Below are 288358 nucleotides of genomic sequence, written 5' to 3'. Positions count from 1 at the left end.
AATGAGGTTGGGGAGGCAGCGGAAATCCCCTATGCAGCCGCAACTAACCAGTAAGAAAAAGAGGTCATGCCACTCTGACCCTCTCCTGGTAGATATCTAGCCTGCAGACACCCAGACAACGAGAGCCCACATGGGTCAGAAGGGTCACACAACAGGGGGCACATTCACTGGCAAATGCAAAATAACAACAAAGTTCCAATTTCTGAAAGACGGAGGAGCTGCCATCTACTCCGCCACTTTCCGGGTCACTGGTCTTCCTGTCTCTCTGACACCTCTGGTGATAATCAGAGCCAAGAAGCAACCACCATTTCTGTCCCCCAATGAGAACCCTGGCTCCTAGCTGGATGGGGCCCTGAGTGAGGCAGGGGCACTACAGGAGCCAGAGCCACTATCTAGCAGCAGGAAAACTGGCACAACTATAGGTACTACAACTACTACAACCACAGCAACAACAACAACCACCACACAAACTTGGCAGCAAAGCCACCCCAGACAGGCCCAGCATAGGGGTCAAAATTATCTCCCAGACAGCTGGGCACGGAAAATCGAACCCAGATATGGGTTATGATGCTACCACTGCAAGCAAAGAGATAACCCTGGCATGGACCACCCTGTCAGGAGTGCAAAACGATGGGGATGACCACACCCAGCTCAACCCTCCCCCCCTGATAGAGGGACCAAGTCCCGACCACCATTATACCAACCAGGGCAAGATAGAGCACGAAAGGATAATGCCAAGCATGATAAAGCCCTCACTGTATGAAAAGATTGAGAACAGTGGCCAAAGACAAGGACAGCCAGACAAAGGCCCAGAGCTTAATAAGGAGATGCACATTGAGGCAGAAGCGGACCCAAACATACAGGCAGATTTCGAAGACCTATCACAGGAAGAATGAACAAGCTCCTCGCCTCATACCCATTGGAAAATGAAATTGAAAAAGAGTGCTTGAGTGCACATTGAGAACCCCACTCCCTGGTCCCTTCCAAAACCATGGCGGATCCCCCCGGTTAACAGCAGAGGTTCTCCCGGACAGGTGGAAGACAGCACATGGCCAGCACTGCTCAGAACCATTCAGTCAATGGCCGACGCTCTCAGCTACCACTCAGCCAAGATGGATGTACAAGTGAAGATACTGAGCTCAGTTGCACCCCGCGTGGCTGACATTGACAAGCATATGAACGACCTTAACAGTCTCATCAAGAGGGCGCAAGAGGCTACCAACGATCACGCTCCAAGATGCTGCTCCTCTGCAACCTTAGACAAACTAAGTCAGCTGCCTAATAAACTTGGGGGCGAATAAAAGAGCTGAAAGACTGGAAGGATGTCCACACGTGCACGGAAGCCCAAGGAGGGCCCAACACTGCACACAGTGACAAGCACATCTGTGAGCCCGAAAATAAGAACTCCCCTCCTGGAATAGCTGCGCCAAACAGCCAAGACCTCTTCCCCCCTGAGGAAACCCCCCAAACCAACTAGGGAGGGGAGAGGTGCATCATTGAGCAACTTGATATTAGAACCAACCATAAGCACCTAGAGCGCCAGCAACACCACACCCCAGCCAGGACAACCAGGGGAAAAGCCAAGTCTAAAAGAACTAAGAAGCGGAAATCGCACAACAAAAACTACCCCAGAACCACATGTCTATGAACCTACTTGACAACCACGCAGTCAGCCCCCAGAGGCCACACTCCAGCAACCTACAACGAAGGCATTGTGGCAGCATCTCACCACGCAGAGCACGATTCAGAGTCATTCACAGTAAACCCCACTGAGCCCAAGGACCCAGGGGGGAGACGGAGCAGCCCTGAGGCAGCCTAGCAGCCAAGGACAGGACTCCCTTAAACACCGCATTAAGTGGGCTCGCCACATGAAAACAAGTGGCAGGACACCCATGTTAAACAAGCTCACCCAACAGGGGACCAGTCATCCAATGACAGCCACGAGGTGAAAGGTGGGCTTGGCTCTAGGCCTCTGAATGGACCACATTTGCCAACTCCACCAAAGAAAGGCCTGTTACAGGCACATGAGCCAGAGCAGTTCTCGCTGAACAATGAAGTGAGGTGTCACGTATCCGCCCTTCATCCATTCACTCCACCTCTAGTTAGGAGAATGATCAGACTTGTCCCCAGCAGATCCTCCTCCTATGACCCCTCAGATAAACTGCACCTCCTGCAGTCCCCATCCACGTACGATAAAATCCCTAACACAAAAGCCCGCCCCACTGAGAACATCCCTCGGGAGGGACAAAGCAGGGCAACTTTATTTCACCCAGAATATCGATCACTTGGGAACACGGATATCCTCAACCTTAGAAACATTCTAACACTTCTAGGGAGGACTCCAGGACTCACCTACATCACCTCAGACATGATTGAATCCATTGAATTTATAGAGCGAGGGACAGAGAAGGCCAACAAAGCCAACGAATCAACAAAATTACCTGGCAGTCCATTATGCTGGCTGAGGCAAAGACGTGGTGTATCATCTTGGAAGGGGTAGAAGACCCTGGCTACCCTTATCTACTCAGGCCATGAAAAAGCACTCCTGAAGAAAATAGGAGGATGCCAGCGGCTCCCCCCACGGTTCTTCAGGGAGTACGTTGTCCGCTCTTAGGACCAAACTCCACAAGGTGTGCTCGGCCCTTATATCAAGTGCTGAACCATAAAAACAGCCCAGAGAAAGAAGACTGAGGGTGGGTAGCCCGCATCCTCAAACAGACACAAACCACAAACTGAATCTCTGCCCCAGGGGGCAAGGAGGTTCCCAACAGTCACTGCTTAAAGCTCTGTTCCTGGAATATTCACGGGCTACAGGACAAACTGCAAGACACTGACACACCGACTTATCTCCAAGGCATTTTGATCATCGTCTTACAAGAATTCTAGGCCCTGGAACCAATTCCCATTCCTGGATATTCCTTTTCCTTCCTTCCCACCACCAAGGAAGGCAAACTTGGCCGAGGGAAAGGAGGCCTGGGGGCCTCTCTATCAACAGCCCTAAAGGCCAGCTGCAAGAGGCTCTCCTCAGACTCTGACAAATTCCTCACTGTGCTCCTAACCTATCATCACAAAAGGGAGGAGCTTGGGGTCATCCTAGTCAACATATATATACCTCCGTGATGAAAAAAACAAGTTGAACGGAACCAGCCGGCACCGAACAGTTGTGTCAGCTAAAAGAATCAAATGGACAGCTTCTCCTTAGCTCTTCTGGCGGAGAAAGCTGACAAGCACCTAAAAGCCTCACAAAGAAGAGAACGGTCAATTAAAGAGAAATTGGAGGCTTTCATTTACTCATACACCCAACAATTCACCATAAATGCCGGAGACACCAGGTGCCACCACCAATAGGCCACGAAGGAGTTCCATTCCTTGTTTAGTCTAAACCAGCTAAAGAGCAAAGTTAATCAAGTACTACGGTGGGCCTGCCGGTTCCCCGAACAAGAATGCCACCTCATCAAACTGAAACAAGCAAAAGGTAAACTGAAACAGATGGCATGGGAGATCAGGAGGCTACACACAGAAAAAATCTGGACTAAACTCATCTGGGACATGAAACACAACAACGCCAGCCAATTCTGGAGTACTGTAAATGCCTTGAAAAATTAACAAGGCCCAATCACGGACTCAAACATCTCGGAGGTGGACTGGGCATTTTTTTCTGAAACTACACTTAAAGGAAGCCAACAGCGAGGAGGACCACAGTCCCATCAGTGGACTAAGTAGGCATCCAACACCCGCAACCCAGCTGCCGGAAATCTCAGCAATGTAGTAAGTGAACTATCCATCTCCTGTGCAGGCACCCAACGGCTAATAGGCAAAGGGAGAAAGACGGGAGCCCCCAGTCTATACGGAGTTCCTTAGGCCATCTATAAATTGGACCCATCCAAGTGGACAGAAGCCAAGGCCCCCTCTTCTACTACACCCTGTCTTTGGAACCAATCCCAGATTCATGGAGAGGATCTAAAATCTCACCGACATACAAAGGCGGGGTTATCTTGATCCCCACAACTACCGCCTTATCGCACTTACAGACAACAAAGCAAAGTACAATGCCAGCTCTCTCCTGGAACAGCTAGCCGACTGGACTGGTCAAAAATCTATCATTCCCGCAAACCAAACCGGGTTCACCAGTAACACAGGCATGGACACTAACATCATAGCATTATCCCTCATACTGGAAGTGTATAAGGCAAATGAGGACAACAAAAATCACAATCATTGTCTGGCTTACAGAGATGCTACCTTATAGGTCAAGAGCCTCTTCACTGAGTACGGCCAGGGGGACAGGGGCATGTGGGAGGTGCCTGTGGGAAATAAGACCCCAGCTCTTTTAGGGGAATGGGCTTGGCCAACTGGGGGGAGCAAGAGGGAAGGTGGGGATGGGAAACTCAGTGGTGGACAAGTATGTAGATGGAACAGGTCCTGTCGGGTTTGCCACCACTAGGGACTGATTTGTGTGGAGGCCTCAGTACAGGATGTTGAACCAGTCCCCTCAGCCTCCATGCCACTTTGTCCTTTAATGATCCATTGTTTCTCCACCCAACACACAGTAGCCAGCTGCTTTCATGTCTTCATGACCAATGTCTCTTTTGCCTGCTCCTAAAGATGCCGAAAAGACACACCCAAAATGTTAATTATATATGTGCAAATAAAAATGATCACAATGATCTTTAACAAAACATTTTCCAATTTTAATTTTTCACCTGCTTCAAGGCTATAAAACGTAGGTATACTTTACCGTTGCCCCATGCATGTATGGAACATGTCATGGACCAATTTCCTCACAGGTTTGAAAATTACCACCATTATTCCCATTTCATTTTAGATCATTTCTCCTAAACACTTCAAATTTCTCCTGGAATTGTTTAAAAGCTCTGAATGGGACAGATCGGTTGTTTTCAACTGTGAGCTCATGTCACAAGAAATATTTAGCAAGAAAGCTTTGTACAAGTTACATTGTCCATCTGCAAAAGTTCCTTTCAATAACTCCTTTGCTTTAACATTGATTTATCATCTAGACATAACAAAAGATGCAAAAATGTTGTTTGGAGCATGTGTTACCTTGTCACTAATGTGTACCAATTACTGTCTGTTTCACTTAATAATGTTTGCCTACTAAATTCATGTTTTTTTAAACATACTCATTTGTGGAGTAAGGCTTCATGCCAATCTGCAAGTGTTACCATGAACTAACTTCAGTGTTGCAGTGAAAACATATTAAATGTTCTTCCTAAGAAATGTTCCCATTGCTCTTATGTTCCTAGTCATTTTGGATCACATGCTCAATATTGTTTGATTATTATACCAACTCACCAATTTGAAGTTTGGAACATTCACTGTATCATAAGTGAACTGTATGCTATGTCACCTGTAATAGGGCCAATGTAATCTCCTCACAATTTTGATGGAGCATCACACCTGACAGAACCATAATTGTGGCCTGTTTGGTACAACTGTCCCTCATAACATTGGCAAAATCCAGGTACCTCGTTTTTCTTAGGCAGGCATGTGTCTGCTGAAAACTGTCCTTTGGTAGTGATAAGGAATCTGGTGGCAACATTTTCCACAAATCAATACACAAAACACAACATCACACACCTTATGCAAAACATACATCTTCCAGAAATCTTCTTGTGCATTAAGAATATGTCAACATTTAAAATGTATTAAAATTGTCCAGTCTAAATTCAGTGACACTGCGAGCAATGGATAAGCATAATTGGAATATTTTCCCACTCTTGCCCTACTGCCCTAATTGGGGAGGTTGTGGAGTTTTAATGGCTCATGTTGGTATTTATTTTTGCCATTTAATGTACTCTGAACTTTAGATCCTGTGTCTTGCATATTTCATTTTTTTATGTACTACGTGTGGTTTTGGGCGTGGTGGCTTTTTTAAAAATACTTTATTGTGGTTTTCTACTTTTAGGCAGTAATGTCTCTCTTTTTTTAATATGTCATGTGTGTTTAAATCATGGTGTGTTTTAGCATAATTTTAGCCTTCGATTGTATTTGTACTTTTTGACAGTTTTTTTTCACTTGTATTGGATTTTATTATCTGTACCATAAATGATTCATTCAGTAAATTCAGTATATGTCAATATTTACGTTGATGCCATAAGTTATTGTTGTAACAAAAACAGTTAGCTAACAATAAGAACTCAAAAAATAACTTAACCCCCTTGACACTGCTGTTGAGCTCTCAGGTCCAGATAGGCCACCACAAATATGTGGGCCATTAGGAGGGCCAAGGTGCTGAACACACACTTCCTATGTTGGGAGGATTGGCCAAGCTCGTCTTTAGATGACTTTCAGGTCCAGCATCCTAGGCCTCCCACCTCCTTCGGCAGTCAATGCTGCACTGCTTGTAGACCCCCAGGGTTTACACCTTCTTGGAATTGGCCTTCCATATCAGCTTTTTCTGATGGGTGTTGCCCTGTATGGATATGAAAAAAGAAAGAAAAACATGTTTTGTGAGGTTTTGTTTATTTGTATTGTTATGAAACAATGTCATGCAGCTGTGCGCACGGAGTAGGAGGGAAAGCAGCCAGGTCTCAGCCTGGTGGAGCGGCCCAGAGCAGCAATTGTGGTAGAGTGGTCAGTGGCAGCGGTGCACACAGGGAAGGAGAGGGATCCACCGGGTCTCAGCCTGGTGGTGGTGCCCAGAGCAGTAACTGCGGTGGAGTGGCAGAGGGGGCTTCGGAGGGCCCTTGACAGGTTCGGAGGCGGGAGGCGGAGGAGGAGAGGAAGACTGGATAGTTGGGGTGCAGGGGAGTGGAAACCTCCCATCCCCTCCCCCCATACCCCCATCGGTAATCGGAGCTGCTGAACGGAATGACGGACCGTGGCCCTGGAGGCTCAGTGAGGTTGCGGAGTGGAGGCTGTGGAGTAAAACATTGCCTACATTGGGCCCAGTGGATCCTTCCTGGATTGGGCCATTATTGAGGTAGGGAGGCATAATGAAGGAGCTGGATGGTGGCACCTCAGTTGACCTAGTAAAGTGCGTCTTATCCGGGGGATGGTGCTTCTCCCCCCCTCTCCTCCACCACCCACTACTTCCCACACACGATGGGGCCTCCGGTGGTGATACAGGCAGACACTAACCCTGGGACAGTCTGGCAAACACTACAAGAAGTGACAGTACCTTTGAGTCATTGTTAAGGGGAGGAAGCCCAAAACATTGCAAGCTAATAAAATGGACAGGTACCCAGTGAAGATGGCCTCTGGGAGACAGCCCGAGGCCCCAAATGACTAGACTCCGGAAGTAGGCATAGCACAGAGTGGTAAACCTCTCTCAGGTCCATCATGACAGTCATTCAGGATCTCCGGGGCTCAATCTCGCCCACTGAGCCTAAACTGGACACAGTGACACTGGAGGTCAACGTATTAAGGGCAGATTTCAGGAATATCTTTGAACAGGTAGTGGTGGGAGAGACACATTTTAAGGGCTTGTTCTCAACCATCAAGAAGTTAGGGGAGCAGGTTTGGTCCTTCACAAAGCAAAGCTCGGCGATGGCAGTGCGGCTGGAGGACCAGGAAGGCAGGGCCAGACACAATAACATCCATATAGTAGGAGTACCGCAGGGAATGGAGGGCCCCAGTGTGGACCTCTTTGTGGAGGATCTGGTGCTGAACAAGCTGCAGCCAAATCAGTTGTTTTTTTCACCATCGAGAGGGCACATAGGATGCCAGGCTTGCCTCCTATGCCGGGAGACCCACTGCGGACGATTATTCCCAGAATCCTGAATATTAAGACAAAGACGCAATACTACAGGCAGCTCGTTCACATGGAGACCTGAAACTTTATCTGGACTTCACCCACCAAGTGCAGCACCAAAGGAAATGCTTTGAAGATGTAAAAAAGGCACTGCGTGCCAAGGAGGTCAAATATATGATGCTATTTCCAACAAGATTGCAAGTAATAGCGGTTGGGAAGACGTGGCATTTTGAATCACCAGAGGAGGCATGGGACTGGCTTGAGGGCTAGAGAGTGGCAGGCAAGAGACGACCTGGAGACAAGAATCTGCCTGGAACTACTGATGGGGGTACTGATGGCCCTCCAGCCCAACAAGGGAAAGAAACAGATGAAGTATAACACAAAGGATATATGAGGGACATCCTGTCAGGCAGCCGCGGGGGGCACAAAGGGGACTGCATACACTGTGGATTTGCCGCCTGAGTGACAGTCAGAGGAGGCGGATGGGCCACTGACGTTCAAGTTTAGTGACTGATGGTGAAGGGATGATATTCTAACTAGACTGGTAGATTACATGCTTTAATATCCGTGGTGTATCGAGCAGGTGAAAGCTCATGCCCAAATATGGTATGTATTGTTTGGAGCGACAAATGCTCTGCAAGTTGGGGGGATGGGAATGTTATAACTCACCCAGCAGGGTACAAGGGAGGGGGAAGTTTAGGAGAAGTGTTTTGTTAAATGGGTTCAATGTGAGCAGATTGTTGATCTGCTTAACCTCAAAGTTGGAGGGGAATTACATGGCTGTTAGACATAACACATTAGACGGCAGTGAGGGGAGAGAAATCACATTTAGAAAACCGGATCTCTGACCCCGGGTGGACATAAAAAACAACACTGCACATCATGAATACAAACTTCACCATTTGGTCATGGAACATCAATGGCCTTGGAAGCTCAGTGAAACGCACACTGGTCCTACAATACCTGAAACACCATGCCAGAGATATTGTACTTATGCAGGAAAAGCAAGGGGAAATATTATAAAGCCTTAGATAGGTGTGGATATGGACTCAGAGCACATTCCAGCAACACCACAGGCTCGAGAGGGATGGGAATCCTAATAAAGAAATCCATGGCTTACACCCCTCATCAGGTGTGGCAGGATTCTGAAAGGAAGTATGTGGCACTGTCAGGCACTTGAAAGGGTACAACACTGAACCTGTGCTCAGTGTATGTCCCACCATGACTCCAGAATATCACTTTCCTGGAGGTGGGAGAACATCTGGTGAACTTTCCTGCAGGCGCTTTGGTATTAGGGAATGACATGAACTCACTTATGAATGTGGAGCTGGATAGATCCGGGCGACTGGAAGGGAGATGGGGAAGATCTCTTATTACATTTTACAAGGGCCTTCAATCTAGTGGATCTTTGTAGAGAAGGTGACCCCCACAGGCGTGGCTATACCTATTGTTCAACGGCGCATGGGAATTTTTCCTGCGTAGACTATGGGGGTCATTCTGGGTGTCGCCGCCCGCCTGGAGGGAACCGCCATTCGCCCGCCCCGCGGTCAAAAGACCGCTGTGGCCATTCTAACCTTCCCGCTGGGCCGGCGGGCGGTACCTAAGGTAGCACCCGCCGGCCCAGCAGGAAAGGGGCCTGCAACACAGAAGCCGGCTCCGAATGGAGCCGGCGGTGTTGCAGGTGTGCTACGGGTGCAGTTGCACCCGTCGCGCTTTTCACTGTCTGCTAGGCAGACAGTGAAAAGCAGGCTGGGACCCTGTTAGGGGGCCCCTGCACTGCCCATGCCAGTGGCATGGGCAGTGCAGGGGCCCCCAGGGGCCCCAGGACACCCGTTCCCGCCAGCCTGTTCCTGGCGGTAAAAACCGCCAGAAACAGGCTGGCGGGAAGGGGGTCAGAATCCCGCCGGACCCGGTTTTCCGACCGCGGCTGTCAGCCTGTTGGCGGTGCTTCAGTCATCCGTGGCCCTGGCGGTCTTGGACCGCCAGGGTCAGAATGACCCCCTATATCTTGACCCAGGGAGCCCATGACTCATGGTTTGTACCAGCAAGTCATCAGGCGAGGGGATCTCTGACCATTCCCCAGGGGAAGACCTGTTAAGGGGTCCATTCAGAGACTTTGAGTTGCTGCCCCGCCTAGATGCGTGGAGTCTGAGAGACAGGGAGATCCACTAGAAACTTAGGGAGGGCACAGAGCTCTACTTTAAAGAAAACCAGGGATCTGTCTCCTCATCAGGAGTTCTGTGGGAGGCCTTAAAGTCTGTTATAAGGGGGCAGGCACAAGCGATAATGGGAGCAAGAAGGAAAGGCACTCAAGTAGAATGTACTGCTATAGAAAGGGACATAGCCAGGCTGGTGGAGGAGGTCCAAGACACGGGGAACCCGGTGGATCACCATAAATTAAGCTTGCATCAGCAGGAGTTGAGAGCGTTGGCAGAGAATCAGGTGTGCAAACATGCACTAGCAATGCAGCGTAGGCTTTATGATGTAGGCGAGAAGGCAAATAAATTACTGGCATGGTTGGAAAGGTGAGAAATAGGGAGCATTCCTTGGTTCTCAGTGTACACTTGAAAGGTGGGGTATTGCAAACAACTAGGGCTGCTATTGTAGCCAGATTTGCAACATACTATGAGGGTTTGCGACAACTCACTGAGGAGAAAGGGGAGGGGCTAGAGGCTGACCTAACAGGAGGGGAACTGCTGGGGACAATACGGAGTGTACAATCTGGGAAGGCACCAGGTCAGAATGGTCTCCCAATCTAGATGTATAAGGGAATAGCCAGTGTGATTGTGAAGCCGATGTTAGACATGCTTAGAGAATCGTATGATTAAGGAAGCTTACCGGATGATCAAAGAACTGCAAGGATAGTAGTGTTGCACAAGGAGAGTAAGCTGCCAATGGAATGTGTTTCCTACAGACCAATCTCCCCACTGAAAATGTACGTTATAGTGCTGGCTAGGGCTCTGGCATCACGACTTAGAGGGGTGATTACCGCTCTTATCCACCCCAACCGATCGGGCTTCATGCCCAATAGGAGCACTAGACTTAATCTACGTCATCTTTACGGCGTTCTCCATATGATGGAAGACCCATCAGTGGAACAGTCGGTCTTAATGGCATTAGATGCCAGAATGGCCTTTGATTTCCTTGAGTGGAATGACCTATTTGCCACTATGGAGTGACTGGGGTTTAATCCTAGATTCCGCACGTGGGTAAAGCTCCTATACAATTCTCCCAGGGCACGAGTATGAGTAAATGGGACAGTATCCTGGAATTTGGATTGCAGAGAGGGACCATGCAAGGATGTCCACTGTCCCCAATGTTATTTGCCTTAGCATTGGAACCGTTGGCAGCGTGGATCCGTTGTGACCCACTGGTGCGGGGAATTCAGGCTCCTGATGGATGGGAGGAGTGCATATTCCTTTATGCGGATGATATTCTGCTATATTAAATGCAGCCCACTGCAACCATTGACAGACTTACGAAGATTTTGGGGATCTTTGGGGATCACTCGGGATACACTATTAATTGGTCCAAATCTGTGGTGTATCCTCTTTCCATGGACAGACCCAGCCTACCGTGGGAGTGCACACTGAGGGATTTAAGTAGTTAGGAATATTTGTCACACTGGACACCTGGAAATTCCAACGTGAACATTTATGCCCACAGGTAGAGAGACAATGGGAGGATGTGACCCATTGGCAGCCCCCCCTTTAATGTTAATGGGAAGAGCTGAACTACATAAAATGATTAGTCTGCCCTGGCTCCTGTATGTCTTGCAGAATACACCCTTGAGGTTTCCAGTGAGATCTTTCGGAACATAGACACAGAAGTATGGTGCCTGCTTTGGAATGGGGGGCACCTAGAATCTCCCTGGATAAGTTACAAAATAGTGTTTAGAATGGGAGGTTGGTGATCAAAGATATTAGAAAGTATTAGTGGGCTGCAAACCTCCTAACAATCAATGAGTGGAATTTTGTGGACCAACAAGAACCAGCTTACCGAGTGGACAACAGTACAATGGGTAGGGAGGCCCTGCGGCCCTATTGGGTGATGTGTAATTACTCCCACAACACACACGGATAGTGGTATGAGCTTGGAAGGAGGCAAATGCATTTCTGGGCTGGGGGAGAGACTAATGTTGCTCACCCCACTTCAGCACAGTGATTGGTTGGCGGATACTAGGGGCCTGACCGGGTTCAAACAGGAACCTAGAGAAATTGCCATAAGGGAGTGCTTTCGATTGATCCAACTTTGAATACTGCATAGATCCTACTACACCAGGACCCTATTACACAAAATATGGAGAGCAACTTCACCATTGTGCCTGAGGGGATGTACTGAAGACAGCACATTTTTCCACACTGTATGGGAGTGCCCCTTGATACAAGGGTACTGGTTCAAATTAAGTCAAGTGATGTCAAGGGTTGTGGAATTAAGTATACCCTAGAAGCTAAGACATTACTGTTGGAGATACAGGGGGATGACCCGTTTACAAGGTATTGAGCAATCTGGTTGAAACTAGCCCTGGGAATCGCAAAACTAAGTATCACCAAGGCATGGGGCATGGGAATTGTCTGAATGGGAAAGGGATTTAGATTGGTGCCAGAGGGCAAAATGGGTGATATATAAAGGAAGGGGTTACCCTAAAAAGTGGGAAAAGATTCTGGGTGGCATGGAAGGCCTATAGAGGCTCTGACCTGGTGGACATATTTGGACGGCATGAGGGGGGCCAGGCTCACTGAGGATGAAATACAGTGTTTGCCCATACAAGTGCCAATGTGATTGATGGGATAGCAGCGGAATCAATAGCCTTGGGGATTTGCTCATGGAATACACTGTATGCAATTACTTGTTCTGCCATGATGTTGTACCCTCTTTGTTAAATGAAATAAAGAGTTACAAAAAAAAAGAAACATCATCTAGGCCAGGGGTCTGAAACTTTTCCTGTAGTGAGAGCTACTTCTGATCAGTGCAAATCATTGTGAGCTACTGAAGGCTAAACAACTTGCATATTGCTAGCACACACCCCCTCGCCCAGCTTCATTGGCTTAATGCCTAATGTTTTTAGAGCCAGATAATATTGCTGGAATCACATACTATAACTAAGGGCAGTATGGAAAAACTGCTGTGTGTGTCAGTGAGAGCACAGTTTTTGACGATGTATGAAGATGTGTGTGTAAGAATGGGACATATTTGTATGGGTGAGAGTCTGTGTCATGTGTTCTTGCAGCACAGGACATACCTTTCGCCATTTGTGGCACCAATACAAGTATAATGCATATAGATACTCATTAAATGGGATACATTTAAAGTAAATACTCATTAAATGGGATACATTGAAAGTGCCTAACAAATATTCGGACAAGTTCATAACTTGAATGTTTTTCATTTCTCTCATTTCGACATATGGCTGCATTTTTCAATTATTGGTATAGCACAGCATCTACTAGCTTCTGGAAGTAAGACGTGCAGTTTGTGAAAGGAAAATTGTGAATTGTGAGTAAATAGAAATTAAAAAGTCACCTTCTTCATCCAGATAACATTTTATTTAATTTTAAAGACATTTAAAAACTTTATTAAACATAATTTTTTCCCCGGACAAATTGTTCCAATCACAGCACTTCACTCAGGAACTAAAAGGGACAATTTAGCCTGTGTTTAAAAAAACAGCAAATTAGAAAGAAATACCTTTTCCATTCAAACATGTATCTGTTCCTCTGGGTTCCCAGGCAGCTGACTGTACAGGGAGAGGACATTTGGGGTCAGTTGTTCCAACTTGTCTGCAGAGAAGTTAGGGGCCCTGTCACCTGCTTTGCCAGGCATCGTGGCTCTCACAGGTTTGTAACAGCAGCAAAAGTGGGGAAGGTGTTGGGTTTAGTGTTAGGAGGCAAGTGAGCTTTCTTCATAATGCTGCGTACATGTACAGAAGGTACACGTTCATCAATGGATACAGACACAGCCATTGGCTTTCGTGCATTGCTGTCACAGATGGTAGACTATGGCTGTGTCTGCCCTGGAGCATTAGCCTCACTACATGGCCAACATCCACCGATGGCCTTCGGATTCCAAATTTCCTGATGGCAAGGTAGGTGGTCTCCATTTTAGAATGTGAACAAGGGTATTTTTAAATGTTGAGTGCATCACCATCAATCAAAATGGTAGCTATTTTGGTTATATGTGCAAAATGCATACATTACAGTTTTTTAAATAATTTGAATCAGTATAATGTAAGGCATTACTATGTTTAATGGCAATAGTGGCGCTGTTTATTTTAAACTTCTGTTTCCTGGATTTAAAAAAAATGAAAAAATAATGTGTAAATAATACATTTAAATGCAATATTTTCACATTCTTTTTAAAAAATAAGATAAAAAAAAGTTATTCTAATTTACAACATGACTAAGAAATGGTGTGTACACATATGTAAAAAAATTGTTTTTTTATAAAGACATAAGATGTGTGTTGATCATCAAAGTATTGTTTGCCCGTTTAAAGTGATACTTTTATTTTTTTAAATGCTGACATGTGACCCAGGGAGAGGTAGACAACAACTTATGTGTTTAGACCATTACCAGACCTTGCCACCATGGAAGAAATGGACATTATCAAAAATGCAGATTGAATAGGCAAACTATTCTTTATTAATGTCAGCAGCTGGAGCCAGATCTTCTGTCCCACAATAGGAATCCCACATCAATAACACCAATAGTGAAAATCATGGCAGTACTCTATTTTGTGGCAACAGGATTCTTCCAATACACTGTGGCAGTATCTTGTGGCATGTCACAATCAACTTTCAATGGGGTACTACAAGAAATCCTTTTTTCAGTTACGTGACATATCAACAGCTTCACCAAGTTTCCATGAAATGAGGATTTTGCAAATGTGAAGGGAGATTTTTATGCATTGGGTTCCATGCTATATGTGGCTGGAGCACTTGATGGCACACGGAATGCCTTAGTGCTACCACACACCAGGGAACAGGTTTAATCTAAATAGAAGAGCTCCTATTCAATCGATGTGCAAGTTGTCAGCTTACCTGATCTGTACATCTCAAAAGTGAGTGCCTGTTTCTTGCACCTGAGAAGGCCTGGCTTGTTTCTAAGCACAATCTGTCACTGTATTTACTTGGTTAATTTATAATTTAAGAATGTACTATGACTTTGGATATGTTGCTCAATATATTTTTTTAATTCATAAAGGAGACTCAGCTTATCCTAACCAACCATGGTTGTTATCACTGTTGAAGAATCCAACAACCCCAGGTGAAGTCTGCTTAAATGAGGCCCATGGAAGAACATGAAGGACAGCAGAGGAGGCTTTTGGACTTCTAAAAGCCAGATTTCGCTGGCTGAATAACACTGATAAAGCCCTCTTCTACTAAAAAAATAGGGTGCGAAAAATCACCATGGCCTGTTGCTTGTTGCACAACATAGCCCTGTGACAGAACATCCCATGCAATTAATTAATCTTGTTATTCTATTTTAGGATCCTTCACCATGTCGTCTTTATTAGGACATGTCAGAGTTGTGACATTTGCTGTTATATGCTGCTGTTGCAAAATACAAAGGGAACTTTGGTTGATCCTGTGATAAACACACACAATTCAGATGTACATATCTTGTACAAAGACTTGCACAGGGATGGAATGGAAGCTTATGATACTGCATTGATCTTGTTTTCTGTTGAATGTTGCCACCAAGGCAATATGTGCTGGTCAACTTGTTCTGACCACATGTGTATGTCAACCCATAGCACTACTCATGTCCCTTCACATTTGCAAAATCCTCATTTTGTGGTAAGTGTAAGAAGCTGTTAATGAGACCCTTCATTGCAGAAAGGATGTTTTGTGGCACAACACTTAAAGTTGGTTGTGACATGCTACCAGATACTGCCACAGATGCTGTGGTCACAAAATTACATACTGCCATGATTGTGACCATTGGTGTTTTTGATGTGGGATTCCTTTTGTGAGGAAGGAGGTCTGGATCCAGCTGATGACACGACTTGATCATAATTTGCCTATTGAATCAGTTTATATGATTATATCCAATTCTTCCATGGTATCAAGGTCTGTAATTGTAAAAAAAAAATGACAGACTATTTTGTAATTGTTCAATTGTTTTTTCATTTGACAAACTATTCTTACTTACTAATGCATACAATTATTATGATTTTTGGTGCTTGTTATATTTCACTTTTTTGAACATGAGAGAAATATTATCTACATGCAACATTTTTCAAATAATGATAAAAAGAAGGAAATAAAAAGTAAATACACCAAGAAATACAACACCAACCTTTGACTCTGTGTTTTTTTCAGAATTTATTTTACAAACATAAATAAACTGATACAGGGTGAAAAGCAAATAACAAAGTAGAAAACCCAAAAAAGACTCAATCATGGTGAATTAAAATATTATTTTAGAAGCAAAAATAGTTTGAAGTCTAATGTACAAAATATAAATGGCATCTCAAAGGTAAATATGTCCAGAATCTAGTCCATGGAATGAATGGTAGTCACACACTGAAGGAACTGAGGTTCTTTGTTTCTTGCTGGGGGTAGTGAAGTTGTTGCCATCCTAACCTGTTGGTCCGGATGAATGTCACCACCTCAGGTAATTCTGCTTGTGGCAAGGCCACCATTTCTGTGGCCGAGGCAGGTGTAGTGAGCCCAGATGTTGTAGGGCCACAGAAAGGGATAGATGTTGCTGGGAAAACCCTGCACATTTGGTGGTAAATGTCAAACAACACCCTAGTTGGGGAGCTCAAATATGAGTTTGGTGTCTGCATCTCTACATTGTGCTCCTTACACAACTGTTTAGTGTCCTGGAGCTCTGTAAGGACCTGGTCCATCATGTCTTGTGGCTGATGTAGGGATCCTAAGACTTGATCAATGGCGGTCTGGGTGACGTACTGCACCCCCACAACCCTGTGCCCTTGAGTCAGTGTGCCCCATCCCACTGGGTCCTGGCTAAACTGGAAGTGGTGGTGGAGGTGATTCTGGTGTTGTCTCAACAGCAGCCAGGACTGGGTTGATGTTCCTTAGGACACAGGAAGTGGAGGTGTCCATTGGCTGAGGTGTAGTAACAGTTGGGGTAGAAGGTGTCGGTGTGGGCTGAGTGAGACTCACTGGAGCTGTGTGCAGATGTAAACACATTTACTAAATTATAACATATGAAATATACTAAAGAGTGAAAAGAGACTTACAAGCACCATAGCTTAATAGTGTAATGGATGGGGTTTTGAGTCTGATATCTTTACTACAAACAAATGCATTCAAACAAACAAGCAAAAAAAACAATTCAGTGAAGAACAACATACATATTGATACATGCTGGCCCACAGATTCCCTCCCACATACTCTACCCACACTACTTTGTGCCCTTGAGCCAGTGTGCCCCATCCCACTGGGTCCTGGCTAAACTGGAGGTGATGGTGGTGTTAGCTCCACAACAGCCAGAACTGAGGGGGGGGTCACAGGATTGGGGTGATGTTCGTTTGGACAGAGGAAGTGGAAATGTCCATTGACTGAGGTATTGTAATGGCTGGGGTGGGAGGTGTAGTTGTGGGCTGAGTGAGACTCACTGGAGCTGTCTGCCAACACAGACGAGATGGACCAGGCTGATCCACATCATCTGGACTTCCAGAAGTGAAGTACTCAGCGAAGGCTTGATCCTGGTCAAGAGTGGAAGTATCCTCAGTGGCAGATGGTTGTCCACATACTCTGGGTGTATGACATAATGTGAATTACAATAAAGCAAATTGTAAAAGTCTGGGTTATGCATCACATGTGTTTCGAACTACAAATAAAGCAAGCTAAAATTAATCAATTGGTACTAGTATGCTTAGACCGTTCAGTGTTTTTTGGTAATTACCCAAACATTATGTTAGACCTGGCATCTTTGGCGTAGTCTCCCCTGTCTTTTTTGCCTCTGCTTCCCATGTTTCACTGTGTGCTGGACACTGTTTTTTGCTGTTTTTGGTACTCTGTGTACTTTACCACTGCTGACCAGTGTTAAAGTACAAGTGCTCCCTGTATAAATTGTATGTGTACATTTGATTTTCCATGAGTGGCATATTTGATTTACTAGTAAGTCCCTAGTAAAGTGCACTAGAGGTGCCCATGGCCTGTAACTCAAATGCTACTAGTGGGCCTGCAGCACTGGTTATGCCAACCACACTAGAAGCCCTGGAAACATAGCTCAGGTCTGCCACTGCCGTGTCTTTGTGTGCAGTTTTAGCTTATCAATTTGATCTGGCAAGTGTGCCCACTTGCAAGACCCAAACCTTCCCTTTTTAAACATGTACAGCACCCCTAAGGTAGGTGCTAGGTTGTCCCATGGGCAGGGTGCAGTGTATATTAAAGGTCAGACATGTACTGATGTATTTTACATGTCCTGACAATGAAATACTGCCAAATTCAGTTTTCACTGTTGCAGGGCCTAGCTCTCTCATAGGTTAACATGTGGGCTATCTTTAAATATCCTTCAAGTGCAGTTTCCCTTTGAGTGCAGATAGAGATTTCGAGTTTGGAGTCTCTGAACTCACAATTTAAAAATACATCTTTTGGTAAAGTTGGTTTTTAAATTGTCTGTTTGAAAATGCTACTTTTAGAAAGTGAGCATTTCCTTTCTTAAACCATTCTGTGACTCTGCCTGATTGTGTATTCCTTGTCTGGGTCAGACTGACAGTTGGGCTGTTTGTGAATACCCTTTAGACAGTGACACAAATGGAGCTGGGGTGTAGCCTTCATATCCTGATGAGCCATCTGGGCTACAGTGGAGGGAGGAGTGGTCTCCTACACCTGAATGGGCTGTGTCTTCCCTTACACAATACACTCTCCAATCCCCTGGTGTGTGTCTGGAGCCAGCCCCGGGCAAGGCAGGATCTTGTGAACATCAGAGACCTCCCTTTGAAGTTTGCCTACTTCAAAGGAAGAAAGGGGTAGAAGTAGTGGACCCAAACCCCCAGAATTTTAGACTTGCTTCTGGAACCAAGAGGAACCTCTACCAAGTAGAATAGCTGAAGAGCTGAGGAGAAGTGCTGCCCCTGCCTGTGACTGTGCTTTGTTGGGCTATACTGCTGTTGCTGCTTCTGCCTGTGAAAGGGGACAAAGACTAGACTTTGTGGTATATTCCTGCTTGTGAAGAATCTCCAAAGGCTTCGACTGAACGTGCCTCATGTTTTGAAGTCTCAGGGCCATCAAAGACTTCCTCTGCCAGAACCTGGACTCTCTGCTGAGACTCCTGCTCTGCCAAATGGTGCCCAATCCAGTCCCTGGGCCCTTTAAAAGTGAAGCTCGTAGATCAAGGATGGAAATCCATGCACAAGGAGTATGCAAGGAAAATGGTGATGCACCACCTGCAACGCAGGAGTAAAAAAGTCAACATACTTTGAGTTGCGAAACCAATTACATCACTCTGTGACATCACAAGAAATTAACAACATACACAATTATATGAAATAATCCACTTTTTAATCATTGCATGAAATGTGTTTGAGAAATGCCTGATATTTTGATATATGTGATATATGGAAGTAAAGAGAGAATGACCAGCATCACTTTACAACCATATCTTCCAGATACAGGAACAAGGCATCATGATAGTTGTGGTCTCTTCAATGTGGCATTGCCAACCCTTGGAAAATTGTAACTTGAACATTCATAGGAGAATATATGCAGTGCAGATAAACACACATTGACTAAATTATGATTTGTGAAATATGTTAAAAGGTGAAAAAAGTCTTACAAGCACCCTATCTGCATGGAATAATGGATGGGATTTTGAATCTGTTATCTAACTACAATAAAATACATTCAAACAAACAAGCCAGCAAATTAAGGAAATAATCAATGAAGAACAACACACATATCAAACACATATATGTGGTAATTTTGACATTGGCTGGATACCCCGCCGACAACCGTGCTGACGGTCGACGGAAGACCGCCAGTGGCAGCGGTAGGCATCCCGCCAAATAATGACACTAGGAGCCTCACCGCCATGGATGGTGGTGAGGGCTGCCAGGAGCCATGCTGGAGGTTGGTGGCAGGGGTGGATGCTGCTCCACCCTCACCCCCACATCAGCCAGACACCTCCACGCCTATAATGATGCAATCATAGGCGTTGCGGTGTATGGAGATGCAGCAATGCCGGAAGAGCAGCATCCTAGAAGCCCGTTCCCTCCCGGAGCAGTGCCACAGAACAGGTAAGTGTGCTCCAAGAGGAAAGGGGGGAAGGGTGTGTGTGTTGTGTGAGTGAGTGCATGCATGGGGGTGTGTGTTTGGGAAGGGGGGATATGTGTCTGTGTGTATGAATGAATGTGTCCATGTCTATGTATGCGTGCATGTGTATTTGAGGGTGGGGGTTGGGGGCCCTCAATGTAGGTGGGGGATGGTGAGGGGGGTTGGGGATGGCCTACAGTGAGATCAGGGGTAGGAGGAGTAGGGTAGAGGATTTTGGGGTTCAGAGGTGGGGGGGTGTCCAGGGGCTTGTGGGGGTATTTGGGGGTTGTAGCAGTGGGGGGGGGGCTAGTGTGTCACATACTGGTGACAGGAATGAGTATTCCTGTCACCAGTATGCTTTCTGCCAGGGATTACCTAGTGGTGTAATGGGATCATTATCCCACCGGCGGTCTAGCCTCGACCGCCTGGTCGAAAGTGGCTACCGTTGGCCCGGCAGACGATTCAGGCATGGCGGTGGGTAGTAGTGAACTGGCTGCTTTGCAGCCAGTTCACTACTGTCATCTTCATATGGCGGTCATGCACCGCCATGCCATCAGTGGTAATTACTGCCATCTCCAGCTGTGAGGTCATTACCGCCATGTTCAAAATGAGGGCCATATTGTCCAGAGGTAAAATCAGTAATGACACCATAATCCTAATAATTGGTTATGTCAAAACACTTTGTGATTTTAAAAAATGTACTTATGTTTTATACAGGTGAAAAACACATTATCAACAGCTAACTTAAGAGCAAAATTTACACTTATGTTTAGTGAGACATACATAATTCTAACTTACCAGTCTGGACTTCACCAGGAATTCCTATCAAGCTTCCAGAATGTAGGATCTACAAGACCTTCTCCTTCCAGGGAAATAGTTGTAGGGGGTACTGGGAGAACCACTACCAGTCCGATGGGCCTTCAGGTGATGCTTGGAGGCCAGAGAATGCACTCTCCCCTGCAGATCGTTCCACCTCTTTCTAATTTCCTCCTGTGGGAACAGGTTGTTTGCTGCAGCATTCACTTTGTCAAATATTCTGGCCCACATTTGCCTTTTCTGAGATTTGACTGTATTTTGCCCTTCGGCTCCAAACAATTGTGGCTCTACTCAAATGATTTTATCCACCAATACTGACAATTCTCCCTCTGTAAACAGTTTTTTTTTTCTCCCTGTCATTATGAGTGACTAAAAATAAATGAAATAGTGGGCCACAAGTTAATGAAAAAAAACATGAGACACATGAAAATGAACAGAGGGAGGAAAAAATAAAACAAACTGACTTCTGAGTGTCAAATTCAGCAGCAAAATGGTGTTCTGCGGTGGAATGGCAGGATCTGAATTGGAGAATGTTGCATAGTGTGGTATACAGGTGTTCACAACTGGCCAATATACACCAGGTGTATGCTGCTGGCATTCATGCAATAGCCAGAAAAATAATACAATTTTGAGAGGGTCCAGTGACGGACTCCTGCCGTCAGAGATGTGCCACCAAAACAAGAGCAAACAAACACAAGTGATGGACAGAATGCGGAACCAATAAAACATTCACCCTCAGTCACAGATCAGGGTTTAATCCATCAATTCTTTTGCTCATCACACCACCCCAGTTTTGACCCAGCCATATGAAAACAATCTTGACCCATGGGAACAGTCCAGTCCAGCCTAAACTGCCAGGCCAGGTCTTCCCTGCACCAGAAACAAGCATCTTGGGACTGGTTTCAGGATATCATACTTCATCAGCAAGGCTAGCTTGAATCCAGTGGCAAAGTGAACCCAGGACCCACATCTGGGCATACCCAGCACACTTAGGGTGACAAAAGCAAACAAACACAAATGATGGACAGAATGCAAAAGGAATCAAACATTCACCCCCAGTGATAGATCTGGGTTTCATCCATCAATTCTTTTGCTCACTACACTACCCCAGTTTGGACCCAGCCATATGCAAATCAGTCTTGACCCTGCTCCCCAAAGGAACAGTCCAGCCCGAACTGCCAAGGCAGGTCCTCCTTGGACCGGAAACAAGCATCCTTGGACCGGGTTCAGGTATCACCCTTCATCATCCAGGCTTGCTTGAATCCAGCCAGAACAACATCAGCACATCTGTGAATTCTAAATATGCTTGTCACAATTCTACCGTCCTGATGTCGATGGAGTCCTGTTAGCCAATATCAGAAACCTTTGGGTCTGCAGCTGTAAACTGCTTATGTGGCGGACTACGCAATGTCTACACGGACAGAAGTTCAGCCGCCATTGATTTAAATACGGCAGTCAGGATTCTGGAAGCTTGACAGAGTACTTGGAACAGCTGTCATAGAGGGGCAGTAGAACTTCGGTCATGATCTAAACTAGGCCCTTAGTCTTTTCTATGGATCTCAAAATACTCCAGAGGGGAAAGCCTGACGCTGTATTCAATGAAGTTGCATTGAAATTGGACAGCTTTGCTGCAAAATACTTTTGACATTCTTGAGCTATTGGATTTTGAAAATGTTTCTAAGTTATAACTTTTTAGACTTTCCTGGGTTGTTTCTCTTAGCCACTTCTAAAGCACCCAGGACCTCAGGGACAGCATTTAAGACACAGGATAAAATATAGCAGAGGACACCAGTCAGGTCTGATGTACTGGTCACTCCATTAAAAAGGACTCTTGCAGCTTGTGATGTCCCTTTAATGACAGACCAGGTCCACTAACTGAGCTGTGGAGTCAACTTCTTAGTCCTGGTTACAAGTGGAAGCAGGTGCAGCACTTCACGTCTCCTTACAGGCTGCAGGCAGCAGGTCTAGTTCTCTTCAGTTCTTCCATAGGTCCAGAAAGTGTTCTAAAGATCTGCAAGTAAGATGCTACTTTTGTTTTTGTTCACTTCAATAGCCAGTGGTTGTAGGGTGACTAGTGGGCACAAAAAGTCCAACCTTTCCACTTTTGCACCACAATCTGTGTGCCTCACTGCAAACTTCCCACAGTGCCCCATTTTCAAGAAAATCCATCCAGGCAAAATGTTTCTTTCCTTGGAGGGACCTTGTTTTACACTTAGGGGTATGCTTAAGTTAATGAGCCGAACCTTCCCACTCAACCACTCTAATCAAGGTCTGGGGCCACATCCCTCCTTCGCTGAAACTGAAGTGAGGAGGCCGAAGTCTCTTTTGGGATCAAAAGATCGCCCTTTCCTCTGAGCTGCCTTATCTAAAGAGGATATTGTCGCTGTCAAGTTAGTGAAGTTCCTAGACACTCCTAAAATACTCTGTGAAAGTTGGGTCACATCCCTCCCCTAAGCCATCCTGCCAAGTCCAAGAAATTATCTCTATGCTGAGAACATTAGCTCACACCTCATGAAAGTAGAACTGACAGGCATGCTACAGACATCATTGCTAAAGTACATGCAGGGGCTTCAGTCAAGGAAAGTATAAGGGGCAGATTTAAGAGCCCCCAGTGCCTCCTTGTGCCACATTAGTGTCATTTTCTTTACGCTAATGTGGCCCAACAAGGCCAAAATTGCCGCACCAAATTTAAAAAGTGGCGCAATGCATGCATTGCACCACTTTGAAACCCTTTGTGCTAAATTATGCCTGCACCAGGCATAATGTATGAAAAAGGGGATGTTCTCCCATTAGGGGGACCGAAAAAATGGGCCAAAGAAATCTAAGCGATTTCTTTGCGTCATATTTTTGGGCTCTTTTAACGTCTGCTCAGAGCAGGTGTTAAAAGGTTGCAAACCATTGTGCACAATGGGCCTTGCAGGATTAGCGTCAACATTTTTTACACTAAACCTGCAAAGCTCCAAACTAGTGTCAACATTTTTGATGCTAGTTTCCCTAACAACCGCCATGGTGCGCCATATCTTCGATGCAGCACACTCATGGAGTCCTGGGGGCGCTAAGGGGCACAAGAAAAGTGGCGCTGCACTGGGTGTAGCTCCACTTTTCTTAAATCAGAGCCTAACCTATTTAAAAGACACTTTGTCACTATATGCATCAAAAATCCAACTTTACCAATGCATTGAATGTTTAATAGATATTAAAAACACTGTTGAGCTATTTCTTTGGCTCATGCCAAATCCAATAAACTGTAGTTTATCTTTTTTCATAAAATCAACTACAGCAGTAACAATGAAAATACGTTTTGTGGATTAGTCAATGTAAGAACATGCAAACATTACTTTCTGACAGATTCCACTTTTTAATACCAGACACCCTGCGTTGTGGGCTACAAGGCCTATTAAGGGTTGACTTACTTCTGGCCAGATTTAAGGGAAAATGAAGGTGCGTGTTGCTGCGCCAAATTTGACAGCATCGCGCTCCGTCATTTTCACAACGCATTGATGCGCCATATGTCATGTAATATAGTGCACCCATGTGTTTTCCCCTGAGCCGGGGCTGAATTTGCTGCCACGTGCCAATGCAACAAACCTTACACCATTTTGCAAGGATAACTGCGTTGAGGGAGAAATTGTTCTTGTGCAGTAAGGAACACCTTCCTGCACAAAAACAATCTTAAATGGTGATTTGCTCTTTCTATGTTTGCTGCAGGATGCAGCACGCATAGAAAGAACAAAAAACGAGGAGAAATGAAAGTAATTTTCCTCATTGAGGCCTGCTAGCCCCACCCCTAGGGTGCCTTTCAATTTTGGCGCTGCCTCAGGTTTACAAAAACTCATAAATCTGGGACAGTGGCAAAATGCAATGGGTGTTGCTGTGGCACCCCCACGGCAACACCCATTGCCTGTGACTTCCACGCAAAGTGCTGCGTGTGAAAGGGCCATATTTACAAGGTGGCGTAAAGCCACGAAAAGTGGCTTAGCGCCACTTTGTAAATACAGTGCAGTGCATATCGCCACTGGAGCGACACTAAAAGTGACACTCCAGTGGCGCTAGGGGCTCTTAAATATGCCCTTTAATGTTTAAAAGTAGGGTTTCTTTCCAGTCGGCAAAGTGTATTTTGATAGGTCTGCCTGTAGAGTTTAAAACAGCTGGAAGGTCTGAAGTTGTGGTTTCTTTGTCAGCCTAGTCAACGGCACAATAGGTACTCCAGTCCACAGGTGATATTTAACTTTCTTTGCCATTTGTGTATTTTCTTACATCATATATTGTGGCCTTACTGGAAAGTTAAATATACCAATTGTGACCTAGACAATTTCAGCATGTTTTAGAGACACCGACACATGCTCTGCAACTGTTCACCAAAAATGAACACCAAAGTTGGAAGTGACCACAGAAAAAGAGTCACTTTCTTAAAATAACGAACTGAAATAAGAGCTTAGGCTCTTATGAATTGGTAAACCACGTACTTGTCATTTTTCGGAGTGAGGCCATTGTGTGCTCATTTTTATTTCATGCTTATATGAATTAATAGTCTACAGGACAGTGCAGGGAAGACCCCCGCAATATTTCTAAATTGACTGGCATTAATATTTTGTTCTATGTAGAACGTAATGTGATATCTTTGAGATACTTATACTATGAAGGAATCTCAGACCCATCCAAAAAAGGGGTGGTAATTGTATGTTTCCCAAATAAAAAAGAGCCTCGAGGTAGTTTAACATTTATCTCGTTTGGAAGATCTCAATCCTTTAACTACAACAGTATTTTTTTTATTTACCTGACATTCCATTTGTAGAGCGATAGGGAACCCTAAACTAATTTTACTGAAGCCAAAGCCGACATCTCAGCAACAACATGGGAAGTAGTCTCTGAATATTAAAGTTAAACGACGTTACTTTGAGGCTTTACTCAAAATTGAAGGGTTATTTAAGGTTTTTTTTATCACATCCTATACTGACCATTTTTTATTAGGTTCAGTAAACATTTACATAATATTATCTAAATTGTTCGCTATGACAAATACGGTCATGCAGATGTACCTAAATAAATACTTTCATTGAAATTCAATACATGATGAGATGGAAAAAACAAATTCACCATTCCTTCAGCTAAAATTGATCAATGGGTTGCAAAACATTTCAGTAGCAGTAATTACGCATTATCTGATTTGAAGATTTGTACCAATTGAATAAGCTTAAAGATCTGAGTGAATCAATGGAAGATAAAGCTTCTCCATGTGGAGTGCCGGCTAATTTCCTTTCCTTGTGATGAACTGAACGAACACAAAAATTGAGCATTTCCCATTTCCTATTCACCAGGAATCAAACGAGAATACAAAAGGAGCCGTATAGTTTGAGGTCGCTCTGTTTTCGAAGCACACTTTGATTGTCCCCATGCCAAAGTCAAATATGTAAAGTATATTGAGGGCATAAAAAGGGTTGCGTGCTAAACCTATGTATTAGATGTTCTCATGCTATGCTTTAGTCTCCTGAAAAAACTGCTGCCCAGCGCCAATAAAGGTCCCTTGTGCCATGGTGCAAGGGTGCCTGTGTTGCAGGGATGATTGTTTATGTGAGTGAAGGGACACCTTCCTGTACATAAACAATCATTAATGGTGCTTTCTTTTTTCTATGTGTGCTGCAGATTACCATTGCATAATATTATTTCTCCCCATTGCACCACTTTAACATCATCCCTGAGGCCTTTTAAATCTGGAAATGCATCAGATTCCATCAGGTGCCATGGGTAATGTGTGAAAACACCCACAGCAACACCCATGGAATGCCCCATACAAGCAGAGTTGTGCATCAAAGGGAGACATATTTATGAGGCCATGAAAAGCCACGCAAGGTGGCTTTGCATGGCCTTGTAAATATGGACCGACAGACTGTGCCGCTGGAACATCAAAAAAATTACTCCTTGTAAATGAGGGCCTGATAGCGAAAGTTGTGGTGTATCCGAGCGGCCTTGAAAAAACTCATACAAATCAACTTTTGCATTTTATTGTTCTATTTTGAACACTCCTGCAAACCATTATCCATCTCAAACAAGGCACTTTATCATCACATTTATCTCGCAGAGCTTTCATGTAACTATACGGAATTCTGTTGAGTAAAATTCTGCAGGTTCCACCCACCCATAAACACAATACATCACAGTAAATATGCACAAAAGTTCTTGCAACACATTACCACCTCCATAATCCCGTTTTAACAATACAGCAGTAAAAGGTGTTTAATGCAAGCACCACCTTAACTTGCCACCAAGGATGTGAAATCACTAAAGTCAAAAATGTTTTGTGATCTAGCCCAGAGGGCCTGAATGAGATATTGGCAGACCAGTGACAGATATTGTTAGAAATGGGGCCTTTGGTTGGCAGTCAACTTACCCCCTGTCCAAGCTAGGACCCTCCCTCTAGTCAGGGTAAAAGAGAATCACCCTCAGCTAACCCCTGCTTACTCCCTTGGTAGCTTGGCACAAGCAATAGGCTCAACTTCAGAGTGCTAGGTGTAAAGTATTTGTACCAACACACACAGTAACTTAATGAAAACACTATAAAATGACACAACACACGTTTAGAAAAATAGAGAATATTTATCTAAACAAAACAAGACCAAAACGACAAAAATCCACAATACACAAGTCAAGTTATCAATTAAAAAGCAAAACAAGTCTTCATGTAGTTTTAAACACACTCTAACGCTGTTAGCGTGAAAATGTACCTTGGGTGCTTAAAAAATACCCTGCACGGGCAAGTATGCATCAAAAAGGGCTTGCGATGCGTTGATTCCACTCACAAGCGGGACCTTGTGTCGTTTCTCCTTTCATTGGGTCGGGCGTGTCATTTCTTCTCTCCGCAGGAGGGTGATGCGTCGATCCGGTCAGCACTCTCGAGTCCGGGCAGACCTTGGGTTGTTTTTACACAACCAGTGGTACTTGCGTCTGAAATCCAGCCACACAGTGCATCAATACTTCGGTCGCGTTTTTCTGGCGAGCGACCATTTTCAGCCACGAACCCGGTGGTGCGTCGATTTTTCAGCCGCAAATCAGAGTCGTGTTGATCTTTTCCCCACACGGTGTTCCTCTTAGGCTGCCAGCTTCTCCTTTCAGGGTCCCTAGAACTGGATGGGCAACACAGGGCAGAGTAGGGCTCTCTCCAGAGACTCCAGGTGCTGGCAGAGAATAAGTCTTTGCTGTCCCTGAGACTTCAAACAACAGGAGGCAAGCTCTAAATTAAGCCCTTTGAGATCTTCACAAGATGGAAGGCACACAAAGTCCAGTCTTTGCCCTCCTACTCTGGCAGAAGCAGCAACTGCAGGATAGCTACACAAAGCACAGACACAGGCAGGGCAGCTCTTCTTCCTCAGTTCTTCAGCTCTTCTCCAGGCAGAGGTTCCTCTTGGTTTCCAGAAGTGTTCTAAAGTCTCTGGTTTTGGGAGCCCTTCTTATACCCAATTTCTCCTTTGAAGTAGGCCTACTTCAAAGAAAAGTCTCTCTTCAATGTGAAATCCTATCTTGCCCTGGCCAGGCCCCAGACACTCACCAGGGGGTTGGAGGCTGCATTCTGTGAGGGCAGGCACAGCCCTTTCAGGTGTGAGTGACCACTCCTCCCCTCCCTCCTAGCACAGATGGCTCATCAGAAAATGCAGACTACACCCCAGCTCCCTTTGTGTCACTGTCTAATGTGAAGTGCAACCAGCCCAACTGTCAAACTGACCCAGACATGGAATCCACAAACAGGCAGAGTCACAGAAATGATAAAGTAAGAAAATGCTCACTTTCTAAAAGTGGCATTTTCAAATACACAGTCTTAACTCAACTTTACTAAAAGATGTATTTTTAAATTGTGAGCTCAGAGACCCCAAACTCCACATGTCCATCCGCTCCCAAAGGGAATCTACACTTTAATCAGATTTAAAGGTAGCCCCCATGTTAACCTATGAGAGGGACAGGTCTTGCAACAGTGAAAAACGAATTTAGCAATATTTCACTGTCAGGACATCTAAAACACATTACTATATGTCCTACCATAACCATATACTGCACTGTTCCCTTGGGGCTACCTAGAGCCTACATTAGAGGTGTCTGAAATGTAGGAAAAGGTAAGGTCTAGGCCTGGCAAGTGGGTACATTTTCCAAGTCGAATTTACAGTTAAAACTGCACACACAGACACTGAAATGGCAGGTCTGAGAATTGATTACAGAACTACTTATGTGGATGGCACAACCAGTGCTGCAGGCCCACTCGTAGCATTTGATTTACAGGCTCTGGGCACCTCTAGTGCACTGTACTAGGGACTTACTGATAAATCATATATGCCAATCATGAATAAACCAATTACACAAACATTTTGTGAAGGAGCACTTGCACTTTAGCACTGGTTAGCAGTGGTAAAGTGCCCAGAGTAACAAAAAAAGCAAAATCAGAGTCCAGCACACATCAATAACCTGGGTGAACAGAGGCAAAAAGTTAAGGGAGACCACGCCAAGGATGAAAAGGCTACCAGATATCCACTATCTGATGGGATTCATATTTTGGTGGAAAGCATGTCCATCACTTTTGTGATGGAGTAACTCATACACCAAGACCTCATCCAGGCCCAGAGACACTTTGTAAATATGACAACTCAACGTGTGATCTTCACTCACAATCCATAAAATACAGAAAAGTATTGCATGAGGCTATTAGCAACATTGAGCCTGATGTACAAAGCCATTTTGTGGTTACAAAGCCTGTGATTCACAAAGCCATAGGGGTTGTGACCGCAATTTGTCCATTTATTATGTTGTAGGCTCATAATAAAACACTGCTTGGAAGGGGAATGCTTCGAGAGAACACCTTCCTGCACAAAAACAATCCAGAGAGCTCTTTTAATGTTTCTATGTGTGGTGCAAAATACAATACAATACAAGGAGAAATACTAATATTTCTGGGCATAAGGTTTTGATAATCCCCTAGGTTTATGTGATTAGGTAAATCTAGGGCAGAGTCAATACCCATGGGTGTGGCATAGGGTAACTCACCACAACACCCATAAATCACCTCCCTGACACAGAGTGAGGCAATGCAGTGACTTGTGCTACTTTGCCTTTCGCCATATCCATGAAACCATTCAAAGACAGGCAAAGTTGGTGTTCGGGTGGTGCCAGCCTCTCATAAATCAGTCGCTAAGGATGTAAGTGATCTTTTGGAAAGGTGACGGTGTTACCATGTGTTACAAGAAATTAAGGCCCTCATTATGACATTGGGGGTAAATGCTGCTTACCGCCGTGCTGACTGCCGCCAACATACCACGACCATGGCGGTATACCGATACGCGTATTATGACACACACATAGAAATCCGCCACTATACAGACACACACTGCCAGCCCAAAGGTCAGTGATAAAATGGCGGTACCAAAACCCATACGTTACGCCAACAGAAATAAATCCACAGCATTATGACTCACGAATCAATGCGGCAGACATTCAGCCGCAGTAAACCATTGGCGCTTAAAATACACATACACACACATACACAAAACAACACCACTTTGGACAATTCAAACTACACACACCTGACACACATACACACACCACACCCACACACCCACACCGCTATAAAACACACACACACACTACCCACAACCCTTTACGAAAAAAAATTGACAACTGAGAGAGAGAGACAAGCCAGGAGCGCACACTAAATCAGAGCCACAGAACACAATCACCCATACACCATCCACGCACCTCACAGCACACACCCCAACACATCACCCCACACACCCTCACACACACCACTCACACTACACCCATGGCACCACAAAGAGGAGGAGGAGCTAAGGGTCATGGTGGAGGAAATCATCCGGGTAGAGCCACAGCTATTCGGATCACAGGTGCAGCATACGTCCTTTGCTAGGAAGATGGAGCTATGGCGGAGAGTCATGGACAGGGTCAACGCCGTGGGACATCACCCCAGAACAAGGGATGACATCAGGAACGACCTTCGGGGAAAGGTGTGTTTCATGGTTGCAAGACACCAGATAGCTCTACAGGACTGTCGGTGGGCCCCCACCTCCTCCCCCACAACTAACAACATGGGAGGAGCAAGAGTTGGTGATCATGCATCCTGAGGGCCTGGCAGGAGTAGCAGGAGGACTGGACTCTGGTAAGTCAAATCTTTACTACTTTATAGCCCCTTACCTCCATGCCATAACAAACTCCTACCCCTACGCTCACCCCCATCACTCCACCACCTCACATATACCACACCATCACAACCTACCCGTCCCAATACCAAGCCCTGCTTGCTACACCAATGCATGGACCCCCATGGCAGACCTGCATGGACACCCATCACCACAGCATGCACACTAGTGACAACCGCTCAGCCAACCAAATCACAAATCACACAAGCCAAAGCTGCCTTGCTAATAACAACCATAGAGGGAAACATGGAAACACTGCATTTACATACCCACAGGACCCCCACACTATGTCACCAGAGAGAAGGTGCCAGCCACATCCAGTCCCCCCGAGAAGAGGCCCACAATGATGACAGTAGCTCTGCACGCCTGGATCAGGATGACCAACCTGGCCCATCAGGGACCTCTGGACAGTCGGTGACCCAGACACATTCCCAAACCACCACAGAGCCTCCCCCCTCAGGAAACAGCAGCACAGCATCCACCCAGCTGGACCATCCCTCTGTCCTCAGGACACATCAATCAGCAGTGTGTCCACTGCTATGGGGGCCACAGGCAACCCCACAAACACAGGACGATCAGGGACCTGGGGTCATTGGCAGTGGGCACCCGGTTCAGGGGACAGAGACACAGGACAACAGGGAAACTGGGAAGACTGCTGTGCAACAGAGGGAGGACAGGCCCAGGGAACCGACTGTCCACAAGGCACTAGCAGGGATCTTGGGAGCATACCACCATTCCCAGGAGACCATGGGCCAGATACTGGCCAAGTTGCAGGAGACCCAGCAGCTACAGGAGGGACAGTACCTGGGGATTAGGGAGGACCTGAGAAACATCCACACGACCCTGGTCACCATTGCAGGGGTGCTGGCAGACATGGCCAACACCATGAGGGAGGCAGTGGCACACCAACGGGCCTCTGACATTAGCCACACCAAAGAACAGTCCCCCACCTCCGCCGACGCTAGTGAACAGGAGGCCCCACCACAGGCCACCAGCACCCCTCCCCTACAGAAGGAGAACCACCACACAAACGGTCCCTGCAATACAGGTGTAAGCCAGAGAAAATTGCCAAGACCCCCGCCAGGAAATAAAACTCCACTGAATGTCACCCTTGTGTCCCATTCTGTCACCCTGTCCACCTTGAACTGCCATTGCTCCACTTCCTATGCCCCCTTGGACAATGCATCTGTGATACCAATAGACTGGACTCTCTCCTGGACATTTCTCCACCATCAACCCAGCCCAATAGCAATTCCCTCTACACTTATTATCACAGAAATAAACACCCTTGTAACTAATACAAGTATGGAGTCTGTCAATTGATTGAAATATGTATTCGTTTAGCAAGCTGTAAACATTGCAATTCAAATGTACAGTTATATTTACATAGGTATGACCTGTAGTGGGCAGCAGTAAACACACCAGGAGTCAGAGTGGGGCACAGATATCTGAAATTAGAGATGACAAAGGGTACAGTGAGTGGCCATAGAAATAGGGAAATCAGGCTGCCATGTACAATGTCCAACACAAAACTGCAATGGAAGGTGAAGTTACAGTGTCTTACCTATGTGTCACTGGAAGTACTGGTGAATTATAGTAGTTCTGTTGTCCACATCCTCTTCCTCTACCTCCTCTTCATCACTGTCCACAGGTTCCACCACTGCTACACAACCATTTCCAGGCTCATCCTCCAGCAGAAAAGGCACCTGGCGTCTCAAGGCCAGGTTGTGCAACATGCAACATGCAAAGGTGATCTGGCACACCTTCTTTGGTGAGTAGTGCAGGGATCCACCTGTCAGATGGAGGCACCAGAATCTGGCCTTCAGGATGCCAAAGGTTCGCTCAATGATCCTCCTTGTACTCCCATGTGCCTCATTGTAACGTTCCTCTGCCCTTGTTCTGGGATTCCTCACTGAGGTCAGTAGCCATGAAAGGTTGGGGTAACCAGAGTCACCTGTAAATATCAAGGGATACCTGTTAGACAGACACTCACCCTTAGGGCAAACCCCACACCCATATACCTACATCAACTGGGTGGGGACCATGGGCTCACCTATCAGCCACACTCTGTACCTCTAGAGTTTAGTCATCACATATTGGATGCTGCTATTCCTCAAGATAAAGGCATCATGCACATAGCCAGGATACTTTGCATTGACATGGGAGATGTATTGGTCCGCCAAACACACCATCTGCACATTCAGAGAGTGAAAGCTCTTTCGATTTCTGAACACCTGTTCATTTCTCCGAGGTGGGACAAAGACAATATGTGTACCATCAGTAGCACTAATGATGTTGGGGATATGTCCCATTGCTTAGCAGTCAGTCTTCACTGTGGCCAAATCCTCCACCTGTGGGAATACGATGTAGCTTTGCATGTGTTTCAGCAGGTTTGAGAACATAGGCTGTGACATCCCTGATGCCATAGCCACTGTCGCTTGGAAGGAACCACTTGTCAAGAAATGGAGCACTGACAGGACCTGCACTAGAGGGGGGATACCTATGGGGTGGCGGATAGCTGAAATCAGGTCTGGCTCCAATTGGGCACACAGCTCTGTGATTGTGGCCCTATCTAGTCTGTAGGTTAGGATAATTTGCCTGACCTCCATTGTCGCCAGTTCCACCAGGGGTCTGTACATGGGGGTATGTCTCCATCTCCTATTCATCCTCAGCGGTTGAACTCTAGGGTGAAAAATGGTGAGCAGAAGGTCATATTCAACATATACTCAGATTAATATGCTATGTTTGTTTTACAGAAACAGTATGTGAACTTGTAAGTCAGTTGATGTGCCTGTGTCTGCTGTGACGCAGTTGGGTGCCATGGCCTGTGCCCCCTGAAATGAGGGCCGCCTGACCTGTGAGGGGGGACATGTGGAAATTAGGTAATTCTGCTGGTGTTGTGTGCTGTTGTGTGCGGCGGTCTATGACCGCCGTGCAACACGGCATTGGTTGTGATTGGGGTGTACAGGTTCCAGGAGCCAATGGTGATGTACGCCGGCAGTGACGGTACGCACAGCCATGGACATGACCGCCATTTTCTATCTGTTCATTCACTTGCTACCTGACCTTCAACAGGAAAGGACCTATACTGCAAGTGCTGCTGTGACCTGTGTCTGGAAGCGACCATGGCTCTAGTGTCTGGGGAAAGAGCCATGCCTTCACTTCGGAAGCGTTGGAGAGACTGGTGGAAGAGGTCCTACCCCAGTACCGTTTACTTTATGATCCTCTAGCCAACAGGTGAGTACACTATGAGCATGATGCATGGGGCATGATTGCATGGAGTGCTGTGTGTGTAAGCCTCGTGCAGGGGGAGGCTGAGGGGTCCTTGGCACAGTGCTGCATGTATGGTGGTCAATGTATGTGTGTAAGGGGATTGGAGGGATATGTTGGGCAATGAGTATGACAGTCTGAATGTTATGAATAATACCTTTTCTGCTGTATTTTTTCTTCAGGTCAGCACTCATCAGAAAAAGGGTATTTGGCATGCCATCGCCAAGGAGGTGTAGACAATGGGGGTATTTGACAAGCACAGCACCCACTGTGGCAAATGGTGGGAGGACCTGCGCTGCTGGGCAAAGAAGGCGGCGGAGGCCCAGATAGGGCTGGCCTCCCTATGAGGAAGGGGTGCCCGTCGTACCCTGACCCCCCTGATGTTCCCCATCCTGGTGGTGGCCTATCCGGAGTTGGATGGGTGCTTGAAGGCATCACAGCATCCACAAGGGGGTGAGTATAGATTCAGATAGGCCAGGTCAAACATGGCAGGGTAGGTTCCATGATGGGCAAGCTCAGATGAACTCCAACCCTAATAAAGTTAGTGGGCATCTACTACTGGGCAGGGACCTGTGGATTTCAGGTGTGCAGCTAATGGCGTTAGGCATTGTACCCCATGGGCTGGTGACTAGCATTGTAACTGGTAGTTCATGGCCTAGTGCATAGGGCTGTTCCTTGTGAGTTGTGTACGCCAACGTAGTGTTGTTGCTGGCATTGACCAAGTGTATCCTCTGTCTATTCCCCCACATTTTGTTTTGTCACCCTGTCCTTGTGTGCATTAGCATCACCTAGAGGAGGAGCTGAGGCACCAGCAACAGAGGGAGCTGCATCCCACATGGGCCTGGAGGCCGAATCCACCGAGGTGAGGGCACCAGTGGGATGGAGGGTGAGGGGAGCACCACGACGGAGACAGGAGGGGACAGTACCAACAGCGACTCCTCCTCAGATGAAAGCTCCCTGGTGGTGGTGGACACCTCTGTGCCCACCCCAACTACAGGTAGAGCCGCCACCCCCATACCAGCACCACCCTCTCAGCAGCCCGTCACCATGTTTCCTGTGCCCGGTCACCCAGGATGGTGGGCATCTCCTTCGCCCCAGGCACCTCAGGCCCTGCCCCAGTCAGCCCTGCTGCCCTCAGTGAGGAGGCTATTGACCTCCTGAGATTCATCTCTGTTGGGAAGTCAACCATACTGACTACCATCCAGGGTCTAGCAGGGCATTTGCAACAAACAAATGTATACCTGGAGGGCATTCACTCTGGCGTGGCGGCCCAACAGAGAGCATTCCAGGCTCTGGCCAACTCACTGATGGCAGCCATTGTCCCTGTCTCCAGCCTACCCCTCCAACTTCCTTAACCCAGTCACAATCCCCTCAACCCCAGCTTCTCTCAAGCACACCTTCAGACCAGCATGCACCCAAATCAATACACAGAAGTGGCTCAGGCAAACACAGGCACCACACTTCATCCCACAGGCTCTCAAACAAGCACCATCCAGATGCAGACACACCAATATCCACTGCCTGTGTCCCCCTTCTCCTCGTCGTCCACCCCCCTTCCCAGTGGTGTCAAATCTCACACCTGCATGCACTACATCCTCATCCACTACCACCATCACCAGCACACCTATCACAACACACCCTTCACTGGCAGTCACCACCCCTACATCCATGCACACGTCCCCTGTGTCCTTTCCCACTGTGTCTGTGACCCCTCCTCCCAAAGTACACAAACACAAGCACTCAGACACCCAACAGCCATCCACCTCACAACAGCATCCACCCCATGCACCCAAACACAACAGACAGACTCCTCCTACAACCACTCCCTCTTCCTCCACTCCCAAACCTTCACCCCCTTCCCACCCGAGAGTCCCTAAGAAGCTTTTTCTCGTCACCATTAGCCTATTCCCTGCCCCTCCCCCCTCCTCCATCACTTCGGGCCAGGGTGGCCAAAACCCAGCCCAGAACCTCAGCCACCCAGTCCACGACCACTGTAGTTTCTGCAGCTACTGCAGGTGTGAGAGGCTCCAAGGAGGCACCCGTTAAGAACAGCCAGTGTGCCTGCACCACTTGCAAGGGCAAGAAGGGGCCCCCACCTAGCAAGGGCAAGAAGGGGACACCAGCCAGCAAGGGGAAGGAGGCACCACCAGCCATCAAGGGCAGGAAGGGAACACCAGCTGGCAGAAGCAAGGAGGCACCACCATCTGCCAAGGGCAGGAAGGGGCACACAACACCATCCATTGCACTGCAGCTGTCCGAGGCTGCAAGGGAAGGGCTGGAGCCTCCCCCCACCACTGACAGCACCGCCACCTGCACTGCAGCCAACAACACCACTGGCCCCACCACCTGCATCACCAGCAGCACCAGTGGGCAGCCGTCCAAGGCTGCAGGGGAAGGGCTGGAGCCTCCCCCCAACAAGGACAGCACCGCCACCTGCACTGCAGCCAGCACTGCCACATGCACCGTGGCCAGCACCGCCACATGCACCGTGGCCAGCACCGCCACCTGCCCTGCTGGCAGTACCGCCCCCTGCCCCGCTGGCAGAACCACCAGCAGAACCACTGCCAGCAGCAGCAGACCCAGTGCGTAGCCATCCGATGCTGCAGTGGAAGGGCTGGAGCCTCCCCCAACCACTGAGAGCACGCCACCTGCACCTCAACTGACATTCAATGAGCAGCCGTCACCGCCGGAGTGCTGTGTGTAGTTGTGACTACATGGGCTGCAGTGCATCCTGGCCCCTACAACACCTGAAGGTGTGACACCCAGGTGAGAGACTGTGACCTTGCACCATCCAGGAATTAGCACACTGGGCACAAAGCCCTCTCCGGAACCAATGGAAGAAGGCATCCACTCACCCCACCTTGGCAGGATGAAGCACACTGGGCACAAAGCCCCCTCCAGAACCAGTGGAAGAAGGCATCCACTCACCCCTCCTAGGCAGGATGAAGCACACTGGGCAACAAGCCCCCTCTAGAACCAGTGGAAGAAGGCATTCATTCACCCCCTCCTTGGCAGGATGAAGCACACTGGGCACAAGGCCCTCTCCAGAGCCAGTGGAGAAGCCATCCCCTCCAGAGACTGTGGCTTTGCACTTCCGAGGACCAAGCAGTGGTCAAACCACTCACTAGAGAGACTGTGGCTTTGCACTCCCCAGGACCAAGCAGTGGGCAAACCACCTGCTAGAGAGAATGTGGCTTTGCACTCCCCAGGACCAAGCAGTGGGCAAACCACCCACTACAGAGACTGTGGCCTTGCACTCCCCAGGACATCGCAGAGAGCATGTAGTCCCCTCCAGGAGAAGTCAGGTGTGGCCTTTGCCTATGTGTTATGGCCCCGTGGGCCACAGACATTTTTTAGTGGGCATTGTCCCTCCTTTTATATATATTGTACATACTGTTTATTGATTTAAGGATGTATTTATCTTAAATTGTACTATTTTACTCCATTCCTTTTGTCATTGCGTTATTCCTGTGGGTTACGGGGTGCATAAGTAATGTTGTTGTTGCATCTGTTTGTGTGTATGGTGTTGGGGGTGAGGGTGGGGGTGGGGTGTTGTGTTTGTGTGTGTGTTACTCTCTTTTTCCTCTGCCACTCCCTTGTGTGTTAGGTGCAGTACTCACCTTGGTCATCTTCACTGGCGTTCGCATTCCTGGTGTATGAGGAGGTACACCAGCATTGGAAAAATGTGCAGCACGGGCTCCATGGCATCGTGGTTCTTCCTTGAGTGTCGAGAGGTGAGTCGTTTCACTTCATTGTACTGTTTCCGCCGTGCTTTTGATGGCGTTGGTACCGCCCCGGAAAAGCTGGCTGATTGGCCTCTCATAATAGGGTGGGCGGTACATTGTCTTCCGCCTGGCTGATGGCGGTTACCTCCGCGGTGCTTGTTGCTACCGCTGTGGCGGTCGGAGTGTTAAGTCGCTATCTGTGTTGACGGTTACCGCCATGGTCATAATTAATTATTTTTTTCCGGCCTGTTGGCGGTATTATCCCCGCTTTCTCACCGACTGCCAGGGTTGTAATGAGGGCCTAAATGTATTTTGCCATTTTAAAAAAGATTTTGCAACTCATCTCAGAGTTTCATGACTATATAAAGGAACAAAAACCTCTATATGTTCTCAGAACTCCATGGTCAGTTCCAACAACCTTATAATTAATAGCAAGGGGTATTATATCCTATATAACACAGGTGAAGTAAGTAGCCCTATGGATTTGTGGTCTAGACTGGGAATCAGCAAGTATGTTATATCTTTTACACATCTATTGATCAGATTGCCTGTTAGACTTTTCCACATACATACTGCTGTATCCCAGAGACCTGCCCATGTGCCCAATGTGCACAGTTCATCAAGCATGTATTTCTTTAATTGAGAACCAACACTAGGCATCTTACTTAGTATGTCACGTGCTCAATGTGTCTCATCTGCAAACGATACACACCTAACTGATAAAGCTGACAGTTTTAGGAAGGTCTTCCCCCAATGTTTTTGGTTGCTTGCCTCCAATTTTGCTTAATTTGTTTTGGTTGTCCTTAGGACTTAGGACTGTTAACCAGTGCTAAATTGCTTATGCTCTCTCCGTAAAATATAGTTTGATTTGTGTATAACTAATTGGCATATTTAGTTTGTGTATAAGACCCTAGTATAGTCCATATGTGCCCAGCGCCTGGAAATTAAATGCAACTAGTGGGCCTGTAGCACTGCTTGTGCCTCCCACTTAAGAAGCCCTTCAAAACGTGTCCCAGGCCTGTCATTGCATTCTGAATGTAGTATCACATTGCCATGTGGACTTGGCATTTAAAACCTCTTGCCAAGCGTTAAACTCCCCTTTATATTATTGTAACAGGGTTTCGGGCACCCTCGAAGCTTCCATGTGATTGTGCCGATAGAGAAGTACATCGGGGGCACTTCAGAGAGTATTGCGCTCATACGACGTGACGCCGATGGAGAACAGGAAGAGGAAGCGCAGCACGGGAAGAAAGGAGAAGACAGAGAGGATGCAGACGGGAGGGCCAAAGAAACAAAACAACAGAGGTGAACATTGGAGGCGTCCGGAGAGACATGGCTAGATCAGGTATGTTCCAGTATATGGGGCTTGGCCACGTCTTTGATACAGAAGGCACAAACAGGGAGGGCAGGGGGAGAGAAAAGTGGAAAAAGGGAGGTGGTAAGAAAATATAACATCAATTTTAGCGAGAAACAAGGGGACTACTGATAACCAACTACTCACAAATCTATAAATGCACACTGAACTATACCTATTATTGAATTGTTTGTTTTGTGTTTTTTCATCACTTACACAAATTCACCGGAAAAGACTAGGGGTATGAATAAATATCACGGAGAGTTCACAATTATTCACTCATCCTCACTTACCCGAACCCTAATACGAATGAGCAGAGACTTGCCTCCTGTTCCTATATCCTTTTGTTCTCTCCTTATGCTCCGGAGCAATGACCATGGGACCCTGATCTGTACCTAAAGGAGAACATTTAAAAAAAAAGAAAAGAGGAGACAGACCACTCCAGAAGAAAGAATAGACAAAAACAGGGAGAAAGAAAAGGAGGGAAAGGACTGGAAGAAGAATACCAGAGACCCAAAAGGAGTATATTTTGGAACAAATCAACAAAATACCTTATGGAGAGTAAGCAATAAGTAGAAATAAAGAAAAGTGTCATAATATATACATACCTCAAGTCATTTATTATTCCCAAACCTTAGGAGGGGACGGAAGTAGTAAAGGGTTTATCAGCATAGCTCACCACAATTACATTTAAGTCACCCTTAAGGTTGGCCCTAGGTAGCCCATAGGGCAGGGTTCTATGTAATTAAAAGGTAGGTGATGTAGTTTTAAGTTTTACATGTCCTGGTAGTGAAGAACCTTGGCATGGGCAGAGTAGAGGCCTCTAGCCAGACCTGTCGAGCAAATCACTGTCTGCTTTGCAGACAGTGATTTGCACAACAGGTGCTGTGCACCCCATGCACAATAGTATTTCCAGCAGCCATATTATGAGCCGACGTCAATTTTGTGTGTTACCCACTGGGCCAGCCTGCTGACCAAGTGGGAAACTCATAATAGGGTCAGTGGGAAGGAGACCACACTTGCAGGAGTGTGGCCAAACTCGTATTGAGGCCCTCAGTGTCTCTGTATAATGCACTTGCAAAGTAAAGTGCTTGACATTCCACACTTGTATTAGAATCACTATAAAGCAAATGAAATGCATGTGAGAGAGGGCCTACGGAAAAATCATGGGCACTGCTATAGGGTGGTATTGAGGGAATCCATGTACAAGGAGGTCATTGGGGGATGCCCAAAAAGATTGTTTTAATGCACGCCACAAAAGCTAAAGCTGAACCTGTACACAGCAAAGGGTCACCACATATAATGACAACCCCCATGCTAGCTCACCTATTTAAATCTGAGACAGCCATGGACTAGGACCTGTGCAGAACACCACAGTGGTAGAGACACTCTTCCTGCAATGCAGTCAACATACTAATAAGCAATGTGCTCCTTACTCCTATATCCCGCATCTATTAAACCCAAATGCAATCAACCAGTACTCACTACAAAATATACCTGTCCAATTGAATTTTGAGTGATTTGTGGCATGACTTGCAATCTACCATGTGCCTTGTTATCCCTATCACATTACCCAGTCAATCTTATAGAAAATAATAAAATAAAATAAAAACATAAAGATCAAGATCCATAAATACACTTCTTCCAACACTGTTCACAGTGAATCTCAGTGCATAACCTCCTTCTCTCCTTCATGCTCATAACTGCAAACGTTTCATGCAAAAATGAGCATGCCTTTTCTTAACTTGTGATACACAATAACTTAGACCTGTGCTTTATTTCCGAAATCTGATCACACCCACTTCCACACTTTCCTAGAATTACTTAGATAGCATCAAAACAAATCAAGTGCCACACTTGCTATCCTTCACAATCTCTACAGTACCACCAACCTACTCATAAATATTTGAGTGGCTTTTAGTTCACTTTTAACTCCCCTTTGCCCAACTCTATTCCACCTCATGGACTATCTCTCTGTCGGCAATACTAAAGATTTCCTATTTGGATCTCTCTTTGGTCTGGCTCTACAGCTCTGAGAATACCTCCATACTCCAGGTAACCATGCCAGCAAAGCTATTGTAATCTCCTTTGTTAATCTCTTGACTGTTCTCAGTGCCTAAACTCTTTTATTGGTATTATCTGTCATAATATTTCCTTCCCTACCATTCTCATCCTGACTCCATTGCATCACGATTGGCAGAAATGATCATCACACACTTCAATTCCACATCACATCATCAGTACCTCACACAAATGTCAACCCGCACAACTCTATAAAACATCCATATTTATTGAAAACATCTCCTTTGATTCTCTACAACACGTTCAATTCTCCCTTCACATAAGCCCAAAATAGAATGTTACTGTCAGCTTCTGCTGTATGAAGTTCACATGTATAATCCTAGCTGACATCCTATCCCATTATTCATCAAGAAAGTAAAAGTTACACCCAATTCCTCAGCCTAATCATGAAATCTCACTATCTGGTGGTGAAAAGTCAGCAAAAGTGTAAAGATCAGCTGATCCATTAACTCTGTCATAAAACACACTATACTTAATGCCCCCTACTGCAAATCCTCTCCATGCACTAAGTCAAACTCAATAATTGTTATGGGTTTAGGAAATTTGCATAATTTACTTGTGAATAATCATGCAAATTTTGGGCAAAATTGCATAAAATTATGTGTAATTTGTCAATTTGTGTTTTTTTTAAACATGAAATGCGTCCTCATGCAAATGTTTAGTGGGAAGATACATTTAAATGAAGCATCCTGAACAACAACTGTTCATGTGATTCCTGAGTGTCCGCAGTAAACTTTTACTGCACATGGCACCATTCAAGATATATTTTTACTGTGATGGTACATAGTTGAATTTGCGTAATGGTGTAAACTCAAACATTTTTTGCATGTCCAGCGTAATGTGAAATTCCCACAATTAATCAAATTACATTGGTGTAATTTAAATTTTGGCTACACCTGACTATTATGTCATGGCTATAACTAAAGATAATAAGGAAAGAAAAGGCTTGATAAAGGCAGTAAAGCAGTGCATTATTTCCTCTCCCACCAACCAGCATGTAATCAAGTGAGACATTCACCAACATTATCCATTTGATCACTAACAACCTTTAGCACGAAGGTCAAAATACTCAAATCCCACAGTAAGAATGGGAAACAAACAATAACACTATGTCCTAGTCCGTATTGCTCAACTCTCAAGCGTACTACCTTAAAGCTCTTCTTACACATCGAAGTCAACAACATCATGAACACATTCAAGGTAACCTCCTATGAAAATGACATTCTACCTTCATACATTTTTCAGGGGATACTATCACATCTCTACTCAAGGCAAAATAATTCCTCCCTCTAAAGAAAAAAAACAGCTACATTAACAATTGAATTTGTGAGGTTCATCACTGTAAGAAAATGCCCCTTTTTCCCTGGCTACCTTCATTTTTGGTTGCATTGTATTACTGTTTTTTAGGATCTGCACACTGAGGCACTTCTTTCCAGTGCTCAATGTAGGTGCTCTGTCTCCTGCAGCATGTAGAACTTACTTAATCCCTGTTTGGCCTATTCCTATTTGTTGGAAGTCATTAGTATATAGTATGATAATACAGTCATGGCATGAAAAGCTACATATAAACTGTGGAATGCATAACTTATTGTGACATCCATTAATATGACAAAGGGAAAGAAAGCTTCAGGCCTACTATTGTAACCTGACTGCTGCAGTATAAAACCTGCAACGTATCCTTTTAAAACAACCCTTTTACCAAGCAAAAAATACTCCCTGTTCAATATTACTAAGCCAACTCTATGCAAGCCTTGTCATCATTAAGGTAGAGTGCATGGTGCATAAAAGAGAAACATGCAGAAAATTTATTTTACCATGTCCTGTCAGTAAGAACACCCTAAATGCAAATATCACTGTGACATGTTAAAGTGTCCTATGTTTCAGAGAACAGTTTATAATACAAGTGCTATATCTGGGGAATGAGACCAGCTAGAAAAATAACTAATCCCTCATTTGTGATCATTATTCAAAAACAATTCAATGGTGAAGTTGGATTTTTTGTAAATATTAAGGAAAAGTAACTAAAGAAATCTACCTTTTCCCTTCCTGAAGTACCTGGAGGCTAATTTGCATTAATTCTTCAGCCTTAACCAGTCTGTGTTTAGGCCACGAAGAGGTGTGAAAAAGGTGTGAAATTACTACCAGGAGCTCAGAATAGCCGGACCTGAAAGGACAGACATGGCTGATCTGAGCTCAAATAGAACATTCACAGTATAGGTTGTGTTCATCCTGTTGACACACCTGTGTACTATCCTGCATGATAGGTCTGTCAGAAGTGCAAGTAAATTGCTTGCCCAATTAAAAGAGAGCAAGCAGGATAGCAGAACAATTATTGTGTGTGTTAGAAATGGGGTCTTTGGTTGACAGTCAGGTTACCTCCTGTTCAAGCAGGGACCCTCACTCTAGTCAGGGTAAAAGAGAATCACCCTCAGCAAACCCCTGCTTACCCCCTTGAAAGATTGAAAGAGCAGTAGGCTTATCGTCAGAGTGCTAGGTGTAAAGTATTTGTACCACCACACACAGTAACATAATGAAAACACAACAAAATGACACAACACAGGTTTAGAAAAACAGGAAATATTTACCTAAACAGAACAAGACCAAAACAACAAAAATCCACAATACACAAGTCAAGTTATCAATTAAAAAGCAAAAAGAGTCTTTATGTAGTTTGAAACCCACACTAACACTGTTAGAGGGAAAATGTGACTTGGGTGTGTCAAAAATAACCCCGCACGGGAGAGTGTGCGCCAAAAAGGGCTTGTGATGCATCAATTTCACTCACGAGTGAGACTTTGCGTCATTTCTCCTTTCATTGGGTCGGAAAGCGTCATTTCTTCTCTCCGCAGGAGAGCGATGCATCGATCCGGGTCAGCACTCTCGGGTGGGGACAGGCCTTGCGTTGTTTTTACACGCCCAGCGGTGCTTGTGTTGTAAATCCAGCTGCACGGTGATTCGCAGCACGGGTTGCGATCTCCCAACCTCCGTCAGCGATGCTGTGCGTCGTTTCCCCAGCTCCGTGTGTCAATTCTTCAGTCATGTTTCCGGCGAGCATCCATTTTCTGCCTCGGAGCCGGCAGCGCGTCATTTCTTCAGCCGCAGATCAGAGTTGCTTCAATCTTTTTCCCGGACGGCTCTGTGTGTGGATTTCCTCCTCTTAGGCTGCCAGCTTCTCCTTTCAGGGTCCCTAGAACTGGATGAGCACCACAGGGCAGAGTAGGGGTCTCTCCAGAGACTCCAGGTGCTGGCAAAGAGAAGTCTTTGCTGTCCCTGAGACTTCAAACACCAGGAGGCAAGCTCTAAATCAAGCACTTGGAGATCTTCTCAAGATGGAAGGCACACAAAGTCCAGTTTTTGCCCTCTTACTCTGTCAGAAGCAGCAACTGCAGGATAGCTTCACAAAGCACAGTCACAGACAGGGCAGCTCTTCTTCCTCAGTTCCTCAGCTCTTCTCCAGGCAGAGGTTCCTCTTGTTTCCAGAAGTGTTCCTAAAGTCTGTGGTTTTGGTTGCCCTTCTTATACCCAATTTCTCCTTTGAAGTAGGCCTACTTCAAAGTAAAGTCTCTTTTGAATGTTAAATCCTGCCTTGCCCAGGCCAGGCCCCAGACACTCACCAGAGGGTTGTAGAATGCATTGTGTGAGGGCAGGCACGGCCCTTTCAGGTGTGAGTGACCCCACTTTCCCTCCATCCTAGCACAGATGGCTCATCAGGATATGCAGGCTACACCCCAGCTCCCTTTGTGTCACTGTCTAGTGTGAGGTGCAACCAGTCCAACTGTCAAACTGATCCAGACAGGGATTCCACAAACAGGCAGAGTCCCAGAAATGGTATAAGCAAGAAAATGCTCACTTTCTAAAAGTTGCATTTTCAAACAAACAATCTTAAAATCAACTTTAGTAAAAGATGTATTTTTAAATTGTGAGCTCAGATACCCCAAACTCTACATGTCCATCCGCTCCCAAAGGGAATCTACACTTTAATCAGATTTAAAGGTAGCCCCCCATGTTAACCTATGAGAGGGACAGGCCTTGCAACAGTGAAAAATGAATGTAACAATATTTCACTTAAAACACATAAATATGGGCCTCATTACTACCCTGGCGGTCAAAGACCGCCAGGGCTGTTTTGGAGATTGTACCGCCAACAGGCTGGCGGTACAATCTTGTGGATTATGACCGTGGCGGAAGTGCTGCTGTCGCACCGCCGGGACCGGCGGTTCACCGCCATGGTTGTCCTGGCGGATTACGAGTCCACTTCCCGCCAGCCTGTCCATGGTGGTAGAGACCGCCATGGAAAGGCTGGCGGGAAGGGGAGTCGCGGGGGCCCTGGGGGCCCCTGCACTGCCCACGCACTTGGCATGGGCAGTGCAGAGGCCCCCAGGCACAGCCCCATGCTGCTTTTCACTGTCTGCACAGCAGACAGTGAAAAGCGCAACATTTGCAACTGCACCCGTCGCACGGCCGCAACACCGTCGGCTCCATTAGGAACCGGCTCCCATGTTGCGGCCGACATCCCCGCTGGGCCTGCGGGCAGAAACTCTGTTTCCTTCCGCATGCCCAGCGGGGATGTCAAAATGGGCATGGCGGGAGTGTGGCCGCATTGGCGGCCGCCCGGCAGTTGAACCTTGGCGGGCGGCGGTGGCCGCCCTCCAAGATTGTAATGAGGCCCTATATGTCCTACCTTAAACATACACTGCACCTTGCCCTTGGGGCTACCTAGGGCCTACCTTAGGGGTGTCTGACATGTAAGAAAAGGGAAGGTTTAGGCCTGGCAAGTGGGTACACTTGCCAAGTTGAATTTATAGTTAAAAACTGCACACACAGACATTGCAGTGGCAAGTCTGAGACGTGATTACAGAGCTACTTATGTGGGTGGCACAACCAGTGCTGCAGGCCCACTAGTAGCATTTGATTTACGGGCCTGGGCACCTCTACTGCACTGTACTAGGGACTTACTAGTAAATCAAATATGCCAAACATGGATGAACCAATTAACCGTACAATTTACACGGAGAGCATATGCACTTTAGCACTGGTTAGCAGTGGTAAAGTGCTCAGAATTCAAAAGCCAACAGCAACAGGTCAGAAAAAATAGGAGGCAGGAGCCAAAAATATTGGGGATGACCCTGCATAAGCATAAAAAGTCCAACAGTGTGTTGCTTATCTTGTTGAAGAAGGACCCTGCTTTTGTCCTACCAGGCTTCTGTCTTTGTGTTTGTTGCCTGTATAGTGTCTGCTTCAAACTTGATTTTGGTGTTACGTGTGCAAGGGTATTCAGATTGTCATAGTACTCTCCCCTTGCGCACCTGTAGCCTCAGAGGCCAAGTTTTGTGCGGCAGCAGACTTCAGCCATCTTGGAACTGCCTGGGCACATGCCATTTTGGGCAGGTCTGCAATAAGGTAAACAGGATCTAATGAAAAGAGTAAAGTTGACCATGGGACCATTTAACACATTGATTAGAGAAGTCCTGAAAGTTACCCTCACCTACCAGTTACTGTCAAGTAGAAATATGGCATTGCAAGGCACCATATCCGAAAATTGCAGGATTTATGAAAGCATACCAAGCACACTTTGTCTACTCTACTTGGCATCTGTGACCTGTGAGAAGTGCCTGTGGAGATTAGACACCCTTCCACTTGAAATCCAGGGACAAAGGACCTTCAAAGGTCATTATGTCAATCTCCTGTGTACTCCAGGTACATAGAAAGTTGAGGATGACATTTCACTGGAGAACCACAGCTGACCAGTGTCAAATAGCCCTTAACTGGACTTTACTTTTGTCCTTTGCCTGACACCTTGAGACTCTCTAAGTGCTCCTCTTATGGCCCTGGGGCCTTTAGATGGGGCCTTCAGATGTATTCATGTGGCTGTTTCAGCACCTAAAGAGTTTTTGGAGGACTGCCCATGAAAAATATCTGAAGGGCAGTTCCATACTTAGGATTGAATTTCAGATTTACCCCACATAAATCTTCTGAAAAACAACAAAATCTTTTCAGACAGAGACTTAGAAACGTAAAAACCTTTTCAGACTTCTACGGTTTGAGGCACTAGTAAGGGAAATTTACTTTTATCTAACTTGCCCTCATTCATTGTCAGCCTCTGAATGCACCAAGATCCGGCTCTACCATGACCACTGACTATTATTGGAGCATTGTACTTTCTGGCACTTTTTTCTACTTCAATATTTAAAAAATTCTTATCTAAAGGTCTCCTTATTCAATTTTTGTCATGTTGGTGCCATTTTGCTCATTACAATTTTTTTCTTTTTATAAATTGGAGTGGGACTTTTACTTGTATTTTCAACTTTCTAACTGTTTTGATACTTATAAATGGTTTACACATTTTCCTTAGGTGAAGCCTGTCTGCTCTATGCGCTAGCTACCAGGTGCTTCACTCACGTTTAAATTAGTAAAACCTTTGGCTGGGCCTCACAAGTTACTGACTATAGTACACTATTTGGAAAGAATACTGGAAAAAATAATATTGTGATGCAAAAATGTTGTATCAAGCATATCAGAATTACAAAAATATTGTTGACAAGAATATGGAAAGTAAGAGTACTGTTTTTAGTGTTGTTTTTAGCATTGTAAAAATACTGTTGTATGTAATATTGTTTGTAAGTGTTAATCTATGTAATTTGTTAAAGTGTGTTCAACTGTACATGTTCGTTACATGCTTTCTTTGTGTTTTTAGTAAGATAATTTGTATTTATATTTTTTGTGGTGTTAATGTTTATAAATCATAGGTTTATATTTTTTTTGTAGCAGGATACTGGGGGGCATATTTATGAGGGGCTTGTCCCATGCTTGCACCATGCAACATGCTACATGTGTGGCATAAACCACTGAGCCATATTTTTGAAGCACGCAAAGTCACTTTGTGTGGCTTTCAACGTCCTCACAAATATAGACTAAGGCAAGGCAGCGGAAATCATTGTGTTGACTTACTTTGTGCCAGGGGGGCATTCCAATGGTGTTGCATGGGTGATCCCACATCATGTCGAGATTTACCAAACCTGGTAAACCTGGGAATGCACCAAAATGATACACCTCCCCAGTAGAGGTGTAACAATGGGAAATATTTTTATTTTCCCTTGTTACTTCATCTTTCTGTGAACATTAGGCATTAAGCCAGTATTTTTTAGACATGTAACCCACTCATGAGATCACACTGGAGTATTGCTGCTGGCTGTACATAGACTTTGGGGCAAATTATGTTTTTTATGATTACCACAATCATTACATCAAAAGTATAAACATCTCTGCTATTGCTCCTGGTATGTGATGCGCAATTCGCAACAATTGGCTTATAAGTCAATACACAATTGTTTTCAAATGTTATTTTATGTTTTGTATGGACAATGGTTCTCAGAATGCCTCTTAATGGGCTGGACAGGCCATTCCATACAAAATAAAATTGAGAAAGGACTCACTGACTGTGACCAAGACTCAGTCAAGTTGAAATACGTTATTGCTTGCTGTACTAGAATAAAAACTATGTAAATTACTGGGAGACTGGTGTGCAGCAGTTCTTTAATATTTATGTTGAAAATGATGAGGGGGATTGCTGTACCCCCTATCACCGACAGCTGAGTGCACTGTGAACCTGCCTGACTGCTTTGAACATATATATATATATATATATATATATATACAAAACCAGAAATAGAGTTATTTCAAGTAACTTTAACTTGTGCCCCCTCCAGGCACAGTTATCTGATCAATATTTTCACAATAATTTCACACACACAGCCCCTATGTGATGCCCTCTCCAACCACTTCCACCACAAAATCCTGGACATCCGCAACAGCTTCATACCACACACACCCACCACACACACACCCCTCACTCACCCAACTCAACCCCCACTCATGACCCCCCCACCACACTCACCACCTGGGCCCCCACCACACACAAGGAAACTGAAAAAACCCTGAACTCCATCCACTCCGGATCCCCCTCCAACCCCTGTCCTCATTGCATCTACAACAAAGCCAGCCCAACCATTGCCCCCATACTCCCCGACATAATCAACTCCTCTTTTGACTCCGCCACCTGCCCTGACCCCTGGAAGCATGCAGAAATCACTGCTCTCCTAAAAAAAAACAAAGCCGACCCGGAGGTCCTCTCCAACTATCACCCCATCTCCCTCCTCCCTTTCCCCGCCAAGGTTGCCGAGAAACTAGTCAATGCCCACCTATCCCACTTTCTCGAAGAAAACAACACTCTTGACCCCTCACAATCCGGGTTCCGCAAGAACCACAGCACGGAAACTGCCCTCATCGCATGCACTGACGACATCAGGACAAAAGTCTACAAAGGCGAGACCGTCGCACTCATCCTCCTAGACCTCTCTGCAGCCTTTGACACTGTCTGCCACCACACACTCCGCACACGCCTCCACAACACAGGAATTAACCACAAAGCCTTAGACTGGCTCACCTCCTTCCTCACCCACCGGACCCAAAGAGTCCGCCTTCCACCTTTCCACTCCACCGCCACCAAGATCATCTGCGGAGTCCCCCAAGGGTCCTCCCTCAGCCCCACACTCTTCAATATTTACATGATCCCCCTAGCCAACATCCTCCGACCACACGAAATCACTATCCTCTCCTACGCAGATGACACCCAACTCATCCTCTCCCTCACCCGCAACCCCACCACTGCCTAAACCAACCTACACGCTGCTCTCCTCGACACCGCCAACTGGATGACAACTAACCACCTCAAGCTTAACTCCAACAAAACCGAGATCATCATCTTTTGCCCCTACAAAACCATATGGGATGACTCCTGGTGGCCCACCGCCCTAGGCCCCGCACCCACCCCCGCAAACCACGCACGCAACCTCGGCATCATCCTGGACCCCTCCCTCTCCATGACACAGCAAATCAATGCACTAACCTCCTCCTGCTTCCACACACTCCGCACTCTAAAAAAATCCTTCAAATGGATTACCCCAGAGACCAGGAAGACAGTCACCCATGCACTCATCATCAACAGACTAGACTACGGTAACGCCCTCTACGCTGGCAACACACTCAAACTCAAACGCAAACTCCAGAGAATCCAGAACACAGCCGCGCGCCTCATCCTTGGCCTCCCCCGTCACGAACAAATCTCACCACACCTCAAATCCCTTCACTGGCTCCCCATAGACAAGAGACTCACTTTCAAGATCCTCATCCACGCACACAAATCCCTCCACAACACGGGCCCTACCTACCTCTACGAAAGAGTTAACTTCCACACTCCCACCCGCAAACTCCGATCAGCCGACCTCGCACTAGCAACAGTCCCCTGCATCCAATGAACCACCACAGGAGGCAAGGCCTTCTCTTACCTCGCCCCCACAACCTGGAACTCCCTCCCCACCAACCTCTGCAAAACCAAACACCTCCTACTCTTCAGAAAAAACCTCAAGACATGGCTTTTCGAACAGTAACCCCCTCCCCCCCTCCCACAAGCTCCTTGAGACCCTCACGGGTGAGTAGCGCGCATTATAAAAACTTTTGATTGATTGACTGCAATGACATTATCAATGATGTTAAAAAAAGATATCATGAGTGCTGTAATTTCTAGGGTAATTACCAGTGCATGGCCAGGGCGTGAGTTATAGATACCTTAGGGCGCGAGTTATAGTTACTTGGAATAAATGCAACTATAACATGTGAATTTCCATGGTTTTGTACATGTAAAATGTGGTGAGCCTAACTGTAAGTCCCTGTAACCTTTGGTACTTTGAGTGAATTTTTAAGTTTTTTTAATTATATTTCCTAACTATAACATCTCTGTAGCCTTTGGTCTTTTCAGTGAATTACTATGTTTTTTTTTTTTTAACATGAGTAATTTTCTTTGCTATACTTGAATCCAACAATCACTGTGCACAGCCTTTGGCCTTTTCACATCAGCAGTTGGCAGCAGGGCCTGGCCTGTGGCAAGGCCCTGTAGCTGACCCCTACAACAACCCAACCCTGTACTGCGCACAGCTTTTGACTGTGCTCAGTGGGGATTAGCCACAGGGTCTGGCCTGTAGACAGGCCCTGTGAACAACCCGCATAAGCACCCAACCCTCTGCTGAGTATGGCCTTAGCTTAACCTGGGCCCCGAGGACCTGATCTTCTGGGGCCCAGCCTAAACATTTAATTATTTTTTAGGGGGAGGGGGCTGTGTGGCCCACATCCCCACAGCAATCTTGGCACCGGTGACCCCACCCCTCGGTCCCATCTGAAAGATTAAATTTTTTGGGGGAGGGGGGCCGCACATCCATCCAAGGTGAATCTCGGCCCCAGTGACCCTATTCCCCGAGGCCCAGCCTAAACATATAATTTGTTTGGGGTGGGGGCTGTGCAGGCCCTCTCCCTAGGCTGAGCTTGACCCAGGGGACCTCATCCCCAGGACCCAGCCTAAATCTTAAATTTTTGGGGGAGTTGGGGTCCCATGGCCCCCTCCGCAGCCCAATCTAGAACCCCAGGGACTCCATTACCCGGGGCCTGGCTATGTGACCTGGATGCCGCCGAGGGTACCCAGTCACAATGTTGGGGACTGTGGAGGTAGACTGAAGGCCCCATGGTCCCAGCCGGCACCCCACCTCCTGTGGGAGCCAGCATTGCTGTCACAGAGAAGGAGCTGCTGAAGCAGCTCCCTCGCTGTGAGAGCAATGTTTCCTCTGTTCCCCTGCCTGAATCTCTGTGGACACGGATACAGAGGAAACCTCCACTTGCAGGAAGGTAGAGCTGTTTGACAGCGCTCCCTCGCTGCGAGCGGAGTGTTTGGTCTGACTTGGAGGAAGCTGTTGAAGCTTCTGCCAATTCAGAGCAATCAGCTATGTCCCAGGGTGGACACCCCGAGACATAGCAGGAGCAGGGCCTGGGGGATGGAAGTCCCCATGGCCATCTGTAGCTCCTCGAGGGGGCTACACAGCTGACGTCCAATAATTAGCCCCTGGGAGGTGGCGATCCCTGTGGCTGTGGGGGGCCATGTGGCCCTGTGCATTAAATTTTAACCTGAGCCAGATGGTCCCTGGAGCTGCAGGAGTGCGGAGCAGCCCCCTGTCATTGACATTTGATTAGTAATTGTGCCCCGGGAGGTAGCAGTCCTTGGAGTTGCGGGGGTGGGGCAGCCCCTGCGCATCCATTTTCTAACAAGCCTTGGGGAGATGGCAGTTCCCAAGCTGAGGTAGGGGTACAGGCAGCCCACCATTCAAAATGTAATTGCTCCCAGGGCCTTGGCCTACCTAGGGGCTGTTTACAAATCTAGTGTGGGAGCCCACACTTTTTTTTTTTTAAATCAGTGGATCCATGCTGAAATTAAAAAAATGCTTTTTAAGTCCTGTGAGGGTCCATCTGGGACCCCAGTACCAGAGGTAAGTGGTCAGGTTAACTCTACTCTGGCCCCTTGTCTTATTTCTTCACTTTTTTTTGGGAGTTTGGTGAAGCCGAGTCCCAAGATGGCTAACAACACTTCCTTGTTGAAGTGTTGGCAGCCAATAAGAGATCTGAATATCCCAGCACAAACTAATCATTATGCGCGCAGTCATTGGCCAGAGATATACAAATTTGGATTTCCTTTAATATCTTAAAATCCACAGAACAGATTTACACCAAATAACTGAAAGCACAATCTGCATACCGGCAGCGAAAATGTTTCCCAAATTTTGTTTAATTCTGTCCAGAACACTGATGCACCCACTATCAAACCCAGACAGACACTCTCACAGCCAATTTCACACCTAGATACAACCTTCACATATATTCTCACACCCACAGAGACAGGCCATGGCCCCTCCCGCCGCACATATCCAGAGGGCGTGCACAGTGTGGAGTTGGGTAGTTAGGGGGTGTGGGAAAACTGGGCTGATTGCAGAAGCCCCCTCACCTTTTTCCTCCATGTTTCACTCATACTGGTGTTTTCCTGAATCTGGTAGTACCCTGGGCATTGCTAAACAATCCCACAACCTGTGCTCAGAATAAAATGGTATATGCAAATGTGGCTGTACCAACCTACCTATAAATCCCAAGTATATGGTAGGGCATGTATGTTTAGGGAGCCCAGCTTAGACAGTACACCCAGATGTGCACTGCTCTGGTGCCCAGTGTCATTTTAAAATTAGGCCTTTCTTGCAGCCTGCTTTTAATTTAAAGTTCACTCTTACATTCAACTTTAGAAATAAAAGTACTTCTAAAGTCCAAAGCTACCTTATTTTTACATATAAGTCACCTCTAAGTTATGTCCTAAGTGCCCCAGGGCTGGGTGCAGTGTAACTATGAGCAGGGACTTTATAAAATATGTTTTATTAGCAGGGAAACTAGCCAAATTAATTTTCCCCATTGTAGTGTATGGGCTCTATAGGCTAACATGGAGAGATTTTATTTTAAAATAATAAAGTCTTATTTTTCACAAGAAGGAGCTAAAAATAGCAAGTTTGGTACCAAATTAAAAGCTATAATAAATCCAGCAACATGCCGCTGTTGAATTTAATATAACTTGGACTGGGAAAGAGTTTTAGAAATCTTACTAAAACTTAGCAACTTCAGCTCCAAAGTGCCCTTCTCTGATTCGTCAACCTCTGTCTGCCTGAGCCAGACTGCCTTGATGAGGCGTGAAGTGGCCTGGGCTAAAACGAAGGAAGCATCTGGTGGGAGGAGATCTGCCTCAGCAGATGGTGGAACAGGATGGGGGAGAGCAGACAAACTGGACTTCAAAGGAGGGAAGGACATTTGGGACAGCAACTGGGCCTCCCCCTTTCCAGCAGCCCCGGACAGCCAGGTGCCTCCTGATTAAATTAGGAGAGGGCCAAAAAGGGTTGTGTTGAGGGAAACTTAGCCACACCAGTGGGTGGACTTAGCCAGATCTAAACTCTAAGATTGAATTGTTGTCATCTTGGATTTTAGAGGAATGTTGCTCCCTGGGATTTATTTTTGCCACACTTCCCAGAAAGTGGTCACTCAAGAGGGTATTGGCCTACACATGATTGGACAGGAGCATCCCTCATCTTGCCACCCCAGGAGCAGGGATAAATAAGACAGTGCTGTCCCCACATTCCAGATCCCTGCTGGAAAAAGACAAAAGAAGAATGACTGCCCTGCTGTACCCATGGGCTGCACCTGGACCCTGCACTCAGAAAGACTGCACCAGTTGCACATATTGGGCTTCACCAAGTTAAGGACTTTACCTTACTTCTACAACTCCAAGAAGGGACTCCCTGTAAGACACAGGAAGAAAGGAGCTGACCAGAGTCCCCTTCATAACATTCTGCAGAAACAGCCAAGTTGACCAGTGGCCATTTAAGGATTTGAACCAGATGCATTCTGGTAGTTGAAGTCCAAACCCCCAAGGAGCATCTCAGAGCTTCTGGTTCCTTGGGGTGAGTTCTGGATACTTGAAGGACATTAAAAGTTCTTATGGAAGAAAATCCAAGAGTTTGAAGACGTTTGGAGTGACTTTAGAAAAAAGCTCTATAAATAGACCAACCCAACATTATGAGTCAAGCTAGCCAACGTCGACTGCAACCCAACCTGACTTGCAGGTTCGTACCGCTGAAAAGCTCAAGAGCCCCATACTTCCCGAATTTGATCAGGGGCCCATGGAAAGGCAATCCAACAATGTCACATCGAAATCCGTTTGCTGAGGAGGGTCGTCTGATAACGGGGAAGAAATGCTCCAGAAAAGTTTCTAAGTTTGAAGCTGAAAGTTTGTCCAAGACCTCCCTTACAGTGTATCCGGGGGAGGGGGGTCCAGCAAGGTCGGCTTCAATGTTAGACCTGGTCCTGGACAGAGGATTCAATTCTGAAATTGTTTCTAAGTCCGAATGTAGAAAACTTGACCTAGGCCACCTGTGAAGCGTATCCGAAGACGGTTCCAGCAGGGTCGGCCTCAACTTGTGACTTCGTCCTGGTCTAAGAAAAATCTTCAAGAAAACAACTAACTGTGAACTTAAAACTTTAACTAAGGCCTCCCACTTAGAGCAGAGCAGACAGTGCGCATTTCGATTGGTTGCTGGGTTGGGGGACCCCTGCACTGCCCATGCCACAGCATGGGCAGTGCAGGGACACCCTTGTAGCTCACTGTACTTGTTCTTTGCCAGCCTTTGAACCGCCATGAACAGGATGCCTGAGGCCAAGGCAGTAATCAACAGGGCGGCGCTGAGTTCAGAGCTGCCCTGGGTGATTACAATCTGCACTGCTGTCAGCAAGTTGGGTTAGGGCCCCATCCAGAGCTAGTGAGAGGGTCTGTGGTATCAACCCAAGAAGAAGCAGAACTGCATCTTTGGGAGAGGGAACTTTTTTTTTTTTTTTTGCTGCAGGTGCAATTGCATCACACAGATCCGAACTTAGTCCTATTACATCATAGCACACAATGACTGTAAATTGATCTGATGTGCTACATTTCTTATGAATGCCCTTATCCCAATAATAATTAAGCAAATATATCTGGAAGTATATCTTAACTTCCATCTCCCCCAGTCTCATTCGTTCTCCACATTACTCATCTACCACCATATACCCTGGTATCTCTGTAAAGCTCCGACTCATTGGACATACAACTTTTCTTTTACCCGTATTGCCTCCATCTTTGCCTCCCACGCCGCACACGTGGAGGGTACCGGTGATTTTCACTCTTGAAGAATCAGTGATTTGGCTATCAAGGCGCCCACAAATATTATTTGTCTAGCAGATATAGAAAAATCTATGCTTTACGTGATACCCCATAGTGTCACTAATGGGCTAGGAGCTAGCTTGTACGATCTCATGACACTAATCCTTTGAAAGATCTTTTCCCAAAACCCCACCAAATGCATGCACGAGAAGCAAATATGGAGCCAATCTTCCTGGGTGGTTTGACAACGCGGGCATAAACCTGATGCCTCTTGATACATTTCTTTTATTCTAATGGGGGTGTAATAAAGCAACCATTTGGAATAAAATGTGATTCTTCTGAGATTCGCGCCTTTAAGTGCTTTTTGTTACACCTCGTTGTGCTTTCACCATTGTTGTATCCCTATTTTGCACCCAGTAATATTTTCTACTCTGACTAAAAGTTGGGATGTTGCCTTAATTGAACGTCCTTCGTGAAGTGTCTTATACCATCTGCCAATGCCTATTTGATCATTATAGAAGGCCTGAAAAGTAGCTTCATTGCTGCCATCTATTACTTTTTCATTTGAATGTCAAAAGTATTGGATTTGGCAGTAGGAACATTTTAAACTTCTGGAGATGTTGTTTTTGTCCATTACGCATGTGTCCATGATTTGATATGATCCACTATAAGAAAATCCACTAGAGTCCTAATCCCTACCTCTTCCCACTTTTGAACATGTCTTTGACTAATTTCTAAGCCTATCATCCATGTATCTTTAAGTCTCATTGATGGGTGAATCTTACAAATTTTATATTTGGCCTGTATTGATTATATAATAGACTGTATCATTACCAGTAGTTTATATCTTACCCTTTTTGGGAGGTGGGGATGTTTAAGAAACCGTGAAAGCTACGTGTTTGTTTCTGCCAACATTTGGTTAAGATAGAAATTGAGGTTTGGCTTTTGCGCAGCTCTTGAAGCCCAATCCAAAATAGAGGCTTCATAGTAAATTTGAAATTTGAGGAGTGCCAGCCCCCGTATTTTTTTCTATAAAAGTTAGCTTCTCTAACTGTAACCGTGGTCTCTTATGGTTCTATATGAATTGTCTAATCGATGAATCCAACTCTTGGAAGAACTTTTTAGGGACTCTCAAGATTATACTAGAAAAAACAGATAACAAGGGGAGAATTATCATTTTGACCAATACAATCCTTCCTATAATTGTCATAGTGGATGCCTGCCATTTTGGTAATGGTCCTTAAATCTTCTTAAGAACCCTTGTGTAGTTCAAGTGAGACAGATCTACCGGGTTCTAGACACATATAGGCCTAGATACCTAATGGTGCTAGAAGATGAAGATACTATCTGGATATCCTTTGGTAGAACTGATATTTCTGCATTATACAAAAGGGCTTCTGATTTGGACTGGTTGATTTTATAGCCCCCCCCCAAATCCAAAAAGGCCTTGATCTTAGAGAAGGCACTGTAAATATTGCGTAAATCTGCATGAAGATACAAGATCATATCATTAGTGAATAATTTCACCTGGGTGCTAAAGGAAGCGGAGCCTGTATTTATTCGTCCTGCCGAATGGCAGCAGCCAATGGCTCAATAAAGAGCGCAAACAGCACTGGGGACAAAGGACAACCTTGTCACGTGCCCTGTAATATCTGTACCAGTCCTGCTATTTGTGCATTTACCAAGACCTTGGCTTGGGACCCTACGTATAACCTACCCAGCATCTGAGTAAACTGCCCTGGAAAACCGAAGTAGCCTAGAACCATAAACAACGCTTCCCATTGAACGAGATCAAATGTCTTTTCTGCATCAAGCATTATTATCGCCGCTGTATGATGATTGTGAGATAAATAATCCATCACCTGGATCAAAAAATTAGTATTGGTGGACAGCAGCCTCCCCTCTAAAAATCCGCATTGATCAACATGTATCAGCCCTTGCGCCACCTAAGCCGTACAGACCGCACGTATCTTGGTGAATAATTTATAGTCCTGATTTAGGAGGCTAATCGGACGATATGATCCTGGATATTGCCGTGGTTTATCCTTTTTAACAAAACTAACCACTATAGCCCTGGAGAATGCTGAAGGGACCTCTGCTCCTTCTATTATTTCGACTGATATTTTGGCGATTTGACCCTCTAATATTTTATAAACCTCTATGGGAAGGCCATCTTGTCCTAATGCTTTTCCATTAGGGGACCCCCTAATTGCCTCTACTACTTCATTAAGAGTGATAGGGGACATTAATATATTTTATGCCTTTGGGTCTAAACTTGGCAGTGTCACTGAGTTAAATATTGTTTGGTTTGTAAAGTATTCGCTTGCATCGTCTCGGTATACAACTTACGATAATGCAAGAAAAATGCTTTTTCTATCTCTTTAGGCTGGCTAACCAGGGAACATGAGGCCCAGGTAGCCTACATAGTTTTGGAGGCAGAGAAGCTGGCCCTAGACAAGGAAGTGCTCAAAGGGTGATCAAAGAGATGGATCTCAGGATGAGGAGGGTATTGGGTTCACTTGTATGGGAACTGATCCAAGTATCTGGGAGGGATAGACTCCTGACCCTAGCGGAGGATAAGATAGAGTACTGTCACAATATAAAGAAGTGCCTCATCCTAATGTTTGGTTCCACACCAGAGAAGTACAGGATAAAGCTCCGGGACACCCAGAAGGCCAATACACTAGGCCTCATTACAACTTTGGCAGTCTTTTGGGAAGACCGCCGAGTTGGTGGCCGCCAAAAGACCTCCATAATGGTGGTCATCGGACCACTGTATTATGAGTCACTTTGTGAAGACTGCCATAAAACAGCTAAACATCCAACTCTGCCAGGCCACAGGAGGGCGGGAAAGAGGTGGTTCCACCACCGGCACAGCCAGACCGTCACAAAGCCACCCACCAGATTATGAGCCACAAATCAGCACAGCGGTCCTTCCATGATGGTAAACCATTGGTGAGGTGAAACGCTGCGGTGTAAACCCACAACCGTCAGAACACAACACCAGATTGGATAGTTTGAATACCCCACACATCTACTCACTGCACTATATAACACACCCCCACACAACCCACAGTCCTTGCAACTAAAATGACATACACATACACAGAGAGCAGGCAATCACAGAGAGATCTAGCACCCTAACACCATAGGCACACACACACCACACGCATCACACACCAGCACAACTAACACATAACACACATTACGAGCAGACATAAATCACCACAAGCACCCATTACTCACAAAGCACCACCCACGCCTCATCAATCACCCAAGACTGTACCCTTACACACACAAAACACCCCCACGTCAATACAACTACAACCATGTGCCCAAAAAAGCACCCATGTTTCACAGACGAGTTGAGTGTCATGGTGAATGAAATTGTGAAGGTAGAGCCACAACTGTTTGGAGCACAGGTTTAGCGAAAGTCAATGGCCAAGAAAATGGAACTGTGGCAAAGAATAGTCAAAGGGTCAACTCATTGGCAACCATCCACACACAAGGGAGGATAGCAGGAAGAGGTAGAATGACCTACGGTAAAGGTTTCATGGCACCATGACACCAGATCGCCAGGCACAAAACTGGCAGTGGACCCCCACCTCCTCCCCCACAGTTCTTATCTAGGGAGGAGAAGGTCTTGAACATTTTTCATCCCGGGGGCCTGACTGGGTACTGGACTCTGGTAAGTACCCAGAACTTTATTGTCACACAATTGTCATGTCCTGCATGCTTCCTCATACCCAAATACTCCCCACTTCACTATATATCTCACTACACCTCCCACCTAGTCACCTAATGACCCTCTCCTGCCTGCCACACCTCCACCCAGCCCAATTGCCGACACAAAACTTGGCACGGACAGCATTGTCTAATACTATCACTATGACTCCCACAATGTACTAGCCCATCTACATTAAAACCTGAAATGCGCACATCACATCTCTTGCATGCATGACTATTGTACGAGCTACACCAACTAGATGGTATGACTGAGTACCACTACATGGCAATGACAGCAATGCAATGGCACAACACAATGCCAATAAAGGCTAAACACTGCTACAGCTCTGTGACAATTCCAAAAGGACACTCATCCAGATCTCCATCCCTGAAATGGACTCATCATGGTATGGAAAGTAAGATGGCAGACTCCATGCACATGCACAACATGCACAGACAGTACATGTAACCTTGCATACTCACATACTGTCCTTCCACTGGAACACCATGGTACAATGTCCAGCCATTTTGTGTCACATCTAGCAAGCCTGACTATTCATCATGTAACAGTGCTGAACAGTCATGTGAAGTATCAGACAGTACCTGAACCCATCCACAGTGCTGTATGTACCAGACCAGAATGAAAGCACGCAACATGGACTATGGAACACATGTCACAGACTACTATGCACCACCAATGGTATGCTGTGCAGTTTCTTTCATTGTCATAGCTGGGAATCATGTAAAGCCACTGTATGCATCTGACAAAGAAATAACCCAACACACTTTCATAATTTAACTCTGTGTCTCACTCCATCCACAGGTACCTCTGCCAGTGCCACCATGGAGAGGATACCAGAGACTGATGCCCTCCTCAGGATGAAGACCCCAATGAGGACAAGACGAATGGATGTCTGGACACTGACGACCTACCAGGCGCATCCGGGAAACCTGGTCAGTCTGTGATTCCCTACCTCACCCAGCCCACATCTAACCCTCCCAACCCTGTAGCTACAACTTCACAGCCAACCCTCTTCGCCCCCAAACCTGTGTCCCAAGGACTGTTCAAACTATTGTGTGCCCCACAGTACAGGGACCTGAGTTCACCCCTCCCATTCCAGACAATGAAGGTCCTGCTAACACTGGGAGTGGGTATACTGTTCAAGGGGCACAGGCATCTGGGGGAGTGGGAGGGAAGATGTGGGCCAGAGGATGGGCCCCCCAAGGGATTCCACTGACCAGGAAACCATCTCCCAAGTCCTGGGAGCATACCAACAATCCCAGGACAGGATGGGCCAGATTATCACCATGTTGGGGAAAAATCAAAGACTGCAAAGAGAATACCACCAGGAGGTTATGCAGCAGTGGCAGGCCCACAATGCCACCATGGCAGCCATTGTAGGGGTGCTGAGGAACATCTACACTGCTGCATGCTTCCTTGGCCCACCATCAGGCCATTCCACTTGCAACCTAACATCTGAGCCATCTACAACAGTGGCAGCTAGTGAGAACCAGGAGAACCACAGGCATCATACATCCCTTTCTCTGTAGCTGAAGAACCCCCCTCACAAACGTGGATGTCCACCCAGACATCTGGCTGGAGCAGATGGCAAGACCAAACCCACTGCCACCTAGTGAACCACACCTGCTTTGTCTCCCTTGTATGCCACTAAGGCACCCTGTTGACGATTCAGAGACATTACTCAATTTTCCAATGGCACATGGACACTGGAGCTGTGCAAAAAAACTGCTGTAGCAGCCACTCTGATGATTCCATCTACCATGCCCTCACTCATCACCTCTTGGGCAATGTGTTCACCTTAATTTTGCCTTTCACAATCATGACATGCACAATAAACACCACTGAACACAGCTACTGTGTGTGTGTGTCGTAATTAAACATCAACAATTGTGATGCTTGCCAAATGTGGTCTGGTAATGACCCCTACATCGAACAGGTAGTGTAATGGACAGCAGAGAGAGGCACCCTCATCAGGAGACACATTACAACAGATATGTCCCAGGACAGAGGCAGAGAGGTTGAAACCTAGGCCCACACAAGAGTGTAGTCAGTATTCCAACCTGCAAAAACAGCATGACAGAGAGTACCATCAGGATGGAAGGCATAGTGCCACAAAAAGCACATATGCAGTTCATAGATGTCATGCCCACTGCAGTATACCTCCTAAGCAGGGGCCCCCAGATATTACCTATATATCACCAGTTACAGAAAATTCACACAAATCACCTAACCAGCCACCTGTCATGCACATCCCTCAGTTCCATAATCATTTAGCAATGGCTAATGACTATGAATGCTTCAAGCCATAGGTAGCAGAGACACAGAATTAAATACCAGTCAGTGGGTGGAATGACATGAGAACAGGATAATTCTGGACACATAGCTCAATAATGGTCTGTCCATTTGAGAAGTGAATGTATGAAGCTGCGCACATTCAAGCTAAACCACTTTTACTGTGCACATTACATTCTATCAGCTGGCTTCTACAACTCACTCATAGGGATAGGACCACATTACATCCCTACTGATGAATCACCAATGATTGTGGACATACAGGACCTGAAAAGCCCCACTAAACATACGTGCATGTCACTGGAAGTACTGGATGATGAGCTCAGTCCTAGAGTCAGCTGCACCTTCTTCCTTTGGCTCCTCATCTCTTGCCATGTCAGCATATCCAGCCACTGGAGAAGCTGCCTCACCCTCATCAGGTAGCAATGGTATCTGATGTCTCAGGGCTAGATTGTGGAGCATGCAGCAGGCAATAATGATTTGGCATACTTTTGGGGGTGAGTAGAAGAGAGCACCTCCAGATAGGTCCAGGCACCTGAATCTGGTCTTCAGTAGGCCAAATGTTCACCCGATTACACACCTGGTCCTCTTGTCGGCCTCATTGAAGCGGAGTTCCCCTTCCATGGCAAGGTACCTCACTAGTGTCAACAGCCAATTAAGGTTTGGATAGCCAGAGCCATCTGTGTGCACAAATGTAGGACCAGTGAATTAACAGGTACAGCTACTGAGCAGAAAGTGATGACAGGTGCCATTACAGTGAAACACCTTAATATGCATACATATCAAGGAGACAGGCCTTTGTGTAGCCGTGCCATCATGTGTAGGACATTGCTGTTCCTCAAAATGTAGGAGTCATGCACAGATCCTGAAACTTGGCAGTGAGTTGTGAGTTGTTCTGGTCTGCCAGACACACCACCTGAACATTTATGGAGTCGTAGTTCTTCCATTTTATGCACCTGTTCATTTGCTCTGGGAGGGACCAGGGCTACATGGGTGCTATCAATGGCACCTACCACATAAGGAATGTATGCCATATCATTAATGTCTGCCTGTACATAGGCTAAGTCCACACATTGGGGGAACCTGATGTAGCTGTCCAAGCACCTTAACAAAGCACACAGTACATCCTTCAACACCAGTCTGAACATCCCTGCTGTCAAGGCCACAGTATTCTGAGGGAAGCCTGTGGCAAAGAAGTGTAGCACTGACAAGCCTTGTACTATGGGATGGGATGCTATCGGGATTGCATATGGCTGGCAGCAGATCTGGCTCCAACTGTGTACATAGATCCATGATGGTCTGATGTTTCAGACAATATGTCTGGATAACATGCCTGTCCTCCATGGTTGCAAGGTCAACTAGTGGACGGTACACTGGTAGTTGTCTCAATCTCCTCATGGCAGGATATCTAGGTAGAGAGGAGAGCCTGTACAATGAGTAAATCAGTTAGCACATATAAGCAGCACATGTTACATTAGCACACAACAAACATCGCAGGGGATGAGCTGCTCAGATGACATATACAATAACGGTCATGCTTATGTGCATTGGACACCCTCATTGCAGCACACTGGCTTACATGTAAGTCGTATAGGGTATATGGCACATGTGTCATTGAACTTGTGTGGCTGGCTGAGCTGTCCTGCACTGATCAAACAATATATATTGAAATCTACCAATATATAGCCGTCAGCTATGTGCCTCCAAGTATCTTAACATGGTTATCAGTAATTATACAGCCACATCACGTCATTGTGACAAGAATGTCACAAATTGAAGCACCACCATGATGACACAACATAGGGTTACACCGCCATTTGGGCGACCATGTGTATGGCACACTTATTTAGGCACATCCATCGATAATATGTGTACAAAATGGCAAGCGTCTGTAATGATGTAGGAGACAGTTGGAAGTAACCTAAGTCCGCTGGCGGAAGTCGGCATGGCGGTTGGTGGTCGCAACTGCTGTGCAACTTGTCATTGGTTAACATTGTTGCCTGTGGCGGACTGGGGCCAATAGTGATGACCGCCGGAGGCGACAGTCTTGTACGTGGAAGCCGTGACCGCCGTGACTGCCATTTTCTGCAGCCTTGCCCACTTAACTCCTGACACTGTTGCTAACAGACCTCCATGACGTGAGCTGCTGAGTATTGCCTCTGGGAACCATCATGCCATGTCCAGTAGGTGATAAGGCCCATGCCTTCATGCCGGAAGAGCACAAGAAACTGATGGAGGAGGTTCTACCCCTTTATAGACAGCTATATAGGGGACCATATGAGGAGCAGGTGAGTCCTATGCCATAGTCAGGTGTGATAGGGGTTGCGTGTGTCGTTAATTCGGCCAGGTGTCCTGGTGAGGGAGTATGTGCATGCAGAGGGCATAAAGTGAAGGCATGTGAGCAGAGAAGATGGGTGTGTGTGTTGGCACTTGCTGTGACAGATGTGTAGTGTTCACTCCTGTTGGCATGGTGCATGTGTACCTTGCTTTCTCCTTTTGTCTGTGTCATCCATGTAGGTGAACGCCCATCAGAAGAAAGGGATTAGGTGTGCCATCACCAAGTAAGTGCAGACCCTGGAGATCCACAGCCACAAGAGCACCCATTGTTGGAAGAGGTGGGAGGACCTGAGACGCTGGGCCTGGAGGACCGCAGAGGCCCAGCTGGAGATGACCTTCCAATGAGGGAGGGTTGCCCATCGGACTCTGACCTCCTAATGGCCCGCATTTTGCCGGTGGCCTACCCTGAGGGAGATGGGCGTTTGAGGGCAGCACAGCAGCCATAAGGAGGTGAGTACTGATTGTATCCTGGTAAACGGCTATGGTTGTATGGTGTTTGCTGCCTCACTGTAGCTTATGTGACAATGAAGTAAGTGCAACATTTATGTAGACTAGTGGACATGTGTAGTTCCCACCTTGCCTAAGTATTAAATAAAGATGTACATCTCCTGTGTCATAACATCTCCATGTCTGCATGTGGAGATGGTCAAATGACTATGCCATATGTGTGACTCCATCCTATATATTATATGGACGTGATATTATGTATGACCCTACCCATTGAGTTTGGCCTTGTCCATCCATCTGCATATGAGCATTATTGGCCGTCCATTCCCATCTCTATTGACCACCTGATTTTGCAACTGGTTGACTCATTTTTGGGTACAGGGACTATAGACATCTAGTACTGATACATGCATAGACTTCATGTGAGGCAGCAATTACATTTACACCACAGATATGGCCTGTATAGGACTGTACTTATGGCTTGGTAGTTGTATCCCCATTGTCTGTTCATCTGCAATCACTGCGGTATGTAAAAGTAGCAACAGTAGGGCAACATGATTTGGGTGCCTGATTTGGTTAAATTGGACTCATTATGCATTTCCGTGTGCTTGACTTGTGGATATATTACCTTCAACCCAATGGGACTGTTCGAGAGGTGGTAAGTGCCTAGGCAAATCTTGTCTCTGACAATATGGAATGTAAATGCCATGTGTGCCAATGCCCTACCAATTACAGTGCAAGTTAGCTTAGTTGCTTGCTGCATCATATCTCAATGGTTACTTGGGGAGACATCAGATGAAGTGGGACAATTACTGTTACCCTTGGCCTAGCTGATGTGTATAATTTGGACAGGATTAGGTTTTGTAAGACTTATGAGATGGTGATGTGCACTTGTAATTGTATCATCATTCCTGAAGCAGCTCCATGTAGTAGAGGGATATATTGTCAGTGCAATGGCAGTCGTGTAGGTCCATGTGTGCATTATGCATACATGTAATTTCCTTCTGACGTGTGTTATTAGGACTTAGGTACATCTAATCGTATGTCAGGAATGGCGTAAGTGATGGTGGTTTGATCATGTTGTGAAGTGGAACTGATGTACCTGCATGTCAGGTGGATTGGTATGTGGCCTATGATGTATTTTGTGGCTTCCTGAAGTTTATTAGTTGTAACACTGCACTCAGTGATTGACTATGGATGTGTAATGGGTGCTATGTAGGGCATTGTAGATGTACCTAGATGTATGAATAGTTGTGTTAAGTATGTGTTTGGTGTCTGCAGACCTTCATCTGTGATACGGTTAGACTAATCACATGCCTGTACCCCAGAATTGTATTCTACACATTAGATGTCACCTGTATGGGAGTCCAACCTGTAGTGAATACATCAGTTATTTGATTGATATTGGCATTTCTGTATGGAGTGTTAGGTCAGCCAAGTTATGTATCAGGCAGGTGCTGTTTGGTCTGTGAGTGGAATAGTCTTCACTATCAAGGGACATTACAAATGGACATGGACTGATCATATGTAGTTACAGTACAGGCTTAGTGTGTTTTGTTCAGTCACCTGCTCTTCCAATAGGTTATAGGAGAATGGAGAGGTATGCTCAGGATTCAGGTAATCATTTGTACTTCAGCCAGGGCATGATGTGTATGCAGACATTATTTTGAAAAAATCGGGCAGCCCAGTACCTTGGGACCTGGGTAAGTGAATAATGTAACAGAAAAAATGTTTTGGTCCCTCCAGAGGAAGGATATGAATTAACTTGTATGACACAGTTTGGTTTTAGTTTTCATGTAAATAGCACTGCAACACTTATACTAACACATAATTCACTCACACTGCGCCGTTATACAGGAGCAACTTGATTACTTTACTCTAAATTGTGGAATTTAAGTTTCTAATAAATGTGATATATTACTCACAAAATTCATCGCTACAGAAAGTTCTTCATGGTACAAGCACTGTTGTGGAAGTTAATTCATATCCTTCCCCCGGAGTGTATGCAGACATGGCTTTGCTGGTGATCATGTGAATTACTCCAGTCCTGCTAACTTACTTTGATTTTGATGTGGGTTTGTGAGTTGGCATACAGGGGTGGTTAGTTGTGACATGTTGTGACATGATGTAGGATATGGGTATTGCCACCAGAGATAGCCTAGCCAGGAAATGTTTACCCACAGATGTGCATGTGTAGATTTGTGCATGTGAGGTATGTGTTAAGCCTCTCTCTCTCTCTCTCTCTCTCTCTCACTCTCTCCCCCTCCCTCCCCCCTTCCTCTCTCTTTTTGTATTCATCAGCATTGGCAGGTGAAGGAGACGGGGCACAGGTGAGTGGAGATGTTGCAGGCCATGGGACCCGGTGTGCTGCTATCAGTGACAGGGAGGGACCCAGTGGCACGGAGGGTGAGGGGAGTGCCACGGGGGCCGGATCTTCAACATCATCTTTGGAATGCTCCTGCAGTGGACACTCTCTTGCAGTGGCAGATCCTTCTGGGACCACCCCAGCACCTCTAAGTCCACCACCCCACTTACTACCACTACTCTCCCTGTAGATCCCCACCCAGTTGTCCATGCCCACTCACCCAAAAGGGTGGGCGTCTCCTTCGATGCATGCACCACTGCCTCTGCCCCAGTCAGCCCTGCTGGCCTCAGTGAGGAGGCTGTTGACCTCCTGAGGTCGATCTCTGTAGGTCAGTCGACTATCGTGAATGTTATCCAGGGACTGGGAACTCAGGTCTACCAGAGTAATGCGTCCTTGGAGGGCAATCACAGTGAACTGTCTGGCCTATAGAGATCTACTTGGGTGGGGGCCGTGGGCCAGGCATGGCAGCCAACCCCAACTGCACACTGCCATAGGCCATATGCAGTGTGGGGTTGGATGGTCATAGGGGTAGGCTGCAGGCTTTGTGCCCAACCCCCACTGTGCAGAGGGGAAGGCTGTGTACAGTGCGGGGATGGGTGGTTATATGGGGTGTCTGCAGGTCCTGGCTGCAGGCCAGGCCCTACAGCTACCCACTGCTACACATGGCCAAAGGCTGTGCGCAGTGATGGTTGGATTAACGCATAGTAAAGAAAATACTCTACGTTAAAAAAAGTAGAAATTCACTGAAAAAAACAAAGGTTGCAGGGACGTTATAGTTAGGCTCACATTTCACAGGTATAAAACTGGTGAAATTCTGCAGTTATAGGTACCTGAGGTAACATAACTTGCACTCTTGTAACGTAGTGCTTGTGACCTCACATATTAGTGCTGATGTCTGTCAGAACAGGTAAGTTATTTTTGAAGGATTTTTAGGGGTTTTGACATTCGCGAGCTTTTGGGGAAAGGTCTAAATGTTAGTTATACTGTTGTTTGTGGCTTTTTGTATTCATTGCAGTTTTTTTTACTAGTTAGTAGATTTGTGTTTTCATACACTATTTTAGTAGTATGTCTTTATGTGATATTTAATTGTGCCATGTTATTTATATTTTGATTGTTAAGCATGATGTATATGTATGTTGGGGAAGATAATTTGTTTTGTGGGTGGGTTTTTGTACTTTACAGATTTTTGTCTATGAACATGTCCTATGGGCATTGGTACATGTTTTTTTTTAATGAAATCTATTTTTGGTTAATAATAAACCAATGGTTTTTACTTCAATTTCCTTTTCTTCAGGTTTCCTAGACCTTTTATTTTCTTAAACATGTTTTATGATTTTTCATTGTTCCTAGATACTTTGGGTTGCCTCTGGGGATTTATATTGTATTTGTTTTATTTTTACTTTTTTGGGGCTTTTTGGACAATATTTTTACTGTTTTTGGTGGACTACTTTTTTGGATTATGTGAATACAGAGGAAGATCTACAGATACAGAATGGTATGTTTCATGTATTTAATTTTGTTTGGTTGGGAAACATGATATTATATTATTTGTGAATAATATTTGTAGCTGCGTGTTTTATATGGTGTAATTAATTTATGTGATGAATTGAGTTTGTTTTTACTGTTTTGGTTGGCGACGTTTCTATTTTAAAAACAACTATTTATATATTATTTTATTATTACAGTGTTCATCATTTTTTGTAATTCCTCATCCATGGCAAGAAGTAAGAGGTACTATACATGTACTAGTCGCAGCCTAACCCTCAATGGTTTAAAGCCTCTTAAGTCAAACCTTGTTCAACAACTGCAAGGCAAGAGGGCAGAAACCACCCTAAACCTTTTCTTTTATTGAGCCTTGTCTTTAATCAAAGAACCTTGAAAATTTAGAGCAAAACCCCAATAAAGTTCAACCCCCCTGCTTGCAATATTAGTTAATTTGGTACGTGGGGAAGGAAAGGTTCCCAGGTCTCTACCTGTCTCTCTGATCCATTAGCACAGTCCAGCATACCCATACTCCTCCCAGAGTCAATCAATTCCTTAACAATAGGAGGGGAGTTTGAAAAGCACTTAAGACAAAATACCCTGCATGCAATTAATATCAATAGGAACATAAATTGAGCCTGATGGTTCCCCAACTCTACACCTGGCCCTCCCCCTTCTTGTATACCAAATATGACCAATGAGAGGCTTACCTTAATTTCTGTTATTATTACTGCAATTAGTACCTTACCCACATCTTGCTAAAAAGCTTGGATGACCAGACACTGCCAAAACATATTCTGCATTCTCAAGGGTGCACTTTGGGCAGTATCTCATCCACTGTCCTCACACATTTGCCACTTATTTTAGGGACCAGTAGGCCCTATAAGTAGTAAACAGATAGTTTGTCCTGAGAGGTTCAGATTTCTCAGCAGACCGAAGCATTGACCATAATACTTGCCAAAAGCGAGGGATATCCAGAGTAAGCAGGTACGCTCTCCAAACTTCTTCTGGCAATGTAGGGGACCCATCCTGTACCAAGATCCAATACCATCTGGATGCCTCCTTCTTTAGTGGCCACTCCACTTTAGTGACTACTTTGGATTTATCCCAAAGCCAACTCCCTATTTGAAAATACTTAAATTTGGAGAGGGAATTATTTGTGAGGGTAGCTAAAGTGTCCCATGAGTTCAAGGTGTCCAGCCCAAGCAGCTGACCCTTTTTTAGTATTCCCACTTTCATTACTGGGATAGCCAATATAATTTGAAAGCACTGTGGAGTTCCAGGAGAGTTCCGTATAGTGGCCATAGCGCTATAGTACAGTTTACCCAAGATCTTTCTGATTCGAAACCACACATCACAGGTCACTAATAACAAATGTAAAAAGAATTGGCTACCTTTGTCCAAAAGGTCTGCTGTTAAAGCATGATCGTGTGGAGAAAACAGTTGGTAGTCCTTTTAGAGTAGTAGCCTGATATTTTTTAATTAGATAGCCCAACAGTAAAACTGCAAGTCTGGTAACACAATACCTCAGTCCATTTTCTTTTTACATAATTTCTTTCAGGCAATCCTCCCACTCTTGTTGACCCAAATAAAAGTAGCCAGCATCCCATGTAATCTCTGAAACCACTCTGCCCAAAAAGCTAGGGATAGTGTGTTAAAAGTAAAAGTAAACTTGGGGAGAATCATCATTTTAATTGGAAGATGAGACCATAGATGCAAAAGTTTCTTAGTTTCTCTCATAAGCCTATTGAAATTTACCAGGGCTATCTCTCACATATCCTTAACCCCTTGAATACCTAGATATAGTATTGCCACCTTCTATAAGGGATTTTTGGTGGGGCCATTCCACATCATCATCTCTGTTTTATCTGGATTCACAGAGTAAACTGAAACTTTCACAAACTTATTCAGAATATCCAAAATTACCGGGAAGGAACTTTGAAGGTCTTGCATGTAACTCAAGAGATCACTGGCATAGAGCACCTCTTTTTTCAGATCACTGATGGTATTGGAACAGAAGAATCCTCTGGTCTTTCCTGATCCATCTGGCCAGTGGTTCGATATATAACTTAAACAATAAGGGAAAGAGAGGGAACCCTTTGTGTGTGCCTCTACTAATTTGAAACTGTGGTGAGAGGTTACCACTAACCAAAATCCTTGCATATGGTGTATTATAAATTGTCTTTGTTGCTCAGAGAAAGTTCTCTCCTAGCCCATTCTGCTTACATACAGCATATAAGAAAGGTCACCTCCATCTATCAAAAGCCTTGGCAGCATCAACAGTCATTATGGCCAGAAAGGAATTAGTATTTTTTGCAACATATATCGGGCTCATTAAATCCTGAGTCATTTCATGTAGCTGTTTTTTCCATAAAGCCCTTATGATTCTCATGAACCAACCCTCCCAATACTTTCTCTAATCTTTTAGCCACAATTTGCGTGAAGATCTTATAATTGCGGTTAAGCAAAGAAATGGGTCTATATGGTTCACAGCTTTTTGGATCTTTATTTGGCTTTAAAATTATAGTGATAGCGGCTTCATTACAAGAGATTGGGGCTGGAAGGGCATTTACCTACCTGACATTTATTATAGTACATAGTACGGTAGTGAGCTCATATCTTAATACCTTAATATAACTCATCTGGGACACCGCCCGGGCCTGGTGCCTTTCTCTTTTCCAACCCACCTACCATCTTGTCTACATCTAACTAATTTATCTGTTGATTAAGAAAGTGCTGTGAATCTCAATCTAATGGGGGCAGAGCATCCTCCTTAAGCCAGTCATCTATGAGGACCTCTGTGGCCGCTACCTCATCAGTACATAAATCCGGATAGAAAATATGAAAGCCCTCTCAGTATCGGAATCTTCTAAGCAACATTCATTGATCTCTTTAATCACTGTCTTCTTAATAATGTTTCTAATATTCTCTGTCTTGACCTTCCAATCTAGTAGCTTCTCACATCCTTCATAATATTAATAGTGAGCTAGCCTACTAGCCTAATTCTTCTTCCATATAAATCCCTCTGGGAATTCTGATATAGAACGCTTTAGCTCTTTATTATAATTTGGTAATACAACCTGTCTGGCAGGTTCATTGCAACTATTCTAGGTCTTATGTGTTTCAGCAATTTTGTGCTCAACCTCCTTCAATCTATTGCTCTTTATTTTATTTCTGCATGCAACAAGGTTAATCAGTCTCTCCCAAATTAAGGCTTGCCTTGAAATAAGAGAGGGCATAGTGGCACCCTGGCGCCTTGACCTTACCCCATGCCCTAATGCACGTAGTATGCTTTTTGTAGGGCACATACATCTTGAAAACTGTTAGTGCTGAAGTGCTGTACCTTCCAAGGTTGCAGGCAGAATGGGGGAGCTTAGACACCAACTTGTGCTGATGCTGCTCCCTGAGCATGAAAGCTTATCCAGACCTTAGCATGCTGATCCTGGCATAGTCCTAGTGCATCTCGAGACCATGAGGTTCGGAGCACCTCTATTCCAGTGCAATGGAGAAGGTGAAAGTCCGGGACTTGGACGCCCATGCAGAATGTGCAGTACCTCCTCAAACACTGCCTGAAATACCCCAGTTATGAAAGCTTCTTGTCCTTATGTAGCCGCCAATCTTACTACTGGAGAGGAGGAGAGCTCACGGCCCATGCGCTAGCTAGCTGCCATTTTTCCCCTGGTTACAAATAATTCCGTTTTTCCTCAACCTGTACTGCAAGGTCTCTCTCAGTAACCAATTTTGCAATTATTTTTAATTGTCTGACTGCTGTAATCAAATATTGTATTTTTTATTTATTACAAATATTATTTGTTTTCTTGGTTAACATTAGTGATATAACTTTAGGGCTTTGTAGGTTATTTATTTTATAATATGATTTTAGTTATTACTTGTGAGTAATTTAGAGGCATATTTATATCCTCTTTGCGCTGAATTTGTGTCATTTTTTAACTCAAATTCAGCACAAACTTAACCCCATATTTATATTTTGATGCTAGACCCATCTAGCATTAAATATTGGAGTTAAAATCATTTTTTGGATGCGTGAAACCACCTTGTGTCAATGAGATGCAAGGTAGGCATTCCCGTCCAAATAGGACTCAAAGCCCCTAGCGCCTTATTTACTCTCCCGTGCAAAAAAGGTGCACAGGTGGGAGGCGGGCCTAAATAATGGTACTAAGCCTGCTTAGCACCATTTTTTAACGCCTGGGACAGAGCAGGCATTGGGGGACCGATGGACCCATTTCCATGGTCAAACACCATGGAAAGGGCCTACAGGTGCCACCCCAAGCCCCAGAACCCCCCGACACACCAGAGGGACACCAGTGGTAAGTAGAGTAAGTATAGGTAAGTATTTTTGAATAATTTTTGAGTGCCATTGGGGCCCCTGAAATGGGCGCCCCTACATGGCACTGGATACAATGGCCATGCCCAGGGGACAGTGGTCCCCTGTGGTGGCCACTAGGGTGGTGGGCATGTCTCATGTGGTATGGATGGTTTTGCATCAGGAAATTACTCTAGGCTGGTTAACAGCATTTTTTTTGCTTCTAATCAGCCTAGCATGATTTTTTGAGGAAAACCCCCCATCCCTCGTACCGCCACCCCCACCCGGCTAACGTCATTTACCAGACACTAGCCCACCCTTGGCGCCTGCTTGCGGGGTTCCATAAATTTGGAGCCCAGCTGGCACTCTGGAATGACGCAAGCCAGTGCTATACTTTTTGATGCAAAACTGCATTTGCACAATTTTGCATCAAAAAGTATAAATATGGGCCTTAGCCCAGTCTTTTGGATTGTTTACTAAGTTTAGCAGCAATTTGACTAACAGATCGCTCCATCCAAAGTGTTGGTAGCTTTGCTCTTTTTGTAATCCTTCATTAAATTTACAGAGTATAGATTGGGTTCTACCTTATGTGGTTTGGAAGACATTGTGCCAGCCTTCCGCAGTTGGATGTTTTGGCTTCCTATGCCAAGTTGCTGTCACTGACATTCCACCATGGTATTTAGAAATTCGGTTGGTGTTAGACCTGACAGCCTTATGGTGGTCACCCCTAACTTTTTGCCTGCCTTCCTCCACTTTTTAGATACTGCTTTTGCTGGTTTTAAGACTCCGCATACTTTACCACTGCTAACCAGTGATAAAGTGCATTTGCTCTCTCCCTGTAAACATGATAACATTGGATCATACCCAATTCGATCATTTAATTTACTGATAAGTCCCTAGTAAAGTGCACTATATGTGCCAATGGCCTGTAGATTAAATGCTACTAGTGGGCTTGCAGCACTGATTGTGCCACCCACTTAAGTAACTCCTTAACCTTGTCTCAGGCCTACCATTGCAAGGCCTGTGTTTGCAGTTTCACTGCCAACTCGATTTGACATTTAAAAGTACTTGTCAAGCCTAAAACTCACTTTTTTGTACATATAAGACACCCTTAAGGGTGATGTGTAGACAAAAGGCAGGACATATACCTGGTAGTGTAAAACTCCTGCATTTGTTTTTACACTGCTGTGATGCCTGCTCCCTTCATAGGCTAAAATTGGGGCTATCCTCATACATTGTTTGAGTTGTAGCTGCTGATCTGAAAGGAGTAGAAAGGTCATATTTAGTATGGCCAGAATGTTAAAACAAAATCCTGCTGACTGGTGAAGTTGGATTTAATATTACTATTTTAGAAATGGCACTTTTAGAAAGTGAGCATTTCTCTGGAATTCAATCTTTCTGTGCCTTACAATCCACGTCTGGCTGGGTTTAGTTGACATTGCTCTTGTGCATTCACTCAGACATACCCCAAACACAGGATACTCAGCCTCACTTGCATAATCTGCATTTTGAATAGGTCTTCCTGGGCTGGGAGGGGGGAGGGCCTGACACTTGCATGTCAAAGGACAGTAGCCTGCCCTCACACAAAGGACAGCCACACCCCCTACTGGGAGCCTGGCAAACAGTATTGAACTGAAAGGTGACCTTGTGCACTTCTAAGCCAGTCTTTGAAGTTTCCCCCACTTCAAAGGCACATTAGGGTATTTAAACAGGGCAACCTACCAACTCAGACACTTCCTGGAGAAGAGAACCTGAACCAGAATCTGCAACCTGCAAAGAAGAACTGTCTGACTGCCCTAAGGACTCACCTGGCTGCTTTCTGTGAAGGACTGCTGCCTTGCTGTTGCTGTGCTGCCTTGCTGCTCTCTGGCTGTGCTGAGAAGTGCTCTCCAAGGGCTTGGCTAGAGCTTGCCTCCTGTTCTCTGAAGTCTCAGGACCAAAAAGACTTCATCTCTACAAGAAGGACTCTTTGTGCGGCGAAAATCGATACACAGCCTAGCAGAAATGACGCACAGCCTGCATCGTGGTGAAAAATGCACTGCACGCCAAACCGGAATGACGCAACCCAACTTTGCAATGAAACGATTGACGCAGCGCCAGCATAGCAACCAGAAATTCAACACACTCCACTGGATCGATGCACAGCAAGCCAGAACAACACAGCCCGACTTCTGGAGAAGAATCAACGCAGTGCCTGCTGTGTGGTAGAAATTTCCACGCAACGTCCACTGGATTGATGCAGCCCCTGTGAGTTCATCCTGCCAGTGCCGGAAATCCACATATCGTCACCGGGGCATCCGAAAACCCTGCAACCCCAAGAGGATCAATGACCAAGAGCCGTAAATCAATGCACAGCCATCCCGGTGTGGAAAATAAATGACGCATCGCCGTGTGCGGCCAGAGAAATTGACGCACATCTCCCTGTTTGCCACGCATCTCCTCCTCTGCGGTTCTTTGCGGAGGTTTTGGATGCAAACCAGGTACTTTTTTGCTTGAAAGAGACATTTGTTGCTTTTAAGAGACTAAAGAAACTTTATATCATTTTTACAGTGATATCTCAACATATACTTATTACATTTTAATGGTTTTGACCTGCATCTTATCAGATACATATTATATATTTTTCTAAACACTGTGTGGTGTATTTCTGTGGTGTTCTACTGTGTTACTGCACGATTTATTGCACAAATACTTTACACATTGCCTTCTAAGTTAAGCCTGACTGCTCAGTGACAAGCTAACAGAGGGTGAGCACAGGATAATTTGAATTGTGTGTGACCTACCCTGACTAGAGTCAGGGCTCTTGCTTGGACAGGGGGTAACCAAAAACCCAATTTCTAACAGTTGGCATCTGTGTCAAGGGATGAGAAAGTCTGCTAATCCAAGTGTCTTTGAAATAATCAATGAGGGGGCTAATTTGTCTTTATTTTGGTGGGAGGAAAGGCTTTCTATTTGAAAATATGTAGTGGCTTGCTAACTATGTGGCAGGGACATAGGCTAGTGTTGTAATTTTTTAAATTTCAATAAGCTCAATTGATACCACAGCACACATGTCATTCAGTCCAAGTACAAGTATAGAAATTGTGCACATAAAGTTGGGTAAACAATAGTTCATGCATTCAAGGTGTATTGGATAGTGACACACTCCTTAGTGTATTTCAGAATGTGTCACATTGTTTAGATAGCCAGTCAACATGTTTTGTCACTAAAAGTGACTTTTTCAAGGCTGTAAACATATGGATAAGATACAAGAACATCATGAGAACCAGAATAATGCTCATAGTCTTTGTAAATATGTAAAAGAAATATACTGCTAGGCCTTTTGTGCCGTGCTATGAATTGGAGTACATTCTAGAAGAGTGCTTCATATCCTAAAATGGTGTAAGAAACCAAGAAATATCGAGGAAAAGAAGTGATCTCAGTTAAATGTGTAAAAGTGTAACACCAAATAGTGAAAAGGGCTAAACATATCAAACATGCACAGTGAAATCAAAAATCAAGCCGAAGAGGTCAGAAAACCTAAATAGTTACCTAAGAAAACCCCAGTGTAGTGAGAAAATAACGAGTAAAAACGTGACTTGCCTAAAGAAAATTTATCATGTAACCAAAATGAGTAATTTAGAAATGACCCTCTTAGTATGAGGCTCAAGTAATACTTAGGATGGAAAAGGGTGAGAGAGACACTCTTGGTTGTTTACAGCATTCCGTAGTAGGGAATATTATAATAAGTAGTTTGAGCAAGATCAACTGCAGTTGGACTAACCTGTGCAGTGAAAATGAAAGAACCCATGCTATAATGTTTATAGACAATTTGGTGAAATAGTGATCTCATCTATTCAGTGAAAATTGCAGCTTGTCACACTCTTTGTAAACTGGATTCACTAAATCGGCAAAACAGGCACATTAGCCTAACCAAGCTAAACCGTAGAATGGAGGTATACATTTCTTATGATCAAGTAGTAAGAGATGGAACTGACCTGTATTGTGACAGCGAGCACAGTTTTATCTCAGGAAGTACCTTTAGGTAAAAAGGTCTTGCTAGTGGATAGCAAATATGCAGTCTAGGTAACCTCTAGATAGAAGTAATCTGCAAAATAGGAGATACATTGGTTATGACTAAACTGTAAAGCATCAAAGAGACCCATATTATGAAGTCATTCGTATAGTAAGTATAGACTGGTAAGAATGAATAAGTAAGTGACCATGGTGCTATTTGGCCAGGTGGCATGCATTGAGCGTATGTAAGAAGTACCTTGTTAGTGATGAGCTAGTAGCCTCTGTGTCCTACATGAGGCCCATGTATGTTTGAGCAAGCCGTGATAAGCTAGGTCCTGTAAACTGCGGCCTAGTGTGTTAAACTAAAGTGCATGGAGCTATAACTAAAATGGCTACACAAAAGAAGTAGGTAAAATATTCTGCTATTGATATCATTGTGTGCTGTTCCTTAAGGGATAGTAATTAATTTTATCATCCCAAAGCGCTCACGTCAGCATCCAAGGTAAACGTGGGATGTTGGGAAGTCTCCCATTTAAATGTACATGTGATTAATGAACATGGAAAGAGGACTGCCAAAGAGTATACCTAGCGTCCATTTTATAATGGTGAACAGTAAAGGTTTTACTTTCAGCGAATAAAAGCCTAAAAGCAAACTGTTAAGAAATACAAGTAACCATAAAAGGACCTAGAAAATTGAAAGCCCATTGTCAAAGAATGAAAATAACATGAGTGTCTGTGTATATGCATGCAGAAGTTAATATGTTAAAGTTCCGCAGTGTAAGTGATGTAAAAGTAATGAGCACCAAATAATTAAAGAAAGGAACACTGAAGGTTTGTTTCCCCGTAAGCGTCAAACATGTGTGATGCAAGGTGTCGTTCATCATACCAGTGAAATTATTGATGCACAAAAGTTAGTATATAGTACGTTCATGTTAGTCCGAAAACAGCTCCACAGTATTACCTATCCTACATTCTGTCATAAATTATAACTTTAGCTACATATGAGTAGAATATGTCAGCATTACTATATAAGAATTTGTCAGCATCATAATATACAAATTTGTCAGCATCAAAATATGAGTTAAAACATATCAGTAGTGGTTCAGTATCACATACTCAAACATTCAATGTATACATGAATGCAAGCTACACAACATGATTTCTAAGACCAGAAAATGATTGCACAGCTCAGAATCTGTCCATGTCTACATGTTTGTAACATTTGGAATATTATTTTACTTTGTGGCCTAGATTTCCAAAGGGCCATCTAGCCAGTAGACCGAGTATTTGCAGTCATCAGTGCATGAATTAAATATTTCAGTTGTTTAGGCGAGTGTTTTCTTGAGTATTACCACCATGCCGCCTTATGGCCAGTGTATATGTGTGTTTGTCATCATCCACCAATGGTCTTTGCTCTCCATATCATGTGGTCAAGAGCCCTTTTGTGTAGCCTATGTCCATAGGCTGGCATGTGTTCTTTGTTTTTTATAACTCCTTGTTGACGATTGTTGTTTGACGATGTAACTGGCAGCCATTCTCTACATCCAGCCAGTGTCCCTTTGCACATAGACTTGCATTTGTTCTTTGTTTTCCATGACTCCTTATTCACGATTGTTGTTTGACGATGTAACTGGCAGCTATTTTCCACATCCAGCCAGTGTCCCTTTGCCATAGGATTTCATGTGTTCTTTGTTTGCCATGCCTTTTTGCTCTGTGTTGTTGTTTTACCATGTGGTTGGCAGCCATTTTGTGCATCCAGCCTGTGTGTCTTTGCCATAGGCTTGCATGGGTTCTTCTTTGTTCCCCATGCCTCCTTGCTGTTGTTGTTTGAACTGTGGCTGGTGGCCATTTTGTCCACTCAGCCAGTGTTCTTTGTCATAGGCTTGCATTTGTTGTTAGTTTGCCATGCCTCCTTGCTCCTTGTTGTGGTTTTACCATGTGGCTGACAGGCATTTTATGCATTCAGCCAGTGTGTCTTTGCCATAGACTAACATACAAAGATTGTTAATTATTGATCATTTGTTTATTTTAAGTTTATATTTTATTTTTTATATACATTTTCTATTTTACGTTTTAATGTTCATTTTTATTTTATTTTTTAATTTAGTTTTTAATTAATTTTCCTTTTCATTTTAGTTTTTTAAAATGTTGTTTGTTTTTTTATTTATTTTTTCATTTTATTAAATTCTGCATTGTGCCTTGATCCATGCATGCATCCATCCATTCCCAATCCTCCATCCATCTGTCCACCAAAGGTACACAGCCACACTACAGCATGAGGGGCCAGATGTATCATCAAGGCCATTTGCGATTCGGAAATAGCGATTTTTAAGAAATCGCTATTTCCGACTCGCAAAGTGCCATTTATCACATTTGCGAATCGGTAATAGCGATTTCTTAAAAATCGCAAATGCTATTACAGAATCGCAAATTGCGATAGCGGCCCCATTTGCAGCTATGGGCCTGTTGGCCCATATCTGCGAATTTTTTGCATTTCCAAAATTGTGATTTCTTAAGCAGAAATCGCAATTTTGGAAATGCAAAACCCCAGGGTGCTGCGGGGCTAAGGCCCCCTCTGCTGCACCCCAACATTTTTGGGGGGACATGTAAGGTGCACACATGCCAAAGGCATGTGTGCTTTACATGTACAATTTAAAAATGCATTTTAAATGCACTTTAAATGCATTTTTTAATTTTGCACATGGTTACCACCAAGTTCAACTTGGTGGTAATTAGCGATTCCTAAATGCCAAAATCGCATTTAGGAATTGCTTCATACATGTGCTAAGAAATCGCAAATAAGGAATCCTTATTTGCGATTTCTAATTTAGAGAGTCGCAATTTGCGACTCTCTAAACAGGGTCGCAATTTTAAGGAATCACTATTTTAGCGATTCCTTAAAATTGTATTCAGAATCTATTTCATACTTTCTGAAATGGCATTTTGCATTTGCAAACAGGCATTCGCACCGTTTGCGAATGCAAAAAACCTTGATACATCTGGCCCTAGATTTCTCAAGGTGTATAATAATTTAATTTCCTCTTGGATACCCTGGCTGTGGTGCATTGCAGAAAAATCAGGAGCATAATTAATTTGTTTAATGATTATTCCATTTTCCCTGGACCACCTTGCTGCCATGTTTTTTTAAGGATTATTCCATTTATCCATGCACCTCTGTCTGACTACCACAGGCGTCTCCTTTAAAACAGATGAACAAAAATCAAAGAGCCACATCTGCATGTTGTGCTGCCTGATTTAAAATTAATTTTAAAAGGTGTAGGACTCCCATTGTTAGAAACAACTGTTGGATTAGGGGCGGAAGTACCACTGTTTGTGAGTGATTGAGTTAATCATAAATTGCCTTGGCAGCTGTCGACTGAACCCTTTTGGCTAGCTAGCAGCACCTCATCAAAACGTGAAAGAAAAGGTGATGTGTGGCAGCCTAAATGTGATGCTCAATGACTTCTCAGCGAAGTCGTGGTCAAGTCCCACCCCTTTCTCTCATTAGCAAAAGGTCTCACACATACACACACAGGCAGAAAAAGAGACGTAGGATGGTTTTCAATATATTTATTGAAAAGACTGCAATTTACGATAAAATATATATGTGTTGCAATTATTAGGGCAATGAAGAATAATAGTATTAGGATGGTGGTGATCAGCGAAAAAAATATATACAGTCCCAACCTATTGGAATGCAATACATAGATGACTTGTACCTAGTCCCTAACTCCTAAGTGAAAGCATAGCAGTGATACCCCAATCTCTCCATACTTAGTCCACAAGAGGAGCACCCACCCCATTATCTGAGGGAAAGGGGTCTGTCTGCCATCTCCTGGCTTGGAAGTAGAGACGGGGAGATGGAATCAGGGCCGAAATGACCTCCCTGTTTTCCCTTGGCCTACACTGTGTTCTTATAAGAAAACAAATTTTCATTCCATGAGAGGGCCTGGCGTGGGCAATTGCCTAAGAATCAGACTTATTGCAAACTCTTGTGGCAACAGTTGCTATCTGGGTTACATGTACTCGGACTCATCAACCTTGGACATGGATACATGGAGAAATGTTGTGCACAGAATAATAATAACAATTCTTTCGGAGAATAACAAATTTACAACTGATTAGAAAATAAAAACATCCCCACTGAAAGTAGGCAAAGCAAAAATGAAAAAATCTGAATAAAAGAAATCAGAACACATATGTAGGTAAATGGGCACAGGCCGCAATCCTAAGATACGATGAAATAAGTGTGCCCAAGCAAAGTGTTAAATTAACCCATGATAGTGTGATGGTGTGGTTCGGCATTACAATGTTTTGTTAAAATGCTATAAATACATAGGTAACCAATCGCACTAATATTGCATTTGTCTGTACTATTTCAATCCGCAACAATGCCACATTTTACTAACTACATTTTTTTCTTGCTTGGTTGTTTTTAGGTACACATGAGAATAGACTTCACATCACCATCAATACTGCTACAAAGAAGGCCTGTACAGTTAGTCCTTCAAACTCTTCCACTTGTGCAGCTTAGTGCCATTGCCAAATGCAAGCTTTAAGAAGGCCCCAAAGAAAGTTGCTCCCAAGAAAGTGGTCAGTGAGAAGAAGCAGCTTTCCACCAGTGGTGTGCCAACTGCAACCATTTTTGGGAGACCCGTGCCTTATTCACTAACCTCCAGGAAGAAACCTAGGAGCAGCAGTCCCGCATCTACAGAACCACCCCAACCTGTAGTGAATCCTAGTTTGTTTTAATGGGATAACAGGAGTTAGCCTAGCCTCTGGCTTGCCCCCGTCACCTAGTGACTTTTAACCTACTTAGCTTGCTCTGTCTTAGCCCATTTAATTTTTAATTCTTCTAGGATGGCTGCCTTGTTGATAGTTAGGCCACTTGTTATGAGTTACATTATCAGTGTCACCGCGCAAAGGCGTAAAGATCAAGCAACAAAGACAAACAAACAGTAGGTGTTCACACTTAGGGATTTTCCCTATCTATACTTTCGAGAGATTGTTTATTTTAATTGCCGTCCCAAGCATGTCTGTTATCTATTGTTTTGGAACACACCTACGTCAGGAGTCCTTGTAGAACTGTATAAATATTTCGCACTTTAGACATTGTAACCGGGTTGGCACGAAGGGATGACTCAGAACTCGCTTGTCCTATATACAAGAGTTTTATTGATTCAATTTGGCAATTGGTGAGTTAAAGAACAGGTAAGTTTTTTTAATCTTGTCTTCGGATATGGTGGACAGGATGGCTGTTTCTCTCGTGATTCGTTCTTCACTCTTTTCTCCCTCTGACTCCTTGTCTCACAGGTGTCCCCGGGAAGCACATGTGGAGAGAACAAAATAAATACAGTAAGTGGTCAGGGTCTCTTTTGTATTAGTCTTAATTTGTCTCTCTTCCTGTCTTTTCTCCTTTCCTCTCTCTCAGAGTTTCGTTATCTGTCCCTTCTCTGTTTTTATTTATGTCTAGGCGAGGTCCTCTTGTACTTTGTTTTGGCCTTGTTCTATTGCTTCCTGCCTCTTTTCTTTCGTTTGCCAGTATTGATCTTGTGCGCGGTGCCTTTGGTGTGAAATACGCTAAATACTGTGCTTTATTGTGATTAATGGTGGTTTTTTGTTCCCCCCCCTTTCGGTGCCCGTGCCTTTCTTTCAACCCCCTCCCCCTCCTTCTCTCTCCCCGTTCTCTCTCACTCTCTCACTCGTTCTTCACAGGGACGTCGTCCCACGCACCTGGAACAGCCACGCTTCTCCAGAAGCGTGGCGGGCTGGAACTTTCCTTCCTCCCGGTTGCCTGTCTTCGCTGTGTTCGTCCGGCGCCTTCGGATGTCTTCTCACCTGGTAGACTGGATTCGCTGTCTCCGTTTCCTGGGCTGACACCGTTCTCCTTCTCCCTCGTCCGGTCTGGTTTTCACCGTCTCCCTCCTCCTGTAGCCGTTCGTCTTCCTCCTCCTGTGGTCGTTCGTCTTCCTCCTCCTGTGGTCGATCGTCCTCCTCCTCCAAACCTCGGACGCCTGCATGTTCTGCCAGTGGCAGTTTTGACCTACCGGCGGCCCGCCAGAATCGATCCTCCCACCAATCATGGGACGAGAGGTTTGCAAGGTCGAGGCCGCCAGAGGCAGAGTCAGCACAAGACAGGGCCATGTGCATGCGATCAGGATTCAGCCCGTCACATACACTCCCCCTAGAAAGCGGGCGGTCGGGACGCACACACGCCGGATACCGGGAGAGAAAATCCGCAGTCACCATTTGTTTCCCCGGGAGATGCTGAATCTGAAACGAAAAAGGCTGTAAGGAAAGGAACCAGCGGAGAACCCGGGAATTAGTGTCCTTATTGCGGGCGAGCCAGGTGAGAGGAGCGTGATCAGTAACCAGGGTAAAGGTCCTGCCAGACAGATAGTACCTGATTGATTCGATGGCCCATTTAATTGCCAAACATTCCTTCTCTATAGCCGGATAATGCTTTTCCCGTGGTAGAAGTTTTCGGCTGATGTACAAGAGGGGGTGTAAGGTTCCATCCTCCTGCGGTTGGGAGAGTACAGCCCCAAGCCCCACCTCAGAGGCGTCAGTCAATAACACAAAGAGTTTATGGAAATCAGGGCAACATAGCACAGGTGCAGAAGTGAGAGCGGTCTACAGACTGTCAAAACTGCGTAACTCAGATACTGGCGGGGGACCAAGGGTATTGGGACATGTCTTTTGCAGCAAGTTAGTAAGGGGTTCTGCCATCGTGGAAAAATGGGGAATAAAGCGTCTATAATAGCCAACTAAACCCAAGAAAGCCCTGATATCTTTTTTCTTCTTTGGGAATATCATTTGGGAAATGGCTTCCAGCTTTTCTACTTGGGGACTAATCTTACCACCCCCTACAATGTTTCCTAGGTATTTAATACTAGATAGCCCCAGTCGACATTTCTCTGGATTAGCGGTTAACTGGGCTTTCCTCAGGGCACGTAAAATATCATCTAGGTGCGTCATATGTTCTGCCCATGTTTTGCTATATATAACGATGTCATCAAGATAGGCTGCACCATACTGCCTGTAAGGTCGTAAGATCTCATCCATGAGTCTTTGGAAGGTGGAAGGGGCCCCGTGGAGCCCAAAGGGGAGGACGGTGAAGTGGTACAATCCCGAAGGGGTGGTAAAGGCTGTTGTTTCTTTATCCTCCCCTCTCAAGGGTATTTGCCAATAACCCTTTGTGAGATCCAGCGTGGATAGGTATCTGGCTTGGCCTAATCTCTCAACCAGCTCGTCAATTCGAGGCATGGGATAAGCATCAAAGTAGGTCAGGTTATTGACCCCTCTATAGTCTACACAAAACCTGGTACTGCCGCCTGGTTTGGGAACCAATACAACTGGCGATCACCATGGACTGGTCGAGGGTTCTATGATACCGGCTTCTAACATGGCCTGGACTTCTTTCCCTATAATCTTCTGTGTGGCTTCTGGGATGCGGTATGGCCTCTGTCGGGAAACTGTGTTCACTTTGAGTCGAATGGGATGCTGGACTAATGTGGTTCTTCCCAGGTATTTGGAAAATACGTCTTGGTTCAGTTTTACCAAGTGGGTTAACTGGCTAAGATGCAACCCGGTAAGAGCGGGGTTGATCCATGGTTTTGCCGGGTTGGACAACTCTTGGTTTGGGAGGAAGGGATAAGGGATGTCTTCATTAACATCGGAGTTAATGTAGTTGATGGATTGCCCGCCGGTGGGATCTAACCATTTTTTTAGAAGGTTGATATGGTATATCTGTTCCCTTCCGCCGCTTTGGGGTATGGTCAGTTTATAGGTGGTGAGGTTAATCTGGGCAATTACATCAAATGGACCCTGCCATTGAGCCAATAATTTGTTCTCTGTGCTAGGGAGTAAAACTAGTGCTTTATCCCCTATGGCTAACGTCCAAACAGCGCTTCTTGTGTCATATATTTGCTTCTGCTTGTTCTGTGCTTCACGTAAAGCAGTGTGGGCCTCCTCCCATACCGTTTGAAGTTTTTCTCTTAAATCTCGGGTCTATGTTAACAAATCTTTAATCTCTTCTTCAGTATCCTCCCACTGTTCTGCTAACATGTCCAGCAATGTACGAGGTTGTCGGCCGAACAACATCTCAAAGAGGCTATGACTTAAAGATGCCTGTATGTGAGTACGGATAGCGTATAGAACCAAAGGGAGTTTCTTTTCCCAATCGTTACCCGCCTCAGATATGCTTTTTCTTAGAAGAGATTTAATGGTCTTATTGTATCTTTCCACTAACCCATCTGTTTGGGGGTGATACACTGAGGTACGGATTTGTTTTACCCCTAACAATCGACACACTTCAGTCATCAGTCTGGGCATGAATGGAGTCCCTTGGTCAGTCAATATTTCTTTCGGGAAGCCCACCCTTGAAAAAAACTCTATCATTGCCTGGGAAATGGCTTTAGTATGCATACTAGGGATGGCAATGGCTTCCGGATATCGGGTGGCATAATCCACCAATACTAAGACATAGGCGGTCATTCTGACCCTGGCGGTCAAAGACCGCCAGGGCGGAGGACCGTGGGAGCACTGCCGACAGGCCGGCGGTGCTCCAATGGGGATTCCGACCGCGGCGGTAAAGCCGCGGTCGGACCGGCACCACTGGCGGGCTCCCGCCAGTGTACCGCCGCCCCATTGAATCCTCCAAGGCGGCGCAGCTTGCTGCGCCGCCGAGGGGATTCCGACCCCCCCTACCGCCATCCAGATCCCGGCGGTCCGACCGCCGGGATCCGGATGGCGGTAGGGGGGGTCGCGGGGCCCCTGGGGGCCCCTGCAGTGCCCATGCCACTGGCATGGGCATTGCAGGGGCCCCCGTAAGAGGGCCCCTACATGTATTTCACTGTCTGCTGCGCAGACAGTGAAATACGCGACGGGTGCAACTGCACCCGTCGCACAGCTTCCACTCCGCCGGCTCGATTCCGAGCCGGCTTCATCGTGGAAGCCTCTTTCCTGCTGGGCTGGCGGGCGGTCTGAAGGCGACCGCCCGCCAGCCCAGCGGGAAAGTCAGAATTACCGCCGCGGTCTTTTGACCGCGGAACGGTAACCTGACGGCGGGACTTTGGCGGGCGGCCTCCGCCGCCCGCCAAGGTCAGAATGAGGGCCATATTGTCTACCCCGAGTGGAAGGAGTGAGAGGACCAATGATATCCATCCCAACTCTGGTAAAGGGAATATCGATAACCAGAAGAGGTTGGAGTGGAATGGGTCTTTGTGGGGAGGGGTTGTATAGCTGGCATTTGGGACACTCGGAACAATGTTTGCGAATCTCTCCATAAACCCCAGGCCAGTAGAATCGTCTAAGCACTGCTTCCTTGGGTTTCTCCTTCCCCAAGTGTCCTTCCCCATTATCTCCATGTGCTAACTGTAACACCTGTTGGCGGTGACTTCTAGGCACAACTAATTGTAGTTAATTTCCCCTTGTGGTGGTGGGTTTCCGGTACAATAAATTATTACATATCATCTGGGACCTACCCCTTGCACTGCCCCGGATACTGCCTGTTGCCATGCGTGTTTCAGTGAGGGATCCTCATTCTGACTCCGCCGGAAATCACCTGTGACCGTGCAAACCTTCCCGGTGACTATAGGTTCATCTGGGGGGGGTTTATTCAGAGCATAAGAACGCCGTTGCTCCCTTTTTTGTCTCCTGCTGAGGGTATTCCGTACGGGTTTGTGTTCCTCCAGAACCACCCCACTGGGTGCCTCCTTCCACCAGTCCCTCAGAAGGTGCTCTTGCCCGGCTTTCTCTAATAAAGAGGGAAAACCCTCATAATCTGTCCCTAGGATAATGTCCTCATCTAATTTGGAGAGTACCCCGACTTGTAGGTTCTCGGTTTGGTCTCTCCACTTCAACCTTATAGTGGCAAGGGGGTAATATCTTTGATCGTCATGTACACAGGCGAGGAGGACTTGGGTTTCTGTATCTTTCTGGCCTGGCAGCACTAGATCCCCTGTGATCACGCTCTGGCTACAACCTGAGTCAATTAGAGCTATTATTTCTATGCCATTGATGATGATGGGGAGGGTATATTTTGTTTTTTTCCCTCCGGTCCAGAACACTCTCCCTCTTGTCAGACCTATCTCCATGGGTTCTTCTGCGTCTTTCTTTTGCGGGCAATACCGGGCTATATGTCCCCACTCTGAGTAGTTATATCACTGTGGTCCGGTGCCTGGGTGCCCGGACGCCACCGGGCCTGTGGGTTGGGTACGGTCAGGGCCATGGATCCCTACTGGCCGATGAGTGGCATTCCGAATTATGACCGGTCGGACAGGAGGTGGAGGGGCTCGCCTTATGGTAGCACTGAAGTCCGGACCTCTATGATAAGCACAGGCTTGATCTACAGCTGTTTCATTAGTTAGACCGGGATGTTGCCGTACCCAGTTGCGGGTGGTAGATGGTAAGGCATCCAAGTATTGCTCTAAGACACTGACGTCAAACATTTCTTCCCTGGACTTTTCCGAAGGATGTAACCATCTTCCAGCGGCATGTTGGACTCTGTAAGATAAGGTGCAGGGGTTCTCCTGGTGTTGCCATTTCATTTGTCAGAATCTGGTGCGATAGCTTTCGCTACCTAAACCCACTCGTTCTAAAATGGTTTTCTTGATTTCTCGGTAAGGAAGGGTTCCACTTGGATTGATGGCTTGTTAAGTATGCTGCAGGTGACCAGTGAGAAGAGGGGCAATATCCTGGCCCCATTTTTCCTCAGGCCAATTAGCTGTACTTGCTACCCTCTCAAAGTTTGTGAAGAAGGAGTCAGGATCTTCCTGCTCCTGATAACGTTGCAACACACTACTCGGTACATTGGGGTGTACTTTGGTATGAGCTATGGTGTCGGTTAGTTTTCCCAATGCTGTTTCATGCACCAACTGATTGTTGGCCATAATTGTTGCTTGGCTCCTAAGAGCAGTTTGTAACGCCTCACGTTCCTCTTTCGCTTCTTTCATTTGTTGCTCCCATATCAACTGGAGATGCCGTTGTCCTTCAGCCAATTGGGCTATTACGTCGGCCATGGTTGCCTTCTCTTCCATGGTGGCGGATGTCCCCTCGATCTCACTTCTGACACCACTTGTAACCGGGTTGGCACGAAGGGATCACTCAGAACTTGCTTGTCCTATATTCAAGAGTTTTATTGATTCAATTTGGCACTTGGTGAGTTAAAGAACAGGTACGTTTTTTTAATCTTGTCTTCGGATATGGTGGGCGGGATGGCTGTTTCTCTCGTGATTCGTTCTTCACTCTTTTTTCCCTCTGTCTCCTTGTCTCACAGGTGTCCCCGGGAAGCACATGTGGAGAGAACAAAATAAATACGGTAAGTGGTCAGGGTCTCTTTTGTATTAGTCTTAATTTGTCTCTCTTCCTGTCTTTTCTCCTTTCCTCTCTCTCAGAGTTTCGTTATCTGTCCCTTCTCTGTTTTTATTTATGTCTAGGCGAGGTCCTCTTGTACTTTGTTTTGGCTTTGTTCTATTACTTCCTGCCTCTTTTCTTTTGTTTGCCCGTATTGATCTTGTGCGCGGTGCCTTTGGTGTGAAATATGCTAAATACTGTGCTTTATTGTGATTAATGGTGGTTTTTCGTCCCCCCCCCCTTTCGGTGCCCATGCCTTTCTTTCAACCCCCTCCCCCTCCTTCTCTCTCCCCGTTCTCTCTCACTCTCTCACTCGTTCTTCACAGGGACGTGGTCCCACGCACCTGGAACAGCCACGCTTCTCCAGAAGTGTGGCGGGCTGGAACGCCCCGTCCTCCTGGTTGCCTGTCTTCGCTGTGTTCGTTCAGCGCCTTCGGATGTCTTCTCGTCTGGAAGACTGGATTCGCTGTCTCCATTTCCTGGGCTGACACCGTTCTTCTTCTCCCTCGTCCGGTATGGTTTTCACCGTCTCCCTCCTTCTGTAGCCATTCGTCTTCCTCCTCCTGTGGTCGTTCGTCTTCCTCCTCCTGTGGTCGTTCGTCCTCCTCTTCCAGACCTCCGACGCCTGCATGTTCTGCCTGTGGCAGTTTTGACCTCCCCGCGGCCCGCCACCATTGATCATCCCACCAATCACGGGACGAGAGGTTTGCAAGGTGGAGGCCGCCAGAGGCAGAGTCAGCACAAGACAGGGCCAAGTGCGGGCGATCAGCATTCAGCCCGTCACAGACATATAATCAGAGGGATTCCGACCAGAGGGCATCACCACCATCGCTGATATTGATGCTGCAGTCGTCTTGACGCTGACCCAGTCTTCGTGTCCCTGCGGAGTCTGAGATAGAGACCTCATTCCAAGGTAACGAGGGTTGGGGGCTCCTCTCATGGACATGGCATTGGCAGATTAGGTTTAACAAACCCAGCTCTCCTTTAGGTAGGAGGTTTGGCCTTTCACATTAGGGCATTAGGGCATAGTACATCTCATATGTCTTTCCTATGCATTGCAAGATGGTTGGGGTCTTTGTAAGAATGAATCTCGTCTTCACAATTCTGTTTCTTGCATTATTCATTATCCTACTCATTGAAGCCCATTCAACTTATCACAAATTGCAGTTACGTTAAATAAAAACTATTGAAACTTTACTGCATCTTTGTCATTGCCTGTGTTTGTATGAGACATGATATATCTGTGAGAAAGGGGTAATCTCCGTTTAACCACGACACTCCCTGAGATGTCTTATTTTCGATTCCATGCATAAAGGCTGCCACAAATCACCTTTTACTATTGTGTTTCTGGTGAGGTGCTGCTAGTGAGCCGGTAAGGTTAGGACAATAGTTGCGACTTGTTGTAGGAAAGGCGTAGTCGCCTACAAACAAAAGTACTGTCATCCTTAAACTAGCAGTCTTGCCCAAAGCAAGAGTCCAAACTACGACAAACCTAAGCCCAAGACCTTGTCAGCCAGTGTGACAGGCACTGTAATCAAGGCAATGCCGACAACCAGAGATATTGAATTGAATCCGTCCCTCTTGCAAAGTAGTCCAAACTACGAAATGGCGCCACCAACAATGGTGTTTAGGCACTAATATACAGATACCCCGACTATCACTGTCTCACAGACAACAGGTACCCTAAGTACCATTATACAGAGATTTCCGTGGTCTTTGGAAAAATCCTCCTCAGCCGAAAAGGTAACACCTGATTAAGCTGTAGGTTGTTTGAGCTCGAAATCATAAAAGGACTTTACTCCCCATTTTTGGTGTTTTGTTTTTCTAAACAAATATGGCTAACACCATTGACATTCCTGAAAATGCTACACAAGCACTAACACAACATCTATTAATGCATGGCCTTACAGATGAGGGCGGGGATGTTACTCTTATAATAGAAGCTAATGAAGCATACCAAACAAAAACATTTTACTGTTGGGTCACCTTTCCTGAGGTCGACCAAAGAACAAATACGTTCCACACATATGAAATTGCGAACGTACCTCAACGGTACTGAGCATACCAGTATCATGAAATATTGCTCACATACCAAGAGCATCATAGCTGGTTGGAAGGAGCCCTACCACATGTACTACAAAGAGTGAGGTTACGTCCATTAAGTAACGACAGAACGACATGGCCTATGTTTGCCACCTACACACCTCATTCAGGACTACAAACTATGCCAATAGCAGATCTGTGAGATTTATATAATGAATCAGTGACAATATATATAGCCGATTAGTTCAGTTTGTAATGCGAACATTGAACACAACACCAGCGCATCCAGCACCACCAGCACCTGGTGGTTCTCAATTGGCTACTGGGATTAATCCACAAACAGTGCATACTATTATGGGTAAAATACCTGCCTTACGGGAAAAAATACCGTTCTGGATTGCCCAGAAAATGAATCAGCTGGAAGCTGTGTACCCCCATACGGGACCACAGAAAAAACATAGGGCCTTATTTATACTTTTTGGTGCAAAACTGCACTAAGGCAGTTTTGCCCCAAAAAGTTTTGCACCGGCTTGCACCATTTTTTAGCACCAGCTGGGCACCATATTTATGGAATAGTGCAAGCCGGTGCAAAGGGTAGGGTAGCTTAAAAAAAAATGACGTTAGGCAGTTTTGAGTCAAAATAAATGATTCTGACCAGACTAACATCATTTTTTGACGCTAAGGGGCATATTTATACTCTGTTTGCACTGAATTAGCGTCATTTTTTTTTTACTCTAATTCGGTGCAAAACTAACTCCATATTTATACTTTGGTGCTAGACCCGTCTAGCACCACATTTATGGAGTTAAAGTCATTTTTTGGAAGTGGAAACCTACCTTGCCTTAATGAGATGCAAGGTAGGCGTTCCCGTGCAAAAAAATTACTCTATGGCCTTAACACCATATTTATACTCCCATGTAAAAATGGTGCAAGGGAGGGGTCAAAAAATGGGGCAAAGCTTGCTTTGCCCAATTTTTTAAGACCTGGGTCAGTGCAGGTGTTAGGGGACCTGTGGCCCTATTTCCATTGTGGAACACCATGGAATAAGCCCAGAGGTGCCCTCCCTAGGCCCTAGGGGCACCCCCACCCACACTAGAGGGACTGCAAGGATGGGGGACCCCATCCCAGGTAAGTACAGGTAAGTGCATTTTATTTTTGAAAGTGCCATAGGGGGCCCTGAAATGGGCCCCCATACATGGCACCGGGTGCAATGGCCATGCCCAGGGGACCCCTGTCCTCTGTGCTGGCCACTGGGGTGGTGGGCATGACTCCTGCCTTTTCTAAGGCAGGAGTCATGTGGCATGGTAGGTTTAGCACCATAAAATGACGCTAATCTGGTAAGAGTCATTTTTTTTTACTCTAACCTGCCTAAAGCCATTTTTTGGTGCTAAACCCTCTTCTTTTATACTGCCAGCCCCACCCGACTAAAGTCATTTTTTAAAACTCTAGCCTACCCTTTGCACCGGCTTGCACCATTCCATAAATATGGTGCCCGGCTGGTGCACAGAAATGGTGCAAGCCGGTGCTAAACTTTTTGGTGCAAAACTGAGTTAGTGCAGTTTTGCAGCAAAAAGTATAAATAAGGGCCAATATTTTGTAAGTTTGCGCCACTTTTGTGTCATAAAATGACGTTAATGCGGTGCAAAAAATGTTTAAATCAGGGCCTTGGTGCTAGATAGGTCTAGCACCAAAGTATAAATATGGAGTTAGTTTTGCACCGAATTAGAGTAAAAAAAATGACACTAATTCGGTGCAAACAGAGTATAAATATGCCGCAGAGTATAAATATGCCCCTAATTATGGCGTTAAGGCCATAGAGTCATTTTTTGCACGGGAACGCCTACCTTGCATCTCATTAAGGCAAAGTAGGTCTCCACTTTCAAAAAATGACTTTAACTCCATAAATTTGGTGCTAGAGGGGTCTAGCACCAAAGTATAAATATGGAGTTAGTTTTGCACTGAATTAGAGTTAAAAAAAATGACACTAAGGCCCATATTTATACTTTTTGACGCTAAACTGCGCTAACGCAGTTTAGCGTCAAAAAATTTTGCGCCGTCTAACGCCATTCTGAAGCACCATGCGGGCGCCGTATTTATGGAATGGCGTTAGCCGGCGCTAGCAGACCGGCGCTGCCTGGTGTGCGTGGAAAAAAACCATGTAGACCAGGCAGCGCCGGCGTAGGGGGAAAATGGCGTTAGGGCATCTTAAAATGGGGCAAGTCAGGTTGAGGCAAAAAAATCGCCTCAACCCGATTTGCGCCATTATTTTCGACGCCCAGACGCCATTTAAATGACTCCTGTCTTAGTAAAGACAGGAGTCATGCCCCCTTGCCCAATGGCCATGCCCAGGGGACTTATGTCCCCTGGGCATGGTCATTGGGCATAGTGGTATGTAGGGGGGCACAAATAAGGCCCCCCTATGCCACCCCAAAAAAATTAAAAAATATAAAAAATTATACTTACCTGAACTTACCTGAATGTCCCTGGGGTGGGTCCCTCCATCCTTGGGTGTCCTCCTGGGGTGGGCAGGGGTGGCAGGGGGGGTCCCTGGGGGCAGGGGAGGGCACCTGTGGGCTCATTTTGAGCCCACAGGCCCCTTAACGCCTACCCTGACCCAGGCGTTAAATAGTGGCGCAAATGCGGGGTTTTTTGACCCGCCACCTCCCGGGCGTGATTTTTGCCCGGGAGTATAAATACGACGCATTTGCGTCGCCGTCATTTTTTTAGACGGGAACGCCTTCCTTGCATCTCATTAACGCAAGGAAGGCGTTCACGCAAAAAAATGACGCTATTTGCCCATACTTTGGCGCTAGACGCGTCTAACGCCAAAGTATAAATATGGCGTTAGTTTTGCGCCGAATTTGCGTCGAAAAAAACGACGCTAATTCGGCGCAAACGGAGTATAAATATGCCACTAATTCGGTACAAACAGAACATTAAATGGGAAACTGTAGCACTGGCAATTCACCAGCATCTCCGGGAAACTCCACACCAGGAACAAGAGAGACAGGTACCGAAAAGTATTTCCGATACCTATACTAGTATAGGGGGGAAAGTTTGGGAGCCAAACCAAAGAAATTGGAGTTACAAGGTACCACCCATAAGGAGGGTACAAAGCAGGCACAAGAGGGCTCTAAGAAGCGCTGGGCCAAACAAAAAGATTTCAAAGAAAGAAGAAATAAGAGAGTTGATTCTCCACACCCGGAGAACTCCAAAAGGAGATGTAATCTCAGAAATAGGGAGAGCATTAAAACCCCAGACATATATACTTATTCACTTCCCTCTCGTTCCTTTCAGGATGCACTGGATAGACGTAGCAAGAGAGGGTGCCGTAAAGATCGACGTTCTGAGTACGCCGCAGTTTACAATTAAAAAGGAAGAAAAGACTCCTCAGCAAAAGCCACAGTTTAAAAAGAAGAAGGTGGCAGCACTGACACCTAAAAATGCCAGTATACTTGTGAACATTGTTGAGGAACAAGACGTGGGCAGTGACTCTGTTAGACAGCGCGGCAGAGGTCACGATATGTCGCCAGAGTCTGAAAGATCATCTGGATGCGACAGCAACCAGCAATTTCATTGCAGTTGAAACAGCGGACGGTCGCGTTCTTCCCCCCAATAGGGTTTATGATTTAAAGAGTCAGATAGTGGGAGATGTGGAATGCAGTATTAATGTGATATTTTGGGATGAACTTACTAGTGATATCCTATTTTCCGAAAGAGACTGGCCACCGATCCAGTTGCTATTGAAAGAGGAGTTAGGCAAGGCTGTGTACTAGCACCTACCCTCTTCCTCTTATATATAAATATTGTATAACTAATTGTAACAACGACTCACCTAAATTGGCAGGCAAAAAAAATTCCAAGTTTGCTGTATGCGGACGACACCATCTTCCTAGCTAAAACAACTAAGGGATTGCAAAATTTGGCAGACCAATTCTGTTTGTATTGCAGAGACTTTGACCTGGACGTTAATGTCAGGAAAACCAAGTTTATGATATATTGTCCACGGAAAATAAAAACAAAAGTGACCATCTCAATGAACTCCATCCCCTTAGAAAGGGTTGCTGAGTATGATTACTTGGGGATCAGACTAATGGATTCGGGCAGCTGGGATGCGGCCACTAGAAAAAGGGGTCTCACTATATGCCAAAGGGGGGGGGGGCCTTAGGACGCAGAGCAAGAAGTGTAGTTAGTCCTCCTCTGAACCCTATTTTTGAAATATATAAAGTTCAAATCCGAAGTGCTGCTTTGTACGGGCAGAGCTATGGGGTTTCCATAGGCAGTTGGACGCCCTACAAATTAAGGAGAATCATTTTGTCAGATATATAACCAGGTTGGGGAAGGGCAGGCTGATGATCCCCCTCAGACTCGATCTCGGAATAAACAGCAGTAAAGATATGGCAGGCCTGAAACCTCTCTTATATTGGATAAGCCTATGGAAAAAGGAAGAACTGGCACCCTTCCAAGAGGCTATTAATGATCTCACAAAAACCCAGTGCAACTGGAAAAAGGTTAGCTGGATTAGGGAGATGAAATCGGCTTGGGACAAACTGGCTCTCCCTCATTATTGGGAGAGGCCGGAGTTGATTCCCACCAATGCCACTTCACTAGTCAAACAAAGGTACTGGGAGAGGGCTAATGAGGCGATCCTCTATAGTAACAGGGTGGGAAGATTAACATCTGAGTTCCTGCTGGTCAAACAAGAACCAAGGCCCGAGCAATTTTTGGATCTCGCCATACCCTCACATGCACGTGCCCTATTTCTCCAGTTTAGATTTGGAACTTTATCAGTCAATAGTTTCACCGCTCGTTGGCTGAAGAATAGCTCAGAGGCCAATAAGTGTTCAAACTGTAACATATGTGAGGAATCAATCGAACACCTCTTGTTTTTTTGTCCTTTATACAAGAACCCAAAGGAAAAATGGATTATACTTTGTGTAAAACTCTGCAATTATATGATCGAGCAAATGCTAACAGAATATGTAAATATGATTTGTCTACCTTGGTTGTAAGCGCGGTAACCAAGTTCCTGTTAGCAGCTTGGTCTATTCATCGCAGGGCTATCCCAGCGTCAGATTTCTAATACTGGGTTAAGCAGCAGGAACATTGGGGAACTATAGATGGGCATGCCCTTGAAGAGGTCTTCTCCCCATCTATTGTTTTTATTTGGAGGTTTTAGGTATGATATTTTAAACTTAAATTATATTGTAATTTATAGTGTCAATATTATGATAACAGATAGCATTTGTACTTTGGTCTGCTGGTGCCTGAATAGTTTTTATGTTATTATGTTATTAATATATTCCATTTTTAACAATTACGAAAGGTAATCTAATAACCTACATGAGGAAATTGTAGAAATGAGCCTACAATTTTTCTTTTTTCTTCCTATGTACTGCTGCATGTCTGATTGCATCCAACTGGTCTATATTTGGACTGAACAAAGAGATTTACCACAGCTCGCCCTTTTTAAGGAAGCCATCTGGTGTACAATCTTTCTAAACTGCTTTGTGGTGTTTCTAAAGCAAAGTACCTTGCACTTTATTCTATTTTGTTATTTATATTTTTAATCCATGGAGCGGCTCCATGAGCTAAACTCTATGTTTTTTCAAAGGTAGATTACATAGGGAAGCATCACTCTCTTATATAGAAACTGTGTGAGTTGGATTTTCGTGCAATAGTATTAGATTTTGATTGTTGCATAGAAATGACCACAAGCTTTTTTGGGGCTGTGCATGAAGGCATAGGAATTTATGAACCTACAAATTTTTGTGATCATTTGTATTACAATCAATTTGCCTTTTTAATTATGTTTTTATTACTTCTTCTGTGTAGTTTTATGAGTGTAAAGTTTTACTCTGTGCTTTAATGGCTTGAGAAATAGCCGAATAAAGACTATTTTGACTTTTGACTTTTGACTGGCCACCAAAGCACATCCGCAAGCTCCCACATGGGGAAGATGCCATTTTGCCTTCTTTCTCCAATCCGGAAGCAGACAAAGAAGCTTATGCTTCTGAATGGGCTTTAGCGCAGGCACCTGCATTTATATCGCAATCATGTAGGTTAGGACAAGGAGTCTCCTTGTCATGTTATTCCCGTTAGGCCTACACCCCAACCGCAGCCACAATATCCTGTTAAACATGAAGCAAAAGCTCCTGTGAGGGAGATCCTCGCCCAACTTGAGTACCAGGGAGTGATTGAGCCCTGTACATCTACAATGAATAATCCGTTATTCCCTGTTGCAAAGCCAGACCATTCATATAGAATAGTCATTGATTATAGACACTTAAATAGTCATACACGTACATATGCTATACATAATTCATACTACACGGCACTAATAAACAATATAGTGTGGAAAAATATAAAATAACATTTGACATTTCTAATGGATTCTTCTGCCAGAGTTTAACACATGAAAGTCGGAACCTGAGTGCATTCTCATTTGGATCTCAGAAACGCTTTTGTCGTTTACCTCAAGGCTATAAAAAATAGCCCAGGGCTATTTTCAGCCTGTGTAACATCAATATTACACGATATATATTCCGAGGCGTTATCCTATGTGGATGACATATATCTCACAGACGACGTCCTCGACATTCATCTTGCGAGGGTCGATCGGATCATTTTGGGATTTGCAGACCTCGGTTACAAATTCAATTTCAAGAAAAGCAAGATAGCCTTTCTTAGCGTATTATTCCTGGGATATGAGCTATCAAACGAGGGGAAGAGCCTGGCCCGCACTTTCTCGAAAAATGTGCTCAACTGCACCCTCCGAACACACTTAAGAAACTCCAGTCATTACTAGGATTCTTTAATTTTGGCAGGACATACATTCCAGATTATGCACAACGCATCAAGCCACTTTTTGACCTCAGCCCAATTTTTCTAGCAGACACTGGACAATTGAACACACACGCATCCTTAGGGAAATGCAACAGGACATTCTAGAAGCTAAACACTTGGACACACGTGACAATACAACAAATTTGTTCATCAGAATAATTGCTGATGCCATTGGCATTACTTATGTCACCTTTAATGAGGGTGACACGATACCAATAGCGTATAAATCACATTTATATTCCAATGCTGAACAGCGTTTTGCACCTACAGAAAAGATTCTGATGGCAGTTCAGATGGCCATCATATAAGAGAGGCCTCATGCCCAGGGGAAACTTATTATTGTTGTCTCCCCGGTGCCGGACTTAGAGGCTGTCACAAAAGCAAGCGTTCCTAATGCAAAAGCATTAATCCATGTTGGATTCAATGGGCAACGTCTCTGACCGCCACTGATGTCGATTACATTTTTGATCCAAAACTTCAGACACAAGAGTTTCTCCAGTACGAACAAGAGTACCCCTCTTCTCTAAATATCTTGCCACTGGACAACTACCATACTCTCATATACACTGATGGTTTAGCACAACCGGCTGTAGGTACTAAACATCAATACACTGCAGCTTGCGCAGCCGTGAGCGGAGTGATGGAAGATGGAGTTTTCCACCCTCACAATACCTACGCGCAGACCTTTGGGGACTGCGCAGCCCAGTTGGCTAAGCTTAAAGCTCTTATTCTAGCACTCAAACATACTGAGCCAGGATGCCAGACTTTAGTAGTTTGTGATTCTTATAACTGCGTCCAGTCATACAATGACTATCTCAATCATTGGAAACTGAACAGGTTTAGAGATTCTAAAGGGAACACCATTAAACACAAAATACTGTGGGGGAGAGTGGCTGATCTTAAGGATAAGCTGCTGTGTGTCCATGTAGTCCATACATTGGGACACCAACATGTAGGAGTACACGTTCCTGGTAATCCATTGGCTGATGAAGCGGCCAAAGCAGCAGTACCTACGGCTTCTGTGGCTGTAGTGATTCGTTATCAGACGAGATTGGATAATGAAATATTGATTGCCGTTAAAGCTTCGGCTGCAGGCAAACACCTTCCGACAGGATACCCTACAAAGTATACTTACCATATCAGTGCGCAGAATGTTGCTTACACAACAATTCCTGGGGTTGGAGATCAAGTGATCCCCAATGAAGACCAGAGATTAAATCTAATTAAAGCAGCGCATGAGGGTGTCGCTTCTGCACATGCTGGTATACAGGCCACAATAGCACTCCTACAGAAACGCTTCTGGTGGCCTGGTCTGTGCAGACGAACAAAGCAGTATGTCCTTTGCTGTGACATTTACCAGCAGATCGGGGCTCTAATATCAAACGCCCACCGCAGACATCCCTCTTAGTGTCCAACAGGCCACTACAGTGTGTGTACCTGGATCATTGTGGTCCCTTATAGCCTGATGGTGCATACAAATACATTTTAGTCGCTGTAGATTCTTGTTCTAGATTCCTTTGGGTAGGGCCACAGTGGTCAGCTGACGCTCGGACTGTTATAAAAGACTTGCTGATCTTTATCAGTACATATGCGGTTGCAGCATTCCATTCGGACCAGGGCCCTGCATTTGCCTCTAAGGCATTCAGGGACACCATGGGGACAATGGGTGTTGAACTCCATTACTCCTCAACTTACCATCCCGAGGGAAATTCGGTCGTGGAGAGGCGGAATCATGATCTAAAGCAGTCCTTAACAGCTTGTGTATTAGGTTCAGGCTGCAGTTGGTTACATCACCTATATGGGGTCCAGAGAGCACTGAATAATCTGCCAAGACGGTACTGGGGGGGACGCACTCCATATGAGGTTCTCTTTGGAATACCTATATATGTCCCAGATCTTGATGCCCCTGGTATGGTGGCAGCAGAAACACCATTTGACATAAATGAACATCTCACTGTTTTACAGGAGCTTCAGCAAATTTGTGATTATAAATCATCTGCAAGTGCTGCCACCTTAGGAATCCCTTAGGAATAAGGGATTTAGCGAACACTTCGACTGGCTGGATTCCTAAAGTTGGGGATCTAGTTCGTGAGAAGATTGCAGTGAAGAAGGAGTTTGGTCCATCATACAGAGCACCTGTACCAGTCTTGGGAATTCAAGGCACCAGGACTGTCATTTTACCACCACTGTCTGGTTCTAAGATGAACATATTCATCTCCATTGATGACATCAAACTACAACATGTGGCCGATCCTTTACAGTAGACCAAGAGGTCCCTTGGGTGGTTCCCGACCCCCTCTCACTACCCAACAGGACATACATCTACATAGTAGGATGAATATCACTACTACAGACTATGCAACAATGTCAACTGCTGTTCCAGACACCTCCTTGACTATGGGGAGGGCGGAAAATGAACTCTTGCCGGTTCCAGTCACTACTTCAGTGACCACCACAGTTCAAGATCTAGCTGTTTTTTACACAAACACATCACAGACTAATGACACTCTCCACCAAGAGCCCCCAGGTGAAGTGGACCAAAGTACGGATGGTGCACCGACTACTGTGTTTGCAGAGACTGTCTCTGGCTATTTCATTGACATTGATGATTTTTCTTCAGATTCATCCACTACTGTGATTGACACTGTTTCAAAAAGAAGTAAGCTGTATCAATGGCTTAAAAAGAACTATTTGAAATACCCATGGATTTGGGATAGCAAAAATTAAAGAATTGAACACGCCCAGTATTCCCACCCCAGCAAAGTTTAAAGATTGGCAATACTTCCTCAATATCACCAATGACTAGCTAGATGCAATGGTTGAGGCTGGTACTTATAATTCTTCACTTTCTAGTCCCGGCGGGTGGTTAATATGGCCCACTGACACTAATGAGTTCCAAGCGCGTTTTTTGAACTCTACAGGGGTTTTTTCAATTAACAGGCCAGACCCTCGCTTTGTATCGGGTCAACATACAGGTATAGTAACAACATACAGTGTGGGTAAGCTGTGCCAGCAATGGGTACAGACCAACACGTTAGCCGCAGTTAAGAAACACCTGAACACTCTTTCTGAAGATGTAGACTTGCTGGATTTTCTGCTGGGTCCTAGGAAACAGTGCTTAAAAAGGTTTTTATATGCTATGTACAATGAAATTTGGAAACTTTCCCAGATTGAGGCTGCTGCGCGTTTAAGGCAATTGGATAAAGAAAATTTAGAAAAAGCATTAGCTGTTGTCAACAATGGCATAAATACACTGTCCAACAGGATTAATTCATTATCAAATATAGTGTTGTCTGCTATTGATATGACTCAGACAGACCTGTCCTGGTTATATCATGGGCAAACACAGCTACGTTCCATCATGCAGCTGGGTTGGACTCCACAGACACTGAAAAATGGCCGCATTCCATGGAAGCATATTAACGGGAGTGAATTCTTCACTGCTTTTAATTTTTCCAAAGAACAACAGACAATGGCTAAAAGGGAGGCTAGTTTCACCATGCTTGGCGTAGAAAAGTTAGATAAGTTGCCCTTCACAGTAGCAGAGAGTCCTTTAACTATCTGGCTCTTACATGGCATCATTAATTTACCGATTTTGACGTTTTGTTTCTCGAGCTGCCTGAAACATCTTGCAGTGGGAAGGTACGAGCAACTAGGAGATAGCTATATTAAGGAAGAGTGGGAGTTGCCCTTTGACTACAAATGTCTGAACGGCGAAACAGAGGTCTTTCTTAGCAGAAGCGAATGTGAGACTGCTGTTCGTTATGCCATGATATGCAAGCAGGTGTCTCTTCACGGGCTTTGCAATGCGGGGGTCGCGAATTTGGCCTGTTTGCTGAAGGGTACTCCTGTCCCTTTGATTCGCCCAGTATTTCATGCACTTTCCAATGGAAGTTATGTGGTACTGAACAATCAAAACTGTTGCGGCATGCGACCAGGAATTGCCTATGCAATCTCGGTCTCGAAGGTCATTACGTGTTGTGGACATGTTTTGTTTTCCCCCACACGAGAGATAAAAGTATCTGACATGTGGCCCCACATAGATACTATTAATGTGAACTATGACAAGCTGAGCAGGTTAAAGGTGCTATTGTTTAAAAAACAGGTTGCCTTGACATCCGCAAAAGAGACGTATGCTCTCCAGATCGTGAGATCATCAGCCGAGATACAATCCCTGTTAAATACCAACTTCCCCAAGCACTTTGGAGAATTGGTATCCAAAATATTCAATGCTTCAAGCACCACTGGGATTATTCACTTCTTTAAGGCTGTCGGGTCTGGTTTCGTATCCATCTTCCAGACTGTCTTTGGAGTCATCCAGTCAGCCATCCATTCTCTCTTTTCAAGTGTGTTTGGTGGCTTTCCAATTATTTTGGCTTTGATTGGCGGACTACCACTGCTATTTCTTCTAATTCGCAGTGGTTGTTTCTTTCCAGCTATGTAGAGCAATGGAGCCGCTCCCACCAACTCCACTGTGCCGTGAGCGCATGGTTCGGATCTTCGGTGCAACCTTGCTGTTGGAATTGGAGCATGACTGGTCGCTGTCATTTTGGCCCCTTCTCTGGTGCGTACAACCAGTCTTCCGCTGCATAAGGTGTCTCTTTGAACATCTGCCTATGGTCTGTCTTGCTATTGCACCGACATCTCCTGTGGACCACGAACTGCTGATGTCCCCGATGAGGGTTCATACACGGTCATGCCCCTTGAGACTGAGGTTGCTCCGCAAGGCCACCTATGAGCTTTCCGTTTTGAGATCTACCGCAGATGAGGACACTGCAACGGATAACGTTACACCAGGAAATAATGCTCACTACTGCTCTGTTGATCTGTTTGTCCGCCCAGCACTCGATTTGACATCAGATGATGTTGACAAATTTTTTAGGTCCTTGGTTGGTGGCTTCGATGACACTCTTCAAGATCATGCGTACAGCAAATAATTTGATGAATTGACTTGCCATTCCCGATTCAAAATTATGTATTTATATTAACTTGCTTTGGCACGCTGTGCTTGTCATGGTTGACATTAACATCTCTGTATGTGTTTTAGCGGATTTGTTTTTAAAATCTTTTTAACACGTTTTAAAGATTTTTTTAGCTTGTTTTTATGCTTTTAGCTTTTAGTTCAAAGCAATTTTAGCATTTGGGTTCCTGTACCTTCGTCATACCTGTTACGGCAATGGGGAGGTGTAGTGAATCCTAGTTCATTTTAATGGGATAATAGGAATTAGCTTAGCCTCTGGCTTGCAGACTCGTGCCCTCATCACCTAATGACTTTTAACCTACTTAGCTTGCTCTGTCTTAGCCCATTTAATTATTTAATTCTTCTAAGATGGCTGCCTTGTTGATAGTTAGGCCACTTGTTATGAGTTACTTTATCAGTGTCACCGCGCTAAGGCGTCAAGATCAAGCAACAAAGACAAACAAACAGTAGGTGTTCACACTTAGAGATTTTCCCTCTCTATACTTTCAGGGATTGTTTATATTAATTCCCGTCCCAAGCATGTCTGTTATCTATTGTTTGGGAACACACCTACGCCAGGGGGCCTTGTAGATCTGTATAAATATATCGCACTTTAGACAGATAATCAGAGGGATTCCGACCAGAGGGTATCACCACCATCGCTGATATCGATGCTGCAGTCGTCTTGACGCTGACCCAGTCTTCGTGTCCCTGCGGAGTCTGAGATAGAGACCTCATTCCAAGGTAACGAGGGTTGGGGGCTCCTCTCATGGACATGGCATTGGCAGATTAGGTTTAACAAACCCAGCTCTCCTTTAGAAAGGAGGTTAGGCCTTTCACATTAGTGTATTAGGGCATAGTACATCTCATATGTCTTTCCTGTGCATTGCAAGATGGTGGGGGTCTTTGTAATAAGGACTCTCGTCTTCACAATTCTGTTTCTTGCATTTTTCATTATCCTAATCATTGCAGCCCATGCAACTTATTGCAAATTGCAGTTATGTTAAATAAAAACTATTGAAACTTTACTGCATCTTTGCCATTGCCTGTGTTTGTATGAGACATGGTATATCTGTGAGAAAGGGGTAATCTCCATTTAACCACGACACTCCCTGAGATGTCTTATTTTCCATTCCATGCGTAAAGGCTGCCACAAATCACCTTTTACTTTTGTGTTTCTGGTGAGGTGCTGCTAGTGAGCCAGTAAGTTTGGGACAACAGTTGCGAATTGTTGTAGGAAAGGCATAGTCGCCTACAAACAAAAGTACTGTCATCCTTAAACCAGCAGTCTTGCCCAGAGCAAGAGTCCAAACTACAATAAACCTAAGCCCAAGACCTTGTCAGCCAGTGTGACAGCCACTGCAATCAAGGCAATGCCGACAACCAGAGATATTGAATTGAATCCGTCCATCTTGAAAAGTAGTACCTAGTTGTTCCAGGAAACAGAGCAAAGTGGAGAACAGCCACAGCCAGCTATAGTAGTTCTTCCTGAAGCTGGAGCAAAATTGTTGGCGCCCAGATCTCCAGCAAGAAAAAAGAACCTACTACTCCATTTTCTTCTCCAAAAACCACTTCTTATGATGATGATAAGGACATGGAGTGGACTCGGCAGAGTCCGGGATATGCTGGTGGAGAGGGGGGTGGGCAAGAGAAAGAAAACATAGAAGGGATGATGGTGAGGAGGATGATGATGATGACGAACCAGTCTTCATGGAAGCTGCTACAGAGGAGTCCAATATTACTATCCAACCTGCTCTGAGGGATGTGGCACAGGGAGCACCGCCAGCTCCCATATTTGTAAGGCCCTAGCAGAGACTTCCACGAGCTCGAGTGTTTGTCGAGATAAGCCTGGTTCACATTATGGTACTGGAGACCAGATGACCCATGTGAAAAAACATCAGGGAATCTGGTGGGGGCAGCACCTTAAAAAATGGCTGAAAATGGATGCGATAGTGAAGGTGAGGAAAACCTGGAAACATCAGCTACAACAGGTCAAATCATGGTGGAAGGTGAGGAAGAAGAGGGTGACAACCTCACACAAAGTTGTGGAACGAGTGGGGTTCTTAGAGTTTGTGGCAGCCATCTGCCCAAAATGGAAAGTTCCACGTCAGACCTACTTTGCCAAGGTTGTTGTTCCAGCGTTGCATTATGATGTGCTGCAATTGGTTGGACAAGCTTGGCAGCAAAGTGTTGTCTGCACTATCCACCTGGCAACAGGCATGTGGACAGTTGCAGGTGACTGAATACATGTGCATCACTGCACACAGGATCTCTTTTGTGGGGGTAAAGCAACAGCTATCTATGGGTCTAGGCCTTGAAAAACAATTTCACAGCGCTTAGCGGTATGCAACTGCAGCCATGTTAGCCATGGAGAGATCACATACTGCTACAAACATCTTGGATTAAGTTAATAGCAAGGTGTCTGAATGGCTGCGACCCAGCAGTCTCCAAATTGGAGTTGTTGCCATAGACAATGGCATTAACATAGTTAAGGCCATGGCAGATGGTGGCTATTTCAGGGTCCTGTGTGTGGCACACTTCATTTCCTGAATTTGCAAGACTTTCTAAAAATAAAAAAATAAAAGGACATAGGGTGTCAATTTGACCCTAGCGGTCTTTGTACCGGACAGGTAAATGTGGTGGTCAACCTGCCAATAGACCTCTGCTACCCCGCCACATCTCCACTCATACCACCATGGCGGTCTGAACCGCCGGGCTGGAGATGTACATCTCCAGCCCGGCGGTCCATGGAAGACCACCGGCAGTATTAGGAGCCGGCCTTCCGACATGGTTTCCGCAGCGGTAGCACTGCCACGAAAACCATGGCGGAAGGGCTACCGGTGACAGGAAATTCCTTCCCTGTCACTGGTACACGGCTCCCTCACCCCCCCCCCAGCAAGCACTAGACCCCCACTCCCCCCTCAAGCCACAGTACCCCCCTACCCCCTACTGACATAGTCCCCCACCCCCTACTGACATAGAGACCCCCTCCCGGCTTACATGCACACAGACACCCACAAGCACCACACATACACCCATTTACCTACACTTACACGCACGCATTCACAACAACATCCATACACGCATTCACAACTCAATTCATATACACATTCATACATGCATACTCAAACCCATCCAAACATGCAAATACACTGACTTACAGACACGCAGACAACGACACACACACATTCATGCACACCAGCAGAAACCACACACTCATACACGCACACACAACATCCCCCTCCCCTGTCGGACGATCACATTACATGGTCCAGGGAGAAGGTCGCTTGGCAGGGAACAGAATGAGGCACTTCCACCACCATTAGCGTCCACAACACCACCAGGCCATAATTTGGTAGGTGGTGTCCTACTGGTGAGACGGGGCTCTTGGTGGAACTGCCAGAGCACCTCTGCCCGCCAGCATGACTACTGTCGGATTTCCCCCCAAAGTGTGGCGGAAATCCAGCAGTACCCATGATATGGCGGACGGGAGACCTCCAGCACTGGCGGTCTCCTGGCACCCGTGGCTTAGGCGTTCTTCAAGGAAGACCGCCAAAGTCATAATGAGAGCCATAGTCAGCAGCATACTGACTACCTGCAGACAGAGTACCAGTTAATGTCCTGATACAGGAGGAGCTAACACATTGAAACTCAACCTATTATATGTTGCAATGTCTGTTAGAGAAGTAAAGACAGATCAATGACTATGTCATTCTAAGAGGAAGAGATGCAATTGGGAAAATTATGAGCATGGATGAGGACAAATGGGGCCGAGTCAAATGCCTGACACAGATGATGCGCCCTTTTGAAGTTTTCTCCCCAGAGATTAGCAAGGAGGACAGTACAATGGGCCAAGCTATCCTGTTGTTGCATCTGCTACAGGAGCAGATACTGCTACAGGAGCAGCTAAGGGTGTCTGAATGTTTTGCACTCAGAGGTTTGAACTAAAAAACCAAAAGCTCATTCCTTGGTTGAGAGCCTAAGCTATTGCTTGACTTGTAATGCAAGGCTGCAAAATTATATTATTAAGTCCAAAGAGTACAGCTGTGCCTACCTGATCCACATTACAAACAAATCTTCTCACTTTCTTTCCTTTTTCTGAAGGGGATGTTTCAGAATAGAAGAGGTGGATTGCTGAGCAAGCCAGAGAACTGGAAAAAGAATGCCTGAAACTAAGAGTTCTGGGGTACCACCTTCAACTTCCAGATAGGGCAGTCTTGTCTCACAGTAGCCAACACCAGCAACAAGAACACCAGCAATTACAGCATCAGAAGAATCAGACCCAACCTCTGCATTGGCTTGGTTTCGAGTGGTACGTCTTAAGTCCAGTACAGAGGCAAAGACAAAAGAGGTTGTGCAATTGGCAGCACTAATTACACTGCAGAGGATGTTCCAGCAGTGTCTGGTCCAAAAGAGTTGTATGTGGATAAAAACCCATTGGTGTATTGGTATGGGAATATGTGCCAATGACCACAGCTCAGCAGGCTAGCAGTAAAGTATCTAGCTTGTCCTGTAGCCAGTGAGTCTGCTGAACCTGTGTTCAGTGCAGCTGGTGCAGTTGTTACAGCAAGAAGGACCAGTCTCTTGCCTCAAAACATAGAGACACTAGCCATGAAGAAAAATAACCAGTATTTTATACCACCTTATTACACTGTTCCCAAAACACCACAGGAGGAGGAAAAGGATGATTGGTCAGAATCAAGTGTTTTTGCTGACAAACTTCTGGGTGAACCACCTGAGATTGGGGACAAACTCTACTTCTGAGACTGAGTATGCCAGTGCCACCATTTAACTTTTTAATTATTTCTTGCAGAACTTCTTTCTTTCTTTCTTTCTTTGCAAAAGTAAATAGTTAGCAGAACATTGTTTGTGTCTGATTTATGCTTCCTCACCATTACTAATAATCACATATGTGGCCAGATTAGAGTTGGACCCTTGTGCAGTGGAGAAGCCCACACATTCCCTTAAGAACATTTGAGGCAATGCCTGCCTCCCTCACATGTCATTGCCTAGCCTTTTTCATTTTTACATCATCTAGATGGGCTGCCTCAGAAGATGATTGATTAAAAGACGGCCAGTGCCAATGCCAAATTCCAATGGGTTGCTCCCATCAAAGAGAAGATCATATTTTGCCTCAACCAACATGCTTGAATTGGAAGAGGTAACTACTAACAATCGCACCAATGAGTGGTGATATGTTGAGTAATTGTGAGTGATGATTGATGATGTATGTGGTGGCTGACAGTGAGGAAAGGAGTTCAACAAATCTGTAAACTTGATTTAGATGATTTGCAATGTTTGGAGGCCGATTGGTGATCATTTTTTCCTGAAAGTGATTGGCCGTTCAAACTCAGCGAAATTTACCTGCAGGGTCCTCTCCTTTTTTCTGGTTTCTCAGAGACCAGACCAGTCACTTTAGTTACAAAACACAAATCTACACAAAATACTTCAATGTTCTTTCTCTATTTGTTCTTCAACAGCAGTGCACTACACAGGTCTAACTTTCTTGATTTGGGACTGATACAGAGTTACTCAGAATCAGGTGAAGGAGGAGGAGCATGGGAGGACTCAGGGTGGGACTACTTCAACAGGCAGAAAGAGAAAGGTATCAACTTTAAAGTGTAACCATGATGATGACAAAGACTCTGAGGCCTGGTACTCACTCAGCTCTGTGGACTGGAGAGAGGTGTGTTGATTTGGGAAATGCAGCTCAGCGTGTGTTTGCTGCATTGCTGACTCAAACATGAAAATCTTCTTTATATTCTTGCTCTGCCTCTGAGTCTTCTTGGTACACTCCTGACTCCTCATGAAGTTTATCTTGCTTCTGCTTGACCTTCTCCTTTACTCAATAATTCAGTTACTGTTTTTTAATACCCAGGCCTTTTCCTATTCCTCTACCGCACAAGCAAAACTTGGTGAAAGCTGAGCTCAGCACTCCAACTTATCTACTGAACAGTTTCAGCCAGGCACCCAAAAGTTAAAATGAGGGAGAAAAATGGAAACATGGAAATGCACCATGCAATTTGGCAATAGAGTATCATTTTTCTTTGAACAATCATAAATTTGAGAATTGGGTGGGTTTAATTCAATCTTTATAATTTGTATTTTACAAACCTAAAAGACATAACATTTAGAGGTATACTATCCTGAGTCTCTCTTGGGCAGAAGGACTGTTTACAATGCATTCAACTGAACTGTGCCATACTACTTCCCCCTTTATCATTTCCTTCCACAGCAGATTGATGATGGTATGCTGCTCAGCACCCTGATGATTATTATTTTGGTTTATTTTTTGTAGTGTTAGTCTTTGTCACACCTTTCCCCAAATCCTCTTTCCTATCCATTCATTAAGCCCCCATTCCTCTTCCCCTGGGCTGTGTGATTTCTTGATGTGTGGCTTAATTTTACACCATAAATGGATCATTCAAATGCTGGGGTGGATGTGGTGAAAGCAACACCAACTCACTTAATGACCTTCTATTACCTGAGCAATATTCCACACCGGCCCCTTCCACATCATCATGAAGGTCTTATGTTGTGAAAATGGTTAACCTTGTCTAACCAATCCTGATGCTGAGCCCACTTTTCCTGATTTGAATATTTTATTTCCTAAGTTTTATTTTGAAATACTAGTTCCCAATTGCTCAGAAAAAGTTGGTATTGCTGTTTTATATTATCGTATCAGGTCAGGTTTTTTTAGTTGTGTGTCAAATACTGTCATTGTGGTAGTCTTGACTCACTCTCAGTTTTCCGAAAGTTAAAATTTATCAACCACTAACTCTCTGGGCCTTGATTCACGAAGGTAAACTTAAACCAAACATCTACATTTACAACTTTGGGAATTCAGAAAGGACATTTACGAGTATTATCTTGAGTCTGCACTCGGGGCGGATCTCCGCCCCGAGTGCAGACTTAAAGATACTACTATTTAGTAAGTTATTGGCTGTGAAGAATATTAGGATTCATTTCTAATTATTTAGATTATCATGAAAAAAAGGAAAGGTTCTTCATAATGTGTCATTATTAAATCTTCTAGTATTTCAGGTGTGTTCTTCTAAGTTAAATGCTAATTTAGGGTTTATTTTTTGATATCTTTCATATCCTGTTTGGTAGTTTAGAACATAAATGTATTTATATATATATGTATTATTATTTAGGTTCGTGTCTACATGTTTGTAGTTAATGGTTATTTCTCTGGATTGTATTGGTATGATACAAGGTGTATAATTTATTGGGGTAAGTGATGACAGTTTTGTTGAATTAACAAATATTTACAATAACTATTTACATATGAGTGATTAATTAAAATATTTTTAATGATTATTTAAATATTTTGGCGATAATATTGTGTGGATCAGTATTTTGGACATATATGTTTCTTTAAAGCTACCCATATTTTCGTTTCCAATATTTTTGTTTTCAATATAGGTTAAAATAGATATTTTTAGCAATTGTACTTCTGTTTTACTATTTAAGTATAGGAAGTCAATATTTTTGTAATTAATATTTAATTTCCAATATTTTTGAATTTTGATGTTGTATGCAGCAATACTATGTCAGTGATACCTTTATTATTTGTGCTGAAATGTTGTCCACCACAATTAGTAATACACTTTCTCACAGTCGCTGACAAAGAAGCTAAATTGGTTCTATTGATGATTTTTAATTTTTTATAATAATGATACAATGTTTCTTCTGGTTTAAACATAGCCTCACATGCATCTTTTCATGTTCTCTTTTCTCCAGGTTGATGTACTGGCTTCCGATCTTCTTCAGCTCTGACATCATGGTGTTCCACCTCTGCGTCTCCAGTATTTCTCCTTCAGAATAGAACCTGGTAGGCTCTTCTAATGTACAAAGCCCTTTAAGGAACAGCAAATTGCAATTTCTACCCAGTAGAAATCACAATTTGTGATTCCCAGATTAGGAAATGCAAATAGGGATTTCCCATTTGCATTTCCCATTCTGATATACCATGTATTTCCAAACTGTGATTTGGGCATTTTGGAGATGAAATGACCACTGATTTCAAGTCGTTGGTAATTAGGTGCAATTGTAAAAAAGCACCCCATGGTGATTTTTTATAATTGCAATAGGGCACACACATGCCCCTTAGGCATAGGTGTGCTCTACATGTGTACTCCTGTTTTTGGGGTGCACCAAAGGGGGCCTTCTTCCCATTGCCACCCCTGGTTTTGCATATCCTAAATAGCGATTTCTTAATAAGAAATTGATATTTAGGAAATGCAAATTCGGCCCATTGCAAACAGGTTATTCTGTCAAAAACATGGGATATTCCGGCCACATCATTACCTGTACCTTATCGAACGACACTTGTTATAAGGTGGAAAAAATCATGCATGTTTTGATGGAGAAATCCATTTGCCAAACTCAAAAATAGACCCATAGTTTATCTTGTATTCTTTTTTTCCAGTTTTATATTATAATTCTACACTTTAATTTATTCTTAATTTTCAGTACATTTTTGGTGCATTATTTTCTTTTCTTTTCCTTTCTATTTAAGGATTGCAATACACCATTTCTTTCCTATATGTTTCAGTATTCCTCACTCTGGTTTCTTTCTTTAAGGTTCCTTGAGATACCATTAGTGAGGCCAGTACCTTATCACTTTTCACCTTTTGCCAAAAAGTGGAGAGTACTGTTCAGTAATGAATCCTAATTTCAACTACACATAGCTTCTTCTCTCTTGGAGTTAATATTTTATTTGTCGCTACTACTCCAAAATACAGCACCACCGCCCACCTAAGTTAGCCAACAGTCTCCTCTGAACCATGTTGGGACAGTAGATTTACAGGGAGAGACTGGTGATCATCACTACTGACTCCAGGCCTCTGGCTCACTTTCAGAGGTGTCAATAAGGTCAATGCCCCCAGGTTTTGTCCTGTCAGTCTCCTTCTCTTTACTACAAGAGTTTGTCCTGGTCTTCAGCTGTATTGCTTCAGGGTCCTGCTATGAATTCTAACTCTAGCATCTTCAGGTAACATATTGGAGGTCATTTTTCACAGCTGGGCTTTCTCCCCTCCCATTTGGTTTGACCCTTCTCTTGTCCTTGCCTTTCCTCTCCTGTAGACAAAATATCACTCATTTGCCTTCCTTTTTATACATTGTTTCATTTCCTTTTCTCTAGTGTTGGACCTGACATCATTGGTGCGTTTTTCCCCCAACTTTTTTCCCTTCCATCTTCCTGTTTTTGATGAGTGTGTGTTTGATGTCTTTAGGACTCCTATCAGTTTCTTACTGCTGATGAGTGATATAGTTCTTTTGCTTGCTTCTTTAAACATGGTAACATTAGTTTACACCTGTTTCGCATATTTAAATTTCTTCTTGCAAGTCCCTATTAAAGTTGTACTACATGTACCCAGGGCCTGTAAATCAAATGCTACTAGTGGGCCTACAGCACATACTGTGCCACACATTTAAGTGGATTTTTTCAACATGTCTCAGGCCTACAGTTTGTGTGTACAGTTTTAAACTGCCGTTTTGACCTGGCAAAATAAAACTTTTGCGAGGCCCAAACCTCCCTTTTAATATACATATATGTTACCCCTAGGGTAGGGCCTGGAAAGCCCAGAGGGCAGGGCATAGTGTATTTAAAAAGTTGAGCATGTACTTTTAAGGTTTATCTGTGTTGGTAGGGAAAAACTCCTAAATTAGGTTTTCACCTCAGCAAGGCATACCTCTCCCACAAGATAACACTTGAGTTACCTTATTACATTGAAAAAGCTATAAATTCCAACTGTGACAAGGTAGACAGGTCGTGTTTGGTGTCAACAGAATTGTAATTAGAAGCCCTCTTTAATGGTAAAGTCAGATTTTAGACTGGTGTTGGCAGGATGAACCACTCTGAATTAACGAGGGGGAAGAGCTGTCACCTACCACACTTGCATATCTCAAAGGCTATGGCTAAGCCCTCCTACAAATCATCTGGCACTAGTCTTTTGTGACTCCAGACAAGCTGGACAGTGACAGGGAGGAAGGGGATGCCTGAAAACTCATGGGGGTGGAAACCAAAAGAAACTTCTTCCTCTTCAAAGTGTACACCAGGTATAAATCTTAGACACTTACACCATATTATTCAGTACACATTCAGACCCTGCCAGGAAGAAAGATGCTATGCTGCTGAAAGGACTGCCATTGGACTGTTGCTCAGAAGGACTGCTGCCCAGCTGCCCTACTGCCTGGTTGAGAATGGCTGAGACTGCATCTCTAAACGTAAGACCCCAGAGTGACTCCAAAGGCTAGTTGGCTGGCCTCCTGATCAGGAGCCTCTGAGGCATAGCAGGCTTTCAACACATTTGAGCCCAGCACCTGGACTCTGCCATTTATGAGATCTATGCTGCCAAGTATTGTCCCCCCAGCATGAGACCCTTGGAAGTGAGCCTGACAATGGTCTGTCAGCCATTCTTAGGACCCAGCAGAACCAATGCATCTTCTCTGCTGCACAGAGCAATCAGAAGTAGAACCGGAGTATTGCCTGTGCTTGGTGGATTTTCCAGACAAAAGGGCGGTCATTACAACATTGGCGGTAAAAGCCGCTTACCGCCGTGCAGAAGACCGCCAACACACCACCGCAGAATTCCGCCACAGCTATTATGACCCACATCTCGGAATCCGACAAAATTCAGACACCCACACAAGTCCGCCACACCAAAGGTCAGTGATAAACTGGCGAAAACAAAACCTCCACCGCCACGGCAACAGAAAAACACCCACACTATCACGACACACGAATCCACGCGGCGGTCTTTCAACCGGGGTATTCCATTGGCGGTACACACCGCTGCGCTCAAAATACACACACATCTCCAAAACACCACCACATTGGACAATTCGAAATACACACACCTGATACACATACACACACCACTCCCACACACCCAATACCCACATCACCCAGGAACCCCTACGACCACAATTACAGAGAGAAGGCCAGAGAGAGACACCACCATCAACAAACTAGCATCCACAGGCACACAACACCATCACCCACACAACTTCCACGCACAAAACACCACACACCACTACACATCACCACACTTATCACCACACACACCACCCCACACATCACCTACACCACCCCATGGCACGGCAAAGACAGCCCAGGTTCTCGGAGGAAGAGCTCAGGGTCATGGTGGAGGAAATCGTCCGGGTAGAGCCACAGCTATTTGGATCCCAGGTGCAGCACACCTAAATTGCAAGGAAGATGGAGCTATGACGAAGAATAGTCGACAGGGTCAACGCAGTGGGACAACACCCAAGAAATCGGGAGGACATCAGGAAGAGGTGGAACGACCTACGGGGGAAGGTGCGTTCCGTGGTCTCAAGACACCACCAGGCGGTTCAGCGGACTGGCGGCGGACCCCCACCTCCCCACCCACAACTAACAACATGGGAGGAGCAACTCTTTGCGATTCTGCATCCTGAGGGCCTCGCAGGAGTAGGTGGAGTAATGGACTCTGGTAAGTCAAATGTTAACTATTACATTCCCCACCCTACCTGCATGCCATCACATACTCCCACCCTCGCCCCCACCCCTATCACTCCAACTCCTCACAAATGTACCAATATCACAAACCACATATACCAACCCCAAGCCCTGCATGCAACAACAACGCATGGACACCCATCACTAAAGCATGCCCACTGCACATACCCATACACCCCCCTAAACCATCATCACACCAGCTCACACACAGGAATGCCAGCACTGGGGTACATGGTCACCCACCCATTGCACACCATGACACACACAGATGCAATAATCATGCCTTTCCACCCCTGCAGGACCACTACCCAACGTCACCAGACAGGAGGGTCCAGACATGTCCACTCCACCCACAGAAGAGGCCCACAGTGATGACAGCACCTCTGTCCACCTGGATCTAGATGACCAGCCCGGACCATCGTGGGCCTCGGGACAGTCGGTTCCCCTCACACAGGCACAGGCCACCACAGACCTTCCCCCCTCAGGAAACACCAGCACAGCACCCACCCAGCTGGCCCATACCTCCGTCCCCAGGACACGTCAATCAGCTGTGTGTTCACCACTACAGGGAACCCAAGATAACCCACCACCCCAACAACAACAGGGACCTGGGGGCAGTGGCAGTGGGCACACGGTCCAGGGGACGGAGGCCCAGGAACACAGGGGAACTGGGAGGGCTGCTGTGCGACAGGGGGCGGACAGGCCAAGGGAACCCACTCTCCACGAGGCCCTCTCCTCCATCATGGGAGCCTACCACCACTCCCAGGAGACGATGGCAACGGTACTGGCCAAGTTTCAGGAGACCCAGCGCATGCAGGAGGAACAGTATTTGGGGTTCAGGGAGGAACTCAGAACCATCAGCTCTGCCCTGGGCACCATCGTAGGGTTGCTGAAGGAAGTACTCAACACCAGGAGGGACACTGTGGCACTACAAGGGGCCCCTAACACTAGCATGGACGATGAACTGCCCACCACCTCCGCCGGCGCTAGTGGACAGGAGGCACTGCCACAGGACCACCACACCAGCACCCCACCCCCTACAGACGGAGAACCACCCCTCAAACGGTCCCTGAGATCCAGGAACAAGACAGAGCACGATGCAAAGACCCCCGCCAAGAAATGAGACCACCCTGATTGTCATCCCACTGTCCCACTTTGTCACCCTGTCCATATTGAAACTGCCCCAGCTCCACTTCCTATGCCCATATGGGCAATGCACCTGTGAGACTAATAGACTGGACTCTACCATGGACATTCCTCCGCCATCACCCCTCACCATTTAACTTCCCCCTCCAATATTTGATATTGAAATAAACACACCTAAAGCACCAAAAGATCTGCAGTCTGTCTGTGATTTCAAAATAGTGTATTTGCAAGTACAGTGACAAAATGTTCTTGAAATAGTAATGTCAACATACCTATGTCACACAGCTCTAGTCCATGAGGAATCTAAGCAGATGAGACACGTTGGGACCCACACCTGTGAAACTCAGTGACCATACACTGGGTGAAAACGACAGACAGGATAGAGGTAGAAGTGTATAAGTACATGTAGTAGGCAGGAATGTATTCTCACCTGTGTTTCACTGGAAATATTGCTGGATCACTGAGTCCCTGTTCTGCATGTCTTCTTCCACTGCTTCCTCCTCATTACTGTCCACAGGCTCCACAGCTGCCACAACACCGCCATCTGGACCATCCTCCTGCAGAAAAGGCACCTGTCGTCGCAAAGCCAAGTTGTGAAGCATACAGCAGGCCACGATGATCTGGCACACCTTCTTTGGTGAGTGGAATAGGGATCCACCTGTCATATGCAGACACCTGAACCTGCCCTTCAGGAGGCCGAAGGTCCGCTCGATCACCCTCCTAGTTCGCCCATGGGCCTCATTGTAGCGTTCCTCTGCCCTTGTCCTGGGATTCCTCACTGGGGTCAGTAGCCATGACAGGTTGGGGTAACCAGAGTCACCTAATAGCCACACACGGTGCCTCTGGATTTGAACCATCACGTAAGGGATGCTGCTATTCCGCAGGATGTAGGTGTCATGCACTGAGCAAGGGAACATGGTATTCACATGGGAGATGTACTGGTCTGCCAAACATACCATCTGTACATTCATGGAATAACTCTTCCGGTTACTGTACACCTGTTCACTCCTGTGGGTGGGGGCAAAGCCACATGGGTCCCATCAATGGCACCTATGATGTTGGGGATATGTCCAAGGGCATTGAAGTCACCTTTCACTGTAGGTAAATCCTCCACCTGAGGGAAAACGATGTAGCTCCGCATGTGTTGCAGCAGGGCAGACAACACTCTGGACAATACGTTTGAAAACATAGGCTGGGACATCCCTGATGCCATGGCCACAGTTGTTTGAAATGACCCACTTGCAAGATAATGGAGCACTGATAGCACCTGCACTTGAGGGGGGATTCCTGTGGGATGGCGGATTGCTGACATCAGGTCAGGCTCCAACTGGGTACACAGTTCCTGGATTGTGGCACGGTCAAACCTGTAGGTGATAATCAAATTTCTTTCCTTCATTGTCAACAGGTCCACCAGCGGTCAGTACACCGCCATCTCCTCACATGTCCCAGCGGACGGTGCCTATGAAGGACAACAGCGAGCACAGAGTCAAACAACTCAGAGGTATGTATCCACAGTCTACAAAGAACACCAATCATACACAAAATGTGGCCTGTATGTGTGTTGAGACTAGGCCTAGGTATGTGTGACGCAGCTGGTAATTAGGCAATGTGGGCCCCTTAGATGGTGGCTGCCTGACCTGTAAAGTGGGACAATGGGATGTGATGTAACTGCGCTGGCGTTGTACACCGTCGCGGTAGACAGTCGAAGAATGCGGCGCAATGCTGCATTGGTTAACATTGGAACCTATGGGTCCCAGGAGCCAATTACGATGTACGCCGGCGGTGATGGTACGCACCGCCGCGGACGTGACAGCCGCGGACGTGACCGCCATTTTCTATCTGTATAATCACTTGATACCTGATCTTCGACAGCAGAGGACCTACACTGCAAGTGCTGCTGTGACCTCAGTCTGGAAGTGACAATGGCTCGTGCGTCTGGGGAAAGGGCCCCTGCCGTCACATCGGAGGAGTTGGAGAAGCTCGTGGATGGGATCCTCCCCCAATACACGCTACTCTACGGCCCTCCAGACCAACAGGTAAGTACACAGGGAGCATGTTTTCTGTATTATGCCTGTGTGGAGAGGGCTGGTTGTAAGAAGGAAGGGGGCAGAGTTTTGCGTGCATGAAAGACGGTGGGTGCATGTGCCACATGGCAAGGGTAGGGATGGGGGCCACTCACTTTGACGGCGCAGTTGGTAATGGCTTCTCTTCTTCCCCTGTACATTTCATGTAGGTCAGCGCCCACCAGAAGAAGGATATTTGGCGTGCCATCGCCAAGGACGTCCGGACCCTGGGGGTCCACCACAGACGGAGCACCCACTGCCGGAAAAGATGGGAGGACATTCGCCGCTGGAGAAAGAAGACGGCAGAGGCTCAGCTGGGGATGGACTCCCAACATGGGAGGGGTGCCCCTCGAACCTTGACCCCCCTGATGTTCCAGATCCTGGAGGTGGCCTACCCTGAGTTGGATGGGCGCTTGAGGGCATCACAGCAGACACAACGGGGTGAGTACACTCTCATTCTGCTGAATTTGCGCGCAGTGGAAGTGTCTGGGTGGGGGTGGAGGGCTGTGGGTTTCCCTAGGCCAGGGCGAGTTCCGTAGGCTAGGCCCCTCTGTAAGGCATGGCCCTGGGCCCCCCAGCCCACCTCTGTAGAGTGCCAAGTACAGCTATTCATGCACCTGTGTCATCTATGTGTGCAGATGTCGTCCATAGCCTTGTAGGCCATTACCCAGGAATTGCACTGTAGAGCCCAACAGCGCAACGTAGTGCAGGGGGCTTCTGTGTCAGTCTTGTCCGCCAATGGTAGTGGTAATCCATGCACTCAACATGTCTTCCTTCTGTTTCCCCCCCCTTTTTTGTGGTCTCCCTGTTCTTCTGTGCATTAGCATCATCAGGCGGAGGAGCAGTGGCACCGGAGCACGAGGGAGCTGCATCCCACATGGCAATGGAGGGCCACACTACGGACTCAGAATACACTAGTGGGACGGAGGGCGAGGGGAGCACCACGGCACAGGGACAGGAGCTGAAACCAGCGACACAGACTCGTCCTCCGATGGGAGCTCCCTTGTGGTGGCGGCAACATCTGTGCCCCCCGCATCTACAGGTACAGCCACCACCCCCCCTACCAGCACTGCCCTCCCAGCAGCCCCTCAGCCTTTGCCCCGTGCCCCCTCACCCAGGAGGGTGGGCATCACCTTCGCCCCAGGCACCTTAGCCCCTGCCCCTGTCACCCCTGCTGCCCTCAGTGAGGAGGCCATTGACCTCCTCAGGTCCCTCACTGTTGAGCAGTCTACCATTTTGAATGCCATCCATGGTGTAGAAAGGCAGTTGCAACAAACCAATGCATTCCTGGAGGGCAATCATTCTGGTCAGGCGGCCCTTCACCAAGCCTTTCAAACTCTGGCCTCAGCACTGATGGCAGCCATTGTCCCTGTGTCTAGCCTCCCCCCTCCAACTTCCTCTACCCAGACCCAATCCCCTCTACCTCTGCCTATCCCAAGCACACCATCAGACCAGCATGCACACACATCACCACACAAGGGAAGCTCAGGCAAACATAAGCACCACACATCCCACAGGCACTCACGCAAGCATCACACACATACAGACACACCAACATCCACTGCCTCCACTGTGTCCCCCTCGTTGTCGTCTCCCTCCTCCCTCCCAGTCTCATCTACACTCACACCTGCATGCACTACTTCTACAGCCACTACGTTCCGCACCAGCACACCCACAAGCACACCCCGCTCACGTGCAGTCACAACCCCCACTACCATACACACGTCCCCTGTGTCCTCTCCCGTTGTGTCTGTGACGCCCCCTCCGAAGATACACAAATGCAGGCACACACCCACCCAACAGCCATCCACCTCACAACAGCCTCCAGCGCATGCACCTGCACCCAAAGCCACAAAACTAACACCTCCTACAACCACCACCTCTTCCTCCACTCCCAAACCCCCTCCAGCTACCCATCCCAGTGTGTCCAAACAACTTTTCCTGTCCAGCCTTAACCTATTTCCCACCCCCGTCCAACTCATAGGTCCCGAACTTGCACCTCAGCCACAAAATCTCCGGGACCAGTGGTGCCTGTGGTCACAGGTATGTGGAGTGTACCGGTCACCAGGACAGCCAGTGTGTCACGGAGCCACAGCATAGCCAGTCCCCCCCTGTGAAGCACCAGAAGTTGGCCAGTGTCCGGTGGGAGAGTGGGAAGACTCCAGCCACCCAAGCCGCTCCCAGGGGTACCTGTGGGAGTGTGGGCTCAGCTGTGACTCCTCCCAAGGTGGGAAAGGGCCACAAGAAACCCAGCAAGTCTGGGAGGAGCAGCACGGCGGAGAAGACCAACATCATCCCCGCTGCCCAGGAGGGCCCTGCCAGCCCCATCCTCGCTGGACAGGAGGCCACCGCCAGCCCCATCCTCGCTGCACAGGAGGCCAGCGCCAGCCCCATCCTCGCTGCCCAGGAGGCCACCGCCAGCCCCATCCTCGCTGCACAGGAGGCCACCGCCAGCCCCATCCTCGCTGCACAGGAGGCCACCGCCAGCCCCATCCTCGCTGCACAGTAGGCCAGCGCCTAACCCATCCTCGCTGCCCAGGAGGGCCCCACCAGCCACAGCCCAGCTGCCCAGGAGGGCCCCGCGAGCCACAGCCCAGCTGCCCAGGAGGGCCCCGCCAGCCACAGCCCAGCTGCCCAGGAGGGCCCCGCCAGCCACAGCCTAGCTGCCCAATGAAGGACCGGCAGCCCCAGCCCAGCTGGGCAATGAAGGACCGCCAATTCAGGCACCGCTGAACAGGGCACCGCCAACTCAAGCACCGCTGAACAGGGCACCGCCAACACAAGCACCGCTGAACAGGGCACCGCCAACTCAAGCACTGCTGAGCAGGGCACCACCAACTCAGGCACCGCTGAACAGGGCACCGCCAACTCAAGCACCGCTGAACAGGGCACCACCAACTCAAGCACCGCTAGCCTATGAGCGGCAGGGGCACCAACGCAACTGGGACCGTCACGGGGTACGTGATGTACTCTGGGCACCAGTCCCTCTCCAGAACCAGTGGAGACATGCATCCACTACCTCTGTCCTTAGCAGGATGAAGCACTCTGGGCACCAGTACCCTCCAGAACCAGTGGAGACATGCATCCACTACCTCTGTCCTTCACAGGATGAAGCACTCTGGGCACCAGTCCCCCTCCAGAACCAGTGGAGAAATGCATCCACTACCTCTGTCCTTCAGAGGATGAAGAACTCTGGCCACGAGTCCCCCTCCAGAACCAGTGGAGACATGCATCCACTACCTCTGTCCTTAGCAGGATGAAGCACTCTGGGCACCAGTCCCCCTCCAGAACCAGTTGAGACATGCATCCACTATCTCTGTCCTTCGCAGGATGAAGCACTCTGGGCACCAGTCCCCCTCTAGAACCAGTGGAGACATGCATCCACTACCTCTGTCCTTCGCAGGATGAAGCACTCTGGGCACCAGTCCCCCTCCAGAACCAGTGGAGACATGCATCCACTACCTCTGTCCTTAGCAGGATGAAGCACTCTGGGCACCAGTCCCCCTCCAGAACCAGTGGAGACATGCATCCACTACCTCTGTCCTTCACAGGATGAAGCACTCTGGGCACCAAGCCCCCTCCAGAACCAGTGGAGACTGTTATCCACTTGAGAGACTGTGGCTTTGCACTCCCCAGGATGAAGCAGTGGGCAAACCACCCACTGTAGAGACTTGAGAGACTGTGGCTTTGCACTCCCCAGGATTGAACAGTGGGCAAACCACCCACTGTAGAGACTTGAGAGATTGTGGCTTTGCACTCCCCAGGATTGAACAGCGGGCAAAGCACCCACTGTATAGACTTGAGAGACTGTGGCTTTGCACTCCCCAGGATTGAACAGTGGGCAAACCACCCACTGTATGGACTTGAGAGACTGTGGCTTTGCACTTCCCAGGATACATCATTGGGCATGGAGCCCCCTCGTGGATCTGGCATCGTGCACTCATCCGGCTGAGGTGCCCCCCCTTCCCCCTGAGGTGCCTGTTGTATTTCTATCTGATGCCCCTGCAGTGTTCTCTCTGTTTTGATCTGGTATCGTGTGTGGGCCTCGCCCATGCATTTTGGGCCCAGTGGTCCATGGACTATAAATGGTGCAATACCTGGACTAATTTTCTCAGTGTATATTTTGCAAATAGTGTTTATATGTATATTTTTGCGTACTGCATTTTGATATATTACAATGGTTACACTCATTTCCTTTTGTCTTTGCATTCTTCTGGGGGGTTTGGGGGGTGTTACCATGATGTATAGATATGTATTAGTGTGTGTGTTGTAGTGGGGGTGTTGCATGTGTGTCCCCCTGTTTTTTGCCTCCCCCCTCCCATGTGTCGTAGGTGCAGTACTCACCGTGGTCTTCGCCGCCGGCGTTGGTGCTCCTGGTAAAGGAGCAGGAAGAGTATCGCGGGTAGGATTTTGAGTTCCGGGTCCATGGTATTGTCGTTCCTCATGGAGTGTGTAGAGGTGAGCGTTTTCCCGTCGAAATTCCTGTTTCCACCATTTTTTATCCGTGGTGAATCCGCCCCGGAAAAGGTGGCGGATTGGTAGGTTGTGATACCGTGGGCTGTACATTGTCCTCCGCCTGTCTGTTGGCGGTGATCGCCAAGCTGTTTGTCTGTACCGCCATGGCGGTCGGAGTGTTAAAGTGGCTGTCTTTGTTGGCGGTTCAGCCACGGTCGTAATAGCAAATTTTTGACCGCCAGCCTTTAACACCGACCGCCAGGGTTGTAATGACCCCAAGGACTTTGCATTACCCTTGAAGCTGGCAGCCCCTTCAGAACCATGCTGTGCAAAGCCTCCCTGATGCAGGCCCTCACAGTGCCAGCCTTTCGTTGACAGCGCCTCAACAATGACTTAGGCTCTGCATTGTAAGAACTGTAGCTTCTTCTGAACCAGCCATTGCTCGATGCATCTCCGAAGCAGGACTTCGCATCTCAAGCCCCCTCATCGATGGCCTTCTTGACTATAAAGCATGTCCTCATATCACAGCCTTACATCTCAGCAAAGCTGACACTGCATGACTCATCTCCAACCAGGAACTCGCATCACATGGGCTGTGTGGCGCAACCTCAATGAGGGACTCAGCAACTCTTATCAGCCAGGAATTAAGGTACAACTGTTCAGGAGGCCTAACTGGGTCCCTGTAGCCGACCTGTGCTCCATCACAGTTGGCCTAAACTTGTGACTTGTTTGGGTCTAGCGCAACCAGATATCCACAGTTGGCGCATTGTGCCTTTGGCATTATTTTCTCTTTAATCCTTAAAATTGCATATCTCCTGTTCAACTGGTTGGATTTTGTTGGTTTGGTTTTGATTCATTTCTTAAGATTGACTCTATTTTTCTAAATTGGTGGGATTTTTCTTGCTTTGTTTTTACTTTATTACAGTTTGAAGTGCAGCATAAATAATATACACATTCCCTCTGACTTAAGTCTGACTGCTCTGTGCCAAGCTACAAGGGACTAAAGCGTAGGTTAATTTAGGTTTTGATTGTGCCCCACCCTGACAAGGACTGTGGTTTGTGCTTGTGTAAGGCTTTCACCTCTCATAACCAGAAACCCAATTTCATACAGATAGGTAGTCTTCAACATGACCAATATTGAACTTCTTCTACTGTTACATATGTGCTAGGAGCTTAACTGAGGTGGCAAGCATGTAAGAGAGAATGGTACGTTTAGCATGCAGCTAGATATGCTGCTGAAAGGGCCCACTCTCAAATTATTGCTGGATGTCCTCACCCATATGCCATGTTAGTTTTTTTGCCATCAGTTCTAGGGGTATTCAACAACCTGCACTGAGCATCGGGCAGGAAAAGCAGCAGCAGAACTTCTGAGTTTGATTTCGGACAAAAAGTTTCAAACATAGGGGCATATTTACAAGTCCCTAGCATCTCCTTGTGCTGCCATAGCGTCATTCTGTTTTACGCCAAGGTAGCTTCTCCCTTGCACTGAAATTACAAAGTGGTACCACTTTGCAACCCCTTGCGCCACATTATGCCTGCGTCAGCATAATGTATGCAAGAGGGGAGTTCCAACGCAGGGAGGCCTGAAAGAATGGCACAGTGGAATTTACATTTCACTGCTCCATTTTTTCCATCATTTTTAATGCCTGCTCAGAGCAGCTGTAAAATGATGCACCCATTTTAATCAATTTGATTCCCCTGTTCTTTGCTGTTCTAGTGTCAAAACAGTTTGACGCTAGTGCTGCAAAGCGCATCAGTAGATTCAAATATTTTGATGCTATTGTCCTAGCGACTACTATGGTGCACTGTATTGTAAATACGCTGCAACCATGGTGTTATTAGGTGTGGCAGGGGCGACGCAAGAAAACTTTGTTGCAAATATGCCCCATAGTATTTTTAATGTGACTCACTGATGCCATTAGTGAAAGAACAGCCATGTTCAAGCATTATAAAATGCCCCTTATAAGACAGGGGTTTATCAAGAGATTCATATGTGAGCTCTTCATCCAAGATGAGGTTGAATATTTTCCTGTGGTACCAGATCCAGTTTGAACCAAAAATAAAGGGCATTAGTCAGTGATGAATGTCTTCTAACTCATTCATTACCTTATTTTTGACTCACTCATTTTCCTCTTGCTACAAATTAAGTCCATGATTTTTGCTCCTTCTAGCTAGAACTTCCTTTGAGTATTCTATTTGTTGCCCTCACTTAGCTCTTTCTGTGCCATGATGCCAGGGAGAGTTTTACACGTTGTGTAATGAAGTGGATTATTATTTATCGTAGGAGGGCACCCACTTATGGAATATTAGCTCTATCCCATCAGGTTGAACCACAAAATTCACTAAATTAATGAAAGTTCAACCCACCCTTTAGCTGTGGCACAGAGCAGACAGGCATGAATGTGTAAAGTATTTATACAGTGCCAAAAAATTAATAAAAATAAAACACCAAATGTGAAAATCCAATTGGGGTAACCAGAGATATGTAATATGAGAAAATGTTCTTTTTTTGCTTAGTCATCGACATTTTTTTTTATGAATTCTGTTGCTGAATTGTAGACTCTGTACACTGGTTCACTGCTTCCCAGTGCCCAGCACATGTGCTCTAACCCTTAAAACATCAGTTTATTTCTGAATGATATATCTAGTTCTCCTATAAGGCCAGGGCATGCAAAGGTACATGTCAACCATTAGCTGCAACACTGATATCCACCAATGAGACAAATAAATCATGGCTTCAGGCCTACAATTACAGCCTGAGTGCTGCAGTTTAACCATGTAGCTCAACCTGTCAAAATAACTTTTTGACATGGGGAAAACCCTCCTTTTGAAAATTAATATGTCGCTTCTATGTAGGCCGTATAGCCTACCATATAGGGTGCATGTCATTTAAAGGTGGGGCATGTAGAAATATAATGCTGCCATTTCCCAGCAGTGAAAAGCAGAAAAAGCTATTTTTATTGTGGAAGACAGACAAAATATTAATTCTGCTATCATGAGTTCTGGAAAAGCTAGAAAAATGATTTGTGGTATACGTAATGTTTATTAAAATCCAATCTAATGATCAAGTTATATTTTTCATAAATAACTAGGAAATGTACCTCTTTTGAAAGTTACTCTTTCCCTGTCAGTTGGTCCTTATGGCAGCTGCTCAGCCAGTGTTTGAGATTAATGAGGAGTGAAAACTACTCACATGTCGGAAACAATGGCCTGGCCTGTAGGGAGGTTTTCGTCTTCGTATTGCAAAATGACAAGTAAGGGTGGACTTAAGACCTTAATTAACTTTATCAGGTCCTGGCCTTTCATAAGTAAATATACAGAGAGCCCTGAGGAAAGCAAATCTTTACCATTGCCTGACATGGTCCATGCCCAGTGATAGGTAAGCTATCTTCACAGCCAGTATGGAGTGACCACAAAGGAGTGGGTTTCATTATCCTGGGCATACCTGTGGTTGGGCAAACAAGCTCTGAGGAAACGAGAATGGGTTTCCCCGCCTTGGATTTTAGGACTAGAGTGCACTATGGGATTTGGGAAAAGTGGGTAGGATTACCCTTGAAAGTCTTTGCCACAATGATTAGGGAAGAGCTAGAAGTTACCCCCACTCACTAGAAAGTGCTAACCATAAATGTGGCAGCCTAAGGCACACTCCTCAGTGCACACTCTGTCAGCAGAGTTGGTAGAGTTTCAGCTAAATTCTGCCAACCACCATGTGGCAGAGTATTTTTCCACATGTGGTGTGACCACATTAACTTGGTGAGCACGTGAAAGATTTGGCATCCCGTACCCCGATTTTCACTCACTAAGAGGGCGCCTAGTGAGATTTCACCAACATGGGCAGTCACAGGTATACTGTATATCTCTGCCCCATTCTTACCTCTACTCTGTCAATGGACATCAACTCTGCTCATTTTATGCAGTTAGTAAGAAGGTTTGATGCCCCAGGAGGACTGTTTTATATAATCCTTGTTCCCATAAAGACAAACATAGGACTAATAGCCTGGTTGGCCTCACCCACCAGGATGTTGCTAAACACTGAAGACGAACAACCATGGTTGTAACTGTTACCCACACCCAATTCCTATGAGTTTCAAACATTGGTTATACAAAATTTAAAATGTGGGGTTTTGTTATATTCTATAAAATGATTTACAAACCTAAAATATATAGAACCAAGCAACACATAGTGCACCAAGGCATTCAATAGTGCCTGCTTGACCCATAATCGCCACCATCTTTACTGCATGCAAAGATGGGAACAGTCTATCTATCCACTATTGTTAAGGGAATCTATATCGCGATTGTCACTATTTATAGCAAGAAAGACTTCCAATAGCTAGGGAAGACGCAAAGGAGCTAAACTGAAAAATGTAATACCATAGCAAAAACTAATAGGATTAAGAATACTAATTTCAAAAGTAACAAATCTGGTATTTTTCTTCATGATATAAACACAAGATATCCATGTACCATACAGGTTCAAACCAAAAACACTCATTGTGAGTTTTATACTATAAAGAGTATGATATAACAGAGTTCACACTCACAAGAGATACAAACTAGACTGTTCTATTATACTTTGCTACATAGGTTTCCTAATCTTAAAATACAGACCAAAACACCTCTTCAGTGAATCAATTTAGCCACTAATAAGATCCTAATCCTCCCTCCTATTAAGGCAAATCCTAAAGGAACTACATTTGGACATATATTATTGTTCTCTCATTCGTCTACTTTTTTCTACATTGCCTCTTATAAATTTAGTTGAAATATTTTCCAATACAGACTACCTAATTTCATTTTCCTGTTTTTTTCCACTAAGGTAGCCTCTTGCTTCTTACTTTCCATAGATGACATGCTCATTAACCCTAATTCTCAGTTTGTGGCCAGTTTCCTCCATGCATCCCTTCTCACAAGGTGACATGAGGAGGTATATAATGTTCTCACTACTGCAATTAGTCATACATTGGCTGTAATGTGTCACCCCATGGCATCCAACATTTGAAGTTTCCAACCACTTTCTTATTGCTATCTATAGTCATTTGAACTCCTGATTGTTTTTCCTGATAGGTGTGTACCAGTCTATTCTTGATAGTACTATTTCTGCAGAATGCAAATAAGGGACTTTCCAGCTCGCTATAATCCTCACAGCTTATGATTTCCAACTGTTATTCATCAAATTCTTTATCTTGTTACTTACACTGTTTATTAACAAGAACTATCCTGTTGTTCTCTGTGTCTTCATTTTTGTTGTGGAACATCTTGTCTCTATTCCAACATTTGGCTCTCTCATATTTTTCTCCTGTTTCCATTTAATAAACAAAGGACAATTGTCATAGTCTCAGCTTCAGCATCCACATTCTACTACTTCTCTTTTATATCTTTGAAATATTTGTGAAGTGTTTCCAAGTGTTCTATTATCATCATGTGATTAAAATGCTGTCTGGGTCCACAGTCCTCCAGGTCTTCTTTCAAGGCAGATGCTTTTACCACATTTTTAAGTTTTGTTCCTGTTTAACAAAGTTGATTCTCCAGGTTTACCTGTATCACTGGCGTCAACTGTTTTCTTAATTTTTCTTTGGTTATCCTGCCATGAAGCTGAAGTCCCTGACTGCAGAAAGATTTTAATGTGTACTTTAGAGAACTCTCTGAAGCATCCACTTTTCTATATCAAAAACACAATTTTTTAATATTTATATTTTATAATTACCAATTAAACATGCAGCCTGAGCGTAGTGTTTACTATGTCCCTAGGGAGACCACGCTACTTCTTCCAAGCATTCATCTATATTATCCCAATCCATTTTATTTCTCTCTCTTGTAGTATCTCAGTCCCATATATAAGCAGACCTACAATTTTCAAGGTATATCTTTCTTTTGGGACGGCCGCTTATTTATGACCCAGGCCATAATCCAGTTGAGCCAAGGCACTGCCTACTACTTGCCTTCATTGTTCCTGAGATTCAAAATGGCTTTTAAAGATAAGTTTCCTTTTACAAATCATTTCCAGGTACTTAAATCTCTTTTACAACCCTCACTAGTTGGACATTCAGTAACTATTTTGTGTTATTTCCTTTCCTCTATTTCTTTGAGAAAACCATGTTTTTTGTTTTTGTCACATTTATTATCAACTTGTTCTGTTTGCACCATTTTACAAATGCACTTAATTGTCTCTGCATGCCCATGGGGATAAGGTCCATTACAAGTGTGTTATCTGCGTAAAATATAGTATAAATTTGTTCCTCCCCTAGATTTGGGGGGAATGATCAACCACCTAGCAAATTTCTTGGGACATCGGCTATACATATTGAAAATAAAAGGGGAGGGGGAAGTATGCACCCCTGCCTTAGGCCATTTTGCCCCCCTATTATCCATTAAAGTGATCCATTAGTATCTAATTCTATTTGTGTCTAAGATCCTTTATATAGTTATATATTCAATTTCAGAATCCCTCTTAGGATACCCCTTATTTCATTTTTTTCTAAGGATGCAATAGGTTAATGGTATTAAAGGCTGTTGTTAAATCAATCAATGTCATAGAGTTGCTGACTTTTCTTTCTAGCACACTTTTCCACAAGACGTTTTAGTGGTAAACAGCTGTCAAGTGACATTTCCTAAATACCAGTTCAGTTTTTTAAAGTATATCTTCCTTTCCAGACCATTTTTCCAGAAAATGTATTAAATGTTTTGCAGGAATCTTACTTGGAATATCAATCACCTCTGGTGAACCCCTTTTGTAAAGTGACACACGTATTCTTCCTCTCCTACCTTCTAAGTCTTCAAAATTCTATTTTCTTTAACAGTAGATTTGTACAGAGTAGAAGATACTTGCACCCACAAACTGGGATGTGTCTGTAAAACATGAGCCAAAAGGTAATCTGGTCCCTGGGCGCTTAATTTTAAAAACATGTATTTATTAGATCATTTATTTCCTTTACAGATATCATTGAAGCTTTTTGTGGAAAATCTACTTTGACCACGCCACATCTTTAGAACCTAATTCTTTGTCATTGTAATTTTCTTTGTTATTTATGTTGTATGATGATGTAATGTACTTGAACAACACTCCTTCCACAAAGACGTTTGTTACCACCTTTGTTTTTTGATCCCAGAATCTTACCTTTGAGCTCCCAGAAAGTCCTCTGTCATTTTACTGGTAAGGTTACAATTACATCTGCCCATCTTCTAGCTTATATGATCTGTTAGCTCTTCTGATCACTTTACAATAAACTTTTCTGTCATACTTCATTATTGGAGCTTTCAATATTATCCAACTTGAAGGCTTCTCCAGTGATCTTTTTCAATTTTACTCTTGTTTTATCTTTCTCCATCTGAGCTAAGGATCATTTTCACTTTGAGATACATTGTGTCTCTACCATTTTTAATTTTTTTAATGAAGTGGCATAAGCCGTTAGTTTTTCCTAGGGAATACAATCTATGTATTTTGTGAGCAAACCTTATATCATATTTTCTCTTTCCTTTTTTTCACTTAGCTGACCCCACCACCACCATACCATAAAACTCCCCGGGGAATCCTCTATCTCACCAAAACTTGACTCAGCTCGCCATCCACCCTTGCCATTGCAGTAGTTATCCTTCCTTTCTACAAGATTGGCCACCGCGACAGCCACCATAAACTTGAGTAGGTCTCACAAGCATCCACAAAGACACCATCACTTGCACCACTTCAAAGGAGGAACAAACCATACTCATTGAACACTTGCACTTCCAAATATAATTTAGCCACTCCACAACCATCTCAGTCACACTCGCCTATTGACTGACAGGACCACTCACCATCATCAGCAACTTCCTCACCAACTTCATCACTCCCATCACCATTAGATCCAATGACTTCCTTCTTCTGTGCAACCTCAACATTCATCTTGATGACCCATTGGACCGCAATGTCACAACCTCCTAGAGAGCATTAACAACATCGTACTCACACAGCCTGTACTAGGCCTGACTCAAAACACCAGACACACACTCGACCCAGCCTTCACAGCCTACAACAAGAGTACCTTCAGCCATCTCTCACTACTCACATGGACATACCACACCATCATATACTTCTACATCATTGCACCTTACCCCAGCTATTAACTTTAACCACAGCTGGAACAATATAACAGAAGCAGACTTGCCTCATACCCTGAGATCCAACCAGCCTATCCTCACAGACCGCCTACGGAATGGCCTATCTAAAGTCAACAAATGGATCTCAGACTCAACAGCTGGGCTCCCATCAAGAAGATCATAACTCGGGCTCAAGAATGTTGGTACATGGACACCCTAAGAGACTATTGCAAACAACTGGAAAGACGATGGAGGACCTGCAGAGACAACTCCTCCGGAGACACCGACAAATCCGCACTCAGGCGATACCACTCATAGATCAAAGGAGCCAGGAGAGCGGCCCTTGTGCTAAGAGTACAATCCTGCTCTAACTCTGGCAAAGAACTCTTCACCATCATCAAAGAATTTGCCAACCCAACAGCAGCCTCCAATGCCATCATTCCCTCACAGATCCTCTGCAACGTCCTTTCTTGCTAGTTCTACAACAAAATACTCAAGATCCACACCAACTTCACACTCCACCCCACCATAGAGGACATCATCACATTACCTTCAACACCACCAGGAGCACCCATCTACTAAAGAGCTGGAGCCCTCTCACAACAGATGACGCAGCAAGAATCAGACAGCCCATCCATTCAGGGTACTCTGCAGACCTCTGCTCTCACCACATACACAACCAGAGAAGTACACTGATCAGCACCAACCTCACCACCATCATTAACTCCATCATCCTCAATGGAAACTTCCCAGGCAGCTGGAAAGATGCAGAAGTCACAGCTCTCCTGGAGAAACACTTGGCCAAATGTTAGAAATGGGGTCTTTGGTTGACAGTCAGGTTACCCCCTGTTCAAGCAAGGACCCTCACTCTAGTCAGGGTAAAAGAGAATCACCCTCAGCTAACCCCTGCTTACCCCCTTGGTAGCTTGGCAGAGCAGTAGGCTTAACTTCAGAGTGCTAGGTGTAAAGTATTCATACCAACACACACAGTAACTTAATGAAAACACTGCAAAATTACACAACACAGGTTTAGGAAAATTAAGAATATTTATCTAAACAAAACAAAGACCAAAACGATGAACAATATACAAGTCAAGTTATCAATTAAAAAGCAAAATTAGTCTTTCTGTAGTTTAAAACACACACTAACACTGTTAGCGTGAAAATGTACCTTGGGTGCATCAAAAATAACCTTGCACGGGCAAGTGTGTGTCAAAAAGGGCTTGAAATGCGTTGATTTCACTCACAAGCAAGACCTTGCGTTGTTTCTCCATTTTGTCGGGTCGGGACGCGTCGTTCCTTCTCTCTGCAGAAGAGCGATGCATCGATCCGGTCAGCACTGTCGGGTCCGGGCAGGCTTTGCATTGTTTTTACACGCCCAGCGGTGTTTGCGTTGGAAATCCAGCTGCACAATGATCCTAAAACCATGCAGCGCGGGTTGCGATCTCCCAGCCTCCTTCAGCGATGCTGCACGTCATTTCTCCAACTCCGTGTGTCGATTCTTCGGTCGCGTTTCAGGCGAGCGTTGATTTTCAGTTGCGAAGCCGGCGATGCTTCGTTTCTTCGGCCGCAGATCAGAGTTGCATCGATCTTTTCCCCACACGACGCTCTGTGCGTGGATTTCTTCCTCTTAGGCTTCCAGCTTCTCCTTTCAGGGTCCCAGAAACTGGATGGGCACCACAAGGCAGAGTAGGAGTGTCTCAAGAGACTCCAGGTGCTGGCAGAGAGAAGTCTTTGCTGTCCCTGAGACTTCAAACAACAGGAGGCAAGCTCTAAATCAAGCCCTTGGAGATCTTCACAAGATGGAACGCACACAATATCCAGTCTTTGCCCTCTTACTCTGGCAGAAGGAGCAACTGTAGGATAGCTCCACAAAGCACAGTCACAGGCAGGGCAGCTCTTCTTCCTCAGCTCTTTAGCTCTTCTTCAGGCAGAGGAACTTCTTGTTTCCAGACGTGTTCTAAAATCTGTGATTTTGTGTGCTCTTCTTATACCCAATTTCTCCTTTGAAGTAGACCTACTTCAAAGTAAAGTCTTTTCTTAATGTGAAATCCTGCCTTGCCCAGGCCAGGCCCCACACTGCATTGTGTTAGAGAGGGCACAGCCCTTTCAGGTGTGAGTGACCACTCCTCCCCTCCCTCCTAGCACAGATGGCTCATCAGGAAATGCAGGCTATACCCCAGCTCCCTCTGTGTCACTGTCTAGTGTGAGGTGCAACCAGCCCAACTGTCAAACTGACCCAGACAGGGAATCCACAAACAGGCAGAGTCACAGAAATGGTATAAGCAAGAAAATGCTCACTTTCTAAAAGTGGCATTTTCAAACACACAATCTTAAAATCAACTTTATTAAAAGATGTATTTTTAAATTGTGAGCTCAGAGACCCCAAACTCCACATGTCCATCCGCTCCCAAAGGGAAGCTACACTTAAGTCAGATTTAAAAGTAGCACCCTTGTTAACCTGTGAGAGGACAGGCCTTGCAACAGTGAAAAACAAATGTAGCAATATTTTCACTGTCAGGACAAATAAAACACATTACTATATGTCCTACCTTAACCATACACTGCACGCTGCCCTTGGGGTTATCTATGGCCTACCTTAGGGGTCCCTTACATGTAAGAAAATTGAGAGCTTAGGCCTGGCAAGTGGGTACACTTGTCAAGTCGAATTTACAGTTAAAAGTGCACACACAGACACTGTAATGGCAGGTCTGAGACATGATTACAGAGCTACTTATGTGGGTGGCACAACCAGTGCTGCAAGCCCACTAGTAGCATTTGATTTACATGCCCTGGCACCTCTAGTGCACTTTACTAGGGACTTACACATAAATCAAATATGCCAATCATGGATAAGCCAATTACATACACATTTTGTAAAGGAGCACTCACACTTTAGCACTGGTTAGCAGTGGTAAAGTGCCCAGAGTAACAAAAACAGTAAAACCATAGTTCAGCACACATCAGCAACCTGGGGAACAGAGGCAAAAAGTTAAGGGAGACCACACCAAGGATGAAAAGTCTAACACATGTCCCCCCAAGCTGAAAGTGGGGAGCAACTACCCAACCTCATGGGAGTTTTCATCACTAAGGCGGGAGAACCTGGACAGATCATCAGCATTGGCGTGTTCTGTACCAGGACAGTGTTCCACTGTAAAGTCCATCCCCTGTAGGGAAATGGACCACCTCAAAAGTTTTGGATTCTCATCCCTCATCTGCATTAACCATCTGATGGGCATGTGGTCGGTCTGAACTCAGAAGTGAGTCCCAAACAAGTAGGGTTTTAGCTTCTTCAGTGCCCAGACCACAGCAAACGCTTCACGCTCTATGCACTCCACCTACTTTCCCTGGGTAGTAACCTCCTGCTAATGAAGGCTACGGGTTGATCTAGGCCCTCTTCATTAAGCTATGAGAGTACTGCTCCACTACCTTGCACAACAAACTCCTTGCAGTAGTCAGGTGCCTTCAGCACAGGTGCTGTGCACAGGGCAGCCGTCAGGGCATCAAGAGCATCTGGCAAGCCCCTGTCCAGATCACTTTCCAGGGTTGCTTCTTAGAAATCAACTCAGTCAAGGGAGTAACAATGGTACCATATTCCTTAACAAACCTCCTGTAGTATCCTGTGAGACGTAAAAAGGCTCTCAATTCAGTCTGGGTCTTGGGAGGCTTCCAAACCAGAATTGTGTCAATATTAGGATGTAGGGGTGCCACCTGGCCATTCCCCACCTGGTGTCCTAAGTACACCACAGAACCCTGCCCTATTTGGCTCTTGCTCGCCTTAATAGGGAGGCCTGCCTTCTGCAGAGCCTCTAACACTCTCCAAAAGTGCTGCAGGTGTTCCTACCATGAGGAACTAAACACAGCAATGTCAATCAGGTAGGCGGCACTGAACTCATCCAGTACAGCCAAAACCTGGTTGACCAACCTCTGAAAGGTGCAGGGGCATTCTTCATCCCGAATGGCATCACTTAAACTGAAAGTGTCCATCTGGGGTATGGAATGCTGACCTCTCCTTAGCCCCCTCAGTTAAGTCAATCTGCCAGTACCCAGATGTTAAATCAAACGTACTGAGGTACTTGGCAGCTCCCAACCGGTAAATGAGCTCATCAGCTCGGGGGATAGGGTGTGTGTCAGTCTTGCTGACCGCATTGAGTCCCTGGTAGTCCACACAGAACCTGAGCTCTGGAGTCGCACCAGGTGCAGTAGCCTTTGGGACCAATACCACTGGGCTGGCCCAAGGACTGCTGGAGTACTCAATAACCCCCACGGTAAGCATTTTGGATTCTTCATTCTTAATGCATGCCCTGACTCTGTCAGTCACCCTTCTGTTTAATGGGTGTACTGTCCCCAGTGTCCACATCATGTGTGCACAAGTGTGTGACTCCTGGGATCAGGGAAAACAGTGAGAAAAACTGTCCCAACACGTGGCGACAGTCACCTTGCTGCTCCTCAGTCAGGGAGGGGGAGAGGATCACTCCCTCCACTGACCCATCTTTTTCTCCTGCAGATAGGTCAGCAAGAAGCTAGCTCTCCTCCTCTATGCCATCATCTGTTGCAAGGAACATTGACAGCTCAGTCCACTCAAAGTGTGGCTTGAGGTGGTGGACATGCAGGACCCTTGAAGGTTTCTTGGGAGACCTCAAGTCCACCATGTAGTTGACTTCACTCTTGTGCTCTACCACCTCAAATGGCCCAGTCCACTTATCCTGGAGCCCCCTAGGCTCCACTGGTACCCACACTTTCTGTCCAGGTTGAAACTCGACCAGAGTGGCATTCTGGTCATACCTGCATTTCATGTACTTCTGGCTTGCTTCTAGGTTCTCCTGTGCAAGACTCCTGAAGCGGGCAGTCTGGTTTCTCAGAGCCAGCATGTCTTGAATACATCCTGGGGGCGTTTACTAGGAGCTTTCTCCAAAGCTTCCTTAACCAGACTCAAAGGTCCCCTCACAGGGTGGCCATAAAATAGCTCAAAGGGACTAAATCCAAGTCCCTATTGAGGCACCTCCTTGTAGGCGAACAGAAGGCATGGCATGAGGGGACATCCCACTTCCACCTCAAGGGCTCTGACAGGCCCATGATCATACCTTTTAAGGTGCAGTTGAATCTCTCAACCAGACCATTACTTTGGGGGTGGTAAGGGATGGTGAACTTGTAGGTTACCCCACACTCCATCCACAGAGACTTTATATACGTGGATATGAAGATGGTACCCCTACCAGATACCACTTCCTTGAGAAACTCCATGAGGGTAAAAACCCCCATCAAAGCACGACATACCACAGGGAAAGTGATTGATCTCAAAGGAATGGCTTGTGGGTACCGGGTGGCATGGTCCACCAAGACCAGGATAATCCTATTGCCCATGATAGTCTTGGGATCCAGAGACCCCACAATGTCAATGCCTACCCTCTCAAAGAGAGGACTGACAACCAGTAAAGGTTGGAGGGGAGCCTTACATTTCCCCCCACCCTTGCCACTTGCCTGGCAAGTCTGACAAGACCTGCAATGTGCATCTGAGTGCCTGCGCATTAGGGGCCAGTAAACGTGGGTGACAAGCCTCTCAAAGGCCTTGTCCTGCCCCAAATGTCCAGCTAAAGGCACATTATGAGCCATCGCCAGTAGGAAGGCCCTGAAGCACTTGGGTATCACCAGCACATGGGCTGACCAAGGCTCAGGAACCTTAGGCTCGCTATACAGGAGGCCAGCCTTCCAATAAATCAGATGTGATCCTGGCTCCTTGCCAGCCGTCTGGTCTGCAGCCTGTTGCCGCAAACCCTCCAGAGTAGGGCATGTCCTCTGTGCTGAACAGAATGCTTCCCTGGTGGGCCCCCTTTCCTGCTGCCACTGCAACAGCTCAGGGACCTCCCCCAGTTCAACCACCTGTTCCCCTGGAGGCTCTGGGGCGTCACCCTCAGGCTCCGCCTCCTCCCGGACCGTGGGAACTTCTGGGGCCGGATTCCTGTGCCCCCTGCCTTTCCTCTTCTTGGCAGTCCCCTGGGCCACTGTTTCAGGCTCCGGGGGCTCTTGATTACCCTGATGTGCTGCCATTGACTGGGTAGATATTCATACCCACCCAGGGAGACCCAACATCTCCAAGTGAGACCTGTGTTCCACCTCCTTCCAAGGGGAATCCTCCAGGTCATTGCCTAGTAAACAATCAACAGGCATGGTTGGACTCACAGCTACCTTCAAGGAACCTGAGACCCCCCATTCAAAGGGAACCTGCGCCACTCTGTACAGGCACTCTGAGTTGTCCACTGCAACTACTTGGTGAAGTACCTGGGGATCAATCTGCTCTTCAGACACCAGCTGACTCCTCACTGTAGTCACGCTGGCTCCTGTGTCTCTCAGAGCCTCCACCCTCTGTCCAATAATGGTCACCCTGTGCCTGTACTTCTTAGTGTTTTCAGGCACTAGGGTTCTCTAGACCATCTCACTGTCCCCTAGTGAGAGAAGGTCATCTCAGCTGGTTCCCATCCACCTGAATCCCACTCCTCACCAAGAGCAACACTAGCCAAACCCTGGGACAGTGCACCAGTGGGTGCCGGTGTATTTTTGAGGCATTTGGGGACATTTGGGTCCCCCTCTCACATGACCCACCTGGTCGCATGCATATGTGGGGGACCACCTGCCACTGGATTCCCTTTGGAGAACCATGACTTCTTCTCCCTGGGGGGTTGGGAATCCTTACCCTGGGAATCAGTTTGGGGCCCTTTAGAAAACTCCCCCTGTTCACCCTCCCACCTTTCTTCTGAGAGGGACCCTACCCAACCTTGGCATGGTCTTCCCATACCTCTTCTGGACCCTGGTGCTCTCCCAGTGGTCCGCTTCCTGCGCAAGCTTCCTGGGGTCAGTCAGGTTGCTGTCAATTAGTTGCTGGAGCAGCCCTGGAAAACATAAACTGTACAAGTGCTCCCAAGCAATCAGATTGTAAAGCCCGTCATACATAGTTACCTTACTGCCTTTCACCCAACTATCCAGTGACCTGTAATAATAATCAACACATTCCAACCATGTTTGGGATTGCTTCTTCTTGTAGGACCTAAACGTATCCTTGTACCATACCTTGTAAGCAAGGCATCCTTCATGCTACAGTAGGTGAGATTCTGAGCATCCCCTAAGGCTGTCATTGTATCCCTCCCCTCTACCTCAAAGTGCTTCCACAGACCCGCCCCCCAATGAGCTACCGGGACCAGATTCATATGGAGAGCAGACTCGGACCCCGTGAACCACAAGTATATGTCATCCTCCCTCTTGTAATCCTTCACAAGATCTTTATGAATGTCACCTTCCTATCAGGCTGCACTGTGATGTGGCTGCCACCATCCCTACTAGACTGGCTTTTATGATCCAGCTCTCTCAAGCTACCCGCATGAGCCAACACAATCTTTTTCTCTTCTAGGGCCATCCTCATTTTCTTCATCTCCCTCTGGTGTTACCTCTCTGCCTGTCTGTCCTGCAATTCTTCAGGGGTTAGACCCTTAGATGAGACACTGCAACCTGCCCTGAAGACCCTCCCCCTGGACATAACAGGCCCACCCACAATACCATTGTGTATTGAACACTCTTCCTCCTCCTCCTCATCTCCCTCATCTTCTGTGTGCCCTTCAGTGCTCTTGGCTGTCACCCAGGCCCTCAGAGTCTTTTGCAACTCTTCCTTCTTGGATGAGCTCTTAATGGGACAGTCAAAACTTTTACAGAACTGCTTTAGCTGAGCCTTGGTATAGCTATCCAATTATTCCAGGTCAATAGCAGCTCCAACTGATGCATCTCCAGATTGGGACATGACGAAAAGTCAGCAAAAGTACAAAGTTCCAAAAAGCAGAAAAGTTCCCAAATGAAGTTCAGAATTCAATCAAAGATTACCACAAAAAATGGATGTAGGGAAAAATACAAGCAAAAGAGAAAAATCAAAGATCACCAAACAAGTAATTTGTGGTCACCTAGTGGTCTGCACTCAAAAAAGTAGTGTATACTTAATCACTGTATGTCAAGTACAAATGCAAGTCCAAATCCCAACCGCTGATCACCAATGTTAGAAATGGGGTCTTTGGTTGACAGTCAGGTTACCCCCGTTCAAGCAAGAACTCTCACTCTAGTCAGGGTAAGAGAATCACCCTCAGCTAACTCCTGCCTACCTCCTTGGTAGCTTGACAGAGCAGTAGGCTTAATTTCAGAGTGCTAGCTGTAAAGTATCTTTATGAAAACACTACAAAATGACACAACACAGGTTTAGGGAAATAGAGAATATTTATCTAAACAAAACAAGACCAAAACAACAAAAATCCACAATACACAAGTCAAGATATCAATTAAAAAGCAAAGAGTCTTTCTGTAGTTTCAAACACACACTAACACTGTTAGCGTGAAAATGTACCTTGGGTGTGTCAAAAATAACCCCACATGGATGAGTGTGGTCAAAAAGGGCTTGTGATGCGTCGATTTCACTCATGAGCGGGACCTTGCGTTGTTTCTCCTTTTGTCAGGTCGGGGCGAATTGTTTCTTCTTTCCGCAGGAGAGCGATGCGTAGATTCGGTCAGCATTCTCGGGTCCGGGCAGGCTTTGCATTGTTTTTACATGCCCAGCACTGTTTGTGTCGGAATTCCAGCTGCACGATGATCCAAAAACCACGCAGCATGGGTTGCGATCTCCCAGCCTCCTTCAGCAATGCTGCATGTCGTTTCTCCAGCTCTGTGCGTCGATTCTTCAGTCGCATTTCAGGCGAGCGTCAATTTGTCAGCTGCAAAGCCGACGGCGCCTCGTTTCTTCAGCCGCAGATTGGAGTTGCGTCGATCTTTTTCCCGCACAGCGCTCTGTGCGTGGATTCTTCTTCTTAGGCTGCCAGCTTCTCCTTTCAGGGTCCCAGGAACTGGATGGGCACCACAGGGCAGAGTAGGAGTCTCTCCAGAGACTCCAGGTGCTGGCAGAGAGAAGTCTTTGCTGTCCCTGAGTCTTCAAACAACAGGAGGCAAGCTCTAAATCAAGCCCTTGGAGATCGTCACAAGATGGAAGGCACACACAGACCAGTCTTTGCTCTCTTAATCTGGCAGAAGCAGCAACTGCAGGAGAGCTCCACAAAGCACAGTCACAGGCAGGGCAGCTCTTCTTCCTCAGCTCTTCAGCTCTTCTCCAGGCAGAGGTTCCTCTTGTTTCCAGAAGTGTTCTAAAGTCTGTGGTTTTGAGTTCCCTTCTTATACCCAATTATTTCTCCTTTGAAGTAGGCCTATTTCAAAGTAAAGTCTCTTTTGAATGTGAAATCCTGCCTTGCCCAGGCCAGGCCTGATTTAGAGACTGCATTGTGTGAGGACAGGCACAGCCCTTTCAGGTGTGAGTGGCCACTCCTCCCCTCCCTCCTAGCACAGATGGGTCATCAGGAAATGCAGAGTACACACCACCTCCTTTTGTGTCACTGTCTAGTGTGTAGGGCAACCAGCCCAACTGTCAAACCTACCCAGACAGGGAATCCACAAACAGGAAGAATCACAGAAATGGTACAAGCAAGAAAATGCTCACTTTCTAAAAGTGGCATTTTCAAAGACACAATCTTAAAATGAACTTTACTAAATGATGTATTTTTAAATTGTGAGCTCAGAGACCCCAAACTCCACATGCCCATCAGCTCCCAAAGGGAATCTACACTTTAATCAGATTTAAAGGTAGCCCCCATGTTAACCTATGAGAGCGACAGGCCTTGCAACAGTAAAAAATGAGAGCGAGAGATAAGTAGCTTTATTCGGCAAAATAATACCATCGAAGCAGATAAAAGACAATACATCATATTGAGAAGGACTTAAAATAAATGAATAAAAATTGTGACATAAAAACAATACATCAAACACCTCAACCTTCAATTGGAATACATACATTACAATTAAAAAGAGAAAAAATAATCAAATGCATAAAAATATCAATAAAATAAATACAATCCACAGCACATAAAGCTAATTTAAATCTCAGCACAAATGATTGGCATCAAATGCTATTACCAGCTCATAAAGGACTAAATTGGATGGCATACTCCTGGCTTCAAAGATTTATGTCTGATTGTCCATATGCCCTCCAGAAACTTCGCCAATGGACATGCCACTTCGCTATGGGCATTTAATTTAAGAATGCTAAAAGCTCCTGACCCGCTCGCAAAGCCCATGGATCTAAAAGATGGGATGAGCCATAGTGCTCTTTGCTTAAGATACGCAGGACAACAGAATAATACATGCGCTAAGTGGTCAACGACTCCACATCCCATTGGGCATAAATCACTGTTAACACCTGAGTTGGGCCGTTTGCAAATAAACTAACAAAGTGGCAGTGTTCCCAACCTAAATCTAATGAAAAGTGCTTGTGCAAAATTCTCAAACTCGTAATGGCATTTCAGTAAAAAACGAATTTAGCAATATTTCACTGTCAAGACATATAAAACACATTACTATGGCTCTCATTATAACCCTGGCGGTCGGAGTTAAAGCAGCGGTAATACCGCCAACAGGCTAGCGGAAAAAAAATGGAATCATGACCATGGCGGAAACCGCCAACATAGACAGCCACTTTAACACTCTGACCGCCATGGCCGTAGAAACAAGCACCACGGCGGCAACCGCCAACAGACAGGTGGAAGACAATGTACCTCCCACACTATTATGACACACCAATCCACCACCTTTTCCGAGGCGGAAACAACGCTATCAAAAGCACGGCGGAAACAGTACACAGAAGGGAAAACACTCACCTCTCCACACCCCACGAAGAATCAGGACGCCAGGGAGCCCGAATTACAGATACTGCAGATGCTGGTCTTCCTTCTCTTCTATCAGGAGCACCAAAGACGGCGGCGACAACCACGTGAGTACTGCACCTACAACACAGGGGAGTGGGGAGGGAAAAGAGAGTGAAGCACACACGCAACACGCAGTACCCCCACCCCCACCTTCACACACAACACCATACACACAAATACATGCTGCAACATTACATATACAATCCCCCCACCCCCTGGAAGAATGCAAGGACAAAAGGAAATGATTTAAACTAATGTAATCATGTGAAATCTCATTATCAAAGTTCAAAATCCAGTAAATACAAATATGTACACCAACTACACAAGTCCGGATAGTGTACTAATCATTGTCCGTGGACCACTGGGCCCAAAATGCATGGGCGAGGCCCACACATGATACCTGACTGGAAAAGGAGAGAACACTGTTGGGGCATCAGATCGAAATGAAACAGGCACCTCAGGGGGAAGGGGAGGGGGGCACCTCAGCCTGATGAACGCACTCTCTCCAGTGGGTGGCTTGCCCACTGCTTTATCCTGGGGAGTGCAAAGCCACAGTCTCTCAAGTCTCTCCAGTGGGTGGTTTGCCCACTGCTTTATCCTGGGGAGTGCAAAGCCACAGTCTCTCAAGTCTCTTCAGTGGGTGGTTTGCCCACTGCTTTATCCTGGGGAGTGCAAAGCCACAGTCTCTCAAGTATCTCAAGTGGGTGGGTTGCCCACTGCTTTATTCTGGGGAGTGTAAAGCCACAGTCTCTCAAGTGGATGACAGTCTCCACTGGTTCTGGAGGGGTCTTTGTGCCCAGAGTGCTTCATCCTGCCAAGGACAGAGGTAGTGGATGCTATTCTCCACTGGTTCTGGAGGGGGCTTTGTGCCCATAGTGCTTCATCCTGCCAAGGACAGAGGTAGAGGATGCTATTCTCCACTGGTTCGGGAGGGGGCTTTGTGCCCAGAGTGCTTCATCCTGCCAAGGACAGAGGTAGTGGATGTATATCTCCACTGGTTCTGGAGGGGGCTTTGTGCCCAGAGTGCTTCATCCTGCCAAGGACAGAGGTAGAGGATGCTATTCTCCACTGGTTCTGGAGGGGGCTTTGTGCCCAGAGTGCCTCATCCTGCCAAGGACAGAGGTAGTGGATGTATATCTCCACTGGTTCTGGAGGGGGCTTTGTGCCCAGAGTGCTTCATCCTGCCAAGGACAGAGGTAGTGGATGCTATTCTCCACTGGTTCTGGAGGGGGCTTTGTGCCCAGAGTGCTTCTTCCTGCCACTGGTTCTGGAGGGGGCTTTGTGCCCAGAGTGCTTCATCCTACCAAGGGCAGAGGTAGTGGATGCTATTCTCCACTGGTTTTGGAGGGGGCTTTGTGCCCAGAGTGCTTCATCCTGCCAAGGACAGAGGTAGTGGATGCTATTCTCCACTGGTTCTGGAAGGGGTTTGTGCCCAGAGTGCTCCACATGCAGTGTGACCAGTACAATTCACTCACCTGGGTGTGTGTGGCACGACATCGGCGAGGTACAGGTAGCATGATACGCCATGGAGGCAGCGACATACCCCACACCGCTGCTGCTGTACCTTCCACCTGCAGGTGCCAACAGTGATGACAGTAATGCTTCAATGAAGCTGCCCAGGGTCCTGGAACACTCCTCCAGCCTCGGACGACTGACCACTGGGGATGGTAGACATGTCAGTGGTGGTGCCACTGTCCGAGGACGTCGCGGGTCTGCTGGCAGTGCTTGCGGTGGTGTCTGTGGTGGCGGTGCTGGCGGCAGGGTCAGTGGTGGCGGTGCTTGTGGAGGTGTCTGTGGTGGCGGTGCTGGCGGCAGGGTCTGTGTCAACACCTGCTGAGGGAAAAAGGAAGATGTCTCCTGCAGCCTCGGATGGCTGCCCACCGGGGAAGAGGCTGGGACTGTTGCAGCGGCTGTAGACGTGCTGGCGACGGTGCAGGTGGCGGTGCAGATTGGTGTGGATGTGGACAGAAGGTGTGACACTGGTCCCTCAGTCGGTGCCACCATGCACTCTCCTGACCTGCCCTTCTGTTTTTGGCCCTTCTCCAGCTTTGATGGTGGCGCACCTGTCTTGCCACTATCCCCTTTCGTTTTTGCTGACCCCTTGGTGGCTGGTGGTTTCAGCTTCTCCCTCCGGGATGTGGGTACCTTTTTCACCTTGGCAGGTGGCGGAATGTCCTTGCCCTCACTATGTGGCACACTGGCAGCCCTGATAGTTGGCGCACTCCATGATCCCGCAGTTGCTGGCACCACTGTGCCTGGGGATGTGGTGGCTGAGGTGCTGGGCTGGGACCTGGAAAGCCTGGCCCTAGGGGAAGGACGGGGGGAGGTGTAGGGAAGAGGTCAATGTTAGCCAGGATACATTTTTTAGACACACTGGGACAGGTAGTTGGAGGGGGTTTGGGAGTGGAGGAAGAGGTAGTGGTTGTAGGAGGTATACGTCTGCTGAATTTGGGTGAAGGTGCATGGGCTGGAGGCTGTTGTGATGGCTGTTGGGTGGGTGTGTGCCTGTGTTTGTGTACTTTGGGAGGAGGGCTCACAGACACACTGGGAGAGGACACTGGGGATGTGTGAATGGTAATGGAGGTGGTGAGTGCACATGAGCGGTGTGTTGTGATGGGCGTGCTCTTGATGGAGGTAGTGACTGAGGATATAGTGCATGCAGGTGTGAGTGGAGACGAGACTGGGAGGGAGGAGGGAGACGTGGAGGAGGGGGACACAGTGGAGGAAATGGATGTTGGTATGTCTGCATGGGTATGGTGCTTGTGTGAGTGCCTTTGGGATGTGTGGTGCTTATGTTTGCCTGAGCCACTCCCACTCTTGTGTGTTGATGTGTGTGCATGCTGGTCTGATGGTGTGCTTGGGATAGGCTGGAGTTGATGGGCCTTGGACTGGGTAGAGGAAGTTGGAGGGGGAGGCTAGACACAGGGACAATGGCTGCCATCAGTGTTGAGGCCAGAGCCTGAAATGCTCTCCGTTGGGCTGCCTGTCTAGAATTAATGCCCTCCAGGTATGAATTTGTTTGTTGCAAATGCCTCTCAACTCCCTGGATGGCATAATGGTAGACTGCCCAACAGTGAGGGATCGCAGGAGGTCAATAGCCTCCTCACTGAGGGCAGCAGGGCTGACTGGGGCAGGGACTGAGGTGCTTGGGGCGAAGGAGATGCCCACCCTCCTGGGTGAGCGGGCATGGGACAGATGCTGAGGGGCTGCTGGGAGGGCGGTGCTGGTAGGGGGGGGTGGCGGCTGTACCTGTTGATGCGGTGGGCACAGAGGGGCCCGCCACCGCAAGGGAGCTCCCATCAGAGGAGGAGTCGCTGGTCTCTGCTCCTGTCCCCACTATGGAGCTCCCCTCGCCCTCCGTAGCTTCACCGCCAGGGCCGAGTGGGTTGCAGCTCACTCCTGCTCCGGTACCAATGCTCCTCCACTTGATGATGCTACATTACACAAGAACAGGGAGACCACAAAAAGGTGGGAGATAGAAGAAAGACATGTTCAGTGCATGCAACACCACTACCGTGGACACAACACACAGGGAGCAGCCCTGTGCACTACGCCATGCACTTATAGTTCTTAGATTTTTCACATGCCCATGGGGTACGAGGCCTAAGACCAATTGCTGTACACCTGGAAGTAACAGGAGCCTGACTAGGTGTATATGTCTCTTACCACTAGTGGGGTTGGGGTGCCACATAGCCTGCCTCACAAGGGACCTTGCCTTACTAGATCGCCCTGGCCTAGGGGAACACACTGCCCACCTCCCCCACCCAAACATCTCGTAATGCGTGCAGAGTCAGCTGAATGAGAGTGTACTCACCCCCTTGTGGCTGCTGTGATGCCCTCAAGCGCCCATCCAACTCTGGGTAGGCCACCGCCAGGATCCGGAACATCAGGGGGGTCATGGTGCGACGGGCACCCCTTCAACGCTGGAAGGCCATCCCCAGCTGGGCCTCCGCCGTCTTCTTACTCCAGCGGCGCAGGTCCTCCCATCTTTTACAACAGTGGGTGATCTGTCTGTGGTTGACCCCCAGAGTCCGGACGTCCTTGGCGATGGCACGCCAAATACTCTTCTTCTGGTGGGCAATGACCTACAGGAATAATACAGGGATAAAGGACATTACTCAACCGGCCGGACCGTCATACTCATTGCCCACCAGTTCCCACCCATGCCATGATGCACATACATTCACCACCCGCACATGTAGGCCTCAGCACCCCCCCGTTTCTTCCAGCCACACCACTCAAAGCAAGCATTGCCCATTCAGCATGCTCACAGTGTACTCACCTGTTTGTGTGGAGGACCGTACAGTTGCGTGCACTGGGGGAGGACCCCATCCACTAGTTTCTCCAACTTCTCCGAAGTGAAGGCAGGGGCCCTTTCCCTAGACACTGTAGCCATCATCGCTTCCAGACACAGGTCACAGCAGCACTTGCAGTGTAGGTCCTCTCCTGTTGAAGGTCAGGTATCAAGTGAGTGAACAGACAGAAAATGGCAGTCACGTCCGCGGCGGTGCGTACCGTCACCGCCGGCGTACATTGTCATTGGCTCCTCAGACCCATAGGGCCCAATGTTAACCAATGCAGAATTGCGCCGCGGTCTTCGACCGCCCACCGCGACGGTGTACAACTCCAGCGCAGTTACCTCATTTCCCCTTGTCCCAATTTACAGGTCAGGCAGCTGCCTTTTCAGGGGGCCACATGGAATCAATAATAACTGTGTCACACCTATCTAGGCCTGGAATAAACAGTTACAGGCACATTGCGGGTTAATAAATTGACAGCAAATAACATTTTGTGATACCTCAGTGTTGGCTGACTCTCTGCTCGCTGTTCTTCTCCATAGGGCACGTCTGCTGGGGCAGGTGATGAGATGGCAGAATCCTACGGTGTACAGACCCCTGGTGGACCTGTCGACAATGGAAGAGAGACAAATCCTGGTCACATACAGACTTGATCATGCAACAATCCAGGACTGTGTGCCCAGTTGGAGCCAGACCTGATGTCAGCTATCCGCCATCCCACAGGGATACCCCCTCTAGTGCAGGTCCTGTCAGTACTCCAGTTCCTGGCAAGTGGTTCCTTTCAAACAACAGTGGACATTGCATCAGGGATGTCCCAGCCAATGTTCTCTAACATGTTGTCCAGAGTGTTGTCTGCCCTGCTGAAGCACATGGGCAGCTACATCGTGTTCCCTCATGTGGAGGATTTGGCCACAGTAAAAGGTGACTTCTATGCCCAGGGACATATCCCCAACATCATTGGTGCCATTGATGGTACACATGTGGCATTGGTACCCCCGCAGGAGTAACAGGTGTACAGAAACCGGAAGCGCTACCATTCGATGAATGTGCAGATGGTGTGTTTGGCAGACCAGTACTCTTGTGAAAGCCAAGTTTCCTTGCTCACTGCATGATGCCTACATTTTGAGGAATAGCAGCATCCCTTATGTGATGGGGCAACTCCAGAGGCACTGTGTGTGGCTAATAGGTGAGCCCAAGGTCCCAATACAGTTGACATAGGTGTTTGGGTATGGGGTTGTCCCTAAGGGTTAGTGTGTGTCTAACAGTTGTCCCTCGACATTTGCAGGTGACTCTGGTTGCCCAAACCTGTCATGGCTACTGACCCCAGTGAGGAATCCCAGGACAAAGGCAGAGGATCGCTACAATGAGGCACATGGCCGAACTAGGAGGGTGATCAAACGCACCTTCGGCCTCCTGAAGGCCAGATTCCGGTGCCTCAATAGGACAGGTGGTTCCCTATACTACTCACAGAAGAAGGTGTGCCAGATCATCGTGGCCTGCTGTATGCTGCACAACCTGGCTTTGCGACTGCAGGTGCCTTTTCTGCATGAGGATGGGCCAGATGGTGTCTTGTGGCAGCTGTGGAGCCTGTGGACAGTGAAGAAGAGGAGGCAGAAGAAGAGGATATCGACAACCGAAACAATATAATCATGCAGTACTTCCAGTGAGACACAGGTAAGAAGATGTCACTGCCTCCTACATCTCATACTATTGTTGGAGCTAGCATATGTCTGTCATTTTCACTCAGTGTGTGGACCCTGACTTGTCACTTTGCCTTTCTATTTCACATATGTGGGTCCCACTTTGTGCCCTCTGCTATGTTTCCTCCTGGCCTACAGATGTGTTACATAGGTATGTGCACAAGTAAATTGACATTGCTATATTCCATGGTTATTACAATTACACATTTGTGAAAGCACAGACTGACTCCAGATTGTTTTGTGATTGAAGTGTGTTTATTTCTGTGTAAATAAGCGGAGGGGGTTGTAAAATGGGCTGAGGGGATGGTGGAGGAATGTCCATGGCAGAGTCCAGTCTATTTGTTTCACAGGTGCATTGCCCAAGGGGGCATAGGAAGTGGAGCAATGGCAGTTGAAGGATGGACAGGGTGACATAGTGGGACAGAAGGGTGACATTCAGGGGGGTCTCATTTCCTGGTGGGGGTCTTGGCAATGTTCTCTGTCTTGTTCCTGAATCTCAGGGACCGTTTGCAGGGTGGTTCTCCATCTGCAGGGGGTGGGGTGCTGGTGTTGTGTTCCTGTGGCTGTGCCTCCTGTCCACTAGTGCAGGCGGAGGTGGAGGGCTGTTCATCTTTCAGGTTAGTGTCAGGGGCCCCTTGTTGTGCCACTGTGTCCCTCCTGGTGTTGAAAAGGTCTTGCAGCACCCCTGCAATGGTGACCAGGGTGTTGTTAATGGACTTCAAGTCCTCCCTGATCCCAAGGTAGTGTTCCTCCTGCAGCCACTGGGTCTCATGAAACTTGGCCAGTACTGTTGCCATCATCTCCTGGGAATGATGGTAAGCTCCCATGATGTTGGAGAGTGCCTTGTGGAGAGTGGGTTCCCTGGGCCTGTCCTCCCCTGTCGCACAGCAGTCCTCTCAGCTTCCCTGTTGTCCTGTGCCTCTGTCCCCTGAACCGTGTGCCCACTGCCCCCAGGTCCCTGATCGTCCTGTGTTAGTGGGGTTGCCTGGATTCCCTGTAGCGGTGGACACACTGCTGATTGATGTGTCCTGGGAACAGAGGGATGGGCCCGCTGGGTGGGTGCTGTGCTGGTGTTTCCTGAGGGGGGTGGCTCTGTGGTGGCTTGTGATAGTGTCAGGGGAACCAACTGTCCCGAGGACCCAGATGGGCCGGGCTGGTCATCTTGATCCAGTTGTGTAGAGCTGCTGTCATCACTGTGGGTCTCTTCTGTGGGGGGACTGGATATGTCTGGCACCTCCTGTCCAGTGAAGGTGGGTAGGGGTCCTGTTGGGGTGTAAAGGCATGATTATTGCATCTGTGTGTGCCATCGTGTGCAATGGGTGAGTGACCCTCTACTCCAGTGCTTGCATTCTTGCCGTGGTCCTTGTGTGATAGTTGGTTTGGGGTCTGTGTGGGCATCTGTAGTGGACATGCTTTGGTGATGGGTGTCCATGCATTGGTGTTACATGCAGGGCTTGTTTTTGGGATGTGTGGGTTGTGTTGGTGGGGTATCTGTGGGTTGTTGGGGTGATGGGTGTAAGGGTAAGGGTGGGGTATGTGATGGCATGCAGGTAGGGTGGGGGATAAAGTAGTAAATATTTGCCTTACCAGAGTCCAATCCTCCTGCTACTCCTGCAAGGCACTCAGGATGCAGTATTGCTAAGACTTGCTCCTCCCATGTTGTTAGTTGTGGGTGAAGAGGTGGGGGTCCACCGCCAGTCCTCTGTACAGCAATCTGGTGTCTGGAGACCACGAAATGCACCTTCCCCCGTAGGTCGTTCCACCTCTTCCTGATGTCATCCCTAGTTCTTTGATGCTGTCCCACTGCATTGACCCTGTCGACAATTCTGTGCCATAGCTCCATCTTCCTTGCAATGGAGGTGTGCTGCACCTGTGATCCGAATAGCTGTGGCTCTTCCTGGACGATTTCCTCCACCATGACCCTGAGCTCCTCCTCAGAGCCTCTGTGGATGCTGCTGTTGTTTAAGGAAGTGTATCTCTCTGGCCTGCTTTCAATTTCTGGTAGTAAGGGTTTGTGGGTGATGTGGGTGTGTGCATTATATTGGATTGGGTGAGTGGGTGTGGTGTGTGTATGTGTATCAGGTGTGTGTATTTTGAATTGTCCAATGTGGTTGTGTTGTGTAAATGTGTGTGTATTTTGAGCGCGGCGGTTTGTACCGCCAATGGATTACCGCGGTTGAAAGACCACAGCATTGATTCGTGGGTCATGATAAAGTGGGCGTATTCTTGTTGGCGTGATGGTGTCGGTTTTGTTATCGCCAGTTTATCACTGACCTTTGGTGTGGCGGACTTGTGTGGGTGTCTGTATTGTGGCGGATTCCGAGCAGTGGGTCGTAATACCTGTAGCAGAATTACGCTGGCGCATCGGTATGTTGGCAGTCTTCTGCACGGCGGTAAGCAGGATTTACTGCCAGGGTTGTAATGAGGGCCTATATGTCCTATCTTAACCATACAATGCACCCTGCCCTTGGGGCTACCTACAGCCTACCTTAAGGGTGCCTTACATATAAGAAAAGGGAAGATTAAGCCTTGCAAGTGGGTACACCTGCCAAGTCGAATTTACAGTTAAAACTGCACTCACAAACACTGCAATGGCAGGTCTGAGACATGATTACAGAGCTACTTATGTGGTTGGCTCAACCAGTGCTGCAGGCCCACTAGTAGCATTTAATATACAGGCCCTGGCACCTCTAGTGTACTTTACTAGGGACTTACTAGTAAATCAAATTTGCCAATCATGGATAAGCCAATTACATATACATTTTGTAAAGGAGCACTTGCACTTTAGCACTGGTTAGTAGTGGTAAAGTGCAGAGAGTAACAAAAACAGTAAAATCAGAGTCCAGCACATATCAACAACCTGAGGAACAGAGGCAAAAAGTTAAGGAAGACCATGCCAAGGATGAAAAGTCTAACACCAACAAAAAAGATCTCAGCAGCTACAAGCTCATCTCGCTCCTGCCCTTCTCGGCTAAAGTCCTGGAGAAAGAGATCAACAAACAGCTCCCTGTCTACCACCTCCTTGAATCCACCCAGTCAGAAATCTGCAGGAACCAGAGCATGGAAACCACCCTGGTGGGAGAAACAAATGACATCTGGTCCAAGATGTACCGAGGAGAAACCACCGCTCTCATCCTGCTTGACCTCTCCAAAGAATGCAACACCATTCCCCATGGCACCTTCATTGCCAAACTCCAAGACTCAGGAATCCAAGGGATCCGAGTTGTATCGCCTCTTTCCTCTCCAACAGTACACAACAAGTCATTCTTTCCACTTTTACCTCTGAACACAAGAAGGTCATCTGCACAGTCCACCACAGCTTCTTTCTCAGCCCAACCCTGCTCAACGTGTACATGACACCTCCTGACTACATCATAAAGAACCCACAGCATTGATATTGTCTCCTACGCCAACAACACTCAGCTCATCCTTTCCTTCATCAACATGAATAACACAAGAACCAATTTCAACCCCAGGATTTCCAACGTTGCCAACTGGATGTGAGAGGACTGCCTCACACTCAAAATGAACATAACAGGGATCCTGATTTTCAGAAATAGGAGCTCCTCCTGTTGGCCATCCGACTAGGTCTAACCCCGAAAGACGACCCCAGAAGCCTCAGCATCATCCTTGATGACAAATGTACGATAAACAAAAAAGTCAACACTGTGATCGCATCGTGCTGCCACATCCTCAGAATGCTTTGCAAGATTTCAAATGGCTCTCAATGCACACAAGACGCACGGTCACTCAGGGTCTCATAACCAGTAGTCTCGATAGCAGCAATGCACGCTATGGTGGCATCTCCAACCAACTCACACAAAGACTCCGCACCATTGATAACACCACCAACAGACTCATCCTAAATGCCCCAAAAAGTGCTCATGTCACTCCCTACCTAACTGAACTACACAGGTGTCAACACCAGAGCAGTACGCGCTCTATTGGCGACAAAAATGCAAAAAGCCAGCACTCTCAAAACAACGTAATTTATCCATTGTGCTGATATGTTGTGATTTAACCTTTTGCATTTGCCGAGTTCAATCCTGAAAACTTATTTTTAATATGTTTACAAATACTGTTCCTTTGCAATGTATTGCTGCAGGTTTTCAGAGTGTGTTAGGGTGTGGCCCCTTTGCAGGGCCCTCCAGAGACTTTCCCTGCAGCATGCCTGGGCGTGGTTCTGGGCTGGGCCAAGACTCTATAAAAGAGAGCCAGCCCAACTCCCAGTGCTCACTATTCAGAGGTCCCGGTGCAGAGCAGCAGCTTCTTCCTGAGCTCCTGTCCCGGCGGCCTATTTGTATCTTCCAGTCTTCTGCCCTCATCCTTCATTGGTGATCATTGTTCCAGGCGGTAAGACGGTGGTTGGACATTTCCCAACACCGGTATTGAGAATTTTCATATTCTTGGTTTAATTTTTAAATGAATAACAGATTACTTGTGCGCTGCCATTTTTTGACATTTATATGTTGGTTTACAAATAGGCAGGACGTGCGATTTATTCCATAAAGGTTTGACTTTGTTATTCATTACGCGCTGCCATTTCTTGATATTTACGTGGTGGCTTAAGAATCGGCAAGACGCACGATTCGTTTTATGGTGTTTGGACATTGTTGTCCATTGCGCACTGCTATTTCTTGACATTTACATGATGTTTTCCGAGTTGACAAAAGAAGCGTGATTTGTTTAATTGTACTTTGATCTTGTTATTTATTGTGAGCTGTTATTCCTTGACATTTATATCGTGTTTTACGAATCGGCAAGTTACGCGATTCGATTAATGAGGATTTGACTTTGATATTCATTGCATGTTACCATTTCTTGGTATTTTACATGGTAACACTTGAATTGGCAAGACGCACGATTCTCTCCTCGAGTTTAATTCATGTTGTTTATTGAATGCCACTATTCTAAGATATTTATTATGTAATATTCGAGTTGACAAGTTATGTGATTTGTTTCCTGAATCCATATTGTGTTATTCATGGTGCACAATCCTTTTATGGTGTTTACTATATATATATATATATATATATATCTGCAATATTCGCAATTTGTGTTGAAACATTTTAAGAGTACACAGAAGGTCGGAGTTTCTAGATGCAATATTGTATGGTCCTAGTATACATTCTCAAAACAGGGTTTATATGACTGGTTTAAAATTTAGTCAGAATATTTTTTTCTGATTCTCATGTAAAGGAAAGTACTTGAATAAGAACGTTTTCATTTAATTCATCTTAATTCCCCTATAGGTAAACTTACTCATTTTAAACTTAACTCTTAGATTGTTCATGTTTTCAGAGTGACTAGGCTTAGCATCATAGTTTAGTGTTGATTTCAGGAGATATAATTTTCATATTGTGGGGGTCGGAGGAAGCACCGCCAACAGGCTGGTGGTGCTTCAGGGGCAATTCTGACCGCGGCGGTAAAGCCGCGGTCAGAAAAGGGAAACAGCCGGTTTTCCCCTGCCCCAGGGAATCCTCCACGGCGGCGCTGCAAGTAGCGCCGCCATGGGGATTCCGACCCCCTTCCCGCCAGCCTGTTCCTGGCGGTTTACACCGCCAGGAAGAGGCTGGCGGGAACAGGTGTCATGGGGCCCCTGGGGGCCCCTGCAGTGCCCATGCCACTGGCATGGGCACTGCAGGGGCCCCCTAACAGGGCCCCATTAAGATTTTCAGTGTCTGCAAAGCAGACACTGAAAATCGCGACGGGTGCCACTGCACCCGTCGCACACCAGCAACTTCGCCAGCTCCATTCGGAGCCGGCTTCATCGTTGCTGGGCTTTCCCGCTGGGCGGGCGGGCGGCCTTTTGGCGGTCGCCCGCCTGCCCAGCGGGAAAGTCAAAATGACCGCCGCGGTCATTTGACCGCGGTACGGTCTTTTGGCGGTCTCCGCCCGGCGGGCGGTGCCCGCCGCCCGCCGTGGTCGGAATGACCCCCTGTGTGTTCTAACCTTTTTCTTACTACAGGTCTCCTTCCCAGCTGTTCCCTTCCTAATCCCCTCTTGAACTCTATCAGTCTCTGTGATTTATCTATCAGAGTCTTGGAGCTGTTCAGTGGTGGACGTGTTGGGAATGTGCACAGACCCCGAGGATCTGGTGACTCTGACAACTGGCTACCCATCCAGAATTGTTGCATATTCAAGTTGTTTATCGATGCTCACCGAGCTCTCTACAACACAGGACCAGCCTAACTCAATGACCGACTCCAACTTTACCAACCTTCAAGACAGGTACTCTCCATATCTCTCTCCCTCACACAAGTACTCTGCATCAGCAAAAAGCAAGTCTGCAAGGTGCACCTTCCCCTTTATCACTGCCAAAAACTGGAATGAACTTCCTCAACACATCAGGACTTCAACTCCACTTCTTAACTTCTGCAAGAAATTGAAGACCTGGCTGTTCAACTAGGAGCACTTCCAGGCATACATTCCTGCTTCAGCACCTGGATACCCTCGTGGGTGATAAACTGTTCCATACAAACCTACATAACTTAACATAACATAACCAACCTCTGTCAAGGCCCAATTCCTCGGGATCTGCACGTCTCTGCGAGCCCACCTCCAGGCAGCACCAACTCAGATGCCTTAATGGCACTTAAGACTGGTGAGGCAAGCAGGAAAGGAACAGCCAGGAGGGAGATCTGAAAAGGAATTGGTTAATTAACAAATTGGCTGCAGAAACAAATTTCCTAAAATAAAACAACACAGCTTAAACCCAGATCGTGGCACTCCAGACCAAAACAACTGCTGTGAACTACCGTCACTGAAATCCTTCCAGAGAGCACATGCCAGGAGTTCAAGAAGGAACACTAATATCCTTTATAGAACATTTAATATTAAGCAATCAAAATTTTGGTAACAAATAACACTCTGACTTAGAGTTGTTCACGATCTCCTCAAAGCGCATAAAAAAGAACATCCACTCGAAATAAATAGCATTATTGTTTTTTCCTAATAACAAGTCTGTTAACACATAAATAGCATTTCCACATAATATGAGTTTGTTTCTCCTTTAATCAAGAATCCCAACACAGTATCGAAATTCAAAGAGGAATGCCAGCTGAAGAAAAACTAAACAACTCCGGTTATCATAGCAATTGTAAAAGCTGCTTGCCTCAGAGAACAAAGGGAGGAGCGGAAACAAAGTAGCAAAAGCTGCTCGCCTCCAAGAACAAAGGGAGGAGTGGAAACAAAGTAGCAAGGTTCTCAAGAAAGAACCACAAAGGCCGGCAGGGGAGGCCCCGTCGGAACGAACTCACCAGCAGCGAGTCCGTCCACTCGCTCCAACAGAATCCCCTGTCAGACGACAGGAGGAAACAGAAAAGGTCTCACTCGCAGGGAGGTTTCCATAATACTAAGCGTTGGAAACCGGGTGTGGCTGGTATTTATAGACCAGCCACACTCCAACATGGAAGCCCGTGAAGGTTGTTGGGAATTGAAGTCCCACCTGAAAGTGCAAGCCCAGAATGGAAATGGGAGCACCGTATCCACCATCTAGCACTGCCTCCAGGCAGATGTGATTTGCCACAAGGATGGCATGGAAGGCGTGGCCTGCTGCAAGAGAGAAGGTAGCAGGCACGCACATTAGCAGAGAGATCGCCGTAGGGGGTCCGTGAGAGACTGCGCCGCCTGTGAATCCTGACACCTCTTTGATTCTAGCAGTACACTTGTTGGTTGTTAATCCCTATATCTATTTTGCTGACACAATAGGCCATTATCATTTCACTTTTTACTTGAACCCCTATTTCTATGTCTATCACAAGTGAGCAGTACTCAGATGAGATTATGGCATACTCGATCAGCAAGGTAGTTCTCTTGTTATCAAAAGTGTGACTTCCGGTTGATCAATAGATGTACTACCATTTATTACTGTCATAATATTACTTTTTAAGGCCCAATCTAGTTTCTGCCTGAGGCTATTATTTTCGCCCCTGTAAAATATTTGGTTTGGTATGCCCAGACCTTTCTCTTGGTCAAATAGGTCCTCCGGGACTCCTTATCATCAGGAATTATAATGATTATGTACCTCTGATTCTGAATTAGTTGCAGCTGCAATCCAGCTCCAGTGTTTTACTTGCAATTTCTCTGACACCTTCACTATTACAGGACCTCTGCAACAACCTTTCCAAATTCTTTCAAAACAAAATTCTCAGGACCTGGAGCTACTTCATCCCCCAACACATGACACAAGACCTCATCAACCAGCTGCCCATTACCACCAAGTTTGACCACTAGCTAACAAACTGGAACCCCCTCTCCCCAGAACTCACTCCCAAAATCATAAAACAATCTGCTAAGAAGCCCTCCCCGACCCCTGCACCTACAACCTAGGAGAACCTCTGATCAGCTAGAACCTCACCATCATTTTCAACAACTCCATCCACATTCAAATCTTACCAGACTACTGGAAACATGCAGAGGTCACAGCTCTCCTGAAGAAACTCTTCAGCAGACCCAGAAGAGCTCCACAAATACAAACCCATCTCGCTCCTGCCCTTCTCATCCAAAGCCATGGACAAAGCAATGAACATGCAACTTTCCAACCATCTAGAACAGCACCATCTCTTATACATCAAACAGTCAGGTTTCCACAGTACTTACAGCAGGGAAACTGTTTTCATTGCAGACTCCCATGGCACCATGACATGGCTTTACAACAGAACCCAATGAGTCAGATTCCCACCGAACCTAATCTGTGGAATTCCTCAAGGGTCATCGCTGAGGCCAACCCTATTCAACGTCTACATGGCACCAAACACAGCATGTCTTAAGATCCCACTTAATCAACATTGTCTACTATACGGATCACAGGAAGCTCATCTTCTCTTTCACTGACAAGAACCACACCACCAGGACCATCTTTACAACCTGCAAGTCAAGCATGGCACACTGGATGAAATAGAACTGCCTAAAACTCAACACTGACGAAACAGAAGACCTGATTTTCAGGAACAAGATTTCTATATCATACTCCTGGTGACCAACCAAACTGGGCACCAAGTCAACCCCCAGAGACCATTCCAGAAATCTCAGAATCATCTTGGCTTACAAACTCATGATGACGAAACAGGTGAACATCATAACCTCTTCCTGCTTCTTCATCCTACGTATGCTCCACAAGATATTCAAATGGCCCCCCACAAGCACCAACTAGAAGTTCAGATCTTCCTACTCATATGCTCTACAGCCTTGATACCCCCTTGGATTATGTGTGTTATACAATTCCTCATAATATAACATACCTGTCTTATGAAATTCCTCTTTCTAGTGTTGATACCACAGTAAGTCTTAATTCAGACAGATTTTCAGACCTCTTTGACTTGGCACCCATGTATCTAGGTCCACATTTGATGATAGCTTAACCTGTTTGTTTGATAACATATTCTCTATTTACTATTTGTTTGTTGTTATTTATTCATTGTTTTGCTTCTGTGTCTCTTTCTCACAGCACCATTGAACCATTATCTAACCACATGCTCTGATGCTTCTCTGGGAAGCTTTCACATATACAGTAGAATGTGCAATAATTTTAGGGGCCACGCCTTATCTAATATCACTATGTCACACTCAAAAGCTTAACGTCACTTAATCATGGCCAAAGCTCTTCCCTTTAACTGAGTTTTATTAAACAATTAACATTTGCTTTACAAGTTAACAGGCTTTATTATTCCAGTGTTTATTCCTTATGTCATTATTAATGTTTCCTGAACTATTCCACAAACAGTCTGTAATTGAAGAGTGTAGGTAAGTGGCCTCTTTCTAGCCCTATTCCTAACTATTGTGATTTTTACTAATTGCACTGTTTTGTAACTGTTTTTACAGCTATTGGCAGTTGTGTCACCAAAATAAAGTACCTTTATTTTTGTAACACTGAGTATTTTCTTTAATGTGTGTGAGCACTGTGTGACTAAAGTGATATTTGCATGTCTCCTAGTTAGGTCTTGGCTGCTCATCCATACTACCTCTAGAGAGCCTGGCTTCTAGACACTGTCTATATTTCACTAATAAGGGATAACTGGACCTGGTATAAGGTGTAAGTACCTTAGGTACCCACTACAAACCAGGCCAGCCTCCTACAAAGACTTGATTAGATAGTAATTCTCAATCGTGATCCTACCAGTCTTTTTCATATTTCGGAATATGTAGCCAGCAATAAACCACAAGCAAGTGGCCCGGTCTGGCCCTGCTGAGTAGCATACTGCCACAGAGTCATGAGACCCTCCATCCTCACCGAACCCATAAGTCTCGCCCTTACCTCAGGTTTGCTCGTACCAGCCAGAGGCGTCCTTCCAGGGGTGGGTTTGTTATAGTATTCAATGGTCAAAGGACAGAAAGACTGCAGAACCTAGCACAAGCAAACCAGCAGCATCTGTGGTGCTGGACAAAATCTCTAGGCACCCAGGAACCACACAGGTGTTATTCCGGTATCACTAAGCTACCACAAATTTGGATATTTAGTCATTGCATTGCAGACCTTCCTGGCTCCTACTGATTGGGTTTTGTAAGAATCTAGGTGCTGCAACCTTTCGTCGATGTCCGTTCTCCAAGGAGTCTAATAAATGGAGGAACTGGAATTCACATGTTCCATTTTTAAATATTAGACACCCTACCTTGTGATCAACAATGTATACTTGGGGGCCTTATTAATATTTAAAAGCAGGGTTTCCCCTCAGTCAAAAGGGGTAGAAGTTTGACAGTAGTCTTTTGGCTGCAGCAGTCCTGCTGCTCATGGTTGGCTTGAAGCCATGTTTACATGTCCACTCTCCGAATGGCACAATAGATGCAGCTGTCCACAGTTGGCATTTAAGTTGCAGGATCTGTGTACATTTTCTACACAATAAACTAGGACCTTGTGGGCAAGTTAAATATTTCAATCAAGGGGGGGCGTGGCCAAGGAACATGGCTGATGGGACGTGCTTCTAGTGCCCTCCAGTCCCCAGTGAAATCCTGCCGCGATCCTGATGCCCCCCGGGGCTGGGGGAGCCGAGTCCCTGGATCAGGAGGACGTCTGGTGGTCACGGGCATGTTCGGGACTCAGTGTCGGGCTCCGGTGGCACTGAACCGGCAGCGGCGCTCAGGCGGTCCTGCTGGGCCGCGCTGAAACGGTGTGTGCTGCGTGGCCCTTATCCTACTTGGGATCGCTCACAGAGGTCCTGGGGGGGCAGGAGGGATATTGATGCCCCCCCTCTGAGCACACGAGGGGTTATCTTTTGCCGCCCGTACTGAAAGGGCTAGGAGCGGCCTACAACCTGGTTTGCGCAGTGAGGGACGGGGCCAGGACGAGGGGCCCACCTTCTGGCCTTGCATCTGGGTTGGCCTGTAAGCCGGGAGGATCGTGGTGCTGCTGCACCTATTGGATGTGAGTGGCTGTGGGCTCGGGGGCCACCTTCTGTGCTGGGAGGTGTGCTGCTGTATCCCTCTGAGGCCCTGGAGTGACTGGACTCCGTCCTGTGTGTTTGGGCCTGCGGAGCCACGCTGACGGGTGGCGAGTGTCGCGTCAAAGGTACCTGGAGGTCTTCCTGGTCATCCTGGTAGAGGTGTCTTGGCATATCTGTTTCTACACTATCTTTGGCTTATGCTGTGCTTTGGTCCCTGTTCTGACTCTGCTGATCAGAGTTATCTGTTTGCCTCGCAACTGCTGGAGAGCCTGGTGCCCATTTGATTTTCTTGCTTTGCTGGGCACTGAACTTTCAAGAAGTTACCGTTTGGTGAAGCTTCACTGTCTGGAATCTGAGTGGGGCAGCCAGTCGCTTTGCCTGTGGAGAGCAGCAAGGGGCATCATAGGCGGATGGAGCTCTCACAGGGTAACACTATGAAACAGTATACTACCCAGTGGCTCTCCCGCAGCGAACGGCTAGATTGGAGGTGAGTGTAGATGTGGCCAATATGCCATTGAGTACTGGTGAGCCGTCGCAAGCGGAGCTACCTGCACCCATCCAGGGCTCCCGGGTGGCACTGGAGGGCAAGATATAGAGAGTTGCGGTGGTCAATTTGCTGCGAGCGGACCTGGGGGAAGGTATCCGACAAGGTGAAAGCGGCAGAGGACTCCATTGCAGAGCTTCAGTCGGAGGTGGGGACACTGCGGACGCAGATGGCGCAGGTCACATCTATGGTGGGAAGGCTGGAGGCGTGGCTGTAGGACGCAGAAGGGAGGTTCCGACGGAACAACATCAGGTTGCTGGGCTTTCTGGAGCGTGCGGAGGGGTCTGCCATGGAATCCTTTGTGGAGAAATGGATCAAGGATGTGTTGCAGCCGGCTGGGCTATCTAGAGTCTTTGTAGTGGAGCGGGGCCATCGGGCCCTTGTTGCGCCTCTGCGGCCTGGTGCCCCATCAAGGGCCATCATTAGACGCTTGCTTAATTACAAGGACTTGGACTGTATTCTGCATGCTGCACGGGTGTCAGATAAGGCGTTGTACAAGAACTGCAAGATCTCAGTCTATCCTGATTACACTAATAAGGTGCAGAACTCTCGTAAAGGATTTATGGCGGTCAAGGCGAAGGCACGTTTAAAGGTCTTGTGGGGTGGCAAGGCACACTTTTTTGATCGTCCTGGGGAGGTGTGGTGTTGGCTGGAGCTGTGGGACAAGGTGGCCCCTGGTAGACCTGAGGGGCCTGAGGCACTGCCCAGCGGGCCTCTGGCTTGGAGGGACCGACTTGGAGATCACATGGTTCGGGGAGTCCTGCCACAGGGTGGAGTTACAGTGGGATGGCACAATGGCGGTGGTGCACAGCTTTGGAGCAGAACTTGGAGGCGGGCGGGGGTGCCGAGATGACCTGACTGTTATTTCTATTGTGTGTTGTTTCTCATTGGTTCTGAGGAGGGGATACAGGATTGGGTGGGGTTGACCCTTGGGCTATGGGTGCTTGGTTTTCAGGTTCAGGGGGGTGTTGAGTGTTTTATGTTTCATGCCACAGTGGGAGAGGTCACTCCACAGTTGTGGTAGGCCATTTATTGTGGTAGAACGGGGTTTAGGCTGCGGTCCTGGCAGCATCTACGGGTTGGTCTTACAGTAGGGTCTGTTCTGGTTGTTTTACTGTATTTCCGGGCTAGAATGGGGGTGGTGGGGGTTATGTTTATGTTTACAATTTATTTTACAGGGCGGGTATTGGAGCGGGGTGTGCAGTCTGTCCTTTTCTGTTTTATCTTGGTGGGGTAGCATACAGCGGGTTGTGCCCGTTGGGTGGAGGCATCCACTACCACTGCCATGGGTCGCCTCATTAATATGCTGACTTGGAATGTTCAGGGCCTGAAAAGTTATACTAAACGCTATAGGGTGCACTCGTCCCTTCGCAGGCATAAGATACATAATGCTTGTCTCCAGGAGACTCATATAAAGGATGAGGAAGAGCTTAAACTGGCCAAGAAGTGGCGGGGGCAGATGTTTTCATCCTCCTTTTCTTGATATGCATGGGGGTATCTATTTGGGTGGCCCCAGGGTCCCCTTTACCCATGTGTACAGTGAGGTGGATGTTGAGGGTCGCTATGTCATGGTGGAGGACATGTTGGATGGTCTAACCATTGTGATCATTAATGTATATGCACCCAACACGGACGATTCCTCCTTCTACTCCAGAATACCTGGGATTTTGGGGGACAATGTGGATAAGCCCTTAGTCTGGGCGGGGGACTATAACTGTGTGATCAATGGGGAATTGGATTGCCACCTGCCAAAGCTGGGAATCAAACCATTAATGGTACAATCTCTTAGAGATGTGATGGTGCACTTGGGTCTCTGGGATGGTTGGAGGGAACGACACCCTGACGGTAGGGAATATACCTGTCATTCTAGGACACATGATACACACTCTCGACTGGACAGGTTTCTGTTGGATGGTCTCGACAGCTCGCAGGTTCTGGAGGTTACTCATCTGGGTCGGTTTTTGTCAGATCACGCGCCAGTTCGGTTCCAGTTGCAGTGGGGAGAGACAGTCCCACGTTCGGCTTGAGGTTGGCGTATGCCCTTGGATTTGTTGACTGATCAGGGATGTCGGGAATGAGTGGGTGATGCCATAAAACAGAATCTGGACATAAATTGGAATGGGAGGCTATGAAGGCAGTCATTCGGGGGGAGTGTATAAGCATGGTGAGTGGGGTGCGCAGACAGCTGGAGCAGGATCTTATGGCCCTAGAGGTGAAATTGGGGGAGGTACAGCGGCGGCCTCCTGACTTGAGCTCTGCTAAGCAGGAGGAGCTTATGTTGTGCAAGGAGGTGAACACTTGTTGGGAAACACTAAGCAGAACAACTCTGAGAGGGTATAGGCAGCATTTGCATCAAGAAGGTGACAAAACAGGCAAACTCCTAGCGTGGATCCTGAAACAGGAGGTGGAGGCTCATCAATACTGGGCATAAGGGATACCGAGGGTGTGCTTCTAATGGGGTGTGGTGACATTTCACGGGAATTGGCGTCCCACTTTCAAGGGTTCTCTAGAGCTGGCACTACGTCATCAGCAGGGGATGCGGAGCAGTTTCTGCAGCGGTTGTTATTGCCTAGGTTGGACCCGTAGGGATGCGCTTGAACTCCCGAACACTGCAGAGGAGGTGGGAGAGGCAGTGAAGACTTTGGCAAGATCCAAATCCCCTGGTGGTGACGGTTTTCTTGTGGAGCTGTATCAGGCTTTTTCCTCCACACTTGGGGAGAGACTATTGGAAGTACTTGAGGAGGCACGGGGTGTGGTAGCTTACTGGAAACATTGTGACAAGGTATAGTGTGTTTATTGCTCAAGCCGGGGGGAATGCTGCAGATTCCTCTTCGTATCGCCCGCTAACCTTGTTGAAATGTGATGTTAAGATACTCTGTAAGATCCTGGCCACCCGACTTAGAGGAGTGATTCGGGTTGCAGTACCTTCTCTAATCTGCGTAGCTTAGTGCATGTTCTGCATGAGACTAAGGGAAAGGAGTCGGAATTGGCACTGGTGTCTCTCGACCGAGAGAAAGCGTTTGACACAGTGGAGTGGGACTATTTATTGGAGGTGTTGCAGGGCATGTGCTTTGGCTCTGGCTTTTGCGCATAGGATCAACTATTGTACACGGCCCCGACAGCGCGTGTGCGTGTAGGGAGAGAGACTTCGGCTGTCTGAGAGATTGGCAGGGGTACACGACAGGGGTGCCCGCTCTAGCCTCTCCTGTTTGCCCTGGCAGTGGAGCCCTTGGCGATTTGGCTTCGGGAAGAGATGGTGCAGTGGGGCATCCTGGTGGGTCAGACCGTACACGTAATTTCTATGTATGCTGATGATGCATTGGTCTCTGTGTGGGATCCTCGCATGTCAGTTCCAGAGTTGTTGCAGAGAATGGCGGTATTTGGGGCTGTTTCCGGTCTCAAGATCAATATGAAAAATTCACTTCTGTTCCCTCTTGGGTCTCTTGTTTGAGTTCCTCTGGTCGGGTTCCCTGAAGTGGGGTTGCGCTGGGAGGTGGAGTGTTTTCAGTACCTAGGTATTTGGGTCGCTAACTCGGTGGATGTGTATAACACTCACAATACTTAGCAAGTAGTGGCGGGCATGGAGCGCTTGGTTACTTTTTGGAATAAGTTGCCCCTCTATGTTATGGGTCGGGCCTCAGTAGCAAAGATGGGATTTTTACCCTGGTGCCTTTATCTGGTACAGAACTCCTTGTACCCGCTGCCTGCTCGGCTTTTCCGACACTTGGATAGCCTGTTGATTTCCCTAGTATGGGCGGGCGGGTGAAGGAGGGTGGCGCTGTCTATGCTGCAGAATGAACTAGATGGGGGAGGTCTGGCGATCCCCAACATCAGACATTATTATTTTGCAGCACAGCTACAATGTGCAGCAAAATGGTTGTCAGAGGTTGATAATTGGGAAAAGAGATTGTATGCCGGTGTGTGCGATGGGCGATCTTTGGGGCACATTCTCATGTCTGGGGGCAGATCTGACACCGCTGCGCCTTATCTGGTGAGGACTACTGCAGGATTTGGGAACAGGTGGTGAAGCGGGTGGTTCGGCGGGCGCCCTTTGATAGGGAATTAAGGATATGGGAACTGTCTCCGTTTCGGGATATGGCAAAGACAATGTCAATGGCGATCGGGTGGTTGTGAGGTGGTCGGTGATTTGTACCTTAATGGTGAATTTCTTTCATTTTCTGAGGTTCAGGCTTTGTTTAAGTTGGGCCCTGGCGAGTGTCTGCAATATGCAAAACTTGAGAGTGTAACCCGCGAGATCTGGGATGGTTTCCCGTTGGCCCCCAGGGCCTCCTCGATTTTCAACGGTCTTCTTAATTGGGGCAAGGATACGCACTTGATTGCTTGGTTTTACAGGGCACTACGGGAGGATCAACCGGCCATGATTAGCACAGGACGTAGGCCGTAGGAAGCTGATTTGGGGCTACCTATTGAGGATGTTGACTGGGATGCGGCCTTATCATTGGTTCGAACGGTCTCCTGTAATCATAGGTTTAAATTGCTGCATTTCATCTTTGTGCACAGGACATATATCACTCCTATGAAACTGAATAAAACAGACCCAGGTAGTCCTTGATGTGGTGAGCTTGGTGCTTTATTCCTACCTATGGCATGGTCCTGTAGAGCTGTACATGTTTTCTGGCAAGAGGTGACGGCGGGCATCACTGAGGTTACTGAGCTTGAATTGGAGGTCACTCTGTTGTCGTGTCTCCTGGGTGTGGTTCGCAGGCAGCGGGGTAGAGGGATTGTCTACAGGATGGTACAGGTGGCTTTAGTACTAACCAAGCGCAGAGTAGTGATTCGCTGGAGAAACGTGCGGACCCCTGCGATCTCTGATTGGCTGCGGGATCTACTGGAGTGGGGGGCGGCGGAGGAGCAACACTTGCGCATAACACGTAGCGATGAGAGGGCGCTTACTGATGTGGTTGCTTGGAGAACGGTTCACTGATGAGGAGGACGTCTGCTCTGTGAGCAGCAACGTGGCGGTGGGGGACGGGGAAACACACTCTCCCTCTTAGCATTTATGACAACCAAATGTGGAATTGATCTATCTTGACTTGTTTATGTTATCAACAGCCTGGTCTCATTAGGTTGTGGGGCTGGTTCCTGGGATTGAGGACCGGATGTGGGGTTTGCTGATGTCTTCACCAATGATGCAATGCTGTGTGCGCCCCTTTGGGCATCATTATATGTCTGTGATCTTGCTCTGCTGAACCTGCACTGTGTTGATTTTTATGTTGGTCTGTAATTTTTCATTTGGAAAAATAAAAACAGATTAAAAAAAAAAATATATATATATATATATATATATATATATATATATATATATATATTTCAATCAAGGATAATTCAATTTTATCATGTTTAAAGGGATGACACCAGCACTTTATTCCTGCTTAGGTGAGGTATATGCGCACAGAGTTCCAGGTTCAGCAAAAATGGGTCTCAGAAAAAGGCAAAAAACCTGGAGTGACCATTCTAAAGAAGTGAATTTGCTATGCCTTGCTTTTCTTATTCTGCATCTTTAATCAAGTGCTACAAGATTATAGAGGATAATTTTTTTTGCCTCAGTGAATTTGAATTCCTAACTGAGACCCTCCTATGGAGACATAGTCCACCTGTAGGTACTCTATTAAGTGCAGTCTGACACTTAAGCTACTGGGAGGGGTCTCCAGCTTCCCAGTCAGTCAAGAATACCATTTTACACACCATTTTAGTGTTCAGTCCTTTACACCTATTCCCCAAAATTTCCAATCAACCAGAAGAGATATAAGCTTATTTCTCCAACATGAACCTAGATGGTTTCACTACTTAATTGACAGATAAAGGAAAATAACTTGGATTAGTATCAAAATAGATCTCACATGTGTTGAATACATCACAATGAAAGTAATTATGTTCCAACGAGGATTCAGTCAACTCTCTTTTAAACACCCTACAAGATACCACTTTGGAGCCCATGAATGTCAGTTTGCATGCCTTCGCACATCCCATCCCAGGCTTGTTAGCATCACTCCAGTCCTAAGGCACTACAGTGACTTCCCCTAAAAGCCAATATGATCTTCAAGACTCAATGCATCACATACAGATCCATCAGAAATGATATGCTAACACATCTAGCTAGGAAGAAACAAACCATATCAGGCAGAGTGTGCCACTCTAGGTGCAACTGGAAAAAACATAAGGAATGGTTGAAATAACCTCACCTCAGCCACAGGTGATTCCAGACCATTGATTTTGTCCACGTTGCCATTTTAGTCAGAGACCCACCCTATGCAAATCATTAGTTGTGCTGCACCAATAGAAGGGGTTCAGCCCCAAATACCAGGCCTGGTCCCTTCCGTATTGAAACATGAGCAACCCCAGACTGGTTACAACCTACTTACGTCTCATCAGTGAGGTATAGCTAGAGACCTAAGGCACCTTGAGCATGAGATTCACATCTGGTCAAACCCACTGAGGCATCTACTGCAAAAACAAGAAGGTGAAGGAGGAAGTGCTTGAATTAATCTCTTCTAGGAGCCAGGACATAGACAGACTGGTGATAAATTAGTGCAAGAAAGGAGAAAAAATAAGGCAGGATGTTTTCATTTACATGTCAAGAGTCTTGAATAATGTCCCCATTAACAACATAATTGCTTGACCCTTATGTAATTCAGAAAAGTGTCAAAAGATACATTTCTTCAAGGAGAATTGCTCCCCACATTGCGATCCACACTTATTAGGTACCACAGTCAATGGTATGTAAACTGTGTTCTAAAGTTATCATACATTATTTACCATTCTGTAGCTTCCAAGCTTTAGAAGCTACGTTACATACATAAGTATATATATATATATATATATATATATATATATATATATATATATATATATATATATATACTTTCCTTGGTACTATTATTGATGTTGTGCCAATGTGCTAGACAGATCGAAAGGTTAATAAATCTGCCAATGCAGTAAGAGCGATAAATAACAATTACCTCAGACAGGTATTTAAAGATTCCCAAAATAAGCACATAGATGCATGGATAATTGGAATACAATCAGAAAAATGCATTGCTTTGAGGACTACTAGGTAGACAAACTGAAAAACAGAAATAGAGATAGATAGTTGATGATCTATAACTTGCTTCTGACTGATTTCAGACATCAAATATTCATTGGTGGTATATTTTAAATACATTCCACTTAATAATGGACTGATATCAAACGGGACATCGATCACTCTATTGCGGTGTAATACTGTAACTCGGTTTTCATTTTTATATGACAACTGAACTGCCCTGTCAAGCGTAATCGAGAACATACATTTTTTCTGCTATTCGCTGAACAAGTATTTAAAATGTCGCTTTCTGTTTCTCACAGATTGTAACTCCCAGAGTTTGGCACCCTCTGAAAGATCACCGTCTGTACTGTAGATGAGAACTGTTTCCAGAAATATCAGTGTATGCTAAGTGGGCTATTATGCTCGTTGTAAACTTGTTCTCAGCTGTATTTTAACTAGAACCCGTAAACCACTAATTCCCATTATAAATCGTACCAGCCAGTCATCATACAAATTGTCCAAATCAAACTGTACAATTTAATTTTAATTTATGATACATGCAGGTCCAGTCTAAATATGATAGGTATCTGCCACCCATTTGACAACACAAATGTAACAAGGAAAGGACTAGGAAATCGTTCATAGCTAATGCATTTCTCAAGGAATACGATTGCCATATATACACGAGCAGCCCATTGGATAAAGTGTTACAATGTTTTAAATGAATCCTAATTCAAACCAACATACATGCTGAAGATAATAGTGAAAGCGCTTTTTCATTCTAATACTATTTCTCGTACATGGTAGGTTCCCAAACACAGGCAGTTATCATCCGGCTTGAATGTGATTGAAATGTCTTTGAACTCCACAACTAATTGCAAATGGTGCGTGCTTCTTTTCAAATCTTCCCATCTAGCCCACAGAGTTCTTTTTGAAATTGAATCATAATTATATGCTCTTCAAATTACTCTATTCAGGCCATTATGGTCTAAAAATGACATCCTACTTCGATAGCATTTTTACAATCTAACTAAGGAACCTAGATGGCTTTTTATGTAATGCTTACATGCAATAACACAGTTTATTAAAAAAAATATTAGTAGTAAAATACTGCTGATATCACGTTCAAGTTGATCTACAAAATATATATTCGGATGCTGGTAACTGAAATGAAATGAATTAAAATATTTTTTAGTCTGTTTGTTTAAAAGACGCATATTCAGAGATATGCACATATAAGAGGTGCAATTAAATCACAATATTAAAGCTAGTTTATCTCAAACATTTCCACACATTTGTATTTTCAAGAAGATGTTGAACAGGTACAAAACAATGTTTATCTGAGTAGATACCGCTTCAACTGCTTGGAAGGCTCATGTTATCAACTAAACAAAAACACGGAAAAGGGCTTTGGGCAGACACTTTTATCCATTGCTGGAATAAAGTGTGATTCACATTTTGGATCAAGCCACACGAGTATTGATTCTTGCTGTAGACAAATGCTGTTGTATTTTAGGATGCATGTCTCCAACACACGAAAAATATACAGAGAGAGGTGGTGAGGTGGCCCCTTTCAGCTATCGGTTTGTTTATGTTGTCTCCTTACAGCTATTATTAGAATAATGTGCCATTGATGTTTTACTTCACCTCAAAGGAGGATTTTCTATTTATGTTCATGCTTTTGACTATTAGGTTATTAGTCTACCTATACAATGCCTAATATACATGAATGGTCATTTTCCATGCACTACAATAGAAGATCACCCATTGCCCCCTGCTCCTACCATTTATACATCTCTTAATCCCAGTCCTACACGCACCCTTATGAATAGCATGACCTTTATTGCACCTCTAGTTATGTCTCGTTCTACTCCTGTCACTGTTACTCGCAGACAACTCACACTCACCTTCTTCCAAGCACATCTTCCTTTGCATCTCCTCCTGTCTTGCTTTTAATTACTGATTTGTCCTAGTCTACTCAAATTTGCCTCCCATTCCTATCTGTTACACTGCTTTATCCTGTATTTTCCTTATTTGTACTTCTCGCCTTACTGCCGTCAATAGATTTAGCTACCCGTTCCTGACTGCAGTGATGTGAATTATGGCTTGGGTTCACCTTTCCGTGTTTATGCGCCGCCAAAGTTTTTACGCCACACTAATTAGAACTATGATAATTTCAGGGAAGGAAAGACGGGAAGTGAACGGAGAAGGTCGGTGCCACTTGGTGAAAGGCTTCGTCCCTATGAAGAACGCATTGTGCACAGGCCGCTGAAGCAAAGTACAAATTACAAATACACTCAAAGGCCTCTCATAACGTTCGAGCATATCAAATATTTGTTTCCTCATTGTTCAGTGCTTTCTTGTGTTGGAGTGTGACTTATAAAATTAATATTAACATGAAAACCTTGCAATATAATGTGTAGTGAAACTGCATAGAAATATGTTAACATAGAAATGATGTACGCATTTGAAATGTGCCCACGGGGAGTGGCCATCAAATGTATACGATGATTAATGAACCTGACTAATGATGAATTAACAATGTACTAATGTATGACTTTGTATTAGAATTAAGAGTTATTTATTCGGTTTTGCTAAATTAATCATTAGGCCTTAGTTAGCAAGGATCAGGGCCTAGCTGCCTGGTGTCATATTAACTTTGTTTTTCTAAAGTGCAATGTGCTGCTTTCCTGAAGGACATGAAGCTGTACTTTTCCAGAAGCTAGAGATATGTGTGTGTAGCCATAGTAAATTATTTCTCATGGGACCCAACTTGCTCAAGGAGACATTCTTGCGGAATGCAACAGTGTAATTCGCAACAGGTGCAAGGTCGCCTGGACTAGGAGAAGACAATGGAACTACTGACTGGAGTGTAAAGTGTAACTTTTCTTACCTGACATTCCACCCGATGAAGACGTCAATCACAGGAGCCAATCGACGGCATGAGAACTGTGTTAGGTGAAAATTCTAGTAAGGTGCCTGAAGGATTATTAGACAGAGATAATGATGCACCAAATATTGCCAATGGGAAATTAGTGACTTGTTAGGCAGTTTTTGATATAACGGCGTGACCCGAGGAGAAATCAGCCATTCTTCCTCACCAATCCTTGCCCTTTTGAAGCCACTTTTTGAGACCATTCTTTGCCATTCTTCACCATCCCTTGCCATTCTGAGAGACTTTGGGGGTCATTCTGACCTCGGCGGTAAAAGGCTCTTACCGCCGGTCAGAAGACCGCCATTCTACCGCCGCGGCCGCGGTAAACCGCCACGGTCATTCTGACCCACAACTGCCAAGCCGCCAAAAACCCGACATCCACGGAAGGCCGCCTCATCAGCGGGCAGCGATAAACTGGAGATGACCAAACCTCCACCGTCACGCCAACACAAACACGCCCATGCCATTACGATCCACGAATCCACGCGGCGGTCATTCAACCGCGGTATTCCATTGGCGGTACACACCGCCGCGGTCAAAATACACACCCAGCTCCAAAACACAGCCACATTGGACAATTTGAAATACACACACCTGATACACATACAAAGACCACTCCCACACATCCAAGCAACTATAAAACACACACCCACATCACCCACAAACCCCCACTAGTAGGAAATCGGAGAGAAGGCGATAGAGAGAGAGAGAGAGAGAGCACAGCAATCGAAAACCCCAACACACACAGGAACCCAACATCATCAACCACACCACATCTACGCACACATCACCACACACCACCACTCACATCACCACAAACACCACCCCACACCTCATCCACACCACCCCATGGCACCCCAAAGACACCCCAGGTTTTCGGACCAAGAACTCAGGGTCATGGTGGAGGAAATAATAAGGGTAGAGCCCCAGCTCTTCGGCACACAGGTGCAACACACCACAATAGCCAGGAAGGCGGAGCTATGGCAAAGGATCGTCGACAGGGTCAACGCTGTGGGACAGCATCCCAGAAACCGGGAAGACATCCAAAAGCGCTGGAACGACCTACGGGGGAAGGGTACGGTCGATAGTCTCAAGACACAACATCGCTGTGCAGAAGACTGGCGGCGGACCACCACCCACTCCTCCCGAATTCACAGCATGGGAGCAAGAGGTCTTGAACATCCTGCATCCTGCGGGCCTCGCTGGAGTAGGCAGAGGAATGGACTCTGGTAAGTCTAGTCTCAACTACTCCCCCCCCCCAACCACCAGCATGCCAACCCACACCCCCACCCTCACCCCCAACCCCCAGCACACATCCTCCCTGCCAATGTCTCACCAGCACAACCCACCCAACCCAAAATCAAACCCTAAATGCCAACACAAACCATGGACACCCATCACCTATGCATGACCACTGCACATACCCATCCCCCCCACAAACCACCCTCACAACTCCTGCCACAAGGGAATGCCAGCACTGGGGGACAAGGGCACCCACAAATCGCACGCCATGGAACACACAGAAGCAATAACCATACTCTTTCACCCCTGCAGGGCCCGAACGCCAACACACCGGCCAGGAGGGTCCAGATATGTCCATCCCACCCCCAGAACAGGCCCCAAGTGAGGACAGCAGCTCTGTCGACCTAGAACCTGATGACCAGCCCGGACCATCGGGGACCTCTGGACAGTCGGTTCCCCACACACAGACACAGGCCACAGCAGACCTAACCCCCTCTGGGAATATCAGCACAGCTCCCACCCAGCGGGCCCATGCCTCTGTCTCCAGGACAGGTCAATCAGCGGTGTGTCCACCACTACAGGGCACCCAGGCTGACCCAACACCCCAACAACAACAGGGACCTGGGGGCAGTGGTAGTGGGCACACCGTCCAGGGGACAGAGGCCCGGGGAAACAGGGCAACTGGGAGGGCTGCAGTGCGACAGGGGGGGGAGGACAGGCCCAGGGAACCGACTCTCCAAGAGGCCCTCACCACCATCATGGGAGCATACCACCGCTCCCAGGAGACAATGGCGACGGTACTGGCCAGGTTCCAGGAGATCCAGGCACAGCAGGAGGAACGGTACATGGGGTACAGTGAGGAGCTCAGGAACATCGTCCTGGCCCTGAACCTAATAGTCACCACATTGCGGGACCATGTGGCACCCCAAAGGGCTCCTGTCACCAGCCTGGACCAGGAACAGCCTACCACCTCCACCGGCGCAAGTGGACAGGAGGCCCCCACACAACGACGGGCCACCAGAACCCCACCTCCTGCTGAAGATCAACCACCCGCAGAGGAACCTGAGATCACAAAGGAAGACAGAGTAGGAGGCCAAGACCCCCGCCAGCATAAGATACCCCCGGATGTCATTCCACTGTCCCACATTGTCACCCTGTCCAACCTTGAACTGCCCCTGCTCCATCCTTCCACAGGCATATGGACAATGCACCTGTGCGACCGAGAACACTCAGGAGTCTGCTTGTATTCTTAACAAATGTATTAGACATAACGGTTCAAAAATGTTCAGTTACATTGTGATGACAACATACCAATGTCAATGTGCTTTACTCCATGGGCGAACAAACCAAAAGTCACGCAGTGGGTCATACAGCTCTGAAAAGGGAAGGGAAAGTCACAATTCAGTTGAAAGGAACTGGGGGGAAACACAGAAAGTAGAGATGCAGGAGGCCAGAAGTAAATGTAAAATGGCGTGGGGGATTCTTACCTGTGTGCTACTGAAAATACTGTTGTATGACTGTGTCCCTGTTGTCCGTGTCGCCCCCGTCGTCTTCCTCCTCTTCACTCTCCACAGGCTCCACAGCTGCTACAGCACCACCATCTGGACCATCCTCCTGCAGGAAAGGCACCTGGCGTCGCAATGCAAGATTGTGAAGCATACAGCAGGCCACGATGATCTGGCACACCTTCTTTGGTGAGTACATTAGGGATACCCCTGTCATATGCAGGCACCTAAACCTGGCCTTCAGGAGGCCGAAGGTCCTTTCTATGATCCTCCTAGATCGCCCATGGGCCTCATTGTACCGTTCCTCTGCCCTGGTCCGGGTATTCCTCACTGGGGTCACTAGCCACGGCAGGTTGGGGTAACCAGAGTCACCTATTAGCCACACACGTTGTCTCTGTAGCTGTTCCATCACATAGGGGATGCTGCTATTTCGCATAACATACGCGTCATGCACTGACCCAGGGAACTTGGCATTTACATGGGAGATGTACTGGTCAGCCAAACAGACCACCTGCACATTCATTGAATGGTAACTTTTCCTGTTTCTGTACACCTGCTCATCGTCTTTTGGGGGTAATAAGGTCACATGGGTCCCATCAATGGCACCAATGATGTTGGGGATATGTCCAAGGGCATAGAAGTCACCCTTCACAGTGGCCAAATCACCCTCCTCAGGGAAAATAATGTAGCTCTGCATGTATTTCGTCAGGGCAGACAACACTCTGGACAAAATCTTAGAAAACATAGGCTGAGACATCCCTGATGACATGGCCACTGTTGTCTGAAAAGACCCACTTGCCAAAAAATGGAGGACTGACAGAACCTGCACCAGAGGGGGAATTCCTGTGGGTTGGCGGATGGGGGACATCAGTGCTGGCTCCAGCTGGGCACACAGTTCATGTATAGTGGCTCGGTCAAGTCGGTATCGAAGTATTATATGACGTTCCTCCATTGTCGACAGGTCCACCAGCGGTCGGTACACAGGAGGATTCATCCTTCTCCTCGCAAGTCCCAGCGGACGGTGCCTAGGAAGGACAACATGGAGTACAGAGTCAAGCAACCCACAGGTACGTAACTACAGCTTGCACAGTACACGATTCTCAATGCATTGAATGGCTTGTATGAGTGGCAATGCAAGGCCTAGGCCTGTGTGACGCAGTAGAAATTAAGCCATGTGGGCCCTTGAAATGGCGGCTGCCTGACCTGAGAAGTGTGACAGTGGGATGTGAGGTCAATGCGCTGGCGTGACACACCGTGGCGGTAGGCGGTCGAAGACCGCGGCGCCAAGCCGCATTGGTTAACATCGAACCCTATGGGTTTCACGAGCCAATGACTAGGTGCGCCGGCGTTCGCGGTACGCACCGAGGCGGTACGCACCGCCGCGGCCGTGACCGCCATTTTCTATCTGGTTAATCACTCGAGACCTGATCATCCACAGGAAAGGACCTATACTGCAAGTGCTGCTGTGAACTCGGTCTGGAAGAGACAATGGCTGCTGCGACTGGGGAAAGGGCCCCTGCCTTCACTACAGAAGAGTTGGAGAAACTTGTGGATGGGGTCCTGCCCTAGTATGCGCGACTCTACGGTCCTCCAGACCAACAGGTAAGTACACTGTGTGCACGTTGAATGGGCAAGGCCTGTGTTGAGTGGGGTGGATATTAGATGGTGGGGTGGGGAGACAATGACGAGTGCAAGGCATGACAGATGAGAGCATGTGCCACATGGCAAGGTTGGGGAGGGGGGGCCAATCGCATCTATCATGCGGAAAATTTATGATATTTCCAATTCCACCCTGTACATGTCAAATAGGTCAGCGCCCATCAGAAAGTCGACATTTGGCGTGCCATCGCCAAGGAAGTCTGGAACCTGGGGGTCCACAACAGACGGGGCACCCACTGCCGCAAGAGGTGGGAGGACATTTGCCGCGGGACCAGGAAGATCGCAGAGTCACTGCTGGGGATGGCCTCCCAACCTAGGAGGGGTGCCAGTCGTACCCTGACCCCCCTGATGTCCCGGATCCTGGCAGTGGCCTACCCCGATTTGGATGGGCACGTGAGGACATCACAGCAGACACAAGGGGGTGAGTACCAGCACATTCAGCTATCTTTACGCGCAGTGGAGGTGCCTGGGTGGGGGAAGAGGGCTGTGGGTGACATTAGGCCAGGGCGCTTTCTGTAGTGTAGTCCTCTCCTTTAGCCATGTCCCTGTGCCCCCGCCCCCCACCTCTGTTGGGTGACAAGTAAAGCTATCCATGGTCCTGCATCACCCATGTGCGCGTTTGTTGTCCCTAGACCTGTTAGCCTAGTCACAAGTACTGAGTAGTGTACCCCGATTGCGCGGCTTAGTGCATGAGGCTCCTGTGTCTGTCCTCTCCGCCAACGGTGTTGACAATGCATGCACTCAACCTGTTTTTATTTCTCCCCCCACCCTTTTTCTTTATCTTCTTGTGCATGTGTGCATTAGCATCATCAGGCGGAGGAGAATTGGCACCGGAGCACGAGGGAGCTGCAACTCACAAGGCCCTGGTGGGCCATGGCACAGACACAGAGGCCACCAGTGATACGGAGGGCGAGGGGAGCTTCACAACGGGGACCCGTGGTGACACCAGCGACACCGACACGTCCTCGGATGGGAGCTCCCTAACGGTGGCGGCAACATCCGTGCCCCCCGCCTCTACAGGTACAGCCGCCACCCAGCGCACCAGCTCCGCCCTCCCAGCAGCCCCTCAGCCTTCGCTCCATGCCCGCTCGCCCAAGAAGGCGGGTGTCTCCTTCGCCCCAGGCACCTCAGGCCCTGCCCCTGTTACCCCTGCTGCCCTCAGTGAGGAGGTCATTGACCTCCTACAGACCATCATTGTTGGGCAGTCTACCCTTTTGAATGCCATCCAGGGGGTAGAGAGGGAGGTGCATCGTAGCAATGCATACCTGGAGGGCATTCATTCGGGTCAGGCTGCCCATCAACGATCGTTCAATGCTCTGGCCTCAGCACTGACGGCAGCCATTGTCCCTGTTTCCAGCCTCCCTCTTCTAACTGCCTCCAGCCTGTCTCTGTCTCCTGTTCCTCTGCCTATCCCACCCACACCATCAGACCAGCCTGCACACACCTCAACACCCAAGGGCAGCTCATCCAGACATAAGCACCACAGATCACACAAACATTCACCCAAGCAACACCCAGATGCAGACATGCCAACAGCCACTACCACCTCTGTGTCCCCCACCTCCTCGTCTCCCTCCTCCCTCCCTGTGACGTCTCTACTCACACCTGCATGCACACCACCAACAGCCAGTACTTCCATCACCAGCACACCCTCCAGTACAGTCCGCACACGTGCAGTCACCACCCCCACTGCCATTTACACGTCCCCTGTGTCCTCTCCCACTGTGTCTGTCACCCCCTCTTCCAAGACACACAAACGCAGGCAGCCACCCACCCAACAGCCAACCACCTCACGACAGCCTCCAGCCCATGCACCTTCACCCAAGGACAGCACACCTGACTCTCCTACAACCACCTCCTCTTCCTCCACTCCCATAACCACTACACCTACCCTTTACCTTGGTCCTAAAAATGTTTACCTCTCCACTCTTGACCTCTTTCCCTCACCTGACCCCCCCCCCTCCATCTGCTAAGAGTCCCAAGAGCGCCTCAGCCACCACCAGCCAGGCTTCAATGGTCACCGTACTGCATGGATTTTGGAGTCCCCCCTTTGCCAGCAGTGATACATCGGTCAGCAGCAAGGGGACAGCCAGCCCCTCCCCTGGAAAGAGGACCCGTAAAGTAAGGGGCCGCCGCGAGAAGACTGACACGGCTGCCCCCAAGGACCAAAGTTCTGCCACTTCACCTGCCACAACATCCAGGGGAGGCAAGGCCCAGAGAGCCACATCGAAGGAGGGCAAGGGCAGCAGGGCGGAGAAGTCAGCCAGCAGGAGCGTGGACCAGGAGGGCCCCACAAGCCCCATCCCGGGTGTGAGGGAGGACACCCAAGGGCCCAGGACACCGTCACCGAAGGGTCCAGCAACTGCACGGTCGGAGGGCGACTGAGCAGGGAGTCGTGGCCAGGTCTGACTCCCTTGACTTACAGAACAAGCACCGCTGAAGAGGGCCCCGCCATCCAGAAAGGCACTGCTGAACATGGCCCCGCCGTCCAGAATGGCACCGCTGAACAGGGCCCGCCGTCCAGAAAGGCACCGCTGAACAGGGCCCCGCCGTGCAGAAAGGCACCGCTGAACAAGGCCCCACCGTCCAGAAAGGCACCACTGAACAGGGCCCCGCCGGGAGGAGCACCGCTGAACAGGGCCCCGCCGTCCAGAAAGGCACCGCTGAACAGGGCCCCGCCGTGCAGAAAGGCACCGCTGAACAAGGCCCCACCGTCCAGAAAGGCACCACTGAACAGGGCCCCGCCGGGAGGAGCACCGCTGAACAGGGCCCCGCCGTCCAGAAAGGCACCGCTGAACAGGGCCCCGCCGTGCAGAAAGGCACCGCTGAACAGTGCCCCGCCGTCCAGAAAGGCACCGCTGAACAGGGCCCCGCCGGGAGGAGCACCACTGAACAGGGGCCCTTCATCTCAAGCACCGCTCCGCTGGGCCCTTCCTGTCAAGCACCGCTCCGCTGAGCCCTTCCTGTCAAGCATCGCTCCGCTGGGCCCCGCCGTCTCAAGCACCACTCCGCTGGGCCCCGCCGTCTCAAGCACCGCTCCGCTGGGCCCCGCCGTCTCAAGCACCGCCCCGCTGGGCCCTTCATCTCAAGCACCGCTCCGCTGGGCCCCGCCGTCTCAAGCACCGCTCCGCTGGGCCCCGTCGTCTCAAGCACCGCCCCGCTGGGCCCTTCATCTCAAGCACCGCTCCGCTGGGCCCCGCCGTCTCAAGCACCGCTCCGCTGGGACCCGCCGTCTCAAGCACCGCCCCGCTGGGCCCTTCATCTCAAGCACCGCTCCGCTGGGCCCCGCCGTCTCAAGCACCGCTCTGCTGGGCCCTGCCGTCTCAAGCACCGCTCCGCTGGGCCCCGCCGTCTCAAGCACCGCTGCGCTGGGCCCTTCCTGTCAAGCACAGCTCCGCTGGGCCCTTCCTGTCAAGCACCGCTCCGCTGGGCCCTTCCTGTCAAGCACCGCTCCGCTGGGCCCTTCATCTCAAGCACCGCTCCGCTGGGCCCCGCCGTCTCAAGCACCGCTCCGCTGGTCCCTTCCTGTCAAGCACCGCTCCGCTGGGCCCTTCCTGTCAAGCACCGCTCCGCTGGGCCCTTCCTGTCAAGCACCGCTCCGCTTGGCCCTTCCTGTCAAGGACCGCTCCGCTGGGCCCCGCCATCTCAAGCACCGCTGGCCCAATGACAGTGCCGGTTCTGTGTCGAGTTACTGTTCACGCTGCACTCGGGCCACCCTGCCTCCTCCATTGCCTGTGGAGACTGTTATCCACTTAATAGACTGTGGCTTTGCACTCCCCAGGATATGACAGTGGGCAAGCCACCCACTGTAGAGACTTGAGAGACTGTGGCTTTGCACTCCCCAGGATTGAACAGTGGGCATGGTGGCCCCTTCTTGGATCTGGCGTCGTGGACTCATGTGGCTGTGGTGCCCCCCCTTCCCTTCCCCCTGAGGTGCCTGTAGTTTTATCATCTGATGCCCCTGCAGTGTTCTCTCCAACGGACTCAGGTCTCCTGTGTGGGCTTTGCCCATGTGTTGATACACTTTGGCCCACGGACAGTTGAAATTTCAGTGACTGTCCTGGACTTATTGCCTCTATTTATCGGTTACGCAATGTTTAAACTTGAATTTTTTTTATTCATTTTCCTATTTTACCATGACTTCAATGAACCTATTTTATACATAAATTTGGTTTCTCACTTTAATTATATCTTTTCATTATTCCGGGGGGTTTGGGTGGGGTCACTTTGACTTGGTGCTCTGCATTGGTGTGTAGATAGTTGGGGGGTGGGTGTATTGCGTATGTGTGTGCCCGTGACCCTTCCTCCTCCCCCCCTCCCCAGTGTCGTAGGTGCGGTACTCACCGTTGTCGTCTGTGCCGGAGTTCGTACTCGTGGTAGATGAGCAGGTAGACGAGAGCAGGTATGATGTTCAATTCGGGCTCCATGCTGTCCTCCGTCCTCGTGGAGTGTATAGAGGTGAGCGTTTTCCCGTTCGTAGTCTGTTTCCGCCGTGTTTTTATCGGCGGTGCTCCCGCCCCAGAAAAGGTGGCGGATTGGTGAGTTGTGATAGGGTGGGCGGTACATTGTCTGCCGCCTGCCTGTTGGCGGTGACCGCCGCGATGTTTGTGTGTCCCGCCGTGGCGGTCGGAGTGTTAAAGTGGCGGGCTCTGTTGGCGGTTACCGCCAGGGTCAGAATTCCATTTTTTGGACCGCCAGCCTGTTGGCGGGTTGGCCGCCGCTTTATCACCGACCGCCAGGGTCAGAATGACCCCCTTTGTCTTTAGCCGTCTGATACTTTAAACCATCCTCATCGTACTCCTTGCCTAATACTTACTTCTCCTCCTTATGAGGGAAGAGCCTTATTCCTTAGCTATGCCCTACTGAGGCTCACCCTGTCCTATCTTTGCTGGTGGCGAATCGACTGATGTCCTGAGGACGAAGACTGACGCTGTTTGCTGACTCATTCGGTTGGGTAACTATCTGATGATAAAATTGTAATTGTCTGTTTGCCTTTTCTTTCTAGGTACCAACTGCTCTTTTGATAGAGGCCATAGTTAGATGTCTTCCAAATTTGTGTTTGCCAAATTGTTTTGCATGAAGCACAACATGCTGATGCTAATTCGAGGTTAGTTAAGGAGTTCACTAATATCAGATGCAAATAGACAAATGACAAAATTCTTGCTTTATTGAATAATGAATTAATGATACTCTGCTAAAGTTGACTCATGCTAACATCGTGCTTCATTCTAAATGCTCATGATCTATGCTTTGATAAAATGTTGCTCTGATTGCCAAGTTATAGTGGTTTTGATGTGCTTGTTGATATTGAAATTAATAAATATGATATTAGATTGTAACTAATAGGGAATAAACATCCTAACACTTACTAGATTTGTGTGGTTATTCATGGCTGAAAGGTCATGGTGTGCTCATTGTATTGGTCTATATCAATGTTACTGATTAGCTTAATTGATTAGTTATTGGGAATATTTATGGGGTTATTGACATATTGATTGTGATGTCAAAAGATATCTTGTTCTGGGCAGTCTACAGACGTGGTCAAAAGGTTAATTGGCCTAGACGTGTCTCCTTGTAAGTTTGCTTATCAAAGTTCTGATGTGTTATCAGTTTTGGTAGCAGAGGTGATGGTTTGGCCCTTTGGGGCCCCAGGATGAGGGACCGCTGTTTGAAAATTGTTTTAAACGGATGCAAATTGGAGAGTTGATGTGCCCCTAAGTCCCGAATGACTTTCCCGGAATCTCGGAGCTTGCTGAAGTGAGTTGGGTATGTTCTCGGCGTCCTAGTGATAGTGTGAATGAAATAGGCTTTGCGCTTGCACAGCTTATGCATACCACAGGTGAATTGTGAGGTTTGTGATAATTTTAGGCCAGGAGATGTTTTAGTACGAGTGTGCGTACTCCGCAGTATGAGAGCAGGGAAGTCGGCGAACTTAATTTCAGTGTGGCGCTTTGTGGTAAAAAAAAAAATTGTCCACGTGGTTGTTGGTGATGTACGTGGTCTGAGACTCCGGAGTTTATTGATGGGTGTATGAGACACATGGTTTATGTTGTAATTTGTGTGGTTTAGTAGGTCAATCGGGCGTGGTTGATGAGTCAAGTTTGAGTCAAAGTGAATGAGTGAAAACTTCGATGGAGATTTGGTGAGTTCTAAAGTGTACTAGGACAACCCATTGAAAAGTCGAGAGTAGAATTTGCGGGTCAAATTTTGCTTGCGAATGCGGGATCTGAGAAGGAGAGAGTAGCGGCGGAGACTAAGCAAAATCTCTGTAAAGTTCTGAAGCGATTGTGTTACCCTTTCCTGTAGTAAACCGGCAAATTTGAGTTTTGATAGTGCTCGCAATATATTGCATTAGTTTTTGTGTGAGCGGAGAGTGAGGAAGACAAGCCACAAGACTTTGTCAGCTGCAGTGTGTGTGAGTGTGACATCATTGGAGCCGTGCTGGGAAAGGTCAGTGAGTGAGAACGGTCGTGCAATGATTGGCAGCCGTCCGTGAGAGGCAATTGGTTGAGAAGGTGAGTGAAGAGAGTTCTGGGAATTAAAGTCACTTCCTGATTCGATCGTTAACAAAATAAAAAACGCAAAAAATGAATAATTTCAAGGCTTTAAAGAGCGCTTTGAGGGGAGATGTGTACATTACCGCAAGTGTGGGGGAGCCTACACTGCCAGAGGATACACCGGCATATGCCGTAATGGAGGAGAGGGGAGTCGCGCCATGTCTTTGGCTAAAGCAGTGGTGCAAAGTGACAGAGAAAGAAGGGTGTTTGGCATTTCCGGAGCACAGAACGTTCAATATAAGGATTTTGGAAAATTTACAGAGGGTGTTAAATGAGCTAAAGCCACCTCCGAGGCCAGCACAGTTTGAGGCGCTAGCAGTTTGGGAACTGATGGCAATACGACATCAGCGACAGAAGTTTGAGAGAAGAATGAGGAGAGCAGAAAAGACACTAGCGCAGGTGGGATAGCGCTCAGAGGGTTTGGAGAAGAGAACCAATAGACGGAGTTTGGATGTTTCCACCAATAACTCAAGAAGGCAAAACCCAGGGAGGGAAAGCCACTTGTAAGATGGAATAAGGGTTCTAGCAAAGAAAAGGAGACTAAGAAGTCTTGGGCAGAGGCAGATGACTCAGATGATGATGAGTTTCTTAATCAGTTGCTAAATGATCGACTACCGCCATATGCCCTAGATGACAATAGACCAAGTACTAGTAAGGCCCTATAAATTTGAGGCAGAACCAGGGAACCACAAATACGGTACAGGTTAATACTGTTGCAGCACCAGTTAGGTGCAGAATAGCATCAGTGTGTCTACTGCTCCAGAGATGCAACCTCAGTTACAGCCACCACAGGTTCAGAGGCTTTACCCTGAGGTCCCAGTACTAGAGACTACTACGAATGTGATGGTGCCGTCAGATCCGGCATACACAAGACCAAAGCTGATACAGACTGACCCAACTCCACTTTTACTGCCTCAGGCTCAGCAACAGATGATTCCAAATTACACTTCGGTCACAGGACCGCAGTCAGCCATGGCATCACGAAAGAGTCAGAATGTGAGTAAATGCTCCACAGGGTTTGGAAAACAGGCAGACACCAGCCGCCATATCCTTAACTATTACAGTTGGTCCACCAGTACCATTATATGCACAGACAAAGCCTAGTGTATGTGATCAAGGAATAATGACCCAAGAAATGACAAGAGGAGGGTTCGTAGGGAGCTCTCAAGGGATGACTCCAGTGAAACCGACATTCGAAAGATCTAAATCTCTGTTAGACTTCAGTCCGATTGGGGTTCCTCCAGATACCATGAGACAATCAGGTTTGGGACTTCTGACTCCGCAGATCCCAAGTGCGAACGTACCGCAAACACCGATGATGCAGGCTGGAAATATCTCCTTGCAAGGTCTAACTGTGCAACAACTGAATGAATGGTTAGACAATTTAAATTCACCACAGATTAACCCTGCGACAACAGAGCAATTGGAGAGAGAAGAGTACCTGAATTTTGTGAGGTTGGGCATGGAGGAAAATCAACTAGTTGAAGGGAGCATGGGAGTGAACAGGCTAGAGTCATACACTGAAGCAGAGTTGAGGTATTTTGTGCCCAAAGATAACTAAAGAAGTGGGCAGGGTGCACCAGAGGTTGGTGAACTTGGCAGGTTAGATTTTGAGCCCAAAGATTTTGAACACATGAGGTCTACTGGGATGAAGGCACACCTCAAGGAGATACTGCAGAGTGCACAAGTTTGGGGAGCATTAGAGAAGTGGGAAGGCAGATGGTGAGGAAAAGAGATAAAAGGAAGAGTGACAACATAGAGAAACAGGCGAAAGCCGTGCCGGATACCGGTACAATAAAGATGTTACCCATGATAGAAACGGCCAGAGGGGTTCTTGTCCATGTACTGTGGACCAGAGGTGATATTCTGTCATTCACAAATGACTTCCCCAGGCTGAGGGAGAAGCCAGTAGAGTGGTATCAGCAAACGAACAGGTTTGTGAAGCTTGCAAAGTGTCTTTGGGAAGACCTGAATACTCTCTTTGATATTATAGTTCCAGCTGATTTGTGGCTTGAGTGCAAAAGAAGTGTGGATTGGCCGGCTGCAGAACCGACAAGAGATATGGTCACAGGAGCACCGTCCCCGAGGTGATGAAATACTACTATAAGGTGATTGAGTTCTTGAAACAGAGGGTATCGCTGCAAAATATTGATTGCCAAAAGATTGATTGAATGGCGCAGGAGACCAAGGAGTTGATACATGCCTACTATGAGAGGTTGTTGAAGGCGTTCAAGCACTACAGTGGTACAGAGGTTATAGAGGCAAAAGACATGAGTCACCTTGTGTCCAGATTTGTTGAAGGATTGAGGCCCAAGATTAATCAGATGATTAAGAATCAATTGATCTGTTGGCAAGCAAAGCCGATCGACGAGGTGTTGCAGTATGCGAAGTACTGTAGTGACGAGATTGAGTTGAAGCACAGAAAGTTGAAGGAGAAGGTGATGGTGATGCAAATTAAGGTAGCACAGTCAGGGTTGCAGGGAGGTTGTCTACAACAGATGGTGCAACAGCCGAAAGGAAATGGGATGTTTCAGGCACAAGTGAGAGGCAGAGGTCGAGGAAGTTTTGTGAACCGTGGTCCAGATTTGAATACAGTAGTAGTTCAAAATGATGTGCAGGGGATGAAGAAGGTGTTACCTTGCCATGCTTGCGGGGGCGTCGGACATTGGAAGCGGGAGTGCCCGATGATGGTGCAGGAAAATGTTGTTCAACAAAGTAATGATGTCAATGCATTCCAAAACATTAAAGGATCAAGGATGAAGGGTCCTAATCCGAATTTTCAGAATAACATGGTTCAGATGCAGGGTCTCCAACCCATGCAACAAGTGCAGATTGCACGTGTACAACCGGGGCAGATGCAGCAAATGCAACAGCAGGTTCCTTTCGTACGGAGACAGCAAATGCAGTTGCCCTTAGCACCAATGGAACAGCAACAGGTGATGCTTCCTCAACAGGTCACAGGTCAAAGAATGAGTTAAAGTAATACAGCACAACAGTTCCCATTGTGTGGTGAGAATAGAATAAACGATGAATGGTCGGATGAGAGTTCAGATAGTGAGAAGAGCAGGCTTGCAGCGTCCCTAGAAGTAGATCAGAGAGGGCCCTATGTGCAAGGGAAAGTAATGGGTCACAAGGTTTCATTCTTGGTTGACACAGGTGCTACATGCTCCACAGTTAGAAGTGCAGAAGTTCCGAAGTTGCCCTTTTCGGGGCGGACAGTCAAGGTAGTAGGAGTGGCGAATCAACTCTTAACTAACCCGATCACAGATCCGGTTCAGGTTGAGCTTTGCACTTTCCAGGGGTTGCACAGGTTTGTAGTTTGTGATTCGAGTCCTGTGTCCCTACTGTGCAAGACAAGATGTTTGATCACCTGTTCCAATGAAGGGATTGAGGTTCAGACAAACAGTGATGATGAAGGAGATGAAGAGCAGGTTTCAGAGCCTGAAACAGAGATGACAGATGAGGAGTATCCTCTGATTAACTTCTTCCCAATGTTCACAGTGACTAATTTGCCAGCAGACTTGCAGGGGACAGTCAAAGAGAAAGTGTGGGACTTGACAGGAAAGGAAGTGGGACTGATAAAAGGAGTAGAACCAGTCAAAGTCAGTGTGAAGCCAAATGCTGTGTTTCCCCAGGTACCGCAGTACCACATGGCACAAGATGTCCTTATGAAGGTGGCGCAATTAATTGCAGATTTTGTGAAACAAGGAGTTTTGAAAGAAGTGATGAGCAGTCCATGTAATTCCCCAATAATGGAACTGAGAAAGCCTTGTGGGAAAGTTCAAATTGTCCAAGATTTGAGAAAAATCAATGACATAGTGGTGAAATGTTGCCCAGTAGTGCCAAATCCAGCTGTGATTATGTTTCAGGTTCCATGTGATGCAGAGTAGTTCACAGTAGTAAATTTGTCCCAAGTGTTCTTTTCTGGGCCTCTTCATGAGGACAGCCAATTTCTTTTCAGTTTCAAATTCCTGGATAAGGTTTACAATTGGTGTCGAATTCCTCAAGTGTTCTCGGAATCACCTTTCATTTTCAATCAGATACTGAAGAAGGACTTTGAGTCATTGGAATTGCCTTTTCAATTGACTATAGTGCAGTACAATGATTGATGATTTGTTGATTGCATCTAAAACGAGAGATGACTGCAAGTATGATTCGATTGCCTTACTGAACCACTTGGGAAAGAACGGGCATAAGGAGTCCCCAAAGAAGCTGCAATATTGTCAGAAAGAGGTGAAGTACTTAGGTCATAAAATTGAGAAAGGGTCAAGGAACTTGTCCAGGGAAAGAGTAACTGCCCTATTACAAATGAATCCCCCAACGACACAGAGAGATGTTAGGATGTTTCTGGGAATAGTGGGCTACTGTTGTCAGAGGATCCCCAATTTCTCAGTCATCTCCAAGCCATTGGTGAGACTGACGGTTAAAGATGGGCCAGATGTGATAACTTTGTCAGAGAAAGAAATGAAGGCGTTTACTGAGCTAAGGGACTGTATGTGCAGGGCTCCAGCTTTAGGTATGCCTGATTACACGAAGCCTTTTGTTCTGTTTTTTCATGAACGGGATGCATGTTCTTTGTCTGTCCTGACACAGGTCCATGGAGGTGTAAACTGATCAGTAGCATAAATTTCAGCTACTTTGGACCCAGATGCGGCAGCCCTACCAGTTTGTCTGCGTGCAGTAGCAGCAGTTGGTCAAAATCTCACACAATGTGAAGGCATAGTGATGGGACACCCTTTAACAGTTATGGTCCCACACTCAGTTGAGATCTTGCTAACCCGTACAAAGACGCAGCACATGACAAATACAAGACTGACAAAATATGAAACGATTATATTGGGGGTCAACAAATGTAACGTTGAAACGATGTGCATTGCTGAACCCGGCAACTTTGCTTCCAAATGAAAACACAGAAGTTGAGGATGCTGAAGATGTAGAACATGATTGTCTTGAGGTAACAGAAATGTGCACCAAACCGAGGCCCGATATTAAAGATACCCAATTGGAAGAAAATGACAAAATTATCTTTGTTGATGGTTCATGTTTAAGAGACTTGGTAGGAGTGCTGAGAGCCGGATAAGCTGTATGTACGATCTCTGGTATCCTGGAAGCGTCTTGGCTTGGGAGAGTATATTCTGCTCAAGTGGCTGAATTGGTTGTTCTTACTAGAGCTTGCTATGCTGCTGCCCAGTTGAGAGTAACTATTTATACTGACAGCAGATATGGATTTGGAATTGTCCATGATTTTCGCCAACTATGGTTGCAGAGGGGTTTCCTGACCTCTTCTGGTTCCCCAGTGAAAAATGGTGAAAGAATTAAGAAGTTGTTGCACGCGATTCAGTTACGTCCATAAATTGCCGTGGTGAAATGCAAAGCTCATTTGAAATCACAAGACTTTTTTTCAATGGGAAATGGGTATGCGGATCAAGTCGCAAGGTTTTGCGCTTTGAACTGTATATCGTTTAAGGATCAGTGGGAATTGTTACCTGAAACAGAAAATGAGACATGCACAGGTTACGCTTTAAGGGTGGTTGACATGTTGGAGGAATTGAGATTGTTGCAAGGACGTGCCAGCAAAGATGAGGAGCGTTCTTGGGTTAAGATGCAATGTGTACAAAGACCAGATGATTTATGGGTTTCAGATGAAGGGAAAATGGTTTTGTCGAACAGTCTCCTATCACAGTTTGCAAGGTTTTACCATGGTCAAGCACATATTGGGAGAGATGCCGTGATCAGGCTGTTCAAAATTCACTGGTTTAATCCGAAGTTCAGACAAGCTGTATAAGTGATCTGTCACAGGTGTATCATCTGTCAACAGATGAATGCGGGGAAAGGGATCGTGGTGAATTTGAGCCACATTGGGAGAACAGGAGGTCCATTTAGCAGAATGCAGTTGGATTTTATCGAAATGCCTGTGTGTGGAGGTTTGAGAAATGTGTTAGTGATTGTGTGTATCTTTAGTCACTGGATTGAAGCTTATCCTACACGTAGGAATGACAGTCTCACAGTAGCGAAGCTGCTGCTTAGGGAATTGATACCACGTTTCGGGTTCCCGATCTCTTTAGAATCAGACAGGGGAAGTCACTTCAACAACAAGGTGGTTAAACTATTGTGTGCAGCATTGAACATTGAACAGAAGTTGCATTGCAGATACCGCCCTGAAGCATCAGGATTAGTGGAGCAGATGAATGGTACCCTGAATTCGAAAATGGCAAAGATGTGTGCAGCCACAAATTTGAAATGGCCTGATGCATTACCTTTGCTGCTAATGTCAATGAGAAATACTCCTAACAAGAAAACCGGACTGTCTCCTCATGAAATTCTTATGGGCTGAGCTATGAGACTGCCCGTAGTGCCTGCAAATGCTCTTGTGAATATCACGGATGATATGGTTTTGGACTACTGCAAGTGTCTGGCTGACGTGGTGCACTCTTTTTCTCACCAGGTGGAAGCTACCACACTGCCACTGATAAATGATCCAGGTCACAACCTGAAAGCTGGTGACTGGGTTGTCATCAAGAAACATGTGAGGAAGTTGTGTTTTGAGCCACGTTGGAAGGGGCCATACCAAGTAATATTAACAACTACTACTGCTGTGAAATGTGCGGGAATTCTGAACTGAATCCATGCCAGTCATACGAAAAAGGTGACGTGTCCAACTGATGAGGAAGTTAAATTGTTGAAAGTAACAACAACAGAAAAGGAAGTCTCAGGGCTGGAGAGTAATCAAAGGGGAACTGAGATAGAAGGAGAGCCCGTTGAGGACGACTTGGTAACTCCAATAAGAGACGAAGGAGACGAGACCCAGAGGGGTGACGGTGAGCCTTACTCAACTGAGGCACCAGGAGGACTGAGTCAGAAGGAGGTTATTCCAGAAGCAGACGAATATGGAAATGAAATAGAGCCCTTGACGGACCCAGGAGGCAAAGGAGTTGAGGCAGAAGGGAGCCAGAGTGTTCAGACTCCTCCTGAGCAAATTGCAGGTCCATCAAGAGAAAATACCATAGAATCAGAGGAAGGCGACGAGTTGCCACAAGGAAGATCAAAGACCAAAGAGACACTAAAAGGAGATAAGTGGCCAGAATTGCAAGTGACTAAGGGAAAGGTGGTTGTCGAAGATGCAATAGAGGAGGAGGTTGATACAACTAGGATAGAAGATCTGAGTGAAGGAGAGTTGCAAGGTGATCGTAAGTTAAAAAGAAAGAGGGTAGCAAACAGAAGGTACGCAGGTCCTGAATGGGCGTACGTAACGTCAGCCAAATGGCAACATGAGTTCTTGGCATTCTGTTTTGATCGAGGAGTCCCAGGTCAGTACTTTGGTACCTGAGTCTGGCCCGAGAGAGTGTGTTGACATGAAAATTGAGTTAAAAGAAAACTGAGAAAAGAGACTGGTAAATTATCGGATTTGACACTGTTAACCTGAATAGACTTTTGAGAACTGATTTTGATAAGCTGCTAACCTGAATTGACAAGGATCCTGGGAGTGAATGTGAAAGCTGTAAATAATTGCAGAAGAAAGACTTTGCTTGCTTAAAAGTTGCTGAAGAAAGGTAATATAATAATAAGTTTCAACCATCCTCTGTTGGTTGTTGTTTGAACTAATATTACTTCACTTTCTGATTCTTTACAGATCATGGCTAACACTAGGGATGATAACAGGGAAGTAGACATTGTAAATATTTGGGTGTTGGTTTGGGTGTCGTATGTGTGATATTCATCACAGTTGTGATTGTAGGAATGCCATTTGTGGATAAGAATGGAACTAACAATGCTACAATTCCTGAGACCGCCGCTGTACTAACAGCTTGGGAGAGGTTTGAGCAAGATATGGAGTATTTGCATGAGCGAACGAATGCTAAAGGGGAACTATCAACTAATGTTTTCTATCGCTTGCTGAGTGAGTATGTTGACACTATAGATGTAAAAGATTTTTATGTGTGTACACAGATTCCTGTTTCAGTGCAAGAGGGAGTTACCTATCATAGTTTACCTCTAACGTATGGGATAAGCTGTAGTCTGTTACTAACACGATTCTATAACCAGGAAGAGATTCAATATTTTTATTCCAATCATGACCTTGTGTTTTCTTATGTGCCTGTCATAGAGGATTTGAATAGTGTGGCTAAATACTATAGCATAAAATTGGATCAGGGGTTCTTTGAGGTGACACTAACAATTAGTACATCTTATGCACACCACAATAATTTGACATGTTTGCTTACATCGGTAGAGAAAAGTTTTTTAGATCACACAGAGGATAGAAAAAGGGCTTTGAAAGGGAAATTGGAGAAAGGATTGCAGCAGCGAGATTTTGCTAGTAGTGAGAGTTATAATACAATTAGGGAACAAGAGAAATTAGCTTTAGATGCACTACGCATATGGAAGCTTTGCATAACGCGACCAAAGTCATATTATGACAATGTGTTTGTGGGAACAAGTGAATGTAAGCATGTGTTTTTGTTTCAGAATAAGTGGACGTTCATGTTAAATGGACAGGATCCAGCGATCCCTGGGATCTATTATATATGTGGACTTAATGCTTATTACCATCTTCCAAAGGGATGGTATGGGACATGTTATTTGGGATAGTTTTCCCAAAGGTATCTCAACTGGATGATCTGAAAAAGTTTCAGAAATTGTCTGAATTACATCATGCTAGACAAAGGAGAGAGACTGCTGCTGGTGTAGTAGGAGACATATTTGGGGCGATAATTCCTTCAGTGGGAGTTATCTTAAACTCCATAAAGATTCAAAAGTTGTCTACTATTGTGCATAACATGCTGACAAATTTTACAGGGGCTATTCTCCTGATGGATACTGAACTTGCTGTGGAGAGGGCTCTGACTCTTCAAAACAGGCTTGCTTTAGACATTCTTTTAGCGAAAAATGGCGGAGTCTGTAAAATGCTTAATGAGCGTCATTGTTGTGCATACCTACCTGACAATAGTAAAGAAATTAGAAGGATGATTACTAACTTAACAAGAGATAGTACAGATTTGAAGGAACTGAAAGAGCCAGGAGTTTTGGAAAAGGTTGGAAAAGGACTTGCTAAAGTGGGAAATTGGTTTAGTAGCATTTGGCATGGGATATTGGCAAAAATAATACAGGGAATATTGATTGTTATATCTTGCTTATTTGGATTATGGCTGTCATGCAAAATTAGAAAAAGAATTAAATTGAAAATGGTGAAAAATAATAAGGGGAGGGAAGAAAAGAAAAAGGAAAAATTGTTCAGGGCAAAATTAGAAGGGGAACGATTGAGATAAGAAATTGAAATGAGGGAATTCTAGGATGCAAATTGTAAGGGAAAAGGTTTGTGTGATGATAAGAGTCATCAGAGGAGGGATTGTTGGAGTGTGACTTTTAAAATTAATATTAACATGAAAAGCTTGCAATATAATGTGTAGTGAAACTGCATAGAAACATGATAACATAGAAATGATGTACGCGTTTAAAATGTGCCCAAGGGGAGTAGCCACCAAATGTAAACAATGATTATTGAAAATGACTAATGATGAATTAACAATGCACTAATGTACGACTTTGTATTAGCATTAAGAGTTATGTATTCGGTTTTGCTAAATAAAACATTAGGCCTTAGTTAGCAAAGGTCTGGGCCTACCTGCCTGGTCTCATATTAACTGTGTTTTTCTAACGTGCAATGTGCTGCTTTCCTGAAGGACATGAAGCTGTACTTTTCCAGAAGCTAGAGATATGTGTGTGTAGCCGTAGTAAATTCTTTCTCATGGAACCCGACTTGCTCAAGGAGACATTCTTGCGGAATGCAACAGTGTAATTTGCAACAGGTGCAAGGTTGCCTGGACTAGGAGAAGACAATGGAACTACTGACTGGAGCGTAAAGTGTAACTTTTCTTACCTGACATTCCACCCGATGAAGACGTCAATCACAGGAGCCATGAGAACTGTGTTAGGTGAAAATTCTAGGAAGGTGCGTGAAGAATTATTAGACAGAGATAATGATGCACCAAATATTGCCCAATGGGAAATTAGAGACTTGTTAGACAGTTTTTGATATAACGGCGTGACCCGAGGAGAAATCAGCCATTCTTCCTTAACCAATGCTTGCCCTTTTGAAGCCACTTTTTGAGTCCATTCTTCACCATTCTTCATCATCCCTTGCCATTCTGAGAGACTTTGGGGGTTATTCTAACTTTGGAGGAGTGTTAATCTGTCCCAAAAGTGACGGTAAAGTGACGGATATACCACCAGCCGTATTACGAGTTCCATAGGATATAATGGACTCGTAATACGGCTGGTGGTAAATCCGTCACTTTTCCGTCACTTTTGGGACGGATTAACACCTCCTCCAAAGTTAGAATAACCCCCTTTGTCTTTAGCCGTCTGATACGTTAAACTATCCTCATTGTACTCCTTGCCTAATACTTACTTCTCCTCCTTATGAGGGAAGAGCCTTATTCCTTAGCTATGCCCTACTGAGACTTACCCTGGCCTATCTTTGCTGGTGGCGAATCGACTGATGTCCTGAGGATGAAGACTGACGCTGTTTGCTGACTCATTCGGATGGGTAACTATCTGATGATAACATTGTAATTGTCTGTTTGCCTTTTCTTTCTAGGTACCAACTGCTCTTTTGATAGGGGCCATAGTTAGATGTTTTCCAAATTTGTGTTTGCCAAATTGTTTTGCATGAAGCCCAACATGCTGATGCTAATTCGAGGTTAGATAAGGAGTTCACTAATATCGGATGCAAATAGACAAATGACAAAATTCTTGCTTTGTTGAATAATGTACTAATGATACTCTGCTAAAGTTGACTCATGGTAACGTCATGCTTCATTCTAAATGCTCATGATCTATGCTTTGATAAAATTTTGCTCTGATTGCCAAGTTATAGTGGTTTTGATGTGCTTGTTGATATTGAAACTAATAGATATGATATTCGATTGTAACTAATAGGGAATAAACATCCTAACACTTACTAGATTTGTGTGGTTATTCATGGCTGAAAGGTCATGATGTGCTCATTGTATTGGTCTATATCAATGTTACTGATTAGCTTAATTGATTAGTTATTGTGAATATTGATGGGGTTATTGACATATTGATTGTGATGTCAAAAGATATCTCATTCTGGGAAGTCTCCAGACGTGGTCAAAAGGTTCATTGGCCTAGACGTGTCTCCTTGTAAGTTTACTTATCAAGGTTCTGACATGTTATTACTTGCAAGCAATTAGATTTACTGTGTTGCTGCAGTAAAGCCCTTGTTATCAGACTGTGCAAACACCCTTGGTGATTGGTTGTTCACTTTTTTGCAAGTATGTTTGATGTTGAGGCTGAATACAGATAATTATTCTAAGCAGTTCAACAGTATTTTAAATAGCTTCAATTACTGTCTCAGAGATATTCTGAGAAACAACATATTTTTGTTGTGTGTGGTTATCTGTTGATAGCTAGCCTATGTTATCATCCAACCTGAACGACTTATTCCAGCACTATTCTAGCTCAAAATATAGATATGGTAACTCAATTACAAAAAGAGAATACAGTCTTACTGTTGGAAAATGGGTTATTGGTAGGGCAGGTAGGTACCTACACCTAGCAACAAGCCACTAACCTCCACATAGGTACAGTTAGGTCTCAGTAAATTAATCCCAGCTCTACCCTTGGTAGCTTGGCATCGAGCGTCAAGGTTTAACTTAGGAGACAAAGTGTAAAGCATTCAAATATCACAAAACAGTAATTAAATAAAACACAGAAAACAGTTTAAAAATCCAAAACCAATTTATAAAAATAGTTTATATTTTTATCTTTAAAATGACACAAAAACGATTAAAATCGGTTCAGGGGAACCGGAGATATGAATTTTTAAAGAATTAGTACTTTTCTAGCGCTTAGAAACAAAAAGCGCCAATCGGGTCATCTGGTTGCACCTCGACCGGGGCAAAGTCAAACTTTCAGGCCGACCGCGATGGAGCCCTGCTCGGCTACAGGTCGCGGGAGGCCTCGGTTAAAAAGTTACCTTCTGACTTAGTCTTTATTTTGAAGTTTTTCTTCACCGGGACGAACCTGCCAGTTGAATCCGACCTCCTGGAGCCCTTGTCCGGATACGCGATGTGGGTTTCCTCTGTGGAGACTTTTACCTTCGGACTTAGTCGTTTTTTCGAGATGAAAATCCTTCGACCGGGGTAAACCTGGATCTTGATCCGACGTCAATGGAGCCCTTCTCGGATACGATGGCTGGGAGGTCCCGGTCAACTTTTTACGTTCGGACTTAGTCTCTTTTTTGGATGTTTTTCTTTACCGGGACGAACCACGAAGTCAGGCCGGGTCGCGGTTGAGGCAAGCCGGCTAGAATTTCCGCGGCGGGTCGGTCCCTCTCTGGAGCTTTTTTCCAAAAATTCTCAAATCTTTTCCAAACTTCTGGGGCTTCACCCAGATGTTCTTTTAAGGTTCTTTTGGGGTCCACAGCTCATCCCAAGGGTCCAGAAGTTCTGTGATGGTCCTTGGGGGGTGCGGACTTCAACTCCCAGAATGCACCTGGCGCAAACTCCTTTTTGGCCACTGGACAGTGGTCAGCTGGTCGCTTTCTTCAGGAGTTGGTGCAGGGGACTCTGGTTAGCAATTTTTCACCTGTAGCAAACAGGGAGTCCCTCCTTGAACCAGTTGAAGCCAGGCAAAGTCCTTCTTGTGGTGAAGCCCAAGTGTGCAGCTGGTGCAGTCCTTCTGAGTGCAGGTTCCAGGTGCAGGCCAGGGGTCCAGCAGGGCAGTCCTTCTTCTCCTTAAGTTCTTTCTTCTTGAAATTTGGTGGGGATCTGAGGCGTGGGTGCAGGTCTGCCAGTTTTATCCTTGCTCCTGGGTGAAAAGCAGGGGGGCCCTGGTTCTCCAATCAGGGACAGGGTCGTCCCCCTGTGATGACCACTTCCTGGGAAGTGTGGCAAAAATCCATCCCAGAAGGCAACAGTCTCTAAAAATCCAACATGGATGAATCTGATTTTTGGAGGTTACATCTGGCTGAGCCCACCCACTGGTGTGGCTAAAAATCATAAACACACCCCTCTCCTGCCCTCTCCTAATCTAATCAAGGGGGCACCTAATTGTCTGGGGTTGCAGGATGTGGGGGTGTTGCTGGGTGCTGCAAATGCCCTTCTCTGCCTTTGAAGACCAGTTTGGCAGCCCTCCCCCTTCCTGCCTCACCATCTGCTGAGGGGAGATTCTCTCCCCCAAGCACATTCCTTTGTGTGAAGCCTGGCCACTTCACACCTCATCAAGGCAGCCTGGCAGAAGCTGCTGCAGGCTGGCCAATCAGAGCACAGCAGCAAAAACAATGCAGAGTTGAAATTGGCAACTTTTTAGGTAAAGTCTAAACTTTTTACCTGAACAAGTTATATTAAATCCCACAACTGGAAGTTGTGGGATTTATTACAACAATCAATTTGATACCAAATTCTTGGTATGTAACATTTAAGGAGACTTTAAAGTTTAAAATAAAGTCTGCCCATTCTAGCCTATGAAGGCCATTTACTTCAATGAGGGAAAAACAAATTTGGCTGTTTTTACCTCACCAGGGCTTATAAATCTATTTTTATAAAGTCCCTGCTTATAGTTACATGGCACCCAGCCCTAGGGGCACATAGGGCACACCTTAGGGGTGACTTATATGTAAAAATAAGGTAGTTTAAGACTTTGGAAGTACCTTTAATTCCAAAGTCGAATTTGCATATAACTTTAATTTAAAAGCAGCCAGCAAGGCAGGCTTGCTTTTAAAATGACACTGGGCACCTCAGCAGTGCACCTAGGTGTGCACCACCTATGCTGTGGTCCCTAAACCTACATGCCCTACCATATACTAGGGACTTATAGGTAGGTTAACTTAGCCAATTATAATTAGCCTAATTTGCATATCCATTTTACACAGAGCACAGGCCCTGGGACTGGTTAGCAGTACCCAGGGCACCATCAAAGTCAGGAAAACACCAGCAAAAAGAGGAAAATGGGGGCAAAAAGTTATGGGGCCTCTGCAATCAGCCCTGTTTTCTCACACAACCCCCCCCAGCCCACACGCCCAGGAGACTCAGCCCAACCCTGGGAGAGTCTTCCTGGCTTGTTAGGCGAGGAAGACAGTGAAGAAAACTGTCTGTCCCTTTGCAGGGCCTACTATGCCTTATATCCTCCTGTCAGGGTCACTCCCTATGGGTAGTGAAGCCATCCCAACAGTACAAGTACCCAACTCAAACTGAAACTTCCCTCTAGGGGGGTCTTCCTCCTTTCTCTCTGCCAACTTGGGTAGTGAGGTGCCCACCTCCCCTACTCCAAACTTTGCTAGGGCAACACCTAGCTTACCCAAAGAGGTCACCCAACACTTGAGCAACCCCACCATGACCAATAGGGTCAGGGGGCCTACTTTGCTATTGGCCCTGGGGTCTGCCTCCCAGGCCAAGTACAGTGCTGCCAGGAAGGCTAGCACCCAGCAGAGGCTACTGACAGCTGTCAGTACCCAGAACCACACCCTAAGCTCTCCACTGACAGGTGGCTGAGCTGCTTTAGGGGCAACTTTGGGGTCCTGGCACCCCTCTTGCTGTCTAGAGTGGGGGGCTACCACCTCCTGTGGCAGACACCCTCCTTCCACTCTCCCTTCTGTCAGTGCAGGGGCAACACCTTGCATCTGGACAGCTGCCTGACTACTCAGGACTTCCTTGGGGTCAGGTGAGGCCTCACCAGTGCCAACTCTGGGCTCCCCCCCTACTGGGGCAGAAGGCCTTTGGCTCCTTGGAACTCTCTTTAAGAGTGGCCTACCCTTCCTTTTCTTCTCTCCTTTTCTTGGGGACCCCTGTCTCCTAACTGTAGGGACTGACTCCCCAGGACTTTGGGTTGGGGGGCGCCCTGGGCGACCACCCCATCTGTGACCAGACTCACCTCTGGGAGGTCATTGCCCAGGATACAATCTAGGGGACGGTCAGCACTGACTACCGCCCTAATCCAGTCAAGGATACCCTCCCTCTCTAGGGGCACTATGGCTACAGGTTTGGAGGTGACCTCCCCTGTGGCTATCCTGACTTTCTTTGTCTTTCCTGGGACATACATGTCTGGGGTCACTAACCGGTCACTCACTATAGTGTGACTGGCACAGGTGTCTCTCAGGCCAGTGGTAGGGATCCCATTCACTTGAATGTGGTGGAAGTGCCTACTCCCACCCTTAGGGATCACCAGCTTACCATCTGGTCCTGTCTCCCAGCTAAATGCTAGGAGGACTTCATCATCTGAGGAATCCTCCTCTATGGCTACACTGGACAGCCCAGTGCTAACCACCTTCCTTGGACAGGCTGCATCTCCTCTGAAGTGACCTGTCTGCTGACAGTCAAAGCAAGCCCTACTGTCCAAGAGTTTTTTTAACCCTGGGTCTCCCTGTCTCTGCTTGTCAGAGTGGGAGTGGGATTTACTCTCCTCCTTTTTAGGGTTCTGGGGTACAGAGGGAGTCTCTGTGGTGGGCTTACCACCTCCCTCTTTAGGTTTTTGGGGACCTGTCCCCCCCTTCTTGGAGTCTGCCCCCTGGGACTTGACAACCACCCTGGTTCTCAACCACTCATCAGCTGCCTCCCCTAGCTCTCTAGGGTTGGTCTGCTTAGAGTCCACTAGATGCTGGCGTAACCTTTCTTGGGTACAATTGGTCAAGATGTGCTCTCTCATGATCAGCTTGTATAACCCCTCATAAGTATCTACTTTGTTACCAATAATCCAGCCCTCTAGTGCCTTTAGTGAAATGTCCACAAAGTCAACCCAAGACTGGGTACTGACCTTCTGGGTGTCCCTGAACTTCATTCTATATTGCTCTGGGGTCAGACCAAACTTCTTGTCTAAGCACCTCTTCATACTAGGGTATGAATCTGCCTCCTCCCCCCTTAAGGTCAGAAGCCTATCCCTCCCTGAGTTGGGGACCAACTCCCACAAAAGGGAACCCCAGTATTGAGGCCTAACCCTTCTCATTTGGAGTGCCCTCTCAAAGGCCCCCAGCCACTTATCTATGTCATCCCCCTCTACATAGGCAGGAACCAACCCTTTGGGTAATCTGGGGCAAACTCCCCCACCCATGGACACCTCAGCTTCTTTATCGCTGCTTACATCTCTTTTCTCTTTGTATGCCCACTTTTTCTTTTCTAGGGCCAGCTTCTCTGCTTCCAAAGCTATGTATGCTAGCTGGGCCTCCAGCTCTCTTTCTCTGATGGATGGGTTCTCTCCTCCTGAAAGGACCCCCTTCCCACCACTAGCTTTGGGTCTGCCCCTAGTGACTGTATTTACTGAGGACCGTTCTTCCTCATCCTCACTTAGGCTCAGATGCCTTCCCTCCCCTGAGTGGTTAGAGCTTGCATCCTCCCTTACTTCTCCCTCTGGAGCTTCCTCTGAGTCTACCTCTTGGGCCTCAGCCCATGCTGTCAGGGATTTGATCAGGATTTGCTTCCTGAGATCAGTGGTTGCAGGCAACCCTCTTTCAATACACAACCCCCTAAGCTGGACTACTGTCAGTGTGGGTAGGCTAGCCAGATCAAGCTCCATGGTTCCCTAGTTTTGTGTCAACAAAAACTTTTTGCAAAAATTGGAAACAAGAATTTAGAAAAATTACAAAAATTCAATAATTGAAATTAATCCAAATTTAAAAATTAAAAACAATTTTTGCACTAGGACAATTTAAAGGATTTTTAAATTTGTTTTTACTCAAAACTGTAACGTGATATTGAACACAAGTACAGGATCCCGTCGCTGCTTCCAATTATGTTGGAAAATGGGTTATTGGTAGGGCAGGTAGGTACCTACACCTAGCAACAAGCCACTAACCTCCACATAGGTACAGTTAGGTCTCAGTAAATTAATCCCAGCTCTACCCTTGGTAGCTTGGCATCGAGCGTCAAGGCTTAACTTAGGAGACAAAGTGTAAAGCATTCAAATATCACAAAACAGTAATTAAATAAAACACAGAAAACAGTTTAAAAATCCAAAACCAATTTATAAAAATAGTTTATATTTTTATCTTTAAAATGACACAAAAACGATTAAAATCGGTTCAGGGGAACCGGAGATATGATTTTTTAAAGAATTATTACTTTTCTAGCGCTTAGAAACAAAAAGCGCCAATCGGGTCATCTGGTTGCACCTCGACCGGGGCAAAGTCAAACTTTCAGGCCGACCGCGATGGAGCCCTGCTCGGCTACAGGTCGCGGAAGGCCTCGTTTAAAAAGTTACCTTCTGACTTAGTCTTTATTTTGAAGTTTTTCTTCACCGGGACGAACCTGCCAGTTGAATCCGACCTCCTGGAGCCCTTGTCCGGATACGCGATGTGGGTTTCCTTGGTGGAGACTTTTACCTTCGGACTTAGTCGTTTTTTCGAGATTAAAATCCTTCGACCGGGGTAAACCTGGATCTTGATCCGACGTCCATGGAGCCCTTCTCGGATACGATGGCTGGGAGGTCCCGGTCAACTTTTTACATTCGGACTTAGTCTCTTTTTTGGATGTTTTTCTTTACCGGGACGAACCACGAAGTCAGGCCGGGTCGCGGTTGAGGCAAGCCGGCTAGAATTTCCGCGGCGGGTCGGTCCCTCTCTGGAGCTTTTTTCCAAAAATTCTCAAATCTTTTCCAAACTTCTGGGGCTTCACCCAGATGTTCTTTTAAGGTTCTTTTGGGGTCCACAGCTCATCCCAAGGGTCCAGAAGTTCTGTGATGGTCCTTGGGGGGTGCGGACTTCAACTCCCAGAATGCACCTGGCGCAAACTCCTTTTTGGCCACTGGACAGTGGTCAGCTGGTCGCTTTCTTCAGGAGTTGGTGCAGGGGACTCTGGTTAGCAATTTTTCACCTGTAGCAAACAGGGAGTCCCTCCTTGAACCAGTTGAAGCCAGGCAAAGTCCTTCTTGTGGTGAAGCCCAAGTGTGCAGCTGGTGCAGTCCTGCTGAGTGCAGGTTCCAGGTGCAGGCCAGGGGTCCAGCAGGGCAGTCCTTCTTCTCCTTAAGTTCTTTCTTCTTGAAATTTGGTGGGGATCTGAGGCGTGGGTGCAGGTCTGCCAGTTTTATCCTTGCTCCTGGGTGAAAAGCAGGGGGGCCCTGGTTCTCCAATCAGGGACAGGGTCGTCCCCCTGTGATGACCACTTCCTGGGAAGTGTGGCAAAAATCCATCCCAGAAGGCAACAGTCTCTAAAAATCCAACATGGATGAATCTGATTTTTGGAGGTTACATCTGGCTGAGCCCACCCACTGGTGTGGCTAAAAATCATAAACACACCCCTCTCCTGCCCTCTCCTAATCTAATCAAGGGGGCACCTAATTGTCTGGGGTTGCAGGATGTGGGGGTGTTGCTGGGTGCTGCAAATGTCCTTCTCTGCCTTTGAAGACCAGTTTGGCAGCCCTCCCCCTTCCTGCCTCACCATCTGCTGAGGGGAGATTCTCTCCCCCAAGCACATTCCTTTGTGTGAAGCCTGGCCACTTCACACCTCATCAAGGCAGCCTGGCAGAAGCTGCTGCAGGCTGGCCAATCAGAGCACAGCAGCAAAAACAATGCAGAGCTGAAATTGGCAACTTTTTAGGTAAAGTCTAAACTTTTTACCTGAACAAGTTATATTAAATCCAACTGGAAGTTGTGGGATTTATTACAACAATCAATTTGATACCACATTCTTGGTATGTAACATTTAAGGAGACTTTAAAATTTAAAATAAAGTCTGCCCATTCTAGCCTATGAAGGCCATTTACTTCAATGAGGGAAAAACGAATTTGGCTGTTTTTACCTCACCAGGGCTTATAAATCTATTTTTATAAAGTCCCTGCTTATAGTTACATGGCACCCAGCCCTAGGGGCACATAGGGCACACCTTAGGGGTGACTTATATGTAAAAATAAGGTAGTTTAAGACTTTGGAAGTACCTTTAATTCCAAAGTCGAATTTGCATATAACTTTAATTTAAAAGCAGCCAGCAAGGCAGGCTTGCTTTTAAAATGACACTGGGCACCTCAGCAGTGCACCTAGGTGTGCACCACCTATGCTGTGGTCCCTAAACCTACATGCCCTACCATATACTAGGGACTTATAGGTAGGTTAACTTAGCCAATTATAATTAGCCTAATTTGCATATCCATTTTACACAGAGCACAGGCCCTGGGACTGGTTAGCAGTACCCAGGGCACCATCAAAGTCAGGAAAACACCAGCAAAAAGAGGAAAATGGGGGCAAAAAGTTATGGGGCCTCTGCAATCAGCCCTGTTTTCTCACACTTACAATTAAATAATTACATTCAATTGTAGTTGAACAAGAATAATGTGTCATGGATAAAACTGAAACCAAAGGAGCTAGTAAATTACCATTACCTTAATATTTTGTAAACTCAGAGATTCAGTCATTGGCAACTTAGCCATGAAATTTTAAGGCCAACTCGCTCCCCTATCCAATAGCAGTACTTATTATGTCAATTACAGGATTTCCAAAAATGTCTTAATCAATGTAAATTGCATTTTTTATGCAAACCCATGAGATTTCCAGATGACCCAATAAAGTACATTCTGTCTTGTCATATTTATTTACGATAAATAGCTTTAATTAAAAAAAAGTGCAATTCGAACACAAGCAACAGAACTCCAGGAGACATTGTTCGCCATGCTTTTCTTTCAAAGCACCCTTGCACAAAAAATTGAAGCAAGGGCACCACACATTGAAATATGGCACAAAATGACAGATATTCATTTCTCATAATTATGTGAAATTTCACATAATTTTGCAATCAGTTCACGTAAATACATGAAAGTGAACCAATTTTTGCACACACCTAGTTTAGGCTTGTTGGCCTGAAGAGAAAAGAGCACGACTATTTGCTCAATAGCAATAAAGTGCCTTGAAGTGCAGGTAGTGATTCTTCCTACTAAGAACCTGATTTACAAAGGTTAACTTACACTTCTGTGTATCTTTACTATTTTGTTTAGTATTCACAAACTATGAGTTTAATTTTCCTAATAGTAATTACACAACTGTAGACACTCTGCAGTTAGGGCAGAGAACTTTGCACATAAAATGATTGGACAGGCCTATCTTTTTATGTGCGGAGTCCAGGAGTCTTCACAGTCAAAAACTGCTATTTGTAAAATTAAACTTGTAGTTTTTGAATACCAAAAACGTAAACTCACACAAAAGTATGTTTACCTTTGTGAATCAGGCCCTAAGGGGCATAATTACAAAAGACAGGTGTTGGGCAGTGCCTCAACTCTTTTTGCTGCACTGCCCTACACCAATGTGAAAGGACAGGAATGCACCTTATTTATGAAATATGGTGATTTCCTGTCTTTTCAACCAGTGCACATTTTGGTGCCTAGCACCAGCTCAGATACCCTGTCTGCGTTGCATGCTGGATTGTGATTGTGCAGGAAGGAGAACCTTTCTGCACAAAAACAATCCATTTATTCATTTCCCTCTTTCTATGTGTGCTGTGCACGTGGAAGGAAGAAAAAAACAAGAAGAAATGAAGATATTTCTCCTTGTTACGCCTGCCCTGTGGAGGCATAAGATTTTGACACATTCCAAAGTTTACAAGTCCATGTAAATCTGGGAATGTGTCAAACCCCATGGGTGTTGGTGGGAACCCACTGCAGCACTCATGGAATTCCCCCCTGAAGCAGAGAAAGGCAAGAGAAAGGAAACCCAGAGGCTTGTGCTGCTTTGCCTTACGAAGTGGCTTTGTGTGGCCTCATAGATATGGGTCTGTAGTCTGCGCTGCCTGAGCATCAATAAAAGTGACACGCCAGTCGTGCATGGTCTTGTAAATATGCCACAAAGCATGCAGAGCTTGCAGATTTTATGGTACAACTCGATTACCTTTAAGCTGAATGCCATGCAGAGAAAACTACAACACAAACTAAGGTATTACTACTATGCCTGAAGTCAGAAAAGAATAAAACGTAAGATGTAATTGTGAGAAATTGGGTTGTTGGGTCACTGGGAAGTAAGGTCTGGTCAAGCAACAGCCACATTTCCTTGCAGAGTGACACACAAAAACAATAAATTAACCTATGCTTTACCATGTGTAGCTTGGCACAAAAAGCAGGCAGGCTAAAATTAGAGGCAATGTGTAAAGTGTTTATGCAGCACACAAACAGTAATAACGGGAAAACACAACATAAGGAAAATCCCAAACCATTTTAGAAAATTAGAGTATATTTGAATACATTATTTTACACCAAATGATAAAAATACAATCAGTAGAACCGGAGTTATGAATTTTTTCAATGTAGGGAACAAAATAGCACCTAAAAGATCAAAGCGCCCACTGCAGACATCTAGTCTTGTGACATCACATCAAAGTCACAAATTAAGGCGATCGCAATGGATACACAAAGTGGTTTGGTCCCAGGTATTGCTTACCTGCTGGCTTAGAAAAAGTCTTGAAGAAAAAAGTCTAAGAAGGTACGGCTCAGCAGGGCAACGCTGCAGAAGGTGTCTGAGGAGGACGCTTCATCATCGGATGGTCATGGGTTGAAGCTGCGGTGAAGATTTCTACGCTCGGACTCAGTCGCCGAAATGGAAGTTCAAAAACTCCAGTGGGATGAAGCAGACTGCTGTAGCAGAAGACAGTTCCACAAGATCAGACACCCATTTTGACAGGGACTGCTGAAACAGATTTGCTGCTGCTGAGAAGAACATAGCCGATTAAGATGCAAGTTTTTGGTCAAATTTTAAGTCTTTAGTTTGAGAAAATGGTAATCTGAGCACTTTTAGCACTACAAGCAAGTGGAACACCACTTGGGCGTTTAGGATTACCCAGGCTAGTTCCAAGGTCTGTTTCAAGATAGTGGGAGCCATTTTATGTCTCTCTAGCTCTAGCTCTGATCAGGAGGCCAGCAAACAAGCCATTGGAATCACTTCTGACAGTGATGGGTCAAGGGGTAGATGCATGGCTCAACACCAGGGCTGTTCTCTGAGGGTTCAAGGCAGCCTTCATGCAGCAAAGTAGTCCTTCCAGGAACAGCAGTGGTCTGGCAGGATACATAGCAGGTCATAGCAAAAGGCAGTCCTCTGAGAGTCCTTTCACAGGTTTAGTAGTGAACCGAAGAGTGGGCTTGAAGGTCCTATTTTTAAACCCTGGTAACCTTTTTTCTGGGAGGAAGAAATGGTTCTGGAAATATTAATTGAAGTGCATGGAATGTTTTGAGTCTCTTGCCCTGTATGAAGGCAGAGAATAGGATATTCATATGTAAGTGGGGCTGTGCTCAGCTCTGCCCCCATCCTGCAAGCAGATGGCACATTGAGACATTCCTAATCTCTTCATTGTGTAACTGTCTGGGAGGAATTCTATCAGCTACATCAAGTCAGGCTGAGGACAACAGGGCTAAGGCAGGAAGATGGCAACTTTCTAAAAGTGCAAAAACAACAGATGATGAATGGAATGCAGAGCAAATCAAACATTCACCCCCAGTCACAGATCTGGGTTTAATTCATCTATTTTTTTGTTTGCCACGCCATTCCAGTTTGGACCCAACCACAAGCAAATCAGTCTTGATCCTTTTCCCCCTGGGAACAGTCCAGCCCAAAGTGCCAGGCCAGGTCCTCTCTGAACAGAAACAAGCATTCTGGGACTGGTTTCAGATTATCACCCTTCATCACCAAGGCTAGCTTGAATCTGGTGGCATAGCAAGCACGGGACCCATGTCTGGGTATACCCTTCCCACTTGGGGCAACAAATGCAAAAACAATAGAAGACAGACGGAATGCAGAGCAAATCAAACATTCACCCCCCAGCCACAGATCTGGGTTTAATACATCCGTTTTTTTGCTTGCCATGCCATTCCAGTTTGGACCCAGCCATATATAAATCAGTCTTGAACCTGTTCCCCATGGGAATATTCCAGACCGAACTGCCAGGCAAGGTCCTCTCTAAACCAGAAGCAAGCATACTGGGATTGGTTTCAGGGTATCTCCCTTCATCACACAGGCTAGCTAGAATCTGGTGGCATAGCAAGCACAAGACCCATGTCTGGGCATACCCTTCCCACTTGGGGCAACAAATGCAAAAACAACAGATGATGGACGGAATGTAGAGCAAATTAAAAATGTTTGTTTGTTAACTTTCTAAAAGTGGCAGTTTTAAAATTGCAATGAAAAATCCAACTTTACTATCAAAGAAAGTTTATCATTACAATTTCAGAAGTACCCAACATGACATACCTACCTTCTCAATTTGTATTTACAACTTATTAAATGTAATAAGGAATCCCCAATGTTATCCTAAGGGACGGGAAGGCCTCACAGTAGTGAAAAATTGATTTGCTAGTTTTTCACTAACAGGATATGGTACATGTGCAACCTTTTAATTACACACTACCCTGCCCTATGGGCTACCTAACACCCAGCTTAGGGGTGACATATGCTATCAAAGGGAAGTTTAAGGTTTGGCAAGAGGGGTTAAATGCCAAGTCGAAATGGCAGTTTAAACTGTAATAACGCTGTTATGGCAGGCCTGGGACATGTTTTTAAGTGTTTTTTAACTGTGTGACAAAATATGTGCTGCAGGTCTACCTATAGTCGAAAGGAAAAGGAGAAAAATATATAAACCAGAAAGAGAAGTAGTATGGAAGCAAGCTGGGAACTTACAAAGTGTCGACTAACAGCCCTGCATAGGAAAGGTTAAATTCACTTTGTGTTCACTATGTATTCCTATATTGATGCTGTCTGTATTTGTAAATTCATATTGAACCAATAACGTGTGACTGTTGTATTGTACAATTAGATTGACTGCTTTTGTCTTTCTCTAATTATGTATTGTTTGTGGCTCTCTTCTCCCTTTTTCTAGAGAGATTCCTCTGGGACATGATTATGGCCCATTGGTAGCATTTGTGTACAGGCCCTAGGTGTATGGTACACCATGCTACAAGGGACTTATAAGTAAATTACATTTGCTAATTAGGTGGATGCCAATCAAACCATGTTTGGGGGAGTGAACTCACGCACTTTAACATTAGATTAGACCTAAGGCCAACAAAAACTAATTCAGCCAAAAATTAGAGGTCATTAGGCAAAAGGAAGATTACCGTAAGAAAAGTCTAGCAGTAATTAACCTATGTAATTAAGCCGAATCATAAGTCCTACTGCAACACAAATGAATAAAGAAGACATAAACAGTATTTATCTATTACTGTGGAAGGTTAAATCATTTTGTGGACAAATGTCCTAGTAAATTTAGAATACCTGGGAATCAAGCATCATTAAAGACAACACCCGGCTGAAAATGTACATTCTTCAACAATGAGAGGAGTTGCATTGTTGAGTGAAGAAATTAGGCAGCAACAGCAATATCTCATGGTATTTTTAGTGTGACTATCTTACTGCATAGTTATGAAAGTTTCAGTAATGTATATAGTACTTTCATAGTGGAATTATGATGGTAAAATTGAGTTAGATCCTTGTACACCAATATCATCTAGTCGAGTAAATGCACTCACAGAATCAAAAAAATGACACCTTCTACAATATTTAGATGATAATTTGGTCACTGGGTTTACTACACACAGTCATCGACTTGTCTTCATAATTTCTTTGTTCCAAGAAAAAGAGGCATTAAGAATATGGAAAGAATAGAGCAATAAACAGAATGACAGTTAAAACCTGGATTCCCCATCCACTAGTACCTGTTTTGTTAGATAAAATCAGAAACCCAAAACTAGACATTCAAGAAGCATACAGTCTAGTCAGAGTCCAAGAGGTTGACAGGTGTACAATCACATCCTACACAGTTTGGACTATTTGAATAGCAGGTTATACTTTGCAGACTCTGCAACATTACTGCAGGATTTCAATACTGCATAGATGAGGCTTTAAGTAGAGACTTAGATTATATAGGTTATTTGAATAATTGTAGGATATTGGGTTTTTGGTTCAGGGGGATGAAGACCATTAGCAAGCTACAACCACAAATCCACCAGGGTGAACCACAAAATTGATGAATTAAACTGTTCTTCACTTTAAGAATATCACAAAGCAGTCAGGCTTAACTCAGAGACAATGTGTAAATTGTTATATACAAACAAACAGTAATAAAGTGAAAACACGACACAAGAAAAATCTGACACAAATAGGTTATTGATTAACAACTAAAATGATACCAGAATGGCAAAAATTCAAATCAGTAGAACAAGAGATTTGCAATTCCAAATTTTAAGATTAGTATAGGGCTTAAAAGTACAAAACACCTCTGGAGGTCATTTGGTTGTGCTATACCATGGAAAAGTCACATTTTCAGGCCAACTGCGATGAATCACAGATTGGAGCAAAAAGTGCGGTTAGTGGTGGAAGAGCCAGTGAGGAGCAGGGAGAGCATTGCTGTAGCACAAAGAGCAGGCATAGTGTTGTGGACAGTCATCCCTGGTGCGTGTAGATCCAGATGACCATCGTGGACAGTCATTGTAGGACCTTCCCACTAGCAGTCACCAAGAGCTGTTGTTGCTTTAGCGTGAAGAGAAGATCTAGTGTTATCTATCGTTACTGGTGGTTCTTGTAGCGTGAAGAGTCAGTGACACCGAGCTTCCTGTTGGCAGTCATCATGGGTGGCAAAGTCTTGGTGCAAACTGGCCCATTCATGGTTGCAAGGAGCCCAAAACCTCATGATTTCTCCCTTTCTTCAAGAGAAGTGCACTCTGATGCCATCCAAGGGTCTAGGGCCTTAGGAGTACCTCAGTGGCTCATTCTAGCCGAAGCCATCAGGGATCAGTCAGGTCCAGTTGTAGGTGCAGGCAGGTCTAGTTGCAGCAGGTTCATTGAATGCAAAAAGTAGCAGAGCACTTTTAACTAATGTATTATATAGCTAATGCATTGTGGTGCAAAAACATATGATAATCACACAAGTAGTAATGTCTAGTATGTACACCAACAATAACAGTATGAAAAATCCAACAGTTGTGTAAAGAAATAATTTGTTACTAAACATCCAAATATAGTTAACATAAACAAATCCACATAGCTTCTTGAAACAAACAGCACCAATGTGTTGATGATCTTGATCGCACAAAGAATTCAGCCAACATGTTTTTCGTCCCTGCCTAGAGACTTCTTCAAGGCTCCACACTAGCCATGTAGCATCTTTGAAAAATGTTATAAGTACTGAGTCTTAACCAAGAATCCATAAAATATCCATCCAATAGAACACCAATACAGCTTGCGCAAATGAGCTTCAAAGTCCAATCTCTCTTCAACCTCTAAAACAGTAATCTCCAAAAAACATTATATGGCCAATGAAAAAGCTAATTCTGTTATTGTGCTTTGAGGCTGATCAATCTCCATGCCAGTTCGGCTGCCAAAAGTTCAATCTGTTTTTAACAATGACGATATGACCCATAGACCTTGATAAGTCCTTTGTGAATGTTCCTTTTACTTTTTTAAAGTTTGAAAGTTGATGATGATTGCAAAACAGTGATAAATCTCACACTGATTTGTTAATTCGAAGGGACGCTCAGAGCACTCTCCTTCAAAATACAGCATAAGTATGAGGTTGCAATCCCATTTTAGGTATCAATAAAAGTTTACCAACTCTTAAAATGGGAATACAACTTTAGAAAATCATTTTTGACATTATGAACTCCATGTTGTAGAGGGTACAACGGTAAAAACGCTCTAAATGCCCTGCTCCTTTGGCCTTCTTAGTAACTCTGTATGTTCAATGAATTTAGTGTAGACATTCTCCATTACTAAATCAACAAGCAACATCCCTTCCAAAAATATTTATATGTGTCTAATCATTGGGGGGTGTTACCCCACCAATAACTACAAAGAACTGTAACTATTCCATTTACTTCAACTAATATTATATGTTCTATCCTATCTTATTAAGCTATTAAATCCAATAAACTATTTAGACGATGTGCCTAAGAATGTAATCAAGGAAATCTTTCACATAATCGAATCCATCAGGATCTACATGATAAACATATAGCTCACATAAGGAATGTTCCAGAACTATTTGCAGTATGGACAAATTGATTAGCTCATATTTGAAATACTGACTCCCAATCCAGACCTATTGTCTAACTTTCACCTCAAATTTACCATGTAGTCCTATGAGATCAGATGAAAACAACAGTTTATCTTTTCATCTCCAGTTAGGACTTCAGAAATGTTATTCTAGGAGGTGGTCCACAGTCCTCAATAGCATGACTGAAAGTTACATTCCATCTAGCTGCCAGTATGACTAGGCCCAAAAGAACATTTTCCCACATCCCCATCATGGTCTGTGACTTCCATTGACTTTCAAAAAATACTACTAAAATAACAAAATGTTAGGGCTGGAATTAATGTAACAATCTCAGCCCCCGGCTATCATCATGCCCATTTACCAGTCCATTTTCTTTGGTTAGTGTCCTACTCTATCTACACAGCCATTCATCTAAACAGCCCACCCACCCATACTTATGTAGCTGGATCTCCATGTCATGTGTCCAAAGATGACGTAGAAGTCAAAATGCCCTACAATGGAAACAACATTCAAAGCTTCTTTCATACAGATGAATTCCTTCACTGGAGCACAAACTACCACCTTAAACTCTCTCCCCCTCTCCTCCTCGCTTACTACCCATACAGTTTCCTTTTTCAGAAAGCACTTAATATGACACTTTTCCTTCTCATCAGAAGGTAAAAGTCTCACCCTTCCGAGAGGAACTTACAACTGATGCCACAACTGTAATTGCTAACCCAATAATGTTCTGAATTAGTTCAATGCAAGAGCAGTACTTCTCCTTTCAGACAGTCTGTGATTCAAAATGCTGCCATCCAGTGTATGTAGCAATGGCTGGGCATAAATCTGGGGTGAAATTGGTACAGGCAGAATTTACAGTTTTTTACTTGTGATGTTGAATTAGGATTGCCTCACAGGCGATAAATGAAAGCCCAACAGAGTTGCTTTTAGGAGTCTTTTGAGATGCATGCAATGTATGTTCTTTATAATAATTGTAATAAGGCAAATATATTGCATGGACTCTTTACAGCTTTACAGCTTTTGAAGGCAACTTCTGTAGCAGGAAAAGCTCTTGGGCACCTTCTCCTTGCTTGGCACAACACACAAGATCCTCTGATCAGGAAGTTGCGTTTATGTACTGTCAAGGGCTGGGTTATGTAATTAACTTGGCAGGGTTAGCATTATGGTTGTTACTTTGCCTGGCTCCTTACAGTGTGATATACAGCACCAGTATTTTTCGTCTTGTGTAATCCTTACTTTCCTACAATCTGTGTGTTTTTTTAATCCAAGGTAGTTGGATGCTGCAGTTTAAAAAATAAATATTACCATGTCTTTACGTGATGCATTTTATTGAGTTATCTGTGGAATGGTCAACTGCCATTTGAAGAAAGACCACTAAATAAAACTGTTAAGTATATTTACAAATAAATAATTTGTTTGTATATATGTCGACATATCATTCCTCATAGGCACTTTGCTTTCATTTATACTTGCGTTGGCATTTGTTCTACTACTCAGCATCAAATTAATAGCCAAGCTGCTGAACCTCACTCCAATCAGCACACACCTCTCAGATCTCAGCCTGAGCACATCATTTCCTGGTATCTACTTAGTGATAACAGAGGTTACCTGATATGCCTTCAGCTCCAGTTCTCTTACAATTCACCACTCCAACTTGCCAGGCAAGTTGCAAAATATTTGGGATAGCCGGCATGAAAACAACAATGGAAATATCGAAGCATATAACAAAAAAGTAGAGAAATTCTTGCTGACGATTTTTAGTTCTTAGGATTTTTTTTAACCTTTATTTATGTTTTTTTCCCAAACACAGGTGAATTCCTGCACATATTCTCCCTTCTGGTACATAGTACCGTAAAATCTGTAAATTATCATTTGCACTTGCAATGTACACATTCATCCAGCCCCCACTTTGCTGAACAGTCTAACAAATTACATCTTTGAATCAATATGTTTTCTCATTTACTTCAGCAAACTCTTCATTTAGTGCTAGTAGTCAGAGTGAATTTCTTAAAAGCTGAGGATGCCTATATCTGAATAGTATTGTGTTAATATAAATACCCCATGCTACTGCTGAGGGAGGTCATTGTCACGACACATGAATAAAGTCTACATTTTTATCCGTTTTTTTCACATATTATGTTCCTTATTTGTGAATTTTAATATTTGTTCTGGAGATGACACACACAGCAGCAGTATATCCCGCAGTTGTCTTTTATATCCGGTCTCAGGTCCAGTTCCTATTTATTTAGTCAGAAGGCCCAAAACTCCAAAACCTTTTGGTTTCAGAATACCTGTAGGAGACACTTTTCACATCTCAGTTCTTTGAATTAGGATAGTGAGGGTTATGAGTTCTCCTCGGGAAAATGATGGCCATGTCTCTCTGGCTGCATGTTGCAGCCTGTAGTATAACACAATTGCCAAGGGACTGCCCCCTCCTAGTATTTTATACATCTTTTTTTTTAATTTACAAATGCTTTATTATATGAAAGTATGAGCAAAAAGGAACAATAACTTACAGAAAAAAAAATGATCAGACTTATTCCAAAAAGCAATACACAAAAATGTGATATATACAGAGTTTAAGAATAACGCATAAATATAGAACTGGCTATAAATACTGAATTCTGAGCTAAAAGAAAAGGTTGAACCACTTCTAGACTCACAATTTAGGGGGTTTTTTCAGAAAAGAAAAGAGAGGATATAAGATAGATACAGCAAAGAAAAGAAGAAGGAAAAAGATATAGAAAGAAGAAAAGGAAAAAGAGAGAAATGAAAAGATAATAAAATGAAAATACATGACCAAAACCAGTAATTATCATGAAACATCAAACAATAAGAACAGTCAGTAAATAGTATCTTAAACATGTATTGAAACTATAATTTCATGGTGGCTGGAATACGAAAGTGTTATTACGAAACTGGGATGGTGGGAGACATAAATACGTCGTAAGAGGTGACCAAAAGGAGTCTTTTTGAAGAAGTTGTTTTGTAGAGATAGCAGATGCTCTGTCTAATCTGTAATGATTGACACAAAATGAGAGTATCAGGAGTAACTTAACCCCACACCTGCTCCCGTTTTAACTAGAAAACCATAAACACACAAAAAGTGTGGGGTGATGCTTTTGGGAACTGGACTGTTAGGTCCTGTTCAGGAAGCGCTAGTTGGGCGCATAGTCTACGGGCAAGGAAAGAGTGTGAAGAATGGCTGTACCTTGGAGGGAGTTCCCTTTACGGACTAGGTGGTCTCACATACATTATAGTGTCATGCTTCATCCAATGACCACCTAGCCTCAGATCTGCCTCAGAGGGGGATGATTCAGGAGTATAGGGATTTTGATAAAAATCAGAAAAACATTGCAAAATATCCTCATTTCTAAAATGATTATTCCCCTTGTCGTCTATGATATGTAAGATCTTGGATTTTTAGGATTTAAGTTTGAGATAATTTGAAAGCATCTTTCCAGCTTTATTACACCCACCATAAACTTTAGAATTAATTTTTAAAAGCGCCCCTGAGGCTTGTTCAGTGGGCTTATTAAAATCCAGTTTTGATTGAATAAGGAGTTTGAGAGTATCATCATCATTTGATGTAAAGTATTTATGCTCCAGAGTTTTAACAGATGATAAGAGAAGAGCCAACTCTGTGAGAAACGTTTTCTTCTTTGTAGCCACATAGCCAATAATGAAGCCTTTGGCCGAGGCTTTAAAAGCGTCCCAGACAATATGGAATTGCAAGGAAGGCGTCAGATTGAGATCAAAATATTCCTTAAGAAATACTTCAAATTTATTTACAAAGACCTGATCCTTCAGCAAATAGTTATTAAAGCGCCATCTCCTTGACCTACAAGATTCAGTTGTTATGTCAATATCTATAAACATAGGTGCATGATCCGATATTAGTATAGCACCTGTTTCAGTGTGCACTAGACCAGTAAGCAAGTGAGGTGTCAAAAAAATGTACTAAATTCTAGATTTTGAATTGTGCATGGAAGAATGAAAGTTGAATTCTAAACTATCTGAATTGTATATCCTCCAAGCATCTTTCAAGCTTCCGGAATGAATGGCATTCTTGAATGTTTTTTGCATTTTATTAGGGATATATCTGGAAAGGGAGTGCTTGTCCATAAAGGGGTCCATAACTTGATTACAATCTCTGCCCAATATAAGATTATCATTCGGACAGGAGCGAAAAAAACGTAAATATTTTCCCGAACGCGGTCGCAAGACAATCGCAGTTAGCACAAATTCCAAATGGGTGTTAACCCATTCGCAAAGCGGAAGGGGTCCCAATGGGACCCCTTCCCCTTTGTGAATAGCATTAAAAACATTTTTCCAGAGCAGGCAGTGGTCCTATGGACCACTGCCTGCTCTGAAAAAATGAAACGAAAGTGTTTCATTTTTTTAGTTTTGTAATGCATCTCGTTTTCCTTTAAGGAAAACGGGCTGCATTAAAAAAAAAAAAACTGCTTTATTTTAAAGCAGTCACAGACATGGTGGTCTGCTGATTCCAGCAGGCCATCATCCCTGGGAGTGCCGCGAGTCTCAAAGGGGTCGCAAATTGCGACCCACCTCATTAATATATATGAGGTGGGCCTTTGCGACCCCCTTGCGAGGCGCAGATGGTGTCAGGGACACCATCCTACAGTCTGATTTGCGCCTCGCAAATTGCGAGTCACTCTGACTCGCAATTTGCAAGTCGCAAATTGGAAACTACCTACATGTGGCCCCAATATCCTTATCAGAGGTAAGGGTTTCTTGCAACATGGCAACCTTGCAATTTAACTTGCAACCTTTCACATTCCAAGAAACAACATGCATGACTTTAACCATTTTGCAGAACAACAAAAAGATATATCTGTAGCAAAATTATCAACATAAAATAGTTTATATAACAATAAGTTAGAAACCACTGGATCTTATGATACCAAAAGGTATGTAGAATGAACAACCAAATCTCAGTCGAATAAGGAAAAATGAAGGAAGAAAAGAGAAAAGAAAGAAGAAAAAGAGAGCAAAAGGTGATGAAAACACAGTAGATGGCAAGGAGCATAATGGCTTGAGCCATAGTAAGACAAAGGAAAAACAATACAGAGACAATAAAGTGGGAGAATGGGGAAGCACAGAAAAAGCTAAGATGGTCCACAACCGGAACTACACACAAGAGGAGACAGAAGGCCACAAAGACATTATTATCAGAAAAAATAAATAATACGTCATAAATATGAACAATAATGAACTATACAAAACACTTACCAACAATTGAGAACAAATGAAGACAATAGGTCTGGAACATGACACAGGAAAGGGACACATATTGGATTTAGGGAAACAAATAAAGCGTGAGGTATCTGTAAAAAGAATAAAAATAATAAATACAAAATAAATTTAATTAAAAGTGATCAGTAACGAAGGACAATATATCAGCAAAGAACTTCTTAAGAACCAACAATGAGTTATCAAGATTTGCCACATTCCATTTCTTCATCCTTGCATTGACTAGTAAACTTTTCAGATTAGCAGGATAGGCAAATGAAAAAGTACGATCTTTGTATGTTACTTTAAAGAAGCAAGGATGAACCAGTCCATAACAAGCGTTTAGTGATCTCAACCCTGGACGCAGTGCAAGAAATTCTTTGCGACAAGCAGCAGTAGCACGTGCCACATCCTGTGAGAAGAAAATATTATCACCAGACCACAGCATCTGTTTCCTTTGCTTGGCTGCTTCCAAAACCATGAGTAACTCAGTATACTCCAAAAAAAGAACAATTATGCCTCTCGGACGATCAGGTGATGAGGCACCGGAAGATCTGGTCCCCACACGACATGCACGTTGTATATTAAGAGCAGTACCATCCTTGAGCCCAATTATTTTTGGAATATTAGTTTTCAGGAAAGAGATTATGTCATTGCCTTCCGCCTCCTCAGGCATGCCATAAATTCTAAGATTGTTACGCTGGTTATGATTTTCCAAATCCTCAATTTGCTGCTTCAGGAACGTAATTTCTTTAGACATGGCATCAATCTTAGTAACCTCATCCTGCATATTAGTGATCCTTTGCTCAGCCTCTGACACCCTGGATTCCAGACTTGACCACTTTTCTTCAATCCTTTGAAGGGTAGCATTAGTTTCCATCACAAAGGGCTTCAAGTGTTTTATTTCATCCTTAAGGTCTTCCAGGGTCAGAGGCAAAGGAGATTTTGTCAGAGAGGAAGGATCCTTCTCGTTTAGAGGTATTATTATAGTCTTTCCGTGACGAGGACATGGTTCCAGAAACCGCTGCAAACATTAAAGAAGAAGAGAAGGGAGGCTCCATGGAAAATAAGTATGCAGAGAATAAACTCAGAGCCGATAGATAGTGTAAAAATTATCTTAAATGCAGCACTACAGTCTGAAAAAAGGCGCAATACATAAAATCTATTGACCAGCAAAATTATTAATGACACAAATAGCTCCTGAGTCTGTAGATGCTGACCATATCCCAATTGTAGCAGAAAGTGGCTGGATAAGAGTAATCCAATTTTAAAGAAAAAATGAGCTTCATATAGTAGCTGTGTCCTACAACATTAAAGTATGCAGTTGTTTTTCTCTATTTTTCTCCATTCCCAAAAAAAAAAAATTTTCAAAAATTAAAATGGTGGCCACCAAAGCTAAGGAGGGGCCTAAAATCCCCAAAAAACACTGCAACACACGCTCCAAAATTATTTCAACAGTAATATACCTGTTGCCCTCATGTTCACATCACTGTTCCTCTATTATCTCTATCCATAGTGCCAAAATGCACCCAAAAGCAGATAAAACGTCTGCGTGATGATGTGGAGCTTCAACGGAGAGCGGCCATCTTGCGGTCGTCTTGGCCATGCCCCGTAATTTATATATCTTGTAAATATAAAAATTGTTTCTTGAAAAACGATCCTCTATTGTGACCATGTTTAGAACCTGTTGTATACGTGTGGCTCCATTTTCCACTGCGGGTTGTAGTCTGGGGTTATCTATGAGAAGGGTTCATGGGAAAACTGTCATGTGGAGAGACCCTCTGAGGCCCTACACCTATAAGCCTTGCAACTGGCCATAATCAGTACTGTGTAGTAGATGAGCCTGGTTCACAAAAGTAAGTTAGGCTTAGTAAGGTTACAAGTACAAAATCTCTGCACTCCGTTCCAGTGTGGAGAGTCCACCAAGAGTGGAGACTTAACACTCATAACTTTACTATATGGAAATACTTTCATGAATCAGGTCTGCTGTCTTTAATTTTGAAGGGAGCACTAATCATCTCTTTTGTCTCAGTATCTACCCATGTTACAGTTATAGTATTGAGATGTTTCATGTTTCAGTGAAGGAGGAATGTTTTTCAAGATGAGGAATGTTTTTCAAGATGAATAAAATTGAGAGTAGTATTAAATAAAAGAATTTAGCACCTCAACAGAGTGGGAAGTGATGATCCCAGGTGAGGGGTCAATATGGGCAATGCAATTGTCCTGCTGTGTCTGCCTAGGACCCATGCCAGGCCTGTCTACTTCTGTAAACCTTCTGTGTTGCTATATTTCCCCAGACACACAACATCCTGGTCTATGATCTCACTCAATTATTAAATGTTATCCTGAATTTGAGCTAGCATTGCTGGGTCTTGTTACTATCATATTCCTGTTAAGGTTACAGTAGTGAAGTTTTCAACTTATTCAGCCAAGTCTGTAGAGCTCTCAGATCTCCCACTTCTTTCACAATAAACCTCTGGCTTATGTATTCAGTACTAGAAACTGATGGCCTAATTACGACTTTGGCCGATGGGATCCTCTGTCACAAACGTGAAATAATGGAACTTGTAATATTGTGGAATATCCATCATGTTTGTGACGGAGTATCCCATCCGCCAAGGTCCTAATCAGGCCCTGAGTCTTTGTTACTGTAAAAAATTTAATTGGATGTGTCTTGATTTCAGTCTTTAAACGTGGATCGAGTAGAATTCCACTTTGCCTCCTCCAGGATCTGTAGCTTTGTTAGACTGAGACCAAGGTGGATGGAGCCTCCTGAGTCAGTAATAGCTCATAAGAGGGGCCCCACACACCTCTTCCCCATCTTAAAGCATTGGGAGAGGGTTTATCTGACCATAGGGGTAGGACACTCCCAAAGGGAATCCTTGAGCATTGCATTGCTTGCTCTTATCTCTGCTCTGTCTCTCCAGGGGACTGAGATTTCCAGGCACGTTTCTACAGCCTTGTAGGGCCACATTAAATGTTCTTAGTCTCTTTTTCCTCCTGGGGACAATCTTCAACCCCTAGAAGCAGTTTCTTCAGACTACCTGGAAAAAGTGTAATTTGCTTATAGCACTTAATTTTGTTGTTCCCTTGCCAGACCTGTCCTCTACTTGGGTTCCTGATGCTGTCCCTTGCTTGGGGACCATCTTACACAACCTCATCTCAGCCAGCAGGCCAAAAACACTCCGTATTGCACTCCCCAGATCCCAAGCCTCCTAGCTACTTGAAGGGCACCAGTGATGAGCAGAGTCTAGGGCCTGTACGGAATATTCACAGGAAAACCATTCAGGGTCCCTCAGCAGGTTCTCAGAGTGCATACTGGCTCTGGAGAGGGCCATTATAGTTCTGGATGCTAGCTGAAGTCAGAGTCTTTCAGCCTGTCCTTGTAGGGGCTCAGGGGTTTTCTTCCTTCCAGCTTGGCATTCTTCCATAGCTCCAGGTTCAGTTTCTTCTCAAATGCCTCTCCCTCATGCAGGAGTTTATAAATGGGGTTTAAAGTTCTAGAAGCCAATCACTCCTGACCAATCCAAGGTGTCACATCATCACTCAACCCCGCCCCAAGATTTCTGCACAGTATTCTGGGGCATATAAAGATTGTGGCTTCAAGTAGTCTATGAACAAAACGTTCCCTGAAAGCCTCAGCTCCATCCCAAACTGACACAGTTACCTGATCTCTTCCCACCAAAACTTCAAAGGAGAACTCTTTCTGGGGTGGTGGGAAAATCTACTTTCATGGCAGAAAGAATCAGCACCATTTGGCCTTCAGCATGGTGCCTTTAACACTGATTTTACAGCTTGGAAGAAGCTTCTGGCGCTCTAAAAATCAGTGCGAGCAGAGCAACATGCTCAATTCTACCTGCTTGTGGAACTCCACAGAATCTTGCACATGTTTTATTTAACTTCATGAAATTCTGCAGAGTGAAACTCCACAAGTTCTGCCCAGGCCTACATTTATTATCCTTACTCTGTTTGCTAGAGCATTGTGATTGAGTACTGAAATGGTGGTGTACTATAGATTGTCTAAATTCCTTCAAGACAAATCAGAAACTCATTGGTCAGGAATAAAGTAATTTCAGGGAGGTAGGTCCCTAAAAAAGAGAACAGTTTATCAACTGATTCTTTATTTGATAATCTTTTTTTCAAAAAGGCCATACACCTGTGCAGAAATGGTTAGACTAAGCAACTGTTTTCAAGGAATCCATCTGAACAAAAGTAGAAGACTGAATTATGAATTGTATAACTTATCACTTGGTATGGTAAACCAGTATGGTCTCTAGTTTCATGTTATATATATTTGCAGGATGCATCTCTGCTATGTTATAAGGTAACACATTGAGCATGGAGTGAAACACATAATAAAATAATGTAGTTTGGAAGACTTTAATCTTTATTTTCTGTTATTGTTCAAGAATGAAGAAATGTGTGAATATTCACTTCAACCTTTATAAAATAAGATTGCCTATAAAGCTGAAATATGTTCTACATACATATCATTACACAGAAGCCATTTCACAGACGTAAAGAAAGCATTATGAAATAAGAGCAAAATGAACAAATAGAAAATAGAGAATGTTCCTAGGAGATATATAATAATTGGATGACTTCAGATTAAAAACGCTTATATAAGTATGGAAGTTGGAGAATGAATAATTTTGAACATCAGACTTGAATTGCTTCAGAGCATAATAATATTAAATATACCGGGTTCATTTAAAATACAAACAGTGGTGTTTTGTGTAAACTATGTATAAAGCTAAAATTATTTGTCAAGTGAAAATGGATTGAAATGATGCAGTAATTGAACCTCACTTAGGGCCTCATTTACTACAACGTGGTGCATCGCTCACAATGCCCTAGTTTGCTTGCCCTGCCCTGCGCCCCCCTAACCACACCATGGTAGCTATGTATTTACAGTACAGAACACCACGGCGCTCGTTAGCACAGCTGTGTCAAAATGTCTGATGTAGTTGTGGCGCTTTGCTGGACTATCATCAAAAATGTTGATGCTAGTCCAGCAAATCGCAAGGAGGCCCAGAGAACAAACCATAAACCACTATTATATTAACTGCACAGCTACTAGATAGCACTGGGCCCAATTACCAAATACCCAATTTACAGATAATATTCAAGCTTCTACATGCAAATATTAGTCCATGCAATGAGGAGAATTTTTATCGGAGAATGTGATGGGAAAGTTTCACTACTTCCCTTTAATGAATGTGAACCTGCTTAGCAATACATTGTCTGAACTATTGTTCCAAGCAAGTAGGCTTCAATTTAAGGAACACCTGAAAGAAAATGGGGCAAGATAGTTTAATAAAGTTCAGTAAAACCTGTTGCACCTGTTAAACCTACTTCATACTTTGAATCTGCATTAAGCGACACGTACAAAGCGGTATATAGACTGCTGCAGAAATAAAAAATACTGAATAAATCTATTTTGTTGACTTTCTTTCTTAATCCATTATGTATTTAAATAAGACAATACATATCTGGTAGTATGCCTATATTTTATCAGATTGGTAAAATTAATATTGTTCCATCTTGCTTTAATTTTATGCAAATAATGCATCACAAGTTTTGTTTGAATCACAAGAACTGAGGTACCTTTGTTGAATTCATCTGATCCATTACTGTCTGAAGTACAACATATGTTAATATTTAATGAAAAAAACAATGCCTTGATAGTCTAAAGAAAGCAAACTTTTTTGCAGTCCTGGCTATGTTCTTGACTGAAAGGTTTTAAATCTAAACTACATAAGGCATAAATAAGTAATGCTATTGAAAATGAATCTGCATGAATGTTTGAAACTAAAATGGGTGCACATAATCTGCATTACATAGCCCCAGCTGGGGTTTTCATGCTATTTGCCAAAATCATACAAAGCTGTGCTTTTTGGAGCAGAGTGCGGTAAGGACCCTTTTACTTCTATTTTATGAGAAAGGTAAGATAAGATTGTATATCTCTTGTACCATTTGTGGAGAATAGCTTAAAGTCCACTCATTTGAACTGTGTTCACCCTTAACAGATGTATAAATTTAAAGAGCCACTCGGATGCCCACTTGAAAAATGTGATGTTTGTTCTCTTTTTTCATTTTTCTTGGACTACAATGGTCTTTTAAATGTAATGCTGCACCCCCATGTGTAAAAAGACAAAAATCAAGCTGCTCCAGAAGGAAACATTTTCTCACAATTTCTCTTTGAAATCAGTACCTCTAAACATATTTAAGAATTCAAACAATACAATTATGTTCAATGATCCCCTTTACCATCACAATCAAATAAATGATTGCAGACATACTATTGGCAGATGTATTTTACCTGCACTCACCTTAAGCTATCCACATCCTCAAACATACGAACACAATCGCGCCAAACACACTCTGCTCATTTACAACAAAATCTAATCATGCTTTAATGTTTTGACAACTAGTACAAATCCCTACAAACCACGTCTACAAACCCTTCTACCCTTACTGCCACGCAATTGCATCTTCTCTCTCACACCAACACCACTCTGTCCTTTATCACTGTCAAATCCACACATCACTAATACAACATAAACCCACACTACACATAATCTCAATCTCTTTCTGGCGCACTTCCAGGCCATACAATACACCAGCTCTACAATCTAACAGACCCCTTTAAATCCCCACCAACCCTATACTCAACCCTCTCTCATATCATCCACCAATAACACCCTCCTCCACATTTTATTTAAAAACACACAACCAAGCAATCCTTACACACCACTCCACTACACATATAACCTCTTCCTGATACCAAATCTAATATAAACACCCATAGACCCTGCACCTCAACTCTCACATAGCACATATACTTTCTTTTACCTCACTTCACCACCTCTTTACTCTTCAACTTCTACTCACCAATAGTACTTTGCATCCAAATCTTTCACAGAACTTCACTAAATCAATCTCATCTCACAACTCAACATGAACAAAATATAACACACACCAACACATCAAAATCCAATACATGCACAACTTCATATTACATACTGTCACAAAACAAAAACAAACACCCGCTCTCACCATCATGACTACACAAATAATACACATGCTAAACAAACTCTACTCTCAGATTTTCTGTTGTCACCGACGTCTACCACAAACACCTAAACACAGCAAAACTCAATCACCTGCCTCTCATGCATTGAGCAATTTAGAGCCTTAAAACATGATCCACACACTCTACCACCCCCAACCTATACACCTTCCACCTTAAACAGACGTAAATAAAATAAACAACATGCCACTCTTCATTACTTCCCATCTCCTTGTCTATTATACAAGACTACTGTACAATAACAAAATAGCCCACCAACTCACTCTCAGCCATTAGATCCACTGCCTACATGCACAGACCCAACAAAATCCTTTTTAATCCTGCTACAAGATAACAAAAATTACAATACAGACAAACACAACTATTGCTATCCTGACACAGTTACTACCAACACTAAGACTACATCTGCTACAAGTTGAAAGAATTCTAGAAAACAAAGTCACGCTACCACCAAAACACAATACTTAGACTGGCTACTAATAAATGATTGATCACTCTGTAAAGACAAGCACCACATCTATGTCCTTCTCACAAGCACATGACCTGACTTATTATTCATAAGTGAATCATGGTTGGGAGATGATCGGAGATGACATGGCTCTAATGTTGCATGACGCCACCCCCCCAGGCAATCAAGCTGTAACACAAAATCCCATAGGCAAAAGAGGAGATGACTAGCTGTTATTTTCAAGGAAACAATAAATCTCACTAAAGTTCATGACATTTCCATATAAGGTTATGCAACCCTCATCACCAGATGCAACCCTACACCTACTTCCTCCTATAATTTCCTCCTTCTTTACAGATCACACCTAGCAATGCAACATTCCAGGACACGTTTCCGGGCACAATTTCAAACCTTATGGCATTAAACTCCAACCTATGCATCCATAGTGATCTAAACATATGGTTTCACAAAATCAATGGGCCCCATCTACGAATTATTGTCACTAGCCTAAACACATTGAACCCACATGAGCTAATCCACAATACCACACAAGTCGCTGGACACATGCCACATGTCATTTTTGTAAATCCAGAACAAGCCACCTTTCAAAGGTTTACTCCAGACCTCCAGTGGGCAAATTTCCTACACAAAACACCACAAATCCCGACAGCTAGAACCACCTTACATATGACCACAAATTGACCATGAAACAAACTGAATTTTAAATACTTAGAAACACAACTAACATCAAACTCAGATTGTGCACAATGCAAACAGTTCAAAAACTGTCTGAGTGGCTCTTAAAAGCTTTGATATCATAATACCACTAAGAACAACAAAAGAGGATAAAATAAACCATGCACCTTGGATGAATGCAGAACTAAAAAAAAGATTAAACAGCAAATTGCAAAGCTGTAACACACCTGGCTTAAAACAAATACCAATCAAGACAAACCCCACCTTCACAAATCTAACAGAATATACAAGTCAACAATCTTAAAAGCTAGAAAAGTATTACAGAAATAGAATTCTAAGTGGAAATAAAGATTTTTCCTAAATTCTCACCTAAATGTTTAGAAGGAACTCATCACATTTTTCAAGAATTTGCTAACAAACTAGAACATAAGCACACAACCAAAGCAGACATGTTGGGCTCCTATTTAAAACAAAGAAAATCCAACAGCACTCATTTCCAACAATCCACCTCTGCTGCCACACCAGCAATTACAATCATCAATAATTGTTTAGCTACAGAAATCTTTCCAGGACACTTAAAAAAGGCATAGATACACCCATCATTAAAGAAAACAATCCAGGACCCACATGACCCAAACAACTATAGACCAATAACAAATAGATATTTCCTGTGCAAACTGGTTGCAAAAGCAGCAGTCACCCAGATACCACAATTCATTGAAGGTAACTCGATACTTTCAGACTTCCAAACAGTAATTTGTCCAGGAAGAGGCACCAAATCTGCCCTCATTGCCATCTGGGAAGACCTTAAAAACACAGTAGGCCAGAATAGGGTTTCTACACTATTTCTCAAGGACCATTCAGCTGCCTCCAACACAGTTGACCATGACACTGTAATCCAAATACTCTAATTAGCTGGCATAGACATAGGGACTGCTCTCTACCTTCAAAACAGAACAAGTGTTATCCATACCCCCACTTTCTCATCCAAACTTTACTTCACAAAAGCAGAGGTCAGTAGAGGATCTATGTTCTCAACCTTGATTTTCAATATCTACATGAAGTTATTACTGAAGGTGATCAATTAATTTAAGCTGGCATGCTATAGCTACGCAGACAACACACAGATGCTTCTTAAACTGGAAACCCCAAAGACATTTGAATCTCCAAAATCTTCAGTTGCCTAAGAGTCATTGATTAGTGGATCATTTGGAGCCATTGCATATTGAATGTGTCCAAAACTGAAATACTCACATGTGGTGTTTGGAAAAATTATGACCCTGGCCTGATGAGCTGGGACACCTCCTGAAGAATCGAAGGATGGAAGAAACCTTGGATTTACCATGGACACCAAGCAAACAATGAATGAACAAGTGGATAAGTTGGGAAGATCAAGCTTCATTACAATGAAGACTCTTTGACCCTTCTTCCCAACCTAGGATTTCCACACAAAGTCCAAACTACTATCTTTCTTTTACTGTCTAAACCTGATTATGCCAATGGCCTCTACCATGGATCATCTTTTTCAACTATGAAAAAGCTACAGTGAATACAGAACTCTGTTGCCAGACTATTCGTACATTTAAAGACACATGACCACATCTCCTTCCTTGAGGGCCCTACACTGGTTACCAGTTGTCAGGGGATACACCTTCAAGCTGTTTTGTATCACCCACAAAGCAATACATAGAGTAGGACTACTTTTTATCAGGAATAAACTCACCAAATACATACAACAAAGCCTCAAAACCACAACATACAGGGGAAAAAAAACATGGATGGTACATCTTTCTCTGATCAAGCAGCCAAACTATTGGAATTCATTACCTCAAAACATCAGATCCAAACATAGCTATCTTTTCTTCAGAAGACTACACACAATTTGGCTTTTTCCTAGATTACAACCATACTCAAAACACAAATATACAGCATAAGCCTGTGTATAGAAACATGTATAATTTGATGATATCTATGTATTTAGATATGTGTATTACTTTGTACAAATATATACATTACTTATGGTTTAAAAATAGATTGATATTCTTATAGATCCGCTTAACAAATGATTATATATTGCTTATGATTAACATATATATGTATATTATTCATGCTTTAATATACGTAGGACACTGCATAGTTTACATATACCTTTTTGATGATATGCTTATGGGTCTATGCTTTATGTTATCTATCACAAGTGTGATAAGTTTCATAAGTTATTTGATTAGATGTCCATGGGTCTCTGTTTTATTTTATTTAATCAATCACATTGTGCAAAAATAATAAAAACTATTGTATCTATAGGTACTTCGCTATTGAAATATTGGGCAAATATAAAATTCAAATAAATAAATCTAAATAAATAAAAAATTCATACCATTTCCCATACAAATAATACAAATACACAAATACATTAACTTTATATACAGCAATACTTGAAAGTCTGCATTTGTAACTATTTATTCATACATGCAAATATGGGAATTTACATTATACAACCTATATTGCTTTAATATTTTCCATATACATGTATATATGCATATAGTTGTATATCTATATGTTTACTACTTTGATCTAACTGTAGAAACAAAAAAGCCTTCACATCTCTCCAATGCACTACCCTATGTCTAATCCTATGCCTCTCTCAATACATCCTGTACCTCCACTCTCATTCATCCCAAATATTATTGTGCTTCTATGGTCTCCCTAAGAAACCTTTCTATTCTCTTACCTTCTCTATACATCCTTTGACTCATCTCAAACCTCATTTTACAACTATGATCTAGCAAATAACACCTTCTATACTCCGCCCTCTTCTATACCTCTTTTATCCTACTAAATTGAATTAACAGACTCAAATGTCCACTGCTTGAATTACCAACTCATATTTCCTCATATGAATCCACCACTAGCCATTTCGAGTTCAACACCTTGTCAAGGGTAGTAGGCACTGTATACATACAATTACATTTACAAAGTACAATTACAGTCCTTCACCCTAAAAGTATCCCTGGTGTCATCCTTTATTGAACGGGAGGTAGGGGACTCTGAGGGTATTAGTCACCCAAAGCACCATTTTATACCTTGTACCAGCCAGGATGTGAGTGACAAAAGACCTTACTAATAGCCCAGCACAGAATTGGTCACAGCCACTTTATTACATATACTAAAAGTGTAGCACTGCTTTCAGCATGTTTGTCTCTGTTATCCAAGGGCATAATAAGTGTTTTTCTTTGACATCGCCTGTGACCTCCCCCAGAGTACAATTCAGCCCCCAACCCATATTTTTGGTGCTATTCCTACAGAGTATATCAGTAGTGTAAAACAATGACGCTATAGCTCCCTGTCCCGCACCACGGTGAACCGTATTTTAAATACGGCTCACACATGGTTGCTGTAGGGTGTCTCAAACGGGTGCAAGGAAAGTGGTGCTGCACTGGGTGCAGCACCTTTTTCCTTAAATATGCCCCTAAAAGTGTTTTGCAAAAAGTCAATTCCCATGTGTAGGTCAACCAAAAAAGTGTGAATAGTTTTGAGAACCTGCCCAGTAGATTACAAACAAAAACATTTCATATTCCACTGCTTTAAGTTTTTGGACTTTGAACTTTCTCAAATTCATATTGGTGTTTAACTTAGACATGCATAGAGTTTATTTCTTTCCTTACAGTGGTGACTGAAGAATTTTAACTTTTTTGTGTATAAATAGTTGTCACAAATTGTCTCAAACGTACATGCCAATGGACCAAGACTAAAACACCAGAAGAAAATATCAGGCATTTTACAGCAAGGTTTTAAGTATGTGGCCAAAACTACAACAGCTATAATACTGAGTTCTAAAGAGACACTTAATAAATATTTCAATACTTTCACGGTGTGTCAAGCAAGAGTAGTCCTTTAAATGGGTGTTTGAGGAACTCACATTAAAAGAATTTAAAAAATGCTGGGAAAATAATGTCTTTTGTAATGCAATTTCAGTGAAATTTAGTTAAAACCTAAAAAAAAGTTTTAAAAGCAGTTCAACAAATTTGCCCATGTAATTGTCCATGTGATTGACACACCCAGGTGATGAAAGGTATGGGCCCCAGAAAACATCCTGTACATCCCCAAGCACAAGAACCAAGGGGATCAGGTTCTACTCTGGGAAGGAACGGGGAGGATGGGTTGTAAGGGCTGGTATGAGAATAGGTTATTTGGAGTAATGAGAATTACAGGTAAGTAATGAACTCATTACTTCCTCAATCCCATTTCTTATCTCAATACTTACTGTCAGGAGGATCTACCAAAGCAATTCCAGAAGAACCTGGAACCCCTGAATAAAAATGTCTCAAGATTCTGGTAACTGCAGAAACAAATTTATTTATTGCAAATCAGAAAGGCATCAGACAGGAGATCGAGCTGTTTACTGAGTAACACCAGACACTACTCAAGACCCAAGGTAGGTGCACTGCCACTGGACCTTAGCCACAATTCTGGCCTCAATCCCACAATCTCCGGAGCCATACCTAAGCCGTTCTATTCCACACAATGTGATGCCTTCTTGCTTTCTATAGGTAAGACTATCTTTCCACCTGGATAACATCAAACATGCCAAAGGAAATGTTGACAAGTTCTCATGTTCTCTCCTGTCAAACAGCCATGTACAAACCGAAAGTGAGTAGTGTGGATGAGGTCGAGTTTACTTATTTACATATATTACCCATACATTCTTCCTCCAAGACATCTGTGTCATTTTGATTCATGTTATAGACACCCACAAAGACCGATGTATATGTTATAGCAATATTTGATAAATGGAAGCATAAGGTACTTCCATCACATCTGATGGAAGGTACAACTAAGGGTAATTTCTGCTGATGGAACTGCACAGCAATCGATTATTACAAACGAGTTTCTCTCATTTGGAACACCAGGGTTTTTTGCTTCGGGTCACCCATTTTTTTTTAACTTTTATTGTGGATAAATCACCGTACCTGAGTCTCACTCCCATCAATTTCGTGGTAAATTGGACTGTGTGTGTTCACTGCCAATGTCCGACTATTAAAATAAGAACACAGCAAAATCGCTAGGGTAAGGGACACTGGACTAGTTACATGTCAACCGCTTTACACACAAATGTGCATATGGGTGCTGGCACACATGAGAGACTATAGTTGTGCATTGTTTGAAAGCTGCCCCCAGGTAACCTATGTGTGGTAGTTTTCAACTGAAAATTTGTCTTGTAAAAATACCCCTTTTCAGAAGCCTAAACTTTCCTTTTAAATATTAATGTCACCCATATGTAGACCTTATTACTCGCAAAGGGAGAGTGCACAATATTTAAATGTAGGCCACGTAAAAATGAATGTTGTACATATACTTACAGTGAAATATCCCCCAAAACGATGTTCACTGTAGCAAGATTGGTTACTGCAATAGGAAATCAGTGGGCAACATTGCTACATTTATTAAATGATACATTCAAATTGGTAGCAGCAAAAGGAATACGTCTTCCACATTTTGGGATTTAAAATCCTCTTTAATGGTAAGATCTGATTTAAAATATTGTTTTGGAAATGCTAAGTTACTGGGGCCCTTCTGGGAGTTTTCAGCTGCCTTAGATGGTGATGACTCTCTCACAGTGAAATGTATATTGGAACAAGACAGTGAACAAAGAGACCTGTGTGCACAGGTAGTCAGATTTCCTGACAGGATGGCAGAGATGAGTTGTGACCTCTCTGATTACATTTCAAAGTAATCTGCCTCCAGTACACAGAAAGGAACCAGGCCTGACACTTTTTTCTTCCACTAGTTATAATGGAGCCAAGCACAGGGTAAAGAGATGAACTGACCACAGCCAGTTTAGGGTTAGACAAAGGGGTGTTTACCATCCACAGGCTGACACTGATAATAAAAGTGAAATACCTCAGAACATGAAAGAGAGTACCACCCTGAACTTGTACTATGAGAGATGCAACTCCATGGGCAGCTGAAAGAACAAGCCCCCTGATGCCCTGATGAACTGAGGACTCTGCACCTGATCCCAGGACAAGTGTGTCCCTCCAGGGCCAGTGATGATGACCCCTTTACACCCCATGAGGACCGGTTGGGGGGAGACCTGGTCTTCTGTGTCCCAGCAAGAGATGGGAAACATCAGAAGCCAGACACAGGAGAAAACTGGCACAAGGAGCTAGTGAACCCAGCTCCCTGCAAGTCCTAAAACTAAAGTCAGTGGGCCAGTGCCTGGATGTCAGTACAAGCTCCATTATTCATGAATCTATAGGGAGGGAGCGTGCATGTGGCTCCCTCCCCAGAGTCCTATTATGCCCTAAGACCCCATCCTACCAGCTTGTGCTTTCATGGCTCGGGCCAAGGAGCACATTACTGAGCCCCAAAGACAAAGGAAGGGTCCCAAGATCCCTTCCCCAGGACCTGAAGACTGCTGTCTGTAGCTTTCTTTCTGCCTATACAGACTGCAGGTAGAGAAAGAATGTCATCTCCCTGGCAGGGTTACGTGTCAATCAAGTGGGGGGCCAGCTGGGAGTGGCCCCAATGCTCAAGTGCCCCAGGTAGGACCCAGGCACCCCTTTAAAAAAAGATCAAAATAAATAACAGTGCAGTGCAAGACCACCTTAATGGAAATGGGGGAGTGGAAAAAAGCTCATCAGTTATTCATTTTTGTTCACCTGGAGCACCATACAATGGGGGTCATTACAACCCTGGCGGATGGTGTTAAAGGTGCGGTAATACCGCAAACAGGCCGTTGGACAAAAAGGGAATTATGACCGTGGCGGAAACCGTCAACAAAGACAGCCACTTTAACACTCCGACCGCCACTGCGGTACAGACAAGCAGCGCGGCGGTCACCGCCAACAGACAGGAGGAAGACAATGTACCGCCCACAGTATCACAACACGCCAATCCGCCACCTTTTCCGAGGCGGATTCGCTGTGGATAAAAACACAGCGGAAACAGCTTTTGCAATGTGAAAACTCTCACCTTAACACATCCCACGAGGAAGGAGGACACCATGGAGCCGGAATTACAAATCCTACCTGCCCTTGTATTCCTACTCATCTACGAACACCAGCGTCTGTGGCGGCGAAGACAACGGTGAGTACTGCACCTACGACATAGGGGAGGGGGGAGGCAAAAGTCAGGGGGATACACACGAAACACCCACTCCCCCACCCCCACCCTCGCACATTACAACACACACAGCAAGGCATCTCCAAACATCACAGTAACAACCCACACCCGCCCCAGAAGAATGCAAACACAAAAGGAAATCAGTCCAAACATTGTAATGTATCAAAATACATGTGTCAAATATATACAGATATATATAAACTCATTCAAAAGTATATACATTACGAGAAGTAGTGCAGATATGCACATCTCATTGTCCGTGCACCACTGGTCCAAAAATGCATGGGCGAGGCCCACAAAAGATACCTGTCCACAAACGGAGAGAACACTGCCGGGACATCAGAGAGAAATACAACAGGCACCTCAGGGGGAAGGGAAGGGGGGCACTTCAGCCGGATTACAGCACCACGCCAAATCCACGTCGGGGCTCCATGCCCATTGATGTATCCTGGGGAGTGCAAAGCCACAGTCTCTCAAGTCTCTATAGTGGGTGGTTTGCCCACTGCTACATCCTGGGGAGTGCAAAGCCACAGTCTCTCAAGTCTCTACAGAGGGTGGGTTGCCCACTGCCATATCCTGGGGAGTGCAAAGCCACAGTCTCTCAAGTCTCTACAATGGGTGGGTTGCCCACTGTGCAATCCTGGGGAGTGCAAAGCCACAGTCTCTGAAGTGGATAACAGTCTCCACTGGTTCTGGAGGGGGACTGGTGCCCAGAGTGCTTCATCCTGTGAAGGACAGACAGAGTGGATGCAGGTGTCCACTGGTTCTGGAGGGGGACTGGTGCCCAGAGTGCTTCATCCTGTGCAGGACAGACAGAGTGGATGCCTTTCTCCACTGGTTCTGGAGGGGGACTGGTGCCCACAGTGCATCACTCTCCCCGTGACGGTCCCAGTTGCGTCACTGCCCCTGCCGCTCATGGGCTAGCGGTGCTCGCCATGGCGGTCTTTGCCCTGTTCAGCGGTGCTTTGCCATGGCGGTCTCTGACCTGTTCAGCGGTTCTCTGCCCTGTTCAGCGGTCTTCACCATGGCGGTGATTACCTTGTTCAGCGGTGCTTTGCCATGGCGGTCTCTGACCTGTTCAGCGGTTCTCTGCCCTGTTCAGCGGTCTTCACCATGTCTGTGATTCACTTGTTCAGCGGTGCTTTGCCATGGCGGTCTCTGACTTGTTCAGCGGTTCTCTGCCCTGTTCAGCGGTCTTCACCATGGCGGTGATTACCTTGTTCAGCGGTGCTTTGCCATGGCGGTCTCTGACCTGTTCAGCGGTGCTTTGCCCTGTTCAGCGGTCTTCACCATGGCAGTGATTCCCTTGTTCAGAGGTGCTCTGCCATGGCGGTCTCTGACCTGTGCATTGGTGTGTGGCATGACGGTCCCTCATTGCCCAGAGGGGCTGTGACAGCCGGGGCCCACCTGGGCACTGACTCCGGCGGTGGTCTCCTGACAAGTCACGATACTTGGGCCCTCCTGGGCACTGACTCCGGCGGTGGTCTCCTGACCAGTGAGGATACTTGGGCCCTCCTGGGCATTGACTCTGGCGGTGGTCTCCTGACCATTGACGATACTTGTGCCCTCCTGGGCAATGACTCTGGCGGTGGTCTCCTGACCAGTGACGATACTTGGGCCCTCCTGGTAATGACTCTGGCGGTGGTCTCCTGACCAGTGACGACGGGGCTGGCGGTTGCGACCCGCCCGCCGGGAAGGATGCCGCCCTTCTCCGCCGTGCTGCTCACACCAGGATGTGCAGACTTCTTCTGGGCCTTTCCGACCTTTGGAGGAGTCACAGCTGACTCTGCAATCCCCCTGGGACCCTTGTGAGTAGTTTTTCCTCCAGGAGGCTTCACCCGGTCCCGTCGGCCACTTTCCAACTTTAGATGCTTTACAGGGGGTAGACTGGCAGTGCCTTAGCTCTGTGTCACACTGCCTGCCCTGATGGCCGGTGCACTCCACACACCTTGAATACGCACCACTGGTACTGGAGTCTTTTTGGCTGAGGCGCTACGACGGGACTGATGACTTGGAGGGGTGGGGGGGCAAAGAGGTCAACGTTGCTGAGGGACAGTTTCTGACGAACACTGGGATGGGTAGCTGGAGGGGGTCTGGGAGTGGAGGAAGAGGAGGTGGTTGTAGAAGGTGTCACTTTAGATGTTTTGGGTGCAGGTACTGGAGGCTGTCGTGAGGTGGATGGATGTTGGGTGTGTGGGTGCCTGCGTTTGTGTACTTTGGGAGGGGGCGTCACAGACACACTGGGAGAGGACATAGGGGACGTGTAAATGGGAGTGGGGGTGGTGAGTGCAGGTGAGCGGGGTGTGGTGCTGGGTGTTCTGGTGCGAGTCCTAGTGCCTGTAGATGTAGTGCATGCAGGTGAGAGTGTAGGCGATACTGGGAGGGAGGAGGGAGACCACGAGGGGGGGGACACAGTGGAGGCAGTGGATGTTGGTGTGTCTGCATGTGGGTGATGGTTGTGTGTGTGCCTGTGGGTTGTGTGGTGCCTATGTTTGCCTGAGCTACTTTTGGGTGTTGAGGTGTATGCATGCTTGTCTGATGGTGTGCTTGGGACAGGCTGGGGTACAGGGGATTGGGTCTGGGTGGAGGAAGTTGGAAGGGGGAGGCTAGAGACAGGGAGAATGGCTGCCATCAGTGCTGAGGCCAGAGATTGCAGAGTTCGATGATGGGCAGCCTGACCAGAATGAATGCCCTCCAGGAATGCATTAGTGTGTTGCAACTGCCTTTCTACACCCTGGATGGCATTCACAATGGTAGACTGCCCAACAGTGAGTGACCTGAGTAGGTCAATGGCCTCCTCACTGAGGGCAGCAGGGTTGACTGGGGCAGGGCCTGAGGTGCCTGGGGCGAAGGTGATGCCCACCCTCCTGGGTGAGCGGGCACGGGGCGAACGCTGAGGGGCTGCTGGGAGGGCGGTGCTGGTAGGGGAGGTGGTGGCTGTACCTGTAGAAGTGGGGGGCACAGATGGTGCCGCCACCACAAGGGAGCTCCCATCGGCGGACGAGTCCGTGTAGCTGGTTGGTGATCCGGTGACCGATGTGTAGCTCCCCTCGCCCTCCGTCCCACTGGTGCATTCTGAGTCCGTGGTGTGGCCCTCCATGGCCATGTGGGATGCAGCTCCCTTGTGCACGGGTGCTACTGTACCTCCGCCTGATGATGCTGATGCACAAAAGAACAGGGAGAGCAGAAAAAGGGGGAGGGGATGACAGAAGAAAGACAGGTTGAGTGCATGGCTTACCACTACCGTTGGCGGACAATACAGACACAGCAGCCCCCTGCATTACGCCGTGCTCTTGGCCTCTACTGATGCAATTGCTGGGATCTGGCCTACATGGCTATGGTGGACATCTGCACACATGGATGCCACAGGGGCACCTATACCTGTACTTGGCCCACTACTGAGGTGGGGTGGAGTGCCACATGCCCTGCATTATGGAGGGGCCTAGCCTACGTATTTCTGCCTGGCCTAGGTACACACACAGCCATCCTCCCCCACCCAGACCCCTCAACTGCGCACCAAATCCCCAGAATGAGAGTGTACTCACCCCCTTGTGTCTGCTGTGATGCCCTCAAGCCCCCATCCAACACCGGGTAGGCCACCGCCAGGATCCGGAACATCAGGGGGGTCATGGGGCGACGGGCACCCCTCGCACGTTGGGATGCCATCCCCAGCTGGGCCTCCGCCGTCTTCTTGCTCCAGCGGCGAATGTCCTCCCATCTTTTCCGGCAGTGGGTGCCCCGTCTCTGGTGGACCCCCAGGGTCCGGACGTCCTTGGCGATGGCACGCCAAATGTCTTTTTTCTGGTGGGCGCTGACCTACATGACATGCACAATGGAAGAAGAGAAGTCATTAGCAACTGCACCGCCCATGTGAGTGGCCCCCATCCCTACCCTTGCCATGTGGCACATGCATTCACAGTCCTTCATGTTCAGTGCACTCTGCCCCCTTCCCTCTTACAACCAGGCCTCTCCACCCAGGCATAGCCCATACAACGTGCTCCCTGTGTACTTACCTGTTGGTCTGGAGGACCGTAGAGTAGCGTGTACTGGGGGAGGACACCGTCGACTAGCTTCTCCAACTCCTGAGCAGTGAAGGCAGGGGCCCTTTCCCCAGACGCAGCAGCCATTGTCTCTTCCAAACCGAGGTCACAGCAGCACTTGCAGTGTATGTCCTCTCTTGTCGAAGATCAGGTATCGAGTGATTGAACAGATAGAAAATGGTGGTCACGTCCGCGGCGGTGCGTATCATCACCGCTGGGTCACTTCGTCATTGGCTCCTGGGACCCATAGGGTCCAATGTTAACCAATGCAGCATTGCGCTGCGGTCTACGACCGCCTACCACGATGGGGTACAACGCCAGCGCAGTGACCTCACATTCCCATTGTCCTAGTTTAGAGGTCAGGCAGCCGCCATTTCAGGGGCCCACATGGCTTCATTCACTACTGTGTCACACATAGCTAGGCCTACACTCAACACACATACAGGAAGTGTTTTGTGTCGTGTTCTGTGTATCTGTGGGTACATACCTGGGAATTTGTTGACTCTGTGGTCGCTGTTGTCCTTCCTAGGCACCATCAGCTGGGACATTTGAGAAGATGGCGGAATCCTCCGGTGTACCGACCGCTGGTGGACCTGTTGACAATGGAGGAGCGACATTTAATCATCACCTACAGGTTTGACCGTGCCACTATCCAGGAACTATGTACCCAGTTGGAGCCAGACCTGATGTCACCAATCCGCCATCCCACTGGAATCCCCCCTGATGTGCAGGTGCTGTCAGTGCTCCATTTCCTTGCTAGTGGGTCTTTTCAGACAACAGTGGCCATGGCATCAGGGATGTCCCAGCCTATGTTTTCCAACGTGTTGTCCAGAGTGTTGGCTGCCCTGCTGAAACACGTAAGGAGATACATCGTTTTCCCAGAGGTGGAGGATTTAGCTACAGTGAAAGGTGACTTCTATGCCCTGGGACATATCCCTAACGTCATAGGTGTCATTGATGGGACCCATGTAGCTCTGGTCCCCCCCCACAGGAGTGAACCGGTGTACAGGAACAGGAAGAGTTATCATTCGATGAATGTACAGATGGTATGTTTGGCAGACCAGTACATCTCCCAGGTAAATGCTATATTCCCTGGCTCAGTGCATGACGCCTGCATCCTGCGGAATAGCAGCATCCCTTATATGATGGGTCAACTCCAGAGGCACCGGGTGTGGCTATTAGGGGACTCTGGTTACCCCAACATTTCATGGCTATTGACCCCAGTGAGGAATCCCAGGACCAGGGCAGAGGAACGCTACAATGAGGCCCATGGGCGGACTAGCAGGGTGATCGAACGCACCTTCGGCCTCCTGAAGGCCAGGTTCAGGTGCCTCCATATGACAGGTGGTTCCCTATTCTACTCACCGAAGAAGGTGTGCCAGATCATCATCGCCTGCTCGATGCTTCACAATCTTGCTTTGCGACGCCACGTGCCTTTTCTGCAGGAGGATGGTACAGATGATGGTGTTGTGGCAGCTGTGGAGCCTGTGGAGCCTGTGGACAGTGATGAGGAGGAAGCTGAGGATGAAGACATCAACAACAGGGAGTCAGTCATACAGCAATATTTCCAGTGACACACAGGTGAGAACATATTCATTTTTACCAGTCAATTAACTTTCACACGTCTACCTCTATCCTGTATGTTATTTAATAGCAGTATTTGGTCACTGAGTTGTACCTTTCTATTACAGTTTTACAGGTGTGGTTACCAACGTGTGTCATCTGCTTGCATCCTTCAATGACTTGTGATGTGTGACATAGGTATGTTGGCTTTACAATTGGAAACGCATTATGACACGGTCATTGATAATACATATTTTCCAAATCACAGACCGACTCCAGATTTTTTTGTGGTTCAAGGGTGTTTATTGAAGTGCTAAAAAATAGAGTGGGGTTGTAATATGGTGATGGGGGACGGTGGAGGAATGTCCATGGCAGAGTCCAGTCCGTTGGTCACACAGGTGCACTGCCCATATGGGCATAGGAAGTGGAGATGGGGCAGTTTAAGTATGGACAGGGTAACAAAGTGGGACAGTGGGAGGACAATCAGGGTGGTCTCATTTCCTGGCGGGGTCTTGCCATCTTGCTCTGTCCTGTTCCTGGATCTCAGGGACCGCTTGCGTGGTGGTTGTCCGTCTGCAGGGGTGGGGTGCTGGTGTGGTGGTCCTGTGGCGGGGCGTGCTGTCCACTAGCGCCGGCGGAGGTGGTGGGCAGTTCATTGTCCATGCTAGTGTCAGGGGCCCCTTGGAGTGCCACGGTGTCCCTCATGGTATTCTGTATGTCCTTCAGCACCCCTACGATGGTGTCCAGGGCGGAGCTGATGGTCCTGAGTTCCTCCCTGAAGCCCAAATACTGTTCCTCCTGCAGGCACTGGGTCTCTTGAAACTTGGCCAGGACCTTAGCCATCGTCTCCTGGGAGTGGTGGTATTCCCCCCTGATGGAGGAGAGGGCCTTGTGGAGAGTGGGTTTCCTTGGCCTGTCCGCCCCTGTCGCACAGCAGCCCTCCCAGTTCCCCTGTGTTCCTGTGCCTCCGTCCCCTGGACCGTGTGCCCACTACCACTGCCCCCAGGTCCCTGATTTTCTTGGGGTGGTGGGTTCTCCTGGGTTCCCTGTAGTGGTGGACACACCGCTGATTGACGTGTCCTGGGTAGGGAGATATGGGCCCGCTGGGTGGGTGCTGTGCTGGTGTTACCAGAGGGTGGAAGGTCAGTGTTGGGCTGTGCCTGTGCAAGGGGAACCGACTGTCCCAGGGCCCACGATGGTCTGGGCTGGTCATCAGGATCCAGTAGGGCAGAGCTGCTATTGTCACTGTGGGCCTCTTCGGTGGGTGGAGTGGAGTTGTCTGGACCCTCCGGTGTGGTGACGTTCCTTAGTGGTCCTACAGGGACATAAGTTCATGATTATTGCATGTGTGTGTGTAATGGTGTGCAATGGGTGGGTCGGTGTGTACCCCAGTGCAAGCATTCCTGTGTGTGGGTTTGTGTGATGATGGTTAGGGGGTTGTTCTGAGTATGTGCAGTGAGCATGCTTTGGTAAGGGGTGACCATGCTTAGTTGTGTCATGCAGGGCTTGGTGTTGGGATGGGTGGTTTGTGTTATTGGTACATTAGTGAGGAGTTGTAGTGATAGGGGAGGGGGTGAGGGTGCGGGTGTGTGATAGCATGTAGGTAGGGTGGGGGATATGATAGTTAAGATTTGACTTACCAGTGTCCATTCCTCCACCGACTCCTCCGAGGCCCTCTGGATGCATGATGGTCAAGACTTGCTCCTCCCATGTTGTTAGTTGTGGGGGAGGAAGTGGGGGTCCGCCGCCAGTCGGCTGAACCGCAATGTTGTGCCTGGAGACCACTGAACGCACCTTCCCCCGTAGGTCATTCCACCTCTTCCTGATGTCCTCCCGATTTCTTGGATGCTTTCCCACTGCGTTGACCCTGTCGACTATTCTGCGCCATAGCTCCATCTTCCTGGCTATGGATGTGTGCTGCACCTGTGAGACAAATAGCTGTGGCTCTACCCGTAGGATTTCCTCCACCATGACCCTGAGCTCCTCCTCGGAAAACCGGGGGTGTCTTTGGCGTGACATGGGGTGGTGTGGGTGATGTGTGGGGTGGTGTCAGTGTTGATGTGTGTGGTAATGTGTAGTGGTGTGTGGTGTATTGTGTGTGTAATGTTGTATGTGTGATGGTGTTGTGTGCCTCCGAGCGGTGGGGTTCTCAGTTGCTGTGCTCTCTGTCTCTCTGGCCTTCGGTCGTGAATTGTGGTCGTAGGGGTTTGTGGGTGATGTGGGTGTGTGTTTTATATTGCGTTGGGTATGTGGGAGTGGTGTGTGTATGTGTATCAGGTGTATGTATTTGGAATTATCCAATGTGGCGGTGTTTTGGAGATGTGTGTGTATTTTGAGCGCGGCGGTGTGTACCGCCAATGGAATACCGCGGTTGAAAGATTGCCGTGTGGATTCGTGGGTCGTGATAGCATGGGCGTGTTTCTGTTGGCGTGGAGGTGGAGGTTTTGTTTTCGCCAGTTTTCCACTGACCTTTGGTGTGGCGGACTTGTGTGGGTGTCTGAATTTCGGCGGATTTCGAGATGTGTGTCATAATAGCTGTGGTGGAATTCCGCAGCTGCCGTGGTGTATTGGCGGTCTTCTGCACAGCGGTAAGCGGCTTTTACCACCGATGTTGTAATGACCCCCAATGTCTTTCTGGGCTTAGTATCCATATTTGTCCTACTGTGGTGCCCCAAGGAGTAGCAACAGTATACCTATGTGACTTTTAACTGATGTGGGGGCCACAGGGGGTGCTGAGTCCCCCCTCTTTTAACTTTTATATATTCAACCAATGTCTCGGTGGACATAGGAAACACGATAACGGAAACATTTACCTTATTTGAAAGCATTCCTAAGGCTGAAATGTTTATTCTACAGCCTGAGAGTGCTGAGAGCTCTAGTGGTTGGGTCTATGGCTGCAGTTTGAGTCACTTAAAGGTGTACAGGAAAAACTCAGACGCTTTTTATGTTGATTTCAATACTTATTTGACAATATATAGCTGACAGTGGTTTTTGATGTATGTTGCAATGCGTTATTGTCAATAATAATTACATATCAACAGTGTTACTGATTTCAGTGATATCAGGTGATTTGATAACATGTGGTTATTGGTCTTATAATGTGATGACCCCTAGACAAAGCTAATAAGCTTTTCTTATATTTTATCATGGTGCTCTCTTGACAAAGTCAATAGGCTTGACATATGTTTTAATGTTGTGATACCATAACAAAGCCAGTAGGTCTGTTTTAGTAAGCCCCTATATTCTGATGTTGTATTTGGAATAGGTAGAGGTACTGTGATTTTAGGGTTCATGACTCAATAGAGGTCAAATGTAATTTCAAAATGTCACTAAAATTATTTCCATCTGCCTAATAAATATATCTGTAAATTAATGCATAGTAGTTGTTAGTGGGTCTGTTACAAATGTGTTTCCCTTTCTAAGGAAAATGCACTGACTGGACAATCATTTATTGAACACTATTATTATGTGCTAGGCAATGGCAATTACCAGCCCATACCACCTCCCAGGAGTAGACCTTGGAATCCACTGCATCGCTACCCTATGACAGTCAAATGCTACAATGGGGTGCTGAGTTCCTAGCAAGGAGACAATTGCAGAGCAAAAGAGCAATTATTTGCCAGGCCTTACATCATGCACAACTAATAACCCACATTCTTCAGCGATTATCCAGCTTTTTCAACATGAGTAAGCTTCCTTGTTTTACCTTGAAAAGGTGTATTATGTGTGGGATTTAAAGAACACATTCGAGTCAAATCGTATTTTGGGGAGACCTTTCAATAAAGGAATCAGTGGAGCTCTGTTAGACCTTGCAGCAATGTATTGGATCAAAGTCGCTAAAGTGGCTTGTCACCTTGTATTTCCTACGTCTTTTAGCAGAGATGCTATCATATGTCCCCCAAAGTATGATACTACACTATTGTATATGAGGGAATAAAGTAGTCAATGTATGTTTCATGCAGTGCATACAGTAGAAGAAAGTATATTAATTGTCACAGGCATGTAGGAGTGTCTATACTTTGATCAGTGTCTGATCCAGTGTGTGATCTTTGAACTTGTGTTGTGAAGACCTCTCTCTTTAGCATTGTTGAAAGGCCTACCAGAGCTATCCAATACAATGTCTACAGCCATACTCCAGGCTCCTTACAACCACCTGTCCTATGTTGCTAAAGTCCACAAAGATTCTGGATAGACTAGCAACAAATCAGCTTTACTCATATTCAGCACACATATAGAAGGTCATTACGATCTTGGAGGAGAAATGCAACAGAAGTCTGCAAGCGTGCAGAACCCCCCGCCGGCCACATTATGAACAACTAGCTGGGCCAGCGGGTGGAAACAGTGTTTCCACCATCCGGCCCAGCTGGATGCAGGGCCTGAACATTGACGTCGGCTCTAAATGGAGCCAGTGGCAATGTAGCAGTGCGGTGGGTGCAGCAGCACCCGTCGCGCATTTCCAAGTGCATGGGCAGTGCAGGAGCCAGGGGGGCTCCGAGTCACTCATTCTGCTAGACTTTCCCTAGCAGAGTAAACTGCCAGAAAAAGGCTGGTGGAATCTGACTCATTATCCAGCGGGCAGCACTGCTGAAGCCCCTTCATAGGGTGTTCCGACTACAGAGAGTGGAAGCAGTGTAGACCTTTGCTTTGGTTTTAACTTTCCACTGGCCTGGCAGGCGGGACAGGACCTGCAGAATGCATCTGAGGTCATTCTCATCTGGAGACAATAACATTGGCTAACCCACCTTGCAAAATTTTGGCTTGCCGCAGATGTCCTACCAGGAGTTTGTAATGAGGTACACCCAGTATGACGCCCCTTACCATTGGAGACCACCAACTCAAAGGTTTCTCCAAGCTCAGGAACCTTAGGATCCCTCATCCATACACAAAGGAAGTCGGATCACTGGTTTCCCTCCTAAGTACTCTGTGCCTATCCTTCCTCCCAGTACGTATTTATTTAATGGTAGCTGCAGCACAACATGCAGCTTGTGAAGTGAAAGACATGCCAAAGGCTAGAACCTCTGCACCTGTCTTTGCCTGGATTTTCTCCAGCACTAGGGACTCTGGATCTCCCCAACACACCGATTTCTGGCTGTGCTTCTCCATGTTCTTAAACCTGGCCACAGCACTGCTGCCATATGGCACCACACAACTTGAAAGGGACATTCACATGAACCTCCTACACCCCCCTACACCCACCACGCACGCCACAATAGCAGCCAGCACATTACTTGCTCACACAAACCATCCACCTCCTCACGCTCACACAGAGCAAACAAAATGCCACACTAGCATGCATGCTCCTCAATACCTGCTCACTCACCTAATGCCACAGAAATATGTAACCTACTGCATGACCATGCTCCAGGCCTGTTTGTTGTCAAGGAAACATGGCTAAACTCAACATCAGCACTGGACATCACTATAGCAATCCCTAATGGCTACAAGAATGTTAGTCAAGACCATCAGCACAAGCCAGAGGAGAAGTCCCCATTATATTGAAAGATACAATCAGCTCCACCACTTATATGAACACCCCCACCAACTACATGGAATACCTCACATTCAAGGTACGCATTACAGCCAACTTCTCACTAGACTGAACCCTCTTATATAGATCGCCAGGACCCTGTGCCAAATTCACCAGTGATATCACAGACTTTGTTGCACCCCTTGTTATCAACGACTATATATTCATCCTCCCGAAAGACATTAACTTCCACCTAGAAGTCTGCACTAACCCAAACTCTACAGCCTTTTGAGAAAACCTCACAAATCTCGGCCTACCCAGCACATTACCAAACCCTCCCACACTGCTGGACACCTTTAGGGCCCGGTTTTCTCCTCAATCAGCAATATTAAAGTCTATAAGCCAGCAACTATGACTTGAACAGACCACGCTCTTGTCGGTTTCAGCACATCCATCCCATATCATCACAGACTTCTCACAACTAGAACCACCCACATTAGCTGGAAAAGCATCACCAAAGAGGAGTAGGCTTCCACCTTCTCTGATCTTTGGCCTGATCATGCTCACAACTTGTTGAAAGCCTTCAAAACAGCACAATTCAACAGCAGGAGTCTGACTACCGGCCAAGTGGTACACAGAGGAACTCATGCTGATGAAAAGCCACTGCAAGCAATAGGATTGCAAATGGAGAACACGTTGAGACACTACAGATAAAACCATCTTCATATCAGCCCTAAGACTTTACCACCAGCAGATACAGAACACCAAGCACACAAATCCTGCAGATCTGATTGATGCCAACACAAAGCGGAGCAAGGAAATCTTCACCATCAGATTTCTCTGTGCCTCCTTCTGCCTCCAGCAACATCATTTCCCCACAAAACCATTGTACCAAACTTTTGGAATTCTTCTGTAACAAAATCACATCCATATACAGCAACTTGACCATCAACTGAACCATTCACCATCCCAATTTGTCTTCCCATCACAGCTGGTGAACAAACATTTCTGTAGTTGCTCTTTGGTTCAGGATTAGACACCCAGGTTTTAGATAGCTTTCTGGCCGACACCTTTAAACACACACATGACTTTTATTAATTGTCATTTATTTAGCAGAATCTGTTTTATTGCTTTGCTTTATGTTTTAATCAGTTGCATAATTTAAGGAAGACAGTATGTACTATACATTTTATCGGCCTTTAGCACAACATAGATTCTATGCCTTCTCCAAGACTGTTATATTCGGTACATGATATGCCAGGTTGGATTGTTGTCTTAGGAGACAGGTCACATCCTCTAGATACATAATGACATTAGGCTGTGCAGGGTTAATATATAAACAACATGTAGGCGTACGGAGGATAGAGGGCATTCAAGTCATGATCATCCTGGGGCATACATCATAATTCAACTAGCTTTGCTGATCCTGACTCTTCAGATCCCGAGAAGATTGCTATCCAGACAACAGGCAGACCTTCTTATCTAACTCAGGTATCGGTCGGGGGTTGCTCCCTTTGTTTGGGACCGACAGATGGGTCACTACCACTATGCTCTCATGGATAGAGGTTAGACAAGAATCATTAGACTTTCATGAGCTATACAAAATGGTGGAGTTATCTTTTTCACGCTTATAGTAATGATGATCACTGTGTTATATTTCGTCTGCCTGATTATCACAGCCCATGCTTTTTATATTAGGATGCAATTGGTTCAATAAAGATATTGAAATTACATTCTCACCTCCCATCTTGCCTTGGCACGTGTGAGTCACTTAGTGACTGAGCGAAAGGAGTATGATCTGTTTCCACAACTTCCCTGAGAAGTCAGAGTACCAGATTTATGTTGTCACAAATCACTACTACCCTGATTGGGATTGGAGAGGTACTGAGGGCTAGCCAGGAGTTAGCCCGACAGCACCCAGATGATGTGGGGTTGACTCAGTCTCCCACGCTCAGTGATGCTGCCACCCTAAACACACAGTCTTATTATCATAATATGAGCCACAAGACACCTTGAATTCAAGACCTACCATCACCACCATTGAAATCGCTGCTGCCATGAAGAACATCCACTTGGAAGCTCCATCTGACCCTTGCTCCCACCACACCTTCAGCAAAGGATTCCTACCGATCAACAAAGCACTAACAGTTATCCTCAACATCTCCATTAACTCAGCCACATTCCCAAGCACTAGAAACATGCAACCATCAGTCCCTAACTCAAGAAAACATCCGCTGACCCAACCATGAAACAACAGTCTCAGCCATGAAACTGACTATCTCAGAAGCCCTCCACTCCCCAACACCATGCAGCCGGGATTCAAGCCCAACCAGAGTACAGAAACACCACTTGTTGTTGCCTCAAATGACAGCCACATGATCCTTGGAAGAGGAGACATGGCAGCCATTATTCTCCTGGACATTTTTGCATATTTGATACAGTCTCACACCCCATCTTCATGAGGTAGCTGAACGATACTTGCATCGAAGGATTCACTCTCCACTAGATCTTCTCTGTAACTGATAGAACATGAGATGTCTGTCTGGCACCCCTTCCTCCTCTAAATCAAACTCATCAGTGGAGTGCCTCAAGGCTCATCGTTAGCACTCCCTGCAAAGCAAACATGATCCCGCTTACCATTGTCATATGGGCACACCACATCAGCATTCTCTCCTATGCAGAGACATGCAACTCATATTCTCCTTCTGAGACAAGACCCCCAACACAAGAAACAAGTTTATTGCCTGCAGGACTGAAGTCTCTAACTGTCTCAAGCTCAAAAATTACAATACAGAAGTAGTGATCTTCAGCAAGAACACCTCACAATTGAACTCCAACTGGTGGCATCCAAATTCATTCCCACACTCATACCCAAAACACATAGAGGGTCATTCTGACCCTGGCGGCCGGTGGCCGCCAGGGCCACCGACCACGGGAGCACCGCCAACAGGCTGGCGGTGTTCCAATGAGCATTCTGACCGCGGCGGTTCAGCCGCGGTCAGAAGCGGAAAGTCAGCGGTCTCCCGCTGACTTTCCGCTGCTCTTTGGAATCCTCCATGGCTGCGGAGCGCGCTCCGCAGCCATGAGGATTCTGACCCCCCCTACCGCCATCCAGTTCATGGCGGGAAAGCCGCCATGAACAGGATGGCGGTAGGGGGGGTCGCGGGGCCCCTGGGGGCCCCTGCCGTGCCCATGCCAATGGCATGGGCACGGCAGGGGCCCCCGTAAGAGGGCCCCGAAAAGTATTTCAGTGTCTGCCTTGCAGACACTGAAATACGCGACGGGTGCCACTGCACCCGTCGCACCTTCCCACTCCGCCGGCTCGATTACGAGCCGGCATCCTCGTGGGAAGGTCGTTTTCCCCTGGGCTGGCGGGCGGTTTTACTGGAACTGCCCGCCAGCCCAGGGGAAAACTCGTAATACCCGCCGCGGTCTTTTGACCGCGGCGCGGTAATTTGGAGGGCGGGATCCTGGCGGACGGCCTCCGCCGCCCGCCAGGGTCATAATGAGGCCCATAGTGTGAACTTTGGAATAATCATTGACAGAAAACTGGTGATGACCTGCACAAGTCAATGCCACCACTGCATCATTCTTCCATTCAGTTCTTCGAATATCTCCTAATCAAAGCTAGAAAAACTGTCACTCATGCCCTAGTCACCAGCAAGTTGGACTATGGGAACACCCTCTACTCCGGGATCACCAAGCAACTCACTAAAAGACAGAACACTACTCAAAACTTAGCAGCCAGGCTCATCTTCAACCTCTCACAGAGCCCACATCACGACACATCTCAGGGAACTACACTGGCTCCCAACACACGAATGCGCTCAATTCAAACACCATACACATGCATTTAAGGCACTACACAACTCAGGTACCACCAACCTGAAAAGTTGCATCTCCTGTTACTAACCACCAAGACACATCTGTTTCACAGGACTCCTTCTTGCACACTTCCCATGCATATACAAAACCAAATCAAGAGGATGGGTGTTATCTTACATCACTCCTAAAGTGTGGAATGACCTCCCACTCTATGTCAGACCCTCATTGTCTATTCTGGAATTCTGTGGGAAGCTGATGACATGGCATTCCAATTAACCATTCTAACAGGCACACACATCTTTGCAGTGCTAGGATACCCTTGAGGCGATAGTGTACTTTATAAATATACTTAACATAGTTATATAGGAGACAATTCCTTCAATAGATAGGGTTATTAATGGAGGCTTCCTGGCTCCTGCACTACCACAGCAGGTCCTCAAGAGTAGGACACTCTCTACTCTTGGCAGAACTCATGATACGCTCCTTCAGTTTGCCATCTGACCAACCCAGGGCATTCCTGGCAGCAAAGTCTTGCCCTTTAGGTTCTGGGGCGTCAACCTCAGTTTCAGACCTCTCCTGGAATTTGGGAATTTCAGGGATGGGTTTACCATGCCCTTTTTGCTAGGGACCAAGGCCATTTATCCAGGCTTCAAGTCCTTTTTAACTTCCCTCATGGGCTGCTATGAACTTTGTGGACAGGCACACCCACTCAACATCTAACATGTCCCTGTGAGATTAGAATTCCACCTCTTTCCAAGCAGTGTGCTCCTCATCATTCCCTAACAGACGGCCAGCATGGTCAAATTCACAGCTACATTTCACGAACCTGAGACCACCCCCCATTCACAGTGAACTAGAGCCACTGAATAGTGGCTCACCTGGTTGTCTGCTGCTACAATGTGGTAGACTATGGCCCTCATTCTGACCCTGGCGGTCGGCGGAGAGACGGCGGTCGGACCGCGAACAGACCGGCGGTATTAAAAATGGCATTCTGACCGCGGCGGTCCCCGCCGCGACCGACCGCCACTTCTCCACTCCGACCGCCGCGGCGGTCATGACCGCGGGGCTGGAGTTTGCGCACTCCGGCCCGGCGGTCGTCCCAAGACCGCCAAGGGTATTATGACCCTGCCTACCGCCGCGGTTTCTTGCGGGCGGGAACCGCCGTGCGAACCATGGCGGTAAGCACTATCGGGGCCAGGGAATTCCTTCCCTGGCACTGATAGGGGTCTCCCCCACCCCCCACTACCCACCCGAGTCCTCCCCCCACACCCTCCACCCCCCTGCCACCCCCCAGAGGTGGTACGAACCCCCTCCCCACCCCCACCCCGACATGCACATACATGCACCCCGACATGCACACACCCCCAACATGCACATATACACACCCCCTACACACACATACACAACGGGGACACATACCCGCACACATACATGCCGACATGCACACCCGCCGAACTAAACACATTGCCCATAGGCACAGCAGCACTCCCCGCCCGCATGCACGCACTCACACACCCCCTCTACACACTCACACGCACACCCCCATGCACGGACACATCACACAACACCCCCCCACCTCCTCCCCTCACGGACGATCAACTTACCTTGTGCGTTGGTCCTCCGGGAGGTGACAGGAGCCATGGGGAGGTGACTGCCAACAGAAGACCGCCAACAGAAGACCGCCACACAGAAATGTGGGTCGTAATTCTGTGGGCGGTGTTCTGCTGGCGTGGCGGTGGAGGTTGACCAGTCTCCACTTTCCCGCCGACCGCCAGTGTGGCTGCTGGCGGTTTTCCGGCGGAACGCTCCCAGCGGTCAGAATGCGCACAGCGGCATACCGCCGCGGTCGGCGGTCTTCACCGCGGCGGTAACTCGGCGGTCTTGCGAAAAGACCGCCAAGGTCAGAATGAGGGCCTATGTCATGGACTACCTTCTCTGAGGACACCAGAAAACCCCCAACTGTAGTCATGGTGTCTCCTGTGTCTCCCAGAGCATACACTCTCTGTCTATTTATGTTGACCCACTAACTGTACTTCCTCATATTGCCAGTCACATGGGCCTTTGACACCTTCCCTGTGTTACCAAGAGGCACAAGTATAACCTCTGCACTCCCTTCACTACTGAGGCAAACTCCTCCCCAAGCACTAAGCTCACCATTCTCAGGGCAGACCCACCAGTGAAGGTTGCTTCCTTTTCTCCCAGTTGGGATCCTGCTTAATGTGCTCATATTGGCACCACTCACAGCATTACTGTGTAAAGTGGCCTGAGAGCTTCTTCCAATGAATACCTCTTTTCTTCTGCTCAGGTTATGACTGGGAATCCCTCCCCTGGAAACTCTTCCGGGAGCCTTTAGATATCTTTTTAGTTGTATTCTTGTATCCTCTGTTTTCTTGTAGTAGGGACTGTGAGAAATTGGTTTGTTGGTAGACTTGGGTGTGAGCCCTGGTCAAGCAGCTACCACAATCCTTGTCAGGGTGAGGCACAAGCTGATGCAAAATTAACTTGTGCTCAATTCTCTGGTAGCTTGGCAGAGAGCACTCAGGCTTAACTTAGAGACAATGTGTAAAGTATCCGTGCAGCTCTTTAACAGCAGTTAAGTGAAAACACCACACAGAAAGGATCCCACTTCAGGATAGAAAATAGTACTTATTTTAATGAATAAAAAAAACTAAAAAACGAAATCCCAATCATTAGAACTGGAGTGCCAACTGTGGCTATCTGGTTGTGCAAAACCTGGAAAAATTCACAAACTCATGCCAGCCATGATGGAGTGTGGGATAACTGTAGGGTCCTCCTTAGGCTCACTGAACACAGTACTTGAATCCTGGTTTGTGTAGCATTGCAAGGATCTGCGTAAAAAATGTGTTGTGCAGTTGAATCGATGCATTGGTTCCGAGATGCAGCATGGCTGAGAAGCAAGGGCGCTCATCGTTGCTCAGGATCCTGTCATCAGGGGTTGCAATGTGAAGTCTGGTGCACAGTCAGGGTAATGCATCGGTTTCAAGGAGCTGGGAAGCTGCGATGCAGAGTCTGGCATTGTCATCAAGACAGCCATCAACAAGGGATGCAATGGCCTGCACCAAGGATGCATCACACAGTGGCTGTTCTGAAGGTTTTGCGTGTTGCAGCAGTGATGATGGTCTTTGCCATGGGTCCAATCCACACAGTGGCAGAGATACGCTACTGTGTATATCTGCACAAAGCAACAGAGGAGATGTTTTGGTTACACTGGATCTACAGATGCTGGCATAGCACCTTAAGCACACTTCCAAGGGCCACAAACTTGGGTGGCCCCACTAGACAGGGTAAACTCACAGATAGCAGTGTTCAGGTGCAGATGCAAGGTTGTTGGAAGCCTGTTATGTATCTGAAGCTTCAGATTAGAAGGCCAGCCAACTAGCCCTTTGAGTCTCTCTGTGCTCTGGGTTCAAGAGATAGAGATCCAGTTCTTCTCACCCAGGAAAGAGGCAGCAGTTCAGCACAGCAGGGCAGAAGTTCCTTCAGAGCATCAGTCAAGCATAGTGGCAATCTCTTCAGCAGCACAACAATGTGGCATTGTATCCGCAGATCCAGAAGTGAACTGAAGAGGTGGTGTCCGAAGTCCATTGTTAAACACCTAGTTGTGCCTTTGAAGTGGGGAGAAGCTTCTTGAGGTAGGCCTTTGAAGTGCACAGATACCCTGCCTTCCTGTCCCTGGCTACAGACTAAATATAGGGGGTATGTAGCCCTTTGTGTGAAGACAGGACACATCCTATTCAAATGTTAGTGGCGCTGGATCAAGCTCCTCCTTCTGAGCCTGCTAGTGATGGCCCATCCAGTCATACCTAAGCTCTTCATTGTTTGTGACTGTCTAGGAGGAATATGCCAAGCCCAACTATCAGATAAATCCAGTCATGTGACCCAGAAACATGCTACAGGCACTAACTGGCTAAAGCAGGAAAATGCCAGCTTTCTAAAAAAGGCATTTTGATTTTTTTTTAAATATCTTTATTAGCAGTTTACACATCCACAAGTGATATAGGAAGCAAGACATTTACATCAGGTATCATTATCATTTTATGTTAGTACATTTCTTGTACACATCACTGTATCTATAAAGATGGTGAGAATTCGGGATACCATAGCTGTATCACAGCAAGACCATTTGTGCACAGTTTAAAACACAATTGAAATAGTACTAGTATATCAATAATTAACAATTCCAACTGAAATACTTTGGATGTGTGTTCTCCCCTCCCACCTCTGGAAAGAAGAGTGGGAGGAGCGGAACACCGGGGAAAGAGGCCGTGCCGCCGCGCTGCCATTGGTAGGTCGATATCTATTCCATAGCATAGCAATTCAGCCCATTTGGGGGATAATCTTACAAGGGGCCAATCACAGAGAGTATTGCTCTTAATTATATTGCACAACATACTGAATGATCAGTGTAATACGGTACTAATTGTGGCTTGCACTACTTCTAAGTAGTGCAGCCAATTGGAAGTATTAGTTGGAGTCTGGTGCCCCAGGTCTAACTGTCTCAGAGCTTGTTGTTGTAAATAATGCTAGCTCTTAGGTCTAGGAACCATTGTCACAGCAGGGGAGCAGCAGTTGATTTCCAGTTCACAACTATTCTACGCTTCGCCAGGACCAGCACTAAGTCTAAAAAAGTATTTAGGGGCTTTCAGGTTGCTGAACAGAGTATAATTCCGATTAGGAAATGAGGGGCATTTGACATAAGCGTGTAACTTAAGGCCTCGGTAAGGAGGTCTGCCACCCCCTCTCAGAGAAGAGAAGAGCTACCACAGAGTGAGGTGGAGCTCCATGTTGATGGGGTTTGCCTGGGACCCTGTGAGATCGCTCCATTGAAAAGAACGTCAACTGCTTGCCCTGTAGGATGGTATTGGTATACCTGTCTTTGAGATATAGCTCCATGGTTGGTCCTTCTACATTTTGAGGCATGCTTACTGTTGGACCTGGCTTTTTGACAGGGTCATCCCCAAACTTTTTGCCTCCTTCCTCCTATTTTTTCTGACCTGTTGTTGTTGGCTTTTGAACTCTGGGCACTTTACCACTGCTAACCAGTGCTAAAGTGCATATGCTCTCTGTGTAAATTGTACTGTTAATTGGTTTATCCATAATTGGCTATTTGATTTACTTGTAAGACCCTAGTAGAGTGCACTATATGTGCCTAGGGACTGTAGATTAAATGCTACTAGTGGGCCTGCAGCACTGGTTGTGCCACCCACTTAAGTAGCCCCTTCACCTTGTCTCAGGCATACCATTACAAGGCCTGCGTGTGCAGTTCCACTGCCACTTCGACTTGGCATTTAAAAGTACTTGCCAAGCCTAAAACTCCCCTTTTTCTACATATAAGTCATCCCTAATGTGTGCCCTAGGTAACCCCTAGAGCAGGGTGCTGTGTGGGTAAAATGCAGGACATGTACCTGTGTAGTTTATATGTCCTTTTAGTGTAAAACTCCTAAATTTGTTTTTACACTACTGTGAGGCCTTCTTCCTTCATAGGCTAACATTGGGGCTGCCCTCATACATTGTTGAAGTGGCAGCTGCTGATCTGAAAGGAGCAGGAAGGTCATATTTAGTATGACCAGAATGGTAATGCAAAATCCTGCTGACTAGTGAAGTCGGATTTAATATTACTGTTCTAGAAATGCCACTTTTAGAAAGTGAGCATTTCTTTGCACTTAAATCTTTCTGTGCCTTACAATCGATGTCTGGCTAGGTTTAGTTGACAGCTCCTTGTGCATTCACTCAGACACACCCCAAACACAGGGTACTCAGCCTCACTTGCATACATCTGCATTTTGAATGGGTCTTCCTAGGCTGGGAGGGTGGAGGGCCTGCCCTCACACAAAGGACTGCCACACCCCCTACTGGGACCCTGGCAGACAGGATTGAACTGAAAGGGGACCTGGTGCACTTCTTAGCCACTCTTTGAAGTCTCCCCCACTTCAAAGGCACAATCTAGTATAAAACAGGGCCTCTGCCCTACCACCTCAGACACTTGCTGGAGAAGAAACCTGAAACAGAACCTACATTCTGCCAAGAAGAACTGCCTGGCTGCTCAAAGGACTCACCTGTCTGCTTTCTACAAAGGACTGCTGCCTTGATGTTGGCCTGCCGCCTTGCTGAACTCTTGTCTGGCTGTAAAAGTGCTCTCCAAGTGCTTGGATAGAGCTTGCCTCCTGTTCCCTGAAGTCTCAGGACCAAAAAGACTTCTCTTTTTCAACTGGACTCCTTGTGCACCGACAATTTCGACGCACAGCTTGTACCCACGGTGAAAAATTTCCTGCACGCCGATCCGGAAAGACATCGCTCGACGCGATGCCAGCGGTGCGACCAGAACTTCGACGCACGGCCTCGCATGGACAACGCCATCTGACTTCCAGAGAGGAAATCGACGCAACGTCTGCCATGAGAAAGAAAATTCCACACACAGCCTCCCGGAACAACGTGCAGCCGGATAACAAGCCGAGGAATCCACGCACAGACCCTGGGACATCTGGTAATCCTGCGATCCATAGAAGGAGACGGTCCGCGTGCCGGAAAACGACGCACGTCTTCCCCAAGTGAAAAATAATGATGCAAGTCTGTGTATGAAGGGGTGAAATCGACGCACACACCATTTTTCCTCCCGTAGAACGACGCACGTCTCCCCGCGTGAAAAATAATGACGCAAGTCAGTTTGTGAAGGGGCGTAACCGACGCACACACCATTTTTCCACGCATCTCCTCTTCTGCGGCCCTCTGCGGAGATTTTCCACTCAAACCAGGTACTTTGTGCTTGAAAGAGACTTTGTTTGCTTTTTAAAAGACTTAAGACACTTTATATCACTTTTTAGTGATAGCTTTACAAATTCATATTGCATCTTTGATCGTTTTGACCTGCAAATACCCAGATAAATATTATATATTTTTCTAAACCCTGTGTGGTGTATTTTTGTGTGGTGCTATATTGTGTTATTGTATAATTTATTGCACAAACGCTTTACACATTGCCTTCTAAGTTAAGCCTGACTGCTCGTGCCAAGCTACCAGATGGTGGGCACAGGATAATTTGGATTGTGTGTGACTTACCCTGACTAGAGTGAAGGTTCTTGCTTGGACAGAGGGTTACCTGACTGCCAACCAAAAACCCCATTTCTAACACCTACAAACCCCACATTATTGCATGTTGATTTACCCTCCTGGTACTCCACCCGATTCCGAAGGAAAGTGACTTCATCCTGTAGTGCTTGTAGACCTTTCTCTGCTTCCATAGAAAAGGGGTGGAGGGAGGACAGGAGCGATTCTGAGTTGTCAACTCGTTCTTTTAATTTCTTATGGTCTTCTTGCATATGCCCCATATCTATGTGTAGTCGGCAATCTTGGAACCCAGTGGGGATTTCATGTCAAGAACAGCAGTTAATAGTTCATCAAACTTGCACATGTGTTCTGCTAACCTGTTTGTCAGGCATCCATTTGAGTTATTCGTCACTCCTTCCCTCACTTCGTCTTTCAAAGCTCCTTGCATGTGCCCTGAGGTTTTGTTGTTCTTTGTGCATGCCATGTTGCAAGTTGGTCTGCTGGTGTAGGGAGCAGGCAGAAAGTGATCTGTGGAGGGCCTGATCACTGGTACCATTGTAGAGAACAACTTGCTGCTGCTTGCTATGTGTTATTTAAATGTGGACACCAGAGAGTAACTCCTCTGAATGCTACTACTACTAGTTCTCTACCTTATTGGAGTAGGTATTAGTTCGCCACCATAAGGTAGCATCTTATGAAGTCTGTATTTATGTTGTTTAAGTCTCAAGGGCTCCTATTCCATGTGAGAGATATAGTGAAATATAGGCGAGACACAAAGAGCTCGTGTCTAGGCCCTTGCAGTGCATAGTCTCTGGCGAGCGTTCACAGTTTCTGTTCACAAGAGTGCTATTATTTATGAAGTACACACTTGATGTTGTCGACCCTAGGAGAGGCCTATCAGAAGTCTCAATGAAAGTACTTGACACTGTTAGGTTGCATAGTAGTGCCTGTCATGAGCATTTTCAGGCACTCCTCAGTAGTCTCTCACCACTTGCACTGTGGGTCCTTTATTCCCTTTAGGGCTGTGAGCCCTCCCCTGTCCAGGTGGTCTCTGATGGTTGGCTCTACGTAGTATGAGACCTTGGGGCATCGCCGCAGATCAAGAGGGATAGTTATGTTTGTGCAGTACCGATGAGCAACTTCCCCCTAATGGAGTCCAGGCCAGAAATTCACTTGAGGTGATATAATACTAATGCCTTCACATACGTTGTCCCATAATATTTGGTATAGTTCAATGGAACTGGGCCTCATGTGCATTCACCATCTTCAGTTAGTTGAAGGGCCCCAACAGCCACCCAATCACAGTCAACAGAGAGTCATTAGGTCAGCGCACAAGTATACCAGGAGGATGTGGTGAGTGCAACCATTTAGGAGAGTTGGGCATGGCACTACGGCGTTAGCGGATGGGTCCAGGATACAAGTAGGGTAGGCCATACCTGGAGCTCCAGTGTGGCAGTGGCCTGCAGGGGTGTCGGCTCACCACCTAGATGTCTTCACCAGCTCACTGCTGTCACCAGAGAGAACTCACTTGAGGATATGTAGTAATAAGACCTCACATAGATCATCCCCTAATATTGCATTGAGTCTGATGGAGTCAGGCCTCATATGCCTTTGTTGTCTGCATTTGCATCTGATCATGAGACAGCCAACAGAGAATAATCTGTTTGGTGCCTAGGTATACCAGGAGAGGAGGGTCACCATGGTTTAGAAGACCCAGGAGGTGTTGTGGTGTTAGCAGTTGGTCGCCAAGGTACACTTAGGGTAGGTCATACCTGGAGCTCCAATGCAGTGGCGGCCTGCTGGAACATCAGACCACCGCATAAATAACCACATCTGGTCACTGCCCCCGGCTGTAACAGTTCTCTGGGCAGCCATTGTGTAGCCCGCTGAAACAGTGCCACTCAGTTGCAAGGCAGCAAAGGGGATTATAAATGTGTGCAGGACCCGCAGTGGCCAGTAAAAGATGAGATGGGGGTGTTCAATGCTATCAGGAGGGTCGGTCAGTCATGGAGGTTCGGATGATGCTACTGAGGCTCTCAGGGGCACACAGGATTATTTTCTCAGGGCCAGGGGCCACAGAGTTCTGAGTTTACGTGTCCTAGTCTGTTGCCTTCTAGGCTCACCCCGCCTTTTCGGAATTATAATTTAAAATCTGACTTCACCATATGTTAGGATTTTAAATTACAATTCCAAAGACACCAAACATGAAGGAGTTCCCATTTTAAAATGTACACTTATAAAATGTAATAGGATAATTCCAATGTTATCCTATGGGAGATTAGACCTTGCAGTAGCGAAAAATGAATTAAAGAGTTATTCACCAGGACACGTAAACCATAAAAATACATTTTCAACTTTTAAATACGCTGCAACCTTCCATTCAGGCTGTCCATGGCCTCCCCTAGGGGTGACTTATATCTATAAAAAAGGAATATTTAGGCTTGGCAAATTGATTATTTTGCCAAGTTGAAATGGTGGTTTAACACTGTACCCACACAGGCTGCAATGGCAGGCCTGAGACAAGTTTAAAATCCTATTTAAATGGGAGGCTCAATCAGTGCTGTGGGCCTACTACTAGTACCATTTCATTTACAGGCCCTGGGCAGAGGTTTTAATCCACGTAATTCTGCAGAGTTCCAGAAAAACTTGTAGAATTCCACCAATGGGTAGAAAATATGCAGCTTGTGCCGCAATCTAGTGCCGGTAGTGTGAACAGCACTGAAAATCACCCCGAAAGGCACAATGTGTTGTTGAGGGGAAGTAAATCTACCTGAATGGCAGCCCTCTTACCACAACTGCTCGTAAACACTGATGACCCCAGCACTAGAAAATCGTATTAGGGATGCCAAATCCTGCTTGCCAGATTGCATGTTCTGCACCCTTACAGGAAACAGGAAAAAAATACTGCCATGCGGCAGTTGGCAGAATTTGGTCAGAACTCTGCATTAAAGAGTAACACAAAGTGGCCAGAATTCTACCAACTCCATGGGCTGGACGAAACATTCAACCCACCACTATTTACAAGTAAATTAAATATGCCAATTGGGTATAGGTCAATTAAACATATTTTAAGATTTTAAGACGAGAGTAGAAGAACTTTAGCACTAGATAGCAGTGGTAAAATGTACAGAGTCCAAAAGCCAGAGAAAACAAATTCAGCAAAACCAAGAGGGTTGAAGGCAAAAAGTTAGGGAACAAACACACCAAGGATGCCAGGTCTAACAGGGACGTTGTCCACTCTTAGGTTATTCCCTACAGCTACATTCATAGAGTCAGTGGTTTGCTTTGCTTTCCGGCTCCTGCTGTACAGTGACCTGGGAAACTATTATGGGTTGGCACAGCTCTAGAAATCAATTACTAAACATATATTATTTTGCAACAAGGTTGTGCACCTCATTGTAATTGCTCACCTACTGACCTTCACCGAATCATCCAGTGCCTTCCTAAAGTACTGCACAAAATCCACCCAAGACTAGAAGGACAGCTTTTGGCTGTCCCTATAATTTAGCCTTTAATTCTTTGGGGTAACCCTATATTTCACAACCAGGGCCTCTTTCATCAGGGTATACTTCATCCTTTTCCCATTTCCCCTGTATCAGTAAGGTATCCCTCCCTGAATTGAGAATACGGTTCAATAGGCTAGTCTCCCAATCCTCCTTAGACACTCTGTGCATCTCCAACATCACCTTGTAGACCTCAATCTATATGTCAATGTCATCCATCATTACACAGCTAGGCACTGGGCAATTGGGAAGGTCAACCTTTCTGTGTTCTTTGCACAATATGTAGTAGGTGCCACCACTGATGTGAGGCTCTAAGAACTGTTTGACCTTCAGGTTTGTCTTCTTCTGACTCCTCTCATGACCAAGCAACATTTTCTTCTCCTCCGAGGTCCTGTCAGATGCTATCATTTCAGCATCCAAAGTCAGCTTCCTTTCTGCTTCTGCCTTTATTTCCTCACCAGCTGAAACATATGGTCAATCAATAAGACTTTCAAAAGAAATCAATTTTCATATCAGATTATTATTAGAGATTTTTATTTTTGCACAAATCACTGAGTAGTAAAAAAAAAAAAAAAACACTTTACACTTATATAGCACACTACTCATCTGTTAGGTTCTCAAGGCGCTTGCACATTCCACTGTGGAATCCCTCCTGACTTGTCCCTGTGAGGCACCCACTCCTGGGCAACCCCAGGCATACAAGCACTGTCAGGGACATTGTGGAGATTAAGCAAGCTATTTCCCAGAGTTACAGAGTGTGACCCATTAATTAGATTAGGCACTGAGGTGAGAATTATCTGGTCCAAGGGAATTGAGCCCAACACCCACCGATGCCAGAATTGAACCCTGGTCCCAGGCCAGATTTCTGCATCAGGGTCTGCCACTATAACCATTGTGCTACACTTCTCCACGTATTGCATTAGCTCAAGTAATGGATCCCTTCTCTGAACACCAATGTAAGAAATTGGGTTATTTGGTGAGAGGCTTGGATGCCTCACTCAAATAATAAACACTATCCTTGTCAGGGATGTGAGAAATTGGGTAACTGCTTGACTGAGGGGTGACCCTGTTCAAGCAAAAGCCACAATACCTGTCAGGGCAAACCACAAAAGTCACTACAATGCCCTACACTGAGGCCAGCATTTCAACCTCGGCGGTCTTTTCCTAAGACCGCCGAGGTTCCGCCGGGCCGAAGACCACCAGTGTTGGCGGTCTTCAGCCAACCACATTATGACTGCAGGCAACCCTCTGCCCTTTTTTGGATGGACAGCCGCCAGCAGCCATACTGGTGGTCGGTGGTGTAGTGGAGGCTGCTCCACCGTCACCGGCACATCATCAGAACACCGTCCACCGAATTACGTCCCAGTATTCAGCGTGGCGGTGTTCTGGTGACGGGGTGATGGCGGCGGAGCAGCCCCCATGGATCCCGTTCCCTCCCAGAGGACCTCTGAATCAGATAAGGTGATCATCTGTCAGGGGAGGGGTGTGGGGGGTGTTGTGTGGTGTGTGCGTGCATGGGGGTGTGTGTGAGAGTGTTTAGAGGGGTGTGTGAGTGCGTGTATGTATGCAGGGGTCTTATGTGTGTAGGGGAAATGTTCTGTGTATGTATGTGTGCATGTGTGCATGTATGTGCGTGTGTATGTATGTGAGTGGTGTGAGGGTGCGTGGGGGGGTATGTTTGGGGGTCTATGGGGATCGGGGCAGGGGTGGGGAGGGGGTCCTACTACCGTTGGGGTGTGGTAGCGGGTTATGGGTGTTGGCTGTGGACTCAGGGGAGGGGGGAGGATGAGACCCCAGTCAGTGGCAGGGAACTAATTCCCTGGCACTGATAGTGCCTACCGCAATGGATTTCGTGGCGGTTCAAAATTCCACAAAATCCATGGCAGTATGCAGGGTCATGATACCGCCGGTGGACTAGGGACGGCCGCCGGGCTGAAGACCGTTGTCTTCAGCCTGGCGGTCATTACTGCCGTGACGGATGGTGCGGTACATTGGCGGTTTGGCATGTGTCAAACCGCCAATGTCATAATGCAGCAGTAATAACTGCTGGCCTGTTTGCGGTCCTACTGCCATCATTGCACCGTCTGCCAGGGTCGTAATGAGGGCCTTAATCCTCTAGTAGCTTGGCACAGAAGCAGTCAGGCTTAATTGAGAGGCAAAGTATTTACGTAGCACACAAACGTCAATAAAGTGAAAACATAACAGAAGAAAAAGTCCACACCAATTTGGAACAACTAGTGCAAATTGTAATAAATTATCTAATACCAAGATGACAAAAATCCAATCAGTAGAACCAACATTATGATTGTTTCAAGGATAAGGTAAAAAATAGCACCTAAAAGATCAAACTGGTGACATCTAGTCGTGGGAGATCAGATCAAAGATTTTTTCTTTGTCCTTTTTTTCTTTAGCAGGACAAGGTTGGAGGGTGTAACTGATGAATTTTCCACAAGCCTGGATACACCTATGGGGAAGGATCGCTGAAGATAGCAGGAGCAAAGCCATGCTGACCAGTGATTCAGCTTGAGCAGAATGATGAACAGGTTGGCCTCTGTTTTCTTTCAGTTCTCAGAGCAGTACTCAGTGGCTATCTAGCACCTTTAGCACCACCACTAAGAGTCCAGAACTAGAGTGGCAGTACTTGAAGAATTAAAACTCACTCAGATTGAATCCAAATTAGTGTTGAAGATGCTTGAAGCCTTTTCTGTCCATGAGGCTCCAATGAGAAGGCCAGTCAACTAGACCTTGGAGTCATTCTGGTAATTCATAGTCATTAGCGAGTGGTTGCTCAGTGGAATAAAGCATCCGATGTAGGGGCCTGTGTTTGATCTCATAGTCACAGGTCCAAATCCAGGCTGGTCCACTCAGCATTTCATCTTTCTGAGGTTGATGAAATGGGTACCCTTGAGTTGGGTAACAATAAACATCAGTTATTCAGTTCCAAAATACCCTTCTGGATGAATGTGTGCTTTACAAATACACATGTTATGTCTCAGCTTCAGCTGTTAAACATGGCTCAAACAGCACAGCATGCTTCTGAGGGACCAATGCAGGCTTCAGGCAGTGTAATAAAGCAGTCCTCTGAAGTACACAGCAGGCATTTCACAGATCTAGAAAGTGAACTGACAAGTATGTCTGAGGCTCCTGTTTTTTACCTGGTGATGTGTTTGAAATAAGAGGTTTCTAGAGTATTTGTTTAGAAGTACTTGAAATTTCTAGACTCCCCAGTCCTGGCTCTAGGTCTTTGTGTGAAGGCAGAGCACAATACATTTAGTTGCAAGTGAAGCTGTGCCAAGTTTTGCCCCCTCATCCTTCAAGCTGATAGTCCACCAGGCACACCTTATCCCCCTATTGTGTCGCTGTTTGGGAGGAATAAACAAAGTCCAACTGCCAACTACACACAGTCATGTGACCCAGGAGGAGGCTTCAGGCATCAAATAGTTAGGGGAGGAAAAGACCAACTTTCTAAGTGTCATTTTCAAAATTGTAACTTAAAATCCGACTTGGAGGAGTTTTAATTACAAATTCTCAGACACCATACATGAAATGTTTACTTGTTCCCAATCAAAGGTTAGCACTTATTAAATGAAATAATTTATCCTAAGGTTATCCAATTGAAAAGGTAGGCCTCACAGAAGTGAAAAGACATTTAAGAGTTTTTCACTACCAGGACACATACTACTACATAAAAACATATCCAGTATTTTAAATACAGTGCACTGCCTGGGGCCTACGTTAGGGGGGCGTTTAAAACACATTCAGGCTGCAGCTGCAGGCCCAAGGGCATGTTTTAAGTATCTATTTGATTGGGTAGCACAATAAGTGCTGAAGACCCACTGGTTGCATTTAATTTACAGGTCCTGGGTATATGGTATACCACTTTACTAGGGACTTAAATGTAAATTGAATATGCCAATCAGGTTTAATCCAATTTTACCATGTTTAAGAAAGACACCACCAGACATTTAGTACTGGTTAGCAGTGGTAAATGGCACAGAGCTCTAGAGGCAACACAGATGAGGTTCAGCAAAAAGTGGAGTGTAAAGGCAAAACATTTGGGGATGACCCTGCAAAGAGGGCCAAGTCCAATATGGGTGAACAAAAAAGCCAGTAAATAAACCTGTGCCTAATTCTCTGGTAGCTTGGCATAAAAACTGCCAGGATTGATCACAGAAGCAATGTATGAAGTATTTATGCAGCACCATTTATTGGTTTCCTAGGGGAATCCACTAACCCTATATGCTTTCAGAATCACCAACAAGAGGGGAAAGGATGCAAATTCATCCCCAGTACAATTTGTGTAAAGAAGCTGCAAAGGCTTAAACATGAAGTGCCAAAGCACAAAAACAGTATTAGCTTTGGAGGAGGAAAAGTCTCAGTTGCATAGGGGTGAAGGTCATCGTAAGTGTGTTATAAGCAGTCATGTTGTAAAGGGAAGAATCAATCATATTGACACTATTTCAAAAACGTGTGAGGTTATTTATGACTAGTTGTGACAGATTAAAGACTGGGATATATATATAGCAATTTGAAATAGATCAAATGGACAATAACCTATTAAGGCAATCAGATTCCAAAAGGAGTTATATCAACAACTTTAGTTTATACAAGTTCATTAAACTTCTAACCCCTACCACCCTACCTGCTGCCTATGTATCAACAAAAGGCAGGTCTTATCCAATGACTTAGTAGGTAAGGTTGTCAGGACTCCTATTCATTTATATAAAAGGATCAACAATCTACAAAGGTAAAACATAACATATCTTAATAAATCCTGATATAAAGTCAGTCTGACACAAGGTTGTGTAACAGAGCAGATAAGATGTATAAATAAATTAAATAATAAGTATGGGAACTTGAGGAACATGCAAAACTGTAAATACTAAAAATGATAGATAGGATATTTTGGAATATGTTTATGAGATATTTGCGCCACTGGAGCATCACTTTTTTTGATGCTCCAGTGGTGCAAGTCTCGCAAACATATCTACGGCGTCATAGATATAGAGTCAGACAAAGCAGCTCTTGTCATGGTGTTGCCTTACTCCACGCCAGGGAAGCTGTCCATGGGCATTGCAGCGGGTCTGAGCCAGGGGTAGGTTTGATCTACATGTGCTGCCTCATAAGGGTGTCCATCACAATTTCAGATACCTCAGTTATTTTATATATTAGTTGACTGGAATTTTAATTTCCAGTAACAACTTCAGTGAATAGGATTATTTCTAAAACGTTCTGTCCTGTTCAGTTTCTGTGTAGGTCAGTTGAACACTTTGCAGGGCTATGTCATAAGCAGTGTTCATTTAAGAGAATGGAAATGGTTATAAGCTTAAGAAAAATCTCCAGATCCAGAATGACGCCTGGGGGAAATTCTAAGGTAAGGAAACTGCAATTAGAATATGTCTCTACCAGAAAAGGTGTTACCAAATGTAAGTAACATGTTCTTCAGCACCCTAGTTTTGACACACCAGTGGTTAGTATTCATCATGGCTCTGCATTTCTGGCATGGAAAGTCGTGAAAAAAAAAATTATGTCAGTGTGCCGGGGTGGCACTTATGTAAGTCCTGCAACATCATATCTGGTGTGCAGGATTCCGATGATGGATATGGAGCTTACTGACATCACCTGATGGCGCACAAGGGTACTGCTAGAGAAAAATCTCTGAATCCAGACTGATACCTGGGGGAAATTCTAAGGCAAGAAATCTGCAACTATAATATGTCTCTACCAGATAAGGCATTATCAAAGGTAAGTAACTTGTTCTTTTTGTTCTTGTTCACATTAGTTTAGTTTTGCACATGCGCTATTGTGTCTTTGTCCGGATTATTACTGAATCCATGTGCAAAAGTGTTGTAGATTAAGTGAGTGGTGCACATTTGCAGGTTTCTGAATGCAATGTATGCATGTATGTAGTTGGGTCATGTTTTAGAGTAGAGTATGTGCTCAACAAATTCCCAAGTGTGATCCCAGTCTCATTTTGGACCTCAGTTTCTTATGCTAGTTCTCCCTCTTGCCCTCAACTAGTAGCTTTTGCCACTAAACTTCCAGTTTTAAGCCACGCATATTGTATAACCCCCCCATTTATAACAGCTGGCGGCGATAACCTCTGCATATCTTGTTCTGAAAACAGTGATATAGTGCATGCATGTGCTCTGAGTGCTACAACTGGTAAATCCACTTGGTTTGCAGATGGAGGGGAGAGTGTACCATTCATACAGAAGTCTTTGGATTTCATCATTACGAAGATTTAGGATTTCAGTATGGGGTCCCATCCACTGGTCGCGGTCTCTCAAACAATTAATGCCAATGAAGTAATGAGGACCCCGACTCAGGACCCTTCCATAAATCAAGATCTCCTTTGCTGGCCTTCCACAAGAGGGTGAGTAACAAAAGGTGAAAACACCAGATCACAAAGCAATCTTTTTGCAGTTCCAGGAAATGTATTTTACCCTGATCCAGTTATTAAAGCTCAGAGAAGGTGTGCCAGACTCCTGACCGATGAAGGCCCTCTTGTAACCCATTATTTTCTGCTGTAGACATACCATAGTGCCTTTGGGGCAGGCGCTGCTCCCCTCCTAGGTTAAAGGGTCCCAAGTGACATTTGAACCACGTGATTGAGTCAGTATTTACTTCTGGAAGATGTCTGTAAGTGTATTGCTCTAAGTGGTCGAGCAAGTTAATCTACTTGTGTACCACTGACTTGGGTAACAATAGCTATCTATTGGTCAGCACCAATATGGAAGTGTGCTTTACTAACACATATGTTATGTCACCTGAACATTAAGTCTTACTTCGCTCCAGTGACTCTAGATGAGCCCAGCCTCCACTGCACTGAAGTCCCTGTCACAGTCCAACACTGAGCAGAGGGGTTCAGCTCCTGGCTTCTTCTATGTCACTGTAGTTAAGAGCAGCTTCCACACTATTCAGGAGGTTATTGAGAGGAAAGTGACCACCTAGTCTGCAAGTGGAGACCTTTGCCACCAGAGGAAGCTTAGAGAATTTCAACTCTCCATGTGGAAGCGCATCATCTGTCCCCTCCATTTGTGAAACACAAGAGACAGAAGAATAAGCAAATATAGTGAGAGACAAATACCCTGACAAGACTACTTCTCAGATATGCCAACTGCAGCATTCTTGTTGAGAGTTCACCCTTGTGCCAGAGTAACACTGAACTCTGGGTTATATGATGCTGCCCCTCTCCCTGTTCCTCATGGAGCAGGTTTCTCCTTAGTGCAACGACAGGCTCTATGGCATCTGTATCAGCAGAACAACTCCTCGTGACTCCTTCCTTTTTGGATTCTCACCGTTCAGTCCCACTCTCAGGGTCAAGTGAGTTTAACATGTCACTGTGGCAAACAGGTTTAATTTTCCTAATAGTTCAACAGCTGCACGCGTCCTTTCCAACACTTCTGATCCTAGTGTAGCTCTGCTTGCCTGTTGTCCTTTGTACTTCAATCGTACTGCTTCTTGAATGCCCTAACAGCAAAGATTAATGCAGTGGGATTCTCCTGTCCTTCCTTTTTAACTTCTGGTGGCCACAGTGCAGCTTTTTCCATCTTTGATGTCTCTCCCACCAACCTTGATGCAGCTATTGACATCCAAAGGAGGACAACCACCGAAACTATCTCCATGTCTCCACCACAGTACCAGCTCTGCTATAGCTGTCTGTCCTGGAGTTACTCCCACCTGCTCCACCAGGGACTTAAGGAAAAGGGGCAAAGCTTCTGTGCATCAATCTCCTCTGCAAGGGGAAGTGCTCAGTGAATTCGGACACCAATTTATACAACAGAATATAAGACTACAAAGACCTGCTCCTTACCATCCAAAACCACCTTGGTGTGGCCAAATCTTTAGAGGTACTATCACTTGAAACCTCCAGCACCCCCCATTGGAGAATGAGAGCATCTACTCTCAATTACCAGTTTTCGGTCTGACACCAAAGCCCGCCTTAGCCTTTGAGCTCTTGTTCCTACCACCAAGCTGGTAGCCTCAAAGTTGCTGGGGGATAAATATCAGGATCCCAAACACAACCCAGTCTTCGAGAACCTCCCATTCTGCTGGTGTTGTTGATGGACACTTCGCTAAGGGGCAAAGAGTTGTTCTTTGGTATGGATAAAGAGGCCCAATGTTTCATGAAATATGGAAAAAGTTATGTCTGTCTGCTGTCTCTCCCTCTAGCAAGCCGATGTCAAGGTCATTTGGGTCGCTTAGACTAGAACATATCCTTGCTTCTGACAGTGGCTAGCAGGAATATTAGTTTATGCATTAGTGGGCAGAAACTGTTGATATTCTGGGATCTCATTGACATCGGGAGCATGAATTTTCTTCTCCCCATATGTTGGCCAACGTACCTTAAATCTTCAGACATTGACCTTAAGTGTGTTGGGAAAAAATATTTGATCCATTAACCAACAAGGACCTGCAGCCAGGCAAAAATAGTTGCTCTCTTGGCACATTTCAGATGCAGTCCAAGTGGTTCAGTAGACACAGCCACCTCTGTTAAGCTTCAAAGGCCTTTGATTCTTGAAATGTATCCTTTTGTTCCAAAATACCAGAAGGAGCCTCCTCTTTTTATCTGTCAAGCAATAATCACCAGGCTACTTCAGGTAGAAAAAAGTCTGTTCCGCTAGCCTCAAGCGAACCCAAGAAGTTCAGTGACTCCAGAAGCAGACTTTTTCTTCACTTTTTTTTAATCCCAGAAAGCACTCGAAGTACTACCTGCTGTTTCATAATGCAGTGGGCATCAGGAAGTGGTGGAAAATGTGGCAGCAGCGGAATTTGCTTCCTTGATAATGCCATATATACGGTGTTTTGCATTTGTGCTTTCTAAAAATTCCTTGTGGAAGATTTGAATTGGAAAAGTAATTTTTGTGATCCATCATATCTTTTGTCCCCTTGACCAAACTGTGTCACGCTTTCCAAAATTAAACTTAACTGAGCACAGTATGGTTTGGTTAGTGATGTGCATGTTTTTCCAATGGGGCCAAAGTTATTAGCAATTCGGAAGACACATTTCCTTTGAACTAATGAAATTAACGTATTTTTCCTAAAATATTTTCCAACTGTGTTGTTTCTAGCCACAAAGGTGTGTTAGTTGATCAAATTCTATACGTAGGTGTAATTGGTTGTTGGTTCTAGGGCTGTGATTGGTCGATAGTTCTGAGATTCCTATTGGCTGTTGGTTGCAGGGCTGTGATTGGTGGATAGTTCTGAGATTCTTATTGGCTGTTGGTTCTAGGGCTTTGATTGGTGGATAGTTTTGAGATTCTGATTGGCTGTTGGTTCAAGGGCTGTGATTGGTTGATAGTTTTGAGATTCTGATTGGCTGTTGGTTCTAGGGCTGTGATTGGTGGATAGTTCTGAGATTCTGATTGGCTGTTGGTTCTTGGGCTGTGATTGGTGGATAGGGCTGGGATCCTGATTGGTTGCTGGTTTTTGGGCCGGGGCTGTGATTGGTGGTCAGGAATAGGGCTATGATTGGTAATTAGGGCTGGGTCTCCCATTAGTTGTTTGAATCAGGGCTTGAAATTGGATTGGCTAGGGTTAGGACCAGCTTCTTATTGGCCAGTAGGGCTATAAAAGGCTAGGACTCAGGGCGTCTCAGCCCGGGCGTCGAGGCAAAGGGCATAGAGGACAAGGGCAGCTGCCTGTTTTGGCCTGGTCGGGACAGGTAGGGACTAGGGACTATGGACAGAAATGCTGCCCAATTCACATTTGACCATGAATAGTTTCAGCCCCTACACATCCCTCAACATGCAAACACATATTCTACAAAGACATCTAACACATGCATCACAAACTGACCACAGACAGATTGCATTGCCCCATCACCCAACACAATACCCTATATACAACACATATACACATATCCCCCACAACTACACAACCTGCCATCACCCACACAATACAAAACTACAGCATACATTTCTCTCAGTCTCAGCCTCCCAGATACACACTTTCTACTCATACTAACCAACAACACTATCCGCTGTTTGCTCCACACAGACCACCTGCCATCATAACAATGCCCAAACCCTGCCTTCAAACACATCATCTACAAACACTCTTCCCCTCTCTTCACCAAATTCACACAACCATACAATCCCCACATTTCACTCCACCACACATATTACCTCTTCCAGTCATTGCAACTAATACTAACTCCCCTGACACACACCCATCACCTCTTACACACCTCGTACATTCATCTCCAAAACACAGCAACACCCCATCTAACACTCAAATTCCACTTACCAGCACTAACTCACATACAAATCCCTCACCAAAAACAACTACACCAATATCCCCTCTCACTATTCCACAAAAACAATGCTGACCACAAACATCAGCACATCAAAGCAACACAAACTTACATTACACTTATCGTCATACCCACTCCCACCCCCAGGACTATACAAAGAATGCAAATTCCATCCTATCTCCACTCGTACTTTCTCACTCTTCACAAACACCTACCACAAGCACCCCAACCCAGTAACTTTCATTCACTCGCCTCTCCTCCATTGCACAATTTAGAGCCTTACATCATGATCCACACGCTCCTCCACCACCCCTAACCCATACTCCATCCACACTAAACAAATGCAAACAAAATAAAAAACATGCCACTCATAGCAACCACGCTTCCCCTTGTCTGTTACATAATAAAACTACCCTACAAAAAACAGTACACTCCTCATGGCTCTCTCAGCCACCAAGTCCACCACCCACACACACAGACCCAACAAAATGCCTCCTTAACCTGCTGGAAGAGGAACACTATATTGAAAAGCAAGACTATTGTGAGCCTCAAACAGTTATCACAACTAGCAACACTCCTGCTTCAAGCTCACATTATACTACTTACCCTTCTCCTAAACAAAACAACACTACCACTAACACACCTTTTCTAAACTGCCAGCTCATAAATGCTCGATCACTCTCAAAAAACAAGCACCACATCTAAGAACCTGCTCACAGACACACAACCTGACTTATTATTCATAACTGAATCCTGGTTGGGAGATGAGATGGCACCAGTGTTGCATGAAGCCGTTCCTCCGGGCTATCTAACCATCACTCAAAACCGTATAGGCAAGAAAGGAGGCGGACTAGCTATTATATCTAGCTATCAAACAGGCAATGAACCTCAGTAAAACAGACAACATCTCCATACAAGGTTGTGAAGCCCTCCTTACCAGATGCCACCCTAATCCAACTTCCTCCTGTAACTTTCTCCTCCTTTACAGACCTCCACCTAACAACTCCACATTTCCAGATGCTTTTCTAGACACAGTCTCAAACCTTATTACACTATACTCCAATCTATGCATTCTTGGGGATCTAAACATTTGGTTTGACAAACCCAATATGCCCCATCCAAAAGCTATCACCACTGGCCTAGTCGCATTGAACCTACATCAGATTGTACACAATCCTACACACATCGCTGGTCACATCCTAGATGTCATTTTTGCTAAGCCTGAACTAGTTACTATTCATAGCATCACGCCAATCACCTGGTCAGACCACCATATGATAACTTTCCGACATACAACTCCACAAATCAACACACCCCACAACTACTTACATACATACATCTATCGACCATGGAGCAAACTCAATTTGGATCACTTAGAAACACAACTAACAGCAAACACAGATCTAGATACAATTAATTCTGTGCCAAAACTTTATGAGTGGCTACAGGAAGCTTTTGATGTCCTAATACCACTCAGAAAAACTAAACACGACAAAAGAAAACCAACACCTTGGAGAAACACAGAACTTAAAAAGATAAAGCAACAAATCAGAAAGTTGCAGCGGACCTGGCTCAAAACAAACAACAGTCAAGACAAACTGCAGCTACACAAACTTAACAGGATATACAAATCATCAATCAAAAAAGCTAAAAAAAGGTACTACTCAGACAGAATTCAAAATGCTCAATCTACAACCAAGGAATTTTATAAAATTCTCAATGAATTTCGAAAACCTACATGCATGGAAGGAAGTCATCCCACTACTCAAGATTTCACAAACACATTGGCAACTCACTACACAACCAAGGCAGACACATTGGACTCCTATTTAAAACAGAAGAAAACCATCAGCACCAACCCCTTTCCTAAAATACCCTTTAATAATAAGCCAACCCAACTTCTACAGTCCTTCAAACGAATATCCCAGGATGAATTTATGGATTTGGTCAAAGCAAGCAGACCTTCTGGTTGCCCTTCTGACCCTTGCCCACCACAAATCTTCAAGAACATTCTTCTATCTTCTTCTGCTGCCACACCTTTAAGAAGAATTATCAACAACTCTTTAACTTCAGGAACTTTTCCTGTAGACCTGAAAAAGGCATACATACGACCTTTATTAAAGAAAACAAACCTAGACCCGCAAGACCCCAACAACTACAGACCAATCACAAATGGACCTTTCCTGGGCAAATTGATAGAAAGAGCAGCATTCACCCAGATGTCATAATTCATTGAAGACAATTCTATACTTTCAGACTTCCAAACTGGATTCCGCCCAGGAAGAAGCACTGAATCGGCATTCATGGCAATCTGGGACAATCTAAAAAACACAGTCGACCGAAATGGAGTTGCTGCACTACTTCTCTTGGACCTCTCAGCTGCCTTTGATACGGTTGACCATGACACCCTAACTCAAAGACTCCACAAAGCCGGCATACAAGGGATTGCTCTCAACTGGATTACTTCCTATCTTAAAAAAAGATCTAATATCATCCACTCGCCCCCCTTCTCGTCCGAACCCTACCTCACAAAAGCAGGGGTCCCCCAAGGGTCAATCATCTCACCTTTGCTTTTCAACATCTACATGATATCTTTACCAGAACTGATCAATGATTTCCATCTCACATGCTACAACTATGCAGATGACACACAAATACTACTTAAATTAGAATGCCCCAAAAACATTGAAAACTCACAAATCTTCAGTTGCCTCAGAGCCGTTGATCAGTGGATGACTTGGAGCCATCTCAAACTAAATACCTCCAAAACAGAAATATTCATATGTGGTGACTGGAAAAATTATGACCCTCTGTGCGTCTGGCCTGACGATCTCGGACCACCTCCTCAATTATCCAAGGAAGTTAAAAACCTAGGAATCACCATGGATTCCAAGTTAACTATGAATGCCCAAGTTGACAAATTAGTACGAACAAGCTGCATCACCTTGAAGACTTTACGACGAATCTTCCCCCACCTCGGATTTCCACACAAGGTACACATTACTATCTCGCTTGTACTATCCAAACTGGATTATGCCAATGGCCTCTACCATGGATCATCTCTATCTGTTATGAAAAAACGACAACGTATCCAGAATTCAGCAGCCAGGCTACTATTACATGTAAAGCCGCAAGCCCACATCTCCCCTGCCTTGAGAGCACTACACTGGTTACCCGTTGCCAGAAGATGCACTTTCAAGCTGCTTTGTATCACCCACAAAGCTATACATGGAACAGGACCGCTTTTTATCAGAAAGAAAATTACCAAATACATCCAACAAAGAAACCTCCGCTCAAGATTGGCACCCCGCCTTAGAACACCACCATACAAGAAAAAGACTATAGGTGGTACATCCTTCTCCGTCCAAGCAGCCAAACTATGGAATTCATTACCCCCAACTATAAGAGCCACAGATAACTTTCTTGTCTTCAGAAAACTACTCAGGAGTTGGCTCTTTCCTTCATAACCACCATATTCAAACAACTATGAACTGCATATGCCTATGTTGATTCAGATTATGTGTATATTTCTATTTATTTAAAGTTTCTTTAGAAAATATGTATCGTTGCTATGTCATAACAATAAAATACACAGACACTCTTTAAACCTGCTTGACTAAGTATTTTTACCCATGGTTCTAATTATGTATTGTATGTGCATATATGTGTGTATTCATGTGTGTGTGTGTGTGTGTGTATATATATATATATATACATATATATATATATATATATATATATATGTATGTATGTGTATATGTTGTTTCAGTGCTTGGCATGTTCGTGGATCATTGCATGGCTCCTGGGTGGGTTGTTATACTAGATATCTATGAATTCCTGCTCTCATCTTATCACACTTATCTACTCATCATCATATGTAATGTCTCTATCAAACTATCCTCCATTCTCACTCTGACTCATCCCAAATCCCTTCTACTACTTTCATCTCCTAAATAACTCTGCCTCAGCTCTTCCCTCCACTTCCACATCTAACTCACCAAACCTCACTCTACTACTGTGACCTCCCACACAACCCTACTAAATTCTCCTGCATTTATCTCACCCTGCTACTATGCTCTCCCTAACCCTTCCACATACTCTTCCTTCCTCTGCCCCCCTTTACTCATCCCAAGCCTTTGGGTTGAGTAAATGAAGGATATACTCCCAATTAACACTTTCTCCTCCACCCCTCCATTACTCCAGTCAATCTAACTAACAAACTCTCATATCCGCGGCTCAAATTAACTCATAATAATACTAAAACTGTACTCATTATTTCCCGATACTAATCCATCACTAATTCTTGTTGGGTTCCAGAGTAGCGTGCTACTCATCGAAAAGCGCTTCGACGCCTCATCGGGGGTAGTAAGCGCTATATAAATACGATTACAACACAATACAATTACAATACTGTGCACCTTTAGATCTTACCTTCAGAGTATTTGAGACACAAGGCCATCTCTGGCTCCAGAAAATATTCATATATCATGCAGCTGTCAACAATATGTAGAGTGAGAGTAGACAAGCAAATCATGGTTCATGGTGGCCATTTAGCCAGCAGACATACAACTGTACTCCTTTTCTAAATAACCTGTGTATTCATAAAAGTGTTCAAGTGGTACTGATTTCCATTGTACCACTAACACATACAATTGTTCACAAGGTAATTTGACAACTGTAATTTGAAGTTATGGTGACAGATGCCTTTTGGAGTGAGAATAATTATATTACCAAACTTCTACTTTTGATATTGCTTTGTGTGTAGAAGAATCAGTGTGTCATGTCAGCAGCTTTGTCTGTTTAATCTAATAGACAATTGGCACTTATTCAAAGAGTCTTAATTCCTCAAATGTAGGTCATGTACTTGTAGGTTATCGATTTTATTGACCTAAACCAAACTGGCAGCTTGTCTCCATTATCAATGAAGATTCAGCTCAAGAGGATGAAGGAGAATGCCTTCCTTAATCAGCAACATTGTTCTTCCCCTTCACAGGTCAAAGGGAGTGGAAACAATCCTCAGATGCATCCCTTGATGTAAGTCTGCAAACTTCCTCACATGTCCTCACAGATATTTCCTGGGAGCGGTAGTCCAACAGGCTCCTAGAAAATCTAACCTTCATATTCAGTTTTGTAGGTGTTTCCCCAGGCATGTGTATTCTCTGTGAGATGACGAGTAGGTTCTGTTGTTACCTTGCATACACTGGTGCTCATGTGTGCCTTTCCATCCAGGATACTGTCAAGTCCATTATGGTCTGTTGAACTCCTTTGATAATTCAGGTAAACAACTCTGCTCCCCTTAACAAAACCTTGCCATTGTCACCAAAAAGTCTTTTTTGATCCACACCTTAACCCGCTCCACAAATCTTCAGATTTAGGAAATATATGTGGTTTGTCTGCAAATATAAGCATGTCAAAAATGTCATGTTGTAATGTCATAGATGGATGGCGTCCTACTCATATGCTCATATGTCATTATCACATGACAATAATGCCAACCATAAGCCTGTGATAGGAGCTAGAGTGTAGGAATGCTCACTTTATGCCACAGATGACCATTAGAAGTCACGCACAGTCTCAATCTTGTAGGGTTGAGGACCATATAACCAGGATCATGATAGTCCAATGGATTGTAGGAAACCACACTAACAGAAGAATGAACACAATACACCCAGGGTAGTTGTATTTTGTTAGGACCATCAATAGGCAATTAATGGCCTGTGTTACACTAAGGATGAATATAGTATGCTAAACAAGCCCACATGGAGAGCAAGAGCTGTAACATGTGACCATCTTTGATGCCAGATGTGGATCAGAGAAAGCAGCCACAAAGACAAGCACAACTGGCAACCAACCCTTTTAATCTTTGCTTAATATACCGAAGACTGTGCATCATATGAAGAGCAGTTTGGCTTAAGTAAAATGAACAATAACATCCTAGTTGAGAAACTATTCATGTAGTAAATGTTAGGTCTACAACATAGAGTGTTGTCTCAATTGTGAGGCATTTTTAACTTTTTTTTATAACTCTTCTTATTCAAAATAAAGAAACCATATAGCATCAAAGTCAAGGTTTAACAATTGTTGCATGTTGACATTTCAATGAATTAGTAGTAACTGTTAGAAATGGAGTCTTTGGATGGTAGTCAGATTACCCCCTGTCCAAGCAAGGACCCTCACTCTAGTCAGGGCAAAGGAGAAACACACCTGGTTAACCCCCACTTGCCCCCTTGGTAGCTCGGCATGAGCAAGCAGGCTTAACTCAGAAGCAATGTATAAAGTAGTTGTACCAACACACACAGAAATACATTGAAAACACTACAAAATGGACACCACTCCAGTTTAGAAAAATAGGCAATATTTATCTAAATCAAACCAGAGCAAAATGACAAAAATACAACATACTCAAGTCAAGATATGAATTTTCAAAAGAATAAGAGTCTCACTCCATAGAAAAAAATGCAAACGTTGATTTTACAAAAGTACCCAGTTTGCTTCTAAAATAAAGCTGCACAGGCGAGCATGCATCGGAAAAGTCAGTGATGCGTCAATTCCTTACTCGCAAGTGAGGCCGTGAATCATTTTCTTTTTCTGTGGGTCGGGGATGTGTCCTTTTTCTCCCTTGCAAGAGAATGATGGGTCGATTTCCGGATGGGGCACCTCGGATCAACACAGGTTCACGATTACTTTGATGCCCATGGATGATGCGTGGAAAATTTGGTTGCACTGTGTTAGTAAACTGCACTGCGTGGGTTTGTGTCATTATCAGCAGCCACAAGCAGGTGTTGTGTCATTTCCCAAGCCGTGATGCGTTGATCTCCCAGCCGCGATGCATGTGGACTGCCGATTTTTACCGTGAAACGGGCGGTGCGTCGTTTTTCCGCCGCATTGCAGGTGGTGCATCAAAACTTTTCCAGCATGGTGTTCTGTGCATAGATTTCAGTCCTTGTTCTGTCAACTTTACCTCTAAAGGGCCCAGCGATTGGATAGGACACCGCTTAGCAGGGCAGGAGTCTCAGCAGGGAGTTCAGGTGCTGGCAGAGGAAGTCTTTGATGGCCCTGAGACTTAAAAACAAGAGGGAAGCTCAGTTCAAGCCCTTGGAGATTCTTCTCAAGCAAGAATGCACAACAAAGTCCAGTATTTGTCCTCTTTCACAGGCAAAAGCAGCAACTGCAGGGTAGCCCAACAAAGCACAGTCACAGGCAGGGGCAGAACTTCTTAGCTCTTCAGCTCTTCTCCTTGGCAGAGGTTCCTCTTGATCCCAGAAGTAATCTTGAAGAAATGTAAAGTCTTGGGTTTTGGGTCCACTTTTATACCCCATTCTGCCTATGGAGTTGCCCATCTTCAAAGAAAAGTCTCTGTTGTTTACAGGATCCTGCCTTGCCCAGGCCTGGCTCAAGTCGCACATCAGGGGTTCGGAGACTGCATTGTGTGAGGGCTGGCACAGCCCATTCAGGTTTAAGTGATCACTCCTCCCTCCCCTCTAGCCCAGATGGCCCATCAGGATATGCAGGCTACAATCCAGCTCCCTTTGTGTCACTGTCTAGTGGAGATTCACTAACAGCCCAACTGTCAGTTTGATCCAGACATGGAATACACAAGCAGGCTGAGTCAAACAATGGTTTAAGCAAGAAAATGCCCACTTTCTAAAAGTGCCATTTTCAAACTAACAATCTAAAAACCACCTTCCCTAAACAATGTATTTTTTAAATGTGAGTTCAGAGATCCCAAATTCCATATTTCTATCTAGACTAAAGGGGAAACTGCACTGTAAGGATATTTATTTAAAGGCAGCCCCCATGTTAAAATATCTGAGGGATAGGCCTTGCAACAGTGAAAATTGAATTTGGCAGTAGTTCACTGTTAGGACATGTAAAACACATCAGTACATGTCCCACCTTTAAGATACACTGCACCCTGCCCATGGGGCTACCTAGAGCCTACCTTAGGGGTGCCTTACACGTATAAAAAGGGAAGGGTTAGGCTTGGCAAGTGGGCATACCGGCCAAATCGAATTGGCAGTTTAAAATTGCACACAGAGGCACAGCAGTGGCAGGACTGAGATATGTTTACAGGGCTACTAATGTGGGTAGCACAATCAGTGCTGCAGACCCACTAGTGTCATTTGATTTACAGGCCATGGGCACCTCTAGTGCACTTTACTAGGGACTTACTAGTAAATCAAATCTGCCAATCATGGATAAACCAATCAGCAAAACAATTTGTACAGACAGCATATGCACTTTAGCACTGGTTAGTAGTGGTAAAGTGGGCAGAGTCCTAAAGCCAACAAAGACTGGTCAGAAAAAATAGGAGGAAGGAGGCAAACAGTTTGGAGATGACCCTGCAAAAAGGGCAAGGTCTAACAGTAACTAAGTCAAGAGAGGCGCTTTTATGATCCAATGTGATTTGACCTTCCATTTGATCATTATGCTTTTTTCCCTACCCCTTTGAACCATCCATCACCCTCTTGATTCTTCAAGATCCCCTGTAGTCTTGCAAGGCTTCTCGCACCTTTTCCCATTTCTTTGGACTGCTCCTGTTTTGAAATATTACCAGTTATGCCCTTTGGCATCAGTCAAAGTCACGTCCCCATTCTTCTGTTTCTGAGAGGGTAGAGCTGCCTGTGCTATATTGCGTTTAGCAAATCCTGCAGCCAGCTTTAACCAGATCTTTGGGTATTTGGTCAAGGGAGGTTCCTTGATATTCCTAGGAGTAACCATTTAGCATCAACAGGAATCTCAAGTTCTATGACTTCGGATATTATGGCTGTCAGTCTGTACCAGTAGCCTGGTATAAACGAACATTCCCAGAGATGTGAAAAAATTTACCCTCTTGCTCGCATCCCCTTCGGCACATTGGGATGGCCGCTCTGCCTAATTTGTACATTAACGTCTATGAGTAGTAGGATCTATGTAGTATTTTGAATTGGACAAACCTGAAATGGACCCATATGGTGATTTCTCCCAGGCTCTGAAGGGCCTCAGTCCAGTCTTCATTATCAAGCTTGCCAAGCTGTCCCTTCCATCCAGCCTTTAATGGTCCCAATGGGTCACGCAAGTTGTTAACAAGTTTTTTGTAGATCACTGATATTTCCTTTTCCGGTATAGTCTCAGTGAGCAGCTGGTCTCCTAAAGGGGAGAATTCAGGCAGTTGTTCCCCTTCCATTGTGTGTGTTTTTTATAGCATGCCCCAGTTGCAGATATGTAAAAAACCTCCAGAGGGATCCCATCAGCACATCATTTTGTAGAGGGCTGCTTTGGCCATTAATGTTAATGGGAGGTTGCACAAATGTGATACATCTACTTGAAGTCTGTCTAGCTGCGGGAGGATGTTTCTATCCAGGAATTCCAGAGGGTCACACATTATATAGATTTCCGGATAGCAGAATCCTTCTGTAATCACTGGCGCTATACAGTCTTGGCCCAGCTGTGGGCTCATTCCCTAGAGAGGGTTAATGACTGATTTAGACAAATTAATCATGTACCCTGAATGATTCTACATATGGACAGCCGGGGTTGTGTAACAAATAGGAGGACATCTTAAGCATCTTAAGCATATAGGGAAATCCTCTCCTCGTAGCCTCCAGGAACCTGTATACATTGTATCAAAGGGTCCTTCCTAATCCAGAGCACCAGTGTGCCAATGTGAATATCATGGGAGAGAGACAGCACCCCTGACTCGTGTCTCTTCTCAAGGTGTATCTCTGGGATCTAACTCCGTTCATCTGCACCCTGACCAGAGGGGACCTGTTGGAAAATGGGTTATTGGTAGGGCAGGTAGGTACCTACACCTAGCAACAAGCCACTAACCTCCACATAGGTACAGTTAGGTCTCAGTAAATTAATCCCAGCTCAACCCTTGGTAGCTTGGCAACGAGCGTCAAGGCTTAACTTAGGAGACAAAGTGTAAAGCATTCAAATATCACAAAACAGTAATTAAATAAAACACAGGAAACAGTTTAAAAATCCAAAACCAATTTATAAAAATAGTTTATATTTTTATCTTTAAAATGACACAAAAACGATTAAAATCGGTTCAGGGGAACCGGAGATATGAATTTTTAAAGAATTATTACTTTTCTAGCGCTTAGAAACAAAAAGCGCCAATCGGGTCATCTGGTTGCACCTCGACCGGGGCAAAGTCAAACTTTCAGGCCGACCGCGATGGAGCCCTGCTCGGCTACAGGTCGCGGGAGGCCTCGGTTAAAAAGTTACCTTCTGACTTAGTCTTTATTTTGACGTTTTTCTTCACCGGGACGAACCTGCCAGTTGAATCCGACCTCCTGGAGCCCTTGTCCGGATACGTGATGTGGGTTTCCTCGGTGGAGACTTTTACCTTCGGACTTAGTCGTTTTTTCGAGATGAAAATCCTTCGACCGGGGTAAACCTGGATCTTGATCCGACGTCCATGGAGCCCTTCTCGGATACGATGGCTGGGAGGTCCCGGTCAACTTTTTACGTTCGGACTTAGTCTCTTTTTTGGATGTTTTTCTTTACCGGGACGAACCACGAAGTCAGGCCGGGTCGCGGTTGAGGCAAGCCGGCTAGAATTTCCGCGGCGGGTCGGTCCCTCTCTGGAGCTTTTTTCCAAAAATTCTCAAATCTTTTCCAAACTTCTGGGGCTTCACCCAGATGTTCTTTTAAGGTTCTTTTGGGGTCCACAGCTCACCCCAAGGGTCCAGAAGTTCTGTGATGGTCCTTGGGGGGTGCGGACTTCAACTCCCAGAATGCACCTGGCGCAAACTCCTTTTTGGCCACTGGACAGTGGTCAGCTGGTCGCTTTCTTCAGGAGTTGGTGCAAGGGACTCTGGTTAGCAATTTTTCACCTGTAGCAAACAGGGAGTCCCTCCTTGAACCAGTTGAAGCCAGGCAAAGTCCTTCTTGTGGTGAAGCCCAAGTGTGCAGCTGGTGCAGTCCTTCTGAGTGCAGGTTCCAGGTGCAGGCCAGGGGTCCAGCAGGGCAGTCCTTCTTCTCCTTTAGTTCTTTCTTCTTGAAATTTGGTGGGGATCCGAGGTGTGGGTGCAGGTCTGCCAGTTTTATCCTTGTTTCTGGGTGAAAAGCAGGGGGGCCCTGGTTCTCCAATCAGGAACAGGGTCGTCCCCCTGTGATGACCACTTCCTGGGAAGTGTGGCAAAAATCCATCCCAGAAGGCAACAGTCTCTAAAAATCCAACATGGATGAATCTGATTTTTGGAGGTTACATCTGGCTGAGCCCACCCACTGGTGTGGCTAAAAATTATAAACACACCCCTCTCCTGCCCTCTCCTAATCTAATCAAGGGGGCACCTAATTGTCTGGGGTTGCAGGATGTGGGGGTGTTGCTGGGTGCTTCAAATGTCCTTCTCTGCCTTTGAAGACCAGTTTGGCCGCCCTCCCCCTTCCTGCCTCACCATCTGCTGAGGGGAGATTTCTCTCCCCCAAGCACATTCCTTTGTGTGAAGTCAGGCCACTTCACACCTCATCAAGGTAGCCTGGCAGAAGCTGCTGCAGGCTGGCCAATCAGAGCACAGCAGCAAAAACAATGCAGAGCTGAAATTGGCAACTTTTTAGGTAAAGTCTAAACTTTTTACCTGAACAAGTTATATTAAATCCCACAACTGGAAGTTGTGGGATTTATTACAACAATGAATTTGATATCAAATTCTTGGTATGTAACATTTAAGGAGACTTTAAAATTTAAAATAAAGTCTGCCCATTCTAGCCTATGAAGGCCATTTACTTCTATGAGGGAAAAACGAATTTGGCTGTTTTTACCTCACCAGGGCTTATACATCTATTTTTATAAAGTCCCTGCTTATAGTTACATGGCACCCAGCCCTAGGGGCACATAGGGCACACCTTAGGGGTGACTTATATGTAAAAATAAGGTAGTTTAAGACTTTGGAAGTACCTTTAATTCCAAAGTCGAATTTGCATATAACTTTAATTTAAAAGCAGCCAGCAAGGCAGGCTTGCTTTTAAAATGACACTGGGAACCTCAGCAATGCACCTAGGTGTGCACCACCTATGCTGTGGTCCCTAAGCCTACATGCCCTACCATATACTAGGGACTTATAGGTAGGTTAACTTAGCCAATTATAATTAGCCTAATTTGCATATCCATTTTACACAGAGCACAGGCCCTGGGACTGGTTAGCAGTACCCAGGGCACCTTTAAAGTCAGGAAAACACCAGCAAAAAGAGGAAAATGGGGGCAAAAAGTTATGGGGCCTCTGCAATCAGCCCTGTTTTCTCACAGGACCGATGTAGCAGTTGGATCCAGGTGCAAAATCTCAGTCTAAAGCCCATTCTTGTCAGAGTAGCAATTAAACAGTTCCATTCAATGGTGTCAAATGCCATCTTGGCGTCCGGGACCATCAGGACTGCCTGTTCTGCTATCGGAGTAGACCATACAAACATTGGAGATTAAGTTTAGTGCTCTGATTGGGCACAGAGCCTGACTGGTCCGGATGTACAATCGAGGTAATGACCCCCTCGAAGTCAGGTCAACAGAGCATGTGGCCCGTATTTTAGCCTCAACATTTATTATGGATTTGGGCCACAGGTCCATCTGTGCCTTACCTGCTTTATGTATGACAGTAATTGTCGATGTCCTTTGATCTTCCAGCAGGCAACCTGTCTAGCATGCCTCATTGAACATATCAAGCAGAAGTTTTTCTATGACGTCTGCCATCCCTTTAAACAGTTCAACCGGTAGGCCGTTAGGGCCCGGCGCCTTCCCAGACAGGAGATTGCGCAGCTCTCTCGTCAGTTTCTCCACTGTGATATCGGCATCTAGTGTCCCCTTTCCTCCCTGGTCAGTTCCTGGAGGGAAATGTATCTCAGGAAGTTTGTACAGTCATCAATCATCATAGTGGTCATGGGTTTTTAATATTAATCTGCAAAAGCATTGGCTATGGTCACATTGGCTGTTTGGGCTATGCATGACCCGTCTGTTATTTAAGTGATCCAGGAGCATTCCTTGTCCCTCTTATCTAACCAGGCTAAGAGTGTATTGGTCTTGTTTCCCATGTCATATGGGTGGTGTTCCGTTGCCATTTTGGGCACTCTGATGTGGTCCTCCACAAGAGCCCATAGGGCTTGCTAGCGAAGTTGCAGTTGGTGACAATGCTCTACTGCTTTAGTGGAGAAAGCCTTCTTCTCCAGGTCCTCTATGTCTTTTTCAATAGTGGAATATTTTAACTTAATGTCCTTTTTAATGTCCTTCTTCTTCCCTCCTACAAGGGCGTAGCCCCTCATTACTGTCATGAAAAGTTCCCAGATGGTAGAAGCCAATGCTACTGAATCCTTATATTCTTTAAAGTAGATGACCTCTCCTTCCTGCAGCTAATCTAGTGTCTTCGTATCACAGAGGTGCCAAGTGTATTTTTTTTGGTGACATAGTACTATCCCAGGCTAGGCCTGTCAGCAGGACTTCAGCTGGGGAGTGATCATAATTACCTCTTGCATGGTGAATTGCTGACCTAAGTCTAAAGGCATTTAGATGCTGCATAAAGATGTAGTCTATACAAGAGAAACCTTTGTTTGCAGGTGAGAAGTACGTGTGGTGCCTCTGTTGGGGGTTGTGTTCTCTCCACAAGTCTATGAGGCCTAATGCTGTTGTAAATTGGGGCAGTAGCCCACTACCTCCTCCTTCTCGGCAGTGCTCACCCTGTCTACTGCATTATTTACGCCATTCACATCCCCTACTAGTATCGCGGTCCCCTCAGGCATTTCCAACAGTAGCATACTGAGGTCTGGGAGGCTCATCCTATGAAGTTGTGTTGGAATGTATAGGGAGCATAAGTCAAGCATGAGACCCTCCACATGCCTGTCAATGTCACACTCCCCACACTCTTTGTAATCAGTGTTGTAGCCTGCGTGGACCTTCATTGTATACCTGAATCTATCTAAGGTTTGGTATTGCCTGACATGAAGGTGCATCTCCAGTATATTATGATGTCTGGGGCATGTTGTTTTATATGTTGCAGGACTAATGTGTGCTTTCTCTTGTTGCCCAAGCCGTTAACCTTGCATGACCAATCAGTCAGGTCTCTCGTGTTATCTTGTGACTGTGGCATAGTATTGGTCATGTAACATCCAAGTGGTGTCATCAGGTCTCTGCCCTACCACCAGGCAAGACAGGTGTTCCTACTAGAAAGTTTTTCCACCCTGGAGAATGTGCTTTATGAAGTGAAAAGTACTATAATCAAAACATATAAAACAATCCACTTGAACTTCCCACCACCCAACAACCCTATGTAATAGGTCTTGAGCCACCCACAACCCTTTCCTACTCCAAGGACATACAATTATTGTCAAAGAAAATATATTTGATAACATTCAAGCATGTTTATATATGTGCCAGAAAACCCTGGATCCTATTTAATGTACAGGCAATTCAATTTGAAAAACCCTTCACAGAATATCAAATGAATTCACTCACCATGTGACCAAGTTCAAATCAACTCAGAAAACCGCTCACTAGTAATCCAAAGATTTTTATTTAGAGAAGAAAACGCTTTGAGCTTCTGTAGGTAGATGGAAAAATCCCCATATAACTGGAAATTTGCTTGAGAATGGAATGAGAATGTGCACAACACCCTTATATAGGATTAAAAGATAATTTTTTGAAAGAAGCTAAGGAACACTTTTAACTGGCCCACAACAGGTTTTCTGCATTGTATGTGATCAGTATCATTTAGCCCGTTGAGGGCCAAGAACATAATGGTTACGTCCATGGCTGCACCTCTCAGATGCCACAGACGTAACCATTATGTCCGATTACCGGCCTTCGGGGGAAGCGCTAGCGCTCCCCCCGAGGGCCACCCCTCACCCCCCAGGTCAGGGCTGGAACACACGAGAGAGTGCTGACCTCATTGAGGTCACCGCCCATGCTTCCAGCGCGATTGCGGAAGAGAAATGCTCAGCATTTCTTTTCCGCTCAGGAGGAGGGGGCCAGCAGAGGCATGAAACGAAAGGAAAGGCCTTTCCTTTCCTTTCATGTCTCTGCAAGCATTTCTGCTGCCCGATCGCGATGCGATCGAGCAGCAGAAATGCCCTCTAGACCCCAGGGATTTTTTTTCCCTCTGAAATGGACATGAGGGGAGCGCCCCCTTGGGCAAGGGCCGCTCCTCAGGGGCCAAATAATTTTTAGGCCATTTCTGCCCCCAAGCCCCTAGACACAAGGGATCATTTTTTTTCTTCTTTTTTTCTTCTTTTTATGTGTAGGGAGCGACACCTTTGACATGGGTCGCTCCCCGGGGTCCAAATTGTTTTTAGATCAGCCTAATATAATTAGGCCGATCTGCCTCCGGGGTGGCAGAAACTACTAGACATCAGGGAATTTTTTTTTATATTATACTTACGTATAAGGGGAGCAGCCCCTTAAGCAAGGGCCGCTCCCTAGGGGGCAAATAATTTTTAGGGCATTTCTGCCCCCCAGTGGCAGAAAACCCCTTGACACCAGGGATCATTTTCTTTTTTTTCTCTTTTATGTGTAGGGAGCAACCCCTTCAGCAGGGGTCGCTCTCTGGGGGGCCAAATAGTTTTTAGGCCATTTCTGTCAGATCGGCATAATATAGTTAGGCCGATCTGCACCCAGGGGGGCAGAAACCACTAGACAATAGGGATTTCTTTTTATATTATACTTACGTATAAGGGGAGCGGCCCCGTGGGCAAGGGCCGCTCCCCAGGGGGGGGCAAATAATATTTAGGCAATTTCTGCCCCTTTGAGGGCAGATCAGCCTAATACAATTAGGCTGATTTCCCCCCGGGGACAGAGACCACTAGACACCAGGGAAATAAATGGGGCCAAAGTTGTTCTGCCCACCAGTGGGCAAATGGGGCAATTACCCCCGATCCACACCCAGGGGGAGCAGAAAGTCTACTATATGGCATGGATTTCAAAAGAAAATAGTGGGGTGGTGGCTACCAATCAGTATGGGCCTGGTTATGCCCCCACCCCACCTGAAGGGGGTAACAGTCTTTCAGCTCTCCCCCCGCACACTAAAACATCTTATCCCATGGCAAGCAAGAAGACGTTTGATTATTTTGGGTTTTGGTTTTACATTTGGGCTATGAGCGCTTGGTAACTCTCAAAATCGTCCCACTTGGAATGGTGTGGGCTGCACTTTTTCAACTTTAGGATGCTGCCATGTAGAAAATCCACAAGACCCAGACACTTCTGAAAACTAAACATCTGGTTGATTCCAGGGTGGTGTGCTTCACATGAACCCCGCACCATTTTCTTATCCACAATGCCCTCCAACTTTGCTGGAAATCATATATTTTTCCCACATTTTTGTGATGGAACCTTCCGGAATCTTCAGAAATCTACAAAATTCCTACCACCCAACATTGTCTCATCTATACCGATAAAAATTCTGCTTCACTTGTCAGCCTAAAAAATTTGTTTTTTTCAAACTGCCCTTTTGGGCCCGCTTTGGTTCCCCCTCAATTTCAACATGTTTTTGGCTTTTCCTTGTCACAGGCACTTGGCCCACCTACACAAGTGAGGTATCATTTTTACTGGGAGACTAAGAGGAACGTTGGGTGGTAGGAAATTTGTCCCGGTGCAGTGGTCCTACACAGACATGTGGGAAAAAAGAGATTTTTTAGCTAAATTTGAGGTTTGCTGAGGATTCTGGGTAAGAATTAATTGGGGGATCCACACGAGTCACACCTCCCTAGACTCCGTCGCGTGTCTAGTTTTTAGAAATGTTTGGGTTTGGTAGGTTTCCCTAGATGGCTGCTGAGCCTAGGACCAAAAACGCAGGTCCCCCCCCCCAAAAAAAAACAGGTTTTTTTTGTATTTGATATCTTTGATGTGTCCAGATAGTGTTTTGGGGCATTTCCTTTCGCGAGCACTAGGCCTAACCACACAAGTGAGGTACCGTTTTTATCGGGAGACTTGAGGGAACGCTGGGTGGAAGGAAATTTGTGGCTCCTCTCAGATTCCAGAACTTTCTGTCAACGAAATGAAAGGAAAAAGTGTTTTTTTGCCCACATTTTGAGGTTTGCAAAGGATTCTGGGTAACAGAACCTGGTCAGAGCCCCACAAGTCACCCAATCTTGGATTCCCGTACATGTCTAGTTTGAAACAAATGTGCAGGTTTGGTAGGTTTCCCTAGGTTACAGCTGAGCTAGAGGCCAAAATCCACAGCTAGGCACTTTGCAAAAAACATGTCAGATTTCAATGTAAAAATGTGATGTATCCATGTTGCGTTTCCTGTCATGAGCATTAGGCCTACCCACGCAAGTGAGGTACCATTTTTATCAGGAGGCTTGGGGGAATACAGAATAGCAAAGCAAATGTTTTTGCCCCTTGTCTTTCGCTACAATTTTTCCTTCCAAATGTAAGACAGTGTGTAAAAAAGACATCTATTTGAGAAATGTCCTGTAATTCACATGCTAGTATGGGCAACCCGAAATTCAGAGATTTGCAAATAACTACTGCTTCTCCTCACCTTATCGTGTGCCCATTTTGGAAATACAAAGGTTTTCTTGATACCTATTATTCACTTTTTATATTTCAGCAAATGAATTGCTGTATTCCCGGTATAGAATGAAAACCCATTGCAAGGTGCAGCTCATTTATTGGCTCTGGGTATCTAGGGATCTTGATGAACCTACAATCCATTTATGTCCCAAAAACCAGAACAACAAGTGAGGGGAGTTAGGCAGATAGTTTGCTAACAAGATACCTTTCACTCGTTAAAATGAGGTGATCATTCACCAAATGAAAGTACCAGACGTTTCTTGGTCAAACTTTTCTTACATTGCAGAGTCAGATTTTAGAAACACGTTTACCAGCACCAAACCTCTGCAGTACTCTTGTATTCCTATTTCCACAATAAGCAAATAACTTGTTAAGACACTAATCGGCATCTGGATTGAGATCGTAAATGCCTTTCTTGAAAAGGGCTTTCTTAACATTCTTAAATTAGGCCATGTGTATCCTTTCCTAAAAAAGTCAGCGTCGAACGTGGTATCCCGGAAAAGTAAATACTAATTAGTGGACTGCTTTGCTTCACTGTTAATATGGACAGAAAGTGGTACAAATCACTTTGAAAACTGTGGCCCTGATATATACCTTTTTTTGCGCCTCATTACCGTCACTTATTGACGCAAAAGCTGAGCAAACTTACAAATTACAACTGTATATTGTAAGTTTGAGCCGCTTTTGCATCAAAAAATGACGGAAATGTGGCGCTAAAAAAGTATAAATCAGGCCCTGTTTCTCTAACAACAAGCTTCTGGCTCAAATTCAGTCATGACTCATGCAAGATCACAGCACAGAAATTGCCTTTCTCACTGTTGTTGATAGCTCCTTAACAATGTTTGAGGCAGGTGCAGCTTTCAACCCTATTGGTGATAGCATCTTCCCCAATCCCCAGCCCAGTGTTTATTTAAAAAAAAAAAAAAAAAGTGCCATGCTTCTAAATATTTCTTAAAAAGCTGATGTAGGCTCCATTTCCTATATCCGCAAGTGCTAGACACCTGACACAGTGACATCACAACTTCTGCCGGTGAGGGAGATCTGGTCAAGACAGCCGACTACGTGGGAGATCTGAGATGCAGTATTCGCCTTAGAGGATCCTTTTTGCTGCTAGGTCATGCAATACAATAAATATTTACATATTCTAAATGTGCTTTGTATTTCAACCAGTTGCTGCTGGTGAATTTGTTAACTGGTGTGGCATAAACACTCAATTTGTATTAATGTTAAGAAATGAGACAGACAAAACAGTCCAAGCCCAAGTCTTTCAGTCAGAAGGGTTTTCACCCCAAGAAACCTTTGCAGAAAAAAATTCTCACAGTGCCCTCACACCCCTTCCTCTTCCTCTCTGTTTGTCCAATTACATTTCTTCCTATCTGGTTGTTCTTTTTGTTGTTTTTATCCTTTTTGACTGTTCTGGGGCTGTCACTCTTAGTCTCCCTATATAGCTTTTTTTTCATCATTTATCTCTTCTTTTCGTTTCTCTTTTATTACCATCTTCTTTTCACTTTCCTTTGCTTATCTCTCTCTCCTTTCTTCTCTTTCTTTTAATAGTGCACCTCTTTTTCTCATCTTTACCGTTTTTTTCTTCCAGTTATTTATTTTCTTTGATTCTTGCTTTTCTTCTCTCAACCACTTTCACCCATACTTTGTTAATGTTTCTTTCACTTTTTTAATTCTCAGTGACTTTTTTTATCTATCTTACAATTTTCATGCCTTCTTTCATTAGATTCTCCTGTTTCTTTTTCTCCTCTCTTCTATTCCATTGTTTTTTTTCAGAAATTGTGTGTACTCCATGCTAACCCATTATCCTTGTTAACTCTTTTTTCAAAATTTTTCACGTCTCTCCTTGCCTCTTCTCTTTCCATATTTCTTCTTCTCTTTCGTCCTGTTATTCCTCTCTATTCCTTTATCTCATTTTCCCATCTAAATTCCCTCACTCTCCCTTCCGTCTCTGTACTCCATGCATTCTACAAGCTGGGAAAATAGTACAGTATAGTAATATTCAAAATCTTGGTCCAGATGTATGTGACCTGTATAGGAGCCACAGGTCAGTAGGAGGAATCTTTAGAGGGGTGACTTAGACCTTTCCTTATTGAAATGTTTAATTCTGTAGTTCACAGCCCTAACTTCCTCTCCTGCAAAGCACCATTCAGGCCCTGAGTGGGTCTGTTGACTGAGGAATCCAGCCAGAGGTACACATCTGGTGCACAAACATCACAATCAAGGATTTCTGAGGGGCCTATTTATGATGCACTGGTATATTAACCATTTGTAAGGCGATATGAATGCAGGGTAAAGCAATCATATTTTGTTATGCATTTTCAAAATTCAATAATATACATGCACTTTCAGCTTTCATTTTTAAGTCATGGTGTAAGCGCAGAACGTTTGATTTTACTAAAACTATATGCATGAAATAGCTACTTAAGAGGGCTTTCAGACTGGTCTGGTGTTGCAACATTCACATACTTAGATTCAGTTCGGCCATTAGGCAATTTCCATAACGCTCCGCAAAAATAACAGGAGAAAGAAAGTGTAGATTGAGCAGAGGCAGAAGAGCACAGAAACACCAGTAGAACAAAGAGTGCTAGCATATGGTGGGTTGATTGCCGCCAGTCTCAGCTGTGAAGTCGTTGTTCTTTCGAAATAAGTGCCAGTCTCAGGCCCCAGAAAACACAAGCAATGCTTCTTGTCATGTTCTGCATTTTACTGTTTCGTGCATTTTTCCCATGGGATTACTTTTTGCATGACGAAGAGTAATACTGCTTGTTGCCACGATCTGTTTATATCAGTGTTATTATTTTAAGTTGTTTTGTTCCCTGTTTTGCCACATCATTTATCATTACATCCGTAATCTGTACAACAGCTACCCTGGTTGGAGGTCATCGGAGTCCTATATCAATAACTATTAAGCTAATAAAGATCTAGGCTCCTTAAGTTCCCTATTAAATGGAAAGTCCCCCAGGATCTCTACTGTCTTATGTCATCTTCAAGATCTACATGGAGTCCCTAGACCGTTACTCACCATAGTATCAACATTTGCTAATACCTCAGTGAAAAACAAGTCAATCAGGAAGGCACATCTTCACTGGGGTATGTCACAGCAGACAGTACCAATCTTTGAAGACTTCTGGAATGTTGAACAGCACAATGTAATTCTGGCTTATAGCTTTTTTATTCAGTTCTATATGGGAACTACACTGGGTGACAGAAAGGTGTCTCACGACTCGGGTTAGCTCTGACTAATTCTGGGCATTTTACATAGCAGGAATATGCTAGGTTTCTCCTTCTGCACAGTCTCTCGTCCTGCAGGATCAGGCACTCTGCTTCCCTGTTAGACTTGGCATCTTTGGCGTAGTCTCCCCTAACTTTGTGCCTCTGTTTCCCAGGTTGTTGATGTGTGCTGGACTGTTTTTGCTGTTTTTGTTACTCTGGGCACCATTGCTATCCAGTGCTAAAGTGCAAGTATTCCTGTGTAAAATGTATGTGTGATTGGATTTCCATGATTGTCATATTTGATTTACTGGTAAGTCCCCAGTACAGTGCACTAGAGGTGCCCAGGGCCTGTAAATCAAATGTTACTAGTGGGCCAGCAGCACTGGTTATGCCACACACATTAGTAGCCCAGTAAACATCGCTCATACCTGCCACTGCAGTGTATGTGTGTGCAGTTCTTTTTAAGGTAAATCAGCTTTATTAAAATCAAAATACATATGGGTCACATAATAACAATACAAGATATCTGTCACAATGATAGTAATATAATTGTGAAAGGAATTGTAAGAGCTGTTCAACATTTTAAAGTATAAAATGGGGGAGAAACAATGAAAACAGAACAAGACCAGTTAAAATAAGAAAGGTACACTGGATCTTAAAAAGCTAAAAAAAGAAAAAAAGTGATATTCAATATAGCATAAAGTTAAGTTAAAATTTAAAATCACTTAAAAACAGAGAAAATAAAGAATTCATGGTGGCTTAAAATTCTCAGATAATGTACAATTAGTAGAATTACAAGCAACAATATTAAGATAATCAGTCAAAGGTAACCAGTACAAATCTCTATTTATGGAGGGGCAGCATAAAGAGGTAAAAGCAAAATTTACTCTATGGTAATGCAAACATTATACCACCAAGCCTTATAGGAAATGTTGAATGGATTTTTCCTATTAAGAGTAATTTGCTAAAAGGCCAATGCTAACATGAGATCCAACAGCTTTAACTTATCATCATCTGAAACAATATCCGCAGCAAGGCTACCTAGATGGAGGTAAGCTGACGCCAAACGTTTCTCCAAAAAGAGACAGTGGCGGGACATTGAAAAAGGATATGCATAAGATCTCCCTTTGGGCTATCGCAGGACCAACAGTTTAAAGTAGAGGATAGTAGAAGGGATAAAATAAAGTCTGTGGTAAAGAAATACAAGTGACTGTGTGGTAGAAGCTGATCAAGATATTTTAGAAGATCAATGCCACACCTTAATCCAAAAGGCAGCAGTCCAGGTACATCCCAAATCCACTTCACATTGAGACTCAATTATAGATTTAGGACTTGTCAAAACAGGAGAATGAAAAAGTTAATAAATATTTGATGCCTTAGGATATGAGGTAAGAAAGGAGGACAAAGAAAAAGGTAATTCTGAAGAAGGAGGATGGGAAGGCAAAGAAAAAAGTACATCAAGAAAAATATTAATAAGAAGAAGATATTTAGGCATACATGAATTGGGACAATTAAATAGAAGTTGGAATTATGAAAAAGAAAGTGGAATATCATTGGAGATTAAATCCTTGACCCACGCTATATTCCTTTGTCTCCAGGATTTCCAAAATAAAGGTTTTTTATTGATAGTGATGAGACGATTATGCCAAATAGGAGAATTCAGAAAAGAGGAGTAAGTGATGGATGGAGGTAAATAGTGAGAATGCAGAAGAGCACAGGTATGTTTAAGAAGTGGGGAGGAGGTAAGTGAAATATTATAAGAAAAGGATACCACCTCACAGGGGGAAAAACATAGAACCTGACAGGGAGATCCATCTAGAAGCTTGACGCAGACAAAAGGATTTGTGATATAGTCTGAAATCAGAAAAATTAGCTCTCCCTCCTGTTTAAAATGAGGAAGATGACTAAGGGAAATTCTAGATTTCTTATTGTTCCAGAGGAATCCAATTGTTTAAAATAAATAGCAGGTAGAGGAAGTGGAATCATGGATAGTATATATGAAATGTTAGGAGAAATCATCATTTTGATAGAGTCAAGACGACCCCACCAAGATAAAAATAAGGGATTCCATGACAAAATCAACCTTCTCTAAAGCATCTGAGATATTTACTTCAATTGACTTTTTAATGGATGAGGTGAAACAAATACCTAAATATTTAATCTTGGAAGAATTCCAGTGAAAGGCAGTAATGTCAAATGATGATCTAAAACAACATTTTGTTAGAGGAAGGATTTCAGTTTTATCCGAATTCATCTTATAACCTGAAATCAAAGAAAAGTCTTCAATCTCCCAAAATAGAAATAGAATTGAGAGTTCAGGATTTGAGATATATAAAAGTATATCATCTGCATATGCCGTTAATTTTGAGTGATTCTCACCGTCATGGAAACCCTCAATTTTAATGTTATTTCTAATACAGGATAGAAAGGGCTCTAGAGCTAGAATACATTGGAGTGGGAAGAGCGGATACCCTTGACGTACACCTCGGCGTAATACAAAGTATCTGGACAATCTCCCATTTACCGATATCGAATCCATTGGGGATTGATAAAGCAAAGAGATGAATGAAATTAAATGAGGCCCTAAACCATGCCAGGCTAAAGCTTTTAATAAAAAAGACCAGTCTAACCGATCAAACGCTTTCTCTGCATCTATGGAAATTGCTGCTAAAGAGAACAAAAGAGTGGGAGCTTTGCTGAGTACATTGAAGAATGTTCTAGAGTTGTCAGAAGCAAGTCTACCTTTAACAAAACCAGTTTGTTCCTTACTTATCAGAGCAGGTAAAAGGGTATCAGCTAATAATTTAGCAAAGATTTTATAATCTGTATTGAGAAGAGAGATTGGTCTATCATTTTTACAGAAAGTATGGTCCTTACCTTCCTTTGGAATTAAGCAAATTGAAGCTTCTTGAAATGTTCCGCCGTACAACCAGAACCCATGAAGAATTGAAAAAGCTGAAAAAGTTTAGGAAGTAAAATATCATAAAAATGTAGAACAAATTCCACTGTAAATACATCCGGACCAGGAGTTTTACCTTTTTTTAGAGATTGAAAGGTTTTAAAAATTTCTAACGAAGAAATATCTACTTCAAGTGAAGTAGCATCAACAAGCGCCTTATTAGGGTTTGAAATGTTCTTTAAATAATCATCAATCTGCAAGGAAGTTGGGACTGACTCAGGGGTATAAATTGTCGGGTAATAATTAACAAATTCAGCTAAAATATCTTCATCTTTAAAAAGGGATTTACCAGTATCTGTAACTATAGACTTCACAGTATGGCGTTACATTCGTACTTTTAAATAATTAGCCAGAAGTTTCCCCAATCTATTTCAATCACCATAATAACGGGCACTACTACGTAGAAGAAAAGAGAATGCATTATCCATTGAGATTTTGTTAAATTGCATTTTTGCTTGAATAAACTCTTGTAGATTAAAATTAGAGGAGGAAGAATAATAGTGATGTTCTAACCGTTACTTTTGAGAAGCAGAGATTGATGCTGGGCATTAAAGGTTTTCTTTTTATTTGAGACAAAATATATTATATGACCCCGAGCCACAGCCTTAAACGAATCCCATAACAATTGCGGAGAAACGTGAGAATCCTCATTAAATCGTAAAAATTCCTCCGCAAAGGTAACAAAGGAAGCAGAAAATGTTGAATCACGCAACAAAGAATTATTAAATCGCCACCTATTGGACTTGGGATGCACCGGGAGCAAGTCACAATCTGTGATGACTCGAGCAAGCATGATCAGATATTACAATAGGTTCAATGGAGGATTTAATAAGATTTTGGGATAAGGATTCAGAAACAAAAATATGGTTAGGTCTAGATAAGGAACCATGTGGTGGAGAATAAAATCAAAAATCCCTACTATCAGGATTACAAATTCACCATCAATCAATTAAATTACATAGTGTGAAAAATGCCTTAAATTGTTTATGCATATTATGGGGAGAAAATTTAAACACAGATTGCCTATCTATAAAAGGATCAATAATTTGATTGCAATCACCTCCAAGAAGAAAAAAATCATCATTATAATGCAAACATTGTTTAGTAATATTAGGCCTAAAAAGATAATCTGAGTTATTAGGACCATAAATATTACCAATAGTCATTATAATCCCATAAATACTTAGCCTCACAAAGAGCCATCTACCATCGGAATCCGAGTCTTGTGAAATAACCTTAACTGATAATTTTTTATGGCAGAACACAATTACACCATTTTTCTTTGTAGATAAAGGAGAAGTAAACACATTGCCCACCCAACCTCTTTTAAGTTTCAGAGCTTCAGAATCCATCAAATGGGTCTCTTGTAAAAGAAACAAGTCTGGATTATATTTAGCTAAATGAGATAAAATTCGCTGCCTTTTAATTGGGTTCATAAATCCTTTAACATTCCAAGAAATAATTCTGAATTTTTACGTAACATAACCATATACAGTATATACACGGAAGGTCTTGTACCAAAAATAACTGAAAGTACATATAGGGGAAAGAAAAACAAGAAAAACAAAGAGAAAAAAGAGTAAAGGGAAAACAGCTAGAAAAAAATATGGAAAATATTCAAGAAAAAAAGAAGAGACAGTACATGTCAAATAAAGACGACTGCAAAAACATACCTGAGATGAATGAACAATAGGGGAGGGGTGACAACAGCACAGACAGAAGACAGCACAGCAAGGGAACGGAGCGCATCAACGGACAAAAGTTACGAGCAAAACTAATGATTATAGAACACCAGGAGCCTGTGAAAAGAAAACAATACATTAACAAAGACGGCCTGTAGTCACGTCAATATAGTACAAAGTATAAACTGCATAGGAAGGACCATCAACTATATCGTATTGGTAATGTACAATGAACAAGGGCATAATAGATTAAGAAACGCATAAAGTCAATGTGTAGATGGACCAGCTGTCTCCATAGTGTTTGTAGAGTGTAGTCTTGGAAAATCATGAAGAGCTGCAGGGGAGGTATATGAAGTAGTCTTATTTTGATATGTCACTTTGAACAAACACGGATGGAATAATCCAAAACGAGCTCCCAAGTCTCGAAGTTGTGGACGAAGATCCAAAAATTCTTTACTCCTGTTTGCTATAGCTTTGGACACATCCTGTGAGATGATAACTTTACTTACCTGCCAAGAGATTTGTTTTTTGGCTTTTGCAGCATTAAGAATTTTTAACAGATCAGTACATTCAAGAAAGAAAATAATCACGCCTCTTGGTTTAGATGTGGAGGAGTGCGGAGGACGATGACCAATGTGATGCACCCTTTGGATGTTCAATAC

Source organism: Pleurodeles waltl, chromosome 5 (assembly GCF_031143425.1).
Source record: "Pleurodeles waltl isolate 20211129_DDA chromosome 5, aPleWal1.hap1.20221129, whole genome shotgun sequence".
NCBI lineage: Eukaryota > Metazoa > Chordata > Amphibia > Caudata > Salamandridae > Pleurodeles > Pleurodeles waltl.
This window is presented reverse-complemented; position numbering follows the sequence as displayed.